Source organism: Symphalangus syndactylus, chromosome 19 (genome assembly GCF_028878055.3).
Source record: "Symphalangus syndactylus isolate Jambi chromosome 19, NHGRI_mSymSyn1-v2.1_pri, whole genome shotgun sequence".
Taxonomy (NCBI): domain Eukaryota; kingdom Metazoa; phylum Chordata; class Mammalia; order Primates; family Hylobatidae; genus Symphalangus; species Symphalangus syndactylus.
The window spans coordinates 10,372,622-10,632,946 of record NC_072434.2 but is presented as its reverse complement, the minus strand read 5'-3'; the positions used below and the strand labels follow the sequence as shown (position 1 = coordinate 10,632,946).

Below are 260,325 nucleotides of genomic sequence, written 5' to 3'. Positions count from 1 at the left end.
CATGGAGCAGAGCATCCTTCATCCTGCCTTCTGCCCCCTGCACTAGATTACGACTTAGATGAGATAAAGTTTCACTGTGATATGCCACTGAGAGTTTATCCTCAATAACAGCATGGTGGGGGCAAGATCTGAAACCAAGCATGTCAAACTCCAAAGACCATATTTTCTCATTAAGCCATATGGCCAAACAATATAGCAGAAATGTAAAAGTTGAACTACAAAATGTTATCTAATCTCACACTTCATCTCCCCCCCTCTATCCTTCTCCCATAACCAAGAACTAGATTCCTAGAACCAAGAACTTTAGATTCCTAAAGATTTTAGAGAAATTGCATATACAAAAACATAAAATCAAGCAAGTAACTGATAAATATTTGTTGGCTGCATACAACAACATGGGAGACAAAACTGCTTTTGTTGTTATTGGAGAGCTGGAGAAACCTTTTCAGCATTCATGCCAAAAAGAGTCCTCTCCACCACCTTCGTCCAAGAATCACTTCCACCTGTGGCTTCATCCCATGTATGTGGAGCTATGAATTTAGAGGACATGGAACATGGTTGTTGCCATCATGAAAGCCTACCAAAGCCATTATCAGTGATTGATAGCTCACCATTGCATCCTGTCATCCCTGCCCCAAGCCAATGAGAGCTGAGTAAATATCATATAAGGACTACACTATGATCATGACAAAAGAAACAGACGTAATCAGCCTTTCCCCCGCAGGCTGTCATTCTACAAAATAGAAGCTAAGATTAACCAGTAGTTTTGGCATGATAGAATCAGACCAATCTGATTTTGAAATGAGGGGCAGGAAAAGGATTATTGGCAAGAAGGGAAAAATAAACAGTAAAGGTTTTAAAATTTTTCCATTAAGATAGGAAATTGGCCGGGCGTGGTGGCTCACGCCTGTAATCCCAGCACTTTGGGAGGCTGAGGCAGGCAGATCACCTGAGGTCAGGAGTTAGAGACCAGCCTGGCCAACATGGTGAGACCCCGTCTCTACTAAAAATACCAAAAAATTAGCCGGGCGTGGTGGCAGGCACCTGTAATCCCAACTACTTGGGAGGCTGAGGCAGGAGAATTGCTTGAACCTGGGAGATGGAGGTTGTAGTGAGCCGAGGTCATGCCATTGCACTCCAGCCTGGGCAACAACAGCAAAACTCTATCTCAAAAAAAAAAAAAAAAAAAAAAGATGAGAAATCCTTTAGGTATAATTTACAGGGGCTAGGAAGATCTCTCCTGTTCCCCTCAAACATTTCCACCAAGGTCTAGAGAATAATTCATTGTGTTTTTTTCTTTCTTTTTTTTTTTTTTTTTTGAGACAGCCTGTTGCCCAGGCTGGAGTGCAGTGGTGTAAACACAGCTCACTGCAGCCCCACGTGCTTGGATTATGGGTGTTGAGCCACTGTACCCATCGAGAGAATTGATTCTTGGTCTTAACACTTTGTCCCTCCCCCTTTAAATGCTGGGCTGGTCTCTCTGGAAGAGTAACCCACAGCTGTCTTATTAATCAATTATGCTTTATTTTGATTCAGGACTTGGGGGGAATTAATATTTATTGAGTCCTTATAATCTGCCAATTATGGTTTCAGGATCTTTAAATACATTGTTTTGGCTGAGTGTGGTGCCTCAGACCTGTAATCCCAACACTTTGGGAGGCTGAGGCAGGAGGATTGCTTGAGGCCAGAAGTTTGAGACTAGCTTTGGCAACATAGTGAGAATCTCTCTCTACAAACATTTTAAAAATTATCTAGGCATGGTGGCAGGTGCCTGTAGTCCTAGCTACTCACAGGAGGCTAAAGCGGGAAGATCACTTGAGCCCAGGAGTTTAAGGTTGCAGTGAGCTGATCACACCAGCCCAGGCAACAGAGCAAAATCTACCCTTCAAAACAACAACAACGATATATATACATTTTGTTTTTACTCAATTTTCACCTTTTACAGATGGGCAAACTGAAACTCAGAGAAGCTTAGTAATGGCCCATGACCACAGTGGCAGAAGCTGGATTTGAACTCAGCTTTGTCTAATTCCAAAGCCCTTGCTCATTGCACTATGCCAGTGTTTCTTTTTTTTTCTTTTTTTTTTTTTTTTTTTAGATGGAGTCTTGTTCTGTCAAGCAGGCTGGAGTGCAGTGACGCGGTCTTGCCTCACTGCAAACTGCACCTCCCAGGCTCAAGTGATTCTCGTGCCTCAGCCTCCCAAGTAGCTGGGACTACAGGTGCCTGCCACCATGGCTGGCTAATTTTTGTATTTTTAGTAGAGACGGGGTTTCACCATGTTGGCCAGACTGGTCTCAAACTGCTGACCTCAAGTGATCCTCCCACTTCGGCCTCCCAAAGTGCTGGGATGACAGGTATGAGCCGCCATGCCCAGCCCAGTGTTTCTTGATCTAGGGGGCTCTTCAGAATCACCAAGGGGACAGTTAAAAATTCAGATTCCTGGCCTTGGCCCCAGCCTCCTCAATCACTTTCCTGGGGGCAGGGCTCAGCAGTCTGTGTTTTCGTACACCCCCAGATGCAAGTGAAGATGAGCCAAGTTTGGGAAATATCACACTGTGCTTTGCTGTGGGAAATTGGAAGAGGGTAAGTTGAGCGGCGATGGTGAGGGAACTCAGGGAGGAGGGAACAGAAAGGGACCTTCTACAGTGCTGCTCAGGGCTGGCCCTGCTTAGACAGACACTGGCGCCTGTCCCAGGAGTTGAGCTCCTGACTGTGGAACCTGGTGGAAGAACCTCAAATCAAGAAACAGACTTCCCAGTCGAATGTTCCCCACATCTCTACTGTGGAAAGGGGGTATCATGAATGTAGAATTCAGCTGCAAAAAGTCATCTCCAGGCCTATTTTTAAATTCACCATAAATAAAGAAAAGCCTGTCAACATTCCAAATGCGCTAGTCCTTTCCCTGCTTCAATAAAACAGCCTTGATTTAGTGCTCACTACTTCCAAGCCTGTGGCCCAGAGGCAGCTGGGATGAAGCTGGCTGCCACGCTGTCTTGGAAGCCAATTCATAAAGAATGGAGCCAAAATGCGGATGAGGGTACTGTTTAGGTGTGAGGAACTGAATGGCTACCTTAAAAAATTTTAGTATATTCTTGTATATACATAGGCGCTATAAGAGCTTGACTTGGGAATGGTAATAACTGCTGCCGTTTATTGAGAGCTTAACTTTGTACGGATTCACAATCCCTTATCCACAGGTTGACCATGTAATTTATCATTGCAAACCAGGCAATTTTGAAAGTGAAAAGGAGGGGTGGGGGAGCTATCAATAATTTCACCAGGACTACAATTGTAAAACTGGGATGTATGATCACCTGATTTATCCAAAACCCTGCAAACGTGCTTCAAGTTCAGACTTTTTTTAGATTTTGTAAAGGTAATACTGTGTACATGCATATGTGTGTATGTGTATATATACTGTATGTATGTAGAGGGATCCAGGGCAGTACCTCATAATCACCACATTATATTTCTGCAGAAAATGTATGAATATTCACAACAAATGGAATAGACACATCAGGTCAGATTCTGCTGACTAATGATTTATGAAAATACTTTTTCATGAAAGTTTTCAGAGAAACTTGGAAAATTCTTTTTAAAATTGTGGAAAGGGCTTATGGACCTGTACCAAGAGCTCTGCTAAGTGTCTTTTTTATTTTTTTATTTTTTTGAGACAGCGTCTTGCTCTGTCACCCAGGCTGGAGTGCAGTGGCGTCATCTCAGCTCACTGCAGGCTCCGCCCCCCGGGCTCATGCCATTCTGCCTCAGCCTCCCGAGTAGCTGGGACTACAGGCACCCGCCACCACGCCCGGCTAATTTTTTGTATTTTTAGTAGAGAGGGGGTTTCACCATGTTAGCCAGGATGGTCTCGATCTCCTGACCTCGTGATCCACCCACCTCGGCCTCCCAAAGTGCTGGGATTACAGGCGTGAGCCACCACGCCCAGTCGCTAAGTGTCTTTAATTGCGTAGCAGAGACACTAGCTGTCCCACTGTAAATACCTTCTCCTTCTCCCTCGATACTAGAACCTCCAACTTGTGTCTGGATCCAAGGCTGTCTGGAGTAAAGACTATGCTTCCCAGCCTTCCTTGCAGCTAGGTGTGGTCATGTGACTAATATCTGCCAATGAGATCTGTAAATGGAAAGATGTGATCAGGGCTGATAGTTACCCCACATGCCCAGGTAGAGATGTACCTGTTGTTTATATCTGGCATTCGTTCTGATTAGCTGAAACCCATGCCTTACTGGTCGTTAAATATTTTCAAAATTACTCCTGGTGTAAAACTTTTAGGAAGTCTCCTTAAAGGGACAGGCATGTCCTTCTGCCATCCCTCGGTCTTCCTTGCTGCTGGCTACAATGTGGACCCTGATCACTCACTCCACTTTGGGTCATGAAGATGAGGGCCACAACCTGAAGAGGGTGAAACTGAAAGCTGGAAGGGTCCTGGGTCTCAGTGACTCCTTGGATGGCCTACCTTTGGACTTTTACATGAGAGAAGAAAACCTTTTTGTGTTAAGTCACTGGTCGTTTGTGTTTTCAGTCTTTCTCAAAATAACTGTATTCTAGGGTTTGCTTTGACCATGCTGCTTAACAAACAACCCTGGAATCTCAGATGGCAATTGTATTTATTTCTGATTCAATAGCCTGCACATCAGATGTTGTGGCTCTGCTTCAGGCTGTGGGTCTTCATCCTGGGACTAGCAGACACTCAAGACAAGCTCTAGCAGACACTCAGGACAAGCTCTCCTCATGACCAGTAAAGCTCAAGAGATGAAGCCAAAACACACAAACCCATTTAAAGCTCCTGCTAGTGTTGCTCTCATATTCCATTGGCCAAAACAAGTCACAGGACAGCCTGACATCAAGGGGAGAGAAAATAGAGGAAGAAAGGATAAACACCTGTTGTTGATACACAGAACTGATACATGTGCAACCCAGGCCTACAGCTGCACAGGCACCAGGGGCTTCTGAGCATTCTGGGCTCCTTCCAGCCCTCCCAGCATCACTGAGGCGGGGTGGGGGGACCACTGCTCCCTCCCTGATCATGGCCTGAAATTCCAAGTGTTTGCCCCCCCACCCCAACCCCGAGGACACTACCAAGTACGTGGCAACAGGAAAGTCTCTCTTCCTTTGACTGCCCCTCTCTACAGTCACCCCAGACCACACACCAGGCTGTACAGGTGTCTCTGGCAGTCTTTCCGAAAGGGGTGAGGAGAAATGTTAAAGCTGGGAGCTCTGCTGCCTTACATTTGTGTGTCTCCCAAGGCTCCCCTTCTTCCAAACTTCCTTTGAGAATTTCTACCCAGTGGCTGCGTGCAGGTCCTTCCCACACATCCAGGAGCACCTGGCACTTCTGGAAGTTTGCTCAGAAGAGGAAGGAAGTGCATTTCCTACAGTTCCCCAATAAAACTCTCCCAAGGCCTCATTGTCCAACTGCCAGGACCCACCCCCAATTCATTAACCATAAGGTTTAGGGAGGGGATTTGGCAAGTCAACCTCAGCCATATCCAAATGCCTGAAAGAAAACACCAAGAGAAGTTGGGGGGCAGGGTGAACGTTGGGGATATTGCCAGTAGGTAAGTGGGTCTGGGGGAAGAACAGACCTGGAAGATTTTACCACAGACTATGTGACCTCTGGCAACCCAATCCCTTTTCTGGGCCTTTATTTGTTTTAGTGTTGTTTTATTTGTTGAAAGAAGGGGATTGCCCTTGATGGCATTTAAGGTTTCTTCTAGTTCTAACAGCCTGTGATCTAAGGAGCAAGGGGTGAGAAGGAAAAGACCAGCATATGGGTGTCCAGAGGGACACAGCCTGGTGGGGGCCCAGTCACCTGGGGATAGCATAAGGCTAAAGTTCAAGTTCCTCAGCCCTAATCAGATTGTAGTCCTTATCACCAAGCTTAGCTTTACCTCTCAGCCACATTCAGGGCCATGGACTAAGGCCACAAAAATTGTGCACAACAGGGCCTACCTATCATGACGACTGCAGTATGTATGGTATCCCCCAGAGTTAGAGCAGTTCTGGCCTCATCGCTTGCCACTCTCTGCCTCAAACCTCAGTTCCAGCAACTCCAAACTATCCTCAGTTCTCAGCACACGTCATGGTGCCTTCCGCAGTTCCCTCTCCCTGCTACATCACTATCCCTTGATCTCCCTTCCCCCGCCCCCACCTTCCCCTGACTATTGCCTACTCATCCTTCAACGTTCAGCTGAGCCTCCCCCCCACCCAGGTTCGGAGCCCCTCTGCGTCACTCCCATAATGCCTTATCACTGCACTCCCTACACTGTATTGTACCTATCTGCTGTGAACCTCTAACTACTGTCCTACTAGACTCCCAGCTTCCTTGGGGGCTGAGGGGAGAAACTGTGTCTTATCTATCTTATTTGAGTCCAATGTCTTTCGCAATACCAGACAAATGATAAATGGGCAATGTTTGATGCATGAACAAAGAAACAAACGAACTGGGAAGGACAACTAAAAGGAATGTCACACGTAGATGGTATAGGCCACCTTTGTTTCTCCCCCACACCCCAGCTGCCACACATGCTACATCTGTAGTTCAGTGAAATCATGTCAATAAACACCAAGGGTGAATGGTAACCTTTGAGCTAGGGAAAATAAATTGCCCGGGGAAGAAGCCTGTTGTCTGGTAGGCAAGAAAAGCCTTCCTTAATGATGGTGGAGAAGAGAGTAAGGTTGGGATGTAAGGTCGACTGGGGGCAGGATAGTCAGGAAAGAAGTCTTGAGGAGAGCAGGACTTGAAGGGCCAGTGAGGAGGAGGCTGGGTTTCGTGGGCAAATGGAGACCAAGCTGTCACACACCTGTGGCTCCACCAAGACAAGAAAGAGCCTGTGGCCTGGCCAGAGAGGGGGAAGAGGATCTGAGTTGGAAATCTGAGTATGAGGTGTATGAGAGCAGTGGGAGGGCTCCAGCTGAAGGGGACTGAGACACAGAGGGACCCAGAGGGCAGAAGGAGGTGGAGCCCCTCCGCCCCCTTCTCCGACTCCCCCGGACTGTGCCCAAGGTGTCCAGAGCTGCCTCAAGCCCGGTGGTCTAAGCAGGAGACTTGGTGATGCTCCTTCAGGGACTGGCTTCAGGAAGTTAAGTGGGCCTGATAATCTGGCGGAAATTTCTGTTTGTTTAGAGAAGATGATTAAAATTGCCTAGTCACTGGATTGGAATACTCAAGAATGAGTTTAATTGAGAAGAGAATGTTTCTTTTTAGATGAGGCAATAACCACCATTGCTGGGTTTGTTTGCACCAAGGGGAATAACTTAAATATCTGAAATGTCTGAATTGTAGTGGTTGTTGGAGAGGACGTTTGACATGTCCTAAGATGACGGCCGGGGTGGGAGCTAGGGCTGTCATGAAGTGTAAGGATTGAACCTTACCCTGAAACCTCCATCAAAGAGGTCACTTAGCACAGATTATGTTAGGTAACATGGGGTACCTTAAAATGGCGCCGTACCTTAAGATGGGGCCGGTTCCGGGTTCTTCTCCCCTCCTTGACCGGGCACTGTCTGAACCCGCCAAAGGAGGGCCAATCAGAAAGAAGCATCTCCCACCTTCCCTTGGGCCCGCCCCTAGCCCAATCCACGTAGGCCCAAGGGATATAAAACCCAGCACACCAGCAGCCCTCTCTCTCTCCTCTTCCTTCTCCTTGCGTGGCGCCGCTGGATACCTCCAATAAAGATCTCTTGACCGCGACCGGTGTAGTTTGGTCTCCACCCGGCCCCTTTCATTGGTGCCGTGACTCGGATCGGGACTCCCCACCCCCCTCGGTGGAACCCCGATCCCTTTCGGGCTCAGTCCAGACCCCGGCCGGTCTTCGCTCATTTTCCTGTTCACTGACCTCTACGCCCAACACTGGCCTCATCTCGGTAAGTCTCCCCTTCCGGTGTCTGACACCAGTCGACCGGCTCCCACCTCGGCCGCCCACACGGCTACCATAAATCCTATTTTAGATTCGGCCTCCAGGGAGCAGGGTTCCCTCCTTTTCCTCCTCACTCGCCAGGCCTGGGCCCCTTCCCCTTTCTCGCTCCGAAAATCCTGGTACCAGGTGGCCCATGGCCCTCGGCCTCCTAGAGGCCCTCAGTCCTTTCGTTTCGGTGATGACCGACTCGAAGGGTCTGACTCACAGCATGTTCATCAGCTGGTAGGGGACGCCCTGCCCAGCCCTTTGCCATATATTTCCGTAAACCCCCTCTTCTCATAACGGGAGCCTCTGCATCCCTGCCGGCCGACTCTCCCTTACAATGCCTTTTAAATAACTTATCAGCGCTTGGTTTGGCTGCTGATCTCAAATCTACACACCTCATTAAACTGTGCACTCAAAACTGGCCCACCTACTCCCTAGACAACCAAAACAGATGGCCCACTTATGGGTCCTTTGATCCCAACCTTCTCCAGGACCTCTATGGGCAGGAAAATGGGCAGAGATCCCCTACGTTCATGGCTTCTTTCTTCTACGGGACAAACCCAACCTCTGCCTCCCTTGCAAGCCGCAACACCTTATCGCTGCTCTCAAGCTACCAACCTCTCCTTCCGCTATGGCCGACCTGCACTCCCACCAGGTTGAAACCGGCTACCAACCCGGACCACACGAAGAACCAAACTGCTTACGCCCCGCTCTCATGCATCTCCTAAGTCCTCTTCTCTGGCTTTCCGCCTCTCACATCTTTACACTTTCCTCCGCCGGCGGGCCCTCTTCCCAGCCCTATTATCTCTTCACAGTTACAAAGTCATACAACATTCACAGGAGGACAAACACCAACTACATCAGCCCCACGGTGGATCTTCCCCTTCCCAGGCTCACTATGATAGAAAACGGCTGGGACCCTCTCTTCCACGTTCCACTTCACCGTCTGGCTCCCACATCAACAAACACACCCCATTCCTATATTATACCACTAAAAACAACGCCTCCTCCCGAGCCATACATATCGACAACCCCGCCGACCTGGTCTGGGGCCAGTCAGTTACAGGAGGCATATATCCCAGCAATGCCTGGGCATATCCAACTCAAACCATAACTATTTCCCGTTCCCTCAAAACTGAGTATCCATCTCTAACCAAACCTTTAACCAGCTTCTCCTCAGAAACTACCAGCTCCTAGCGACTTGTGAAGACACGGCAGACTCCAGAGACCTCTTAAACGGCCAACGACCGGCAACAGATACCCAGGATTGGGGGTGGAGGGGGTAGGCCTGCTCTCGCACCCTAAATTAACTACCGTCTTCTTTTCTCTTCGGGCAGACCAAACTCTACCCCTAGTACCCCAGATGGCTACAGTAAGCCGATTCTACCAATTCTTAAACACCCTTCGCTCAGACAGCTGGCTCATCACCAACCCATCCCTGCCCCTCAACTGGCTCACGGCACTGGAGGACAAGGAACATTCATGGACTTCACGTCTAACGAAGTCTTCATGTATAGCGCCCTATTGCTTGGCCTCATACTCATACTGTACCCCGTGTACAACCCTGACAGTTCTCCCTGTGCCCCCTCCCCACAGCGCCCCCACTCAGCAGGAAGTGGCCAGATGAACCATGACACCCATTTTCCCCAATTTAAGAAAACAAAAAGGGAGGAATTTAGGTAACATGGGGTACCTTAAAATGGCGCCGTACCTTAAGATGGGGCCAGTTCCGGGTTCTTCTCCCCTCCTTGACCGGGCACTGTCTGAACCTGCCAAAGGAGGGCCAATCAGAAAGAAGCATCTCCTGCCTTCCCTTGGGCCCGCCCCAGCCCAATCCACGTAAGCCCAAGGGATATAAAACCCAGCACACCAGCAGCCCTCTCTCTCTTCTCTTCCTTCTCCTTGCGTGGTGCCGCTCCATACCTCCAATAAAGATCTCTTGACCGTGCGTGACCGGTGTAGTTTGGTCTCCACCCAGCCCCTTTCAGATTAAAATCCAGGATTTCACCTCAACATACCCTATGAATCTGCCCTCTCTGGAGCCAGGAGCAGCCAGTTCAGGACTTTCACTGGCCTGGCATCCGGCTCTGGTCTCACTTCACTTCCCATCGCAGTCTGTTGGCTGAGAGGCGGCACTGTGCGCCTGCACGCGTTTGGGCTGTGTGCGCATGTGCGCATGCGGGCGTGCGGATGCGGGTGTGCGCATGCACATCGCTGGCTGCGTGCGGTCTTGCAGCACGCTTAGGCAAACCTCGCCCCAACTGGGGCCTCAGGCATGGTGAAACTGATGCTGTGCGAATACGTGTTTGATTCCGTGTAAATGGAGGTGTTGCGGAAGAATCCAAGTTTTGCGTCAATACAGTAGAACTTACACAATCCAAGACCACCTGTTGCTTCTGTCTTCCTCCTCCAAATCATCCCTGAGAAGCCTCTGCTTCCATCGGTGTCGTCCCTGGGGACCCCCATCAGAGAAGTGTGTGGGAGAAGCAGGTGCAGGTCACAGTCCTCCCTAGTCCAGCTGCCTCAGAAACTATTCCTGGGGTCGGCAGCGTGAGGGAACCACCCACCACCGCGTGTCGTGGGCGTCTGTCCCAGCACAGAGTTCACACCCTGTTCCCCGATGGACCCCCTTGTGCGGGGCTCTGAGCCATGCGTGGACTGGGCCACAGCCCGTGCCCGAGCGAGCAGATTGCATTCTGAGGCACCTGCTCTACTTCTACCCAGGCCAGGTGCTGTGGATCCTAACAAGTAGTACTCTTCCAGCTGATGCAGGCACTGGCATTTATTATGGTTGGGCCAGTGCTGGAAGTGGAGATGTCTGTAAGATGATCATGAGGATAGGATGGAACCCATACTCTGCGAAAACAAAGAACTCCATGGAAACGCATATCATGGGTATCTTCAAAGAGGACTTCCGTGGCGAGATCTTCAATGTGTCCATCCTTGGCTACCTCAGACCTGAAAGAACTTCGATTCTTTAGAGTCACTTATTTCGGCAATTCAAGGTGATATTGAGGAAACTAAGAAACGCCTACATTTACCAGAACATTTGAAACTTAAAGAAGATCATTTCGGCCGGGCGCGGTGGCTCATGCTTGTAATCCCAGCACTTTGGGAGGCCGAGGCGGGCGGATCACGAGGTCAGGAGATCGAGACCACGGTGACACCCCGTCTCTACTAAAAATACAAAAAAATTAGCCGGGCGTGGTGGCGGGCGCCTGTAGTCCCAGCTACTCGGAGAGGCTGAGGCAGGAGAATGGCATGAACCCAGGAGGCGGAGCTTGCAGTGAGCCGAGATCGCGCCACTGCACTCCAGCCTGGGCGACAGAGTAAGACTCCGTCTCAAAAAAAAAAAAAAAAGAAGAGCATTTCTTTCAGGTTCCTTAATGCAAAATAATGAATGGCCACTGATTAAAAAAAAAAAAAATCTTATTTATTCGTTCACTGTATTCTAGTATTTCACTGCTTACAGCTGTCCAGTCTCACCTTGGTTATAGTTTTAAAATCAAACATTTTCCTACAGCTGTGAACTAGTTTAAACAAAACAACGTAGCTACTACATTGTGCTTCAACTGTTAAATTATTAACAGGTTTTATTTATTTAAATACATAAAAAGCTTTATTTAAAAATCAAGATTTTCAAACTATGTTGATTAGAATGTACCACTAGAAGGGTATTAAGTGTCTTATAATGGAAATGAAATGTATATAAGTATGGGTTAAGAGGCATGTCACTAATTTGAGATGAGAACTATAGTTCTCGTGGAAAAAAACCAGCATGTATGTACTTGTATAGCATATACTCCTAAACAGAGAAGGCTTATAAAAGTAAATACATTAAATAGGAGTTTTATAGTTTATTATAAACCTAAGGGGAAAACTCCAGACTTTATATTGTGATATATGATGCATTAATATATAAGAATGAAGACATTTGTGAAATTTTGTTTTTTGTCATTTTCTTTCTTTTATTAACTAATTAATTAATTTTTTTTTTTTATTTTATCTGTCACCCAGGCTGCAGTGCCGTGGCGCAATCTCGGCTCACTGCAAGCTCCGCCTCCCGGGTTCATGCCATTCTCCCACCTCAGCTTCCCGAGTAGCTGGGACTACAGGCATCCACCACCACGCCAGGCTAATTTTTTGTATTTTTAGTAGAGATGGGGTTTCACCGTGTTACCCAAGATGGTCTCGATCTCCTGACTTCGTGATCCGCCCACCTCGGCCCCCCAGAGTGCTGGGATTACAGGCATGAGCCACCGTGCCCGGCCTTTATTTTTATTTTTTTGAGACAGGGTCTTGCCCTGTCACCCAGGTTGGAGTATAATGGTGATCAAGGTTTATTGCAGCCTTGACCTTCTGGGCTCAAGCAATTCTCTCACCTCAGCCTCCTGAGTAGTTGGGACTACAGGGTGAGCCACCATGCTCAGCTAAATTTTAAAATTTTTTTGTAGAGACAAGGTCTCCCTACATTGCCCAGGTTTGTCTCAAACTCTTGGCTCAAGCAATCCTCCCGCCTCAGCCTCTTAAAATGCTGGGATTACAGGCCTGAGCCACTGCACCTGGCCTTTAGTCATTATGTGGGCAGTCACAACATTGCACCATTTTCATTTTTGTACAGAGCTGCTTCGGTTCTAAGTGGTCTAGACTCCCTCTGCATACCTTTATTGTTGTTAAGACAGTAATATAAATGTTTTTTGAATCTATAGGTCTCCTTTTTGTTGGATAACACTTCTTTCTTCTTCAGAGTAGATGTTCTTGTAGATATCTATAAGACTTTAACATTTTTCTTGACTTTGATTTTTTTCCTTTTTTCAGGAAAAACAAAGACACAACAGACTTCATCTTTAGATTTCCTTAAGATTTAAGTGAACACATAGCCGTTCGTTTATATATACCAGTTTCTTAAAACACACACACACACACACACACACACGCTTGTTTTCCCTCTAGCCTATTTAAGAGCCAATTAAACTATAAAATACTTAGAAAATTATTTATTCTTAATGTAACTATATGTTCCAGGACAAATCTAAACTGGCGTAGTTGTATACACACAACGTAATTTAATGCTAGTCTAAGAATGCTTGTAGCTTGAGAGAAAGGCATAGGTTTTGTTAAACAATCTTCACACTGTAGATTTTTTTCCTCCTACTGACTGTGATTTTTGGCCCTTGAGTCTTTTTGTTGATATTGGCAGAAAGTTGAAATCTTTGGATATTCAGGAAATTAAGATTACAGATTGCGTTGGGCCCCTTCAAACAGTATATTGCATTATTGTTCACTTTAGCAATAGATTTGGTGGGTGGTTTGGTGGAGGGATAGAAGTATATAGAAGGTAATTTTAAAAATAATTCACTATGGATCATTTTTTCCTAATCTGCATAAATGAATTTGAACTGACTTTAATAAAAATATTTTGAGAGTACATAGAAAAACATCTGAAGCGGTTATTGGAGAAGAGGGAAACATGTATAAATTTAGTTGGATTGTGTTTTACTTTTTGGTGTATGAATTTATGGCAAACAATGCAGCTTGTGGCTTTTCATTTCTTTATAGAGCTATGTAGAAAATACTATTTTTAATATTAGAAATCCTATAATTGAAAGAAGCCTCAATTATAAGTGGCTTCATGAAGCAAAGTTAAAAACAAACATGGAAAATATGAAAATATTTGTGTTTGTTTTGTCTGACTAGCTTGCTGTTAATTATGTTCTGTTTAAGTGTGTGAATGTTCTTTTATACTTTATAGTCACCTTACATTTTGTTAAATAGCCATTGCTTTTAAGATGGATGGTATGGTGCACAGAGGTTAGTTAACTGTATCTACATTTTTCAAAGTTTTATATTAATTATCTATTATAAGAAGTTACAAGGCCGGGCGCAATGGCTCACGCCTGTAATCCCAGCACTTTGGGAGGCCGATGCAGGTGGATCACGAGGTTAGGACATCGAGACCATCCTGGCTAACACAGTGAAACCCTGTCTCTACTAAAAATACAAAAAATTAGCCGGGCGTGGTTGCGCGTGCCTATAATCCCAGCTACTCGGGAGGCTGAGGCAGGAGAATCACTTGAACCCAGGAGGCGGAGGTTGCAGTGAGCCGAGATTGTGCCACTGTACTCCAGCCTGGGCAACAGAGCAAGACTCCGTCTCAAAAAAAAAAAAAAAAAAGCAAGAAAAAAAAGAAGTTACAGTAGTGCCATTTTGATTAGTCTGAATGTTTTCAGGCCTTGAAATAAATTTTGACTAAGTAATTCTTTTTCAGAGCAGGAGTGGAAGATTTTTTTTTTTTTTTTTTTTGAGACGGAGTCTCGCTCTGTCGCCCAGGCTGGAGTGCAGTGGCACAATCTCGGCTCACTGCAAGCTCCGCCTCCCGGGTTCACGCCATTCTCCTGCCTCAGCCTCTCCGAGTAGCTGGGACTACAGATGCCCGCCACCACGCCCGGCTAATTTTTTGTATTTTTAGTAGAGACGGGGTTTCACCGTGGTCTCGATCTCCTGACCTCGTGATCCGCCCGCCTCGGCCTCCCAAAGTGCAGGGATTACAAGCGTGAGCCACCGCGCCCGGCCGGAAGATTATTTTAAAAGCTTTAGGCCAGTAAGGAAAAGGAAAGTGCAACTTGGAAGAGGGCCAAGCAGGCGACTCGAGAAACCAAGTGCACAGCTTGACATTGTGACTTGGGGGTTTTATTTGTTGGCATACTTCCGGGATCTTATTGGGAAGCTGCTGATCAGTTTCAGGTGTTTTCTATCTAGTAGGAGCCCGGCGTTCCCTGGCACCAGCTGTGACTAATATTACGTTAAACAAACAACCGCCTGGCCATCACCTGATGGTTGCCCAACACTTCTGGTGTGTGTGTGGTGGGGAGCCCTCTCCCGCCCTGCTCATACCTGACTAGCTACCTACTGTAACATTTACCCCTGCCTTAAGAGTCCAAGACCCCAGATCTTTGGTGGAAAGTGGATGAAGGTCAGTCTTCTGTAACCGCTTCCTGCTGACAGAGGGGTGGCAGTGGTTCTGTGAGTCTTAGCCTCTCACTGTCTAGGTTGAGTTGGCTCCATGGGTTGCTGAAAGTGGTATCGAACCAGGTCCAAAGAAGACAGAAGCAGGATTTCGCCTCGGTCATATCGCACAATGGGCAGTCTAGAGGCCCCTGTAGAAGGTGATTCTTGAATATTGAGAGGACGGCGTCCCTTACTGAGGATCATCTGGAGCTTAATGGCCTTACTTTGAGGTGAAAAGACATTAGTTATCTTCCTGCTAAAAAAGGAACCTCAGATCTTCCAGGGACTCGCAAGCATGTTCGGGAGCTGAGGGCATTGTTTCCAGCTCTGGTGTCTCAGAGCCTTTCCATGGCTTCACTCAGGTGTGATGTATCCTGCTGGCAATCTCTGAGACTAAGTAATTTTTAAAAATGTTCCAAGTCCTTTTTTCTTTAACAACTCTATTCTTATAATTTCCTAAAATTGTGAACAACTAACCACACTACAAATTTGGTAGACATAGATATTCATGTTATACTCAAAGTAAACTTACCCAGCTGTTAATAAAACTTGCAAAATCATATGAAGCATATAGTCATGACTTGCTTCCTGGTAATTAATCATGGTGTCCATAAGTAAGTGCAGCCATTGCCTTCCCATTTCCCAGGTCACAGGCTCAATAAGGGCTTTTCAAATTCCTGGATATTAGCTGGGCCATCTGGCTTTTTTTGGCTGAGTAGACTCTCACACAATAATAATGGGAGACTTTAACACCCCACTGTCAACATGAGACAGATCAACGAGACAGAACGTTAACAAGGATATCCAGGAATTGAACTCAGCTCTGCACCAAGCGGACCTAACAGACATCTACAGAACTCTCCCCCCCAAATCAACAGAATATACATTCTTCTCAGCACCACACTGCACTTATTCCAAAATTGACCACATAGTTGGAAGTAAAGCACTCCTCAGCAAATGTAAAAAACAGAAATTATAACAAACTGTCTCTCAGACCACAGTGCAATCAAACTAGAACTCAGGATTAAGAAACTCAGTCAAAACCGCTCAACTACATGGAAACTGAACAACCTGCTCCTGAATGACTACTGGGTACATAATAAAGGTGTTCTTTGAAACCAGCGAGAACAAAGACACAACATACCAGAATCTCTGGGACACATTCAAAGCAGTGTGTAGAGGGAAATTTATAGAACTAAATGCCCACAAGAGAAAGCAGGAAAGATCTAAAACTGACACCCTAACATCACAATTAAAAGAACTAGAGAAGCAAGAGCAAACACATTCAAAAGCTAGCAGAAGGCAAGAAGTAACTAAGATCAGAGCAGAACTGAAGGAAATAGAGACACAAAAAACCCTTCAAAAAATCAATGAATCCAGGAGCTGGTATTTTGAAAAGATCAACAAAATTGATAGACTGCTAGCAAGACTAATGAAGAAGAAAAGAGAGAAGAATCAAATAGACTCAATAAAAAACGATAAAGGGGATATCACCACTGATCCCATAGAAATACAAACTACCATCAGAGAATACTATAAACACCCCTATGCGAATAAACTAGAAAATCTAGAAGAAATGGATAAATTCCTCAACACATACACCCTCCCAAGACTAAACCAGGAAGAAGTTGAATCTCTGAATAGACCAATAACAGGCTCTGAAATTGACGCAATAATTAATAGCTTACCAACCTAAAAAAGTCCAGGACCAGATGGATTCACAGCCGAATTCTACCAGAGGTACAAGGAGGAGCTGGTACCATTCCTTCTGAAACCATTCCAATCAATAGAAAAAAAGGGAATCCTCCCTATCTCATTTTATGACGCCAGCATCATCCTGATACCAAAGCCTGGCAGAGACATGACAAAAAAAGAGAATTTTAGACCAATATCCCTGATGAACATCGATACAAAAATCCTCAATAAAATACTGGCAAACCGAATCCAGCAGCACATCAAAAAGCTTATCCACCACGATCAAGTGGCTTCATCCCTGGGATGCAAGGCTGGTTCAACATATGGAAATCAATAAACATAATCCAGCATATAAACAGAACCAATAACAAAAACCATATGATTATCTCAATAGATGCAAAAAAGGCCTTTGACAAAATTCAACAACGCTTCGTGCTAAAAACTCTCAATAAATTAGGTATTGATGGGACGTATCTCAAAATAATAACAGCTATCTGTGACAAACCGACAGCCAATATCATACTGAATGGGCAAAAACTGGAAGCATTCCCTTTGAAAACTGGCACAAGAGAGGGATGCCCTCTCTCACCACTCCTATTCAACTTAGTGTTGGAAGTTCTGGCTGGGGCAATCAGTCAGGAGAAGGAAATAAAGGGTATTCAATTAAGAAAAGAGGAAGTCAAATTGTCCCTGTTTGCAGATGACATGATTGTATATCTAGAAAACCCCATCGTCTCAGCCCAAAATCTCCTTAAGCTGATTAGCAACTTCAGCAAAGTCTCAGGATACAAAATCAATGTGCAAAAATCACAAGCATTCTTGTACACCAGTAACAGACAAACAGAGAGCCAAATCATGAGTGAACTCCCATTCACAATTGCTTCAAAGGGAATACAATACCTAGGAATCCAACTTACAAGGGATGTGAAGGACCTCTTCAAGGAGAACTACAAACCACTGCCTAATGAAATAAAAGAGGATACAAACAAATGGAAGAACATTCCATGCTCATGGGTGGGAAGAATCAATATCGTGAAAATGGCCATACTGCCCAAGGTAATTTATAGACTCAATGCCATCCCCATCAAGCTACCAATGACTTTCTTCACATAATTGGAAAAAACTACTTTAAAGTTCATATGGAACCAAAAAAGAGCCCGCATTGCCAAGTCAATCCTAAGCCAAAAGAACAAAGCTGGAGGCATCACGCTACCTGACTTCAAACTATACTACAAGGCTACAGTAACCAAATCAGCATGGTACTGGTACAAAAACAGAGATATAGACCAATGGAACAGAATACAGCCCTCAGAAATAATGCTGCATATCTACAACCACCTGATCTTTGACAAACCTGACAAAAACAAGAAACAGGGAAATGATTCCCTATTTAACAAATGGTGCTGGGAAAACTGGCTAGCCATATGTAGAAAGCTGAAACTGGATCCCTTCCTTACATCTTATACAAAAATTAATTCAAGATGGATTAAAGACTTAAATGTTAGACCTAAAACCATAAAAACCCTAGAAGAAAACTCAGGCAAGACCATTCAGGACATAGGCATGGGCAAGTACTTCATGTCTAAAACACCAAAAGCAATGGCAACAAAAGCCAAAATTGACAAATGGGATCTAATTAAACTAAAGAGCTTCTGCACAGCAAAAGAAACTACCATCAGAGTGAACAGGCAACCTACAGAATGGGAGAAAATTTTTGCAATCTACTTATCTGACAAAGGGCTAATATCCAGAATCTACAATGAACTCACACAAATTTACAAGAAAAAAACAAACAACCCCATCAAAAAGTGGGCGAAGGATATGAATTTCTCAAAAGAAGTTCTCAAAAGAAGATACTTCTCAAAAGAAGACATTTATGCAGCCAAAAGACACATGAAAAAATGCTCATCATCACCGGCCATCAGAGAAATGCAAATCAAAACCACAATGAGATACCATCCCACATCAGTTAGAATGGTGATCATTAAAAAGTCAGGAAACAACAGGTGCTGGAGAGGATGTGGAGAAATAGGAACACTTTTACACTGTTGGTGGGACTGTAAACCAGTTCAACCATTGTGGAAGTCAGTGTGGCGATTCCTCAGGGATCTAGAACTAGAAATACCATTTGATCCAGCCATCCCATTACTGGGTATATACCCAAAGGATTATAAATCATGCTGCTATAAAGACACATGCACACGTATGTTTATTGTGGCACTATTCACTATAGCAAAGACTTGGAACCAACCCAAATGTCCAACAATGATAGACTGGATTAAGAAAATGTGGCACATATACACCATGGAATACTATGCAGCCATAAAAAAATGATGTGTTCATGTCCTTTGTAGGGACATGAATGAAGCTGGAAACCATCATTCTCAGCAAACTATCGCAAGGACAAAAAACCAAACACCGCATGTTCTCACTCATAGGTGGGAAATGAACAATGAGAATACTCGGACACAGGAAGGGGAACATCACACACTGGGGCCTATTGTGGGGTGGGGGGAGGGGGGAACGGGGAGGGATAGCATTTGGAGATATACCTAATGTTAAATGACGAGTTAATGGGTACAGCACATCAACATGGCATATGTATACCTATGTAACTAACCTGCACGTTGTGCACATGTACCCTAAAACTTAAAGTATAATAAAAAAAATTCATTGCAGGTCTAGTATGTGCTAATTAGTCCTTCTCAAAGTCTGGTTCCTGGACAGATTGCACCAACATCCCCCGAGATGCAAATTAGAAGTGCAAATAAATTATTGAGCCTCACTACGGTCCTATTGCTTCAGAAACTTGAGGTGGGGTCCAGCAACTCATATTTTATTATTTTAAATCCTCAGGTGATGCTGATGCACACTAAAGCCACCACGCTAAGTGTTTTACATGAATAATCTCATTCAATTCCATACAAGCCTAAAGAGGTGGGAAGTATAATAATATCCCTGATTTACAGATGACAAACATGGGGTTTGGAGAGGTTAGTGGGCTGCCCCAGGTCCTCACCTGGTAAGGGAGCCCCAGGTCTGTGTAACCCACACCACTGCCCTCTCCTCTCACTACCTCGATGCCTCCCAGAAGTGAGATGCTTTTGTTCCAAGAGGGCTTCCTGCAGGCAGATGTGGGAGCAGGAGTCACTGGTGACACTGGAGCATTCTCCTGGGCTGATGGGTAGAATAGACACTTATTTTTATTAGGTTTGCAAGACCAGCTGGACTGTTATCATCTATGAAACTAGGCAAATATCTAGCACTAGGACTGTCCCATTCTTGGGCTGGAGCTAAGAAGACATCGCTACTAGTTTGCAATATTCCCAGAGCACCTACCATCTGCTAAGCATGAGCTTCCGCAACATTGAGACCTGTTATAACCACTGTTGATGATGTCGCCTTCAAGGATGGATTAAGTTCCTACTACTTGAAGGCACTGTGCTAGAGGCTTTACAATATATTCTCCTCCTGGTGTTATTATGCCCTTTAAGAGATAAGACCGCTGAGACTCAGAGAGACGCGGGGACAACAGCTCACAAGCAACGGGGCAGGGTTCTGGCCTGCATGCTCTGAGGATGATTTCTTCCATTATGCTGTCCTTTGGGAAGACAGGAGGGGGTAGGGGAGAACGGTGGAGGCTCCCAGCAAAAGGACAAAGCCCTCAGGGCCTGGGGTAGAACTGGAGGCCCACTCTTGACAATCAGTCCTTACCCAGGGGCACAGAGCCAGGCAAATCTGGCCCCAGCACCCATGCTCCCTTCCACTCCTGGCTCCCTGACGCAGGAGAAAGCCCCCTGGGACTCACTGCGGGCCGGCGGGCACCTGCCACTGATGGGAAGAGCTCCTGTTTCCTACGTGCGCCAAGAAGGCCCAAGGCAGACCTGCCAGCAGCCACGAGATGGCGCTGCGATCCAGGCGACTCCGGGCCCTGCAGCGACCCTCTCCGAGGCTGCCCAGCGGAGGACCCAAGCGGTCGTGGAGGACGCCCTCCCACTCCCCAGCTTCCCTCTTCCCTCCCTCCTCCTTCCTCGCCCCCTGGCCCTGCGAAGAATGGAGGCCGCATCAGGGAGCCCTAGGCCCAAGGGCGGGCTAGGACTCCCCAGTGACTCCCAGGCAGCCCGGGGACAGCTGCTTCTCCCCTCCCCTGCCCTCCCTTCCTCTTTCCCTGGGCTCCTCCCCAGCCCGGCCAGCCAGTCCTGGGCCACTGCGCTCCCACAGCACAACTGAAGCAGAATCGCAACTCGCAGACTTAACGACTGCACAACTAAACATCAAAAATGAACTGTTCGTTAGAAGACATCCCTCTGCTTGAAAACGTAGCCATCGAAGTTCCCTCTATGTGTCAAAAATAAGTTATGCGTAGGAGCCAGAGTCCCGTGCCTGGTGTCACCTCTCTTTCCCAAAGTCCTCTCCCATCAAGAAAACCATGCATGTGCGTGGGTCCGCGCGCGCGCACTTGGAGAGGTGGAATTTTGAGTTGAAAACCTGGATCTACCATGAAAAATTGTGTGACACCAAGCAAGTTCTTTAAGACTCTTTGAGCCTCAATTTTCTCATCCATAAAGTGGAAATAATACTAGTAATCACTTCATGGGCTGCTGGAAAAATTAAATACATCTAAACCATTTAGAGGTGCTTTAACACATAGTAAGTACTCAGTAAATATTATTTCTTTTCCTCCGACACTTATGGTGTGTGTCCATCATGTGGCATTCAATGCAGGCAGCCTTGTGTTTTTGGCTAATTTCTCCTACAGGACATCCCACCCCCAAGGGCCGTGTCTTGCATATCTGTATGTTCAGGAGCACCCAGCACAGGCTCTCGCCTGTTGCGTAGTAATTAGAATGGGCCATAGTGACCACCACAAACCACAGCCTCTGGCTTCAATTCTGCCTCCCTCCTGTCTTCTCTCAGGCGCTGGCTTCATGCGCAACCCTGCTAGCGCAGCTACCTAGTGTCCTGTCCTCCACGTCTCTGCTTTGGGGCGGGTGGTGCCCAGCTTTGAGTGGTGAGAGCTATAGCCTTTTGCTCTCTGCTAGGCCAGGGAGCCCCTTCTGAGAGGGTGAGGGGGGCCAGGGTGGAGGGGGCATGGTTCTTGTTTTGTGTCCTAGAGAGAGTGTGCTCCACATAAAGCCTGCTTGAGCAGAGGAGAAGAACCCGGCCCCGGTACCTTAGCCTTGACCCAGGTTCGTATGGTGTGGAGCCCTTGCGTCTGCTGTGATCGGGCCCAAAAGGTTAACAAGTCAGTTTGTAGAGGTCTGTGTCTGGGAGTTCTTTGGGGTTTTTATTTGTGTCTTTCCTGACTTTTCTATCTCTGAGAGTCAGGTCTTTCCTCCACATCTCTGTCTTGCACTGCAGTTCCCCAGTGTGCAATCATTCCATGTGTGTTGACTGACTGCTGGACAAATTGGCTCTGAAGGCTTTACCAAGCTGGCTCTCAGTCATACATATATTTTTTTTAATTTTTGAGACAGGGTCTCACTCTGTTGCCCAGGCTGGAGTGCAGTGACACAATCATGGGTCACTGCAGCCTCGAACTCTGGGGTTCAAGCGATCCTCCCACCACAGTCTTCTGAGTAGTTGGGACTACAGGTGCCTGCCACCACACCTGGCTAATTTTTATTTTATATTTTAGAGATGGGGATCTCATCATGTTGCCTGGAGCTGATCTCAAACTCCTGGGCTCAATCAATCCTCCCTCCTAGGCCTCCCAAAGCGCTGGGATTGCAGGAGTGAGCCAACAAACCTGGCCTCAATCAGATCTTTAACCATTCAATTTATTCAATTCTGCCAGAGGGCCCCCTGCTGAAGCTGTTCAGATTGCTCTGATATCATTAAAAAGCTAACCACATAAGCAAATGAAGCGTTGGAGGTGTGAGGGTGGCTTGGGGTAGAAAGTGCTTCTGGTTCATCTAGAGAGGCTTCCTGGTGGGGGAAGGGGAGGGGCTGAAGTTGTCATTGAAAAGGATGCAGTTTGATACAATGAGGGGGGTGGTGTGGTTTTAGGCCATAACCCTCTCTTTCCTGGGGCAGGTCCTCACATGAGTCATTCCAGAGTTCCCTTGCTGGTCACTGGGAACATTCTAGTGTGTGACATCTCTCTGGCAACAAGCTGAGTTCCTGGAAAACAACAATCACAGAGCGACAGTCCACCACCTCTACCCTCTTAACTCTTCCTTACAAATCCTACTGTCTGCAGCTGGGAATGAATGGAATGAAGGTCAAGGATGAAGTAATAACCAAATATTGGGTTTTGGGTGCCCTGGTAACTATCCGGTTTCCAGTTAGGGTTCCTGGGTGACATCTTCTTTCTGGGGGAAAACAGAGTCAAATGAGAAACGTGAGTTGAGCCCAGGGGCAAGGATCATCCGGGAGATGCCTGAGGGCCTCCAGGGCATCGTAATCTCTTGCTCAGCTGGCAGAGTGGGGCTGACACGGCCAGCTGCTCTCTGGAGTCCTCGGCCTTCCTGTTTCCCCCTGAGGACTTTGAGTGGGGAATCTAAACCATATGTCTCTGATTCATTTACTGTGAACTCATCAAGTTGCTGTTTGGCAAGAGTCCTTGGATGTCTCGGAAGAGCTTTTGGTTTGGTTTCATTTGTTCTTTCTAGTGCTTTTCCTTTGAAATAGGAAGTTTATGTTTGCCAAAAATAAGTTGAAAAGCTAGATTTGATATTGGATCAGAGCATAAAAAGAAATCAAGAAGATATTATCCTTTGTGTTTCCCTATTTTTAACTTTGCAATGCAGGCAAGTCATAGCTGACGTTTAATTCTGCGAATTGGGTGCTATCATTATCCCCATTTTACAAATGAGAAAACTAAAGCCCAGAGTGGTTAAGTAAATTGCCCAAGTCCACACAGCTAGTAAAGTGACGGCTTTATACACACGCACAGTAGGATCACCAAGGGCCTATCATGCTTTTAGGGGCCTGTGTAAATATTTTAATTTCTTTTAAAATCAGGAAAAATGAACTTGATGTTGAAAGAGAATTTAATGTATCTGTCTTTCTACCAACACAGTCATATAAAGTTTAACTCTTTCAGAAGCAGCACCGTCTTGAGTACCAGGGAGAATGAGAGAGAGAATGGAAGGAGCAGTGGTTGGGTGTCCACCGTGCTCGGCGAGGATGACCACTGTGTGAACGTGGCCCAGATGCCACGTCAGCCCCCTCACTGAGGGGACTAAACCCACACCCTAAGATAGAGAAGACTGTATTTAATAAAGTGCCACTGGGCTTGGACTAGGTAGATCCCATGAGGCTTCACGAAGGAGCTGGGATTTGAGGAGAGGGTTAAACGTGAAAGGATGGGAAAGTAGAGACAATTTGAGGAATGGAGAATTCCCTGTATTGGGGGAGACTGGGGGTAGCTGATGTGGAGGTTGTATTAATTATTAGTTAAAACTCAGTTGGTAAACTACTTTTGAATTGTATTTTGTTTGTATTTCACATTGAAGATCTGCATCTAGCTGTTACTTGTTTTCATTCTGTCAATGATAATTAAAGCTCAATTGTTTCTTAAACTCACAAATGATTATCTTCTGTAATAGAAAGGTAAACAGGACTTTTGTTTTTATTTATTTTGTTATTTCCTGTTAGAGGTTAACTAATATTCATTCTTTAGCAGTTAATGTCTATATAGCAGACATGATTCTAGCAGGTATAAATATTGCTGTTTAGCAGCAATAATTAGAAATTGTCCAAAAGGTCATAGGAAACCATCTCACTTCCTTATTTTTGCACCAAAATGACATACCAAACATTGCAGTGTGATTTCCATGGAAGGGACTCATGGTTTACAACAGTGTCCCTCAGAGATATGACTTGGTAAAGACACCTTGGGGGACAAGGGGGTAGGCAAGGCGGGCAGGGAGTGGCCAGGGAGTGAGCAGCAGGTGGGTGCTCAGGTCCTTTTCCCTGCTTTAACCTGATCAGGCTGTTTACATATGTTAGGGTTTCTAGAAAAGATTTCATTTTTTAAAAGGGGGATCCTCTGAAAAAAAGGAATTTGAAAACCACTGCTATAAAAACTTTAAGAAAGTTAAATAAAAACTCTAGGAACTAGGTGGTTTATTTCTTTATTCTCTGCCTATTCCAGGAATAACCTAAGATAGCTTATCAAATATTAATACATATCATTCAGCAAGTTTTTTTAAGCAAAGCAGAAATGGGAAGAAGGAAAAATAATGATAGAGACGTCAGACATCCCCAGGGCAAGGTTCATGCACCAATATACCCGAGGAGAAGCAGGCCAGCGGGGCTGGGCAGCACAGGCTGCAGCTGGCAGGCCTGGTTCACAGAGGGGTCACGAAGATGCAAGCCATCCTCCCTCTGCAGGATGAGGTGATAGTGGCCTGGGCAGAGCCCTGAGATCCTGTGGAAGCTCCTAGGATATTAGTGAGAGTCCTTGGGAGGTTTGTTTGACTCTGCACAAGCGCGTCGTTCTCCAACCCAGCCACCATCTTTGTCCTTGCCTTCCCTAAAGACGCATAAACCATGGCAAGTGGAGGTCTCTGCCTGCCGACCCGGCTGTCCTCAGTCCTCTGGCCACACATCCTTCACACCCTAGTCACCCCCCACCAATCAAAAATTATCAAAAGCCAAATTTGGTCATTTGTCTTGGGTTTACTCTGGGCCAGGTACAGTTCCAAGTACTTCATACATTGAGCCCTCCATGTCTGTGGGTTCAACCAACTGTGGATAGAAAATATTTTTAAAAAACCAAACATCTCTACTGAATATCTACATTTTTTTCTTGTCATTATTCACTAAACAATAAAGTATAACAACTATTTACATAGCATTTACATTGTATTAGGAATTATAAGTAATCTGGAGTTGATTTAAAGTATACAGGAGGATGTGCATAAGTTATTGCAAATACTAAGCCATTTTATATCAGGGACTTGAACATCTTTGGATTTTGATGTCCATGAAGACTGCTAGCTAAATTACTGTGTGGTTTCTCCCTGAGTCACCAGGGCAGGGATGAGGTTGGAGGAGCGAGGTTTTCCTGCCAGTATTTGGGTTCTCTTTACCCAAAGAAACCAATCCCCCAAAGATACTGAGAGACAACTGTATGTGTTAACACTTTTGATTCACACAACACCCCTATGAGGTGGGTACTATTATCATCCCCATTTAACACATCAAGAAACCGAGGCACAAAGAGGTTAAACAACTTGCTCAAAGTCATACACCTGGTGACAGAGCCGAGATTTGAAAGCAGTTTGGTTCTGCGCTCTTTCTACTCTACCGTGGAGCCCCAATTTCCCAACTCATTACAACCTGCTGGTTGCAGAGTGGGAAGTTATGCTGTCCCTGAGGCTGAAGTCCCAGGTTTTACCCTCAAGTGAGCTACTCAGTCACACCTTGGCCTGTCCTGTTTGGGGGCCACAGATGGCACCTTGCAGTCTGTCTAGCCATTTGTTGATATTGCAGATCCCAAAGAGAACCCAAGGTTGGAAGGAGTAAGGGAGCTCAAGGCTGGCTTTTCTCACAAAGGAAAAGGCAGCAAAGAAGTAGGATATGCAAGGCAGGATCTTGGTTGCTCCATGGTTTCATCTCATTAATAATAATTGATATTATGACAGATACCACTTAGAGCCAGACACTGTTCTAGGCATTTTACATTCATGATCTTATTTAACCCTCAGAGCAACTGAGCAAGGTAGGTATTATTAGTCTCACTGTACCAGGAGGAAATTGAGACCTAGAGGCCACAGGGAATTCATCTCTGCTTTTCCCCAGGCCATAGCACCCAAGTTTTCTACGTGGTCACCACCCTTGTGCCCTCTACACCCATTTGCACAGAAGCTCCTTCACGGGGTTCTCAGGATCTGTATTTGCTTCTGCTCCTGCCTGTCAGTTCCTCAAAAGCCAAGGCTGTGCTCAGTAGTTCTCTTCACATCCTTCCTCTCTAACTCCAAGAGCCTCACATATAGATCTTCGTAGGGTAGGCTCTGGTTCCATGCCGCAACTTCACAGCTAGGATGACATCAGCGGCTGGCACCGCTGGTGGAAATGCAGAAATGGGGAAACAGCCAAAAACAGGGTTCCCTGATCCTTCTTCACCCCCAACAACTCCTTACTTGCATATATATGCATAAAGGAAGAATCTGCCTAAACACCTTAGAAAAATGCCTACCCTTGAGTGTCCAAGCCTCAGCCGTGTAAACCACCATGCAAATGAGGCAGCAGCTGTAGGCCTGGTTGCCAGAGCCATTTGTGTCCTCTCACACCTAAAGAAAACACAAATACTGGTAGGAAAACCCCGCTCCTCCAGCCTCATCCCTGCCCTGATGACTCAGGGAGAAACCACACAGTAATTTACCTAGCAGCCTCCAGAAGCAGCCTCTTCACTTCCCTGCCAACCCTCCTCACCCACCCGCACCCCTGCACAGGCAGGGGGAGGTGATAACAAGCAGGCTCTTACCAGCTGTCTTTGCAGGGGCAGCGAAAATGATTGCTCAGCCTTGTTCAGGAGAACACACTCCCCCAGCCCTGGCTAACTCTTGGGCATGTGGGGCATGGGAAGGAAACTGGTGCCAGGCTGGCTCAGGTCTTAGAAAAGTGTCATTCCTCTGGACGGTGCACAGACTTTGTAACAACTTCGTGATGGAACCAAAGCTTACTTTTGTGCCATTTATGAGGGAACTAATTTATAAGCAAAGGAACTCAACTATTTGCTCATTTATTCAATGTATACATGACAACACAATAAAGGAGAGCTTTTAAAAAAAAAAAACCCTAAAAATGGCTGTTATTAGCATGAAAAATCAGCTGTAGCCCTTTAGCCTATGGGAGAGAATTAGGCATTTTCAAGTTGTTTCAAGGGTCTCGAGTTTAGTAAAAAAACAGACCTAGAAATTTCAAATAATGCTTTTCTCTTTATTGAGGTAGATTCACAGAACCCCCTTCTTGTCAACCTCTCTCACTCCATGCAATGAAAATATATAGCCTTCAAAAATAAAACAAAGGCACTTGTGTTTTACAATTTTTAAATAATTTACTTCTTCAAATTTTCAGAATATCTTCCCTACCTCAATTATTCTGAATGAATGAGATAACTCAAAAGAATGCTTTTATAAAGTGACTTTGGAATGTATTATTTGGGATGCATTTGTAAGTCTTCTACATTCCAAGTCTGGTCTGCAGACCAGCAGGATTGGCATCACCTGAAAGCTTGATTGAAATGCAGAATCTTCAGTTCCTGATTCTCCTGGTCCAGGAGCTGCAATTTAGCAAGATCTCCAGGCGCTTTCAATGCACAATGAAGTTCAAGAAGCACCTGTTGGATATTGTCCTCAGGGGCAATGACCTGACTTTCAGAGTTTTTGCTTTGCTCCCAATGATGCTAGAAGGGCTGGTTCTCTCTGAGCAAGTGGCAGTGTTCTGAGGACAGCCGGTACTAGACCTTGTTGGAGTTTGGCCTCAAAAACAGATCAAGTGGGTGGGTTCACACACCTTGACCTTGGCAGCTGGCCTCCAGATCAGGAGGAGCAACAAGGACATTTCTTGAGTTACCTGTTGGATTCCCCTTTCTTGACATCAGGGGAAGGAGGAAGCCCTCACGAATCCCTTTGCAATCTTCTCCTGTCTCCACTCTTTTATATCTTCAGTGTAACTGAGAGGTTTCACCAGTCAGGTAACCGGTCTTAAATTTCTTTTGTAGTAAATTTTGTATACAGCCTAGCACTTCCTTTAGAAAGTAGCATCTATTATAACTTGGTAGCTGATTCAACACTTCAACATTACCTCTTGTGGCATGTATAATAGAAAAAGAACTGGGAAAACCCTAAGTGTTTACCAATTATTGGTTCAATAAATTATAGAACATCCATGCCATAGAGTATTAGGCAGTCGTTAAAAAGAATAGGGCCAGTCTCAATGTGTGAACATCAGATAGTGTCCAGGATGTATTACATGAGAAAGCAAATACTGTCGTCCCTCCTTATCCACACGAGATTGGTTCAGGAACAATGCAAGAATACCAAAATCTGAAAGTGCTCAAGTCCCTTATATAAAATGGTTTATACTATTTGTATATAACCTATGCACATCCTCCGTATACTTTAAATCATCTCTAGATTACTTATAATACCCAATACAATGTAAATGCTATGTAGTGGTTGTTATACTATGTTGTTTTTTATTTGTATTATTTATTATTATATTGGGTTTTTAAAATATTATCAATTCACAGTTGGTTGAATCCACAGATGTGGAATTCTCAGATACAGAGGGCCAACTGTATCTAGTATTACCTCATTTGTGCCTGAAATAAGAGGAAACGATCTTCATGTATAATCTTTATGTGCACAGAATATTGCTGGTTGTATATCTTAGAACCTGGAATAGCCACTGCTTCTAAGCAAAGGGTCTTTTTTTTTTGAGACAGCATCTCACTCTGTTACCCAGGGTGGAGTGCAGGGGCATGAACACGGATCACTGCAGCTTCAACTTCCTGGCTCAAGTAATCCTCCCACCTCCGCCTCCCAGGTAGCTGGGACTACAGGTACACGCCACCATGCCTGGCTAGTTTTTGTATTTTTTGTAGAGATGAGGTTTCACCATGTTGGCCAGGCTGGTCTTGAACTCCCAGGCTCAAGCGATCCACCCACCTCAGCCTCCCAAAGTTCCGGGATTACAGGCGTGAGTCACCAAGTAAAGGGTCTTAAAGGCCGGAGCTGGGAGAAGAATTACTTTCACCGTGTAATATTTGGTACTTTTGACTTTTTTTTAACTGTCTGTATATATTATATTTTAAATTCCCAAAGGATTATATAGTCATTTAAAAATTATGGTTATGAAGATTAATATAGCAGCATGAAAAATGTTTATGATGTAAAGTGAGAAAAGCGAACATCTGTAGTCAGTACGTGCATTCCAATGTCATCTATGTAAAAATAAGTAAATAAAAAAAAACTCAAAGAAAAATGAACAAAATTTAAGAGTAGTTATGTTACAGCATTGGGATTTTCCATAGTTATAAAAATCAACTTTATTGATGTATAGTTTATATGGAAAAATGCATCTATTTTAAGTATACATTTGGAGGAATTTTGACAAATTTATATACTCATATAACCATCACCACAATCAAAACACAGAACATTTCCATTATCCCAAAAAGTTTCCTTGTACTTTGTCTCATTCCATCATGGTGTGCAATCAATGATGAGCTTTCTCTCACTGTAAGTTAGATCTTGTTTTCTGTCTCTATGAATTAAAATCATACACTATGTACTCTTTTTGTGTCCTGGCCCCTTTTGCTCAGCATAATATCACAACCATCCTCTCCTTCTTCCTTAGTAACTGCGTCCTGGGCAATATCCCCAGCTGAAAGATTACACTTCCCAGCCTTCCTTGCAGCTAGACGTAGCCGTATGACAAAATGACGCCCAATGAAGCATGCATAGAAAAGTCATGTGAGACTTCTGGAAAAGCCTCTGTAAAAGTGAGGAGCAGACACTCTTTTCTTTTTCTTTTCCTTTCTCTTGCTGTTGGCCTGGAATGTGGACCTGATGGATGGAGCTCTGGCAATCATCTTGGAGTATGAAGTGACCTTAAGGATGAACAGAAAAGAAAATGAGCCTGGGCCTTTAATGACACAGTGGAGCTGCTCCCAGCTTGGCTACCTTCCTCTTAGTCTGCTTTTATAGGAATATATATATATATATATATATATATATATATATATATATATATCTTGTTTAAGCACAAATATTTTCAGTTTTTCTGTTTTTTGTTGCTAAAAGTAATTCTAATTGTTCCATAAGCCTTCTAGCACTATTGCATTTTTAAATTATGTATTTTTTGATCAAAAATTAAATTGTAATGTTAAAAAATAAAACTTTATACTAAGATCTGACAAAAACAGTTTAAGAAAAACATTATAGGCTGGGTGCGGTGGCTCACGCCTCTAATCCCAGCACTTTGGGAGGCTGAGGTGGGTGGATCACCTGAGGTCAGGAGTTCGAGACAAGCCTGGCCAATATGGTGAAACCCCGTCTCTACTAAAAATACAAAAATTAGCCAGGCGTGGTGGTGTGAACCTGTAATCCCAGCTACCCAGGAGGCTGACGCAGTAGAATTGCTGGAACCCAGGAGGCAGAGGCTGCCATGAGCCAAGATCGCACCACTACACTCCAGCCTGGGCGTCAGAGCAAGATTGTCGAAAGAAGGAAGGGAAAGGGAGGGAAGGGGAGAGGAGGGGAATACAGACAAATATCCCTCATGAACATAGATGCAAAAATTCTCAGCAAAATATTGGCAAATTGACTCCTCAATATAAAGAATGAATATGCATGACCAAATGAAAGGTTGACTCAGCATTAAAAAATCAATCAATGTCTGTAGTCCCAGCTACTTGAAAGGCTGAGGCAGGAGGATCACCTGAGCCCAGGAGTGTGAGGCTGTAGTGCACTATGATCACGCCTGTGAACTGCCACTGTATTCCAGCCCAGGCAACATAGCGAGACTTCATCTCAAAAAAAAAAAAAAAAAAAAATCAAGTATTAATAATTCTCCACAGAATAAAAGAGAAAATCAAATAATCATCTCAATTGATGCAGAAGAAGCATTTGACAAAGTTAATATTACTTTATGATAAAAATTCTCAGCAAACTAAGAATAGACAGGAACTTCTTCAACTTGACAAAGGGCGAATCTGAAAAAAACTACAGCCAACAACATAATTGTGAAAGACTGAATGATTTCCCCTAAGATAGGGAACAATGAAAGGATAACTGCTCTGAACATATCTATGAAATATTGTGCTGGAGCCCCTACCAATGTCTAAGGCAAGAAAAAGAAATAAAAGACATAAAAGATTGGAAAGAAAAAGTAAAACTTTCTCTGATTACAGGTAGCATGATTGTCTACATGGACAATCCTATGGAATCTAAAAAAAAAAAAATCCCAATCCTTCTAGAATTAATAAGTGAATTGAGCAAGATTAAAGGATATCAGGGTGATATATAAAAATGAATACACTAGCAACAAACAACTGAAAAATTAAAATTTTATAAATCCCATTTACAATAGCCTTGGAAAGCATGAAATATTTAGGCATACGTTTAATGAGTGATTTGTAAGACTTCTACACTGACGATTATACGACATAACTGAGGCTGGGCATGGTGGCTCATGTCAGTCACCACAGCACTTTGGGAGGCCGAGGTGAGGGGATGGCTTGAGCCCAGACGTTCAAGACCCAGCCTGGGTCTTGAACAAGGTGAAACCCCATCTCTATTAAAAATACAAAAATTAGCCGGGCATGGTGGTGCACGCCTGAAGTCCTAGCTACTCAGGTGGCTGAGGTGACAGAATCGCTTAAGCCTAGGAGATCATGCCACTGCACTCCATCCAGCCTGGGTGGTGGAGCAAGACCTTGTCTCAAAAAAAAAAAAAAAAAAAATCACTGAGAAAAGTTAAAGAATATTTAAATACATGAATAGATGTATTACCACCTATGAATAGTGAAGACTCACTATTAGCAGGATGTCAGTTTCCTCCACATTGATCTATAGATTCAGTACAATCCTATGTGAAAACAGCTGGAGTTTTTAGACATTGACGAGCTGATTCTGACGTGTACATTTACATAGAATTTTAAAAATAATACAATGAATCTAAAATAGAAAAAAATAAGACCAAGATTGTGACAGAGACACACATGAGGTTCTGCAATGGCACAGAGGAAGAAAGAATAGCTCTGATTAGGTGACTCGAGGGAGGCTCCTCAAAGGAGATGACTGAACAGCGCCAGCATCTGGGTGCTCAGGTAAGCATCTGACTTGAAAAAAAACTCCCTGCTTGATCCTGGTTGAGAACTACGAGTTCAAACAAGGTCGTGCCTGTGGGGACAGAGAAGGGAGAACAGATGGAAGACAGGATGGATATGAACACCAACTGGACTTGGTGGAAGAAAAAAATCCAGTTAACTCCGGTTTCCAGCTTGGGAAGCAGGGCGGGTAGTGATTTCATATTCCAGGATTTGGGAAATGGAAAGCAAATTAGTTTTGTACATGGCAGTGGGGATGAGAGAGAGGTTGAGAGAAAAATGATCTCTATATGCCCTCCAGAGAGCTCAGAAACTCAGTCCTCCCAAGTGGGTCCAGCAGGGCAGAGAGCTGGAGACAGGCTGACCCCAGCTGCCCTTTAGGTTTTGCCTCCATGGGGCAGACCCTGCTGCTGAGGAAGTTGTGCTCTGAGCATTAGTTGGACAGCTGCTGAATCTTAGGGCTCTGAGCTACTATAAAGCACTTTTCTCCGTGGTTTTGTTGTTTAGCATGGACTTTGTGAGCCTCTAGACAATTGTCCCTTGGTTTAGAATGCCGGAACAAATTTGACCAGTGGAATCCAGTTCCAGGATTCTACTCACATTGTTCCACTGAAGAGATTTTAATAAAGGGATATTTCCAGGGATGAGAGCCAGGTTAGGGAGCCGACCAGGGATGTGGAGGCGCACAGGAGCTCTCCATAGTGGAAGCTATTACCACATGGAGGCTGGAAGGGGCAGAGGGGGAGGATGGTATTACTGAGGCCCAGTGGAGATTAGAGCCATGGAGGAGGAGCTGGGCCCCTGGAAGAATGCAGCCACTGCCAGGCCAAGCCTCTGAATCAAGAGGGCGCAGACAAAAAATACCCTCCATCACCACCCTCCTTACCCCTCAGTCTCCAGCTGGTGCCTCCCACTGGCTAATGCCGATTGGAAGCCAGCAATCAGGGGAGCATGAGCAAAGAAGGGTAGGGAATGGACCAGATGTGTGGGGTCAGGGGCAAGCAAGATACCAACACAGCCACACTGGAACACGGCCTGTGTAAAAGCAGGGGCATGGGTAACTCAGAGGAATGACAGAAAAACCATAGCACAGAAGTCAGGACTCTTGGATCCCTGCCCCAACGCACACTGAGCGTCCTGGGAGGCATGCTGCTGGCATCTTAGGCCTCAACTGCTTTGGCTGCAAAATGAGTAGGCTGGACCATTCAGTTGAGTGAACTTTGTGGCCTTCCACAGAGAGTCCTCTGACCCTGCTGTAAGTCAGCTGGCCCTCCCACCAAGCACAGACTGTGGCTCCACCCCAGGCAGACAGGAGTAGTGATGGGCGAGGGGAGTGCCGGGGAGGCCTGGGACTGGCCAGCATCTGGGACTAGAGCTGATGCTCCTCTTTTCCAGCAAACCCATGGGACATGCAGAGTCAACAAGGGACTTTTCTTAAACGTACTTTTCACGGTGGTGAGGTATATTCAAAAAGAAAGAAGAGTATTCATCTCCAGAGAGCAGCAGTTTCACAGACCTGTGTTGCTGTAGCTCCAAGTCCTGGTGCCCCCTGCTAAGTTCCTGATAACTGAAGATGAAACTTGAACAGTAAAAGGGAAGTTCTCCTGTCTCCTACAGGGTATCAAATCCTGTTTCTAGATGGTTTCAGTTCTTAAAGACACAGGATTCCATATTTTCTTACCCAATAAGCTGGAGGCAAAGAAGCTTCAGTGACCACCAGCCACATTTGCACAGCCCTGGGGTGAAATGGGGCTGCAATGCAGAGCATCTCTGGAATCCGGGTTTGAAAGGGGGTCCCGATATTTCTAAAATGTGTCATCTTTCTCCTTATTAATGTAGAGAATTGGTCCAGGGAAGTGCACAGATTTGCTCAGTCAGCTCGGCGTCCAGAGGGCCTCTTAGTTTTCTACAATTTTCTACCTTCCTAGTTTCTACAGGGTCAGATGCCTCATAGGAGCACATGCTACTGTTTCATTTTGGAGGTGGGAAGGGCCTATTCACACTGGCTTCAAAGTCACTCACAGGTCAAGCTCAGCGAGTTGCTCGTTCCCTTACTGTGCCCATGAAGTGTCCCTGTCCTCTGGGAGGACAGACAGAGACTGGGATCTTGCTGCCTTCAAAGTGTTCGGTCACAAATACACGTTCAAATATGTGTTCTGCAGTTTATTTAAAGAGGATAAAGGAGGGAAACAAGAAAGACGAAGAGAAAAATAAGAAAAACAAAAGGTGGAACAGGTGGTTAGTAAGGGTTCCCAAGCATGTGGAAATACATAATAAAGAAAGAAGGTGATGCGTCCACTGAGGAAGAGGAAAGGGAAACGCTACCACAAAGATTTCACTGAGGCCCAAGGCGTTTTTCTCCTTGAAGTCAGACACCAGACACTGGAAGAGGTGGATGCAAGATGCTGTGGCATCTTCCACATCAGGACACAGTCATTTGTTTACTCATTTACTTAAATAAACAACAACAATATGGCCGGGTGCGGGGGCTCACGCCTGTAATCCCAGCACTTTGGGAGGCTGAGGCAAGTGGATCACCCGAGGTCAGAAGTTCAAGAGCAGCCTAACCAACATGGTGAAACCCCGTCTCTACTAAAAATACAAAAATTAGCCGGGCATGGTGGCACGCACCTGTAACGGGAGGCTGAGGCACGAGAATCACTTGAACCTAGGAGGCGGAGGTTGCAGTGAGCCAAGATCACGCCACAGCACTCCAGCCTGGTGACAGAGTGAGACTGTCTCAAAAACAAACAAACAAACAAACAAACAAACCCAACCAACATAATGGGATGCATGCTGTGATTCAGAGTCAAGGGAAGCACCTGGGAAAAGCTTCTCAGCACATTTGTCAGCGATCACAGAAGTCTTCTGAGGAAGCGGTGTCTAACCTGTGCCCTAAAGGTGCTTAGGAGTTGGAGAGAAATGAGGGGGAGGAATAGCGGCTATGAGGGCCTAATTCAGGACAAGGCAGCTCAGGACAGCAGAACAGGTGAGGTGGCCCGGGGACTCTCTGCTCCTTGGAAATTACACAGTCAATACATCACGCCCTGACTTTCTCAGTGTCTCTATGCACTTGGGGGTAAATAAACATCTTCCAAAAACACTAGTTTCATTTGACACTGTTTAAGTATATATTTTTTTAAAAAGGCAAAATCATGCTCTTATTTATACGTGAAATATACAAGTGTTAAGACTTTTATTTATTGGAAATCACTAATCAATGAGGGAGCCAAGCGGTTGTAACCAGTTCAAAAGATAATCTGAAAAACAGGCATGTTTCCAGATTTGGAATATCAATATGAATGTGCAAATGGAGGCAAACTGGTCTTTCCAAGGGAGACGGAGGAGGAAAATAAATTGATCATCCATGGGCAGGACATAATTTGCACGTCTACAGATAATGACTTTGCATCGTTATGAATCAGCTACAATTAACAGAGTTGTCAAAGCTCAAGGACATTGCAAGACTCTTATCAGATAACCTGAGGGGTGTCCCCTAGACAATGCATAGTTTCCTCTTGCACATTTTCCCTACATGGCCAGCCTGTCAAATTCTCTTGCTTTCTGTCTCCTGTGGCCAGGACCACGGGTGATTTGTGTACCCAACTCCTCTGTGTACACATGATAAATGAAGTAATCCTAAGCAAATATTAAGGACTTACACGGTAATGATGTAGAACAGAGAGAAATGTGATAACTATATTTACAGCATTTAAATGAAATTAAAGTTAACAACTGAAGAGATTTGTGTCCTGTTTCTGTTTCTGGCTCACATCTCCATCATCATCATCAACCTATTGTCACTTTCATCACTGTTATTACAAGGCCTTTCTTAAGCAACGTCATTGATGATTTATAGGAACTCCACATTTACAACAGGCAAACTGACCTAGATGATGAATTATAGGAGCAAAGAAAGGAGGTTACGTCCGTGCTCTTAAATGGGGAAACAACAATGAGAAATTCATATCACAAATATGAAAGCGATCTTGTAGGGGTTGGAGTAGGGGTGAAGGCTTCACTGGGATGAAGACAACTAGGGAGGGAGTAGCCATTCAGTCAGTCAGTCACACAGATTTTTTTTTTTTTTTTTTTTTTTTTAGTGCTTACCATGTGCTAGGCATGGTGCTAAGCAACCAGGCATATAAGAATGAATACTCTCTGACCTGTTGCTTACAATCTTAGTAGGCATGTTCCCTATTCAGACCAGATAGGGGAAAGCATTAGATTTCCTCTGATCAAAATGAGACAGGTCTGGAGGTGAGATTTCAGAAGTTGTATGATAAGGAGGCCCTTTAAGGTGTATGTGAGTGAGGGATGTGTCTTTCCCTTGTGTGTCTTGTTTCACCACGATGTACACAATGGGTACTTAAACTTTCATTGTTTGAACAATAATTTGTAAATTAATAACTAATCAGCATTTTAATTATTTTATATTATTAGTATTTATTTCAATAAAAATTATTAGTTTATTGAAAGTAATATTATTTATAATTTGCATAAATGATTAATAATATTTAAATATTTATAATTAATATGATTTATGATTAGCATAAATAATTTATTACTAATAAAGATTCCATATTCCAAATGGTTACAGCTAATTTGCAAATTAGCTGTAACAATTAAAGAACTTCTGGGAGGTACTTTCATTTATTCTTTCCACTCTCAGCCTCAGGTTTCTGTCCACCACTGGTGTTTCTCAAACTTTCTTGCTTTCTCAATTTCAGAAAGTACTGCCTGGTGAATTGAGCCTTCTCTGGGTTTGTGACATTCTGGAAGGTACTTATTGGTCTTGCCATTAGCCTGAAGGAAAGCCCAAGGAAGCTCTGTGAAAGCTGAGGATGCTTGGAAAATGGTCCTTCCTCTCAGGCTTCTGGGCAACAGTAATGATTACACATTGTCCAAGAACCTGCCACCCCCACGTTCAGACAACACAGGGGCCAATTCAGAGCACAGCAGAAGCTTATATCCTACACAAGGCAACTGAAAACTTAACCCAGTTCCAGAGGAGTCTCGACTAAGAAATGAATAGGTAAGTAGCAGGTTATTAAGGGAAATCAGGGAAGTTCCAGAGCCCATCTCTGGCCTTTCAGGATGGTGTGGTAGAATGCAAACAATGGACTCTCCCTTGCACTTTCCCTCAGGGCTGTGGTTAGAATTCTGGGCTAGTAGCCTTCGTTCTGATCTGTGATGGTATTTCTGGTCTTCTCAAGAATATCATACCAGAAAAAGGTGATGCTAGAACAGCCAAGAGAGCAGGCGAGCTGTTTCAAAGGGCAGTTTGTCCTGAACACAGCCTTGGACTTAGGGTTCAAGCCCTTCAAGCATACCCTGCCAAGAGCACTCCCACTGCTAAATACAAACTTTTGGTGTGGGTCACGCTAATGGTGATGATGTCCATGGTGGTGGTGTTGACCACACCTCTCTCCTTTGTCTCACATAGATAGGGTGGGACACTTTCAACAAGGTGGTCCATTTCCAAATGGGCGCTCCAGAAAAGTTCCCTTGACTCCTAGCATACAACAGTTTCAAGATTCGGGCCTTGGTTGGCCACACCTTCAAACCTCAAATTACGCAGCATTATGGGGGTGTGGGGGAACTTCCCCCAGCACACCCTCCTGTGGATTCAGCAAAACCTTCCCAGGAGAAGGGATGATTTAGATTCAGAGAACAAGGATCCCCATTCCCTCCTTCCCTTTTCCATCCCTCTTTCCTTCCCTTCCTCCTCTCCATTCTTGCTTCTTTCTTTTTGCTCCCTGGCTCTCTTCTACGAGCCTCCTTCATGCAGCACGGATGACCCTGCCAGGACTTCCTGGACCTCAAGAGAGGGAAGGTGTGTCACTGAGAGCTGGGGCCTCCCTTTTTTTTTTTTTTTTTTCTAGTTCTTGCTGGGGCAAAGCCCACAGCCCTGTGTCAGTAAATACCCCCTGGGTGGCGGAGACCCCAGCATTGGTGGGAAAGAAGAGAGGGGCTTTTGGGACTCTCGCTTTCCTGTCTGTTAGAGTCATCATTCTTTACCAAGATTTGGGGTCAAAATTGGGTCCTGCTTACTGAATGGAAACCCCAAGGTTCAAGGCTGGCTGGTGCAATACAGGGCAGGATTGCGGACAGGAAGTGGTGTGGCTACGTGGGTGTGAAGGAAGGACTTCCTCCCTCTCTGACACTTTCTATGCCGAGGGGGCCTTTCTCAGGCTGCCTTCCTTCCTTCAACCCAGCAGGCAGCCGCTCTGAGACTTGAGATGCAGATGCCCAGCACAAGGCCTGGTGCCCAGCAGCAGTACGAATAGAACCACGCAAATCCAGTCCTCAGCACCTCGTGTACTCCCCTAGTCCCTCCTGGAAGAATACAGCACCTTCTCAGGCTTATACTCTGCAGAATTTTTACTTTTTCAGGTAGGAGTAGCCCCAGGGGACATTTGTTTTTCAGGACTCTTGTCTCATCTCCAGTTATCTCGGAGGGGACATGACCCTCAGCACCATGGGCTGCCTTAGTTTTGGTTCCCTGCTTCCAAATGTATTGCTTTCACATTGAAAGTGGAGGCAGTTTTGATCCTCCCAAAATTCAAGCTCAACCTCAAGCTCAACACAGCAGCTAGGGAGGAGGATGCCTGATTCAGTGGCTAATTTGAATAAAGTTCTCGATCGCAGATAAAGCAATTGACATATTGCAGCAAAGTAGCTGGATCTGGGAGATAGTTAGGAGGCACAATGGACAGGACTTGGTAGATTAGTTGGGAACACAGAGAAATCAATAGGTTTCTAGCCAGGTGGGTGATGGACCCTTGATTAAATAGGTAAAAACAGATTGAGAAGCATGTTTGAGGGGAAGATGATGAGATCATTAGTGTATCTTGTGCCACAGTGAGTCATCGAGTGGGATGTGCTGTGAAACATCCTCTGAGAGACACTTAACAGGCAGCTGGATGGATCCACAGGGCTGCCCCCTGGAGAGAGAACTGGGCTCTGGGTGCAGTTGGGAAAGTTACCAGCATAGAGATAGATGGTGGCTGACAAGAAGCAGGTAGAACAAAGAACAAAGGTAAAAGCCATTGTCATAGGCTGTTGGGAAGTAAAGGAGAATAAGACTTGACATATGACCATTAGATTTCGTGACCAGAGCTTACTGGTAAACTCCAAGGAGGCAGTTTCAGTGAAGGGGTGAGAGAAACGTCTGGATCTTATGGTAGAGCCTGACAGATATTCACCAAACCCAGTTCTTCCTCCCACTGAGCGCTTGGCTAAATTTCATTTCCTGACCTCCCTTGTAGCTGGATGGGGCCAGGTGACCAAGTTCTGGCCATTGAACCGTGGGGAAGTGATACACCGTCACCTCCAGGACATAGTCCTTTGCCTCACGCCCCATGGACCCTCTCCTCCCCAGCCTCCCAGCCAGAGTAGAGGGGCTGGGGGACGGCAAGGCCTTGAGGGCGCACAGCAAATGGAAGCTAGGGGACTAACAAGGATTATGACGTGGAGCCTGGGGATTACACCTGAGGTCAGGCTGGATAGGGCTTAAGGATAAGCAGGCCAACGGGGCCAGCAGGCCTGGACACCCTGGAGTTAGCAGTGGAGTAGGGGGCAGGCAGTAGAACAGCAATGACCACAAGGGTCGGAGCAGGGCAGCGGACAGTCAGGGACAGCTGGATTTTGGAAGTCAGGTCAGCCAGAGTCCAGGTCCACAAGCCTGGAGAACTTGGAAGTTCTGCAGGATCAGGCTGAGACTCCTGCAGGGCCACAAATTCCTGGAGTTGAAAGTCAGCAGCAGCAAAACTCCTGCATGTGCCAGGCACACACTTTGTATGTTCCCACTCACCACTGCAGAGACCCCTGGGACCCTGGCTCTAAGTCTACCATCACAGACAGGGTGCTCAACTGAACCACGCAGATGGAAGGACAGGCCACATTTAGACACTAGCTGAGCCACACCCAGATTACCTCCTTGTTACATCAGCCTGACTCAATTCATAGAGGATCAGGTGGGAGACCACCTGAGGTCTTAGCCTGGTTCTGGTGCTCACCCACAGGGGACCTTGAGCAAGTCTCTTCCGCTGGCTGCACCTGAGCCCCTTCTCTGCAAAGTGGAGGGGTCAGAATGGATGATTTTAATGTCTCTTGTTCTAAAACCTTGCATTATGCTTTCTGCCCCCAAACTCCCAGCAGGTATGAGTCCTGTTCTCTAACAGCAGCCTTCCAACGTGCCTGACAAGGGCAAGTTTGCAGCCTTCAGCCTGTGAGTGTTAAGAGACCAGGCAGGCCTCCAGTAGGAAGGGGAACTCTCCCTAGGAAAGGGGGGTTGAGAGGAGTAGCCGAGAGTCAGCAAGTCCTTCACCCCTGGGAGGGGCTGCCTTCTATTTCTTTCTTGTTTTTTACTTCTTTAACCATCTAGATTTACAACCAAGCGCTTTCCTTTCTGTTCCCATTTCTTGTTCCCTTTATGATGGAATGGCTCCACCCTCCAGAACCACCTCTCTTCCAGGGAAAAAGAGAATTGGAGGATGGGGAGTGTCTTCCCAATTGGTTTTCCTTGCTGGAGCCAACTTCAAGCTGGCTTGGTTCTGTTTTTCCCGAAAGACGACAGTCGGCAGACAGGGCTTTTTGAAAAGAAATTGCTCCTCTTCTCATCTACCCAAATATTTGTTTAAATAAGGAGACAAATTTTTCCACTCAATTGTGACTCAGATTAATACAAAGTTTCTCCCCTATCCTACACCTACTTAATAGAACAAGAGTGGCCTCGGAGTGGACGGTGCAGTTGAGAAAACCAACCCGGAATAGAAAATCTCCCACGTCAGTCCAGCATGGGTGTGAGAGTTGGCCAAGGTGGAAGGCTGTGCAGAGCATGACAAACAAACGGGTCACACCCAGCATGCACCTTCGTGATCTAGCTTGGTCAAAGACTTCTGAAGGCCTAGAAGTGGCAAGGAAGTCCCACTGGCTTATGCTCCACCACAGCCCCCTAAAGCCACCTCCCCTGTCTGCCGTGGATGTGGCTGTGAGAGTAGCCAGGCAGGCAGGCAAGACCCATGAGCCACAGAACACCCAGAGAAGACAGAAGACGGCCTCTCCAGGAAGAGGAGTGTATTGTGCCTCTAAATTCCAAGAACTGGAGAAGGGAGAGACAATAAGCATCTTTATTATCCAAATTCTAGGGGAAATGGCTCTGCATAACAGCAGAACCTACTAGCTGCCAGGGTGGATGAGAAGTCACTCCGGAGGGTGGCCTCCATGCTGGATCTGCACAAGGGCTCTGAGAGTCTGGCGCCTGGTGGATGTCGGGCTGAGTCCAGTCTGCAGGGAAGACAGCTGGCTGGTCCTGGAGCTCCCAGGAGGAGGCCTGGCCACAGGTGCCCCCTGTATACAATTGTGAAGGGAAAGCCTTCCTCCCAGGTATGAAAATGACCAAGTGTCCCCGGCTTCATCGGGGCAAGCAGCCGGCCACAGGGTCCGGCCGGGGAGGCACTGGCACAAAGTTCATGGGGCAGAGCAGCAGCGGGCACATCTTCTCGTGCTCCTTCAGTGCCTCTGTCAGGTGCTTCAGCTCCTCCGTCAGCTTCCCGATCTCTCTCCGCAGCATGGTGTTTTCTTGCTCCAGGCACTCATATTCCTGGGGGAGACAGAAGGGGCAAAATCATTTCTGATGCGGTGTTCTCTTCCTCCGTCCTCCTGTGCCGCGCTGCTCGCCTCTTGCCCATGAAAGCTGTCTTATTACGCATGTCCCCTCCACCGCTCAGATATGCAGATATTTGTCTATTTGATGAGTGTCTCTCCCCTCCCACTGGGAGAAACAATTTATTGAGGTATAACTTACATAAAATAAAATGTATCTATTTTAAGTATGATCCAGTGAGTTTTGACAAATGCATACACCTGTGTTGATCAATACACAGAACATTTCCATCACTCCAAAAAGTTCCCTCATGCCCCTGTGCAGTTAGTCCCCCGCAAATGCTGATGTGCTGTCCGAAGATCTCTGTTGGGTTCACCGCTATACCCCCAGCACCTAGAACAGTACCCGGAACATAACAAATGTTTGTTGATTGCACTAACAAACGAACGAAAACATCCCTTGCCTTGGTTTTGCTCCAGCACTCACCTGTTCGGTTTCCTCTCCTTCAGGGTTTACAGAGGCGTAGAACTGCAGGGGATCAGAGAGATCCCTCAGCCCAATCCACACAATGTAGAAAACATCTATATCCAACCTGTTCTGGGCACTTCTGCCCTCAATGGACAGACTCTGTCATTTCTGGGCTGCTCTACTAGACAAATCCTCTTTGTTGGGCATGGTGACTCATGCCTGTAATCTCAGCACTTTGGGAGGTCAAGGTGGGAGGATCACTTAAGGCCAGGAATTTGAGACCAGCCTGGGCAACACAGTGGGACCCCATCTCTAAAAAAAATTTTTTTAACTAGCCAGGCATGGTGATGCATACCTATAGTCCCAGGCACGCGAGAGGCTCTGCCAGGGGGATTGCTTGAGCCCAGGATTTCGAGGCTGCAATAAGCCATGATTACAGCACTGCACTCCAGCCTGGGTAACAGAGAAAGATCCCAACTCAAAAAAAAAGAAAAAGAAAGAAAAAGAAAGAAAGAAAGAAAGAAAGAAAGAAAGAAAGAAAGAAAGAGAGAGAAAGAGAGAAAAGTAAAAAGAAAAGAAAAAGCTCTTCTTTGAACTGATCCAAACGCTCTCACTTTCAAATGTACCTTTTGGGTTTGGTTCCATTTAATAGAACCACATCTAGTAGATCCAATGCTTTTTTCAATATCGCAGTTCTTGAAATGTTAGGATACAGCATCTCAGGTCCTCTGAGTTCCTTGCATCGGGCTCTTCTTTGCTGTTCTGTGGACCCTCACCAACACACACTCCAATTTACCAGAATATCCCAGAAAATGTTGCTCCCAGGATGCAATGCATGGTTCTGGAGACCATGCCAAGGGCAAATGTGTGGCAGTGACCTCTCCTGTGCTGGCCCCAAGCTGCTGAGGATTCTCCCTGAGGCTGCAGAGAAATGCAAGCTCTATCTGCAGGTGCTGCTGCTCTGTCTGTCCTTGGATGATGATGGATGCTACGGGGCTTAAGGGTAGGATTTTACATCCATCTCCACTGAATTTCATTCCTTATTTGGACATCTTCCAGACCAGCAAAATTGCAAAATCTTTTGGAATCTCAATTGCATCATCTCATGAATGGTGACAGCACACAGCCTTAAGCCACCCACTAATTTAACACGCAGGTCTTCCTTTTCTTCATCCAAGTCATTAATAAGTTCTACAATAAATAGCCAACAGCAGAGCTCTATGGCATGCCAGTAGAGACCCTCTCTAGGCTGGCAATCTCATTTAAATCTTGCTGAAGTGTTTTCGTTCATTTCTAGTTTATAGTAAGGCTTTGTTGTACCATGCACACCACACATTTCCCAAGCTCAGGGCCCAATTGTGTTACTCATTACACTTTCTCTCTGACTAGTAATTTCAAGGGAGTATCACTAAAGAAATGTGATCTTATAGCCCCCAAAGACACATGCAAATTCTCAACCCTGCCCCTTTGCTTGTGCAGTTATCCTCAACTGGACTGCCTTCCTCCTTTTCTACATGGGTCCAGCTCAAGCCCACCACCACCAGGAAGGCTTCCCTAACCACGGCACCTACAGGAACCACATCTTTTATTATGCGTTCTATTCTACTTTGTATCATATTCAATTTCATTCATATTAAGTAATGTCTCTCCCCAAAGATCAGAAATGTAAAGGACCTAGGAACTTCTGCCACTCCTCCCCTCTACCCCCCGGCCTGATGCGCCACAGCACCAGCATCTACATGCTCAGTGATTCCTCAGCCCTCATCCTCTGTCTCTTCTTTAACCCCATCCTTTCCTTTCAGATGGGACTCTCAGCATCTTCCTCCCTTTAAGAACCAAGGGGTCTGGCGGGGCTGCCTGTAGGGTCTATCTGAGCCATTCCCCAGGCAGGCTCCCAGGGTGGTCTGTAGCACTCTCCAGGGCAGCAAGCTGTTCTGGGGCCATGTGGCTTCACCAGTACTCTGGCCCCATTCTGCCTCCATCCTCCTCCCTGCCTCCCACTCCCAAGCCCTCATGCCCTCCTTTGACCTCTGACAAGCTCTAGTTCTGGAGTCAAAATTCTGTCTACAAACCCAGCCACAAGCCCTCCGTGGGCAAGGGGAGAGTCTGGATGGGAGGATGGGATGGAAGCCGAGGCGTCAAGGGAATCTTGCAGGCAGCAGAGGGATGAGAAAAGCTGCGGCACACACACACGTCCACAAACACACTCACTCTCATACACACTCGCACACTGTTACACACAAACACATATACACACATTCACACACACGTCCACAAACACACTCACACGCTGTCATACACAGCCAGACACACACACTCTCACACACATACACACTATCACACACACACACTCATACAAACCACAGACACACACACAGATACACACACAGTCACACACACGTCTGCAAACACACACTCTCATACACAGTCACAGACACTCTCACACACATACACACTCAACACACAGTCACACATACACTCTCACAGTCACACACAGTCATACACACATACACACACCTCACACAGTCACACACACTCACAAAAACTCAGACTCACATGCACACTCCCCACATTCACTTTCACATACACACACACACACACACACACACTCTACCCTGCAGCAGAAAATGCCCTTCACTTTCAAGTAAAATGGAGAGTACACTTGAATAGTTCCAACATGCTAACATTTTAAGTAGATTCCAAAGGACAGGAAGCCCTCTTCCTTTGGTAGAATACTCCAAGCTGCCTTTCTACATATACTGAATTCCGCAGCAAGACGCTCTGAGCTTCCCAGTTTTGTCTCTGGAAGCCGTGCGCAGCCCTGTGGCCTGAGGCTCCCCTGAGGTCCACTGCCCTCCCCCACCCCCTGCTCAGAGTCTTCAGAGCTGCCTGTCACAGGTGCCCCACGGGCCCCTCATCTGCCTTCTCCAGAGGGACTTTCTCTTCTAGGATTTAAGCATTACTCATAAACCCGCTGAGGGACTTTTATTGAGCCGAGGTAATAACAAGAAGAGAAGAAGTCAAAATCTTTAGGTGAGACGCGTCCTTTGAAAATAAAAAGAGGAGCTGGGAGGGAAGAAAGAAGAGGCCAGAGAACACCGAATAGCAGCAAACGGGGAGGAAACGAAACCCACCTCACACCCAGAAGAAATTCCTGGAGTAAACGCAAACAAAAAGCAAGCGAAGAACATTAAACCCTTCATTATTTCCAAAAATATGACCCCTCTAGCTTGAATTCTGCCAAGTTCCAAATCCTTTGCTACGGGAGGGTTTGAGGTTGCTATGCTCCCTCTCTGGGTATTTGCCGGGGACAGTTTCAAAGCAGACACCTAAAAATTAGAGGTGGTGAAATCACTGTGGATCCCAGCTCCGCCTCAGAAATTAAGCTGCCTAAGGCAGTGGATTTCAAGTAGGGCAACTGTGGCAGTCTGCAGAGGACACTGGCAGTGTATGGAGACAGTTTGGGTTATCACAGCTGGTCAGGGGTGCTACTACATCACGTGGCTAGAGGCCAGGGATGCTGCTCAACGTCCAGCAGCACACAAGACAGGCCCCCAACAACAAGGAATTATGCTGCCCCATGCATAAACAGTGTCGAGGCTGAGAAACCCTGTTCTGGGCCTCTAGGAGCAGGTGAGTGGGATCAACAGGCTGCCTAGGGATACGTAGGGTCCAGGGTGCCTCTGAGGCTGAAGACAGGATCAAGGACTGATAAAGAAGTGGGTACCAGGGACCAGATATGACAACTAAGGTGAGAAAGAAAGAAGTAGGAACAGGCCAACAGGAGGCCACAGCCACACACAGACCCCATTTCACAAGTTAGAAAACTGAAGCTCTGAGAGGTACAGTGACTTGTCCAAGGTCACATAGACTTGGGATCTGACTCCTAACTTCAAGGTCAACTGCAACTCTCTTGTAGCATCAACAATTCTGCTTTTGGTTGGCAGTGCCTGGGGCCAGATTTCCCCATGATGGTTACCAGAAGTAAGAGGCCATAAGATCTCAGGACTTTAGAAGAAGTCCACTCCCAAGCCTTCACTGATGCACTTCCCAGCAGAAAAACTGTGTTACCAGCAAGGGCTGTAAAAATGAGTGCCATAATCAGTTTCTAAGCCACGTGGGGCATGAAGCTCTCTCTTAGAACATGCAATATCTGAAAAAACCATGGCGACACACACCACAATCACATCGCCCAAGTCATTTGTCAGTTTGTGACATTTGGGGCTCCTAAGGATGGCACTGCTGCTTTCCTTTTCTGACTCAAAATTCTTTCTCAGTCTTACACCTTTGGGGTGCCTGGTCGAACCAGTCTGACCCACTTCTGAGCCACCTTTCAGCCTGGGTGAGACGAGACCCTGGCTGTTCACTTTGGTTCTCATTTGTCAGTGTGGACTTCAGCACGCGCCTAGTGTTCAGGGATGAATGCAGGTCGAAATCCCCACAGGAGGTGTGAGCGGGTTGAAGGGATGATGTGAAAGCCCACAGTGAATTCTGAGGTCTACAGACACACGTTAAGAACTGCTTCTCATCACTGGAGTCCGACTGCCAGCAACCACTGCCCAGAAAACTCTACGTGAAGGGGAACCCCAGCCCCTGCCTCTCTGGCTTGGCCTGTGCAGCCTCTTCCCCCATTCTCCCCTCCACAGAGGTCTCGCCTTGACGGACACTCCTAGGACTTTGGAGATGGAGAACAAGGAGGGAAGGGAGGTGGCCGAAAAACTCCTAAGAGCTACAGCTGAGGCAAGTTTCTCAGGGTGTTGGAGGCAACAGGCTCAAGTACTCGCTTCAGCAGCACATACACTAAAATTGAAATGATACAGGGATTAACATGGCCCCTGAGCAAGGATAACAGGCAAATTCATGAAGTGTTCCATATTTTTTTTAAAACCCAGGAAGATGAAAGAGCAAAAAAAAAAAAAACCCAAAAAAACCAGAGGCTCAAGTACAGGTGGAGTATGTGAGTGAGGTGAGGAGAGAAAAGTGGAAGCTCTTGTTGCCCAGGCTGGAGTGCAGTGGTGTGATCTCGGCTCACTGCAACCTCCGCCTCCCAGGTTCAAGCGATTCTCTTGCCTCAGCCTCCCGACTAGTTGGAACTACAGGCGCATGCCACCACACCTGGCTAATTTTTGTATTTTTAGTGGAGATGGGGTTTCGCCATGTTGGCCAGGCTGGTCTTGAACTCCTGGCCTCAAGTGATCCACCCGCCTCAGCCTCCCAAAGTGCTGGTATTACAGGCATGAGCCACTGTGCCTGACCAAAAAGTGGAAACTTCAAACAAGTTTGCTCCAAATATCCCCCCTCAGGATATGCAAGAAATGCAAGTAAAGAGCTTGAGTTACTTTGAGATATTCAGGGATGCAATCCCTGCAGTGTGGGATACAGGAACTGATGAAGAAAGCCCTTTTGATGCGCTACAGTCTCCAGGGAGCAGCAGGCAGTGGCTGTCAGTGGCTGTTCTCTGGGTCCTCTGGTGTCTCCCAATGAGCTGGCCTCACTCCAGATTTGAGGAGGAGGTTCCTATGCATGGTGTCCCCATCCTAGATTGGCCTGGGAGGTCCAGGGGTCCCAAGGGGCTTTCTGTCATGGCCCGCAGCAGTGTGCAAGGGGCTCTGTGCTCAACTCACTGGAGCTTGGCAAAAGGGTTCTTTACACCATTTTTAAACCAGATAACTTGCCTCCAATAGTAGATTTAGTCATCCAATGATCCCCACAGCTACAATGCCCTCCTGGAAGGAACAGGGAAGGGATTACTCACGTGGTGAGTAATGATTCGGTTCAGAGATGATGTTCCTTTGGTTCTGCAGAAGGTTTGGGATATATTTCCGTTTTCCTAAGCCAGTCGTCTGCTTCCTCACCCACTTGTGACCAACGACACTTGTGTGGAGCTAGTGAGGCTAAGGTGAGGGCTACAGCTCTGGGGTCTGTATACAGGTGGGGCTGCTGTCCTGGCCTCTTTGACCCCGTGTTTCTCAATAAAGCTGGCCTTGCTGAGGTGATCTGCCAGTGGTGAGTAATCCTGACCCATTCCTTCAGCCCCAGCAAGAGAGAGAGGAGAAGGGGGTGCTCTTCCATGGAGGGTCTGGGCTTCAGATCAACCCACCCCATTTCTGAAAAGGGCAGCTGGCATGACTGTCATGCAACACAGTCTCTGGGTTGGAGAGCAGGCCAGGGACCCTACAGAAGAGGTCTCCACCCCACAGTTCCAAGAGAGGTCAGATAGGGGTAAACGTGGCACCACTCTGAAGTTCCCAGGCACCTGGTTCACCCGGTTATCAAATGCAGCAGTGACAGAAAGTGCGAGAGAGCCAATGCTTCACACAGGTACTTTTCTGATATTGTAGTAAAATTCCGTGAGTATTTACATTACCTTCTGTGGTAGGCAGCATAATCGATTCGCCCCCACTGAAGTTTACATTCTAATCTCTTGAACCTGTGACGATGTCACCTTACATAGCAAAAGGGACTATGTGGATGTGATTAAGAAGCGTGAGATGGGGAAGACTATCCTGGATTATCCAGGCAGACCCAATGCAATCATAAGGGTCCTTGTAAGTGAAAGAGGGTGTCGGGGAGTCAGAGAAGATGTGACAATGGAAACAGCACCAGAGTAATGCAGCCTGAGAAAAACGCAACCAGCCATTGCTGGCTTGGAAGATGGAAGGAGACTACAGTCCCAGGAACACTGAAGCCTCTGGAAGCTGGAAAAAGCAAGAAAACGAATCTTTTCCAGAACCTCCAGAAGGAAGGCAGCCCTGCTGCCATCTTCATTTTCACCCAATGTGACCCACTTCTGATGTGTGACTGCCAAAGCTGTAAGATAGTAAATTTGTGTTGTTTTAAGCCACCAAATGTGTGTGAGTTTGTTTCAGCAGCAGTAGGAAATTAACATCCTTTCCTTGGGAAATTCTAGGCTTCCCACCAACAGGCAAGGCATGAGATCTTCCTCCTTTCTTTGTATTTTGTGACCCAATGGCAAGGCCTTGGTATTTGCGAAATGGATCTACTTGACCGTGCTCCATGAAAGATCTTGTCTAAGATATTGTCCTCCAGATACATATTCAGTCCAGATTTACAACTGATGTTTTTAAAACTAGTTTTTAAAAATATTAATGCACCTGGCTGGGACTAGGAGCTTCTTCAGGAGTAACACCTTGGCCATCCAGCAGCACATGTGGTCTGAATACAGGGCCATGCACTAACTGGGAGCCACAGGTCCCCTCTGGGGGCTATTTTGGTAACATGATGCTAGAACCACAATTGCTTCAGGAGCAAGGGGGGAGAAGGAAAGGAGGCAAAGGGCATTGCCATTGTTCTGTGGAAATTCTTCAGAACAAAGGCTGGGAGGGACCTTCTGTGACACTAGTCTAGAGACCCCAGTCTCTCTCTAGGGCCCAGCCTTCTTACTTCCAGGAAAGAATCTGACATTTATGATTTATGCCACACTGTGAATTTATATCAGAAGGTCGCCTCTCTGTGGAGGACATGCATTCTAAATTTGTTCTCTGTTCATTGTTAGAGTTTTAAGATTGCCCTTTTCCTCTCCTCTCCCCAACACACCTCAGAGTTTCCAAGTTGCCAATGCCCCAGAATGGCCTTGCTGAGACAAGCATGGCAGGAGACCTGGCACAATGCCTCGTGCTTGTAATTCCAACACTTTAGGGGGCCAAGGCAGGTGGATCGCTTGAGTCCAGGAGATTGAAACTACCCTGGGCACTGTGGCAAAACCCCATCTCTACAAAACTACAAAAATGGCCGGGCGCAGTGGCTCACACCTGTAATCCCAACACTTGGGAGGCCGAGGTGGGTGAATCACGAGGTCAGGAGTTCGAGACCAGCCTGGCCAACATGGTGAAACCCCATCTCTACTAAAAATACAAAAAATTAGCTGGGTGTAGTGGCAGGCGCCTGTAGTCCCAGCTACTCAGGAGGCTGAGGCAGGAGAATCACTAGAACCCAGGAGGTGGAGGTTGCAGTGAGCTGAGATCATGCCATTGCACTCCAGCCTGGGCAAACAGAGACTCTGTCTCAAAAAAAAAAAAAAAAAAAAAACCTACAAAAATAAGGGGCTGAAGGGGGAAGACTGATTGAGCCCGGGAGGTGGAGGCTGCAGTGAGCCATGATCATGCCACTGCACTCCAGCCTGGGCGACAGAGCAAGATCCTGTCTCAAAAAGACAAGAAAGTATGGCAGGAGAGAGCTAAACTGAAATCTTCAATTATGCACACCAACCCCGACAAAGACAAGAACACGGAATGGTGGCCCATTCCTCAGATAGATCCTTGGATGCTTTTGAGGCCAGTTCCTGGTATGGAGCAGCTCCACGTCCCAACTGCAGGATCATGCAGGTGTATGCATGAGGGCGGAGGGAAAAGGAATGGCTTAGGATAAATCCTAGGCTTCTAATTTGAGTGATGAGAAAGATAGTTCGCTCCATTAACTACAGTTTGAAGACAATGAGAAGAGAAAGTCTCAGGGTAAATGGACAATAACACTCTTTTATGGATGTGGTACATCACAGGAGCCTGCAGTGGACCCATGGGGAAACAGCTCAGCAGACGCTGAAGTTATGGAGTCTAGGGTCCAGGACAGAGGGCCTGCCTGGAGCAATCAAGGTTGGGAGCTGATGCTGGGAGAACAGATTAATAGATTAAGTCTTCCAGGGTGAGAAAAAAAAAAAAGGGTAGAGTCTGAAACACTGGTCACCACCAACATGTAAGGAAATAGGGGGTAGAAGGCTAACAAAGAAATGGAGAAAAAAATGGGTGAAGAGGGTCAGGAAAACTAGGAAATGTGGTCATTTAGAAGCAAAAGAGGGGAAAGCTTTAAGAAGAGATGGGTCCAAACTGTCGAATGTTCTAACAAGGTAAAGGATGATGAGACCAGAAAGAGTCCTGGATAGGGCAGTGCCAGGGCATTGGTGGCTGCAATGGGAGCAGTTTCTGTAGGGGGTGTGTGTGTGTGTGTGTGTGTACACACACACGTTGCGTACATGTGTGGATGTGTGTGTTTGTTTGTGTGTGCATATATGTGTGTTGAGTGGAAAGGGGGTAGCAGAAATTAAATCACAGAGGATTGGGGAATAACTAGGAACCAGGGACACATAGACAACAGGTGTAACTACTCTTTTTTAAGAAGCAAGGATGTTAAGGGATTACTTTGGAGGGAAACAAAACAAAACAAGAAGCAAGGGTGTGAGAAGGGAATCAGGGTCCAGAAGAGGCTTTGTTTTGTTTTATAATGAAAGAAACTTGAGCATGAGAAGCACTCAGTGGATGAGGGAGAAATGAACACGTCCATGAGCAAACAGTGAGAACACTGGGCTGGAAGGACCTGGCAGAAATTAGATATGAGTGTTGCTGAAATCGTGATAAAGGGAACAGTGATGTCATCACCCCCACTCCCGTGCAAGGGTAGAGGCTGTGTGGCTCTAAAGTGGCTTGCCCCCACCACGGTCTCACCTCATGGAGCTTGTCAGCCTTCTGGGTCTGCTTCTTCCGACTTCTCTGAGCAGCAACCCGGTTTTTTTCTCTCCTTCGGACCTTCCTGTCATCATCCTCAGGGCTCTGGGGAAAAACACTGGGTGGGTGTGATGTCATGGCCCCTCGCCTTACCCTTTTCTGCCCTGTCTCATCACTCAGTGTTGTTCACTGAGCTTCATCATTTGCTTTGCAGTAGAGAGCAGCACTAGTTGCTACACCAATGGGCTCACAATAGCCCCTTGCCCAGGAGCACTCACCATGTGAGTGTGTGAAGTGTGTGGTGTGACTGCCGTTTAAAAGATGAGGAATAAGAAACTCCGAGAGGTTAAGGACCTTGCTCCAGGTATTACAGCCACTAAGTGGGTGAGTGGGAAGTGGAACTCAGGTCTGTTGGTCTCCAAACCAACATTCATAAACCTCTAGCCCACAGGGCGTGTGCTTGGAAGAGTTGTGGTGTGAATGTCATCCATCTGAGAGTGGAAAGCTGGGCAGGGGCTGGGGGCAGTGGAAAGATCTGCTCTCTGGAACTTGCTGTTTGCCAGTCCTTACACCACCACGCATGAAAGGTACTTTTGATACTGCATGCAAATCATGATTACACTTACAACTAATTGCAACCACATAACTCTACAGACACACCAAATGATCTTAAGCCCCACTGACAGTGTACTCATTTGAACAATGCTTGGCTGACATTTTGTTTCAGAAGTCAGAGTGAATCAGAAAGCAAATTTTTGATGCATCTTGAAAGCTGTTAGCTATATGTAAGATTTAACCAAATTCAGTCAAATCGCTCAAGAGTGATCATGAAACAGGCAGGTGGAAAAATGCACCGACCATGGTAAAAACACTTCAATCAGCTACAGAAAACATGAAAAAGGAGAGCAGTATTTGCTTTCTAGAACCCCATGAGAAGACACCACCAAGCGGGAAAAATACCACACTTACAGAGTTTAAGAGCCAAGAGGTACAAACCCAGGAAAACTACTCAGTTATTAATATTCATGGAATGCAAATATTAATAACACAAAAAAGGATATTTTCAGTTATCATTTGATCTCATCTTGTATTCCAAATAAGACACGCATCTTCCCAAGTTACTGCAGGTAAGAAGTTTCAGATGTGCAAGAATATAAAGGTATAAAAAGAAGGGGAATAAATAACATACATAGCAAATAGAAGCTTAAGGGAACAAAGTATGAAAACAGAGTCTTCTAGAGAGGCAAAGAAGTCTTGATAAACAAAACCAGAACATTACAGGGGAACATGTGGTTAGAAGACAGCTCTTTAGCTTTAGAATCACACAGATCCTAGTTTTGTCTCTTAGTGTCAACATGTCAACATTGTGTAAATGGTTTAAATTCTCTAAATTTTCAGTTTTCTCATTTATTGTAAGCATAATTCATTCATTCTTTCAATATGTATTAACTGAGCACCTACCATGTGCCAGACACTGTTCTAGACACTGGGGATACAAGCCCTAAACAAAGGGTCAGTGAACTCTGCAGACTTGGTGCTAACAGCCTAATGCTTAGGATTGGGATGCGATGAAATGAGATTTTGTCCTAAAGCTCCCAGCACACAGTGTGCCCTCAAGAACTTACCTGCCTTTGTTGAAGTTGCTACTTTAAAAAAAAAAAAAGATGTATTCTGCATAGTGCTTTTCATGCCTCTTTGCTCTCTGTAATCAAAAAGTCACTGGCACAAGAAAGCAGCCTGCATACTGCCCTCGGGGAGCTGACTCTAAACCAGACTCACCACCATGATCACACCTGCCAATCCAGCAGAAACATTTCATCAAGACAGAAAGAGGTGAGCAAAAGTTAGAGATAGTATTACGTTATTAACCATATCTGATTCAGTCTCAAAAATCCTGAGAGGTTGATGTTATTATATTCATTTGACAGATGGGGAAACGGAGGGTCCGAGAGGTTAAACAAATTGCTCAAGGCTGCTCAGCCTGTATGTGGCAAAGCCGAGGCCCAAACTCAGATCCCTGTGACACTCCAGCGTCACCTAATGACATGTGCCGGGCGCTGAACTGGGAAGGTGGGGAGTAAGGATGAAAAGACCCAGTCTTCGTCGTAAGGCAGGTGGCCAAGACCCAGGCAAAGTTTCCAGATGGCCGTCCCTGTGGCCAACCTGGTCTCTTTCCTGACTGCGCCGCTGTAAACGTTGCTAGGGGACAGCGAACTGGGAAGGGGCGAAGGGTTTCCAGCAGCTGGGGGCGGAGTCGGCCCTTTGTGGGTCCCCCCCGCCCGGGCTGACCAGTCCCACGTTCTCCATTCCCGCGGCAGCCTCTCCCCGCCGGGGGAATCCTGGAGGGCCTACCGGCGCGGGCGGTGGGGTGGCGGTCGCCGGCTGCGCCAGGATGGGGCGGCCCCTGGGGCAGTGCGGAGCCCACGTGCCGGGGAGCACCGGCCATGCCCGGCCCAGCCAGGCGTCGGCGCCCTCGGGCTTCTTCCCCCAGAGGGCGCAGGAGCTGGCTCGGGAGCCATTCCACGCGCCGCCGACACTGTGCGCACGCCAGGACCCCTGGATCGCCCCCACGCCCCTACCTCTGCTTGTCACCGGCCGCACCCGCCACCTCTGCACCTCCGCGGTCACCACCACGGAACTCCGGCACCCACCTCCTCGCCCCCCGCGGCGCGCGGGTCCCCGTACCCCACGGCCCTCCCTGAGCCTCTCGCCCTCTACCTGCGGCTGCGGCTGCGGCTGGTTCCCAGGCGCCGCGACGCTCCTCTGCAGGACGCTGCCGGCGGCCGGGAGCCCTTGCGACATGCCGGGCGCTCCTCCAGCCCGGCCCGCCCCGCCCGCGCGCCCTGCCCGTGGGGCTGCCTACGGGCGCTGTCCCGCCGCGGGCATCCTGGTGCCGCACCCACGGCCTCGCGCCGGCCCCGCCCCCTCAGGCTTCCCGCTCTCCCCGCTCCTCCACGCGTCGGCCCGGTGTCCTCGCGCGCCAGTCCCAGCAGCCGTCCTTCCCGTCCCACGTCTGCCCCGCCCTCCTTCTCCCACCCCCGCCTCGTTTCCTCCTCTGCCCGCCCTCTCTCCGCACCTCGGGGTCCCAAATCCCACCCCTGCTGCGGCTTTCCGCCGGCGCCCCGCGCTTCGTGGAAGTCACGTGGTGGCTCTGAAACCCCGGAGGGAACGCGAAGCCCACCCACGCGAGGCGACGCCCGGGCCGGTGGGGGCCAGGGGGGCGCCATGCAGCCTTTGGGGTCCTTCGGCCGCTGCCGGGGAACTCAGGTTGAGAAACACAGTGGGTGTTTTGGGGTCGGTGGTTTTTTTCCCGGTCCCATCGCGGCATCTTCCTGCGCCTCAGCCACGCCCTGCGCCCGCCCCCCGGCGCGGGGGTCACAGTCCCGGGGGACTTTCTCCGCGGCGATCAGTCATCCGGGCGCCACTCTCGCTCCTCCAGCGGCCCCGAGGCCGCGGCTCTGGGGCGAAGACGCCGGCTTCACCGAGTGCCACCGCGCACCCCGAGCCGCGGGCGCCCCAGGGACTCTGCAGGGAGTGCCCGCCCTTCCCGTCTTGGGTCCGCCGGGCTGTGGGAGGGAACGAGGCGGGGCGGCCCGGAGGGTGAATTCCCGGAGCGGAGGGTGGGCATGGGGAGGATGTCCCGGACAAAAACGGTGACGGGCTTCCCTGAGAGCGAATCTGCCACGTGGGACGTCACTAGTGACAGGTTTGGGGATCTGGACCCGCCATGCCACGGTTAAATGGCCCAGATCATTTTTTTCTTTTTCAAGATTTATCCGCTCGTGCCAAGCTGGGGACCGGGTTGAGGTAGGGCAAGTCCCTGTCCACCTGCCTGCCCGTCAAAAGATGCGAAGCCAAGACAATGACATGTGGTCCTAGCGAAGGAAACACTAGCGGCCACAGGCTGCGGTCTGCCTGCCGTGAGCACCGGGAAAGACAACCGCGACTCGGGATGGGCGGGTGGGAACCAGACCAGAAGGGCAGAAGTGCCTACCAAGTGTGGTCGCTTGGGTCTTCAGGTCTGTGGGCAGCAGTGGGCATGGGGGACAGGTGTTTCCGATTCCTTTTTAAGTCTTAAATGAGTGCACGTGCCCCCCGCCAGGATTTAAGACCCACTCTTGCAAAAGCTTTGAGAGAGCTTGAGTGAACTTGGCTGCCTGGCGGCCAGCGGGAAAGCGAGCGGAGATTCTTGTCTGTGATCAGAAGCTTCGGCCAACTGAGAGGTGGGGAGGGAGACGGAGGGTGGACGCAGCCATTTAGAGGTGCAGCGCCACACTCCACACCAGCAAGGCTGCGCAGCAGAGCCAGCGCTGCGCTGGGTTATCTGCCTGGATTAATCTCCGTTATTTCATCACTCAGCTTAACTCGTGGTGGCCCCAGGACTATCTTGCATCCCACAAGGTACCCACACAAGGTGCCTAGCATAGCATGCTGCATACACTCAACAGGTGCTCAGTATATGTATTGCACTAGGTCAGCTGAGAGTTCTCATTCCTGAAGCACTAAAAGGACTCTAACGAGCTAGGAAAACCTCTGGGTCAAGCGGTTATCATTTTCAGCAGTGATTTCATTCCCCAGTGTTGTTTATGCACAGAAAGGGCAAGGTAGAAACACCTCGGGAACATTCCCGTGCACTCCTACGCTTTATTCTCGTCATGCCCACTTTTCTCACTGAACCACCACATCACATTTTAAGTCCTTTGGGGCTGCTTCTTCCCTGTCTCTCCCCAGGGAGCCTGGAACCATGCCCCAGCACACACGAACTTTTTATATAGGCATAGTCTACTGTCTTGTGTTATGCAAGGGTTTCTTCAAATACATCTAGTCTTGGATAACTGTAGCATTTAGGGCAGAGATCAATTTGATGTAAAGATCATACATTAAAATGAATGGATTAAATAGCTAGATACAGAAATGAAAATCAGAGAGCAGAATTAAATTCTTATTTAAGTCATGGAAGCATAGGCAACATAGTGAGACCCCCATCTCTACCAAAAATTAAAAGAAATCAACTAGCTGGGTGTGGTGGTGAACACCTGTAGTCCCAGCTACTCAGGACGCTGAGGCAGGAGGATCACTTAAGCTCAGGTGTTTGAGGCTGCAATGAGCTATGATTGCACCACTGCACTCCAGCCTGGGCAACAGAGCAAGACCTTATCTCAAATAAATAAAATAAAATAAAGTTGTGGAGATAAGACAAGGAGAGGATTTTACAAGAATACATGTAATAGGAGAAATTCACTTGATAAGATCTGAACTACATAAAAGGGCTAAATTGTTTTAGATGACAGTATAACCAGGAATGTAAAACAAACAGATTGGATAAATACAGTGCATATGAGAAAGGGTTAATATACAGCCCATGAAAAAGAATAAGAAGAATATTGAGACAACCCACGAAGGTAAATTGGAGAAGGGATATGAAATGGCATTTCCCAGCAGAAGAAATAATCAAGGAAAATAGATATAGGAAAATACATATTAAAATAAGAATCCTTTTTAAATTAGCAAAATAAAAAGTAGTAATATCAAATGCTGGGGAGAGTATGGTGAAACTAGTACTCACACGTTTCACTGGCTTCACTGTAAATTGGCACAAACCTGCTGGAAAGCAGTTTTACTGTCACTTTCAAGAACCATAAAAGAGTCATCACTTTTGACTCAATTTTCCTACTACTAGAAAGTCATCCTAGGAAGATCATTGAAAATACTAGGGAGAAAAATACTATATGCACTAAAAGTTCATAATAACATTTTAAGAGTGAAAAATGTAAGCAACATAAATGTCCAGTTATAGTTGAATGGCTAAACAAAATATGTTACTGCCACAGGATAGAATGTTATGCATCTTTAAAATTACAAGCATGCAGCCTGGGTGCAGTGGCTCTTGCCTGTAGTCCCAGCTACTCTAGAGGCTGAAGTGGGAGGATCATTTGAGCCCAGGAGTTCAAGGCTGCAGTGAGCCATGATTGCACCACTGCGCTCCAGTCTGAGCAACCGAGTGATACCCTGTCTCTTAAAAAAAAAAAAAAATTACAAACATGCAGACAAATTTGCCACATGGAATGTTTATTTGATCTGAAGTAGAGTGAGGAAAAAAATCAGGATACAAAAAGTACATATATGACATGAACAGTATGTACGAATGTATGCATATGAGAAAAGATTGGAAGAAAACGTACCCTGATGGTAGCCTTTCTCTTATAATGGTGGCATTATAATTTCTTTTACCTGTACTTGTTGAAAAATTGTTTCTATTATGTTAGCATCTTAAAACATTTCATATGTGTAAGTGGTATAAATATATTTGTATGGCACTAAGCTCACTGGCCTCACCAGAATGCCAGCACTTCTCTGATCAAGTGGTTTGCTCTAATAACAGACTTTTCCTTGCTTTTCTGTAATATCTTCTCGTTTGTTTTATTCTCTTTAGTCAGAAGGAGAAAGAAAAATGAAAATGAAGAAAAGATAAACAAGAATAAGCATTTCAAATGTCTCCTTTTCTTCTGCCTTTTATTTTCTTTTTATTTGTATTATTTTCCTTGAACCGGGAAGAGAAATTATATGATTTGGCAATTTCCAATTAATATCACAATTACCCTGGATTATATCTTTGGGGAGAGGGGAGGAGATGCAAGAGGTTTACAGCTCAGTGACCAAATCCTCTGGTGATTCACTTCACAAAAGACAGCTCTTTATAAAAATTCATCACTCCGGTGCTAGCAAACACTGTCACTAGTTCACCTTTGCTTCTCTCTTTTAGGAAAATTGGCCTTTCAGTCATTGTAGTCTCATTGCCCTTCCTTAGAAGGTGGTCCTGCTGGCTCCTGGTGGGGCTGAAGAATAGAAAGCTGAAGGCAGAATCCGCTGTGTTTGCCGGAAGTCAGCCACTGTGTGTCGGGCCCTGTTCTAGGCACTGGGATACAGCAGTGGACAAAAAACCGTCCACACCTCCCGGAGCTCTTGTTTCAGTGGAGGAAGGCAGACAATAAACAAAATTTAGTAGTGTGTCAGAGGGTGGTACATTTTATGGCAGAATACAAAGCAGGGAATAGGGACTAGGTGTGGGGAGAGGTGCATTTTTGAATAGGGAGGTCCAGCCAGCCTTCTGGAAGGAGGTGAGAGAGGGAGCCCTTTGGATACCTGGAGGAAGTGGTCCAGGCTGCACCAACAGCAAATGCAAAAGCCCTGTGAAGCCTGCCTGGCCACTCCAGAAACTGCAGGAGGCTCATGTGGCTGGAGTGGAGTGAGGAAGGGGTGGAGGCCAAGAGATGAGGTCAAAAAGGCGGTAAGAGCCAGGTCTTGCGGAACCTCCTGGGCTACTTGCTTCTACTGCACATGAGATGGAAAACATTGGAAGCCTTTGGGCTGAGGTATGCCGTGATCTGACTTGAGTTTTTTATGAGATTGCTTTGGTTGCTGTGTTAAGAACAGACTGAGAGGGGCAAGGAAGAAACAGGAAATGACAGCAGCAGTCCAGGATAGCTGGGATAGGGGCTTGGAAGATGTTGGGAACGGGAAGGCCGAGGCAAATTTGCCAGGAAGTTAAAGAGCTTAAGCTTCAGGGCACCTCACTTACACAGGCCCCTGTCACGACAGCTCAGAAGGGGCCCTGGCAATGTGTCCGCATGGTGATATATTTTAATAAAATGCGCAAAAATGGGATATTTAAACCATAAGCTGTGAAGGCCACTGTTTCTTTTCACCCCAAATCCCCCAGTCTCTTCATATCTAGTGGTATTGCAATGGCTATGGACATTTGAGGGACCCAGCAAAGGAAGGTTTAATCAGATACATTAATATAGTAGGGTATGTGGGTTTCAGGAACTCCTGTATACAGTCACATATTTGCTACACATTTTGTATGGCCTCCAGGAATATTCCGACTGCCCACTGTGCTAACTCACTCGACAACATCTATTGTACTGAGACGTGCACATATCCTACACTGCCCTGCACCAGACATATACGTATCAAGGTGGTGGAGGGGAGCCCCAGAAGCAGTCTGTGAAAATCCTTCAAATCAACATACGTGTTAAGTTGTAAACAGAGGATTCATTTCTTATTTGCATCTAGTCAAAACCAAATTATCTCCTGTCGGGAATGAAAGCAACAATATGGCTTATACAGTGACAAATTGCATTTTGAAAAACCCAGAGGGGTTTTTTCCTTTGTTATCTGGAATTGCATATTTGACTTTTTAACTGCTGTTGGAAATGCGTTGTGAAACGTTTGTTCATAAATGAAGAGCACCATCCTTTTTCATCTCTAAATGTATGTGTGTGTTAAAGAACTGAAAGAAAAAAATATATATAATTAATGAAATGTAAGAAAGACCTAAGGATAAGCAATTGAAATCAACAGAAATGTTTCTGATATTAATAAACAATTTGTAACAACATATTTCAGATTATACTAGAAGCAATAGTTTATTCAGAGAAAAAGATAAATGTCAAATGGAAGCAATGAGCAGGCTTTTGGGTTGTTTGATGATTCAATAATGAGGAAGGATGGATCATATAAACACAATAGGAAAATATTTACAATTCTTACTGCTCTCAGCTGAAATATTGACATTGATGAGGATAATACCAAGCTCATAACATGCCAACACAGTGAGGACATTTATAACAAATTGGTTAATGAGTGTCATCAATTCTAAGAATATTTAAAATGAATCACTGGAAAAGAAAATATGAAATACCCTGAAATGTTACAACTCATAAATTTAAAAAAATAGAGGTTTTTTCCAAATCTGACAATTCTTTTTGTTTGTTGTTGTTGTTGAGACGGAGTTTTGCTCTTGTTGCCCAGGCTGGAGTGCAATGTCATGATCTTGGCTCATCACAACCTCTGCCTCCTGGGTTCAAGCGATTCTCCTGCCTCAGCCTCCTGAGTAGCTGGGATTACAGGCATGTACCACCACACCCAGCTAATTTTGTATTTTTAGTAGAGACAGGGTTTCTCCATGTTGGTCAGGCTGGTCTCAAACTCCTGACCTCAGGTGATCCACCTGCCTCGGCCTCCCAAAGTGCTGGGATTACAGGCGTGAGCCACCACACCCGGCCCTACAATTCTTAAAAATTATATGACACTACCAATAAAGAATGTGTTCTGAAGCTGAAACAAAATTACCTGAATATTTTTTACATTACTTTTTCACACATTACATGGAAAGACTGAATTATCTTGCTAGTCTGTGGAAAATGGTATTATGGAATCATCATCTTATGAATAGGAGAATAAAAGCATGCTGCTAAAAAGTATACTATAAGAAAAAAGTATTAAAGAGGTATGTAGAGAAGTTAACTAAAACAGTATTTTTCCTGATTTTCTAATATTTTTGGTGTTTGTCAGCTTTTGAAATTTGTAATCTGCTGTACTTTTTTTTTTTTTTTGAGACAGTCTCGTTCTGTTGCCCAGGCTGGAGTGCAGTGGCGCAATCTCAGTTCACTGCAACCTCCACCTTCTTGGGTTCAAGCAATTCTCCTGCCTCAGCCTCCCGAGTACTTGGGATTAGAGGCACCTGCCACCACGCCCAGCTAATTTTTTGTGTTTTGTTTTTGTTGTTGTTGTTTTTAAGTAGAGATGGAGTTTTACCATGTTGGTCAGGCTGTTCTTGAACTCCTGACCTCAAGTGATCCGCCCATCTTGGCCTGCCAAAGTGCTGGGATTACAGGCATGAGCCACCTTGCCTGACCCTCTACTTTTTTTTCAGAATGAGAAAATTACTTTCCTAACTCAGAGCCCTGTTCGACAGTCTGTGACACTGTGGTAGAGATGGGCGGCATCTAATAGCTAGCTAACTTTACAACCTTACGTATTTTCTTTTTTCTTTTCTTTTCTTTTTCTTTCTCTTTCTCTTTCTTTCTTTTTTTTTTTTTTTTTTTTTTTTTTTTTGACAAGGTCTTGCTCTGTCATCCAGGCTGGAGTGCAGTGGCATGCTCAGGGTTCACTGCAGCCTCAACTTCCTAGGCTCAAGCAGTCCTCCCACCTCAGTCTCCCGAGCAGCTGGGACTACGGATGCACATCACCACATGTGGCTAATTTTTGTATTTCCTGTAGAGACAGAGTCTCGCCATGTTACTCAACCTGGCCTCAAACTCCTGGGTTCAAGTGATCTTTCCACCTCAGCCTTCCAAAGTGCTGGGATTACAGATGTGAGCCATAACAGTCCATATTTTTATGATACTTGGTCATCCACAATAATAGAATCTAAAATCAATTGAAAAGCATAGAGAAGAAAAAGATTCTCCATAATCCAAGCATCCACGCAGAGATAACTGCTAATATTTTGGCATTTATTGCGTTCCCAATTTTTCTATGCAAGTATATACTACATATGTACTTACATGCATGAAATCATACTCTAGGCCAGGCACAGTGGCTAACACCTGTAATCCCAGCATTTTGGGAGGCCGAGGCGGGTGGATCACCTGAGGTTGGGAGTTTGAGACCAGGCTGACCAACATGGAGAAACCCCATCTCTACTAAAAATACAAAATTAGCTGGTCATGGTGGTGCATGCCTGTAATCCCAGCTACTCGGGAGGCTGAAGCAGGAGAATCGCTTGAACTGGGGAGGTGGAGGTTGTGGTGAGCCGAGATCGCGCCATTGCACTCCAGCCTGGCAACAAGAGCCAAACTCCGTCTCAAAAAAAAAGAAAAGAAATCATACGCTAAGCTGCTTTTTCACTTAGTGTTACGAGCATCTTTTCATGACAATAAATATACATCTGTCATTATTTTAAATATGCACAGTTTCCATAGCAGAGATATGCCATAGATGTTCTAAGTAAGTCCTTACTATTCTGTTTTTAATTTTTACATATGATGAAACAACATTGTTAATATCATTGTACTCACATATGTCTGCACTTGTCTGATTACGGCCTTAGGGTTTTTTTTTTTTTTTTTTTTTTTGAGACAGAGTCTCGCTCTGTTGCCCAGGCTGCAGTGCAGTGGCGCAATCTCTGCTCACTGCAACCTCTGCCTCCCAGGTTCAAGTGATTCTCCTGCCTCAGCCTCCCAAGTAGCTGGGACTACAGGCACCTGCCACTGTGCCTGGCTAACTTTTGTATTTTTAGTAGAGACGGGGTTTCACCATATTGGCCAGGGTGATCTTGAACTCCTGACCTTGTGATCCACCAGCCTTGGCCTCCCAAAGTGCTGGGATTTATTTATTTTTTTGAAACGGAGTCTCACCCAGGCTCACTGCAACCTCCACTGTCTGGGTTCAAGCAATTCTCCTGCCTCAGCCTCCCGAGTAGCTGGGATCACAGGCGCGTGCCACCACATACGGGTAATTTTTGTATTTTTAGTAGAGATGGGGTTTGGACATGTTGGCCAGGCTGGTCTTGAACTCCTGACCTCAAGCAATGCACCCTCCTCAGCCTCCCAAAGTGTTAGGATTACAGGCGTGAGCCACCACACCCAGACAGGCATTAGGTTTAATCACTAGGAATAGAACTGCTGAGAATAAGGAATATTTGTATTTGCAAGGTATTGGACACATATTACCAAATGGCCTTGCAATTAAGAGCCCTGCCAGCACTGTGTGAAAATCCTACTACCTAATTAGGTAACATTTTTAGGTGGGCTGTATTTCAAGATCAGAAGAACTCAGCGTGTTTCTCAGATCACTTGTTGAATCCTGATGAAGGAGAAGAAATCAGGAACAGATAAATATACGATGGGGACCTCCCCACCCTCCGCCCCCATCCAACTTCCACAGGCAGTTCTACACTGACTCCCTGAAGCTGTGTCCCTGGAGCCCAGGATTCCCCAAGGGGCAGGCAACCTTAGTTCTGCAGCCTAATCCAAAATGCGTCACCACATTTGCTCCATCCAAACTTCTCATCTGGCAGGCTTTTCTCTCCCACTTTCACAGAGGAAAGACTAGGAAGCAAGCAAGTCAAACTGGGGTGTTCATCTCACCTCTGCTAAAGAATGGGGGAGTGATCTGGGGGAGAACACTTAATCACATTAGGTCAGGTGATTATCCTCTTCTGTGCATTGCATTAGTTACGGAAAAGGATAGAGGAAAAAAGAAAAATCTGAAGGAGAAAAAAGTGGGTAGGGGGAAAGAAGACAGTAAAGAAGGTATTCATGGTGGGATGCCGGCAAGTGACTCTACCTGGGCCATAGACGTTTCTGGAATAGAGACTGGGAAGTTTAGGTGACTGGTTCTCTGTCCTGGTGTTCTCCCTCTCTCCCTCTCTCTCCTTCCCTCTTATGCTCCCTCCCTCTCCCTCCCTTCCTCTTCCTCTCCTTCCCTGTCTCCAAGGAGACCGACCTCTCTCCTGGACCTCTCCTCGGATATCCCATAGACATCTCAGACTCGGCATGCTCAGCATTAAGTTTATTATCAAACCAAATGTGCTCCTCTTCATGCACCACCTCAGGGACCTGTGCCAAAGGCTGCCCAGCCACCTGGGCGGAGGGCATGGCCACATTTTCTGCAAACCCCACACTCAGTCTCTATAAATATAGCACCTACTCTGGGGCTGAGCCAGGTTTTGTGGGGCCTAAAGCTGATACTACTAGGAGCTACCTCTTTAAGAAAAATCATTCAAATCTGGATATTCAAGTTAAATGTTAAGTAGAATGAGAAAATAAATCTTAACAAAATATTGCAAATATAAAATTCCAGAAGATTGCATACTTATTTTCATTACTGGCTAACACACTCTACTGTGTCTGTTTTTGGCTGCATGCTTTCTGACCACCTCTTCATATAACAATGCTTTTGATAGTTGTTTTTATAGAGATAATAGAAAGATAACTCACTCTTGTGATTGATTAAAATTATATTTTTGATATTTGAGATTACATAAATCATGTGATTGATTCTACCCAGAGATATACTTGCTGATCACACACCAAAATTCAGGAATTCCAATCAATTCTATTTTCTATGATTCCCATCAAAGAGTATATACAGGCCAGTCACAGTGGCTCACACCTATAATCTCAACACTTTGGGAGGCTGAGGCAGGAGGACCGCTTGAGCCCAGGAGTTCAGAGACTAGCCTGGGCCACAAAGTGAGACCACATGTCTACAAAAAAAAAAAAAAAAATCAAAATTTAGCTGGGTGTGGTGTGGCACACACCTGTGGTCCCAGCTACACATGAAGCTGAGGCAGGAGGATCATCTGAGCCCAGGAGGTCAAGGCTACAGTGAGCCATGATTGCACCACTGCACTCCAGCTTGGGTGATACAGCAAGACCCTGTCTAAAAATAAAATTTTTTTAAGTATATGCATTTATAATTGTATCAGCTACATTGTCAAGTATATTCCAGGCAACTGAGAATTCTTTTTTTTTTTTTTTGGTGGGGGGGCTTCCACGAGAACAGAATCCTAGACCAGGCGTGGTGGCTCACACCTGTAATTCCAGCACTGTGGGAGGCTGAAGCAAGTGGATTACTTGAGGTCAGGAGCTCGAGGCCAGCCTGGCCAACATGGTGAAACCCTGTCTCTACTAAAAATACAAAAATTATCTGGGGATGGTGGCAGTTGCCTGTAACCCCAGCTACTCAGGAGGCTGAGGCAGGAGAATTGCTTGAACCTGGGAGGCGGAGGTTGCAGTGAGCTGAGATCGTGTCACTGCACTCCAGCCTGGGCAACAGAGCGAGACTCCATCTTAAAAGAAAAAAAAAAACAAAAAGAACAGAATCCTACATTTTTACGTATCTAATGATTGGAAGCCTCTGCCATCAGCTAGCTTCCACTGCATATATTTCAAACCTCAACTGCCCACTTACTTCTGGTTTTGGCACTGTAGGACATGTTCATATCCAATCACCTCTGGCCCTGCACCTCGGCATCTCCATGCCAGGTAAGTTGGCTTGGTGTGTGTTAGGAGTATGTATCCTGGAAGCTTCGCTTTCACCAGTATCCTAGCAATAGCAACTCTACTCCCAAGTGAAACCCAAACTCACTGCAAACTCACCCAACTCCCCTTCACTTTCTCAAAAATGCCCATGGCCACCCATGCCACCTGCCCTGAAAGAATATATGTCAAAGGGAAGGCTGGAGTGGAAAGAGACAGCAATCTTAATTCATTGAAGTCAAAATATCTTTCTTTTGCAAATTTTGCAAAAAAAAATTTGTCTAGGTGAATACAGTACTATGTCCCCTCCCAGGGCCTGGGAAGTGGATGGGCTGAAGCTTAAACGTTAGTAGCTTCACAGTGAGTCCATCTTCACTTCTATCTTCACGACATCTCTATTCCTCTTCCTTTCATCTCCTTCCTCCCTTCCTTCCTCCTTTCATCTGGGCCACAGCAACAGCCCTGTGACAGGCCTTCCTTCTGCTCTCAAGGGCCTCCGGCCCATCTAACATGCAAATTTGTCATGCGACTCCAGTATTTAAAATCCTGCCAGGATGTAGCCCAGCGGCTCTGCTTGGCCTCCAAGGCTTTCTCTAGAGGCTGCTCTGACTTTCCCTTCCCCTGGCTCGCCTCACCCTCATGCTCATGAACTAGAAGGACTGCTTGGGAACCTCTAGACCACTCCAGGATGTCTCTGCTCTCTATGGCTTTTGTCTTTTTTGGTCCCTCTTCTTTTCTCCATGCTTATCCCTTCCCCACCCCTAACTCAGTCGGCTTCATGAACATGTACTCCTCTTTCAAGAAGAAGTAGCTTCAACATCTCTCCCTCCAGAAAGCCTTTCCTTGACAATCAGGTAGAATTAACCACATATTTCTTTTTTCCGCTACTCTACTTTGTTATAAAGTTTTTTAAATTTTGTTTTTATTTAATAAGAAATGTATGTGAAGGAAGCAAGTACAGAAAAACATTTTTTAAAAGAAATATATGAATGCATTCCCAGAATAAAATGGAATTTAACCATTAAAGATAAATAGAAAGTGATCAGCACTTTTTTTTTTTTTTTTTTTTTTTTTTTTTTTTTTTTTTTCTGAGATGGAGCCTCCTTCTGTTGCACAGGCTGGAGTGCAGTGGTACAATCTCAGCTCATTGCAACCTCTGCCTCCCGGGTTCAAGCGATTCTTGTGCCTCAGCCTCCTGAGTAGCTGGGATTACAGGCGCCCGCCACCACACCCTGCTAAATTTTTGTATTTTTAGTAGAGACAGAGTTTCACCATTTTGGCCAGGCTGGTCTCGAACTCCTGGCCTCAAGGGATCCGCCTGCCTTGGCCTCCCAAAGTGCTGAGATTACAGGGGTGAGCCATCGTGCCCAGCTATGATCATCACTTTCAATTCTGGTCATTAATTTTGTGTGTATCCTTCCAGATTTTATAATATGTATATACACACTCTTCATTTACAAATCTGTCTCCTCCTCCTAGATTACAAACCATATGAGGACAAAGGCAATGTCTTCATTATGCTGGCCCCTCCCAACTCAGTGCTAGCTGTAGTAATAACCAGCACTAGAAATGATTGCATTGAAGCGCAGACAATTGAAGAAACTTGCCCACATTACCCAGAGAAGTGACTGGGCTGGGATTCAAACTCAGGCAGGGAATGCACTTAATAAAATTTTAATTGGTCAATAATGAATAAATAGTCATGTTGCAGCAAGTGACATTTGGATTAGATAGAGGAGTTACCCCAAAAAGAGGTCCAGCACATACTATCAAAGTACACATGAGAATGTTTAATGACTTCTACATGCATGATGGTGGCATACTTCATTCGAAAATTAAGAAAGTATTATTACTTTCTGTTGCCCAGGCTAGAGTGCAGTGGTGGGATCTTTGCTCACTGCAGCTTCCGCCTCCCAGGTTCAATCGATTCTTGTACCTCAGCCTCGAGAGTAGCTGGGATTACAGGGGTGTGCCACCACTCCTGGCTAATTTTTGTATTTTTGGTAGAGATGGGGTTTTGCCATGTTGGCCAGGCTGGTCTCGAACTCCTGGCCTCAAGAGATCCATCCACCTTGGCCTCCCAAAGTGCTGGGATCACACCCCACAATAACTTATTTTTTCTTATTTTCCCCAATTTTGTTTCTAAGGGAGAGGCGCCTAGCAAAAATGTGTTTTTGCTAAAGTCATGCAATGCTGGTTTCTACTGAAGCCCTAAATGATGCCACACCATAGGAATTATAGTAGTGTAGTATCTGAAGAGATTGCTCATTATCCTGTTTTAAACCATGAATAAGATATGTGCCATTTGTGACGTACTTAAAAAAATAATTTCACTCATTTCCCATAGGATCTACTACCACCTACAAGTAATTTGCATTTCCTTGGATCCATTTCCAACTTCTTGTGCCTGGCAGAGAGCTGTGCTCACAATCCTGGTCACACATCTGCTGAATGAATAAACCACGAATGACTTCTACTGGCAACAGTGGATTTCCTTTTTTTTTTTTTTTTTTTTTTTTTTTTTTGAGACGGAGTCTCGCTCTGTCGCCCAGGCTGGAGTGCAGTGGCACAATCTCGGCTCACTGCAAGCTCTGCATCCTGGATTCACACCATTCTCCTGCCTCGGCCTCTCCGAGTAGCTGGGACTACAGGCGCCCGCCACCACGCCCGGCTAATTTTTTTGTACTTTTAGTAGAGACTGGGTTTCACCGTGGTCTCGATCTCCTGACTTCGTGATCCGCCCGCCTCGGCCTCCCAAAGTGCTGGGATTACAAGCGTGAGCCACCGCGCCCGGCCAGCAGTGGATTTCCTTAGAAAGACACTAACAACTTTGGTAGTTCCCCTAACACTCAAAGTGGATGCCTGGGGCTGTTTCAAGAAATTTCTTTTCTTTCTTAACAATAGCCCATGCTCTTTGATAGTTTAGGGCAGAAAGAGCCTTAGGCCAGTGGTTCGCGCTTGTAGTCCCAGCACTTTGAGAGGCTCAGGCAGGAGGATTGCTTGAGCCCAGTGGTTTGTGATCAGCCGCGCAACATAGTGAGACCCCATCTCTACGAAAAATGGCACACACCTGTAATCTCAGCTACTTGGGAGCCTGAGGCAAGAGATTGCTTGGGCCCAGGAGTTGGAGGAAATGATCATGCCACTGCACTCCAGCCTGGGCAACAGCGACTGTCTCAGGAAAAAAAAAAAAAAAAATTAGCATCTCAGTCTTCTTTTCAAAAGAGCGGAGCCAGTTTGTTATTTTCCTCCAATAGACCTCACGTAGGCAAAATTGGATTAACCTTTATCCTTGGTTCCTGATACTCTGACATCGTTGTTTCATGAATATACTTCTTGTGTTTATTTGTTACTCATTTGTTTGTTAATAATAGAACAGACATCTCTAAACTCATCACCTAATCCAAGAACCAGAACACCGACAATCCCTTTTATTTACCTCTGTTCTCTTCACTATTCCAGCCCCTTTCTCCCCCATCTGTCTATCCTAAATTTCGTGTTTATAGTTTTAACACTTTTTAAAAATTAAACTTTTTTATTTTGACATATTTGTAGATTCTCTTGCAGTGAAATCCCATGTGCCCTATACTCAGTTTCCCCCAATGGTAAAATCTTGCAAACCTATGTTCTGTATGATATCACAATCAGATAGGATATTGACATTGATACAGCTGAGACACAAAACGTTTCCATCACCACAAGGATCTCTCCTGTTGCCCTTTCTTAGTCACAACCACTTCTTGCTCATGCTTTGCCTACCCGCTCCTTTACCCCTGGTGACCACAAATCTGTTCTCCATTTCTGTAATTTTGTCATTTCAAGAACATTATATAAATGTAATCCTACAGCACATAACCTTTTGAGATTGGCTTTTCTTCACAATTCTCTGAAGATTTCATGGAAGTTGTTGCCTGTATCAATAGTTTGCCCCTTTTTTGTTGCTGAGTAGTATTCCATATACGGCAGAGATGTACCACAGTTTGTTTAACCTTATCAAGGACATCTGGGCTGTTTCCTAGTTCTTGGCTATTACAAATAAAACTGCTATAAACATTTGTGTATCTGGGCATGGTGGCTCATGCTTGTAAGTCCCAGCACTCTGGGAGGCCAAGGCAGGAAGATTTCATCAGCTCAGGAGCTCTAGACCAGCCTGGGCAATATAGTGAGACCTTGTCTCTAATAAATAAATAAATAAATAAGCCAAGCATGGTGGTGCGTGTCTGTAGACCCAGCTACTCAGGAGGTTGAGGCAGGAGGATTGCTTGATCTTAGGAGGTGGAGGTTTCAGTGAGCCATGATCATGCCACTGCACTTCAGCCTGGGCAACACAGTGAGGCTCCGTCTCAAAAAAAAATTGTGTACAGAGTTTTGCGTAAACATAAGTCTTCATTTCTTTGGGATAAATGCTCTGGAACACTTGGTAGTTGAACATTTAGTTTTCTAAGAAACTGCCAATGTGTTTCCCAGAGTGGCTGTGTATTTTTAATTCCCACCAGCAATATGTGAGTGATACAATTTCTCTGCATGCTCTCCAGCATTTGATATTGCCATGATATTTTATTTTATTCATTCTGATAGGTGTGTAATGATATCTTATTATGGTTCTAAATTGCATTTTCCTATTGACTACTAATGTTGAACATCTTTTCAGGTGTTTATTTGCCATCCATATATGCTCTTTCATGAAACGTTTATGTCTTTTGTGCATGTTATAATTATGTTGCTTGCTGTTTTACAGTTCAGAGTTCTGAGAGGCTTTTTTTTTTTTTTTCAAAGTCTCATTCTTTTGCCCAGGCTGGATTGCAGTGGTGCAATCACAGTTTGCTGTAGCCTCAATCTCCTGGGCTTGTTTGATCCTCCCACCTTGGCTTCCCAAGTAGCTAGGACTACAGCTGTGTGCCACCACTCCTGGCTAATTTTGTTTTGTTTTGTTTTGTTTTACTTTTTGTAGAGATAGAGTCTCATTCTGTTGCCCAGTCTTGAACTCCTGGGTTCAAATAATCCTCCTGCCTTGGCCTCCCAAAGTGTTGGGATTACAGGCATGAGCCACCATGCCTAGCCAAGAGTTATTTATATATTAAAGATACTAATCCTTCGTCAGATATACAGTTTGCAAATATTTTCTCCCACTTTATAGCTTGTCTTTTCATCCTTTTAACAACATCTTTCAAAAAGCAAAATCTTTAATTTTAATGAATCCAATTTATCCATTTTTAAAATTGAATGATGTTTTTGGTGTCAAATTTAAGAACTCATTGCTTAGCCCTAGATCCTGAAGATTTTCTCCTAGTTTTTCTAAATGTTTCAGTTATACATTTGATATTTAAGTGTGTGACCCATGTTAATTTTTCCGTAAAGTGTGAGACTTAGGTGGATGTTCCTTACCTTTTTTTTCTTTTTTTTTTTTGAGACAGGGTCTCACTCTGTTGCCCAAGCTGGAGTGCAGTGGTCCAATTTAGGCTCAAACTGCAACCTCTGCCTCTCGGGTTCAAGCAATTCTCATGCCTCAGCCTCCCAAGTAGCTGGGATTACAGGCATGCACCACCACACATGGCTAATTTTTGTTTTTTTAGTAGAGACGGGGTTTTGCCATCTTGACCAGGCTAGTCTTGAACTCCTAGCCTCAAGGGATCTACTGCCTCAGTCTCCCAAGGTGCTGGGATTACAGGCATGAGCCACCACACCTGGCCGGTTGTTTGTTTCTTTTACCCATGGATGCTCAATTGTTCCAGTACCATTTGTTGAAAAGACTTATCTTTCCTCCTTGAATTGCTTTTGCACCATTGACAAAACTCAGCTGGCCATATTTGTGTGAGTCTACTTCCGGGTTCTCTATTCTGTGTGTTCTTGATCTGTGTGTCTACCTCTCTGCCAATATCCCACAGTCTTCACTATAGCTATATAATAAGTCTTGAAATTGGATGACTGATTCCCTCTACTTTCTTCTTTTTCAAGATTGGTTTAGCTATTCTAATTCCTTCGCCTTTCCATATGCATTTTAAAATAATCTTGTGTATATATATTTTGGGATTTTACTTACTTACTTACTGGGATTTTGTTAGAAATTACATTAAATATGTGTATAAATCTGGAGCGAATTGGCCAGATTGAGTCTTCCATCCGTGGACATGTTGTGTCTCTTCTTTATTTATATCTTTGACATCCTTCATCAATGTTTTGTAGCTTTCAGCAAATAATTCCTATACATGTTTTGTTAGATTTACACCCAACCACTTTTTGTTAAGTGATTGCAAATGGTATTGTATTTTTATTTATGTGTCCACATGTTCATTGCTAGTATAGAGAGATACAGCTGATTTTTGTAGGTGCATCTTATGTCCTGTGACCTTGCTAAACTCATTAGTAAGTTCTAGGAGTTTTTGGTGCATTCCTTGGGATTTTCTGTGTAGACAATCATGTCATCTGCAAATAAGACAGTTTCATTTCTTCCTTTCTGATCTATACACTTTTTCTTTTATTTTCTTTCCTTATTTCACCAACTAGAATTTCCAGCACTATGTTGAATAAACTTTTGAGAGTGGACATTCTTGCCTTGTTCCCGATCTTAGAGGGGAAAGCATTCCATCTGTTATCATTAAGTATAATAATACTAGCTGTGGGGTTTTTGTAGCTGTCCTTTATCAAATTGAGGAAGTTCCCCTCTATTCCTACTTTTCTGGGAATTTTTATTCTGAATTATTGTTGATTTTGTTTTCAAATGCTTTTTCTGTATCAGTTGATATGATCATGTGATTTTTTCCTCTCTAGCCTATTAATATGGTAGATTACATTGATTTTCAAAAATTGAACCAGACTTCCATTCCTGGAATAAACTCTGCTTAGTTATAAATTTTTTTTCTTTTTTTTTTTCGAGACAGAGTTTCACTCTTGTTGCCCAGGCTGGTGCACAATGGCGCGATCTCGGCTCACTGCAACCTCCACCTCCCAAGTTCAAGTGATTCTCCTGCCTTGGCCTCCTGAGTAGCTGGGATTACAGGCATGCGCTACCACGCCTGGCTAATTTTGTATTTTTTTTTTTTTTTTAGTAGAGATGAGATTTCTCCGTGTCGGTCAGGCTGGTCTCAAGCTCCCAACCTCAGGTGATCCACCCACCTCAGCCTCCCAAAGTGCTGGGATTACAGATGTGAGCCACCGTACCTGGCCAATTTATATATATATACTGCTGAATTCTTTATATTGCTCAAATCCCTTAGCTGTAATAGGATTATTAAAATTATTTCATATTGGGTGAGTTGTGATAGTTTGTATTTTTCAAGGAATTGGTCCATTTGATCTAAGGTGTCAAATCTATGTGTGTTTCATTGTCCTTAGTATTCTTTTATTATCCTTTTGTTATCTGCAAGTTCTCTAGTGATAGTCCCTGTTTCATTTTTGGTATTAGTGTCCTTTGTCTTCTCTCTTTTTTTCCTCATTGGTCTTCCTAGAGGTTTGTCAATTTCATTGATCTTTTCAAAGAATCAGCTCTTTGTTTCAGTGGTTTGCTTTATTATTATTTTTTTTTTTACCAGTGTCATTGATTTCTGCTCTTACTACTATTTTCTGATTTCTGCTTGCTTTGGGCTTATTTTGCTCTTCTTTTTTAGGTTCTTGTGGTGAAAGTTTTGAAACATTTCATACTATAAATTTCCCTCTTGGCACTGCTGTAGCACAAATTTTGATATATTGTGCTTTCATTTCCATTTAGTTCAAGGCATTTTATAAAAAGTTTCTTTTGAAACTTCCTGCCGGGCGCGGTGGCTCACGCTTGTAATCCCAGCACTTTGGGAGGCCGAGGCGGGCGGATCAGGAGGTCAGGAGATCGAGACCACAGTGAAACCCCATCTCTACTAAAAATACAAAAAATTAGCCGGGCGTGGTGGCAGGCGCCTGTAGTCCCAGCTACTCGGAGAGGCTGAGGCAGGAGAATGGCATGAACCTGGGAGGCGGAGCTTGCAGTGAGCCGAGACTGCGCCACTGCACTCCAGCCTGGGCGACAGAGCGAGACTCCGTCTCAAAAAAAAAAAAAAAAAGAAACTTCCTATTTGACCCATGGATTATTTCGAAGAGTGTTATCTTGTTGTCCTCTTACCTTTCTGTTATTGATTTCTAGTTTCATTCCATTGTGGTCAGAGAATACACTCAGTATTATTCTAATTCTTTTAATTTATTGAGGTTTGTCTTATGGCCTAGGATATAGTCTATTTTGGTATACATTTCATGGGTACTTGAAATGAATGTATATTCTTCTGTCATTGGGTGGAGTGTTCTATAAATATAGATTTGATCCTGTTTGTTGATGATGTTGCTGAGATCTATAGACTTGCTGATTTTTTTGGCTAGTGGTTCTATCAACCATTGTCAGATTTGTTAATGTTTGCCTATCTAAGACGTGTAAAATGTTATCTTATTGCGATCTTAATTTGCATTTCCTTGAGTTCTAGTGAGATTGGTTATCAAATTATGTTTTTACCCCTAATTGTACTTTTAAAAATATATCATTGATACTTTACCAATGATATAGCTTATGAGGTTGGTGCAAAAGTAATTGCAGTTTTTTGCCATAAAAGTAATGGCAAAAGCCATGATTACTTTGTACCAACCTAATAATTATTCAAATTTATTGCTTTATTTTTCCTTATTTTTTTTTCCTGTTTTTGTTTTGTTTTTGTTCTTGTTTTTACATATGTAGTGACCTCTGCCAATGGATCTGAATAGAGATGGGTAATTCTCCTTGTGTATCTCTACCTGGGACAGTGCCAGAAGCAATTAGACACACACTTAGGTCAAAACCCTTCAATTATTCCCCATATTGTGACAAATATAATCCAAAACTTTAGGCTGACTTTTAAGTCACATATGGCACACTTTAAATTTACCTAATCCAGCTGCGTCAATGCCTCCCTATTTCCCAGCTCAGCTTGTTCCTCCCTCCACGCTTTTGGCCATGTCATTTTCTTTGAATACAATGCTGTCAACCAAAATCCTATTTATGCTTTAAATGTGGCTCAAATGCTCCCTCTATGGAGACTTGCTTGATCATTCCAACTGGAAGTGATTGCCTTCTTCCTCTTAGATTGTAGACAGTCTGTCGTATAATGACTGCATGGTTTAGTATCATAATGCACACAGCTGGGAAACCACTGGGTGGTCTCAGTGACTCAGCAGAAGTGTCTTATTGTTTCTTTACATCTATTTTATTGACTTGTAGGCAAAGTGCCTCTCCTTTATTAATATTCTTTTGTTTTTTAGATGGAATCTCACTCTGTCGCCCAGGCTGGAGTGCAGTGGTGCGATCTCAGCTCACTGCAACGTCCGCCTTCCGGGTTCAAGCGATTCTCCTGCCTCAGCCTCCCGAGTAGCTGGGATTACAGGTGTGTACCACCACACCCTGCTAGTTTCTGTATTTTTAGTAGAGACGGAGTTTCGCCATGTTGACCAGGCTGGTCTCGAACTTCTGATAACCTCAGGTGATCTGCCTGCCTCAGCCTCCCAAAGTGCTGGGATTACAGGTGTGAGCCACTGTGCCTGGCTTCTTTTATTAATATTCTAACTCATGTAGTGAACATTGTTAAAATTCCATCTCAAATGACTATATCCACCAAAAGTGGTGTATTGGACAAACTGCCAACTTGTTCAGCAGAAATATTACTAATATGATAGATTGGAGGAATAAATTATTCAGAATGCTGGTAAACTCATGCTATGAAGTGATTTCCATATACATGTCAGTTAGATGTGGGAGATGAACTATCAGTAGCAAAGCAACTGAAAAAATGTATTTTACTTGTGTGTTTATTTATTTTAGATTCAGGGGTTATGTTTGCAGGTTTGCCACATGAGTAAATTATATGATGCTGAGGTTTGGGTTTCTAAGAATCCCATCCCCCAAGTAGTGAACATAGTACATGATAGGTAGTTTTTCAACTGATTATCCCTCCCTCCCCTACTCCTTTTGGAATCCCCAGGGTTTATTGTTCCCATATTTGTGTCTATGTGTACCCAATGTTCATCTCCCACTTATAAGTAAGAACATGATAGTTCATTTGATTTTCGGTTTCTGCATTAAATTGCTTAGGATAAAGGCTTCCAGTTGCATCCATGTTGCTGTAAAGGATGTGATTTCATTCTTTTTTATGGCTGTATAGTAATCCGTGGTGTATATGTACCACGTTTTCTTTATCCATTCCACCATTAATGGGCACCTAGGTTGATTCCATGTCTCTGCTATTGTGAATAGTGCTGTGATAAACATATGAATACAGGTATCTTTCTGATAGAATGGCTTATTTTCCTTTGGGTATGTTCCCAGTAATGGATTGCCGGGTTGAATGGTAATTCTACTTTTGGTTTTTTGAGAAATCTCCAAACTGCTTTCCATGGGAACTGTACTAATTTGCATTCCCAACAACAGTGTCTAAGCATTCCTTTTCCATGAAACCTCACTAACATCTGTGTGTTTTTTTACTTTAATAATAGCCATTCTTACTGGTATGAGATAGTATCTCATTATGGTTTTGATTTGCATATCTCTGATGATTAGTGGTGTTGAGCATTTCAAAAACTCTATTTTAAAAGTCTGACTTTTGGCCAGGTGCAGTGGCTCACGCCTGTAATCCCAGCACTTTGGGGAGGCCGAGGCAGGTGGATCACCTGAGGTTGGGAGTTTGAGACCAGCCTGACCAACATGGACAAACCCTGTTTCTACCAAAAATACAAAATTAGCCAGGCGTGGTGGCGCATGCCTGTAATCCCAGCTACTCGGGAGGCTGAGGCAGGAGAATCGCTTGAACCCAGGAGGCAGAGGATGCGGTGAGCCGAGATCACACTGTTGTACTCCAGCCTGGGCAACAAGAGCAAAACTCCGTCTCAAAAAAAAAGTCTGACTTTTATTGTGAGTCAAAGTGGGCAACACTCCACTGAATTTTGAACTTTTGTATCTTCAAGCTAGTTAGCTGATGGCAGATTTTGGAGTAATTATTGTTAGCTGATAGTTTCAGTGGTCTGCATAATATAAAGGAATTTACAAAGAATAAGTCTAAATACACCTTTATATCATTATTATTTTATTATTATTATTATTTACAAAGTTCCCAAGAGCTAGAATGTTATGTCATTTTTTAAAGTAAGTGATTTCAGGCAAGTTTCATACAACATATCTATATATAAAAGTAGCCATGAATTTTTATATTTTGCATGGATACAATTTTATATACCAGGCAATTCCAGACTTTATTAAAAATTGAATCATAAATTTTTAAGTCACAGAAGACTAGAAGAGATTCCTAAAAATGAAGATTCTCATTATAAAAAGGGACATTACAGAAAATTTAAAAATTCAGAAAACAGCAATAATTGTTGATCATTAGTAATAATTATATATTTAATTAATACATAGTGAAAATAATTAAGTTATTGTTACCACCAATAATCCCTTTACCCAGAGACAACTGCTGATAACATAGATCTTAGAGAGATTGTCCTAGATCTTGTTTTGGTTTGCGTCTAGGCAAGATTATACCTGAGGTTTGGTTTTTGTTTTTCTTTTAAGGAAGGACTCTGCACTGCTTTCAGCGTTCCAGGACTTAACAACACTGATGATTGGCAGTTCTTTCCGTTTATTTTTGGTCCTACACATTGTTCTTCAAACCCATTTCCTCTTGTTCTTTCCCCAACAGAGGCAGAGAAGCGTTGGCCTTGGGCTCTGCCTATGATTTTCCTACAGAACTAAACTACCACACCTTAACCTGCTCTCCTCAGGGGTGAATCAATTCAGTGTATTTCCTCTTGGCAGGTGAGTCTCATTCTCCAATTGTTTTGCCACTTTGGGGCATCCCTTGAGCCTTCTAAGAGGCTCAGCGCAAGGCATATTTCTTCTAACAACTAGCTCACTTTATTGACATTCACCTACCTGAAAGCAGGAAGCTGGATCAGATAACTTTGGGGACTTCCTTTCAGTTCTGACTTTATGTGGGCCCTCTCGGGACCTGGCTTAGGATTCTGCTCATGGCAAATATTTGGTAAGCCTTACTGGTTGTATGACTCATGAGTGTGGTTCCTAATAAGAGTCACAGAAAACAGTAAAAGCAGTTCCAGGAATTTGCTGCTTACTCAGTAGTGGTGGATGCAGCAGGGAAAATAACGCAGGCTTCCTGCCCATTTCCCAGCCACTTCTCCGTACATGCACCTGGTCACAAAGAGATGGTCACAAAGACCGTAAGACAGACCCCAGAGACCCCAGTCAACGTGTTCCCTGGCAGGGAGCGTGTCCTGCGGATGGTGTTCCTCAAGGCACAGGCCTCTTAGGGGCGGCTTTCACTCAGTTTGGAAGGGAGGTCTAGGTAGAGGGGCTCACTCAACAGGACTCCTTCTCATTTCCTCGTTTCTAAGTGTGACGGCATTGAGACTCTGTATTGCTGCATCCCAGTGCCGGTGAACCTATGAAATACAGCCGTGCTCACTCTGCCTCACACGGAATCTCTCTAGAAGTAACTGGGAAGCCAGAGCGGGAGGGAGCCCAAGCAGTGGAGTGATGGGGCCAAAATGATCATCTTTTGAGAGCTCCGACTCATCAGCATTCAACCTTTGCAGAGGTACTCGAGGCCTTTACTTTTGCAGAAAGTGCCTGGACTAGTCTGTCAAACACCTTCCAAAATTGGCCCTTTTATTCTTTGGAAAGTTATTCACTACTCCCCTGTTATTCATCTTGCTCTTGTGTCTCTTAAGTTTTATTTAAGCTCATACCATTTGCTCAGAACACCCCCAATCAACCTCTATCTTCTCTCATCATTCTCAGGGCTTCTGAAACTACCTCTTCCAGGAAGTCTTCCCTGACTAACAAGAACAATGAAACTTCCTGGCTTCCTTCTACACTAACCGCTCTCCTCAAATAACTTCCTTTTTGTTTTCACAGAACATAAATGCTGCAATTTATTTATTAGTTTAATGTGTGTTTTAGACTCTCAGAAGGATGTAATTACAGATGATGACTTCTGAGGAGTAGGATGGTGTGCAGCTTGATGTGCAAATGACCCCAACATATCAGCAGCAAACAAAGGGCGTTGCCACAGGTGTGACTTTGCAAGTAATTGCTCAGACTTCGCCCCCAGAACCTGTTCTATGTTTCCAGTGGTGCTGCTTATATGTGCAGCATTAGCCAGATCCTTCAGTAGTATTCATTCAACAAGTGTTTATTGAGAGCCTTTTATGAGCCAAGCACTGTTAGGTACTGGAGATGTAGTGCCCATTGAATTTTTCTTTGAGAAATTTTATTTTTACCAAGCTCCCAAGAGCTAGAACTTTATGTCATTTTTAAAGTAAGTGATTTCATGCAAGTTTCATATAACAAATCTATATATAAAAGTCACCCAGGCTGCAGTGCAGTGGTGTGATCTCAGCTCACTGCAACCTCCACTCTCCCCCACTCCCCACCCCGCCTGCCAGCTCAAGTGATCCTCCCACCTCAGCCTCCCAAGTGGCTGGGACCACAAGCGTACACCACCACACCTAGCCTTTTTTTTTTTTTTTTTTTTTTAGTAGAAATTGGGTCTCACCATGCTGCCCAGGCTGGTCTCAAACACCTGAGCTCAAGTGATCCACCCACCTCAGCCTCCCAAAGTGCTGGGATTACAGGCATGAGACACTGTGCCTGGCTGAAATTTTTAAGATTATTGTAGTGGACCACCAATTTGGTGGCCCACACTGAACTATTTCTCTAAGTATTTATACCCTTGTGTAGTCTCCTACCCCTCTTGATTTTGAGCTGGGCTGTGATCTGCTTTAATTAACAGGATATAGTAGAAGGGGCGTTGTGCCAATTCCAGGTGTAAGGCCAAGAAGAGCTGGCAGTTTCCGCTTTCGTAGTTTTGAGATCCCTTAGCTACCATGAGCAAAGACCTGCTACTCTGCTGGAAAAATCGTGTGGAGAGTCCACTTGGAAAGGGAGTGGCCCTGAGAATACAGGGAAAGGGAGAGAAGCTCAGACATTCCAGTGTCCCAAAGAACCCAGTCTCCAGCCAACCCAACTGAATAACAGACACATGAGTGAACACTAGCAAGACTAGCAGACCATCCAGCTAAGCCCAGCTCAGATTGTAGAGTTGTGAGCAAATAACCACTTGGTTGTTTTAAGCCACTAGTTTGGGGATTTTTTTTTTTTTTTAATATAAGCAACTGGTAACTTAAAAATCTCATCACTTCTGAAGACAGGAGAGTAATATACAATCTTCCAAAGCAGTTTCAAGATACTTTGATAGATTACAGTTTAGACATTTAAAATCAAGCAGAGGCCAGGTGTGGTGGCTCACACCTATAATCCTAGGCATTTTGGCAGGCCAAGGCAAGAGGATCATTTGAGCCCAGGAGTTCGAGATCAGCCTGTACAACACAGTGAGACCTCGCCTGTACAAAAAAAAAAAAAAATCAACAAATAAAATAAAATAAAACAAGCAGAGTCATGGTAGCAATAAACCTTAAAAAAAAAAAAAAGAAAAACCTAGCCCATATCAAGTTCTTAGATAAGAATTACCAAGTCCATCTTCCCTAAAATAAACTATGAAATTAATGCAATCCCCCAAAATTACCAACAGGATATACTTGGCATCTCAGCCAAGCTGATGTTAATGTAGGGAAATAAGCCAAAGTAGCCAGGAACTTTATGGAAAATAGTAATAACAAGTGGAGGAAGATAGTCCTAAGAGAAAATAAATCTATCATGATGCTACATAAGTTAAAGCAGCACAGTATGAGCATATGAAAAGAACAGACCAGGAACAGATCTAAATACATATTCAATTTTATTAGATGAAAAATGCGGCCTCTCACATCAGTAGGGAAAAAGAGGTACTATTCAATAAATGGTGTCAGAACAGGTGGTTAGCTATCTGGAAGAAAATGAAAGGATCACATGTCCCCCATAAACAACTACTCTACTCAGCAGGAAGAAAAAACTCCACAAAACAATAGCATTAGTTCAGTTCAGAAAATCCACTTCAAGCCAATTATTCAAACAGTTTTTGGGAGGTAACACTGTCTCTACGGGAAGACTTGGTATTTTTCAGATTTCCCTGCTGTTTATCAAGATGGCATATGGGTGTCGGGAGAAGAGGTGCTGGAGCCATCTATCCAGGTCCCTGTACTCTCTCCGGCCCTCTGGTCTCCACAGCAAATGCCCCTGTCCACCTCGTCTCTGGGCACATCTGAGGATAACGTCTGTGGCTGGTTTATTGAATTTGTTCTAGGCTTGTGTCCCCCACCGACCACCTGGCTCATCTCAGCTCCCAGCGGCACTGCGTTACCCCTGAGGTTGGCTCCTCTTCAATGTCCAGACCAGTGAGCCACTCTGTAGCCCTCAAATGCAGGGTAATTGGGTCACTCTCCATGGTGTCCACGAGAGGCTGCCGGCCACCTCGGTGGGCTCCTCCCACAATCCTCCATGTGGCACGTGGGGATCTCCAAATGCCTTCTGTGCAACAACAGAGCTGAGGCCAGTCCCAGGGGCTGAATGGTGTCCCTCCCTCTGATGGACACCAGCACAGCATGGACTTTCCCGTCCTGTCTCTTCATGTTGGGTGAAGGGCACTGGGACAGCGTGCTTCCTCGCTGCGTCCTCTCAGAGGCCCTGCAGTCCAGTCTACTCCAGCCTTGGAGATGACTGCCGAGAGAGGGAGGGTGGGCTCTCGGTCGCCCAGCTTCATCCTCTTCATCTTGTGCAGTTCACCAGAGGCAGAAAGGATGAAGGTTCCCTGATCCCCTTCTCTCGTAGACTGCCCCCAGAGCTAGTCCACCAGGCTTGGCTCCTAATGTGTTAAATGGGGGTAAATGGAATTTGGAAAATCTCTTTTTCTGAAAACTATACATGGCTTTCAAAACTTGCCTTGAGACTTGCAACCCTTTGTTGCAGGCAGGGCCCAGGATCCCCTTCCAAATTACTGAGGGGCAGTAAGTCCCACCACTCAGCACATGGCAGGAAGGCCACTTAACCGGGGAAATGAGTATCAGTCAAGTTAGTGTTTCCAAAAACATTCTCCTTGTAACAGACACTACCTAAATTTGGAAAAGTGATACAATTTCAAGCAGCAGCCAACTAAAATGATTCCTTTTGCAATTTAGGTTCATATCATAACTATACCACTGGAGAGAAAAGACAATGAATTACACATGTGGCACATACTTCTCACAAAAACTTTATGACTCAGTTGTCTGGAAGTTGTTTTGTAACCTTCTTAAATTCATACATCACCAATTCAGAATTTATTATAATTATAATCCTGAACAATCAGGACCGTTAGCTTCCCACGATGAAAGAATGACTAGCTATGATGATTTATATTTCCCAAGAAATTAACAGCAAAAGTTCATATTTAACCTCATTAAGATAATAAATTGCTTTAAACAACTTTGGGCACTTTCTTAGAAGCTGGTATTACTTAATGAATAGTAATATTCACTATTCATTAACTGCTGGGAAATTTTAAAAATGTTTGTTGATACTCTCTGTTGCTATGTGTCATTGAAAAAAAATGAGAAGAACCAACGAGGTCGCTGTGGTGTAGTGGCAAGGGTGTCTGAGACTCTGGACAAGGCCTTTGCTGTGAACCACGGGGAGAAGGTGGAAGCAGAGTTTGTGGTAAGAAGGCCTCGCTCTGCTCTACATTTCTATGGACCGCTGGGAAGGTGGCCAGGCACTTCCCTTCTCACCTCCACCTCTTCCTCATGAACTGGGCGTGATAATAGCCCTTAATTCATGGATTGTCTTGAGGATTAAAAGAGATGATGCACGTGAAGCTTTTAGTATGATCATGGCATGTAGTAAGCACTTAATACATGGTAACTACTAGCATTATATTGCTATTACCTTCAGCAAATAAGTTGATAACATTATATATGTAAACATTTATTTATTTTTGTACAATTCCAGGCATAAAGTGGATTCTTTATATGCCTGTTTTTAAAATATGCTGCTTTAAACAGTTCTACAATTCACGTTATCTTTTAATGGCCTTTTACCCAATCTGGGACACTGTTACAGTTGTGGCTTTACTCAATCTCTTCCTTTTCTTTGGGTAATCTTTTATCTTGAACTACCAAGAGTAGATGAATTGTGAGCTCACATAGCTGGAACAAATCTGACACTGTGGGTTTGTTCAAACAATTTTTTCAAATCAGATTTACAGAGGGATATAAATGAGAAAAGGAGTTTTATGTTAGGAAAAAAATGGTTTCTGAGAATTCTGAGGCTCTGATCTATGAGTAAAGGGAACCACAGGCTTATCTGCCCATCACTTACACCATTGGATGAGATCTCTGGAGAATGGAATACCTTCACAGACAACATCAGGGATAAACCTGATCACCGTCCCCTTTGTTGCCACATCTCACAGCTTCTCCCTTCTGTTTCCTCTCACTCTGACTCAAGGAGGGCTCTCAGCGCAGAGAAAATTAAGTCTAGTGTTTGCAGGAGGGCAAGACTGGGAGTGCTGGGGGTGGAGACGCTATAGGGTCCACCACTCTGGCAAAGAGCAGTGTTTGTGTGTTTGAACGTTTGCTCCATTTGAATATGAAAGAAAAAGAAATGAGGAGTAATTTTAGTAGGGAGGATTTCTAAAGAAGCAGTCGTTTGTCAATCTGAAATTTTTTTTTAAAGGAAGAATTCTTGGGTTGGGCTTACAACAAAAATAAATTGCAGTAAGTGTTAAAACTTGCCAGTCAATTACAGGAATAGCTTAGTGTTCCATCGTAGTTTCTAAAACCAGACAAAATCATTTCTTGCAAGCAGCTAATTCCACAGAAGTTTCCAAACCCATGAGTTTCACTCTCAAGTTCCCTCTAGGAGCAGAAGTGCAGGTTTGCTTGGGTTCCTAGCCTCTCCCTCAGCTCCCTCTATTCCCTCTAATAGATCCCTAGATGCTACTGATGGCTCCGGGAACTGATGGCAAATTGCCTGTGGGCAGGGTCTGTGCCTTGGTTTACAGGTGTACATCCACACAGCTCTTAGCACAGTATTTAGATTCATCGAGTATCTGTGTAATACAAGGTGTGGCTACGAAAAATCATTTTACAATATTGTTTGGCACGTGGCTGGGAAAGATCCTGAGGCTCTGGAGCTGGGGTGTGTGGGGCCTGGGGCAGGGGTGCCCTACGACTTTGCCCATTTTTATTATTCTGCCAGTGTCATCCCCTCATTTCTACACTTCCTCAGGATCAGAGGCAGGCACAAAGGGCATAGACAGAATATGACAAGTCAGAGAGAATTCGAACACTTATTTTAACCTTTTCACCAAATTTTTGTCAGAGAAGGAAATGAAGCAAGATACCAAGGTCAAAGCCTCCTCTCTTTTCCTTTTTCCTGTGCGCTCTTCTGGTGGAGATGCTCGGCTATAAAATGGCTCAAAACAGCTGGAACATGGAAAAAGCAATGTAATCAGCTGGTGCTGCAAAGGGCAGTGATGCGTGGACGAAGGGGTTGCTGGGGTGACCCAGGCAGCAAGGACCATGAGGGGGCAGGTAACCAGAAGCTGCCTTGTGGAGGAACTAAACCTCCGGAAGGATTTTTTTTTTTTTTAAGAATGAAATGGGCCGGGCACGGCGGCTCACTCCTGTAATCACAGCACTTTGGGAGGCCAGGGCGAGTGGATCACCTGAGGTCAGGAGTTCAAGACCAGCCCGGCCAACATGGCAAAACCTCATCTCTATTAAAAATGCAAATATTAGCCCAGCGTGGTAGCACGCGCCTGTAATCCCAGCTACTTGGGAGGCTAAGGCATGAGAACCTCTTGAACCTGGGAGGTGGAGGTTGCAGTGAGCTGAGATCGCTCCACTACACTCCAGCCTGGGTGACAGAGTCTCAAAAAAAAAAAAAAAAAGAAATGAAATGCGCAAGTCTCAGGTATTTATGGACTGGTGAAGAGTTGCGTGGAGGGTGGCATTCCCATCAAGGTGGCATCAGGGGCAGAAATGGACAAAAGAACTCCAATGCCATCATTGTAGAAGATGTGGGCCAGAGAGCTACATAAATGGGCACCAAGGGAGGTCTTAAAATCTGCAACTAGGTATGAGCCCAAAGGCATTGGAGCCATTCTCTGAGTAGGGCTAGTCAAGGTGATGATAGAAATGCCCAATCTTTTACACAGGCACAGGAGTCAGCTGGAGCAGAAGGCCTGCAGGGAGAAGTTGAGTTTTCTTCTCTAGCTATCCCAGGCCACCCAGAAGTCAGGGGATGTGACCAAAGGAAAAGGTGATCAGAAGGCAACTATACATGCTAGCACAGTGACGTCACTGAGGGATGTCAATGCCATCCTCTGCTCTTATGTCCTGCAGAGATATGGGAATTAGACTTAGTTCTAGTAGCCAGGAGACTCTGGAGTCCTAATTCAGGTCAGTTTCCCAGTGATCTGTCCTCAGTTTTTTACCTCTCCCCTCCCAACGCTCACCTTCTAAGTTCAATTAATAATGAATATAAATGCCACAAGCCATTAATGTGTGAGATTGTGATCCAGGGAAACCGACAAGTTAGAAATTTGCAATATGAACTCATTCATTCAACGAGTATTAGTTTAGAGCCCACAGGCAAAGTATGAGCAATGTAGAGACACAGCAACGAATTACAAGGGATTCTTCACCCCTGAAGCTTCAAATGAATATAACATTAATTTTCTCAAATCCTTTCATATAAAATCCCCAAGAAACCTCTTCAGTGGTTCTCTAGAGAGATATTTTTTTCTTCAGTTTTGTAAACAGATACTTTCATAATATAATCTATTTGCAAAACAAATGGTCAGAGGGGAGAAAAAAAAAAAAAAAAAAAAACCCAAAGAAACCAAAACTAGAATTATCAGCCAAAAACAGAGAATAGAAGTCTTATCTGAAATATTCTGTGATAGGCCAGGTGCAGTGGCTCATACCTGTAATCCCAGCATTTTGGGAAGCTGAGGCAGGAGGATGGCTTGAGCCCAGGAATTCAAGACCAGCCGGGGCAATATGGCAAGACCCCATCTCTAAAAAAAATAAACTAGCCGGGCATGGTGGCACACGCCTGTGTTGAAACCCTGAGAAAGCTTCTGAAACCCTGAAAAACTGAAACCCTGAGAAAGGTTCAGGGGATGATTTGTCTCTTAAACCAAATTTATTTTCCCTGAATTACTATATGCACTTAATTTAAAAAATCAAATCTATAAGGCTTCTATCAAAAATTATCAGTCCCTGGCCCACTTCCCCCACCTAAGTTCATCCACAGAGTTAATACTTCCCACTTTGTCAGCTCTTTATTCTGCTACATTAAATTATATCCATATTGTATGACCTTGAATCAGCCTTTTAGACATTATCCACTGACTTCCAGTTGTGGTGGATGAAGATTTCACTCCCCAACACTGCCATGTCAAAGCTGGTGTTCAAACAGTCACACTTAAAAACATATGGATCGTACTGGTTGGCACAGAAGCCTCCTCACTATCCCTGCCACTTTGTCTGCTCCAGCTCCATGTCCTGGGACACCCTACACTGTCCCAGGACCCAGCAGCTATAAGGGCCTCCACACTCCACCTTAGTGCTTTAACGAATGTCCATCTGACTGTTCAGTGCCCGTGCTGTACTAATTGCTAATTCCCATCCTTTAGCCTCCCAGTATAACTGTCCCAATTTTTTTTAATTTTTTACTGAATTCAGATTCAGGGTTTTTATTATTATGGCTATATAAATATTGTTCACTGGAGAACTAATTTGTAACCATGATTACATTTCTTTTTTTGTACAGCTTTCTGCCTTTACTGTAGTGAATAATTGCCTTGTTTCTCTGAATATCTTAATCATATTACAAAACATCTCCTTTATACAATTTTCTGCTTAGTTAACATTATCACTCGTGTTGTCATTTTTATTTTTTTTTTGAAAATATCTCTTTTGGAGTCCTACATAGTCTTTTTTTTTTTTTGAGACGAAGTTTCGCTCTTGTTGCCCAGGCTGGAGTGTGATGGCGTGATCTTGGCTCACTGCAACCTCTGCCTCCTGGGTTCAAGCGATTCTCCAGTCTCAGCCTCCCGATTAGCTGGGATTACAGGCATGCGCCACCACGCCAGGCTAATTTTGTATTTTTAGTTGTTGGTCAGGCTGGTCTCGAATTCCCAGCCTCAGGTGATCTGCCTGTCTCGGCCTCCCAAAGTGCTGGGATTACAGGCGTGAGCCACTGCACCCGGCCTACATAGTCTTATTCCAACCCGGTCTGCCTATTCTCCAAATCTGCTGATTAGTTAGTAGCCTGTAGACTTCAGTTTGCTGTGTTTTGGGAGCCTTAGTTTCCCAGATCCCATGGCTGCTGCTTTTTTGGTTTACCCTTTGGAATAGAGCACAGCCCCTGGTAGAACCCCCAAATGGGATGCCTTGGAGGTAATTTTTTTTTTTTGACACTTTGCGTATCTGAGAATATCTTTTAGCTAATCATGCACTTGATTATTAGTTTGACTGTGTATAAAATCCTAGGTTGTATATCATTTATGCTGAGAATATTGCTCCAGATGCTTCTAGATTTTAGGATTGTTGTTTAGTAATTTGATGCCATTCCAATTCCTCTTGGTATTCCTCAGGTCTGGGAATGTTTCTTGTGTTATTTTCATTTCTTTATTCTCTTTTTAAATTGAGATATACTTTACCATCTCACCCTTTTAAAGTGTATTGTTCAACGGTTTTCAGTATATTGAACAAGCAGTCATGAATCACCATAATCAAATTTAGAGGGTTTTCATCACCCTCAAAAGACATCCCAGGCCAGGCACAGTGGCTCACGCCTGTAATCCAGCACTTTGGGAGGCAGAGGTGGGCAGATCGCTTGAGCTCACGAGTTTGAGACCAGCCACATAGCAAAACTCCGTCTCTACAAAAAATACAAAAATTAGCTGGGCATGATGGTGCATGCCTGTAGTCCCAGCTACTTGGGAGGCTAGGGTGGGAGGATGGCTTGGGCTGGGGAGGCAGAGGTTGCAGTAAGCCAAGATAGCACCACTGTCCTCCAGCTTGGGCAACACAGCAAGACCTTGTCTCACAAAAAAAAAAAAAAAAAAAAAAAAAAAAAAAAAAAAAAAAAAAAATCCAATACCCCTTAGCAGTCACTTCCTATTCCTTCCACCCTCTCCATCTTTCCAGCCTTAGGCAGTGACTGATCTATTTTTTGTTTCTGTAGATTTGCCTATTCTGGACAGTTCATTTACATGGAGTCTACAAAAGACGGCAGTCTTTTGTGAGAGGCTTCTTTCACTTGGCCTGTTTTAAGGTTCATCTACACTGTGGCATTTACCAGTACCTCATTTCTTCTTATTACCAAATAATATTCCATTGAGTGGATAGTCCACATTCTATTTATCCATTCATCAGCTGATGAACGTTCAACCTGCTGCTACAGACATTTGTGTGTAAGTTACTGTGTGAGCATGTTTTCTTTTTTTTTTTTTTTTTTATTAATTTTTTTTGCATACAAAAACAATAATCACTTTCTAAAAATACATACAAACAAAAAGATGCGTATCAAACATATTAGGAAGGTTGCACATGGGAAGTCGGGGAATAGAAATGGGGGTGGGAGTTAAAATAAATGAGAGAGGAACTTTATATGGATCAGTGATAATAACTCAATCCTCTATTTGACAAAGAAGAGGGAGAAGGAAGAGGAAGAAAAAGAAAGTGGGATAAAGGATCAGAAAGGGAGGAAAATAGAAAAAATTAGAGTATGACTCCAGGGTAGACCTGTTTTGTTGTCATTGAGTTGGTTGCTTGGTTTGTCTGTTGTATTCTTCATGTTTCGCCAAGTTGGCCAGACTGGTCTCGAACTCCTAGCCCGAAGTGATCAACCCGCCTCGCCCCCCAGAGTGCCGGGACCACAGGCGTGAGCCACCACGTCCAGCCCCCACATTGCTTCTGGCCTCCGTGGTAGACCTCCCAGACGGAGCAGCCAGGCAGAGGAGCTCCTCACTTCTACCCAGACACGGGGCGGCCGGGCAGAGGGGCTCCTCACTTCCAAGACGGGGCGGCCAGGCAGAGACGCTCCTCACTTCTTCCCAGACGATAGGTGACCGGGCAGAGGCGCTCCTCACTTCCCAGACGATGGGTGGTCGGGCAGAGGCGCTCCCCACTTCCCGGACAATGGGTGGCCGGGCAGAGGCGCTCCTCACCTCCCAGACGATGGGTGGCCGGGCAGAGGCACTCCTCACTTCCCAGATGGGGCAGCCGGGCAGAGGCGCTCCTCACTTTCCAGACGATGGGTGGCCGGGCAGAGGCGCTCCTCACCTCCCAGACGATGGGTGGCCGGGAAGAGGCGCTCCTCACCTCCCAGACGATGGGTGGCCGGGCAGAGGCGCTCCTCACCTCCCAGACGGGGCGGCCGGGCAGAGGCGCTCCTCACTTCTTCCCGGACGGGGCAGCCGGGCAGAGGCGCTCCTCACTTCTTCCCAACGGGGCGGCCGGGCAGAGGCGCTCCTCACTTCTTCCCGGACGGGGCGGCCGGGCAGAGGCGCTCCTCGCTTCTTCCCGGACGGGGCGGCCGGGCAGAGGCGCTCCTCGCTTCTTCCCGGACGGGGCGCCCGGGCAGAGGCGCTCCTCACTTCTTCCCGGACGGGGCGGCCGGGCAGAGGCGCTCCTCACTTCTTCCCGGACGGGGCGGCCGGGCAGAGGCGCTGCTCACTTCCCAGACGGGGCGTCCGGGCAGAGGCCCTCCTCACTTCCCAGACGGGGCGGCCGGGCAGAGGCGCTCCTCACTTCCCAGACGGGGCGGCCGGGCAGAGGCGCTCCTCACTTCCCAGACGGTGGGTGGCCGGGCAGAGGCGCACCTCACTTCCCAGACGATGGGTGGCCGGGCAGAGGCGCTCCTCACTTCTTCCCGGATGGGGCGGCCGGGCAGAGGCGCTCCTCACTTCTTCCCGGACGGGGCGCCCGGGCAGAGGCGCTCCTCATTTCTTCCCGGACGGGGCGGCCGGGCAGAGGCGCTCCTCACTTCCCAGACGGGGCGGCCGGGCAGAGGCGCTCCTCACTTCTTCCCGGACGGGGCGGCCGGGCAGAGGCGCTCCTCACTTCTTCCCGGACGGGGCGGCCGGGCAGAGGCGCTCCTCACTTCTTCCCGGACGGGGCGGCCGGGCAGAGGCGCTCCTCACTTCCTCCCGGACGGGGCGGCCGGGCAGAGGCGCTCCTCACCTCCCAGACGATGGGAGGCCGGGCAGAGGCGCTCCTCACTTCCCAGACGATGGGAGGCCGGGCAGAGGCGCTCCTCACTTCCCAGACGATGGGTGGCCGGGCAGAGGCGCTCCTCACTTCCCAGACGGTGGGTGGCCGGGCAGAGGCGCACCTCACTTCCCAGACGATGGGTGGCCGGGCAGAGGCGCTCCTCACTTCTTCCCGGATGGGGCGGCCGGGCAGAGGCGCTCCTCACTTCTTCCCGGACGGGGCGCCCGGGCAGAGGCGCTCCTCATTTCTTCCCGGACGGGGCGGCCGGGCAGAGGCGCTCCTCATTTCTTCCCGGACGGGGCGGCCGGGCAGAGGCGCTCCTCACTTCCCAGACGGGGCGGCCGGGCAGAGGCGCTCCTCACTTCTTCCCGGACGGGGCGGCCGTGCAGAGGCGCTCCTCACTTCTTCCCGGACGGGGCGGCCGGGCAGAGGCGCTCCTCACTTCTTCCCGGACGGGGCGGCCGGGCAGAGGCGCTCCTCACCTCCCAGACGATGGGAGGCCGGGCAGAGGCGGTGAGCATGTTTTCAATTCTCTTAGGTTTAGAACGTGGAGTAAAATTGCTGGGCCACATGGTAACTGCATTATCTCTTTGATAATTTTGAGTCTGCTGCTTTTTCTGCATGCTCTCTCTGGAATGGGTATCAATTAGACTTTGAACTTTATGAACTTATTCTCTTTATTCTTACTTTTCTAATTTGCCATTTCTTAATCTTTGTGTTTTATTTTTTGGGAAAATTTCATTTTATCTCCCAGCCCTCCCACTGAATTTTTATTTCAACTTCCGTATTTTTAATTTTCAAAAACTTTTTCTTATTTACTGAACATTAATAGCATTCCGGTTTTCCAAAAAATGTATGATTTTCTCTTCTTTCTGGGAGTACAGTCGTCATTCTGGGATTTTGCTTTGTATGTATCTGTTTTCTTTGAGGTCCTTTATTCTCTTTGGTTCTTGTTTAATTGACTCAGTTAACCACCACACATCCAGGGCCCATCATGTGCCAGCAATTATTCCAGGTGGACGGAATAAACATTCCTGCCATTAAGGGACTCACAGTTTTTTGGTCTGTCTTTGATGCTGGAGACTCTCCTCAAATATTTGGTGAATCAGTTTTGTGCATTTTTAAAATATAAAACTTAAATAAAATAAAGTGAAGAAATTTTAAGTGTATAGTTCAACAAAATTTTACATATATATATACAGCCATGTGAGCCCACTCAGATCAAGATACAGAACATTTCGCTCACCCAAAAATGTTTCCCGTGCCATTCCTAGTTAATATCTCCCCTCTCCCCAGAAGGAACCACCATGGCTTAGTTTTGCCCATTCTATGATTCCATACACAGTATGTATTCTCTTGTGCCTGGCTTTGCTTCTTTTATTCAATATAGTATCTTTGATATTGATCCACATTGTTATAACAGTAATTTGTTCTTTATTCCTGTATTCCTTCCCTGATTATTTGCCTAAAACATTTAAGAGTGCTCAAATGTCACCTCTTCTACAAAGACTTCCACGACTTCTCTCCTAAGTTCCACACATACATCTATCATACCATTTGCTGCATGGCATTATCATTGTTTGCACACTCATCTTCTTCACTGGAATATGAGCTTCCTGAAGGCAACATTTGTCTTGAGTGTTTTCACTTCCTTTATCAAAAGAAGTAATAACAGTGATCATAGAGTACTCCTATGCGCCATTATTAGTCTAAGGCCTTCACATTATGAACTCATTTACTTCTCAGAATAACGCTATGAGGTAGGCATAATTATTATCCTCATTTTGCATATGAGAAAACTGCAGCATAGACAGGTTATGTAACTTGCCCAATGTCACTGAACTAATAATGGTAGAACTGCAATCTGAACCCAGATGATCTGGTTCAGAGGCTATGCTCTTTTAAGATCTCTGACTTTTGATCATAGACAGGTTAAGTAACTTGTCCAATGTCACTGAACTAATAATGGTAGAACTGAAATCTGAACCCAGATGATCTGGCTCAGAGGTTGTGCTCTTAAGATCTCTGACTTTTTCCTATTCAACATAGTGCTGGAAGTTCTGGCTGGGGCAATCAGGCAGGAGAAGGAAATAAAGGGTATTCAATTAGGAAAAGAGGAAGTCAAATTGTCCCTGTTTGCAGATGACATGATTGTATATCTAGAAAACCCCATCGTCTCAGCCCAAAATCTCCTTAAGCTGATTAGCAACTTCAGCAAAGTCTCAGGATACAAAATCAATGTACAAAAATCACAAGCATTCTTGTACACCAATAACAGACAAACAGAGAGCCAAATCATGAGTGAACTCCCATTCACAATTGCTTCAAAGAGAATAAAATACCTAGGAATCCAACTTACAAGGGGTGTGAAGGACCTCTTCAAGGAGAACTACAAACCACTGCCTAATGAAATAAAAGAGGATACAAACAAATGGAAGAACATTCCATGCTCATGGGTGGGAAGAATCAATATCGTGAAAATGGCCATACTGCCCAAGGTAATTTATAGATTCAATGCCATCCCCATCAAGCTACCAATGACTTTCTTCACATAATTGGAAAAAACTACTTTAAAGTTCATATGGAACCAAAAAAGAGCCCACATTGCCAAGTCAATCCTAAGCCAAAAGAACAAAGCTGGAGGCATCACGCTACCTGACTTCAAACTATACTACAAGGCTACAGTAACCAAAACAGCATGGTACTGGTACCAAAACAGAGATATAGACCAATGGAAGAGAACAGAGCCCTCAGAAATAATGCTGCATATCTACAACCACCTGATCTTTGACAAACCTGACAAAAACAAGAAACGGGGAAATGACTCCCTATTTAACAAATGGTGCTGGGAAAACTGGCTAGCCATATGTAGAAAGCTGAAACTGGATCCCTTCCTTACATCTTATACAAAAATTAATTCAAGATGGATTAAAGACTTAAATGTTAGACCTAAAACCATAAAAACCCTAGAAGAAAACGCAGGCAATACCATTCAGGACATAGGCATGGGCAAGTACTTCATGTCTAAAACACCAAAAGCTGCTAATTTTTGTATTTTTTGTAGAAATGGAGTTTCACTATGTTGCCCAGGCTGGGCTCAAGTAATCTGTCCACCTCAGCCTCCCAAAGTGCTGGGATTACAGGCATGAGCCCACCGCGCCTGGCTTTTTCTTTTCTGAAAGAGAATTTTAAGACCCTATTCAATCCAGACTCTTTTTATCATAGAGCAAGATTTGATTTTCAATTTTTTCCTTCAACCTTTCCAATTCCCTAAAACTACAGACTTTCTTGCTTTTAATCCTTAGCTTACTAGTTCTTGGCCTATGCAGAAATGCAACTTCTCCTCTTACACAGTATACTTATTCAATATTATTACTGCTATTGGTCATGCTTTTCTTAGTTAATAATGCTAATATGTACTGTCTTTCCCAGTGGTATTTCTATTTTAAACTCTGCTATAACTGTGGAGTAAAACTTTGGGCTCTCAAGAGGATTTCAAATCTCAGCTGTCTGCCTGGGGACTTTAAAATATAACCATTTTTCAAAAAATTATAAAAATTTCCAACACAAAGTAGACTATATTCATTACACAGATTCAACATTAACAGGATTTTTGTCACATTTCCTTAATCAATTCCTTTTCTTGTTTCTCTGCTGAATATTTCAGAGCAAATCTACCATGTCATTTAAAAACTCTATGTAGCACAATATACCTCTCTTAAAAGGGAGGACGGACCATGTTCTTATATAATCAAAATGCAATTAGCTTATATAATCTAATAGAATTAACAATAATTCTTTTGTTTGGGGACCTCTGAAGTGAAACAAATCATACAGAATTTTAATACCATAAAAACGTTAGCACTGTGAAAATAGCAACATATTATGCAGCCTCAAAACAGTTTTAAACTGAAGTCCAGTATGTTCAGAAACGCAGGGTGCTGACCCACCATCCATCTGAAGCTGAGCTCAGGAATGCCTAAGACAACTCATAAAAACACACAGCATCAAGATCAGTCTTTGTACATTATTTCAATGAAAAACACATGGCTGTGTACAAATATACAGATCTCAAACTGTAACATTGAAACACAAAATGCAGTAAAGTGGCTTTATAAGTTTTCTTCACTGAGACAGACCTTCTGGTGACTTCTGGTGAATCTAGACATTTATGATTATTAATACATAATAAGCAAGAGATACAGATTTTCCAACCTCATGATCAGTAAATTCCTTTGAATAATGAATGAAGGTATCAGTCATCAAAAGGGGAAACAGTTGGTAAGTTCGATGGCCCTGCCTACACTGTATAATGTAAGACACACAATAAGAGCTATAAGAAACTATAGTTAAATGTTAGAAGTAAAGGCAATATCGTTTTCTCAGACTTCTCCCAGTGATTATATACCTGATATATAAACATCTTCAAATGTAAAATAGTTCAATAACACAATGACACTTTGCCAGTGTATTAATCTGATATATATTTTGAACTGGAATGATCTGTAAAGAAATAAATAAGAAACCCTAAAAAGAAACCATTAGTTCCAAGTCAAATTATGTTAATGGTCTATAGAAAACACTAAGTGTGGGCAGGAAACATTGGCTACATGCCAATTTTTATTTCAAAGAGTAATGTTGCACAAATAATAGTCATCATTGTCTTACACAAAAAAATTCCTAAAATTAATCTCACAAACCTAAATTAGCTGAACATGGAGTAACAAAGTCAAAGCCAGTATTATCATCAGCACATTAATCTGATAAATCAAACTACATCTTTAAAAAAAACCCTGCATCTGCTGCTGTGCAGAACTGATAATTACTTTTCAGCATGTAAACAAAAAATCATTATACAGCTCTCTCTCTTTTTTTTTTCCTAGAAAGATGTATACCAGGGAAACACAACAGAATTTGTTACTTGTTAAATCCCACAAAAGCTACAAGGGAGCTGAGAGTTGGTGGCACTTAAGGACAGTAAAAGTCTGCACTTTTAATATTTTTAATGCCCACTGATGGGCTTTGTGTCAATACTTTTTAAAATGCTTTTTATTTACAATAGATAAAACGGCAAGGAAATACAATATTATATCGTATCCCCACACAGAGATACTATATTTGCATAAATGAATCACTAGTAAAAGAGTTATTTCTTATTTCAAATGAAGTCTTATCTAGGTATTAATTAGGCTGTAATCTAAATGTTGATGGTGCCTATTTTCAACTCCCAAAATAAACAGAAAAAACTCATGTATCAAGATTAATTTTCTTTGGCCGCAATGGATACCATTTTCTCTGGGGGCAGTCTTTAGTTTGCTTTCTTTTCAGTACCACATCCGACGTTTTCCTGGAAGCAGTCTCTGTTGGTGTGGTTTCTATCTGTGTTATAAAGTTCTCAGGTTTAGCATCTGGTTTCCTATAACAACTGGAAAAGACTTCTTGGTGAATCCTCTGGAGGTGGATAACAGGCTGCATCCTGAGAACTTGGGAAAATCCCTCTCCTTGTTCAATTAATGCAGGCAAGGACTTCAAACAAACAAACAAACAAACAAACAGTAATATTCAACATTAATCTTAGGTTGAAACGCAAACAGACAAAGATGGACACAATACTCTAAATTTTTTTTTTTTTTTTGAGAAGTCTTGCTTTGTTGCCCAGGCTGGAGGGCAGTGGCGCGATCTCAGCTCACTGCAATCTCCACCTCCCAGGTTCAGGCGATTCACCTGCCTCAGCCTCCCGAGTAGTTGGGACTACAGGCATGCACCACCACACTTGGCTAATTTTTGTATTTGTAGTAGACGTGAACTTTCACCGTGTTGGCCAGGCTGGTCTTGAACTCCTGACCTCAGGTGATCTGACTGCCTTGGTCTCCCAAAGTGCTTGGATTACAGGCGTAAGCCACTGTGCCCTTGCTGATCCAGGCTTTAAATGCTGGATTGTAGGTTACTTATGTGGGCAACCTGCTTAGCCTCTCTGTGCCTCAGCTTCCTCATCTACAAAAGAAATAACAGTATCTGTCTCATAGGATGTAAGGATTACATGAGGCAGTACATGTAAAGCAGTTGGATGGTGCCCATACCAATTATTCAATACATTTTAGCTGGTATTATTATCCAAAACTGTTCGGTGAACTGCTAACACCCATAACACAAAAATATAATCAACCTTTAAAGAAGTCAGATATATTACCTGGCACATAGTAGGTACCTGATAAATGGTAGCTATTATAAATGTTACTGTTGCTTAATAAATTCATTAAAGATTGATTTAAAAGACCGCTGAGAATTCCTGTTACAGCAGACTAAAACACATATGAATGTTGAATGCAAATACCTAGCCATACATTTTGTTCGTTTCATAATTTTTTTAGCACATAGCTTTTACCTTCATGGTTTCACTGATCTCCTTCGCTACTGTTTCCCCTCTGCATTTCAAATTTTCCATATGAGGGGCTGCAAAAAAATTGCCAAACAGGAGTTTAGGTTTGTATCTAATAGCAAATCATAAAAGGCATATAGATACTATCTGAAAGGCATATAGATGCTATCTGGACAAAAATCTGCTAGGACGATTCACCTCAGCTTAATCTTTCTTAGAGTGAGACCATTATAATAATAGAGTAAAACTAAAAGTTATAAGCATAAGATGGTAGATGAAATTCTATTATGAGTAGTCATAACACTGTGTGCCCCTAAAAGAGAGTTCAATGTTCATTCTATACATTACCTACCACTATGTTTAACATCTTTGAGCACTATCATCAGATTTTTAAAGAAATACTTTTTATATTACTCTGAATTTTATAAAAGTAACACATATTCGATCTTGAATATACAATCACACTGCACTGAGATCATGCCTAGATGGAATTAATCTGGAACAGATTATCAGTAATACTACTTTCTCTTTCCTTACTTCCTAATACATATTTTCTTTTTCCAATCTTTGCTATAAATGTTTATAGCTATTCCATAAGACAACTGCATATTCAATGATACAGAAGGATAAAAATCTTACTAAAACTGCAAACAAAACTGAAAATAAGAAAAAACTGTTCCATTATGAAATGATCTATGAATTAGTTTTTAGAAGAGTAGTTCTCATTAGAAATTTCTTAGAGCCAAAGCAAGTATATAACTATGTTAGGAGGGCCACATTTTTACTGGCTAGAAGAGATAGGTCAATAACCCAGGCAAAATAACTGCTATTTTTCTTTTCTGACTTGTCTTAGGTTTCATCTTTAAAAAGTGAGAACACATTTAGAAAAATGGAAATGAACCACAAAAACAGCTTACTGAAAGAGGGCACTCAAAGAAGGAGACAGACAATGGCAACAGGATAATCTCAGAAAAGGGGTTTTTTGGGTTTTTATTTTGTACCAGAAATTTCTCTGGCAATTTGGTGAAACCTATGAACACCTTCTCAGAAAAATTTTTAATGTACTTGTTTTTTAAATTTAGGTATAATTTATATACAGTGAAAAGTATAGACAGTAAGTTCAGCATTCAATTAATAAGTGTATACCAAGACACAGGACATTTTCTTCACCCTAGAAAGTTCTCTTGTGCCCCTTTCCCAGTCAATTTTCTCCATAAGAAGCAACCATTTATCTGATTTTAATCACTATACATTAGTTTTGCTTATTCTAAAATTTCAGAATGTTTTAAAATAAAATTTAAAATGTAAGTAGAAAATTGCGATAGGTAATATATGTGCTTCTTTATTGATGATTTAAATAACAAAATTGATGGCATAATGATTACCATAATATAAAAAAATGAGTGTAAACAACAGTGTGAGGTATCCACAACAACAGAAAATGAAAATATCTGTGGCTTTAGGTAACAGAAAGAAAGTTAGTGATACTGATAACATCACCACTATTACCTACATTCAAAATGGAAGGAAATGCTAAATTTCAGTTTGAGGCTAGTAAAAATAAAAATGTACTTTTTTTCCTATACAAGTTCACAGGAGGGTCCTAAGGATCCTTGCTTTGGAATAACATCATAATTTCTATTACTTACAATTTGAGGAGATTCCCCAAAAGTACTCAGGGGCATAACAATTGTTAAATTTTCTCTGTGGTATGGCAAATAATTCATCCTTTGGTCCTCCTGTGGCAATATGGATTCTAGCCAGACCCACACTTACTCTCTCTTCAAGCTTCCACACCTGTGTAGGAGCAATCCGTTCAATGAACATTTATGATGTATCTTCCATGGGCTAGGCTTATGATATGGTTTGGATCTGTGTCCAATCTCATGTCGAATTGTAATCCCAATGTTAGAGGTGGGGCCTGGTGGGAGGTGATTAGATCACGGGGCGATTTCTCCCTTGGTACTGTGTTATGATAGAGAGTGAGTTCTCGTGAGATCTGGTTGTTTGAAAGTGTGTGGCACCTCACCCCCAAAACAGCTTCTTCCTGTTCCATCTATGTGAGGTGCTAGCTCTGCCTTTGCCTTCTGCCATGACTATAAGTTTCCTGAGGCCTCCCAAGAAGCTGAGCAGATGCCAGCATCATGCTTCCTGTACAGCCTGCAGAACTGTGAGCCAATTAAACCTCTTTTCTTTATAAATTACTCAGTCTCAGATATTTCTTTACAGCAATGTGAGAACAGACAAATACAGCTGAGCAGTAGGTATTTATAATAAGTAAAAATGGTCTCTGCCCCTCAAGGAACATTCAGTTTAAAAGAGAGAAACACACAGGAAGTTCTCCAAAATTAGCTCAAACTTTTCCTGGGTAGTCTCATGTTTCCATGATCTCAGTTAACACATACCTCACCTCCTGCCTGAATGGACCCTGCCTTGCTACAGGCTCCCACTGGGTCCTGCACAGTTCTAGTAAAATATCTGGAAGACATCATTGCACTAATTTGTTTAGAATAAATTTCTCAACCCTATCAGACCCGACCCAACACCAACCCCCACTTCAGAACATATTTTGTAAAGATCCCATTACTATTCTAAAGCAAAATTCATAGGTAATATTTCTACACATATAAATAGAAATAAAGGGAGAAATAATATTCATCAAAATATGTACATAATATATTTAAATATGCTCAGACCCAACCATACCAGAAGACATAATGAAGTACTCTCAGACTTGTGCCTACTTATAATGAGTAAGCTTGGACTTAAGAAAATTTACATTTGAAGCCATTCTATACAGAAAACAGAAGATCAGAAGTATGGATGGAACTTGAATAAAACTTAATGTTACATAAGAAACAATAGATTAGATTTATTTGAATATAAGAGGAAGAAAAACTGAAATACAGATAACATACCAAGACAAAGTACTGACTGTTGAATTGGCGAAAATTAGGAAGTACATTATTTCTACAAATGAGATGGCCTTATTAAAAGTGTAGTGTCAAAATTATCCCCTATAAAGTGAAAAAGTGCAAGATTAAAGTCTAACAGAAAACGTATCTCCTGCTTCAAAATTCCCAGAATTTAGACTATAGTCAATATATACATTAACTTGAAAAGACTTCAAAGATCATACTGTCGAAAGGTGATGAGAAATAGAGGATGGATTAGGCAAAAATATTAATACAAGAAACTATACCGATGATATGTGGCTGACCTCTGTAGTTAATCTGAGTAACACTCAAAACAGGCAATTCAAAACTATAATTAGAATACTTTAAACATTTTAAATCTTCACATAATTTCTTATCATTGTGGTACAAAAATATAATTTTTAATATTTAGTTTGACAATAGCAAATATACCTAAACCACTTCTGCTTAAAAAAAAAAATGAGATCCCTATATTTTGTGTGCTTCTGTTCATTCAGTAACATTTGGTTCTAGTCCTAAGGGCGCTCAAACTTTGTTACATATTTTCCATCAGCTTTGCTGCTTTTGCAATAACTAAAGAATGCATTTAATTAAAATCCCTTTTAATTAAAATTGTTGGAAATGCTGTAAGTAATTCCTTAGGAAAAAACAGGTATGAAAGTCTCAACTGAATCTAAAACATTTACTGATTAAATGTTGCTCTAGCTGCAAAGATTTTTGTTTACTTTATTTTTTTTTTCTTTTTTTTTGAGATAGAGTCTCCCTCTGTCGGCAGCAGGGAGTGCAGTGGTGCGACCTCAGCTCATTGCAACCTCCACCTCCCAGGTTCAAGTGATTCTCCTGCCTCAGCCTCCTGAGTAGCTGGGACTACAGGCACGCACCGCCACACCCAGCTAATTTTTGTATTTTTAGTAGAGACAGGGTTTCACCATGTTAGCCAGGATGGCCTCGATCTCTTGACCTCGTGATCCGCCTGCCTTGGCCTCCCAAAGTGCTGGGATTACAGGCGTGAGCCACCACGCCTGGCCTATTTGGTTTTTTTAGCTCAATTTTCCCTTCCTCCACATGTTCATTAACAGGTTCCATGTATACTTCAAATTCATTTGTCTCTTATTCTTAAATACCTTGTATATACAATCTTTAAATATAATCACCCTATCTTAAACATAGCATGCATAGGAGTGACATCATCAAAAATGGTGGCATAGGAGATTCCAAAGGCCCATCCCTCCACAGAAAAAAGCTGGCAAAATCTGTCACAATCAACTTTATCAAAAATCTGGAAAACAGTCAAGGGTTTTCACCAATCAACAGAATGTTTAATCAAGGCAAGAGCAAGTGAAATCTGGTAGGAGAACTTGGTGTATTTTAATTTACCCTTGCCCCATTCCCTTCTTCCTGGCTTGGTGGCAGTAATTCCTAGAGTGGGTTACTGGTGCTGGAGATAACAAAGTAGGCTCTGCTCTCAAAGAATTGTATTGTTTTGACCTGGTGAGTGGCTCTCTGAAGGACTAACGCAAAAGGCTTGCCTTTATTTCACCTGATTTGGAACTCTCTCAGGGTGGAAAAGCGGCTACTTGGAGGTTATCTGTTAAAAACATTGAAAGGTAGTGAAGCAGCAGATGCAGCATGCAGCACAGGAAGTCAGTCGGGGCAAACAAACTGCTTGCTGAAAAGCTCCCAACAAGCAGGATGGGAAGGCAAAGGCAGTTAAGAACTGCCTGGCTGAGAGCTGAAGGCATATCACACCATATACCTACAGAGTTTAATCTTTTGTTTTGCTCCAGGCATTTAAGGAAATCTCTGACAAATCACTAGCTGACCACTAAGCTAATGGAATGGAGACTTCAGTGACTACAAACAACAAAAAACATGGTATTTCCAAAAAAGGTTTAGAAAAGTCACTAAACAAACAAACAACTACAACTCACCACAAGCAGCAACAACAAATCCTGGGAAGATGGAAGAATCTCATTTCTAGAGTTACCATATTAAAATATTTGAAATGTCCAGTTTTCAACAAAAAATTATGAGGCATGCGAAAATACAAGAAAGTATGGTCCATTCACAGGAAAAAAAGGAAATGAACAAACTGTCACTGAGGAGGTTCAGACACTGGGCTGACCAGATAAAGACTTTCCATCAACTATCTTAACATGCTCAAAGAACTGAAGAAAACCTAAATAATGTGTGTCACCAAAGAGAGAATACCAATGGCAGACAGAAATTATAAAAAGGAACAAAAAGGCCGGGCGCGGTGGCTCACGCTTGTAATCCCAGCACTTTGGGAGGCCGAGGCGGGCGGATCACGAGGTCAGGAGATCGAGACCATGATGAAACCCCGTCTCTACTAAAAATACAAAAAATTAGCCTGGCGTGGTGGCGGGCGCCTGTAGTCCCAGCTCCTCGGAGAGGCTGAGGCAGGAGAATGGTGTGAACCCGGGAGGCGGAGCTTGCAGTGAGCCGAGATTGCACCACTGCACTCCAGCCTGGGCGACAGAGCGAGACTCCATCTCAAAAAAAAAAAAAAAGGGAACAAAAAAAATTCTGCGGCTAAAAAGTATAATAACTGAAATGAAAAACTCAGAGGGGGGACGGTGAGTGTTCAATAGCAGATTTGGGCAGGCAGAAGAATCAGGGAACTTGAAGGTAGGCCAAATGAAGTCTAAGAGATCTGTGGGCACCATCAAGCCCATCAATATATGCATAACAAGGCCGGGTGCCATAGCTCACGCCTGTAATCCCAGCACTCTGGAAGGCCAAGGCGGCCGGATCACGTGAGGTCAGGAGTTTGAGACCAGCCTGGCCATGATGAAACCCCGTCTCTACGAAAAATACAAAAATTAGCTGGGTGTGGTGGTGCATGACTGTAGTCCCAGCTACTCTGGAGGCTGAGGCAGGAGAATTGCTTGAACCTGGGAGGCTGAGGTTGCAGTGAGCCAAGATTGTGCCACTGCACTCCAGCCTGGACACCAGAGTGAGTGAGACTCCATCTCAAAACAAACAAACAAACAAACAAACAAACTATATATATGCATATGCATAACAAGAGTCTCAGAAGGGGAAGAGAAGAGACAGGGGCAGAAAAAATATCTGAAGACATAATGGCCAATAACTTCCCAAATTCGATAATACATGCATTTACACATCCAAGAAGCTCAACAAACTCCAAGCAGAAAAACTCAAGGAAAGCCACATCAAGACACATAATAATCAAACTGCTGAAAGCTAAAGGCAGAATCCTGAAAGCAACAAGAGAGAAGTGATTCATTACATATAAGACATCCTCAATTAGATTAACAGCCAATGTCTCATCAGAAACCATGAAGAATAGAGCAGTGGGAGGATATGGTTAAAGTGCTGGAAGACTTTTAAAAAATCTGTCCACCAAGAATTCACTATCTGCCAAAAATATCCTTCAAAAATGAAGGTGAAATGAAGACATTTCCAGATAAAAACTGAGGGAATTGTCTGGGCACGGTGGCTCATGCCTGTAATCCCAGCACTTTGGGAGGTTGAGGTGGGCAGATCACTTGAGCCCAGGAGTTCGAGACCAACCTGGGCAACATGGCGAAACCCCATGTCTACCAAAAATACAAAAAAATCAGCTGGGCGTGGTGGCACATGCCTGTAGTCCCAGCTACTCAGGAGACTGAGGTGGGCGGATCACCTGAGCCCAGGGAGGCTGAGGCTGCAGTGGGCTATGACGGCGACACTGCACTCTAGCCTGGGTGACAGAGTAAGACCCCATCTCAAAAACAAACAAACAAACAAACAAAACAACTTGAAGGAGTTCATAATTAGTACACCTGGACCACAAAACTGCTAACAGTGTTTCAGGCTGAAATGAAAGGATGCTAGACAGCACCTTGAAGTCACACGAAGAAATAAAGAATACCAATAAAGCTAACTACATAGGTAAATATAAAAGTTAGCATTACTGTATTTTTAGCTTGTGACTTCTCCTTTTTTTCTACATAATTTAAAAGACAAATGCATAAAACAACAATTATAAATCTACATTAATGGAAATAAGATGTATAAAGATGAAATTTGTGACAATGACAACATAAAAGGGGAGAAACAGCTGTATAGAAGCAGAAGTTCTATACAGTATTAAAACTAAAGTGGTACTAATTCAAACTACACTGTTACAAATGTCAGATGCAAATTGTAATCCCCAAGGAAACCACTAAAAAAAAACCTAAGAATTATACAGAAAATAATAAAAGTGGCACACTTCAAAAAGCTTGATTAAACAAAAAAGAAGACAGTAATGGAGGAATTGTGGAAGTAAAAAAGTATAGAAAATGAATACCAAAATGGCAAAAGTCCTTCCTTATCAGTAAGTGTAAATGGATTAAACTTTCCAATTAAAGAAAAAAGTTGGCAGATGGATAAGAAAGACACGATTCCAACTCTATTCTGTCTATAACTCACTTTAGATCCAAAGACAAACATAGGTTGAAAATGAAAAAATAAACTAAGATGCTCCATGCCAAAGGTAAGAAACTGCTTAGATGAGTTGCACAACTTTATGAATGTGCTGCCAGTGAATCATACACTTCAAAATGGTTAAAATGGTAAATTTTATGTGTACTTTGCCACTGCCACAACAAAAAATAAGCATCCATATGTGTGGTAGTTAGCCTTCAAGATGGCCCCTGTGGCCAGGTGCGGTGGCCCAGGCCTGTAATCCCAACACTTTGAGAGGCTGAGGTGGGTGGATCACTTGACCCAGAAGTTCGAGACCAGCCTGGCCAACATGGCAAAACTCCATCTCTACTAAAAACACAAAAATTAGCCAGGCATGGTGGTGAATGCCTGTAGTCCCAGCTACGAGGGAGGCTGAAGCACAAGAATCGCTGGAACCCAGGAGGTGGAGGTTGCAGTGAGCTGAGATCGTACTGCACTCCAGCCTGGGCGACAGAGCAAAAAAAAAAAAAAAAGATGGCCCCCAGTGATCTCTGCCTTGTGCAGGGCATTCATGCCTCCTTGTGCAGTCCTCTCCTACAGTGTACTAGGTCAGCCTGCATGACCAGTAACTAACAGTTCAAGTAATAGCAAATCACTTCCAAGATTAGGTTATAAAAAAGACTACAACTTCTGTCTTGGGTATTCATTCATTCTCTATGCCTTTCAGATCATTCATCCTGCGAGAAGTAGGCTGACATGTTACAGAAGCTTATGGAGAGGCCCATGTTGTAAGGAACTAAAGTCTCTAACACACCAGCCAGGGCTGTACTGCCAACAACTATGTGAGTGAGTTTGAAAGTGGATTTCCCACAGTCCCAGGTGAGCCTTGAGAGATAACTGCAGCTCCAAATGACATCTTGACTACAACCTTGTGAGAGCCCTATGCTAGAACTACCCAGCTAAGCTGCTATCAGATTAATGACCCTCAGAAACAGTAAGAGATAACACATTTATTGTTTTAAGCTGCTAAACTTTGGGATAATTTGTTAGGCAGCAATAGATAACTAATACAACATGAGAGCAATATATTTTCAAAGGAATAAATTTAGGCCTATCTTAGGTAGAAATAAAATTCCTAGTGAGATTTTTTTTCTTTTTTCTTTTTTTGAGACAGGGTCTCACTCTGTCACCCAGGCTGGAGTGCAGTGGTGCAATCTCGGCTCACTGCAACCTCCATCTCCTGGTTCAAGTAACTGTCATATCTCAGCCTCCTGAGTAGCCGGGACTACAGGCATGTTCCACCATGCCTGGCTAATTTTTGTATTTTTTGGTAGAGATGGGGTTTCACCGTGTTGGTGAGGCTGGTCTCAAACTCCCAACCCCAAGCGATCCTTCCACCTTGGCCTCCCAAAGTGCTGGGATTACAGGTATGAGCCACTGTGACCAGCCTTACTTTCAAATAATATATGATTGTAGATAAATACTATAATTCCTTCACTTTAATGTGATTTATATCTTCTTCTTGCAGTTTCAAATATATCTAATGATATGATAACATCTGTTAACTTTCTACTTATCACTGATTGAATAAATATTATGTAATAACACTATGAATTGTTGTTAGGGATATGGAACAACTGTAACTATCATACCTGCTGTTAGAAGTATAAATTGAAATAACCACTTCAGGAAACTTTTTTTTTTTTTTTTTTTTTGAGACGGAGTCTCGCTCTGTTGCCCAGGCTGGAGTGCAGTGGCGCAATCTCAGCTCACTGCAAGCTCCGCCTCCCGGGTTCACGCTATTCTCCTGCCTCAGCGTCTCCGAGTAGCTGGGACTACAGGCACCCGCCACCACGCCCGGCTAATTTTTTTTTTTTTGTATTTTTAGTAGAGACGGGGTTTCATCATGGTCTCGATCTCCTGACCTCGTGATCTGCCCACCTTGGCCTCCCAAAGTGCTGGGATTACAAGCGTGAGCCACTGCGCCCGGCCAGAAAACTTTTTAGTAGTAGCTATAAAAGCCAAACATATGCCTACATGTGACCCAAAAATTATATTTCTAGATATATATCTATGAGAGATGAGTATAAATGTGGTATAAGAATGTTCATAGTAGCTCTATTCATATAGCCAAAATCTGGAAACAAATCAAGTGACAACAGAAGAGAAGAGATAAATTGTCTATAGACACACAATGGAATACTACACAACAATAACAAAGAACTTCTGCTACATTCAAAATATGGATGAATCTCACAGGAATAACACCAATTTAAAGAAGGTAACACAAGAATGCATACTGTACGATTCCATTTACATGAAGTTCAAGACAAGACAAAAATCTATGATGATGTAAGTCAGAATAATGGTTATACCTGATAGAAATGGCATAATGACTAAAAAGGGGTATGGGAAACATTTTGGGGTACTGGAAATGTTATACAGGGTATCCATAAGGCTGGGGAACAGGATAAATATGCGCTAGTTACATTTTCAAATAATATGCTCAATATCTTTTTCTTCAACCTCAATATATTTTTCCAAGTAAAATACTTCTAAATTTAAAGCAATGGCCCCAATTGTGAATATTTTTAAAAATACAATAAACACAGTTTTCTTTATGCTTCCAGGTTTTTCGGACACTCTGAATTGTATTTATTGTGTACATGAAAACATAATAGGCATAGTATTAAAAAAAACCAATATACTGTTTAAAAATAAGTTTATCCTATATTTTCCAACTACACAGATATTCTATTTCTAAATCATGGTGGCAGTTACATGTGTGTAGGTGTAGGCATGTAAATAAATTCATAAAGCTGTGCATTATATGTTATACTGCAATATATGTGCGCACACACACATACAATAATGAACAAAATATTTCTTAGCATTTAATATGAAAAGTTATCTTTTATGAATAGGGTAAGGTGAAATCATATTCTTCTTCATTGTTGTTATATTGTTTACATTACAAACTTTACAAAATAACCCATCACTTAAGAGATTCTGCGTTTTTTTGTTTGTTTGTTTTTTTGAGACAGGGTCTCGATCTGTCACCCAGGCTGGAGTGCAGTGATGTGATCACTGCTCACTGCAGCCTCAAACTCATGGGCTCAAGCGTCTCACTCTGTCACCCAGGCTGGAGTGCAGTGGCACGATCATAGCTCACTGCAGCCTCAAACTCCTGGACTCAAGCAGTCCTCCTGACAGCCTCCCAAAGTGATGGGATTACAGGCGTGAGCCACTATGCCCAGCCTACACTTTATTTTTTAATTAACAGCACTGATAACTATATTCACTGATTTGTGAAGCCTCTCACTAGGATTCTTAGAGACTAAGCGCCATCAATGACCAACATACAGAATTCCTAAAATATCTCATGCTACCTTAAAAACAAATTTGTCTATAAACTCACATTGCTGAACAACAGCTGTTTTCCATCGGTTGCACAAGCAATGACAATGTAAAAAGTGCTAAGAGTAGTTCGGGTTTGTGTGTAAAATGGAATTAGGTCCTAGGCTGAAGAATTATAAACATATTTTAACAAATGAATGTCTAGTGAGATATCCTAAAGTTGTGCTGGACATATGAGACATCTAGTATGCCTGGCTCCAGACTACAAAGTGCCAGCTACACTTTCCCATTAATACGGCAACCAAAAACTTTCTTTCACTTTTTCAAAGGGTCCACTAGAGGGCAGTACCAACTCCAGTGAGAACCCTGGCATTCTTATGTAGCTTCCAGAACTCCCTTGGGAACAGGAACCACATTCTTTTAATCTTAGAATCCCTAATGTTGAACAGAGTGCCTGATGTGTACAGTAGGTGTTCAGTAGTCATGATGGACCAAAGCTATGATAGAGGGTGCCATGGAGGCACAAAGGAGGGTGAGATCTATCTAACAAGGGAACTGAAGAGAGAGGGAAATCTTCACAGGTGATGTAAGAAAATTGCCTTAATAGAGGATTTGGTGCTAGGTGAGCTGAGGGGTCCGTTGGGGTAGGAGGTGGGTGGTAGAGGATGTGCTACATCAAAGACAAGAGAATAAATCAAGAAAGAGGAGAAAACAGGAACCAGGAAACACGATTTAAAACATGAGAGAAGGAAGGGAAATTCCCAGGATGATGATGAAAGGAACAGGCAGGATGAAAATTTTGCACCAGGCCTAGACAGCAGCCAGTCCAGACTGGAATAGGAGGACAGAAGGCTCCCAGGGAAGTATCTCCAAGGAAAAGAAAAAGTTTAAAAATGGATTTGAGAGATAACCTTGTTTGCCATATTGAGATGAATTTTACAGTTCTGTTAGACACAACAGAAAACAACGCAAACAGAAAAATAGGCCAGGTGTGGTGACCCATACCTGTAATCCCAGCACTTTGGGAGGCAGAGGCAGGTAAATCACCTGAGGCCAGGAGTTTGAGACCAGCCTGGCTAACATGGTGAAACCCTGTCTCTACTAAAAATAGAAAAAATTAGCCAGGCATGGTGGCGGGCGCCTGTAATCGCAGCTACTAGGGAGGTTGAGGCGGGAGGATGGCTTGAACCTGAAAGGCAGAGGTTGCAGTGAGCCGAGATCATGCCACTGCACTCCAGCCAGAGTCACAGAGCAAGACTGTCTCAAAGGAAAAAAATAATAATAATAAAGCAATTATTGTTCCAAAAGGGGTAGAAAGCTATTCAAGAAAGAATATACTCATAGTAATAATTATCTGACTCAGGAACAAAATAATAATAATTACCTGACTCAGACTGAAGAACACTTACATAGTCATAACAATATAAATATGAAATACTGATTTTTTTTATAAGAATGAAAGATTAAAAGTGAAGCTACTGAGTATAGATTATTCATTTGAGAAACTTAGTTATAAAAGGAAGAAGGGTACAAGGAAGAAAAACACAATGGCATGAAAGCTTTCCCTACCTGTTCCATGGACAGCAGCCCATTCCTATAGTAGTATGGGCTGACATACATCCTCAATCAATCTTATGCAATTTTAGCAACCCTGGGAGGCAAGTGGGTTTCATCAGCCTCCTTTTGTAGATAAAGAAACAGAAGCTGAGAAATGTATCTAGACTTGAGTAAGAACTCACATCTCCCTCCTAGAATCCAAAGCACACACTCTTCTACATTCTATAACTTTCCAAAATATTGCTTTGTCAGGAATTATACTGTCCTCATAAGAATATAAGTTAACTAATGGTAAAAAGTTAGCTTCAACATAATGAAAATCTTTTGAAATAAAAATAATTGTGCCTGGTAAAGAATAAAAACATTAAAACTCTAGAACAATTATAGAATTAAATGTTTTAACTATTAACTTTATGGTACCTTTTTTTTCTTTTTAGTTAAATGAATTAAGTCCTTTGCATTTAAAACTAGCACAAATAATTAATAAAACCATTTTTTTAAAGACAAAGGAAAACAAACACAACTAAAAATGGTCACTGAATATATGAATATATTGTCTGTAAATGCATGAAAAAGGCATTTTCCAACAATATCTGCTTAGGAAATTTCAAAATATATATACTTTTCACTCCCTCACCCAAGATTATTCTAAATGAATTTTTTCACATTTTGCAACTAGTAAGATCATACAATACTCCAACATACAAGTATGTGACTTAAGACTGTCTCACATGCAGAGATGGCTGGTCCATGCCATGCAGGAGATGGGATGGGCTTTCTCGAGGACCATTCTCAATGCCTTCTCTCTAGAACCTCATGACACCACTACTTACCCTTCTCACCACCAACAATGGTGTTAAAGGAGCCAAACTATTCCATATAAAATCCTACTTAAATGTCATATAGTGGAACTAATATGCATCTGAAATATGATTTTCCTAATTTTTTCATCATAAATGTATAGTATTTCAGCTACATTATAGATTAAGGTTTAATAAGCCTGTAAAAGGTTGCCTAGAAATATATTTATTTATTTATTTATTTATACATTTTTTTTCCCAGTGGGAAATGTATTTCAAATTCCAAAACTCAGACTTACATGAATTTTTAAAACATAACTATTTGTGAGTGACTACCTGTAAAAATTGTGACAGTGGCTTAAGCAAGACAGCATTATTAGGAAAGAAGAGGAACTGCCTCTGAGTCCGCTGCCTGTAGGGTCAGCAAAAGAACTGGAAGTATCATTAAGTTTACCATACAGAAACTTAAAATAGCTCCTTGCCGTCGCTACATGTTTAGTGAAGGACAGGGAAAAAAGGGAGACTCTTCAGTTAATTTCAAATAACTTTAAAAAAAGACAATATGGAAGCAATTATTCATTACAATAGGATTATAAAAGGTTGTAACTGTCAAATGAGACCACATCTTATTGGTAGACAGCTCATCAGTAGATTGCTATAAGGATATTTTTAAAAAGTTTGCTCTTAAAAATGTGGAAGTTAGGCACCCTTGAGAACACTGCCTTCCCTAGTCACTTGCTTTCTAAAACACAGGGAAATGAAAAAGTGGAAATGAAAGATTGAGTAATCAACCTAGTTTTGCTTTCAGGTCACTGTACTGACTAAACTAGGAAACATGAACTTCCAAAGCCTGTCCAAATTCAGAAATTCAGCAAAAAAAAAAAAAAAAAAAAAAAAAAAAAAAAAAAAAAAGCACTAAGTGAGTACTTCCTTTCTATTTCCAACGTATTTTATGAATATAAACAAGCAAACACGCACAGCATCGGATGTGTGGCTTCTACTGGTAATTAAGCCATCAGAACCAAGAATTGGAAAGCAGCATCCCTGGTGAAAACGAAACCAAAAACACAGCAGTGATTTATGATTTTCTGAAAGATAACCCTTTGCTACAATTTATAGAGATGTGTTGAACCCATCTGCTCAGCAGATGAAATCCTCTGCAGCACACCCTCCCACCTACGCCTCACCACCTCCTTCAGTGCCATGTTGCACCTCTCTTAGTGCACACTTTCAAACTCCTCACCCTCGCTGGTATTATCTGGCCTCAGCCAAGTTTTCGACATTGTCTTGCAATGCTCCTTCCCTCTATGACTCACTCCACTACAGCCTCTGTGGTCTTTTGTTTCATGAATACTCAAGCTCATTCTTGATTTAAGAACTTTATTCTAGCTCTTCCCTCTGCTTGACAGCTCTTTTTCTTGATCATCACCAGATAAATTCCTTCCTGCTACTACCTCAGAAAAGTGTTTCCCCATCACCTAAACACACCACCCTAAAGCAGTGATGTCACTTATTTATTTTTATATTTATTACTTTTCTTCTCCCACTAAAATATAAACTCTACAGAGTAAGAACTTTGTGCTGCTCACTAATATTATATCTTCCACATTGAGAACAGTCCTGTCACACTGTAGACATTCAATATATACAACTGAATGGACCGATAAGTAACAGTCACTCACGATGTATTTATTGGCATGCTGCTGTATGCTGGCTACATATAATGTAAATACAATATTAAAAAACTCATGGAGCTTTCAGTTTTGTGAGAGAGCATAAACAAGAAAATAAACACAAATACTTATAAGCTGTAACAAGTGCTATTAAGGAAATAAACAGGTGTCATGATAAACAACTGGGGAGAGTATTTTAATGAGGGTGGTTAGGTAAGATCTCTCTGAGGAGGTAACATTTAAATGAGAAAAGAAAACTGGGAAGATGTCAAACTTGGGCAAGGGGGAATGCATGTGTGACAGTGAGGCACTTTCAAAGAACTGAAAGACTGGCAGCAAACAGGAAAGTGCCTGAAACAAACCTGGAGAGGTAGGTAGGGGCCAGATCACCTAAAGGAATGCTAAAAATGTAGAGTTTAGGATTTTAAGCAGAGGACTGAAAACTGATTTGCATTTTTAAAAGTATCCTAGACTTCTTAGTCAAGTTGATTTCAGTAGTTCATAAAACTCCCTACCTTTGTCCAAAAGCATCAGTGAATATAGAAAATTAAAATGACATATCCTAAAGCATAGACAAAATAAACATTTCAATGAACCAGAAAAAAGGAGAAGAGAAAAAGCTGCAAGTCAGGCTAAAGCTGCAGGCCTACTGGTAGGCAGAAGTAGCCAGGAATTGGCCTCCTGCAAGATAAAAGGTGTTCAAAGTGCTCCAGAGGAACAGGAAACAAAGAGACAGCTTCACTGTTTGAAACTGAGGGCCGAGACAGAGTTTACCCACCCTGAAAAGGAGGCTGAAAAAAACTGCCACTAACCAGCCCGGCGCGGTGGCTCACACCTGTAATCCCAGCACTTAAGGAAGCTGAGATGGGTGGATCACGTGAGGTCAGGAGTTGAGACTAGCCTGGCCAACATGGTGAAACCCTGTCTCTATTAAAAATACAAAATCTATCCCGGCGTGGTGGTGGGCACCTGTAATCCCAGCTACTCGGGAAGATGAGGCAGGAGAATCACTTGAACCCAGGAGGTAGAGGTTGCAGTGAGCAACCATTACATTCCAGCCTGGGCAATAGAGTGAAATACTGTCTCAAAAAAAAAAAAAAAAAAAAAAAAAACAACTCAAAAGACCAAACTGCTCCTAACCACTGCCAGGAAGCAAAGCTTACTTAAAGCTAAACCAGAAATGATGGGAAGCAGATAATGCCTCCAAGCCTGGGCCTGGACCGTCTCAAAAAAGAAAAAAACACAAAAAACTAAAAGCAGGACTACCATTCGATCCAGCAATCCCACTACTAGCTATCTACCCAACGGAAAATAAATCATTATATGAAAAAGAGACATGCACACACATGTTTATAACACCACAATTTGCAACTGCAAAAATATGGAACCAGCCCAAATGCCCATCAATCAACTAGTGGATAAAGAAAATGTGAATCCTACTCAATCATAAAAAAGAACAAAATAATAGCATTCGCAGCAACCTGGATGGAGTTGTAGTCCATCATTCTAAGTGAAGTAACCTAGGAACAGAAAACCAAGCATTGTATGTTCTCATTTATAAGTGGGAGCTAAGCTATGAGGATGCAAAGGCATAAGAATGATATAATAGACTTTAGGGACTCTTTGGGGTAAGGTTGTGGGGCTGAGGGAATAAAAGACTACATTTTGGGTACAGTGTACACTACTTGGGTGAGGAGTGCACTACAACCTCAGAAATCACCACTAAATAACTTATCCATGTAACCAAAAACCACCTGTGACCCAAAAACTATTGAAATAAAATTTAAAAAATATACAGACTAGATCTAGCAGAATAAAGAATTTCAGAACTTCAGCTACTCAAGAGACTAAGGCAGGAGGATCCCTTGAGCCTCCCAGGAGCTGGAGGCTGCAGTGAGCTATGATCACTACACTGCACTCCAGCCTGGGTGACAGAGTGAGACCCTGTCTCAAAACAAACAAACAATGACAATAAAATGGAGGAGGAATAAAAAAATAATAATAATGAAGAAAGCCTAACTGACTTTGGGACAGCATAAACTGGCCAAATATTTGAATTTTGGGTGTTGTAGACGGAGAAGGGATGGGTAAAGGAAAAGAAAATCTATTTAACAAAATAGTAGCTGAAAACTTCTCAAATCTTGCAAGAGATATACAGATACAGGAAGCTCAAAATTCTGCAAATAGATTGAATCCCAAAAGGTCTTCACCAAGGCACATTATACTCAAACTATCAAAGGGCAAAGAAAGAGATAAAATTCTAAAAACAGGAGAAAGGCCTAAAGTTACATAGAAGGGGAGCTTCCTTCAGACTAACAGTGTATCTCTCAGCAGGATCATTACAGGCCAGGAGAGAATGCAATGATATATTTAAAGTGCTGAAAGAAAAAAACCTGTCAGCCAAGAATATTATTCCCAGAAAAGCTATCCTTCAAAAATGAAGGAGAAATAAAGTCTTTCTCAGACAAGTAAAAACTGAAGGAATTCATTACCACTAGACCAACCCTCCAAAAAATGCTTAAGGAAGTTCTACATCTGGAAGCAAAAAGACAGTATCTGCCATCATGTGAAAACACATAAAAGTATAAAACTCACTGGTAGAACAGACATACAAATGAGAGGGAAAAAACTCAAATGTTACCACTATAGAAAACCACTAAACCACAATGATAAACAATGAGAGAAAGGAACAAAGGATATATAAAACAACCAGAACTCAACTAACAAAATGACAGGAATAAGCCCTCACATATCAATAATAATAACCTTGAATGTAAATAGATTATCCACTTAAAAGACAAATAATAGCTTAATGGATAAAAAAGCATGGCCCAACTATATGCTGCCTACAAGAACCTCACTTCACTTGTAAAAACACATACAGACTAAAAGTGAAAGAATGGAAGAAGATATTCCACACAAATGGAAACCAAAAGTGAGCAGGAGTAGCTATACTTAGATCAAAGAGATTTTAAGTCAAGAACAGTAAAAAAAGACAAAGAAGGCCATTACATAATGATAAAGAGATCAATTCAGAAAGAGGATATAATAATTCTAAATATATATGTGCCCAACACTACAGCATCCAGGTTAAAGCAAATATTATCAATCTAAAGAGAGAGACACCAACACTATAGTAGTTGAGGACTTCAACAGCCCACTCTCAACAGAAAAGATTAATGAAATTGATAAATGGCTAGCTAGACTAACCAAAATTGGAAACAAAAAAAGGAGGCATGATAACTGATACCACAGAAATACAAATGGTCATCAGAGACTATTAAAACAGAACAACTATACACTAACAAACTGAAAAACTTAAAGGAAATGAATAAATTCCTGGACATATACAACCTATGTTGATTGAACCAGGAAAAAAAAAAACCAGAAAATCTGAATAGACCAATAACACATAACAAGATTGAATCAGTAATAAAAAGGCTCCCAAAAGAGAAAAGCCACAGACCAGATGGCTTTCCTGCTAAATTCTACCAAACTTATAAAGAAGAACTAACATCAATTCTTTTCAAACTATTCCAAAAACCTCAAGAGGGAAGAATTGTTCCTAACTCATTCTGTGAGAACAGCATTACCCTAATACTAAAACCAGACAAGGACACTACAAAAAAAAGAAAACTACAGGCCAATATCCCTGATGAACAGACACAAAAATCCTTAACAAAATACTAGCAAACTGAATTGAACACATCAAAAGTCCCACTAGATCATAATACACCCTGATCAAGTGGGATTTATCTCAGAGATATGAGAATGGCTCAACATGTGCAAACCAGTAAGTGTGATACATCACATCAACAGAATGAAGCACAAATATCATACTATCGTCTCAATAGATGCAGAAAAAGCATTTGATAAAATTCAATGTTCTGTCATGATAAAAAAAAACTCTCAACAGGCCAGGCGCAGCAGCTCACGCCTGTAATCCCAGCACTTTGGGAGGCCGAGGTGGGCGGATCACCTGAGGTTGGGAGTTTGAGATCAGTCTGGCCAACACGGTGAAACCCCGTCTGTACTAAAATACAAAAATTAGCTGGGCGTGGTGGGGCATGACTGTAATCCCAGCTACTCAGGAGGCTGAGGCAGGAGAATCACTTGAATCTGGGAGGCAGAGGTTGCGGTGAGCTGAGATTGTACCATTGGACTCCAGCCTGGGCAACAAGTGCAAAACTCCGTCTCAAAAAACAAAAAACAAAAAACCTCTCAACAAAAGAATGGACCTCAACATAATAAAAGCCATATATGACAAACCTGCAGCTAACATAATGAATGAGGAAAAGCTAAAAGCCTTTCAAGAATTGGAACAAGACAAAGATGCCCACTTTCACCACTCCTATTCAACATAGCACTGGAAGTCCTAGCCAGAGCAATCAGGCAAGAGAAACAGAAGGCTTCCAAACTGGAAATGAGGAAGTCAAACTGTCCATCTTTGCAGATGACATGTTCTTATATATAGAAAAACCTAAAGACTCCACCAAAAAAAAAAAAAAAAAACACCTTAGAACTAATAGACAAATTCAGTAAAGTTGCAGGATACAAAACAAACACAAAAATCAGTAGCATTTCTATACACCAATAATGAACTAGCTCAAGAAGAAATCAAGAAGTCAATCCCATTTATAATAGCTATTAAAAAAATAATAAAATATCTGGAAATAAATTTAACCAAGGAAGCAAACGACCTCTATAAGGAAAACTACAGTACACTATTAAAAGCAACTGAAGAGAATATGATATAGTTTGGCTGTGTCCCCACCCAAATCTCATCTTGAATTGTAGCTCCCATAATTCCCACGTTACAGGAGGGACCCGGTGGGAGATAATTGAATCATGCGAGCGGTTTCCTCCCAACTGCTCTTGTAACAGTGAATAAAGTCTCATGAGATCCATTGGTTTTATAAGGGAAAACCCCTTTCACTTGGCTCTCTGATTCTCTCTTGCCACCGCCATTTAAGAAGTGCCTTTTTTCTTCTGCTATGACTGTGAGGCCTCCTCAGGCATGTGGAACTGTGAGTCCATTAAACCTCTTTTACTTCACAAATTACCCAATGTCAGGTATGCCTTTGTCAGCAGCATGAAAACAGACTAGTACAGGATACAGATAGAAAGACATCCCTTGTGCACAAATCAGAAGAATTAACATTATAAAATAACCATACTACCCAAAGCAATCTACAAATACAATGTAATTCCTACCAAAATACCAATAACATTCCTCACAGAAATAGAGAAAGCAATCCTAGGCCAGGCACAGTGGCTCACATCTGTAACCCTAGCACTTTGGGAGGCCAAGGCGGGTGGATCATTTGAGGTCAGGAGTTCAAGACCAGCCTACCTGGTGAAACTCTTGTTTCTACCAAAAAACAAAAATAAATAAATAAATAAATAAATACTAGCTGGGTGTGGTGGTGTGCACCTGTAATCCCAGCTACTCGGGAGGCTGAGGCACAAGAATCACTTGAACCCGGGAGGCCAAGGTTGCAGTGAGCCAAGACTGCACCACTGCACTCAAGCCTGAGTGACAGAGTGAGACCTTGTCTCAAAAAAAGAAAGAAAGAAAGAAATCCTAAAATTAGTACAAAACCACAAAAGAGTCTGAATAGCCAAAACAATACTGAACCAAAATAATAAAGCTGGAGGCATCATACTACCTCACTTCAAAATATACTACGAAGCTACAGTAACCAAAATAACATGATATTGGTATTTAAAAAGACATGGACCAATGTAACAGAACAGAGGCATGGAAATCTAGGTATTTATAGCCACTGATTTTCAACAAAAGCACCAAGAACACACAATGGGGAAAGGACACCCTCTTCAATAAATGGTGCTGGGAAAATTGGATATCCATATGCACAAGTATAAAACTAGACTCCTATCATTCATCATAGAAAAATCAGCTCAAGATGGATTAATGACTTAAACATAATACCCAAAACTATAAAACTACTGTAGGGAAACATAGGAAAAACACTCTAGGACATCCAGGCGAAGATATTATGGCTAGGACCTCAAAAGCACAGGGAACAAAAACAGACAAATGGGATTACATCAAGCGAAAAACTTCTGCACAGCAAAGGAAACAATCAACAGAGTAATGAGATACCTGTTGAATGGGAGAAAATATATGCAAACTATTCATCCGATGAGGGACTAGTATCCAATATATACAAGAAGCTTAAATAACTCAACAGCAAAAAAAAAAAAATCCTGTTAAAAAGAAGGTAAAGGATCTGAATAGACATTTCTCAAAAGAAGACATGAAAATGGCCAAAAGATATGTGAAAAGATGCTCAACATAACTAAGTATCAGGGAAATGCAAATCAAAACCACAATGAGTTATCAACTTACCCCAGTTAAGATATGACTACTATCAAAAAGATAAAAAATAACAAATGCTGGTGAGGATGTGAAGAAAAGGGAACTTTCAGACACTGTTGGTCAGAATGTAAATTAGTATAGCTACAATGGAAAACAATATGGAGGTTCCTCAAAAAAACTAAAAATGGAATTACCATATGCTCCACCATTCCCGCCACTGGGTATTCATCCAAAGGAAACAAAATCAGTATATCTAGGCAATATCCACATCTCCATTTTTATTACAGCACTATTCACAATAGCCTAGATACGGAATCAACCTAAGTATCTATCAACAGATGAATGAAGAAAGAAAAGTGGTGTATATACACAATGGAATACTATTCCATCATAAAAAAGAAGATCCTGTCATTTGCAGCACCAAGGATGGAACTGGCATTAGGTTAAGTGAAATAAGCCAGGGACAGAAAGACAACAACAAAAAAAATCCTATGTTCTCACTCACATGTGAGAACTAAAAAAATTGATCTCATGGAGGTAGACAGTAGAATGATAGTTACCAGAGGCTGGGAAGGGTATGTGCGGGGCGGGGAAGGCGGTATGGAGGGGATGCAGAGAAGTTAGTTGGGGGTGAGGCAGGGGTTTAAGAAAAATTATTTGGGTAGAGGCATACAGTTAGATAGAAGAATAAGACCCAGTGCTTGATAGCACAGTAAGGTGACAATGATTAAAAATAATATATCGTATATTTCAAAATAGCTAGAAGAGAAGATCTGAAATGTTCCCAGCACAAAGAAACAATAAATATTTAAGGTAATGGATATCCTAAATACCTGATTTGATCATTACACATTGTATGTATGTATCAAAATATCACATGTACCCCATAAATATGTACAAATATTATGTGCCAATTTAAAAAAAATTTAAGGAAAGTGAGATTAAGTATCTGCAAATCATATATCTGATAAGGGACTAGTGTCCAGAATACATAAAGAACCAGTATAACTCAACAATAAAAAGACTCCCTCAAAAAACAGTCAAAGGATCTGAATAGATATTTCTCCAAAGATATACAGATGGCCAATAAGCACATGAAACAATGCTCAACATTGTTAGCCATTACAGAAATTCAATTCAAAATCACAATAAGACACCACTTTATACCTACTAGGTTGATAAAAGAGCAGACAATAACAAGAGTTGGTGAGGGCACAGAGAACTGGAACCCTTACACACTGAGGCAGGAATGTAAATGGTGCAGGCACTTTAGAAAACAGTCTGGCAGTTCCTCAAAAGCTACATAAAGAGGTGCCACACGACCCAGCAGTTCCATTTGTGGGTATACATACTCCGGAGAACTGGAAACATATCCATACAGTAACTCGTACATGAATGTTCACTGCAGCATCATTCGTAGTAGCCAAAATGAATAAAATGTCATTGAGTAAAATGTCTGTATACTCTAGTGTGTGTTAGTTAACAAGTGACAAGAAGTTTTTTAAAAAGTCTGTATACTCATGAATATATAAATATATAAAATATACAGTAAATGTCCATACAATGGAATATTATTTTGCAATAAAAAGAAATGAAGTACTGATACATACTACAACATAAATGAACTTTGAAAACATTATGCTAATTGAAAGAAGCTGATCACAAGGGACCACATACCACATGATTCAATTTATATGAAATGTCCAGAATAGTCAAGTCTATAGAGCTAGAAAGTATATTAGTGGCTGCCTAGGACCAGGGAAGTGAGATGAGAGACTAGAAATAATGGCTAAGGAGTGTTGGGTTTCTTTTCAGAATACTAAACCATTTTTAAAATTGATTATCATGATGTTGCATAACTCTGTGAATAAAGCCACTGGGTTGTACACCTTAAATGGGTGAACTGTATGGTACATGAATTATATCCTGATAAAGCCATTTATAAAAACAGTGTCAAAGATAATGATGTAATAGATTCAATATAATGAATAAAAGTAAATAAAATCAATTTCAAAAGCCTGCAATCTCAGCACTTTGGGAGGCCAAGGCAGGAGGATCACTTGAGGCCAGGAGTTAGAGACCAGCCTAGGCAATATTGCAAGATCCCATCTCTACCAGAAAAAAAAAAAAAAAAATTCAAGACCGAGGATGAAAGAAAAACTAAGGGAGTTTACCACTCACAGACTTTTAAAGTATCTAAAGAGGCACTTCAGCAAAAATAAAAGTGAACCCAGAAAAAAAGGTATAAAATTCAAGAAACAATACTTACAAAATTTGGGAATTTTGATTCATAAATGTAATTAATCATCGAGTACAAAAAAAGTAGTAACCGTAAATTGTGGTTTTTTTTTTTTTTTTTTTTGAGATGGAGTCTTGCTCTGTCTTCCAGGCTGGAGTGCAGTGGCACGATCTCAGCTCACTGACAGCTCCGCCTCCCGGGTTCACATCATTCTCCTGCCTCAGCCTCCTGAGTAGCTGGGACTACAGGCGCCCGCCACTGCGCCCGGCTAATTTTTTGTATTTTTAGTAGAGACAGACTTTCACCATGGTCTCGACCTCCTGACCTCGTGATCCGCCCGCCTCGGCCTCCCAAAGTGCTGGGATTACAGGCGTGAGCCACTGCGCCCGGCCCGTAAATTGTGTTTCTAAACAATAAGGAAAACTGAGGAAGGGATATGCTTAGTCAGTGTGTAAAGTGTGCTGAAATCCTTGTCTTGCTTATGAGGATACTTAAAATACCAAACTTCGTTAGGTAATTTTAGAATTATAGTGTGTTAAAATTTTAGGCCAGGCATGATAGCTCATGCCTATAATCCCAGTACTTCAGGAAGCCAAGGCAAGAGGATCACTTGAATCCAAGAGTTTGAGACCAGCCTGGGCAACATAGTGAGGCCCCATATCTACAAAAAAATTAAAAATTAGCTGGGGGCCAGGTGTGGTGGCTCACGTCTGTAATCCCAGCACTTTGGGAGGCCGAGGCGGGTGGATCATCTGAGGTCAGGAGTTCAAGACCAGCCTGACCAACATGGTGAAACCCTGTATCTACTTAAAACACAAAATTAGCTGGGTGTGGTGGCACATGGCTATAATCCCAGCTACTTAAGAGGCTGAGGCAGGAGAATCGCTTGAACCCAGGAGGCGGAGGGTGCAGTGAGCTGAGATCGCGCCATTGCACTCCAGCCTGGGCAACAAGAGAGAAGCTCAGTCTCAAAAAAAAAAATAAAAAATAATAATAATAAATAAAATAAATTAGCTGGGCATGGTGGCTTGTACCTATAGTCCCAGCTACTTGAGAGGCTGAAGTGGGAGGATTGCTTGAGCCTGGGAGGTCAAGACTGCAGTGAGGCTGTAATTGCACTACTGTACTACAGCCTGGGTGACAGAGCGAGACTCTGTCTCAATAAATTAAAATTAAAATTAAATAAAATTTATAGGAAACACAAATGGAACAGAAACACAGTATATAGTTTCCAAACTGAGAAAGAGAAAAATAAGAGGAAAAAGAAAATTCACTCAACACAATGGAAGGCAATAAAAGGAAAATAGTAAAACAAAACAAAACAACAACAAAAAAACCAACAACAACAAAAACTTCTATATAGTATTTGGAAACTAAAAAATAGAGCTGAACTATGAAAGTTCCACATGTCAATGCTTGCGGTATGTAGCTAAATCGGGACTTAGAGGTAAATGTGTAGCCTTAAATGAATTTATTAAAAAATAAGACAAAAAAAAAGAATTAAGTGCTCAATTCAAGAAGCTAAAAGTAACGGGAACCTCACAAAACCAGGAGGATCATAATAAAGTTTAGAAATCAAGGAGCCAGAAAACAAACAAACAAAAAATCAGAGAAGGCAACAAAACTAAAAGCTGACTCTCTGAAAAGACTAATTAAAAAAACCAAAAAACAAAAAACCTAGGCTGGTACAGTAGCTCATGCCTGTAATCCTAGCACTTTGGGAGGCCAAGGCAGGAGAAGCACTTGAGCCCAGGAGATCCAGACCAGCCTGGGTAACATAGTGGGACCCCATTGCTACGAAAAAAATTTTTTTAAGTAGCCAGGCATGGTGGCACATGCCTGAAGTCCCAGCTACTCAGGAGGTTGAGGCTAGAAGATCACTTGAGCCTGAGACAGAGGTGGCAATGAGCCATGATCATACCACTGCACTTCAGCCTGGGTGGCTTCAGCCTGCCTCAAAAAAAAAAAAAAAAAAAAGGAACCTAGAACAAGACGTTAAGAAAAAAAGGAACAATCTAAGTTAGTCCCCCTGTAGAGGAATGGATAGTGGCATATTCATAAACTAGAATACTCATACAATAGCTAAATGAATAGAGAGCTCTGTGTGTACACAACGTTGATGGAGAAAAAAGTTACAAAATGATATGATCAGTATGATACAATTTATATAAAAACGTAAATCCCATACATTGTTTATGGATATGTATCTATAAATTAAGTATAAAAACATGAATAGCAAGGATTTACACAGCTTGAGGATCCTGGTTATACTTCTGAGGTAAGAGGGAGTGAAATGAAATAGTGGAAGACACAAAGAAAGTTTCAACTATATCTGAACATTTTAGTTCCTAAAAAGGTCTGAAACAAGTATGACAAAATGTGATTAACACTTAAATATGGGTGGTGGGAACAGAGATGTTCATTATGTTGCATTCTTTATTTTCTATATTTCTTTCAAACGTGAAATATTTCAAGGAATAAAATAATCACTCTGCCCTATGTATGCAGAATGAAATGGAAGAGAGCAAGAGAGAAACAAGAAGACCTTCTAAGACAGCATTTGTAGAAATCTTGGCTAGAGTGATGGTAACCTAGAATAGAGATGACAATCGCAAGATGAAGAGAAGTCAACGAATGTGAGATTACATTAAGAACAATTTATGGGACTTATTGATGGACTGGGTATGAGGAGCTTGACAGAAGAAGGAATCAAGGTTAACTTCAGCTAAAGCAACATGTAGGTATAGATGCCACTTACTCAAACAGGGAAAGATGGCAAAGGAACCAGTTAGGAGGCATGAAAGAATCCTGTTTTATGTTCATCTTTTATTTCTCCTACTCAGACATAAGCTCTTTATGGGGAGAATATCTGCTTTATCTTTGTATCCCCCAAAGTTCATAATGTAACTAAGTTGAATCAACATTATACACACTGCCTAAATATTTTTGAAAAACAGACAACCCTCTTTAAAAGTATCAGTTTTCAAAGAAATTTTATATCACTTAATATTACAATAAAGGAAAAAAAACTTTCAAGAGGTTCCCACAAAAGTTTTCCTATGCTGCTGATTCGGACTTTTAAGACCCATAGAAATTTATGCTTTCCACTTTCTTACTAAGCCATTTTAATCAGTTTCATATGATTCTACCAGTTCAGTACATAATAAGGTATACAATACTATAATGTATACTATTATAAATGGGATGCAATTTATAATAGGGTTATTATTACACAATATATCCTTATAAACTACTAGTCATGTATTGTTTTGGTTATATAGTTTATACAGCCCCTTATGTGGCTTGGTTATACTACCACCTTGATAAGTAGGCAGGACATTCTGTAATATTTAGTGCAGAGCTGGAATTCACGCCTAAAGCATCAGGCGGCAAATCTAGAATTCGTCATTTTGCTAATAATGAAACTGATGCTTGAAGAAGTCAGGTGACTTGGCCAAAGATATAAAGTTAATAACTGTAAGCTAATTTTGCTCTCCTTAAGGAACTGATGCTATTCTAAGCTTGTTAACATTATGAAAATGCATAATGAAAAAACTCAAAATTTATCCAAAAGATAGATTCTAATTCTTTTGCTTACTTTTGAAATCTGAATCATATGATACAGAAGATTCTTCCATTAATACTACATAATCACAACAGTGAAAGTAAAATCACATTTCAAAGGATCATTTAACTAAGTGTGTTTTCCCTACAATAAAAAGGTAACCAAGTTTCTTTAGAGGGAAATTAACTGTATCTAAAAAGTAATACTTGAGTATATCATAATACCACAAGTTTCAATTACTGTTTTTATGTTATTCAAAACCAAAACAAGTATGTCAACCACTGCATATTGGCAACTACCCCTTTTTAGTGAACCATGAATACTGATGAGTGTTAGGTCCTAGGTCAATTTTTAATGTCAAACACAGTAAGTGATGTGATTTTAGTCAACTTCAGAGTAGCTTTATGCTTATACTTCCCCCCACTGTCAGTTTATCCCATTAGCTTAGGATATTTGGGAAAGGTGGAGGAACATATTAAAGAGTAGTTCAGAATTCAACAAAGTACTCAAAGCTTTAAGTATAAATATCCCATATAAATAAATCGGGGATTTAACTGTTTTATCCTAACAGTTCAGAAATGTCATTTTAAGTGCGAAAGGGAAATTCCAAAAGGACTCTTAGAAAAACTGTTATAAATTTTTAAATGTGAGAATACCATCATTTGAAAATATACATAATCCACATTTTTAGCAATGCTAGTTCTGCTGCTGGATTTACATAAATTTGTGTCAAGTTTATTTCTCCCTGTTGTATGGGATACATCTAAATGGAAACAAAACTGAGTTCAAAGGCATAATGAGTATACTTATTTCTTCTTAAATTCAATATATTTTTATTTGATTTTAGAAATAATGAGAAACCAATGATGGTTACTGCACTGGGTGTGACACTATGAGAGAATGCTTTAATAGTACAGCTTTGGCTGTAATGCAAAGAATAGATAGCACAATGACAGAGATAGGAGGGTATTAGAAGTTGGAGATGGGTATGTGTTATAATAGTCTGGGTCAGGCGAGAACTTTATAAAAGCTCAGATTCCGGGGTGACACCCCTGGAATTCTGAGTCAATGGGTGTAAAGCTAGTCCTCTTAATTCTAGGTGAAATGCTAAACATGAATGACTGGTAGGAAGTTAAAGCATCAAAGGGAGAATATCCTTGATGCTGACCCTTTTAGAAGAATATCAGAAACCCATAAAAATTATAAGCAGATGCTTCATTTTTACCACAAATGGATACTGACTCACCTGGATCAGGGTCATATTTTAGGTCCAGTGGATGTACAACAGGGTGGTACTGCTTCTAAACATAACATAAATTAAAACAGATTTAATCACTTAATGCTTCATATAAACATCTCTTTCAGCTAATATGGGAGATATACTATAGAGTCAGTACCATTCTTTTGAGGAAAAAAAATTAAATCCTGTCTGTAGGGAAGAGGAGGAGAGAAGGTAAAAACCAAACTAAGTCTGAATTATGTCTTTTACAGTACTGCCACCTACTGCATATACTAAGAAGTGGCACCATAAAAAAAATCAGAAAAAGCAATCAAGCAAATTAAAAGCACAGAAACTGAATTTTATATTTAAAGTACAGAGTAGTCTCCAATTATGAATGGACTATGTTTCAAAATTCATTCAGGACAAGTGTTTAGAACTCAAAATGCATATTTCCATGAAAACTCAGTTCTAAAAGGTGGCAAGGCTACATCACCACCACACTAAGCCTATATATCCTGTGACACACTGAAATTATAGTAGCAGAATTACTGGCATGGAATCTACAATTCAGGCAAAAAGAAAGAGGAAATTGCTCTTCCTTATTCTTGCCCAAAGCCAGCAGAAGCCAAAAACGTTAAAAGAAAGAAAACAAGAAAAAAAAGGTCTTCAGCCTGCTGTGGAGGCCCAGGCAGGAGAATGTCTTGAGCTCAGGAGTCTGAGACCAGTCTGGGCAACAAGGTGGGAAGAAGGGAGGAAAGACGCAGGGCAGGGCATGGCAGGGCAGGAAAAAATTTTAAAAAGGTCTTTGGTATCCTCACCTCATCCATTTTGCATTACTTTTTAAACTACCACAGCACTACCTCACCTAGGCCAGCCATCTTTCTTTTCTGCAATATTGATTACTAGTTTTGGGGGTTTGGGGGTAGTGGGGCAGTAACAAGGAAAACACTGAAAAATACACTTTGAATGTTTATCCTGAAAAAAACTTTCAAGTGGGAGGGGTGGGGGAAGTGATGGAGTGGGGTATTTGAGAACTGCTATTAAAAATTCTTCTCATGAATACTGTTTTTCACAGAATAACTAAAATGTTTTAGATACAATATTAAGCCGGGCATATAATGATCTGAAACAATCCTGAAACCGAGGCAACTAGAAGATTTATATGTGAACACTTATGTACTAATTTCAAAAACTAAAGGCAATAGTATAGCATAATCTAAACACAGTATGTACCTCACTGGAGGGACAATGCTATTCCCAGCAAACCTCCCCTCCCCACCAAGGGAAGATTTGGGTCCAATTTTCTTGCGGATTTCCTATTTTTTATTTATTCTAGTCCTAATAAATCTGAAAAGATGAGGGTGTGATATGGTTGGTCACTGATATCTACAGTAATTATAAGAAGGAAGTCTACGGCTCTGCTTATCTAAAAAGCTCATGCTGAAGGAGCTGAATTCCTGGTCTTGTCACCCAGATGGTCATGACTTTTGCAGCAAAACAAATTATGCCTAATTCATAAAGCAAATTTCAGTGTTATGAACAAGTAGTAAAACAATCTTCATCATCAATTTAACTAAAGGGCCTTCCGAAATATACAAACATACAAATATATGCCAAAAACAAAAAACAAACAGAAAGAAAAGTGTTAAAAGAAAAGCTTCTTTTTCCATCCTGGTCTAAGAATCATAAAGTCATTGCCAGTTTTCCATCGCCAATTTCAATTTTAACCACTCATTATCACTTTCATTTTTTTCATTTTTGAACCAATGTGTTCAAAACACAGTATAGTATGACTATACTATGTCATAGTACAACTTAGAAGAGTAAAGTCTTACAAGAGACAAACAATACTAATTGAGGCAGGAAAGAAAAAGACAACAAAATGTCACTTATCTCCACGTAGGGCCTTACATTTTAATGTTTTTATTGTGGTAAAATATACAATAACATTTTAAAGGCAAATCATCTTACCAGAATTTCTTGTTTTGCTTTTATGGTTTTGATGACACATTCCAGGATCTTTCTGGGATACTGCTTACGTTTTGTGGCTATATCTACTATGATTTCATCAAACTGATCTTCAAGTACTTTGATGTCAGAATCTATTTGAGAAAAAAAAAATGTATATATAAAAAGTTCCCTAAAACTCACTGTTTACATTCTGTATGGAAATGTGCTATAAACTAAATTTAGAAAACACAAAATAATGAAGGAAAACAAATACGGCAAGTTAATGAATGTCCCCACTTTGGTGATTAATTTATTTATGCATCGAACAATCGATTATTGAGCATCTATAAGAAGCTAGGCCTAAACAAGAGAAATACAAAGATGAGCACAACATGATTCCTACCTACTCTCTAAGAGTTCACAGTTTGCTGAAAGAAACAGACAATTGCAAGGCAACCTGATAAATGCAATAGAGGTATGAACAAAATGCCATCAGGACACAGAACAATGGAAAACTGACTGGGAAATGTAAGACTTTAAAGAAGTAACATTTGAGCTTGAAATAGAAGTGTAAGTCCAATGGATAAAAAGTGCTAGTGGAAAAAAGGAATAGGGAGAAGCATTTTAGGCAGTGGAAACAGTATTTGCAAGATCCTAGTCTGTGGAGACCTGAGAAAAGTTCTAAATGGCTACAGAATAAAGGAAAAATGGATGATAAAATATATAAGAACCAGGCTGTAAAGGGTATTTAATATCAGGGATGCTAAGAAGTTTTGACTTATTATGAACTGACCCAAAGCTATGACAGTACTAGTGAGTGGAGTAACTAGATCTGAAATAGGACTCAACTGGATTAATGGTAGGAAAAACTGAAAGATACAGTGAGTTTAGAGTTTCTTTCATTTAGCTAACTCTACTTTATCGTATGCTTTTTCATGTTTTAAAACAGTGATTCTCAAATGTTAGAAGAATCACCTAACGAGTATGTTAGGAGCACAGATTTTTTTTTTTTTAATACTTTTAAGTTCTAGGGTACATGTACACAATGTGCAGGTTTGTTACATATGTGTACATGTGCCATGTCGGTGTGCTGCACCCATTAACTTGTCATTTACATTAGGTATATCTCCTAATGCTATCCCTCCCCGCTCCCCCGACTCCACAACAGGCTCCAGTGTGTGATGTTCCCCAACCTGTGTCCAAGGGTTCCCATTGTTCAATTCCCACCTATGAGTGAGAACATGTGGTGTTTGGTTTTCAGGAGTATGGAATTTTGATTCAGTAAGTCTGAGATGGGGCCCAGAAATGAAGCACCCTAGATGAAAGGAATGTAGGTGATCCATCTAACTTTATTTTGAAAATCATTTTAAAGAGTAAAAATACTAAGTAGTTACAAATACTAAAGAGCTAAGTTCTTAGCTTAAATGGTCCTCATATTGCTCTGTTGTGTCAAAGTCTATGCTAGAAATGGACCTATTTATTTTATTGATCAGAAGCTTTATTAGGAAGAAATCTAACATCTGAAACATAATTTTTGAAACATTTTGAGAAATTGCTGATAGGTGTCGGTATATACATATCAGATAAAGATAATCAAGTATATCAGGTATAGTCTTTCATTCATGTCACAAATATTAATTGAATCTCACTAAATTAGTTCTTTTGAGGGTACCCTTTTTTTCCTTTTTCTTTCTTTCCTTCCTTCTTTCTTTCCCTTTCCTTCCCATTCATTCTCCCTCCCTTCCTTCCTCCCTTCCTTTCCTTCTTTTCTTTCCTTTCCTCCCTCCTTCTTTCCTAGATAGATAGAGACACACAGATTGATTTTCAATAGCTTTTGGGGTACAAGTGGTATTTGGTTACATGGATAGTACAGTGGTGAAGTCTGAGATTTTAGTGCACTCATCACCCAGTAGTATACATTGTGAAAGTACCCTTCTTTTGAGAGCAAGAAATAACAGTTATTTCTTACTTTGAATAATTATTTATATAAGCAGCCCTCCCTAAATTTTCATTTATCCATTAAAAAAGTTAAATAATTAGCCTGAAGAAAATAATGTACTATTTCACAATTAGTTAAAAAAAAAAAAAAGTCTCCCAGGTAAATCTTTTTTGTAGAGAGGAACATGCTTTCTTAGCACCACCTAGTGATAAAGCTACAGTTAAAATGTATCACAAAATTTGAATAGGAGCCAGGCACAGGCCTGTAATCCCAACATTTTGGGAGGCCAAGGCAGGCAGATCACCTGAGGTTGAAAGTTCGAGACCAGCCTGGCCAACATGGTAAAACCCCATCTCTGTTGAAAATATAAAAATGAGCCAGGCGTGGTGGCAAGCACCTGTGATTCCAGCTACTTGGGAGGCTGAGGCATGAGAATTGCTTGAACCTAGGAAGTGGAGGTTGCAGTGAGCTGAGATCGTGCCACTGCACTCCAGCCTGGGTAAGAGTGAGACTCTGTCTAAAAAGAAAGAAAAGAAAAATTGAACAGGAAAGAATTATTCATTAATTTAACATATTTCATAGGTGCCTACTATGAGCCAAGAGTTGAGAACAAGGTCAGGAGCAGTGGCTCACATCTGTAATACCAGCACTTTAGGAGATTGAAGCTAGGAGTTTGAGACCAGCCAGGGCAACATGATGAAACCCCGTCCTCTACCAAAAATACAAGTTAGCCAGGCATGGTGGTGCATGCCTGTAATCCCAGCAACTCGGGAGGCTGAGGCACAAGAATCACTTTAACCTGGGAGACAGAGGTTGCAGTGAGCTGAGACTGTGTCATTGCACTCCAGCTTGGGCGACAGTGAGACTTCATCTCAAAAAAAAAAAAAAATTGTCTTTTTAAGGAGCCTTCTACAAAGATGTAACCTCATCCTTTACATGGTACTTGTATAATTAATAATAACTTCACACTTTTAAGGGTACTTCACTATTGACTCTAGAGATCACTTACAAAAATACAACTTGCTTTGTAAATAATTACAGAAATTCCCTGGGCCTCTTTTGTCATCTGGAGATAGCTATACAGTATTTTCCAATAAATTATTGACAAAGAAGACTATTGAAGTCATAATCTCAGTTCTTTATTATTCCCCTAGTAAAGAACTTCTTGAAAATAAATGACACTAAATATGGAGATTAAAAAACAGCATTCAAAACAAAATTAGCTACAAAAATAACCCAGAAATTAATAATAGAAGGAAAAAGTCACATACCCACAAAACAATTATCTGAAGCTTCCTGCCATGCTTGCCCATTAATGCTGATATTCTCTTGCACAGCTGATTCAAAAGTCTGCAATAAATTCACAGTAGTCAAGTCACTAAAAATAATTTTAAATACTAAATTCAAACGTTTTAGCAAAATAACACTTCCAGATTTGTGACAGAGGAAATAAAGAAAAGTAGCAGAATAGCTAATTACTATATTTATTCTTTTCAATGAAGATTCCACTTCAATCATTGATTCTACCTACATTTTGGGTCTCATAGGCATTATGCTACCCAAGAGAAAATCTGATGCAAAATTTTGGAATATTCTTATAAACAAAAAAAAAAGTACTCCTAGAATGAAAGAAAAAATAAAATCTAACAAATTTAGGCTCAGTTGAATCTCAAGGGTATAAGTACTATATATGCTGCTGAATGTTGATGTTAACAACATCAAATACACATGCTTAAAAATAAAATTAATTTATATTTTATAAAGGGCTGTATTTTTGAGAGATGAACACTTATGTAGCAATGAAATGACATGAGATCTAAGATATGCTTTAAAATAGCAAATGTAGGCCAGGTGCAGTGGCTCACACCTATAATCAAATCACTTTGGGAGGCCAAAGCAAGAGGATTGCTTGAGGCCAGTTCCAGACCAGCCTAGGCAACACAGTGAGACACCCTTCTCTACCAAAAAATTTAAAAATTAGCCAGGCACAGTGGCACATGCCTGTAGTCCTGGCTACTTGAAAGGCTGAGGCTAGAGGGCTACTTGAGCCCAAAGGTTTGAGGTTACAGTGAGCTATGATTGCCACTGTACTCCAGCCTGGGAGACAGAGGGAGAAGCAACTGTAACAAAATTTTGACAACTGTTGAGTTTGGTGGTGGATATATGGGTGTCCACTGTACTAAACTAATTTTTTGTAAGGTTGAAAATGTTCATAATACATTAAAAGATAAAGAACCAAAAAACAAAAAACAAAAACAAACAAAAAATAGACAAATTGGACTTCATCAAAATTTTTTTAAATGACGGACTAAAGGAATTCGGCAGTACACATTTCCTATTACCCAACAATTTCACTTCTAGCAATGTATCCTAAAAGACTACTCTCGGGCCGGGCGCGGTGGCTCACGCCTATAATCCCAGCACTTTGGGAGGCCGAGGCGGGCGGATCACAAGGTCAGGAGATCGAGACCATCCTGGCTAACACGGTGAAACCCCGTCTCTACTAAAAATACAAAAAATTAGCCGGGCGAGGTGGCAGGCGCCTGTAGTCCCAGCTACGCGGGAGGCTGAGGCAGGAGAATGGCGTGAACCCCGGGGGGCGGAGCCTGCAGTGAGCCGAGATCGCGCCACTGCACTCCAGCCTGGGTGAAAGAGCGAGACTCCGTCTCAAAAAAAAAAAAAAAAAAAAAAAAGACTACTCTCATAAAAACATAAAGAAAATGTGCTAGAAATGTTCATTTCAGCACTGTTTGAGATTTTTTAAATTGTGGGAAAAAACCTAAAGTCAAAATTAGAAGAGTTAAATAGGCAATATTCATACCACGCAGTACCTAAAAAGAATGAAGACAATCTCTACGTAACACTAACAAATAATAGTCAGACATGTTTGGTTTCAAAAAAGGCAGGTCAATAACAATTCATCAGCATGACATTATTAATGGAGACAAACAAACATAAACACAGAGAAAGAGGTAAAGCCACAGAAAGGGGGTATAGAAAGTTTACTCTCCCCAAGTACTCTCCAAAATAGTACGTTATGCCCTAGAAGGAAGAGGGATGGGGAAGGGGAACTCAAAGAATTTTGCTTTATGCTACTGTTTGAATTTTTTTATGAGCATTTATTTTGCACCCTTTGTATAATTAAAAATAACATAAACCAAATTACTGATAATTATGAGTTAAAGTACATATTCTACATTTCAAAGATTTCATAAAGTAAAATCCTTATTTTATGTTTTTTTGTTTGTTTTGTTTTTTTTGAGATGGAGTTTCACTCTTGTCAACCAGGCTGGAGTGCAATGGCGCAATCCTGGCTCACTGCAACCTCCACCTCCCAGGTTCAAGCGACTCTCCTGCCTCAGTCTCCCGAATAGCTGGGATTACAGGCAAGCGCCATCACACTCGGCTAATTTTTGTGTTTTTAGTATAGACAGGGTTTCACCATGTTGGCCAGGCTGGTCTGGAACTCCTGACCTCAGGTGATCCGCCCGCCTCGGCCTCCCAAAGTGCTGGGATTATAGGTGTAAGCCATCACGCTCGGCCTATGTATGTTTTAAAATTATTTTCTAGAATTACTTTCAAGAATTGCTGAGAACATATTGTCTTTGTAATATTCATTGCAGACTGCTACTAATACTGTTTTTAAAAAAAATCTGCTACTTAATATGCAGTTTTAAACAGAGATACAACATAAAGCTTCTGCTTTATTTAAAATAAAACACAAATGAATTCCTGTGGTAGTCTAAGCCCTGGAAACTTTATCTTATAATTCACTTTATCATCCCACTAAATAGAATAGGTTAAGCCAAGTTCCTCTTTTTCTGTAAGACACTAAATGTTTTAAATACCTTAGCATTTCCTAGAATCAGACAAATTCTAAGATTATACAACCAAAGTCTTCTCCCAAAAAACTACTAAAAATGTCCTGAGATATATCCCTATTCTTGCCTTGCTTGCAAGGAGGCAATGACGTAAGAGTCACTATATACAAAACTACATACAGAGTCACAACCCAGGAAGTGTTTCTTCATTCTTCCACTTAATCTTTTTTTTTTTTTTTTTTTTTTTTGAGATGGAGTCTCGCTCTGTCACCCAGGTTGGAGTGCAGTGGCGAGATCTGGGCTCCTCACTACAAGCTCCGCCTCCCAGGTTCACACCATTCTCCTGCCTCAGCCTCCCGAGTAGCTGGGACTACAGATGCCTGCCACCATGCCCGGCTAATTTTTTGTATTACTATTATTATTGTTTTAGTAGAGACAGGGTTTCACCATGTTAGCTAGGATGGTCTCGATCTCCTGACCTCGTGATCCGCCCGCCTCGGCCTCCCAAAGTGCTGGGATTACAGGCGTGAGCCACCGCGCCCGACCCCTTTTGCCTGTTTTAGAGTGAAAACATTTTCTTTACAAGATTAAAATAAGTTAAAAAAATTGTGTTGGTTGAAAACTTTACTAAGATCACACATTTGCCCTTATACCGCATTTCCCCAGCCTTTCTTAAATATTTTTGCAAAGCCCTGAAGGTGGTAGTTTTTTGGGAAGACAAGAAATAAAGGGATTGTGTGCTTCCTTATAACAGGCACCAATCTACTTATATGTAGGGGAAAAAATTTCAAAGCTCATAATACCGCACCTTTGTGAGTTATGAATGACCAGAGTGCAAACAGTAAAAATAAAGGTTAATAGGCCGGGCGCGGTGGCTCACGCCTGTAATCCAGCACTTTGGGAGGCCGAGGCGGGCGGATCACGAGGTCAGGAGATCCAGACCATGCTGGCTAACACGGTGAAACCCTGTCTCTACTAAAAATACAAAAAAATTAGCCGGGCGTGGTGGCAAGCGCCTGTAGTCCCAGCTACTTGGGAGGCTGAGGCAGGAGAGTGGCGTGAACCCAGGAGGCGGAGCTTGCAGCGAGCCGAGATCGCACCACTGCACTCCAGCCCTCCAGCCTGGGCGACAGAGGGAGACTCTGTCTCAAAAATAAATAAATAAATGAATAAATAAATAAATAAATAAAACAGGCAAAAGGAAAGATCAAACGCTGCTTGGGTTAATGGCTGAATTCCAGAATTACCCTTTCCGGGAGGATTCCTCAATGTCTACGGCTGCATTGTCCAACAGGTGAGCCACTTGCCACTTTGTAGTTACTGAGCACTTAAATGTAACTAGTTCGAAAGATGTGCCATAAATGCAAGACACCAGATTTGAAAAGCTTAGTACGAACAAAAGAATGTAAAATATCTCATTCATTTGATATTATTACATGTTAAAATATCTTGGATTTATTGGGTTAAACAAAATGTCTTATTTCCATTAACTTCACCTATTTCTTACTTTTAGTTTAAAACTACATAAAGATTAGCTTGCCTTGTATTTTCACTGGACAGCGCTGGTCTAAGTAATTAATAAGACCCAGCTGACATTAGCATCTATTTCTTTCTCCTCTCGCGTTTCTCGAACTGGTTCTACAGTAGCCTGGGGCACCGTTAATTCTGCCAAGGCCTGGCGTGCGATCTTTCTGAATCCTAAGATCCTGGGTGTTGGGTAAGAGGATGATAAGTAAAAAAGTGGCTAACTGGTCCCGTACCCACTGCGCATCTCGCAGAGCGGGCTCCCGAATCTCCTCTGGCAGAGCGTCCCCAAGCTTTTGCACGAAGCGGCCGCACAGTTGTAGCATTTCGGTCACGGCCCGCTTCGAAGTGCAGCGCACCCGAAAGTCCTCTCGGGGAGTGGCGGAGACCAAGGCCTGGCTCTCTGACCCGGCTGCGAGCTCCTTGTCCCATGGCGGGTCAAGGACCCTCAACTCAGAAGACCCCGCCATTTTTCGCCTGAACTGTGGGCGGGGCACCCTGGGAACGGAAGAGCGGGTTCACACTGGTGTAACTAGCATGCATCCGGCTGGAAACTCAGGACGCTGCAGCTGAAACGTTCCGGCACCGGCTCTGCTGGCCCGTCTAAAGCGGCGGCCGCGGGGGCGCAATGGGAGCGGCGGGCGTAGGGTTGGTGGACTGTCACTGCCACCTCTCCGCCCCGGACTTTGACCGCGTATGTGAGGGCGATACGGGGCCAGAGGGAGCAGGGAGGCCCCCGTCCTTTCCCCTCGTGTTATCTTTGCTCTCCTCCCTTGGGACGAAACCCCATATCCCCCGCCCAGACCCTTGTTTATGGCCATATGACCTGCCCCTAATTTCCCTATTCCCTATTTAATCTCAGACATACCGATTTTTGTTTCCTGATTCAGTCGCGGTAAGCTATCTCCACAAGGCTTTTCTTTGCTCTTCTGAGTTCCTGGAATCGTTCCCCCACCTCCCCTTGGCTGGCCTGTTTTTCCCCTCGGGCCTCTCACGTCCTGGCTGAGATGCCACTCTTCGTGGGAAGCGGTCCTCGAAACGCATTCAAATCGGGGAGAGGTCGGGCGCGGGCTCACGCCTGTAATCCCAGCACTTTGGGAGGCCGAGGCGGGCGCGGCGCATCTCTTGTGTCCAGGAGATCGTGACTAGCCTGGGCAACATGGTGAAACCTCGTCCCTACAAAAAAAAAAAAAATTAGCCGGTGTTGGTGGTGTTTGCCTGTGGTCCCAGCTACTCGGGAGGCTGAGGTGGGAGAATCGCTGGAGCCCAGGAGGTGGAGGTTGCAGTGAGCTGAGATCAAGCCACTGCACTCCAGCCTGGGTAACAGTGAGACCCTGTCTCAAAAAAAAAAAAAAAAAAAAATTCACAAATGGGGGAGAGAGGCAAACAAACAAACAAAAATACATGGCCGGGTGTGGTTGCTCACACTTGTAATCATAGCACTATGAGAGGCCGAAGTGGGTGGATCGCTTGAGCCCAGGAGTTTTGAGACCAGCCTGGCAATGTGGTGAGACCCTGTCTCAATTAAAATAATAATACACACATAAAATCAGTTACAAACTGTTGTACCCATTACATGAGAAACTAGAGACTAATAATAGCGGATTAAGGGGGGTTTTATTTCAGGGGGAAATCCTCCCAGGAGCTGACACTTAAGGCTGAGAAGACAAGGAACCACCCAAGCAAGGGGGTGAGTGTATGCTGGTTAGGGAAACAGATAGGTTGCAGGCCCCCAGACAAGCTAGAATTTGGCACATTTCAGTCGCCAAAAAGCTAAGTGGAGCCTGATGAGCAGAAAGAGAAAGGCATGAAACAAAACTGGGGAGGTTTGCAGGGGATAGATGAGGTGGGTCAGTAAGGAATTTGGATTGCATTTGAAGCACAATGTGGATTCATTAAAGGGCTTTTTAAAATTTTTGTTTTGTTGTTTTATTTTTTTAGATTGAGTCTGGCTGTGTCCCCCAGGCCGAAGTGCAGTAGCATGATCTCAGGTCGTTGCAACCTCGGCCTCCTGGGCTCAAGCAATTCTCCTGTCTCAGCCTCCCAAGTAGCTGGGATCACAGGTGTGTGCCACCACACCTGGCTAATTTTTTGTAATTTTAAGTAGATACAGGGTTTCACCATGTTGTCCAGGCTGGTCTTGAAGTCCTGGCCTCAAGTGACCAACCCTCCTTGGCCTCCCAGAGTCCTGGGATTACACAAAAATGGATAGGCATGATGCTATCCATTTTAACACCATTTTGCTGCTGTATGGCAAATGGATGGAGGAGAAGAGTGGAAGCTACAAGACTAGTTAGGAGGCTTTTGCAGTATATAGGCAAGAGATGTTGGCTGTTGGTACTATGATGATAGCAGGTGAGTTTGAGATAAATACATGGATTCAAGATACATTTTAGAGAGAGAATCCACAGTAAGTACTGAAGAGTTGGATGTGGATAGCAAGAGAAAGGGAGGAATCAAGGATGACTCAGATTATTAGCTTGTGCTATAGGGAAGATGGTGGTGCTGGTTTACTGAGATAAGGGAAGACCAATGTCTGAGGTGGAGGTGGGGAGGTCAGCAGAAGGAATAGGTTTGTGGGGAGAAAATAAAGATTTATGTTTGAGGCACATTGGGAAACCTAATCCCATCCAAATGAAGATGTCATAATTTTTAAACATGAGTCATGGGTTCAGGAGAGAATTACAAGCTAAAGATAAAAATTGGGGGCTGGGCGCGGTGGCTCACACCTGTAATCTCAGCACTTTGGGAGGCCGAGGTGGGCGGATCACAAGGTTAGGAGATCAAGACCATCCTGGCCAGCATGGTGAAACCCTGTCTCTACTAAAAATACAAAAAAAAAATTAGCTGGGCGTGGCAGCGTGCGCCTGTAGTCCCAGCTACTTGGGAGGCTGAGGCAGGAGAATGGCGTGAACCCAGGAGGTGGAGCTTGCAGTGAGCCGAGATCGCGCCACTGCACTCCAGCCTGGGTAACAGAGCGGGACTCCGTCTCAAAAAAATAAAAAAATAAAAAATTGGGGACTCAGGCTGGGTGTGATGGCTCACACCTGTAGTCCCAGCACTTTGGGAGGCCGAGGTGGGTGGGTCACCTGAGATCAGGAGTTCAAGACCAGCTTGGCCAACATGGTGAAACACCATCTCTACTAAAAATACAAAATTTAGCTGAGTGTAGTAGCAGTCACCTGTAATCCCAGCTACTCTGGAGGCTGAAGCAGGAGAATCACTTGAACCCGGGTGGTGGAGGTTGCAATGAGCCGAGATCGCACCATTGCACTACAGCTGGGAGACAAGAGTGAAACTTCATCTCAAAAAAAAAGAAAAAAATGGGGGCCTCAGCATAATGATGATAAAACCATGAGAGGAAGTGAAATCACTCAAGGCAAGTGCAGAGGGAGCAGCAGAGGTTCTCGAAGTCAGAAAGAGGAAGGGGAGCTGGTCAAGGAGACTGACAAGTAGCCACCAATGAGAGAGTGGTATTGCAGAAACGAAGGGTGGAAACCATTTCAAAAAGGAAGGAGTAAGCAAGTGAGGGATTCCGAATGCTGCTGAGGAGTAGAGTAAGATGAGGACAGAGAAATACCCTGTATATTTGACAATAGAGACTTCTGTTTTACTGGTGGGAACAGTAGCCAGACTTTGCTGATAGTAAGAGTAAACAGGAGGTGGGTCAGTGTAGGCTCTTTGTTTTCCACCACTCCATTAGTTGCTATCATTGTTATTCTTTGTGATGCCACAACTACATTGACATATACAGTCCAAGATTAGCTGCTTATTCATCTAAAATAATGGTGATTTCTTATGCTTGTTTTAGGATTTGGATGATGTGTTGGAGAAAGCCAAGAAGGTAAGTCAGTATTTGTAATTGCTCTTTTGGTTTTTTATTTTAACTATCATTTCAAGCAAAAACAGCTTGAAATTTAGATATACTACCTTGATGTTGTTTCAGTAGTTTATAGTAAGTAGCATTTTTTGTTTTTATTATTTTATTTATGTATTTATTTATTTATTTATTGAGACAGAGTCTCGCTCTGTCACCCAGGCTAGAGTGCAGTGGCGCGATCTTAGCTCACTGCAACCTCTGCCTCCCAGGTTCAAGTGATTCTCCTGCCTCAGCCTCCTGAGTAGCTGGGACTACAGGCACACGTTACTGCACCCAGATAATTTTTGTATTTTTAGTAGAGACAGGGTTTCACCATGTTGGCCAGGCTGGTCTCGAACTCCTGACCTGAGGTGATCTGCCCACCTCGACCTCCCAAAGTGCTAGGATTACAGGCATGACCCACTACGACCAGCCAATTTTTATTATTTATAATTAAAATAGAGACAAGGTCTGACTGTGTTGCCCAAGCTGGTGTCAAACTTCTGAGCTCAAGCAATCTACCCACCTTGGGCTCCCAAAATGGTGGGATTATAGGCACGCGGCACTGCTCCCAGCCTAAGTAGGATTTATTAAGTGTTTGCTACATGCCAGGTAGTGAGCTAAGGCCTTTCTCGACTTTACCTCATTCAATGTTTCACAGCAGCCTTCTGAGGAAATTACTAATTTATAGCCAACCATTCCCCATTTTTATAGATGAGGAATCTAAGGCCTAGAGATGAGTAACTGGTCCAAAGACACATGCTAGTGAAGTGATAGAGACAAGTTAGTCTGAATTCAAAACGCTCCTATAGCTACCAAGCTCAACAGCACTATGGAACAAGTTGGTCCATCTTTCAGTTTTTAAATTCACGTGATTCTGGAGATCTGGGATATATTATTAAAGTTTTCTGAAATGTTTTGATTTGCTTAGAATAATTATTTTTTTGGAAGCGTTTATGAAATTCATTGTAACTAGCATTTTGTGGCCGTCTCAAAAAATGATACAGCCAGAAATGGTTGTAGTGCATTTTTACATACAGGTAACTTTCACTGTGGCAGCTTAATTAGGAATATGGGCTTTGGACATATATAGACCTGATGACCTTGGGCAAGTTATTCGACATCCAAAACTCTGTCTCCTGATCTATACAGTAGACTACAGCCTACTTTATAGGTTTCTGTAAATTAAATGAGGCAATATTTATATTCACTGAACATAGGGCCCGAAACTTAGTAAATATTTAATGATAGCCCTTCTGATTGTATTGATGAAGCATGGCTGAACAAGGATAACTAAAATGCAGAGAAAACTTTAAAATTTTATATAATTTATATTAAATGTGTATTGTTTGTATCTCTATTCTTTTTTTTTTTTTTCAGGCCAATGTTGTGGCCCTTGTGGCAGTTGCTGAACATTCAGGAGAATTTGAAAAGATTATACAACTTTCAGAAAGGTGCTACTTTTAATTAAGATTTTAAAGGGTTGCTAATAAAAACACAGTTATGACATCCAGTTTATAATACCAAAGATCCATTTTTAAAGAGAATAAAGAGGAAAAAGCATTTTAACATAGCCCTAAAGAGATTATTTTCTACTTATTCCTTCTTTTTTTCTTTGAGAGATGGAGTCTTGCTCTGTCACCCAAGCTGGAGTGCAGTGGCACAATGTCGGCTCACTGCAACCTCTGCTTCCTGGTTTCAAGCAATTCTCTGCCTCAGCCTCCCAAGTAGCTGGGACTAAGGCATGCACCACCAGGCCTGGCTAATTTTTATATTTTTTGTAGATACAGGATTTTACCATGTTGGCCAGGCTGGTCTCAAACTCCTGGCCTTAAGTGATTCACCTGGCTCAGCCTCCCAAAGTGCTGGAATTACAGACATGAGCCACCATGCCTGGCCTCTACTTATTCTTTAGAATACATTGTAATGTACTAGTCTACTGTTCCTGCTTTCTCAATTGGTTCTACATTTTTAGGTATAATGGGTTTGTCCTGCCATGCTTGGGTGTTCATCCAGTTCAAGGACTTTCACCAGAAGACCAAAGAAATGTCACACTAAAGGTAACAGTCATACAAAACAGGAACCATTAAAAACAAACAAACAAAAGAATTCTTTGACTCAGTAATCCTCCTCTTTCTAATTTGTATTCTCAGGAAATAATCCAAAAGAAGGAAACACTACCTTCTTCAACAAAGATGTTTGTTGCAACATTATTCATAATAGAGAAAAAGTAGAAACAGCCTAGAAGTTCAGAAATAAAGGAATCATTAGTTAAGTTGTGGAGTGTTAAATATAATGCATTTATAGAAAATGAGGATTATAAAGTGTGTATAGCACATGGAAAATGCTTACTGTATAATATAGGGAGAAAAGCAGGATACCAAATAGCGTATTCACTATGAGTGACATCTACATAAGCATATATTCATAAGGAAAAGACTGGAGAGAAAACACAGAAATGATAGTAATTGTGATGATCTGTTAGAATTATGTGTAACTTTTTTCACTTTTTTTGGTATTGTAGTCACGTTGCTTTGGCAAAAAAAGCAATGGAATATCTAGAAAAAGAAAGATACAAATTCAGAGGTGCCATACACTATTAGGGAACAGATGAGTTCAAGTAAGTAGTATTATCTTTGAACATAGAACCATTGTTACAGGATTGCTCTCCAGCTATTAAATTGCGCTGATTTTGTACCCTCTCTAAAAACATCCTACCCGCACTGATTCACAATAGTCGGTATGTCTTATCTTTCACACTTGTCCCCTGACTCAGCATCAGGAAGATCCACAGTTTCATGAGTGCTTTATTGCATAATGGGGTTGATAGCTCCATTTCAAAGAAGTAATGACTTTTTGTTACCTATGAATAAATTAAGATATAGTGCCATTTAAAAAATAATAATGTAGACCAGACGCAGTGGCTCATGCCTGTAATCCCAGCACTTTAGTAAGCTGAGGTGGGCGGATCATGAGGTCAGGAGATTGAGACCTTCCTGGCTAACACGGTGAAACCTGGTCTCTACTAAAAATACAAAAACTTACCCAGGTGTGGTGGCATGCACCTATAGTCCCAGCTACTTGGGAGACTAAGGTGGGAGAATCGCTTGAACCCAGAAGGTGGAGATTGTAGCAAGCCGAGATTGCTCCACTGCACTCCAGCCTGGGTGACAGAGTGAGACTCCATCTCAAAAAAAATAATAATAATAGTGTATCTCTGTTCTTATATTAAGATACGTTAGGTAGCTCTACTTATTTCAAAATAAAATTCATGACCAGGCATGCTGGCTCACACCTGTAATCCTAACACTTTGGGAGGCCGAGATGGGAGGATCACTTGAGCTCAGGAGTTCAAGACCACCCTGGGCAACATGGTGAGACACCATCTCTCAAAAAAAAAAAAAAATAGAAATAAACAATATAAAATTCATTCATTTCAAGTAAAAATGCTTATCCTGTAGCTATCCTGAATTGTTAAGTATAATAAAATTAGCTATATTGCCAGATAGTCATAATTCTACAAATGTGGAATCATAGCAAGGCAGCACTTCTTTCATTTATGTGGGGATTTATACTAATAGACATTCATTTAGTTAGGCAGTCAGCCAGTTTGTACTGAGCACCTGCTACCTGCCAGGCACTGCTGTCAGCACTGCAGACCTAATAATGAGTAAGAGCCCTCTCATGGAAGCTAGATTCTGGATGGTGCCGACAGTCAACAATTACATGAACAGGAAAACTTTTGATAGCACTAAGTGCTTTGAAGACAATAAAACAAGATTATGTAGTAGGTGTTGTGGATGCTGGTTGTTAGATGGTGTCATCAAGGAAGGACTCTGTGGTAGTGACAATTGAGCTGCAACCTGAATGCTACAAAGGAATTGGACATGCAAAGAGAGGATCAGGGTGTTATATGCAAAGGAAACAGCAAAGCACAAAGGTCCTGAGATAGGAATAAGCTCAGTGTAGTCAAGGAACAGAAAGAGGGCTGATATGGCTAGAGGAAGTGATAGTGATGGGGTAAGAGGGATGGGCGGAGATCTCATACAGGACCTTGTTGGATTTTAGTTTACATGCAGTGGAGGGTTTAATGTGAGAAGTACCAAGATGTAATTTACATTTTAAAAAGATCCCCTTGGCTCTGGCAGTAAAATGAGTTTGGTGAAGAAAAAAAAAAAGATCCCCTTGGCTATGGTATGAAGAGTGAGTATGAAATGAAAAAGGGAAAAAGTTAGAAGGCTGCAAATGATGGTGGATTGGACCAGAGTACTAGCATCGGAGGTAGAGAAATGGGTGGATTTGGCATATATTTGGCATTAATATAGAATTGATTGGACTGCTTAACTTACCAAAGTAGTTAATATGCCAACAGTATGATAGGTACTTCTTTTTTTTTTTTTTTTTTTTTTTCTGAGATAGAGTCTTGCTCTGTCACCCAGGCTGAAGTGCGGTGGTGCCATCTCGGCTCACTGCAGCCTCCGCCTCCCTGGTTCAAGTGATTCTCGTGCCTCAACCTCCTGAGTAGCTGGGATTACAGGCATACACCACTACACCCGGCTAATTTTTTGTATTTTTAGTAGAGATGGGGTTTTGCCACATTGGCCAGGCTGGTCTCGAACTCCTGGCCTCAAGTGATCCACCTGCCTTGGCTTCCCAAAGTGCTGGGATTACAGGTGTGAGCCACCACGCCCTTCCGATAGGTAATTCTTGATTATCAAAGCAGATATGAACCCATCAAATGTTGTGATAATCCTCTGGAATAGACTAGAGATGAGCAGAGTTAGCCCTATTTTATTCCAGTTGCACTTGTAGTCCATACTGCAGTTTAGTTTTCTCCTGCTGATTAGATTATAAACTTCCTTTAAAACAGGAAGTATGCCTCATTGCACCTTTACAGGCTTCTAAAATATGTGGTACAAAGCTAGGTATGTAGTAAGTATTCATCAAATCAACTTGTTTTATAAGATGAATTGCCTAGCATCACACAAATCTTTTAACATATTCCTGAATTAATTAATTCATTCAAAATATTATTACCAGGCACAGTTTAGGCACTGGGGATAAACCACAATGAACTGTGGTGAACCACAATTCACTGGCGGCATTCTGCTGCCCCTGCATGCCGGGTATTTGCTCTCCAGTTAGCTACTGTTTCTACTTGTCCCACTTCACCAATTTCTGTTAAACACTTGACCTCTGTTCTAAAGGTTCTGAAAACTAAACATTTTCTATAATAAAAAAAACTATTGTAATTATTTAAAATCATTCTGAATAAATCTTTTCTCCTCTGTGGATCCCTTTTGCCCTCTTTCCTTCTTTCATTCATTCCCTTTTTTTCCCTTCTTCCTTTCTTCTTTCAGCAGCATGGTGGAAACAGCATGCATGAGCTTTGAAGTCAGAGGGACCTGGCCTACTGACTTCCGTGATCTGTGGCACATTACTTACCTTTGCCAAGTCTGAATTTCCTTATTTGTAAATGATGAATAATTATATAGTAGTATTATGCCCAATCATAAGGTATAGGGGTATATAATCTTTTTTTTTTTTTTTTTTTTTACAAAAACTGTAATAGGATGGGGTGCCATGGCTGACTCCTGTAATCCCAACACTTTGGGAGGCTGAGGTGGGAAGATTGCTTAAGGCCAGGAGTTGGAGACCAGGCTAGGCGACATACACAAAAATTAAAAATATTGGCCGGGCGCGGTGGCTCACGCTTGTAATCCCAGCACTTTGGGAGGCCGAGGCGAGCGGATCACGAGGTCAGGAGATCGAGACCACAGTGAAACCCCGTCTCTACTAAAAATACAAAAAATTAGCCGGGCGTGGTGGCGGGCGCCTGTAGTCCCAGCTACTCGGAGAGGCTGAGGCAGGAGAATGGCGTGAACCCCAGAGGCGGAGCTTGCAGTGAGCCGAGATTGCGCCACTGCACTCCAGCCTGGGCGACAGAGCGAGACTCCGTCTCAAAAAAAAAAAAAAATTAAAAATATTAGCCAGGCATGGTGGCATGTGCCTATAGTCCCAGCTACTCGGGAGGCTGAGGTAGGAGAATCACTTGAGCCCAGGAGTTCAAGGCTGCAGTGAGCTATGATCGCACCACTGCACACTCCAGCCTGGGTCACAAACTGAGACCCTATCTTTAAAAAAAAAACAAAGACACAAAAGTATAATAGAACCATTAGCTGTTAAGGAACTTGAGACCTTATGAAGGGAGTGGGGATAGAACTGAGGGCAGAAATAGACCTATAAATAGCCTTATAAATATGTTTACATCTATTAAAATAAAATGACAAAGACCACGCACACAAATGCATTTGTACATATTAAATAAGTAATATGAATTACATTCTACTATTAATTTCTATTTATCATTCTTGACTTGCTGAAAGCTTGCAGATCTATTTTATTAGGAGTTTGACTAGTCTCACCGTAAATCTGTTTTGCTTTTTCATAGATAATACATATTCCAAGAGGCATGGTTTTTTCTTCATCCGATCTTCCTCCAAGTGTGTAATTTCTGTGACTCAAGATTTCTAAGTGTTAGACATTTCCTGGGTGATTTCTCCTACTTCTGCAGTCCCTCTGAGATCTCAGAGACATAGAGTAGTTTGGATGCGTGATATGGAAAAAGCTTTGCCTGGAACTGTTTAACCCACTCAGCTTGTTGTCAAATAGCTTTTCTGAAATCTAAGGTCATATACCCATCATTTTTCATGACAATGTTAATTCTTCAAGTCTACTAGAATATATTTCAAGTCTACTAGAATATATTTCAAGGCCTTAACTTACCCTCCTTCATCTTTGTTCTCTCTCTCTCATAGTTGTAAAATCTACTCCTGTTCCTCTGTCATCTGCTTTACCTTCCTTTTCTTAATTCTCTCTTGTTCTGATTATCCTCAGGAGAAATACTTTGCAATTTATATATCCTGAAACTAAAATTTGCAATGTAGTCTAAAAGGTATCTAGAAGCAATTTTCCATATATTTATTTTCCCTGCCTAAGAAGGGAACCCTACAGGGCAAATTCTCCTCAGTGGAAAAGGTAATATCATTGAAAGTAATGGTACACAGCTACTTCAATATTTAACAAGCATATATGAGATACTCATTGTTTATATTGCTGGGCATTTAGAACAAGTAGTCAAAGTAGGACTATAAAGACAAATGAAATCAGTGAAAACAGTGCAAAGGAAGTATGGGATTATCATTGTAAACTCACCAACCAGACAAATTCTAAGAGGAGAACACAACAATGCAATCGCAAAGCTCACATGCAGAGATGACTCCCTGGTGGTTTGCCTCTCTTTTTCTTAGTGATTTCAGAATGTCCAAATGCTTCTAAATGTCAGTTAATACCTCCTAAACGGAAGGCCATGTTTAAGTGGCGCTCTTCATAAGAAGTCATATTCTTGTAACCTGAATGGGTATGGGATATGTTTCTACTCAAATTTACAAGTAGAGGTACTCACCATTATAGAAGGATTACTATTGGTAGTTCTTTGACTGCTTAAATGGATTAAATGTATGTAAAGCACCAGGATAGCATAGCACCTAGCACATAATAGGAGCTTGTGAAATAGCAGTTCCTTTCTTCCATTTTAACAATTTTACTTTTTTTCTCCCAGGATTTGGATGTAGCTTTGCCCATTATTGAGAATTATAAGGATCGGTTGTTGGCAATTGGAGAGGTAAACACCCACTAGCTGATCAAATGACTTCTAATTCAGACTTCTACTTGATATATGAAAATAATCTTTAGTTCAGTATTGGTGATTATAACTGACTTGTATAATTATGTTCACCCCACTTAGCCAAATAATAATTTGTTGATACTTCTTTAATAAGCAAGAAAGCTTGGGGATGAAACAATCAAAAGCCTTACCATAGGCCTACCTTAATTGGAGAAAAATAATAGCATTTCTAAATACTTTGCTTTTTTTTTTCTTGTGCTTAAATATGGGTCCTTGCCCTGGTGAGTTAATATAGTATCTATAATTCTTCATAAGTAATTTAGAAACACACTTTAAATGGGCTAGAGTTTGTAATTAAAGAACTTTTTTATTAAATAATTGTGAATTTTTTTTTTTTTTTTTTGAGGCAGAACCTTGTTCTGTCACTTAGGCTGGAGTACAGTGGTGCAATCCCAGCTGGAGTGAAGTGGTGCAATCTTGGCTCACTGCAACCTCCGCCTCCCAGGTTCAAGTGTTTCTCCTGCCTTAGCCTCCCTACTAGCTGGGATTACAGGCATGCACTACCAACCCAGCTAATTTTTTTGTATTTTTAGTAGAGACGGGGTTTCACCATGTTGGCCAGGCTGGTCTTGGACGCCTGGCCTCAAGTAATCCACCCACCTTCGCCTCCCAAAGTGCTGGGATTACAGGCATGAGCGATCGTGCCCAGCCAATTGTGAAATATTTTTATTACTTGGTAATAAATTCCATTTTTAATTAAAGACAAAAGATAAGAATAACACTTAAATTCAGAATATAGATTATAGAATGCATGCCAAAATAGTCCCAGGAGAAGGAGTCATCTATAGTCTGTGCCGTCCAATATAGTGGCCACTTAACAGCTCCTGAGCATTTGAAATGTGACTGCTCTGAATTGAGATGTGCTATAAGTGTAAAATACACTGTGTATTTCAAAGTTTTAGTACCAAAAAGAAAAAAAAAATGCTGGGCACAGTGGTTCACGCCTGTAATCCCAGCACTTTGGGAGGCCAAGGCGGGCTGATCACTTGACATCAGGAATTTGAGACCAGCCTGACCAACATGGTAAAACCTTGTCTCTACTAAAAACACAAAAATTAGCCGGGCTTGGTGGCGGGCACCTGTAATCCCAGCTACTCAGGAGGCTGAGGCAAGAGAATCACCTGAACCCGGGAGGCGGAGGTTGCAGTGAGCCGAGATCACGCCACTACACTCCATCGTGGGTGACTGAGCCAGACTCCGTCTCAACAAAACAAACAAAAAAAGGAATATAAAATAACTCAATATTTTATATTGGCTGCATGTTTAAAATAATAATATTTGGGATATATCGGGTTAAAGCATATTATTAAGATTAATTTCACCTGTTTTTGTGAAAAAAATTTTTTTTTTTTTTGAGACGGAGTCTTGCTCTGTCGCCCAGGCTGGAGGGCAGTGGCGTGATCTCGGCTCACTGCAAGCTCCGCCTCCCGGGTTCACACCATTCTCCTACCTCAGCCTCCCAAGTAGCTGGGACTACAGGCACCTGCCACCACGCCCGGCTAATTTTTTGTATTTTTAGTAGAGACGGGGTTTTACCGTGTTAGCCAGGATGGTCTCGATCTGCTGACCTCGTGATCCACCCGCCTCGGCCTCCCAAGGTGCTGGGATTACAGGCGTGAGCCACTGCGCCCAGCCTTTTGTGAATATTTTTAATGTGGCTACTAGAATTAATATTTTTATGTGGCTTGCTTTTGTGCCTCACATTATATTTCTATTGGATAGCATCAATCCAAAGATCTCTTTTGAGGTTCCTTAAACCTAAATATGTAATATCTTTTATTTTTCTGCTCTAGGTTGGGCTAGATTTCTCCCCCAGATTTGCTGGCACTGATGAACAGAAGGAAGAGCAAAGACAAGTCCTAATCAGACAGATCCAATTAGCCAAAAGACTAAATTTGCCTGTGTAGGTTAATTGTTTTTCTATGTTAATAGCTATAGAGCAAATTAAATAATGATCAGAGTTAGCCTGAGATGGAACTGTACATTTATTTTTCTCTGAACTATGTTAATAGATCAAAAACAATACTTTCAGAATCAGAACGGTACTTAAAAGAAATGTTGTTATCGTTAAACAGAAATGTGCACTCACGCTCTGCCGGAAGACCTACCATCAACCTTTTACAAGAGCAAGGTATTCCGTTTCCTGAGAAAAATAGGCCTAATGTTCAAGTTTGACAATTCCAGTTTATGTTCTCATAAAGCAAGCGATGTTTTCATCTGATTTCTTGAAGGGCGGGGGCAAGAAGTGAGGTGGAAATCATCTAAGACGATGTTGCAGGTCAGGCTATTGTTTACAAGGTTTTCAGTGTAATTATGATATTTCCCAGGCCCAGATAGAGTAAATGAAAAGTTGAATACAATAATTTACGTCCCTTAATTTAAAAATTAGCAGCTTCATAAAAAACAAAGCAAAATTAGAAGCTCCAGTTTCATTTATTTATTTATTTATTTTTATTTATTTATTTATTTATTTTTTTTTTTTTGAGACAGAGTCTCACTCTGTCGCCCAGGCTGGAATGCAGTGGCGCAATCTCGGCTCACTGCGACCTCTGCCTCCTGGGTTCAAGCAATTCTCCTGCCTCAACCTCCTATGTAGCTGAGATTCCAGGCACCCACTATCACGTCCAGCTAATTTTTATATTTTTAGTAGAGCTGGGGTTTCACCATGTTGGCCAGGCTGGTCTCGAACTCCTGACCTCAAGTGATCTGCCTGCCTCAGCCTGCCAAAGTGCTGGGATTACAAGATGAGCCACTGTGCCCAGCCTATTTTATTTTTTGAGACACAGTCTTGCTTTGTTGCCCACGCTGGAGTGCAGTCGTGCAATCTTGGCTCACTGCAACCTCCACCTCCTGGGTTCAAGCTATTCTTCTGCTTCAGCATCCCAAGTAGCTAACATTACAGGTGCGTGCCACCACACCCAGCTAATTTTTGTATGTTTAGTAGAGATGGGGTTTCACAATGTTCGCCAGGCTGGTCTTGAACTCCTGACCTCAGGTGATCCACCCGCCTTGGCCTCCCAAAATGCTGGGATTACAGGCGTGAGCCACTGTGCCTGGCCAGCAGCTCCAGTTTCTTAATCAGCTCAGTCAGCTGATGAATGAGGAAAAGGTTAAAAAAAGAAGGGCAATCACATTGGGTCACTGTTTTTTTATGTTTTCTAGCTGCTGCTTCAGAAATGCAGAATTTACAGAAATGCAGAAATACAGATTTTGGCCATCATACATACACACACTCTTCTTTGCCAGTTGTTCCTAAAGTAAAATTACATCTTATAGCATTATTTTTCAACATTTTAAAGGTACCATCCACAGTAAGAAATATCATTTATTTTGAGACTCATATTTACATAAAGAAAGCTAACAAAAGTTTAACAAGCAATCCACATATGTGTATGTATGTATAGGTATGTAAGTGTGTGTGCTACATACACACACACACACACATACATATAAGCACTCACTGGTTGTGACCTAAGTTGGTTTCATAACTCACGGTCATAACCCTCTAATAGTCATTCATACCATTTGAAAAAACTCTGTCAAATAATAAAGTAAATGTAATTGCCTACAACTAGAAATCAGTGATGAATAGTTCTGGGGTCACTGAAAGCATGATTTTTACGCAGGCTGAGCAGCTACCCTTTAAGAACTGGGGATAGTTTTATGAAGCCCACTCTGACTATTGAATTTGTGTCACTTAGTTCCCCATTTCTTCTTTCACTAGCATTTTTGTTAAGATAATCCATTTGACTTTTTAAAAACCTCCTGTTAGAAACAATTAGCTCACAGACTTCTAGAAAAGGTCTGATGGTGCAGAAAATTTATATTTGTCTTTAAAATTGAATATTTCTCTCTCTCTCTTTTTTTTTTTTTTTTTTTTTTTTGAGACTGGGTCTGACTCTGTTGCCCAGGCTGGATTGCAGTGGGGCGATCTCTGCTCACTACAACCTCTACCTCCTGGGCTCAAAAGATCCTCCCACTTCAGCCTCACAAGTAGCTGGGACTATCGGTACACACCACCACACCCTGCTAACTTTTTTGTGTGTATTTTTAGTAGAAACTGGGTTTCACCATGTTGCCCAGGCTGGTCTCAAAGACCTGAGCTCGCTCAAGAGGTCCTCCCACCTCAGCCTCCCAAAGTGCTGGGATTACAGACATGAGCCACTGTGCCTGGCCAACATTATTGAATATTTCAATTTTATTCTGAAGATTAAGAATTTATTCTCTCTCTCTCTCTCTCTCTCTATATATATATATATATATATGTATTTTTTTTTTTTTTTGAGATGGAGTCTCGCTCTGTCACCCAGGCTGGAGTACAGTGGCACAATTTTGGCTCACTGCAACCTCTGCCTCCCGGGTTCAAGTGATTCTCCTGCCTCAGCCTCCCAAGTAGCTGGGATTACAGGTGCCTGCCACTATGCCCAGCTAATTTTTTTGTATTTTTAGTAGAGATGGGGTTTCACCATGCTAGTCAGGCTTGTCTTGAACTTCTGACCTCAGGTGATCCACCAGCCTCCCAAAGTGCTGGGATTACAGATGTGAGCCACCGCGCCCGGCCTATATATGTTTTTATTAGTTTATTTTTTGAGACAGAGTGTCACTCCGATGCCCAGCCTAGAGTGCAGTGGTGCGATCACAGCTCACTGCAGCCTCAACATCTCAGACTCAGGTGATTCGCCCACCTTATCTTCTTGAGTAGCTGGGACTACAGGCCTGCACCACCATGCCCAGCTAAATTTTGTATTTTTTGTAGAGACGGGGTTTCACTATGTTGGCCATGCTGGTTTTGAACTCCTGGGCTCAAGTGATCCGCCTGCCTTGGCCTCCCAAAGTTCTGGGATTACAAGTGTGAGCCACTGTGCCTGGCCTAAAATTTACTATATTTTTATTCCACTCTTTGAACACCATACATTTATCCACCCTTTAGAAGTTATAGAACCTCCTGTTTGTATCCTAGTGACCAACATTTACTTAAAATTTCAGACTTCTGTTGTTTAATTTGATTGATGGGAAATAAAATGGAATTCTGCCTTATCTTTCATTTTTGAAAGGTGCTGACAAGGTACTGCTGCATGCATTTGATGGTCGGCCATCTGTAGCCATGGAAGGAGTAAGAGCTGGGTACTTCTTCTCAATTCCCCCTTCTATCATAAGAAGTGGACAGGTAAATTTTTTCATTGAAACTCATCTAATACTTTATGAAATAAAATTTAAAACATGAGCTTTTCTTACATACTTGTGATACTATTCTAGTTACATTACAAAAATTAATCTTCGGTCTCTACCTCACATATATATAAAAATGAACTCAGAAATTGATCAAAGACTTAAATATAAAACCAAAATAAGGCCAGGCGCAGGGGCTCACGCTTGTAATTCCAGCACTTTGGAAGGCTGAAGCGGGTGGATCATCTGAGGCCAGGAGTTTGAGACCAGCCTGACCAACATGGTGAAACCCCGTCTCTACTAAAAATACAAAAATTAGCCGGGCGTGGTGGCATGTGCTTGTAATCCCAGCTACTCGGGAGGGTGAGGCAGGAGAATCGCTTGAATCAGGAGGTGGAGGTTGCAGTGAGCCGAGATCAAGCCATTGCACTCTAGCCTGGTCAACAAGAGCGAAACTCCATCTCAAAAAAAAAAAAAAAAAAAAAACTAAAAATTCTTAGAGGAAAACAGGCCTTAATTTGTGTGACTCCTTGATTAGGCTGTGGCTTCTTAGATAGGTCATTAAAATCATAAGCCACCAAAGAAAAAAAAAAATTTATTGGGCATAATCAAAATTTAAAATTTTCACAATAAAAAATTTAAGACTTTTATAATTCAAAGCACATTATCAAAAAAGTGAAAATACAACCCATAGAAAGATAAAAAATATTTTCAAGCCATGTATCTGATAAGGGTCTAGTATCCAGAATATATAAAGCACCATTACAACTCAGTAAAAAGACAAATAACCTGATTAAAATACGTGCAAATTATTTAAATTAGATATTTCTCTAAAGAAAACATACAAGGCTGGGCGCGGTGGCTCACGCTTGTAATCCCAGCACTTTGGGAGGCCGAGGCAGGCGGATCACGAGGTCAGCAGATCGAGACCACGGTGAAACCCCGTCTCTACTAAAAATACAAAAAAATTAGCCGGGCGTGGTGGCGGGCGCCTGTAGTCCCAGCTACTCGGAGAGGCTGAGGCGGGAGAATGGCGTGAACCCGGGAGGCGGAGCTTGCAGTGAGCCGAGATTACGCCACTGCACTCCAGCCTGGGCGACAGAGCGAGACTCCGTCTCAAAAAAAAAAACAAAAAAAACAAAAGAAAACATACAAATGGCCAATAAGCTTATAAAAAGACACTCAACCTCATTAGCCATTGTGGAAATAGAAATCAAAGATACAGTGAGAGATACCACTTTATACCACTAAGTTTGGAGTTCCTTAGAAACTTAATAAAATTACCATGTGACCCAGCAATTCCACCCCTAGGTAGATACCCAAAAGAGATTAAAACATATGTCTACACAAAAACGTATACATAAATGTTTATAGCAGCATTATTCATAATAGCCAAAAAGTAGAAACAACCTAGATGTCTGTCAGCTGATGAATGGATAAATAAAATGTGCTATATCCATACAATGGAATATAAAGTCATAAAAAGAAATGAAGAGTAATAAAGTCATGAAAAGAAATGAAGTACTGAGTCATGCTACAGCATGGATGAACCTTGAAAACATTATACTAAGAGAAAGCGACCAGACAAAAAACCACATCTTGTGTTATTCCATTCATGTGAAATGTCCAGGTGAGGCAGATCTATAGACACAAAATAGATTAGTGGTTTCCAGGATTTTGAGGGGAGGATAATAGGGAGTGACAGCTAATGGGTATGGGATTTCTTTTTGGGGTGATGAAAATATTCCAGAACTAGATAATGGTGATGATTGTACAATTTTGTGAATATAGCAAAAAACACTGAATTGTATACTTTCAAAGAGTGAATATTATGGTATGTGAATTATAGCTTTAAAAATTAAAAACTAGGCCGGGCGCAGTGGCTCACCCCTGTAATCCCAGCACTTTGGGAGGCCGAGGCGGGCAGATCACAAGGTCAGGAGACTGAGACCATCCTGGCTAACATGATGAAACCCCATCTCTACTAAAAATACAAAAAATTAGCTGGGCATGGTGGCGGGCGCCTGTAGTCCCAGCTACTCGGGAGGCTGAGGCAGGAGAATGGTGTGAACCCGGGAAGCGGACCTTGCAGTGAGCCGAGATTGTGCCACTGCACTCCAGCCTGGGCGACAGAGCGAGACTCCATTTCCAAAAAAAAAAAGGAAAATACAAAAAATTAGCCGGGCCTGGTGGTGGGCGCCTGTAGTCCCGGCTACTTGGGAGTCGGAGGCAGGAGAATGGTGTGAACCTGGGTGGTGGAGCCTGCAGTGAGCCGAGATCGCACCACTGCACTCCAGCCTGGGCGACAGAGCGAGACTCCATCTCAAAAAAAAAAAAAAAGAAAAAAGAAAAAACCATCCACAACCCAATCTAAAATTGAAATTGGGCTGGGCACTGTGGCTCACACCTGTAATCTCAGCACTTTCGGAGGCCAAAGCAGGCAGTTCACCTGAGGTCAGGAGTTCAAAACCTGCCTGGCCAACATGGTGAGACCCTGTCTCTACTAAAAATTCAAAAATTAGCTGGGTGTGGTGGCGCATGCCTGTAATCCCAGCTACTCAGGAGGCTGAGGCAGGAGAATCACTTGAACCCAGGAGGCAGATGTTGCAGTGAGCTGAGATTGCGCTTCTGCACTCCAGCCTGGGTGACAGAGACTCCATCTCAGAAATAAATAAATTAATTAATAAAATAAAATTTAAATTGCATAAGAACCTTAGATTTGGGCCAGGCACGGTGGCTCATACTTGTAACCTCAGCACTTTGGGAGGCCAAGGCCTGTGGATCACTTGAGCTCAAGAATTCGAGAACAGCCTAGGCAGTATAGCAAAACCTTGTCTCTACAAAACATAAAAATTAGCTGAGTGAAGGCAGGGTGCAGTGACTCATGCCTGTAATCCCAGCACTTTGGGAGGCCGAGGTGGGTGGATCATGAGGTCAGGAGATCGAGACCATCCTGGCTAACATGGTGAAACCCCATCTGTATTAAAAATACAAAAAATTAGCCGCGCGTGGTGGCGGGGGCCTGTAGTCCCAGCTACTTGGGAGGCTGAGGCAGGAGAATGGCGTGAACCCGGGAGGCAGAGCTTGCAGTGAGTCGAGATCACGCCACTGTACTCCAGCCTGGGTGACAGAGCAAGACTCCATCTCAAAAAAAAAAAAAAAAAAAAAAAAAATTAGCCAAGTGTGGTGGTGTGTGCCTATAGTCCCAACTACCTGGGAGGCTGAGGTGGGAGGATAGCTTCAGCCCAGGAGATGGAGGGTCCAGTGAGCCGAGTACGTGCCACTCCACTCCAACATGAGTGACAGAGCCAGACTGTGTCTCAAAAACAAACAAAACCCTTAGATTTATAACCATAAAGCTTTGAGTGCCTTAAAGTGGATGTTAGAAAGAAACACTGAATGTGATGAGGGTGGAGAAACAACAGAAATCACTTCCTTGTCAATGTCGGCATGTGATATCAGATGTTTGGATTTCTGCTTGCTGGGTATACCTCATTTTTGCTATGGTTACTATTCTTTGGTTTCCCTAGAAGCTTTGGATAATTTTTAGAAATTAGTGTTTATATTTTAACATAACTTTTAGTAGTGGAATTATGAGAACATCCAGTTAGCATTTATCAATTGAATTGTTTTTTTGAAGCAGGGTCTCACTCTGTCACCCAGGCTGGGGTGCAGTGTTGTGATCTTGTCTCACTGCAATCTCTGCCTCCCAGGTCCAAGCGATTCTCCTGCCTCAGCCTTTCAAGTAGCTGGGATTACAGGCGTGTACCACAATGCCTGGCTAATTTTTGTATTTTTTTTCCACTCTGTGGCTAGGCTGGAGTGCAGTGGTGCGATCTCAGCTCACTGCAACCTCTGCCTCCTGGGTTCAAGCGATTCTGCCTCAGCCTCCCGAGTAGCTGGGATTACAGGCGCCTGCCACCACGCCCAGCTCATTTTTGTATTTTTAGTAGAGATGGGGTTTCACCATGTTGGCCAGGCTGCTCTCGAACTCCCAACCTCAAGTGATCAGCCTGCCTTGGCCTCTCAAAGTGCCGGACAGGTATGAGCCATCACACCTGGCTAAATTTTTGTATTCTCAGTGGAGATGGGGTTTTATCATGTTGCCCAGGCTGGTCTCGAACTCCTGGTCTCAAGTGACCCACCCACCTCAGCCTCCCAAAGTACTGGGATTACAGGGGTGAGCTACCACAACCGGCCTATCAACTGAATAGTAAAAAATAATTTTTTTTTTTTTGAGGCAGACTCTCACTCTGTTGCCCAGTCTGGAGTGCAGTGGCACGACCTTGCCTGGCTAATTTTTGTATTTGTATTTGTATTTTATTATTATTATTTTTTTATTTTTTTGAGATGGAGTCTCGCCCTGTTGCTCAGTCTGGAGTGCAGTGGTGTGATCTCAGCTCACTGCAACCTTGCCTGGCTAATTTTTATATTTGTATTTTTATTTTATTACTATTTTTTTTTTATTTTTTTGAGACGGAGTCTCGCTCTGTTACCCAGTCTGGAGTGCAGTGGTGTGATCTCGGCTCACTGCAACCTCCACCTCCCAGGTTCCAGTGATTCTTCTTCCTCAGCCTCCTGAGTAGCTGGGATTACAGGCGCCTGCCACCATGCCTGGCTAATTTTTGTATTTTCAGTAGAGATGGGGTTTCACCATGTTGGCCAGGCTACTCTTGAACTCCTGACCTTATGTTCTGCCTGCCTCGGCCTCCCAAAGTGCTGGGATTACAGGCATGAGCCACCGTGCCTGGCAATTTTTGTATTTTTAGTAGAGACGGGGTTTCACCATGTTGGTCAGGCTGGTCTTGAACTCCTGACCTCGTGATCCACCGCCTCGGCCTCCCAAAGTGCTGAGATTACAGGCTGAGCCACCGCGCCTGGCCTAAAGCGTAAATTTTAAGTTATTGCAGAATAAAATGCATTATTAGCATGTCAATTTAATGCTCTTTATCTTTATTTCTCATGTTTTAAACTTACCTGCTTTCTCTTTTCTCTAAGAAGCAGAAACTTGTGAAACAATTGCCTTTAACTTCTATATGCTTAGAAACAGATTCACCTGCACTAGGACCAGAAAAGCAGGTAAATGGTTTTCTAATTTCTATATTATTTAGATTGTATCTTTCATTTGAGCTCTTTTCAATTTAGCTGTGTTTCTCATTATAGTGTAAATACAGTGGAATCCTCATACTGCCAGATTGAAGGCTTATATTAACTTTATTTCAGGTCTTTCTAAATATAACTGTTGTGCTCCAGAGAATATTATTTGATAATGAAGCATGTCCTAATGTATGTAATAATAAGAGTCAGACCAGTATAGTAAAAAGCACAGTGTCTGCAGTCAGAAAGTCAAATTCAAATCCTGTTATCTACCTAGTAGCTGACTTTGGGCAAGCTACTTAATCTCTCTGAAACTGTTTTTTCATTTATAAAATATGGGTAAAATAATAAATACATTAAAAAGATTATGGTGGGCTGGGCATGGTGGCTCACACCTATAATCCCAGCACTGTGGGAGGCCAAGGCAGGCAGATCACCTGAGGTCAGGAGTTCGAGACCAGCTTGACCAACATGGAGAAGCCCCGTCTCTACTAAAAATACAAAAAAATTAGCTGGGCATGGTGGCACATGCGCCTGTAATCACAGCTACTCGGGAGGCTGAGGCAGGAGAATCGCTTGAACCCAGGAGGTGGAGGTTGCAGTGAGCCGAGATCGCGCCATTGCACCCCAGCCTGGGCAACAAAGAGCAAAACTCCATCTCAAAAAAAAAAAGAAAAGATTACGGTAAGTATTACATGAAGTTATGTATGTGAAAGTACCTAGCAGTATCTGGTATACAGTAGGTACTCAATGAGTGTTCATTTTTCTTCTTTTAATTAGCATGTTATAATGAAGTTCTATTTCTTTCAATACAAGTATTGATACAGTCATGGGTTTATTTATATGATCTTTGCTGTTAATATCTCTTTTTGTTATTGTAAGCCACAAAGAATCATATTTTAAATTTCACTCTCTTTCATATTGCTACTATTTTAAATTATAATTTTCTGAAAGTAAGCCACAGTATATGTTTTATTTGCTTTAGGCAGTGCCTATTACAATGACCTCTCAATGTGCAGTTTAATAAGTGCCTTTGACTACCCATCAGATCTGTGTCTCTATGCCTGCCAAATTCAGAGAACTGGCACTCAAAATTTAGAGGTTTGGGAACAGTAGCAATTATTATCTGTTTATTCAGAAACTATGATTATATGTGATTGCAATGTGAATTTTACTAACTGATGTTCAATTAATGTTTATATTTTTCTTTTTATTTTCTTTTTTTTTTTTTTTTTTTTGAGACAGGGTCTCACTCTGTCACCCAAGCTGTAGTGCAGTGGCATGATCACAGCAACCTCGACTTTCTGGGTTCAGATGATTCTCCATCAGGCATGTGCTACCATGCCTGGCTAGTTGTTTTTGTTTTTGTTTTTGTTTGTTTTTGAGACAGAGTCTTGCTCTGTCGCCCAGGCTAGAGTGCAGTGGCGCAATCTCAGCTCACTGCAACCTCCGCCTTCCGGATTTAAGCAGTTCTCCTGCCTCAGCCTCCCTAGTAGCTGGGATTACAGGCTTGTGCCACCACGCCCGGCTGATTTTTGTATTTTTAGTGCACATATATTTCATAAAAAGAGGATTAACTTGGACATATTATTTTATAACTGATCTTTATGTGGTAAACCTCTGTATATATATTTTTTTTGTTAATTTTTTTTTTAATAGAGACAAGGTCTCACTATGTTGCCCAGGCTGGTCTCAAACTCCTAAGCTCAAGTGATCCTCCCACCTCGGCCTTCCTAAGTGCTAACATTACAGGTGTAAGCCACTGCACCTGGCTGAACCTCTGTATATATTAATAAACATACTTTTCTTCATCATGTTTAATAACTGCATAATATTCCAGTATGTGAGTTTACCATATTTAACTTGCTATTTGTCATCTAGATTGTATTATAAACAACATGATTACATAAATCTTTGTGCCCATTTTAAATTTTTTTAGGCTACATTACCAAAGTGTGTTTTTAAAATTTTAACAATAATGTTATTCTTCTGAACATTATCATCCTGAGTAGATACTTATTGATAATAACAATAATAATTTATTTCATCAAATCTAAATGCTACTGATTGTAGAGGCACCATTGTTTACCATTGTTTTATGACCATTAAGAAAGAAAAAACTGCCAGTTATACTATGAAATACCACTGAATCTAAATGAAATATACTATATCAATTTCAGAGATGTTAAAATAGGGGAGGAAATGCATCTTAGAATCAGCGAAATACCAGTACATAATCTATTTCCTCTTTCCAATACATGTCGGCAATTCTTGAATCAAACTGTCATGTAGCCTGTGAGGTAGGCAGCCAAGCAGCAGAGCAGTGACCTTTTACAAGCATTCACCTAAGCAACAAACCAAAGGACAGTTAATCCATTAGTCAGGCAGGTTACCAAGTGTTCACTGTTTGCAGACTGCTTCATGTACTAGGAGCTAGGGACTTCAATTGTAAATACCCCAGGGTTCTTTTCAAGAGCAGCACAGATTTACAATCAACATTGCAGCCACACCTCCCTCCCAGCCCTCATCCCCACCTAAAAAGAAAAAAAAAAAAGGAGCCCATCAGTTGTTTTCACCAACTCATTTTCTTCTGTTTTAGCTATAGTCTCCAAGGATCTGCTTCCCTTCAGGGTCATGTTTGACATGGTGTCTGCTGTCTTGTTTCAGGTACGGAATGAGCCCTGGAACATTTCTATTTCAGCCGAATATATTGCCCAGGTGAAAGGGATCTCAGTGGAAGAAGTTATAGAAGTGACAACACAGAATGCGGTAAAACTGTTTCCTAAGCTCCAACACTTGCTCTAGAAATAGCTTCAAAACCATCCATTACAAAATCCAATCAACTGCAGGGGGCAGCATTTGAAAAATAGAAATGTTCTGATGAAGAATCTGAACTGAAGAAGCTGTTCTATAGGGTTACAGAAGATTGTAATTATACAGAAATATTTCTCTTAGAAATAAAACTGGCATTGGATCCTGAAACCCTGGGTTCTGATTCTAGCCTTGTGCTGCTTTTCAATTAGCTGAGTTCTGGCAGGATGTTGGGAAAATACTGCTGCTTCTTACATTGCCCTTTTATATAAAGCCACCACCTGAACTGAAACCATTGCTGCTGGGAAGGGTGGCTCCCACAGGAAGAGTAGAAGCACTACTGTGATGAGGATGGAGTAAGCTAAAGTATACCTTTTTTTTTTTTATGGAATTTTGCTGTTGTTGCCCAGGCTGAAGTGCAATGGCACGATCTTGGCTCACCGCAACCTCCACTTCCCAGGTTCTAGCAAGCCTCCTCCCTCAGCTTCCCAAGTAGCTGGGATTACAGGTATGTGCCACCACCCCCAGCTAATTTTCTATTTTTAGTAGAGACAGGGTTTCTCCATGTTGGTCAGGCTGGTCTCAAACTCCCGACCTCAGGTGATCCGCCCGCCTCGGCCTCCCAAAGTGCTGGGATTACAGGCGTGAGCCACCGCACTGGCCTAAAGTGTGATCTTACCACCTATTTTTCTTCCCATAGGAGTTAGCCAGTGAAGGGAGAATGTCTGGTTTTCTATGCTATCAGAAATCTCTTTTCTAGGTTTGTAAAATTGAACTTTTAGTACTTCGAATTATTTCTCTTTAAGATAAAAATGCGTAAGATTTTTACACTGATCTTAAATTTTTGACTTATGAGGCCAATGGTTTAAACAATCGTTATTAAATACCAAGCCCAAAAGTTTAGTTAATACGCCAATTTTAAGTTCTGGTCTGAATTTTGTCAACATATTTAGAATGTAAATGGCATTATTAAAAATGCATCTGATTTCTCTGTGAACAGTAATATTTCGTATTTTTAAGTTTAAAAATGTTAGTGTAAGCCAGGCACAATGGCATTCACCTGTAGTGCCAGCCACTCAGGAGGCTGAGATGGGAGACCTTTTAAGCCCGAGTTTGAGTCAGGCCTGGGCAACGTAGTGAGATGTGAGTACCTATCTCTAAAAAAATAAATAAATAAAAATCTCAAAAAAATTAAAAGTCTCAGGTGTAAAAACAGTTCTGTAGATAGATGGTAGTGATGGTAGCACATCAATGTGAAGGTATTTAATGCCACTGAACTGTACACTTATAAAGAATTAAGATAATAAATTTTATGTTATGTGTATTTACTACATTTTTTTAAAAATCTTATATGTAGTTTAACAGGTGTGGTCAATATCAAAACTTAGGTATTTAATCTTGTTAAATTATATAAGCAGCAAATGCTGGAAAAAGTACCTGTCATAGAAAAAAATAAACTTCCTAAATCAAAGTGATTTTATGAAATGATCTTCAATAAATATTTTGAAATGAATTCATTTATGGAAGAATCAAAACTAGGTCAGATTGTCCAAACCAGACTAAGAAACTGAATAGGGTATTTTATGAGGTGTTTTTTTTTTTTTTTTTTTTTTTTTTTTTGAGACGGAGTCTTGCTGTGTCACCCAGGCTGGAGTGCAGTGGCACGATCTCGGCTCACTGCAAGCTCCGCCTCCCGGGTTCAGGCCATTCTCCTGCCTCAGCCTCCCGAGGAGCTGGGACTACAGGCGCCCGCCAACACGCCCGGCTAATTTTTTTTGTATTTTTAGTAGAGACAGGGTTTCACCGTGTTAGCCAGGATGGTCTCGATCTCCTGACCTCGTGATCCGCCCGCCTCGGCCTCCCAAAGTGCTGGGATTACAGGCTTGAGCCACCGCGCCCGGCCATTTTATGAGGTATTTAATGACTCATCAGCACCATTATAAATGAAATTCCTACATTTAACAGGAGATTATATTAAAACCAGACTTTTAAGCTCTCTTCCAACTCTGTATTTCTTTTCCCTATTTCCTACCTCCTGTACACATACCCTTGTCAGACTCTTACCGTTAAATCATTTAAGGTTCAAGTTAAATTACTTCATCTTGCCTCATCACCCCAGCCAAACATGATCTTTGCTCTCTAAATTGTTTAGGCATTTTCTTCATGTATTCATCCATTTGTTTGTTTCAGTTATTAAGCCCCTCCTATAGGCTGCCCACTAGTCTAGGTTCCTAGGTTACAAAGATGAATAAGATACGATCTTTGCCCTCAGTTCACAGTTTAATCAAGGAGATAGCCAAGTGGACAAATAATTTCATAGCAATGTGAGAAGTGCTATTGTTAGAGGAACCCCTGCTTACCAGGCCTCTGGTTTAATAAAACATGACTAGAGGCCGGGCACAACGGCTCACACTGTAATCCCAGCACTTTGGGAGGCTCAGACAGGTGGATTACTTGAGGTCAGGAGTTCAAGACCAGTCTGGCTAACATGGCAAATCCACATCTCTACTAAAATACAAAAAAATCATTCAGGCATGGTGGAACACACCTGTGATCCTAGCTGCTCAGGAGGCTGAGACACAAGAATCACTTGAACCCAGGAGGCTGAAGTGGCAGTGAGCCGAGATCGCACCACTGCACTCCAGCCTGGGTGACAGAGCAAGACTCTGTCCCCACCCCCCCACAGAAAAGAAAACATGACTAGAGTGACCCCATCTTAAAGTGAGTAGCTAGGCACTCACAAGACGGTTATAATATTAATACTTATGGTCTGAAAATAGCCATAAGTATCATAATTACAAAATATTCACACCTATAATCCTAGCCCTTTGTGAGGCCGAGGCATGTGGATCACTTGAGGCCAGGAGCTTGAGACCAGCCTGGCTCACATGGCAAAACCCCATCTCTACTAAAATATTAATATTTTAAAAAGCTGGGTGTGGTGGCACATGCCTGTAATCCCAGCTACTCAGGAGGCTGAGGCATGAAAGTCACTTGAACCTGGGAGGTGGCAGTTGCAGTGAGCCAAGATGGCGCCACTGCATTCCAGCATGAGCAACAGTGAGACTCTGTCTCAAAAAAAAAAAAAAAAAATTATGGTCATGCAGGACATCTCCCACTATGCCTGCAGAATGTCCAGATGTCCTGAGTGCAGCCCACTTCACTCAAAGATGACATTAATGAGTAGGCTTAGTTTGAAGGATTAATGTCATTATAACACCAATAGCCTTGACCTTTAGTGAGCATATCTGCACATTCCAAGTTTAATCATAGCTCCTTATAGTGTCTTCTAAGTAGAGACACTACCCCAGGACACTGTGTTCCTCCTGCTTTCTGAGGACTCGCTACTCTCTAACAGGGTAGTTCCAATAAACTTGCTTCCTTCACTGTGCTCTGTGACTCCCCTCCAATTCTTCCCTGTGCTAGACCCAAGGACTGGCTCTTGGAGTCTCTTTTCCAGCAACACTATAGTAATGTAGAACAAAGTACTATAAACCAGTTCATTGACACTTTCACATATTCCTTTTGACTATAGCTACCTGTGTATGTGTTTTCCATCTTTAGAAATTGCAAGCCTTTTGAGAACAAACCAATTTTGGTTTGTTTTTCCATCTTCTACATAGTCTGAAACAAGGCCTGCAATGTGATATGCTCTCAAATTTTTTTTTTTTTTTTTTTTTGAGACAGAGTCTCACTCTGTCACCCAGGCTGGAGGGCAATGGTGCAATCTCGGCTCACTGCAACCTCTGCTTCCCGAGTTCAAGCGATTCCCCTGCCTCAGCCTCCCGAGTGGCTGCAATTACAGGTGCCCGCCACCACAACCAGCTAATTTTTTTGTATTTTTTATAGAGACGGGGTTTCACCATGTTATCCAGGCTGGTCTCGAACTCCTGACCTCGTGATCTGCCCTCCTCGGCCTCCCAAAGTGCTGGGATTACAGGTATGAGCCACTGCGCCTAGCCTCAAATATTTTTAAATAAGTGAATGGAGGCAGTAAGTCTTAAACTGACTGCAATAGAGAAAAATATTTATCTTTCAATCTGCAATAGATATTGGATATTACATACCTTTCCACATTCTTTTTTAAATGAGTCCCACTCTGTCGCCCAGGCTGGAGTGCAGTGGCACGATCGCGGCTCACTGCAACCTCCACCTCCTGGGTTCAAGTGATTCTCTTGCCCCAGCCTCCTGAGTAGCTGGGATTACAGGCACCCGCCACCACACCTGGCTTATTTTTTGTATTTTTAGTGGAGATAGTGTTTCGCCATGTTGACCAGGCAGGTCTTGAACTCCTGATCTCAGGTGATCCACCTGCCTCAGCCTCCCAAAGTGCTGAGATTACAAGTGTGAGCCACCGAGCCCAGCCTCCTTTCCACAGTTTTTTGAGTAACATATTTTTCTCCTTTAACTTATAAATCTACTCAATACCATCCAGAGATTTCCTAATGTTGAACCATTCTGAAAAACAGGAATAAACTCTTTTGGCCTGGAACAAGTCTTTCTGCATTCTATAGGAACACCCTCTCCCCTCAACTGAAAGGCAAAAAGGGATCTGCCGCCTCCCTCCCCACACTGCCCCAGCACATGGTGACCTTCCTTACTAAAGGAAATGGTTCATATTCTAGCTCCTTTTTTTTCTTTTCTTTCTTTCTTTTTTTTTTTTAATGTTTTTTTTAGGTTAGAGCAGAAGTTTAATAAGCAAAAGAAAGAAAGCTGTCTGGATGACAGAGGGGTCCCAGAAAGATGGGTTGCCCTCTTATTCTAGCTCTTGTCTTTATTTGGGTAAGAATCAGATGAAATTGTATTATTCTTTAAAGAATTGTTATCAGCTCTTTTCTTTCATTGTTTTGTAACTAAGAGTTCATTTAATCACTTTGCTGCCTGCTCTTTATCTCTGGTTCACTATTTTCCTGCCGTAATCCCCTCCGTACTTTGCTGTTGCGCATTTCCTTCCCCTCTCCAAGCCTGCCTTCTAAACTAAAGGTAAACAGGAGTCCTGTTTTTGCATGGTGAAGCTGCACTCATACTTCAGAGTTTAATTTCTTGCTTTTGCCCTTTCTTGCCCTTTTGTGCTTTTGACCGAATACTTCAAAGCAGCATATGTAAATTTTCATTTCATTTATAGGACCTGACTAACTTAGAAAGGGTTTCCAGAGACTGTTTTATGCTTGTTAGAGCTTAGCTTTTCAAGCATAGGCAAATCTCACCGTCCTTTACAAATTATGACAAAGTCAGTACTGATAATTACAGAGTCGGTCAAAAAGATAAAATGGAAAGAGATGAGATAATTTGAAGATTACCAGTGCTACAAGTTTAAACATAGGACTCTAAGCAAAAATATCCTAATAGGACCTCCTGAAACCCTTCCTCTTTGGCTAATTCTGAAACACACATATCTCCAAAAAAGATGACTTCTTTGGTGAGCATTCCTGTAATTCATGAAAATCTGTAGCATTTATGCCTTAGGTATTAAAAATGGTGCAAATAACTTCTCATTTCTCAGTTTAGTAGTTTAAGTTATACATATTGAGGCTAGGCACAGTGGCTCACGCCTGTAATCCCAGCACTTTGGGAGGCTGAGGCAGGTGGATCTCTTGAGGTCAGGAGTTCGAGACCAGCCTGGCCAACACGGCGAAACCCTGCCTCTACTAAAAACACAAAAATTAGCTGGTAGTGGTGGCATGCGCCTGTGGTCCCAGCTACTCAAGAGGCTGAAGGAGGAGAATCACTTCAACCCAGGAGGTGGAGGTTGCAGTGAGCTGAGATTGTGCCACTGCACTCCAGCCTGGGCAACAAGGTGAGATTCAGTCTCAAAAAAAAGTTGTACATGTTGAGAACCTTGCCTAGTATGTAAGAACAGAAAGTGTTAAGAGCCTAATGTGTGTACCAGACTTTTCTGTGGATTACTTCTGAGGCCCAAGTAATTTAACTAAATTGTATAAATTCTCACGGCTAATGTGTGATACATTTAGAACTATAATACCCTGACTTCCATCCCAGCACTGTTTTCCAGATATCAAATGCCTCCCAGTCTGCCATCTACACGAGCTTAAGTGACATCCTTCACAGGCCATCCTTAGAGTATTGCAAATCAGGAACTCTGAATTGGGGGGCTGGCCTCTGAGTGTAAAGCAATAACTGAGGGAAGCATTAGGGAGGGAGAAGGGATCTTGCGGTTCACATAGATGGACATTAGACAGGTTTGTTGTTTTTGTTTTGTTTTGTTTTTGGTCATCCCATATGTGAGTTCCCTTTGTGTGGGGAATGCCTCACCTTATTAAGCGAACCTGCTTCCCACTATAGAAGTTAAAACTGCTGGCTGGGCGCGGTGGCTCACGCTTGTAATCCCAGCACTTTGGGAGGCCGAGGCGGGCGGATCACGAGGTCAGGAGATCGAGACCACGGTGAAACCCCATCTCTACTAAAAAATACAAAAAAATTAGCCGGGCGCGGTGGCGGGCGCCTGTAGTCCCAGCTACTCGGAGAGGCTGAGGCAGGAGAATGGCGTGAACCCGGGAGGCGGAGCTTGCAGTGAGCCGAGATTGCGCCACTGCACTCCAGCCTGGGCGACAGAGCGAGACTCCGTCTCAAAAAAAAAAAAAAAAAACAAAAAAAAAACTGCCAAGCAATCACTTTCCATCCTCTCTTGCAACCAGGACACTGATTTTAAAAAGCCAGGACTGAGCTTACTCCATGCTCACAAGTGTGGGTAGTATGACAGGGATTTTAATGGCAACATTCTGAGCCTAGCTTGCAGAAGTTGGCAGTGTTAGCCACACAGTCTATGCCCAGTGTCTGTGGCAGCGGAGTCTCTATGGTTCTTGTACACTGGTGTGAGTTTGTTTTGTCATCCCTCCTCGAAATTTTACGAACTATTCAATATCCTTCAGTAAATACCTTTTCTGCTTAAATTAGCCAAATTTGGCTGGGCACAGTGGCTTGTGCCTATAATCCCAGCACTTTGGGGGGCCAAGGCGGGAGGATCACTTGAACCTAGGAGTTCAAGACCAGCCTGAGCAACATAGGGAGACTCGGTCTCTACAAAACATTTAAAAACTCGCCAGGCATGGTGGTGCATGCCTGTGTTCCCAGCTACTTGAGAGGCTGAGGTAGAAGGATCGTTTGGGCCCAGGAGGTCAAGGCTACAGTGAGCCATGATTGTGTCACTGTACTCGAGCTTGGGTGACAGAGCAAGATTCTGTTAAAAATAATAATAATAATAATAATAATAATAATAATAATAATAAATTAGCCAAATTTTGTTTCTGATGCTTGCCTTTTTTTTTTTTTCTTGAGACAGAGTCTTTCTCTGTCACCCATGCTGGAGTGCACTGGTGCGATCTTGGCTTACTGCAACCTCCACCTCCTGGGTTCGAGCAATTCTCCTGCCTCAGCCTCCTGAGTAGTTGGGATTACAGGTGCCCACCACCATGCCCAGCTAATTGTTGTGTTTTTAGTAGAGACGGGGCTTCTCCATGTTGGTCAGGCTGATCTCGAACACCTGGCCTCAGGTGATCCACCCGCCTCGGCCTCCCAAAGTGCTGGGATTACAAGTGTGAGCCACCACGCCCAGTCATGATGCTTGCATTTTTTAAGAACCCTGTTTAATGAGAAAATCAATACCCTGAAGTAGCTGTCATCAAGAGACCCTTAGGAAAACAGGAAAGAAGAGAGGGAAATCTGGGATTGGTTATATAGCCTCCATAGGTCTCCAGGCAGCAAAATTCCAATTAATTTAAAGGATGAGGCACTGGAAGGCTATGGAAGATGCTGATCAAACTTGTAAAAGCATTTTAAGTTCTTATGGCAAGAAGGATATGTGTATTGACTTGGGGGCAACCAAGGGATACACTACAATGAACATTTTTTAATATTTTGGGTCTACTTTTCATATAATAAAGTGAGAAAGCCCTCATTTTATGAGGCAGAACCCATCTTCCACCCTAGAGACTGAAAATACCAAATATTTACTTTCCCAGTGTTCCTCACTATTATGGCAAATACATGACTTAAGTTCCACCAATCAGAGGTAGACAGCCCAGATTTTGAGTCAGAAGCCAGGAATATAAAGAAACCAACTGCATGTGACTTTGTGCTGGTGTGGGAAGTGGCAGCTGTGTCCATTTTCAGAGGCAGTGGTGGCACTGATCCTAGTAGCTGTATCCAGTGTCCCAAGGCAGTGAGTCTTCATGGACCAGCCTTGTGACCTGATTTGGGGCACTGTTTCTAGCTCTATAACCTACATACCTGGTTTTTGGCCGTCTTGGAGATTATGTGAGCTACCTAATATATTTAATAAATTTGTATGCTTAAATTAGTCAAGGTTGGTTTCTGTTTCTTGAAACTAAACTCTGACTGATAGAGAAGGCAATCAGTCCACAAAACTCCACCATTCCCAAGACCAAAACTTACCTTCCTCTCTTTCACTCCCATCTGTCATGTATTTTGAGGCTTCTTTCCTGATTTTAAAATGTTAGGATAGGCAATAAGAACTTTGAATTTTCCAGGAATTGCTTAACCTCAACCCCAGAGATGGTCTTGAGCCATTAAACCCTTGGGGGTAGTTACGCCTTGCATTTCATCAATAGCCACAATGCACTGTTTATGTAATACTCCTGTCATTATAAAAAGCCCTTTTGTTGAGGCCAGGAGTGGTGGCTCATGCCTGTAATCCCAGCACTTTGGGAGGCTAAGGCGGGAGGATCACTTGAGGTAAGAGTTCCAGACCAGCCTGGCCAAATGGTGAAACCCATCTCTACTAAAAATACAAAAGGTAGCCAGGCATGGTGGGTGTGCCTGTACTCCCAGCTACTCGGGAGGCTGAGGCACGAGAACCACTTGAATCCGGGAGGCGGGGGTTGAAGTAAGATGAGATCGAGCCACTGTACCCCAGCCTGGGTGACTGAGCAAGACTGTTTAAAAAAAAAAAAAAAAAAAAAACTCAGAAGAAAAGTCAGGAGTCGGGAATTAATTTGACCAGAAAGAATACACCCGTTGGAATCAAACAAAGGATCGAGTCTGTGAAATTGTAGCCCAAACACCACACAAAACAAGTCCTAGGGGAACTTCTCCCCAATCCCCAAAGGTCACAAGAGATCTCCAATAACCCCATTTCCCAAGGTTCCCCTCTGGATTTGAGGTGTGTCACACAGCTACCTCTATCACCACAACAAAGCTTGTCAATGTAATACTGTCACCAAACAGAAATGTACTGGACTGACGAACACATATTATCAGGGAAGTCCATTTTAACAGGGGCCTTCTGAAATCAGTACCTTCCTATAGAAGGACTCTACATGCAAATATCATTAGAATCTGCTTCCTCTCACTTTCTTATCTGGGACCCAAATGGAACCATTTATTATTGATATAAGTTAGGAAGCCTAAAAACGATCACTGAAATATCTAGTTCCCTGTCTGTGCTAGGGCGGCACGTGGTCCACGCCAAGCAATAGAGATGCTCAGGCTGTGCCCTCAGGGACCAGATGGGAGACAGCAGCACCTGCGGGGACAGAGAAGCTCTTTGGGACAAGCTCTTTGGGAAGTGGAGCATTCATGATGTGCATGCAGATCAATGACATTTCCCTGCAGGATTACGTTACAGTTAAGTATGCCAAGCACCTGCCTCACAGTGCAGGGCAGTATGCCGCCAAATGCTTCCACAAAGCTCAGCGCCCCACTGTGGATTGCCTCACTCACTCCATGATGACGCACGGCCGCAACAACTGCAAGAAGCTCGTGACCTTGCGCGTCGCCAAGCATGCCTTCGAGACCATTCACCTGCTCACAGGAGAGGGCTCTCTGCAGGTCCTGGTGAGTGCCATCATCAACAGTGGTCCCTGGGAGGACTCCACATGCTTTGGGCGAGCTGAGCCTGGACCATGAGATGACAGGCTGTGGAAGTGTCCCCACTGTGCTGTGTGAATCAGGCCATCTGGCCGCTGTGCACAGGTGCTCATGAGGCCCTTTGGGGCAGCCCCATGAAAAGAAAAGAAGAGAGGAGAGGAGAGGAGAGGAGAGGGAAAGAGAGAGAGAAGGAAGAGAGAGAGAGAGAAAGAAAAAGAAAGAAAGAAAGGGGCCAGGCGCGGTGGCTCACGCTTGTAATCCCAGCACTTTGGGAGGCCGAGGCAGGCGGATCACGAGGTCAGGAGATCGAGACCACGGTGAAACCCCGTCTCTACTACAAATACAAAAAAATTAGCCGGGCGTGGTGGCGAGCGCCTGTAGTCCCAGCTACTCGGAGAGGCTGAGGCAGGAGAATGGCGTGAACCCGGGAGGCGGAGCTTGCAGTGAGCCGAGATTGCGCCACTGCATTCCAGCCTGGGCGACAGAGCGAGACTCCGCCTCAAAAAAAAAAAAAAAAAAAAAGAAAGACAGAAAAGAAAGAGACAAGAAAGAAAAGAAAGAGAGAGAAAGAAAGAGAAAGAAAGATCTGAAACTGTTAATAAAATAGCAATTTGGTTTTTTAGGTGTGGGGTTTTTTTTTGTTTTTTTTTTTTTTGAGATGGGGTCTCACTCCACAGAGCGACAATCCAGGCTGGAATGCGGTGGCGCCATCTTGGCTCACTGCAACCTCTGCCTCCCTGGCCCAAGCCATCCTCCCACCTCAGCCTCCCAAGTAGCTGGGACCACAGGCACGAGCCACCATGCCTGGCTAATTTTTGTATTTTTGGTAGAGACAGGGTTTCACCATGTTACCCAGGCTGGTCTTGAGCTCCTGTGCTCCAGCTATCATCCCACCTCAGCCTCCCAAAGTGCTGGGATTACAGGCATGAGCCATTGCGGCCACGCACAAAATTTGTTTTTTTATTTAAATATTATTAATTTATGTTAGGGACGGGGTCTCACTGTGTTGCCCAAGCTTGTCTTGAACTCCCGGCCTCAAGCAATCCTCCAGCCTCGGCCTCCCAAAGTGCTGGAATTACAGGCATGAGCCACCACACCTAGCCACAAATAGCAAATTTCTTACAATTCCTCCAGAATGCCAGTCAGCCTTGCTCTTTACTAAATTTCCCAGAAGCCTACCAAGGCCTACCATGGATTTCCTGAGCCACGTGGTAGAGCTGAGGATAATGGGTTTCATGTGGGGCCCCCTCTACTCCTCTCTGGTTCTCAAGGGCACGGGTAAGGCCAGAGTCCATCCACCCCAGTGGAATTCAGAGAGTGGGGAATTGGGAATCACGAGCATTGGCCTGAGTCTTTCAGATGCCAGAGAATCCCCCAGTATAAGGTAAAGGGTTATTTTGGGGGATAGCTTCTGTGATGGTTAATTTGATGTGTCAACTTTGTGAGGCTACATTACTCAGCTAGTTGGTTAAACATTATTCTAGATGTTTCTGTGAAGGTATATTGTAAATTAGATTAACGTTTAAATCAGTGGACTGTGAGTGAAGCACGTTACCCTCTGTAAAGTGGGTTGGCTTCATCCAATCAGTCGAAGGCCTTAGAAATTGAAAAAGACTGACCTCCCCTAGCAAGAAGGAATTCCGCCAGCAGACTGCCTTTGGGCTTTGCAGGAAACCAGGGCAGAAAAGGAGGAAAGTGTCTGTGATTTAGTGCTACTGAGGAAACCCATGCATTGACAGATATGAAACACTCCTGGGATGGGGTAGAGAGCATGTGGACTTTCTGCCATATCAGGTAAGGTCAGAGTCCCAACAGATATATTGTCTTGTGACTTTTGAGTTTCTGATTTTAGCCTGAGACTGTTGTAGGGTGTATAGAGGAGGATAAAGTAGAAAATGCCTAAGGTGGTGTTAGAAATGCAAAATGCTTGTTCCCCAGTGCCACAAAGAAATAGCACTCCAACATAAATTTAATTTTCTCAGCAGGGCAATTTTTACTTTCTGCAGAAAGGGTGCCCCTCACAGATGGAACAATGGCAAGAACACAACTGGACAGGGGAAGGGAAGGAGTTCTTATTCCTGATGCAGGTAGCCGCTACTGCTGTGTCGTTCCCCTGTTGGCTAAGGTTGGACAGCGCAGTCTAAGCTAATTCCGATTGGCTATTTTAAAAAGATCAGGAGTACAAGCCGGAGTGGCAGGGTGAGTAGTTTGGTGGGAAAGATGGTTAGGAACAGGTAACTAAAGGTGACTTAGGTCAGAGTGGATGACCAGGCGTGACTCAGGTCAGAGGACGTGACTGGAATGAGTCAGGATGAAGCAGGTGACCAGGGGAACAGATATGAACTACTAATTGGGACTGGTGGGAAAGTTGTTTACTGAAACTAGAGGCAAGGGGGTGAAGAGAACCAGGAAGTTAAACTTTAAAGTGGAAAATCAAAGAATAAGAGAGTTGAACATACTAACATACTCGGCCAGGCGTGGTGGCTCATGCCTGTAATCCCAGCTATTGGGAGGCTGAGGTGGGTGGATCACTTGCGATCAGGAGTTCAAAACCAGCCTGAGCAATATGGTGAAACCCTGTCTCTACTAAAAATACAAAAATTAGCCAGGTGTGTTGGCACATGCCTGTAATCCCAGCTACTCAGGAGGCTAAGGCAGGAGAATTGCATGAACCCAGGAGAAGGAGGTTGCAGTGAGCCAAGATCGCACCACTGCACTCCAACCTGGGTGACAAAGCTAGACTCCATCTCAAAAAAAAAAAAAAAAAACACGCCAGGCACAGTGGCTCATTCCTGTAATCCCGGCACTTTGGGAGGCCGAGGTGGGTGGATCATGAGGTCAGGAGATTGAGACCATCCTGGCTAACACGGTGAAACCCTGTCTCTACTAAAAATACAAAAAAAAAAAAAAAAAAAATTAGCTGGGCATGGTGGCGGGTGCCTGTAGTCCCAGCTACTTGGGAGGCTGAGGCAGAAGAATGGCATGAACCCGGGAGGTGGAGCTGGCAGTGAGCTGAGATCACGCCACTGCACTCTAGCCTGGGTGACAGAGCGAGACTCTGTCTCAAAACAAACAAACAAAACATGCTAACATACTGATTCTTTGAAGAGAAACTTGGGGTTCACTATAAATTTAACAGTGGGATCAGGAGTGAGGCAAGATTTCGAGAAGGAGGTGGTGTCAAATTAAATCTTGCACAAATCGAAGTTAGGTAGAGAGGAGGTAACAGAATGAGGCAAGTTCAGAGAGTCACAAGTAGTTCCATAAAACCAGAGGCACATAGGGGAGGAGGGTGGATAGGGTTAGGAGACAGCTAAGGTTAGAGAATGTGTTAATTGTACTGTCCAGCTGGGTGTGGTGGCTCACGTCTGTAATCCCAGCACTTTGGGAAGCTGAGGTGGGAGGATTGCTTGAAGCCAGGAGTTTGAAACCAGCCTGGTCAACATAGCGAAAGTAAAAAAATTAGCTGGGCATGGTGGTGCACACCTGTCTTCCCAGCTACTTAGGAGGCTGAGGTGGGACAATTGCTTGAGCAGGAGAAGTTGAGGCTGCATTGAGCCATGATCACCCCACAGCACTCCAGCCTGGGCAACAGAGTGAGACCCTGTCTCAAAAAGAAAAAGAAGAAAAAGAAATGTACCGTCCATACCCTGACACTCCTTTACCAAAGCCTATGTGTTTATTTCCTATTATTCATCCTAGCTAGAGCCAAAGAAATAATACTGTATTTGATAGTCTTTATTTGAGCTTCTGAATGTGGGGAGATAATTATCTACAGGACTTCCATGTTTCTGCACATCTAGGGAGCAGAGGCACTGACAACCTTTATTCCAGCTAATCTCTTTGGAAGATCATGACTCCCTCTGGAGCAGAGGGCAGCTCTGTTTACCATCCACTATAATGAGGATAATGTCTCTTTCTGGGCAAAGGTTGGGTTTCTTTAAGCTCAGGATTCCTCAGCTATGAGGCAAAACCTCTGCGTGTGTGGCATCTACCTGCACATCTTCACATCGCTCCATGGATCTTGAGGGAGTGGGGGAGGGCAAGGGGAACCAACCCGAACATGAGGCTTGTGTTCCTTGCTGTTCTCTAAGTAGTAAAATCCTTTGCCTCTGAACCAGGAGCCTCATGTCTTCTGTAGGTGACCATGAGAGCTGTGCCAGGATAATTCTTTAGTTATTGACACTAGGTATTTGCTTTAAAACAAACAAACAAACAAAAACAGGCCGGATGAAGTGGCTCATGCCTGTAACCCCAGCACTTTGGGAGGCTGAGGAGGGCGGATTGCTTGAGGCCGGGAGTTCAAGACCAGCAACATGGCAAAACCCTATCTCTACTAAAAATACAAAAATTAGCCAGGCATACACTTGTAATCCCAGCTACTCAGGAGGCTGAGGTGGGAGAATCATCTGAGCCCAGGAAGTCCAGCTGCAGTGAGCCACGATCACGCCACTGCAAGTGTTAACTTTTTAGCCTTCAACCTGATCAGTGGGGTTGGTCAATATATTCCACTGAGTTATAGAAACAAATATAAGCTATTATTTAAACATTTTAGATTACTAAGGAGAAGATCGCCCGGGCATGGTGGCTCACATCTGTAATCCCAGCACTCTAGGATGCCAAGGAAAGTGGATCACCTGAGGTCAGGAGTTCAAGACCAGCCTGACCAACATGGTGAAATGCCATCTCTACTAAAAATACAAAAGTTAGCTGGGCTTGGTGGCATGCACCTGTAGTCCCAGCTTCTCAGGAGGCTGAGACAGGAGAATAGCTTAAACCCAGGAGGCGGAGGTTGCAGTGAGCTGAGATAGTGCCACTGCATTCCAGCCTGGGGAACACAGCGAGATTCTGTCTAAAAAAAAAAAAAAAAAAAGGGATCACTGTAAACTAAACTCTCAGGTATTCATCTTTGAAAGTATCTAAAAAACTCAAATCCTCTCTTCAAATCATCTAAGTATAAGTGATAGAATCGAATGAATAAAGATATAATATGTTTTATGTGACTTAATGTTTTTTGAGGGACCTAGTGAATACTTTTGTTTAGCTTTGTTTATAATGAATAATTTGTAAATAATTTAGACACACTGAAGAAGAATCAAAGAGAATGTATTTCTGTGTGTCTCTGGAGATGCACTTTATCCAAATATGGCATTATCTGAAAAAATAACAAATAAAAAGTATTTGTTATATAACTTGTAATACATTTCATGGTTTTTAAAATAACTCTGGAGGGCAGAGTATTGTTTTTCAGATACAGGAACTAAGGTTTAGAAACACCAAATGGGCCGGGCGCGGTGGCTCACGCCTGTAATCCCAGCACTTCGAGAGACTGAGGTGGGCGGATCACGAGGTCAAGAGATGGAGACCATCCTGGCCAATATGGTGAAACCCCCATCTCTACTAAAAAGACAAAAATTAGCTGGGCGTGGTGGGATGCACCTGTAGTCCTAGCTACTCAGGAGGCTGAGGCAGGAAAATCACTTAAACCCAGGAGGTGGAGGTTGCAGTGAGCTGAGATCGCAACACTACACTCCAGCCTGGTGACAGAGCAAGACTCCATCTCAAAAAAAAATTAGCCGGGTGTGGTGGTGCACACCTGTAATCCCAGCTACTCTGGAGGCTGAGGCAGGAGAATCGCTTGAACCCTGGGCAGCAGAGGTTGCAGTGAGCTAAGATGGAGCCACTGCACTACAGCCTGTGACAAAGTGACAGAGTGAGACTCTGTCTCAATAAATTTAAAAAAAAAGAAAGAAAGAAACACCAAATGGCTGGGCATGGTGGCTCACGCCTGTAATTCCAGCACTTTGGGAGGCTGAGGCAGGCAGATTGCTTGAGGTCAAGAATTTGAGACCAACCTGGGCAACATGGCAAAACCCAGCCTCTATTTAAAAAATACAAAAGTTAGCCAAGCATGGTGGCACATGCCTATAGTCCCAGCTACTTGGGAGGCTGAGAGGTGGGAGGATCACTCGAGCCCAGGTGGTTGAGGATACAGTGAGCCATGATCACACCACTGCACTCCAGCCCCAGTGACAGAGCAAGACTCTGCCTCCAAAAAACAAAACAAAACAAAACAAAAAAAAACTCAAATTACTAAAAGCATGATACTAGTCAATGACAGAGGCAAAACTTGAACCCAGGTGTTTTTAATTCTATATATTTAAATAAACTGCCCCTCTTTTGGGCTCCACATCTCCAAGTGGAAGATTGAAAACAGGGCCTGGAAATCTCTAAGAGAACTTCTTTCCTAGTCTTCACGTCACTATTAATAGAAGCAAAGAGGATCACCCAGAACTCCAAATACTCTATGCAAAATCTGTAACATTCCTTCCCCTCAACACACAGGCCTCCCCACCAGGTTAGACCACCGCGAGGTTTGACCATCAGGACTAATCTCATTCTGTCCCTTATCCCTGTTTACACTGGACTCCTCGAGGAACCCAGGAGTCCTGGGTCATCCCTCATGCCCTGGATAGTAATCCTCATATAGTTATATGGGCAGCAATACACCCTCCATCCAACACTTCCTATGTCCCACCCTGCTGTTTTCTGTTTCCCCATAGCTCTTACCCATTTATCACTATCTGATCAGACATTTATTTTTTTTTTTTTTTGAGACAGAGTTTTGCTCTTGTTGCCCAGGCTGTAGTGCAGTGGCGCGATCTCTGCTCACTGCAACCTCCTCCTCCCAGATTCAAGTGATTCTCCTGCCTCATCTTCCAGAGTAGCTGGGATTACAGGCATGCACCACCATGCCCGGCTAATTTTTGTGGGGTTTCACCATGTTGGTCAGGCTGGTCTCGAACTCCTGACCTCAGGTGATCCACTCGCCTCGGCCTCCCAAAATGCTGGGATTACAGGCATGAGCCACTGTGCCAGGCTGAAATGTACTATTTTTTAACTTGTTTATCTGGCTCTCTACCCAATGAAATCTAAGCAATTTTTTTTTTTTTTTTTATGAGAAGGGGTCTCTCTATGTTGCCCAGGCTGGTCTCAAACTCCTGGGCTCAAGGGATCCTCCTGCCTCAGCCTACCAAAGTGCTAGGATTACAGACGTGAGCCAGCACACCAAAACCTAAGCTTTTTGAGGCAAGATTTTATTCATCACTGTATTGACAAGCACGTAGAAGAGTGCCTGACATAAAGTAAGCACTTATATGCGTTCGCTGAATGAATAAAGAGTAAATGAGTGTTTCTTCCTCTTGCACAGGTATGCAAAGGAAAAGAGTACAGTGCCTTCCAATTCTTATTGAATACGTCCAGCAAAATATACTGTATTATTACGCTCTTGCATTTCTTAAGATTATTCCACAGCAACCAACTAAGGTTGCTGTGAGAAACTCTCAAGTTTGTGAGCCATTGCCCAAGGACATAGCTATTGGTCTACAGAGGAATGAGGTAAGTTCTACCACTACATCTGGGAAAGTATATTCCATGTCCCAACATTTATTCAATCAGCCAGGAAACGTTTCCTGAGTTCCTGATTTGTGCCAGACACTGTTCTAGGGACTGAGGATAAAGTAGTGAAAAAAGCAGATACCATCCCTGCCTTCAAGGAGCTTAGCCTTCATTAGGGAGTGATAAACACTGTGGTAAAAAAGAAAGCTGGGTAAGGGATTATAGAGTGTTGAGGAGTGCTGCTTAGATAGGATGGTTTCTTTTATTTTTTATTTCAGTAGTTTTTGGGGTAAAGGTGGGTTTTGGTTACATGGGTAAGTTCTTCAGTGGTGATTTCTGGGATTTTGCTGCACCCATCACCCGAGCAGTGGACATTGTACCCAATATGTAGTCTTTTATCCCTTGCCCATCTTTTACCTTTCTTTCCCTTCAGGTTCCTAAAGTCCATTATATCATTCTTATGCCTTTGCATCCTCATAGCTTAGCTCCCACTTATATGTGAGAACAGACAATATTTGGTTTTCCATTCCTGAGTCACTTCACTTAGAATAATGGCCTCCTGGCCAGGTGCAGTGGCTCAAGCCTATAATCCCAGCACTTTGGGAGTCTGAGATGGGTGGATCACTTGAAGCCAGGAGTTTGAAACCGGCCTGGCCAACATGGCGAAACCCTATCTCTACTAAAATAAAAAAAAAAATTAAAAAAAAAAATTAGCCGGGCGTGGTGGCAGGCAATTCCAGCTACTTGGGAGGCTGAAGCACTTGAAACTGGGGGGCAGGGGTTGCAGTGAGCTGAGATCACGTCATCGCACTTCAGCCTGGGCGACAGAGAGACTCAGCTTTCACAGAATTGAAGAGAGTTGGGGCCTTCCTCTGGGTTGGGCTTTGGCTTAAGGAAACGTTGTGGCTGGGGTGATCTGTCCAGATCACTGAAACTTTCTCCCTATTGGCAATAAGGCTGTTTTGCTTTCTCATCATTTGTGTGTTCACTAAAGGAAATTTTTAATTTCCTTCAAGGGTTTTTCCTTTGCAGTGATAATTTGGATAAATGATTGGCACAAGAGGTCTGGCTTTTGGCCTATCTTGGCTTTTGCCATGCCTTCCTCACTAAGCTTAATCATTTCTAGCTTTTGATTTAAAGTGAGACGTAACACTCCCTCCTTTCATCTCAGGTGATCCGCTCACCTCGGCCTCACAAAATGCTAGGATTATAGGCATGAGCCACCTTGCCCAGCCCTAGAGTTATTTTTGAATAAAACAAACACATGACTGTTACAAATTAACTCTAAACACTGGAGAATCTCAGCTTTCTACACCACACTGTATCACACTCTACTCCACTTCCTAAGAGGACTGGGCAAGTGTAAAGTCACAGCCACATAAAGAAGTGAAATCTCAAATGTGGTGATTCTTTTGTTTCTGATCTAAATTAATAATTTGTTGGTTGTATTAGATATGATTACACACCCCCTTCTCTTTTTTTCAAATAAATGAAAAAATGCTATCTCAGCTGCCTGCCTAGACTAAGAAACAAGTATTCACAATGAAGGTATTTATCAGCTCCCCTTCTTCCGCCTATAAAATAATACCACCACCATCACTACCATGCCATCCCCTGCACCCAAAAACCTTCCTCCATGTTTTGTTTGTTTGTTTGTTTGAGAAGGAGTCTCACTCTGTAACCCAGGTTGGAGTACACTGGAGTGATCTCGGCTCACTGCAACCTCCACCTCTGGAATTCAAGCAATTCTCCTGCCTCAGCCTCCCAAGGAGCTGGGACTAAAGGTGCGTGCCACCGCACCCAGCTAATTTTTGCATTTTTAGTAGAGATAGGGTTTCACCTTGTTGGCCAGGCTGGTCTCAAACTCCTGACCTCAGGTGATCAGCCTGCCTTGGCCTCCCAAAGTGCTGGGATTAGAGGCGTGAGCCACCGTGCCCAGCCCCTTCACATTTTATTAGGGCTTTTTGTGTGATATTTGTCATCAAAAGGATCTTCACTGCACCTCAATTTTGCACATGAAATGTTTGTAAAGGCCAGAGAAATTGATGAGATAGCAGGTTTCTGAAGTTTTTGTGGTCTATTGTAATTACTATAACAACTCTTATCAAAATGTGATTCTCAGGCCATTGGCATCAGCATCACCTTAGTCTGCTGAGAATGCAGATTTCCAGGCACCTCCCTGGAGCCTACTGAATGAGATGGCCTGAAGCTGGGGCCTGGGATTCTGTATGCATAAAAAAATGAGGTCTCTGGTCTATAATAGATCTTACAATCCACCAGCCTAGTTTAATGACACTTTTACCTTCAAACAGATTGCCTTTATGCTATACCAGGGCAATACTCCGGGACCTCTTTCAATCCCAGGAATTCTTCCTAATTCTTAGGAATACCTACAAATCCTTCCTATAAATTGGTTAAGAATCCTATCATAGGCCGAGCACGGTGGCTTACGCCTGTAATCCCAGCACTTTGAGAGGCCGAGGCGTGTGGATTACCTGAGGTCGGGAGTTCGAGGCCAGCCTGACCAACATGAAGAAACCCGGTCTCTACTAAAAATACAAAAAAATCAGTCGGACGTGGTGGTGTATGAATGTAATCCCAGCTACTCAAGAGGCTGAGGCAAGAGAATCGCTTGAATCCAGGAGACGGAGGTTGCTGTAAGCTGAGATCGTGCCATTGCACTCCAGCCTGGGCAACAAAAGCAAAACTCTGTCTCAAAAGAAAAAAAAAAAAAGAGAGAGAGAGAGAATCCTATCATAGGCTGGGTGTGGTGGCTCATGCCTGTAATCCCAGCACTTTAGGAGGCCGAGGTGGGTGGATCACCTGAGGTCAGGAGTTTGAGATCAGCCTGGCCAACAAGGTGAAACCCCGTCTCTACTAAAAAAAAAACAAAAAAATTAGCCAGGCGTGGTGGCAGGCGCCTGTGTTCCCAGCTACCTGGGAGGCTGAGGCAGAAGAATCGCTTGAACCCGGGAGGTGGAGGTTGCAGTGAGCCGAGATCGCGCCATTGCACTCCAGTTTGGGCGATGAGCAAAACTCCGTCTCAAAAAAAAAAAAAAAAAAAAAAAATCCTACGATAACTTCTTACTTTTTGGTGGAAAGTGCTTTCTCTCCGTGTGAACAAGGAGACTCAGCTTGACCCAGGAGCTCCTGCCACTGTCGGGAACAGGCTCTTTGGTTGTGGTATCAGTAAAGGACTGATAGGCACCCGGGAAGTGCCTCTTTTGAACTCTCAGTAAGCTGACTTGATTGCTTCGTTCCACCAAGCAGTTGGATTCACGCTTTTTGTTTATCTCCTCCAGGAGATGTTGTTTGCTTACTCCATGTTTTTTAATTATTTCAGTGTTTCTGTTTATAGATGCCATTATGCTCACAAACCAATTGTCAAGTGATTCTTGCTGTCCTACAAACAAATGAAAAAATACTTTCGATTGTCTTTTTGACTCAGAAGCCAGTATTCACAATCACGTTTACCAGTTTCTCTTTTTTCCTTCTATAAAATAACACCACAACCACCACCAAGCCTCCCACCCCACACTTCACTTTTTTATTTACTTATTTTTTTAGACAGGGTCTTGCTCTGTCGCCCAGGCTGGCACGCAGTGGCATGATCTCAGCTCACTGCAACTTCCACCTTCCAGATTCAAGTGATTCTTGTGCCTCAGCCTCCTAAGTAGCTGGAATTACAGGAGCGCACAACCATGCCCGGCTAATTTTTCTATTTTCAGTAGAGATGGGGTTTCACCATGTTGGCCAGGCTGGTCTCGAACTCCTGTCCTCAGGTGATCCACCCACCTCAGCTTCCCAAAGTGCTGGGATTACAGGTGTGAGTCACCATGCATGGACAGCACACCTCACTTTTTTTTTCTTTTTTTCTTATTTGAGACGGAGTCTCACTTTGTTGCCAAGGCTGGAGTGCAGTGGCTCGATCTCAGCTCACTGCAACCTCCGCCTCCAGGGTTCAAGTGATTCTCCTGCCTCAGCTTCCCGAGTAGCTGGGATTACAGGCATGCACCACCATGCCCGGCTACCTATTTTTTTTTTTTTTTTTTGTATTTTTAGAAAGACTGGGTTTCACCATATTGGCCAGGTTGGTCTCGAACTCCTGAACTTGTGATCCACCCGCCTTGGCCTCCCAAAGTGCTGGGATTACTGGCGTGAGCCACTGCGCCCGGCCACACCTCACTTTTTATTATTGTTTCTTAAGGGTTTTATTTTTTGTTTTTTAGGTTTTCTTCAGGGGAAACAAAGGTTAAAAAGATATGGTAAGAGGATATATTATTGTTTTTGAAAATTATACTGTGCATTGTTTTTTGCTTTTAGAAGCATTTATTATTTCTTCTGATTATAAAAATAATACATGTTTATTACATACATTAATAATGTAATAGATAAATAATACATGTTTAATACATGATTATAAAAAATAATACAAATTCATGGTAGATAATTAAGAAAATGCAGAAAAATATAAAGTAGAAAAGTTAAAATTACTCTCGATCCAGAAACATCCATTAATATTTTGGGTGTTACTTTCCCAATAAGTATCCAAAGGGATTTTATTTTTAAAAAGTGGCGGTCAGGCGCTGTGGCTCATGCCTGTAATCCCAGCACATTGGGAGGCCAAGGCAGGCAGATCACGAGGTCAGGAGTTCAAGACCAGCCTGGCCAACATAGTGAAACCCCGTCTCCACTAAAAATACAAAAAATTAGCCAGGTGTGGTGGCAGGCACCTGTAATCCCAGCTACTCAGGAGGCTGAGGCATGAGAGTCGCTTGAACCCAGGAGGCAGAGGTTGCAGTGAGCCGAGATCACGCGATTGCACTCCAGCCCAAGCAACAGTGTGAGACTCCATCTCAAAAAATAAAATAAAATAAAATAAAATAAAGTGGCCAGGCGCAGTGGCTCACGCCTATAATCCCAACACTTTGGAAGGCCGAGGTGGGAGGATCACTTAAGCCTGGGAGGTGAAGGTTGCAGTGAGCTGAGATTGTGCCGTTGCACTCCAGCCTGGGTGACAGAGCAAGATTTGGAAAGATGGAGAAATATTCAGAACTGATAAATGATACAGTCCACAGTCTCAAGAAGCTCAAACAATAGCAGTCAGAATTTTTAAAAAGCCCATGCTGAGATTACAGTGAACTTAAAAAGAAAAGAAAATCTTAAAAGCAACCAGAGAATAAAAGGAGGGGCAATTGGACCGACAGCTGACTCCTCAACAAGCAATAACATAAGCCAGAAGACAAAGAAATGGGGCCGGGCATGGTGGCTCACACCTATAATCCCAGCACTTTGGGAGGCCGAGGTGGATGGGTCACCTGAGGTCAGGAGTTTGAGACCAGCCTGGCCAACATGGTGAAACCCTGTCATTACTAAAAATACAAAAAAAAATTAACCTGGCATGGCGGTACGCAATTGTAATCCCAGCTACTCGGGAGGCTGAGGCAGGAGAATTGTTTGAACCTGGAAGGCAGAGGTTGCAGTGAGTCAAGATCATAGCACTGCACTCTAGCTTGGGCAGCAGAGCACGACTCTGTCTCAAAAAAAAAAAAAAAAAAATGCATTCATCATCATCAGTCACTAGGAAAATGTAAATCAATACTACAATGAGATATCGCTACATAACACTAGAATGACTGAAATGAAAAAGACTGACCAAACCATGTGTTAGCAAAGATATGGAGGACCTGGAATTCTCATATGCTGCTAGTGAGAATGTAAAATGGAACAATGTCTGGAAAATAATCATGCAGCTTCTTAAAAAGTTAAACATACTCCTATCATTTGATCCATTCCTAGGTATTTACCCTAGAGCAATGAAATTCTCCACACACATGCATAAAGAAATGTATCTGTACATATGGAAACTAACACATGAATGTTCATCACAGCTTTTTAAAAAACTTTTGTTGTTGTTGTTGTTTTTACACAGCTTTATTTTTATTTATTTATTTTTGAGACAGGGTCTCTTTCTGTCACACAGGCTAGAGTGAAGTGGCGTGACCATGGCTCACTGCATCCTCGACCTCCCAGGCTCAAGCCATCTTCCCACCTCAGCCTCCCAAGTAGCTGGGATACAGACGCAAGCCACCACACCTGACTATTTTTGTTTTTATTTTTCGTAGAGATGAGGTCTCATTATGTTCCTAAGGCTAGTCTTGAATTCCTGGGCTCAAGGGATCCTCTTGCCTTGGCCTCCCAGAGTACTGAGATTACAGGTGTGAGCACAGCCACCAGGCCCAGCCCACAGCTTTATTTTTATGAGCCAAAAAGTTCTAACAACCCAAATGTCCATCAAAAGCAGAACAAATAAATTGTGGTATATGGACACTGGACAATGAACACTGAGTTATAAAATATATTTGTATATATTATATGTATATATTCTTTTTACCTGAGATGCTAATTCATCAATATATATTTTTGAGTAGTGTTCATATATTGTTGATAAACACAATATTATGGCTGAATCTCAAAATAACTATGCTGAGTAAAAAAAAAAAAAAAAAGAAGCCAGACAAATCAGAATGTATAGTGTACAATTCCATGCATATAAAACTCTAGGAAATATTAGGCTAGGCATGGTGGCTCATACCTGTAATCCCAGCACTTTGGAAAGCTGAGGAAGGAGGACTGCTTGAGCTCAGGAGTTCAAGACCAGACTAAGCAATATAATGAGACCTTGTCTTTACGAAAAATTCAAGACCTTAACTAGATGTGGTGGCACCTGCCTGTAATCCCAGCTACTCAGGAGGCTGAGGTGGAAGGATGGCTTGAGCCCAGGAGGTGGAGGTTGCAGTGAGTCGTGATCACAAAAATGCACTCCAGCTTGGGCAACACAGCAAGACCCTGTGTCAAAAAAAAAAAAAAATGCTAGGAAATATGAAGTCCCCTACAGTGACAAATGAAAAGCAATGAAAATGCTTGGAAATGGGGAAAGGTAGGCAGCAAGGGTGGCATGGATTACAAGGAATATGAATAAACTTTGGGGCTGATGGATATGTTTATTATCTTAATTGTGGTGATGCTTTCCTGGGTGTATGCATATGTCAAAAACTTCAAACTGTACATTTTAAACACGGACAGTTCATTGTATGTCAATGACCAGTCAATAAAGCTCTTACATAAAATTGGGCTGAGTACCTAGCACATTGCCTAATGAATATCAGGTGGCTGATAAATATTTTAATGAAAGAATAAATAGTATATATTAATTACAAGTCCTGATTTTCTTTCACTTTAATAGAGTTATTTTGAGAATTTTTCATGTCTTTACATATGTGTCATTGGTAATAAAAATGTAATATTTGATAATGTAATAGTCTATCATGTGAATTTATCATTTTTTTCTTTTTTTAAATTTAATTTTAGCAGGCCAGGCGTAGTGGTTCATGCCTGTAATCCCTGCAGTTTGGGAGGCCGAGGCGGGCAGATCACCTGAGGTCAGGAGTTCAAGACCAGCCTGGCCAACATGGTGAAACCCCGTCTTTACAGAAATACAAAATATAGCCGGGCGTGGTGGCGTGCGCCTGTAATCCCAGCTACTTGGAAGGCTGATTGGGAAGAATCACTTGAACCCGGAAGGCGGAGGTTGTAGTGAGTGGAGATCGCGCCACTGCACCCCAGCCTGGGCAACAGAGCGAGTCTCCGTCTCAAAAACAAACAAAATTAATTTTAATTTTAAATTATTTTGTTTTTATTTTGTTTTGTTTTTTGAGACGGAGTCTCACTCTGTCATCCAGGCTGGAGTGCAGGTTCAAGCAATTCTCATGCCTCAGCCTCACAAAGTAGCTGGGATTACAGAGGCGCACCACCATGCCCAGCTAATTTTTGTACAGGCGTGAGACACCACACTCACCAGTTTTGTTTTCTTTTTTTTTTTTTTTTTGAGACGGAATCTCTCTCTGTCACCCAGGCTGGAGTACAGTGGCCCGATCTTGGCTCACTGCAAGCTCTGCCTCCCGGGTTCACGCCATTCTCCTGCCTCAGCCTCCCGAGTAGCTAGGACTACAGGCACCCGCCACCACCCCCAACTAATTTTTTGTATTTTTAGTAGAGACAGGGTTTCACTGTGTTAGCCAGGATGGACTCGATCTCCTGACCTTGTGATCTGCTTGCCTTGGCCTCCCAAAGTGCTGGGATTACAGGCGTGAGCCACCACGCCCGGCTCCATGCTCACCTTTTAAATTCTCTATTTTTTTTTTTTTTTTTTTTTTTTGAGACGGAGTCTCTCTCTCTGTCTCCAGGATGGAGTCCAGTGGAGGATATCGGCTCACTGCAACCCCGACTCCCTGGTTTCATGGGATTCTCCTGCCTCAGCCTCCCCAGTAGCTGGGATTACAGGCATGCGCCACCACACCCAGCTAATGTTTGTAAGTCTTTTTAAATTCTTTTGGAGTGGGAGACACCATCTTTCCTTTTTTTTTTTTTTTTCTTTTGAGATGGGGTCTCATTCTGTTGCCCAGGCTGGAATCCAGGGGCATGATCTTGGCTCACTGCAACCTCTGCTTCCTAGGTTCAAGCAATCTTCCATCCTCAGCCTCCTGAGTGGCTGGGACCACCACAGGTGCGCACCACCATACCCAGCTAATTTTTTTGTATTTTTGGTAGAGACAGGGTTTCACCATGTTGCCCAGGCTGGGCTGAAACTCCTAAGCTCAAGCGATCTACCCACCTCAGCTTTTCAAAGTGCTGGGATTACAGGTATGAGCCACTGTGCCTGACATTAATTATTCTTTTTATTGCTAGACTTTAGGTTGTTTTTGGTTTATTTTTATAATAATGCTTTGAAACACATTGAAGTGACAGAAATCACACAAACACATATTGTTTTAGGAAAGCTACCAGAGCCATCAATTTTTCTTTTCTAAATAAGCAAAGAAGAGGTATCTTTCTTTTTTTTTTTCTTTTGAGAAGGAGTCTCGCTCTGTTGCCCAGGCTGGGCATCACTCCCCCTCAAAAAAATAAAATAAAATAAAATAATAAAAAATAAAAAGGTCACTTTGTCAAGTGCCTGTTTTCGTTTGTTAGTTTTGAAATGGAGTCTCACTCTTTCACCCAGGCTGGAGTGCAGTGGCGCGATCTTGGCTCACTACAACTTTTGCCTCCTGGGTTCAAGCGATTCTCGTGCTCCAGCCTCCTGAGTAGCTGGGACTACAGGTGTGCACCACCATGCCCAGCTATTTTTTTTTTTTTTGTATTTTTAGTAGAGGTGGGGTTTCACCATGTTGGCCAGGCGGGTCTTGAACTCAAGTGATCTGCCCGCCTCGGCCTCCCAAAGTGCTGGGATTACAGGTGTAAGCCATCACTCCCTGCCTGAGTTAATTCATATTTTGTTAAAAGCCCATTTTAGGCTGGGTGCGGTGGCTCATGCCTGTAATCCCAGCACTTTGGGAGGCCGAGGCGGGCAGATCACCTGAGGTCAGGGGTTCGAGACCAGCCTGGCCAACATGGTGAAACCCGGTCTCTACTAAAAATACAAAAATTAGCCAAGCGTGGTGGCAAGCACCTGTAATCCCAGCTACTCAGGAGGCCGAAGCAGGAGAATCGCTTGAACCCGGGAGGCAGAGGTTGCAGTGAGCCGAGATCGCACCATTGCACTCCAGCCTGGGGGACAAGAATGAAACTTGGTCTCAAAAAAATAAAATAAAAATAAAATAAAAGTCCATTTTACAGGTGAACTGCAAATAAAACATAGATGTCTTAGTTAAAAGTTCACCATGAAGATCTCAAAATTCAAACTCTTATTACAAGTTACCTGACAACTGCAGCTAAATAAAACAAAATAGACACAGTAATAGAGTCTAGTGGTACAAACATATTTTTTAAGTAAAAAAGATTTGATTAATATTTTACCTATGCTGCCTCCTAACCGTATGATCTTGTTTAAGTTACTTACCTTCTCTGGGCCTCAGTTTCCTTACGTGTTAAATAAAAATAATATCCAGGCCAGGTGCAGTGGCTCACGCCTGTAATCCCAACACTTTGGGAGGCCTAGGCAGGTGGATCACCTGAAGTCGGGAGTTCAAAATCAGCCTGGCCAACATGGTGAAACCCCATCTCAGCCGGGAGCGGTGGCTCACGCATGTAATCCCAGCACTTTGGGAGGCCAAGGCAGGCAGATCACTCGGTTAGGAGATCGAGACCATCCTGGCTAACACGGTGAAACCCTGTCTCTACTAAAAATACAGAAAAAAAAAAAAAAAATTAGCCGGGTGTAGCGGCAGGCGCCTGTAGTCCCAGCTACTCGGGAGGCTGAGGCAGGAGAATGGCATGAACCCGGGAGGCGGAGCTTCCAGTGAGCCGAGACTGCACCACTGCACTCCAGCCTGGGCGACAGAGCAAGACTCTGTCTCAAAAAATAAAAAATAAAATAAAAAACAGAAAATTAGCTGGGAGCAGTGGCACATACCTGTAATCCCAGCTACTCTGGAGGCTGAGGCAGGATAATCGCTTGAACTCCAGGGGCGGAGGTTGCGGTGAGCCAAGACCATGCCATTGCACTCCAGCCTGGGCAACAAAAGCAACACTCCATCTCAAAAAAAAAAGAAAGAAAGAAAAGTAAAGAAAGTAATATCAACTCACAGAGTGTCATAAGGACTAAATGAGCTAATAAATACCAAGAGCTTAATACAATCAACCCTCAATAAGTGGTAACTTTATCATATTAAATAGGCACTTTGAAAAGAGTTTTGTTCAATTTGATAAGTAAATAATTTAGTATTTTCTTTTCTCCCCAGTTTCTAATCTTGTTTACTTGCTGTGTGACTAGAATTGGCTACATAATTTGCAGGGTCCAGTGAAAATAAAAATGCTGGACCCTTTATTAACAAACAATGGAGACGTTTAAGGTAATGACAGTAAAACTTTAAGCCAATTGTGAGACCCTTCTGAGCAAAGGGCCCTATGTGACTGTTTGGGTCTCATGCCTGTGAAACTGGTCCTGTGTGTGACATAGGAACAAGCCAATTTCAACTGCTAATTCATCCAATTTTACAGTCTCTTAAATGGAGATAAGTAATAGTTTAACTCATGACTTTGAAAGGTCTGGTCCAAAAACCAGACAAGTCTTACAGGTTAGTTCAGGATCTGTGCCTCATCAACCAAATTGTCTTGCCTGTCCACCCCATAATGCCAAACCCATATACTCTCCTATCCTCAATATCTCCCTCCACAACCCATTATTCTGTTCTAGATCAACCTAGCTGACCCCATAAATCCTAAATCCTTTCCCCACTCTCCTTTCCATTCCTTAAAAAACAGCCCTAAAAGCAGCTCCCACACTAGCTCTCCCTAACTCATCCCAACTTTTTCATTATCCACAGCCGAAGTGCAGGGCTGTTTGGTTGGAATTCTTACACAAGAGCCGGGACCACGCCCTGCAGCCTTTCTGTCTAAACAACTTGACTTTACTGTTTTAGCCTAGCTCTCATGTCTGCGTCCGGCGGCTGCTGCTGCTTTAATACTGTTAGAGGCCCTCAAAATCACAAGCTATGCTCCACTTACTCTCTACAGTTCCCATAACTTTCAAATCTATTTTCCTCCTCACACTTGACGCATATACTTTCTGCCCCCCAGCTCCTTTAACCATACTCACTCTTTGTTGAGTCTCCCACAGTTACAATTGTTCCTGGCCTGGACTTCAATCCAGCCTCCTATGTTATTCCTGATATGACACCTGACCCCCATGACCGTATCTCTCTGATTCACCTGACATTCACTCCATTTCCCCATATTTCCTTCTTTCCTGTTCCTCACCCTGATCACACTTGGTTTATTGATGGCAGTTCCACCAGGCCTAATCGCCACTCACCAGCAAAGGCAAACTATGCTATTGTATCTTCTACATCTATCACTGAGGCTACTGCTCTGCCCCCCTCCACTACCTCTCAGCAAACCGAACTCATTGCCTTAACTCAGGCCCTCACTCTTGCAAAGGGACTATGCGTCAATATTTATACTGACTCTAAATATGCCTTCCATATCCTGCACCACCATGCTGTTATATGGGCTGAAAGAGGTTTCCTCACTACGCAAGTGTCCTCCATCATTAATGCTTCTTTAATAAAAACTCTTCTCAAGGCCGCTTTACTTCCAAAGAAGCTGGAGTCGTTCACTGCAAGGGCCATCAAAAGTCATCAGATCCCATCATTCAGGGCAACACTTATGCTGATAAGGTAGCCAAAGAAGCAGCTAGCATTCCAGCTTCTGTCCCTCATGGCCAGTTTTTCTCCTTCTCATCGGTCACTCCCACCTACTCTCCCACTGAAACTTCCACCTATCAATCTCTTCCCACACAAGGCAAATGGTTCCTGGACCAAGGAAAATATCTCCTTCCAGCCTCACAGGCCCATTCTATCCTGTCGTCATTTCATAACCTCTTCCATGTAGGTTACAAGCCGCTAGCCAGTCTCTTAGAACCTCTCATTTCCTTTCTATTGTGAAAATCTATCCTCAAAATCACTTCTCAGTGTTCCATCTACTATTCTACTATGCCTCAGGGATTGTTCAGGCCCCCTCCCTTCCCTATACATCAAGCTCAGGGATTTGCCCCTGCCCAGGACTGGCGAATTGACTTTACTCACACGCCCCGAGTCAGGAAACTAAAATACCTCTTGGTCTGGGTAGACACTTTCACTAGGTGGGTAGAGGCCTTTCCCTCAGGGTCTGAGAAGGCCACCACGGTCATTTCTTCCCTTCTGTCAGACATAATTCCTCGGTTTGGCCTTCCCACCTCTATACAGTCTAATAACCGACCAGCCTTTACTATTCAAATCACCCAAGCAGTCTCTCAGGCTCTTGGTATTCAATGATGCCTGGTTTTACCTCAAATCGCCACCCTTAAGTCTCTCTTGAAGTGGACAGAAGATTTTCAGTGGCAACGTACCCTCCAATACTTTCACCCTGATGAAGTCCTATTCTTTACTTTTATACTCACTCTTATTCTGGTTCCCGTTCTTATGCCACCTTCTACCTCTCCCCAGCTATCTCCACCACACTATCAATCTCACTCTCTCCTAGCTGTTTCTAATCCTTCTTTAACAAACAATTGCTGGCTTTGCATTTCTCTTTCCTCCAAAATCGCCCAGGCCTCGACTTACTCACTGCTAAAAAGAGAGGACTCTGTATATTTTTAAAGGAAGAGTGTTTTTACCTAAATCAATCTGGCCTGGTGTATGACAACACAAAAAAACTCAAGCATAGAGCCCAAAAACTTGCCAACCAAGCAAATAATCATGCTGAATCCCCTTGGGCACTCCTTAATTGGATGTCCTGGGTCCTCCCGATTCTTAGTCCTTTAATATCTATTTTTCTCCTTCTCTTATTCGGACCTTGTGTCTTCCTCCCATTTAGTTTCTCAATTCATACACAACCACATCCAGGCCATTACCAATCATTCTACACGACAAATACTCCTTCTAACAAGCCCACAATATCACCCCTTACCCCGAAATCTTTCTTCAGTTTAATCTCTCCCACTCTAGGTTCCCACGCTGCCCCTAATCCCGCTTGAAGCAGCCCTGAGAAACATCGCCTATTATCTCTCCATACCACCCCCGAAAATTTTCGCCGCCTCAACATTTCACCACTATTTTGTTTTGTTTTTCTTATTAATATAAGAAGACAGGAATGTCAGAACTGAAAATAGCCTTAACTGATGACATTCCACCATTGTGATTTGTTCCTGTCCCACCCTAACTGATACGATGTATTCTCCCCTGCCCTTAAGAAGGTACTTTGTAGCCGGGCGCGGTGGCTCATGCTTGTAATCCCAGCACTTTGGGAGGCCGAGGCGGGCGGATCACGAGGTCAGGAGATCGAGACCACGGTGAAACCCCGTCTCTACTAAAAATACAAAAAAAAAATTAGCCCGGCGTGGTGGCGGGTGCCTGTAGTCCCAGCTACTCGGAGAGGCTGAGGCAGGAGAATGGCGTGAACCCGGGAGGCGGAGCTTGCAGTGAGCCGAGATTGCACCACTGCACTCCAGCCTGGGCGACAGAGCGAGACTCTGTCTCAAAAAAAAAAAAAAAAAAAAGGTACTTTGTAATATTCTCCCCTGCCCTTAAGAAGGTACTTTGTAATATTCTCCCCCCTCCCCTTAAGAAGGTACTTTGTAATATTCTCCCCCCTCCCCTTAAGAAGGTACTTTGTAATATTCTCCCCCCTCCCCTTAAGAAGGTACTTTGTAATATTCTCCCCAGCCCTTGAGAATGTACTTTGTACGCCTATCCCAAACCTATATGAACTAATGATAATCCCACCACCCTTTGCCGACTCCTTTTTCAGACTCAGTCCGCCTGCGCCCAAGTGAAATAAACAGCCTTGTTTCTCACACAAAGCCTGTTTGGTGGTATTTTCACACGGACGCACGTGACAAAAGGGGCTTTGAAGAGCTGCCCAAAATAGCTCAGTTGGGAGAGCATTAGACTGAAAAAGGCTTTGAAACTTTTTTTTTCTTTTCTTTTTTTCTTTTTTTGAAACAAGGTCTCACTCTGTCACCCAGGCTGGAGTGCAGTGAGTGACTTGATCACAGCTCACTGCAGCCTCAACCTCCTGGGCTCAGGTGATCCCCCCACCTCAGCCTTCCAAGTTGCTGGAACTACAGGCACAAACCACCATGCCTGGCTAATTTTTGTATTTTTTGTAGAGATGTGGTTTTGCCATGTTGCCCAGGCTGGTCTTGAACTCCTGGGGTCAAATGATCCTCCTGCCTCAGCCTCCCAAAGTGCTGGGATTACAGGCGTCAGCAACTGTGCCCAGCCTAGGTTTTGAAAATATTAAACATGCATATGCAGTAGATCCTCATTATTCATTGATTACATATTTACAAATTTGGCTACTCCCTAAAATGTATTTGTTACCCCAAATAGCACTAGTAGCACTAGCCTGGGAAAAAGATCAAAAGTGTGGTTTCTACTGAATCCGTATTGCTTTTGCGCCATCCTAAAGTTGAACAATTGTATGTCAAGCCATTGTAAGTTGGGGGCCAGCTGTATTCTTTCTAGGAGCAGTGGTTCAGTATTTGCTAATTTAATGTTTGTGGCAACTTTATAGAACACAACTATCATAATAACGAGAAATGACTGTATGAGAAAATATATTACTATTTCTACAGGTATATTATTATAAATTACCTTTAACATACTACCATACAGCAACCCAAAGCGTTTTTCAAGTCCACTGGTGTGGATTAGAGCACTTGGATGCTACCTTGGTGATGGAATATTCTGATCAGTGCCATTCCAACTTTGTTCTATTCATAGAAGCCTGGTTAAGAGAGATTCTGGAGTCAGAGAGATCATTTGCTTACCAGCCAGGTGACCTTGGATAAATATAAATTACTAAAGCCTATTTTTTTTTTTTTTTTTGGAGACAAGGTCTCGCTCTGTCACACAGGCTGGAGTGCAATGGTGCAATCACAGTTTCATTATGTCGGCCAGGCTGCTCTTGAACTCCTGGGCTCAAGCGATTCCTCTTGGCCTCCCAAAATGCTGGGATTACAGATGTGCATCACCAGGCCCAGCCATTCAACCCTCATAATATTGGTTTCATCATCTGTAAAATGGGGCTAAAGATACTGCTTTCACCAAGCTGTGTGTTTGTATGTGTGGTAAGTGATGAGGAGGGAGTTGAGATTAAATTAGGAATGCATGTAAAGCTTTTTGCATTGTGCCTGGCATCAATTTATTACATGTACTGATACGTTTTGAGCACATACTCTGTTGGGTGCTGTTGTGGATACTGGGGACAAATGGGTCCTTGCCCCCATGAAGAAGAGTTCTAAAGATTCATTGTAAGTACTCAGTAAATGGTAGCTACTTTATTGGTTTTATTAAAACTTTATATTTTACATGGGGAATTTGTTGTTGTTGTTTATTTTTGTTTTGTTTTGGTTTTCGACATGGAGTTTCACTCTTGTTGCCCAGGCTGGAATGCAGTGGCACGATCTCGGCTTATTGCAACCTCCATCTCCCAGGTTCAAGTGATTCTCCTGTCTCAGCTTCCTGAGTAGCTGGGATTACAGGCACGCGCCATCACATCCGGCTAATTTTGTATGTTTAGTAGAAATGGGGTTTCATCAAGTTAGCCAGGCTGGTCTCGAACTCCTGACCTCAGGTGATCTGCCTACCTTGGCCTCCCTGGCCTGTTTTGTTTTTCGAGACAGTATCTCACTCCATTGGACAGGCTAGAGTGCAGGCTTACTGCAGCCTCAACCTCCTTAACTCAGGTGATCCTCTCACCTCTGCCTCCTGAGTAGCTGGGACTATAGGCACGGACCACCACAGCTGGCTAATTTTTAAATTTCTCACAAAGACGGGGTTTTGCCATGTTGCCCAGGCTACATGGAAAGTTATTTTATTCATATATTTCTTTTCTAAGAAGAGGAGGTCTCCAGTTTTTTTTTTTTTTTTAATCTTCAGGTCACTCTGGAATGTTTCCAATGTGGAGGAAGGGGGCAGGGCAAAACCAACCAACTGACTAACTCACTACATGGAGAAGAAACTCAAGAAACAAGCTGACTCAAGAAATTACAGATCATTCACAGTGCCATTGCTGCCTTCAAAGGTGGGCAGTGCATTTTTTTTAAAACACATTTATTTATTTTATTTTTTTGGTGGCAAAGTCTTGCTCTGTTGCCCAGGCTAGAGTGCAATGACATGATCTTGGCTCATTGCAACCTCCACCTCCAGGGCTCAAGCCATCCTCCCACCTCAGCTTCCCAAGTAGCTGGAAGAATAGGTTTGTGTCACCAGGCCTGGCTAATTTTTGTATTTTTTGTAAAGACAGGGTCTCACTATGTTACCCAGGCTTGTCTCAAACTCCTGAGCTCAAGCCATCCTCCTGCTCTGTCTCCCAAAGTGCTGGGATTACAGGCCTGAGCCACTGCTCCCAGCCAACACATTTATTTACTTTTAGGAAATACAGTTTAGTTCAACATAGTTTATGTATACCTGCTTTCACTACATCCTAAGAGATTCAGGAAAGTTCTTGTTAATAATAAGGCCCAGCATGGAACTAGGATGTACTTTGCATTTGTATAACCCAGGTGGAAGAGCATAGATAGGCTAAAGAAAGGAACAAAAAACTGACAAAAGAACAATAGGGCCCAGCCAGGGTGAAAGTACCTTAAGGCAACAAGAGAGGGAAGAAGGGGCTTCCGAGAAGCAGGGAAGAAAAAAAGCTTCAGAAATAAGTGTTAGAGGCCTGTTGCAGTGGCTCACTAATCCCAGCACTTTGGGAGGGTGAGGTGGACAGATCACTTTAGGTCACGAGTTCAAGACCAGCCTGGCCAACATGGCGAAACCCCATCTCTACAAAAAACACAAAAATTTGCCAGGCGTGGTTGCATGCGCCTATAATCCCAGCTATTTGGGAGGCTGAAGTGGGAGGTTGAATCTGTTTAGTAAATTGGGGGCTTAGAATATTTCATTTTTGGTTTACAGGGGTTTGAGTTCTCCTTGTGGCCTGTCTCCATATGGCATTCCCTCTAATTACAGTTTTCAGGAGCTATTTGGTCTCTCAACTCTAAGCATACAAAACCCTTAAGACTCTTCTGTAGTAGATGCTCTGAACAGGCCAGGGCTGGGAAGGATGTCTATTTATTTTTTGACTCAATTCTTTCATCAGAGTTTCAGTAAGTAAGTTACAAAGTAGTGAATCAAGAGGAAGCATGTGAAGCAGTTGCACAGTTTTTTCAGAGTAAATCTGGAAATGAAGATATTAGTTGCTACAGGTGGGAGGGGTGAACAGACGCAGATTTACCATGAAGTTAATATGAGGGTCTCTGAAGGCTTGTATCTCTCTCTCTCTTTTTAAATTTTTATTTATTTTTTATTTTTTATTTATTTTTATTTTTATTTTTTTTTTTGAGACAGACTCTCGCTCTGTCGCCCAGGCTGGAGTGCAGTGGCGCAATCTCGGCTCACTGCAAGCTCCGCCTCCCGGGTTCACGCCATTCTGCCTCAGCCTCTCTGAGTAGCTGGGACTACAGGCGCCTGCCACCACGCCCGGCTAATTTTTTTTTTTTGTATTTTTAGTAGAGACAGGGTTTCACCGTGGTCTCGATCTCCTGACCTTGTGATCTGCCCGCCTCGGCCTCCCAAAGTGCTGGGATTACAAGCGTGAGCCACCGCGCCCGGCCTTTTTTTTTTTTTTAGACAAGGCCTCACTCTGTTCCCTAGGCTGGTAGGCTGGAGTGGCGTGATCTCAGCTCATTGCAGTCTTGACCACCTGGGCTCAAACAATCCTCCCACCTCAGCCTCTCAGGTAGCTGGGACTATAGGCATGCGCCACCACGCCCAGCTAAATTCTGTATTTTTTTGTTAGAGAAGGAGTTTCACCATGTTGCCCAGGCTGGTCTTGAACTCCTGAGCTTAAGCGATGCACCTGCCCCAGTCTCCCAAAGTGCTGGGATTACAGGCGTGAGCCATCATGCCCGACCTCACTTTAAATTTTAATTTTGATGTTAGTTTCTTAAATAACAGCCCCATCCCCAAATTAAGCCTTTAGGCTCTAAAAACCTGGATCCATTCTGGATATGGGAAGTGGAGGTGAACAGAGATAGTACATGTTTCAATCAATTCAAATTAAGCAATTAAAAATTGTAAAAGAAAGTGAGAGTTTTAAAATTCTAGCACTGGCTGGCTAACTTTGTATTTTTAGTAGAGACAGCATTTCACCATGTTGGTCAGGCTGGTCTTGAACTCCTGACCTCAGGTGATCCACAAGCCTCGACCTCCCAAAGTGCTGGGATTACAGGTGTTAGCCACCTTGCCCAGCCTGAATCTCATGATCTTTAAAGCCAACATGTCAACTACCTAATATGATAAATTAAATCATGCCCAAAGGAATAAGGACCAGATGTAACATGGAAAATTTAGTTGTGATTTGACTTTGGTTATGTTTAAATCACGCAACAGGTAAATTTTAAGCCAGACATGAAAGGCAGGATCTGCCTTAGCAAATCCTCAGAGATATTTTAGGACAGGAAACTCTGCCGTTGCAGAATTAAATCTCTAGTACCTTTACACAAAATGTACGAATAGTGTCCATCATATTTCTGTGCCACCATAATGGTGTGCATGAATGCCAAAAAGAGACCCACATGCCAGGTTCTTATTAGGTCATGCTCTAAAGTCATGGTCTGGTTTCTAACTGTGATGATGAAGCACGGCTATATTGGTGAATTCAAAGTCATTGATGATCACAGAGCTGGGAAAATTGTCGTGAACCTCATAGGCAGGTTAAACAAGTGTGGAGCGATCAGCTCCAGATTTGTTGTGCAATTCAAAGATCTAGAAAAATGGGCCGGGTGCAGTGGCTCACGCCTGTAATCCCAGCACTTTGGGAGGCCGAGGCCGGCAGATCACTTGAGGAGTTCGAGACCAGCCTGGCCAACATGGCGAAACCCCATATCTACTAAAAATACAAAAATTAGCCGGGCGTGATGGTGGGTGCTTGTAATCCCAGCTACTCGGGAGTCTGAGGCAGGAGAATCTCTTAAACCCGGGAGGCGAAGGTTGCAGTGAGCCAAGATCTCACCATTGCACTCCAGACTGGGCGACAAGAGTGAGACTCCATCTCAAAAAAAAAAAAAAAGATCTGGAAAAGTGACAGAATAATTTGTTCCTATCTCACCAGTTTGGTTTCGCTGTACTGATGACCTCAACTGGCATCATGGACCAAGAAGAAACAAGACAAAAACACAGGAGAAAAAATCCTCTTTTTTTTTTTTTAAGGAATAAATACATACAAATAAAATGTCTCAATGGAGGGAAGAATACACGTGGGAGGATTCTGATTTCCAGCCTTCTCCTCTACTCCTCCATTTCCAACTTGATCTTTTCACAGAATAGAACCATATAACCTCTGCTGCTCACGTGGACAGAGTCTGATGCTAGTAGGAGTAAACTGAAGGCAAGGTTGCCCAAATCTACCCACCTCCCCATGAAACATCACAGACTGCACATCCGGTAGCACTGGTTCTGGTTTGCATCTTAACCTCTGAAGCTCATAAACTATGGGAAACCTTTGTTCAGGAACAGCTACATCACTCCTATTAGCATCTTGGACCTTGGCTCCTGGATGCTGTCCAGATCTCATATTGCTGAAGTGTTACTTATTCAAATCTCTCTGATTTGGCATTCCACACCCATAAAGTAGCTCAATCTCATCTTGACTCCTAGCCAAACGATGCTCCTAGTAGTATCTTTTCTGACAGAGACTAAGGTTCATTTTATGTTATACATCCAAACATTCGATATAAATTATGACTCATGTTTAAACTGGTTAATAAATATCTACCTCTGAAGCCAGAGAAAGAAGACAAGATTAAGAAATTAGAATGGTGGCCAGGCCCACGCCCCATCTGGGAAGTGAGGAGCGCCTCTGCCCGGCCACCCATCGTCTGGGAGGTGAGGAGCGCCTCTGCCCGGCCACCCACCGTCTGGGAAGTGAGGAGCGCCTCTGCCCGGCCACCCATCGTCTGGGAAGTGGGGAGCACCTCTGCCCGACCACCCATCGTCTGGGAAGTGAGGAGCGCCTCTGCCCGGCCACCTATCGTCTGGGAAGAAGTGAGGAGCGTCTCTGCCTGGCCGCCCCGTCTGGGAAGTGAGGAGCCCCTCTGCCCGGCCGCCCCGTGTCTGGGTAGAAGTGAGGAGCTCCTCTGCCTGGCCGCTCCGTCAGGGAGGTCTACCACGGAGGCCAGAAGCAATGTGGGGGCTGGACGTGGTGGCTCACGCCTGTGGTCCTGGCACTCTGGGGGGTGAGGCGGGTTGATCACTTCGGGCTAGGAGTTCGAGACCAGTCTGGCCAACTTGGCGAAACATGAAGTATACAACAGACAAACCAACCAACCAACTCAATGACAACAAAACAGGTCTACCCTGGAGTCATACTCTAATTTTTTCTATTTTCCTCCCTTTCTGATCCTTTATCCCACTTTCTTTTTCTTCCTCTTCCTTCTCCCTCTTCTTTGTCAAATAGAGGATTGAGTTATTATCACTGATCCATATAAAGTCCCTCTCTCATTTATTTTAACTCCCACCCCCATTTCTATTCCCCGACTTCCCATGTGCAACCTTCCTAATATGTTTGATACGCATCTTTTTTTTGTATGTATTTTTAGAAAATCTTTATTGTTTTTGTATGCAAAAAAAATTAATAATAAAAAAAAATATATATATATAGGTTTAAAAAAAAAAAAAAAAAAAGAATGGTGGCCAGGCACGGTGGCTCACGCCTGTAACCCCAGCACTTTGGGAGGCTGAGGTAGGTGGATCACCTGAGGTCGGGAGTTCGAGACCAGCCTGACCAACATGGAGAAACCCTGTCTCTACTAAAAATACAAAAATTAGCCGGGTGTGGGCACCTGTAATCCCAGCTACTTGGGAGGCTGAGGCAGGAGAATCACTTGAACCCAGGAGGCAGAGGTTGCAGTGAGCTGAGATTGCATCATTGCACTCCAGCCTGGACTCCAAGAGCAAACCTCTGTGCCAAAAAAAAAAAAAAAAAAAGAAAAAGAAAAAGAGAAAGAAATAGATTTCCCTCCCTCCTTCCTTCTGGAAGTTTGCAAGACTTTTTTTTTTTTTTTTCTGAGATGGAGTCTCGCTCTATCGCCAAGGCTGGAGTGCAGTGGTGCGATCTTGGCTCACTGCAAGCTCCACCTCCTGGGTTCACGCTATTCTCCTGCCTCAGCCTCTCGAGTAGCTGGGACTACAGGCGCCCACCACCATGCCCGGCTAATTTTTTGTATTTTTAGTAGAAATGGGGCTTCACTGTGTTAGCCAGGATGGTCTCGATCTCCTGACCTCGTGATCCGCCTGCCTCAGCCTCCCAAAGTGCTGGGATTACAGGCGTAAGCCACTGCGCCTGGCCAAGATTTTTTTTTTTAAGAAACAGATTTCATGTGGTGGCGGGCGCCTGTAATCCCAGCTACTTGAGAGGCTGAAGAGGGAGAATCGCTTGAACCCAGGAGACAGAGGTTGCAGTGAGCTGAGATCACGTCACTGCACTCCAGCCTGGGTGACAAGAGCGAAACTCCGTCTCAAAAAATAAAAAAAAAATAAAAATAAAAAATAATAATTAAAAAAAGATTTCCTTCCTTTTCTCCTCCCTCCTTTTTTCCTTCCCTTTTTCCTTCCTTCCTTTCTTTCTCTCTCTTTCTTTCTTCTTTCTTTGTCTCTTTCCTTACTTTTCTTTCTAATTTGGCACACAAACACTTTATTTAAATGCGTATCTCAATTCTTGTGTGGCTGGCAAATAAAATAAAGGAGCAGATCATGGCACAGCATTCTCACGGACCAAGTGGTCGAACCCAACATCCAAGACCCAGTGAGCAGCCAAGCTCAGTGCAACCTCCAGGCCTCTCGCTCTGACTCTAACAGGGTGAGCACATAGCCCTTGCACATGGGGCCTTTTACACTGTGGATGATGGCATGGCTTGTGTCGTCCATAAATTCCTGTGTGCACTGTCCCTGAGAGCTGGTTCTGCCCAGGACCTTGGTGACCCTGGCCAGCTAGATAGGCTGCACATGGCTGGTGTCTGTGATGGCGATGCAGCAGCAGTTGGGCAGACAGAAGAAACAGATTTCTTTACAAAGCAAGTAATTATTTAAAATATTCACGGTAATTCAGCGCTCATTAGCTGTACTCAGTAAATATTTATTGAACACCTACTATGTGCTAGGTACTCGCACAAAGTACATTGGTTACAAATTCTTGAAAAATAGTAGCGGTACCAAAAAGCAACAAAACTTTCAGCCCTGCCCTTATGGAACTCACATTCTAGTGGGCAGGGAGAAAATAACTGGAAAAAGGCCCGGCACAATGGCTCATGCCTGTAATCCTAGAACTTGGGGAGGCCGAAGTGAGCTGATCACTTGAGACCAGTCTGAGCAATGTGGCAAAATCCCATCTCTACAAAAAAATACAAAAAGTACTCAGGCTTGGTGGTCAGCCGAGAGAGAGAAAGAAGGAAAGAAAGAAAGAGAGAAAGAAAGAAAGAAAAGAAAGAAAGAAAGAAAAGAAAGAGGCCGGGCGCGATGGCTCAGGCCTGTAATCCCAGCACTTTGGGAGGCCAAGGTGGGTGGATCACGAGGTCAGCAGTTCGAGACCAGCCTGGCCAATACAGTGAAACCCCGTCTCTACTAAAAAAAAAAAAAAATACAAAAATTAGCCAGGCATGATGGCGCGGGCCTATAGTTACAGTTACTCAGGAAGCTGAGGCAGAAGAATCGCTTGAACCTGGGAGGTGGAGGTTGCAGTGAGCAGAGGTTGCAGTGAGCAGAGGTTGCAGTGAGCCAAGATCGTGCCACTGCACTCCAGCCTGGGTGACAGAGCAAGACTGTCAAAAAAGAAAAAAAGAAAGAAAGAAAGAAAATAACCAGAAAAAAAATAAGTAAAAATATAGGACATTTTAGGTGAAAGTAAGCACTAGGAAAGAAAGAAAAAAAAGCAGGGAAGGGATGTTGGCCGGGGTGGGAGGGGGGTGGCAATTTATACAGTTTGGCCAAGGAAGACATTATAATGCACTTATTCCTTAGTTTAGAACATGTAGCGTTTCACCTGTACCGAGAGATGCCTGATATATTTCATACATGACCAAAATAATAATGTAAGAGGCAATACAAAAGTGCAGGGTTTATGGTTCTAGATATCAGCACTTTTTAAGATTAAATGCATGGTAAGAACTCTTGTACTATATACACCTAGTTTCAACTTCAATTTAATAACAAATTCTTTGGAGTCTCTCACTTTTTTTTTTTTCCCCAAACATAGCTTCCCAAGGAGCAGAAGGGCTGAATTTTCTCTAGTCCAGGAAGACCGCAAGGCTACTGTGCTCTGGATGTCTCGTTTTTATTTTTTTATTTTTTTATTCTCCAGATCTCAAGACAGTGTCTGGCACATACCATTCAACACAAGTTTGGTACCTGGAACCCACTGAACCCACTGAATGTGCATGTCCAGTAACTATTAACTACATGTGTTGGTGCAAGGGAGAAGGTCGAGCAACCGGATCTGCTCCATCACAGCCCGTCTCAGTTGCTTCATTCAAGTCAGCGGGGTGAGGTTGAGGGGATTCCAACTTCACAAGGGCAGATTTCTCATGGACTCTCTTTCTCTGGTTGTACTGGAACACTTTCTGGCGTTATTCCTCTGCTGGGATAGCATGACTTTATGAAACGTGGTCCTGTCTGCCCTAAAGCCAGGGTCTCACTGAGACGGACAGCGATGCTGGGGCGAGAAATAAAGTTCGTCCTGGGCCTGCGTACGGTACAGTGCCCTTGGGAAGCCCTTGTGGAGCTGAGGGTGATGCCCACTTCTTTGTCTCCCTCATTCTGTTTCGGTGGCTCTCTCGTTCCCAGTTCCAAGCTGCCCACTTGTTAGAAGAGCCACTGCTTACCAGGCATCTGGTTTAATAAAACATGGCCAGAGCGACTGCATGTTAAAGTGAGTAACTAGGCACTCACAGGGCACCTACAAGGTTAATGCTAAAGGTCTGAAAATAGCCGCATTCTAAGCTGACCAACAATTATAATTACACAATATTTATGGTCATACAGGACATCTCCCACCGAGTCTGAGGAATGTCCAGATGTCCTGAGTTTTTTTGTTTTTTTTTTTGACAGAAAATTTTTTTTTTTTTAACAGAAAATTTTTGGTGCCCTCAGTCTAGGCACCAGGATGCTGCAGTGAAGAAAACTTTTAAACAAAAATCCCTACCCTCATGGAGCTTACATTCTACTGGGACTAGGGGTGGGGTGGGGAACAGAATACAAGTAAACCAAAAGATGGGAAAGATATTTACTACATTAAATGGCAATAAATGCTATGGAGAAAAATAAAGCGAGAGAGAGAGTATCAGGAGTGCTGAAGGTGCTGGGAGCAGGAGTAGATTGAAGCGAAAAATAGGGTGTCACGAAGTTCTGGCTTCGAAGGTGACATTCCAGCAAAGACCCAAAGGAGGTGAAGGAGTGAGCCCTGTGGAAATGGGGCTGCAGGGACCGCTGCCAGTTAGAAGAGCAGCAGGTGCAAGGGAGTATTAACAATGGTTAATGCTGTATGAGCACTGTGTGCCGGGGCCCTTTGAGTGCCTTACGTACCTAATCTCATTTAATTACTTAAAAGTCGGCCGGGCACGGTGGCTCAAGCCTGTAATCCCAGCACTTTGGGAGGCCGAGGCGGGCGGATCACGAGGTCAGGAGATCGAGACCATCCTGGCTAACACGGTGAAACCCCGTCTCTACTAAAAATACAAAAAATTAGCCGGGCGTGTTGGCGGGCGCCTGTAGTCCCAGCTACTTGGGAGGCTGAGGCAGGAGAATGGCGTGAACCCGGGAGGCGGAGCTTGCAGTGAGCTGAGATCGCGCCACTGCACTCCAGCCTGGGTGACAGAGCGAGACTCTGTCTCAAAAAAAAAAAAAAAAAAAAAAAAAGAAAATTACTTAAAAGTCATTATCTCATTATACCCTTAATCTTACAAACAGATGATCTGAATATATGTCTATCACTAATATATTTCTATCACTAACACAGTTCTTTCACTTTGCAAAGTTTTGTACTGTTGTTTGCTTGATCCCCAAAACATTTCAGGAGGGTTACCGACCCCATCATAGAGTAACTGAAGGCCAGATAGGTCTAATTACTTGCCCGGATCACACAGCCAGTGAATGCTGAAGCTAGGAAGAAAACCCAGGTATGTCTGGATCCAGACTTTGCACTCCCCTCTCTAAGCCACCAACTTCGGAGGGCATGGACTCTACCGCGTTTAACATTGTATTTGTCAACCCCACACACCTAAACCAAAAGCCTGCACCAAAGAGAAAAGGGGGTTTTCTCAAAAGGAACTGAATTCCCATCATCGTTCCAGATGAGGGACACCAGATAAACTTCTGGAATCACACCCAGACACACATACATTTGATTTTTGCCTTTGTCCTGGAGCACCCACACTGTGCCCCAGACCACTGGCTGTGCCCAGTGCTCCGTAGAGCTAACCTAAAGAGGTGCTCCAGAAGAAGTTGGTGGTGGCTGGGTGCAGTGGCTCATGCCTGTAATCCCAGCACTCTGGGAGGTCGAGGCAGGTGGATCACCTGAGGTCAGGAGTTCGAGGCAAGCCTGACCAACATGGTAAAACCCCATCTCTACTAAAAATACAAAAAATTAGCTGGGTGTGGTGACGGGTGCCTGTAATCCCAGCTACTTGGGAAGCTAAGGCAGGAGAATCGCTTGAACCCGGGAGGCGGAGGTTGCAGTGAGCCGAGATCGTGCTATTGCACTCCAGCCTGGGTGACAGAGAGAGACTCTGTCTGAAAAAAAAAAAAAAAGAAGAAAAAGAAAGCAAAAGAAGTTGTTGGTTGGCAGATTAACTATTACTGGTTTTGCTCTGTTGTATTTTTAGCAGGGCATTATTATGAATTGATGGAATTGTTTAGAAATACATTACTTTGGCAAATATGTATTGAGATTCATTATGACATCTAGCAGGGCCAGAGATAAACACGGGCCCTCCCCTCTGGGAGCTTGCGGTCTAGTGGGATAAAGAGATGAACTTTTTGTATGTGCTACATAACCTGCTGTGTGCCAGGCATCATGCCAGCCATGGGCACTGTCGTCAACATCAACAGTAATAATAATAGCAAACATTATTGACCCCTGATTATGCGCCAGGCACTGTACTAAGCCCTTTACATGGGCAAACTCTTCATTACAGCTTCACGAGGGAGATGTCACGTCACTGCTATTTTAAGGATAAGGCATCTGAGGCTTGAGGAGGTTGCGTATCTCACCAATGACCATATGATAAGTAGGTAACAAAATGAGGATTTGCACTCAGGTCTGTTTGCCCGGTCACACTTACACACACAATTGTGAAACATGTCAGAGAGTGAGCCGGTCAGATGGGAGACAGAAAAAATTACAAGGGGTGCCAGGAGAGGGAGAGTCTCTGCCCATGGGGGCTTCAAGGAAGGGCTCTTGATGGGGGTGCCACTGAGCTGAAGAGCAGGCCTCCAGACAGAGGGGCCAAGTCAGACAGGGTCTGTTTGGGTGATTGCTCCTGCAATTTTGGTGCTGGTTCAAGACATGCCTGATACAAATAAATTGCTATTGGAAGCCGTGAGTGCAGACATCAGGCTGTGCATCTGACAAAGCCGGGTATGACTCCCTTCTTCTCCTTTTACTAATTGTGTTGACCATGGAGAAGCCAACCAACTTTTCTGAGCCTTGGTTGCCTCATTTGTAAAATGGATATAACCATGATATTTATGCCTCCTGGAGATGTTCTAAGGATTTAATCAGACATAGGGGTAAAGTGGGCCAGGCGTGGTGGCTCACGCCTGTAATCCCAACACTTTGGGAGGCCGAGGTGGCAGATTGCCTGAGCTCAGGAGTTCCGGACCAGCCTAGACAACATGTGAAACCCCGTCTCTACTAAAATACAAAAAAAAAAAAAAAAAAATAGCTGGGCATGGTGGTGCGCACCTGTAGTCCCAGCTACTCAGGAGGCTGAGGCATGAGAATTGCTTGAACCTGGGAGGCAGAGGTTGCACTGAGCCGAGCTCAAGCCACTGCACTCCAGCCTGAGAAACAGAGCAAGACTGTGTCTTAAAAAAAAGAAAGAAGGCCGGGCGCGGTGGCTCACGCTTGTAATCCCAGCACTTTGGGAGGCCGAGGCGGGCGGATCACGAGGTCAAGAGATCGAGACCACGGTGAAACCCTGTCTCTACTAAAAATACAAAAAATTAGCCGGGCGTGGTGGCGGGCGCCTGTAGTCCCAGCTACTGGGAGAGGCTGAGGCAGGAGAATGGCGTGAACCCGGGAGGCGGAGCTTGCAGTGAGCCGAGATTGCGCCACTGCACTCCAGCCTGGGTGACAGAGCGAGACTCCGTCTCAAAAAAAAAAAAAAAAGAAAGAAAAAAGAAAACGACATAGGTGTAAAGTAGTTAATATTGTCCCTGGCACATAGCAAGGGCTCCATAAATGTTACTGATGATGAGGAGGGTGATGATAGCAGTAGCCACACTCTAATTCTGAGGACTCTTCATAAAAACAGAGTCCCACCTTCCTGATCCCTGCTGGCCTCCACTCTGCTAGGCTTAGGCACCGAAAAAACGAACAAGTAGTGTGCTCTGGGCCCAAGGAGAAGGGGCCCTCGAAGACCAGAGATTTGCATCCTACACAATGGCAAGAGTGGGGAGTCTTTCAGAACCAGAGGCAGCAGCAGTAGGATGAGGGTTCTCTCCTTACGATGGATGAGGGGAGCAGTAAGGTCCCCAGAGTCAACATGGGAGAGAAAGTGAGTAAACAAGCGTTGAGGGATGGGCTGGAAGCTTTCAGTGACATTGCTCAGTGTCCCTTCATAACACCCCCATGGGGTGCTATTATGATTTCTGTCTTATGGATAAAGAAATGAGTAAGTAACTCACCAAGGTCATGTAGCTGAGAAGAGCCTGGGCAGATTCCTAGTCAAGGCCTTCCTGACTACAAAGCCACCCTCACAGTCCCGCCTGTCTGGGCTGAGCTGGGCTAAGGGTGCAGGGGTGGGCTCAGGAGTCCATCAGGTGGACTGTCTCTGGACAGATGCCTCTGGAATCTGTCTCTTCCTCTCCCAGCCACTGCCCTAGTCTGGGCTATTATAGGAGTCTCGTTTGTGGCCTCTCTCGCCATCCTCCTCCTCCAATCTGAGCTCTCGCTTCAGACAAAGAAACACAGTGGACCAGTCCCCTCCTGGTGTAGAACCCTCTTTTGCCCACAGGCCTGCTTCTCACATAAGCAGTGTCTGCCTAGGGGCATGCAGCACAGCAGGAGGCTGCCTTCCTGTGGTGCCAATTATACTTTCAAGTTACGACAAGTCCATGCTACAGAGTGGGACACAAAGTGTCCAGGGATTGTGCGCAGAGCAGGAGTTTGTGTGTGCTGCGGGGAAGAGAGGGGCAGAGAGGAGTATCGTTCCTCATCAGAAAGGTTTCAATGGCCACAAAGATGGAGATAAATTCAGAGCTTCGTCCAGCAGGCCCTGCTGCACCTGGCTTCCGAGGGCTCTCCAGTTGTGTGTCCACGACACCTGGGGGTGCTCTATGCTCCAGCCAGAACCATCTCTAGCCAACTTCCTTATCAGAAGCAATTTATTGCCTATCTGACCAGAATGTCTTTCCATCCCATTTTGGGCTTGGGAAGCTCCTATGTATTCCTTAAGGTCAATTCCAAGTACCCCTCCTCTGAGAAGCCCTCCCTGATTCCACCTCATGGCTGAATGTCACGTCCTTTCCCAACCCCCCAGTCTGCAGTGTGTCCCCTCGGCACCTTGCACGTCCCTCCTCACAGCTTCTTACCACAGGGCACTGTGTCACCGCTCTCAGAGGCAGCCTCTCCAGGAGGCCGTGAGCCCATGAGGTTGGGGAGTTCATCATTAACTCTGCCTTCATTTGCTCATTCAACACACATTCAGAGCCCCTCCTGATGCCAGGCAAGGGGCTCTGGATGCAAGGACGATTCAGTGTGTCCTCAGAGGAGCCCATGATCTGAGGGAAGACAAACCATCCATTCATTTATTGATTGCTATATTAAAACAACACATCAACCAAAAAACAAAACCCTGTGATAAGCCCCAACACTGGGCCAGGCCCTCTGCTCAGGGATGAGGATAGAGAAAAAAGCAAAACCTGTTCTTGCCCTCAAGGAGATCGTATCTGGCCAGGGGAGATCGCTAAGTGCACGGTGTGTCCCCAGAGCTGTGGGGCACCAAGGAAGTTGTGGAGTCCTTTTCTTGCATTCTTTCTTTTTGATAACCAATTAATAAATGAGAGAATGAATAGATTTTTTTTCTGTGTGGGTTTTTGTTTTTTTGTTTTTTTTTTTTGCAGGGTGATGGGGTGGTGCGTCATGGGGCTTTAACCATGAATAAGCTCTGTAAATCAAGTCATTCAATAAATTCTGATCAGTTGATTGACTGAAATGTCACACAGGAAATCACTAGCAGCAACAGGGCTAGATTCTGGGTTTCCACGACCTTGGGATCTCCACCAACCTGGACTTTCTCAATGGGGAGCAAATCTACTCCATGGCTGTCTTGATAGGACTCTGCAGTCTGGAGCTGCAGAGCCTCCTGCAATCTCACAGTAAAATGCAGCATTCTTGGCCTGCCTCCCAAAGGGGTTGTGAGCATTAATTAGTTACCATTGGTAAAGTGCTCTGAAGATGTGGGGGTGTATAAACACAGCAAGTCATTAGGCCTCTCCACACCACTATGCTGTACAGCCTGGGGACTGCTAATTGAGAAATAATTAACACCTCAGGGTGCTGAGGACAGCTGCCTGGCTTTTCCAGGATCGGAAGGGATGTAATAACGAGCACAGGAGCAGGGAGAAATTAAAGGCTACTTTGGATACGTAGATCCAAGAAATTCTGAAGTTTATTTGCCCCCTGCCCCCAAAGAGGAGGAGTGAGGAATATCAGTCCAGTGAAACCTTGGGGAAAGCCTCTACCACAGCACTGGGCTGTAAAGGCTGAGCAAGGCTCTTAGAGACAAAATTGCTCAGGTCCACCCCAGCCCTGCCTGGCCTCCTAGCTGGTGGGTAAATGCAGTCGTGTGCTCCACCCGAGCTGTGTTTTCTTCAACTGTAAGACCAGGATAATAACATGGCATCTATCCCCCTGACCCCTCCACCACCAGGTTGTCCAGTGCCTTTCCTCTAGGCCTACAGATCTAACCCCGGCTGCACATTAGAATTTCCTGGGGAACTATAAAATAATAATGTCTGGACCCACCCCAGATCCACAACCAGCATCTCGGGACAGAGGGTGGGAGTGGGTGCATATGGTGACTGTAATGCAGTCAAGGTTGAGAATCACTGCTCTGGCCTGTGTGCCAAGCTCTGTGTGAGGAGCCGGGAGAAATAAACATGTAAATCACACCACACCCTATGCTTCCTTCACACTGACTCATCATTTCCTGAGCTGTGCCTTTGAATGTCCTGGTCCCTCTGCCTGAACATTGCACTCCATTCCCACTGCCATTCTTGTCTGGGTAGACCCCATTCATCCTTCAGGTCCAGCTCAAAGGTCACCTCCTCAGTGAAGTCTTCCTTCCCCACGCTCCCACAGGGGCTTGCTCAGCCCCTATCACACCACTGATCACACGGAGTTGTTCCTGGAAGATCCTGGCGAGCTGAGAGCTTCTTGGGGCCAGTATCAGAATCACCAGTGTCCAGCATTGGATCTGGTATGTTTTAGGCATTCAATAACTGTAGTTGTTATTAGGTAGAGTTATACAACATGCAGTTCCCACTTCAGGACATTTGCATTTCTTGTTTCCTGTGTCTGGAAAATTCTTCCCCTGCAAGGCTCTCTCACTCCCTTCCGGTTTTTGCTAAAATGCCACCTACTTGATGAGGCTTTTCCTGATCTTCCTATTTTAAATTGCAAACACTTGGCCGGGCGCGGTGGCTCACACCTATAATCCTAATACTTTGGGAGGCTGAGGTGGGTGAATCACCACCTGAGGTCAGGAGTTCGAGACTAGCCTGGCCGACATGGTGAAACCCCATCTCTACTAAAAATACAAAAAGTAGTCGGACGTGGTGGTGGGCGCCTGCAATCCCAGCTACTCGGGTGGTTGAGGCAGGAGAATTGCTTGAACCCGGGAGAAGGAGGTTGCAGTGAGCCGAGATCACGCCATTGGACTCCAGCCTGGGCGACAAGAGCAAAACTCTGTCTCAAAAAAACAACGAAAAAAATTGCAAACATTTAACTCCCCCACTCCATTCTCCTTCCCTAATTTTTTCTTTACAGCCCTTAGCACCATCTGACTGACAGATTCTGTCTTTCAAATTTTGATATTTTGTTTGCCATGGATTTTTTGCATTAATTTTGTTTTTTTAAAAAACAATTGTATTAAAATACTGTTTATCTTGGTTACTGAGTTCTTTGCTCCCATTCCCTTCCCTGCTTAAATTTCGCTGTATTGCTTTATTGACTGCATCCTCTCTAGAACACAAGCTACACTGAATGCAGTTAATTTTGTCTGTTTGGTTCACTTCACTGTCCCCAGTGTCTACAGCAGTGGCTTCTACGTGGTAGCAGCTCAAAAAATATTTTGTGCATGGAAGTTTGTATTTGTGTCTTAAAGACTGTCTTGGGCACTGTAATAAAGGTGTCTTTCTCCAACTGTTTCACAATTTTATACTATTTACATGGAAAGCCCGTAAAAATCATAGAATCTATTAGAAACTGCATTGCCCCGTGTGTCGTCATGGTTACACCGTCGCCAGCGGTTCTCCTATTGGGTGAGTGGGCGGGGCCTGGCAGTGGGCGGGAACATCATCCTCAAATCATCATCATAGAGTTATACCTCCCAAATTCCTAGAAAGTACTTCCGGAACGGTGATTTACTCATGTCTGCCCTGGCCAATCAACGATCTTGGGGAAAGCCGGGTTCTCTCTCTTTGGCTACACTTCCGGAAAACCTCTCACGCGCGTCCAGCGTGGGGCGGGGCCAGAGCGCTGCTGCACTCGGCCCCGCCTCCGTGAGCGCGGCTTTGCAATTGGCGAGAAGGGCAGGAGGCGGGGCTTAGGAGCGGGCTTGCTCGACGCGCAAGCGCGCTGGCCCGGCACGGCGGTGGTCTTGCTGGCGGCGTGGGCTGGGATTGCGGTAGGTGAACGTGGGTGACTCCCGGACCTGAGGGACGGGCGCGGGCAGCGAAGTGAAACGAGCACGCGGTGTGGGCGCGGAGACCTAGGGCCCTGGTGTCCGTTTTCCCACTTGCATCCCGTCCTTGAGTTGGGGCGGGCTGAGAATCCCATAAACTTTTGGATACTCCTCGTCGCCGGGTCTCCGTGTCCTGCGTTGTAAAATGAGGGCAGCACTTCCTGGTCTCTCCCTCGGTCGTCGTGAGAGTCACACGGTGTTCTCGAAGTGCCAGCTCTGGAAAGGCCCTGGGACCACCTGCTACCAGAGCCAGCCTTCCCGTTTTTTGTTGGACAAAACGGAGGTCCGGAGTGAAGTGATTGAACCAGGGTCACCGAGCGAGTGAAGGCCGAGCCGTTCTTAGGAGTAGGCCTAGGGTTCCATTGCTGTTTAATGTAGCACAGTTCGTGATGGAAGCTGTAGGATTTGGAGGCGGGGACCTTGCCTTCCAGGTCTGACCCTGCGCTTATTTGCTGTGTGGCTTGACACAAGTGACTTTATATCTCAGAGCCTCCCTTTTCTGAGTCGGGCATAATAATAATAGCACTTTGTGGCACTTAATATTATGTATCAGGTACCGTTGTAAACGCTTTATGTACAGCTTTTCTGATTAGATTGGGGGGCAGTGGTGCGTCAAAGAATCTTTAAAACGGCCTGGGCTGGAGGGGCTGACGTCCCGCACAGAGTAGGTACTCAAAAAAATCGACTGAATGACTCAGAGGCTGTTTGCCAGAGCCTGAAGTGTTGCATACGTTAGTTACTATATTGCTTTCTAGATATTCCCTGTAGATAACTGAAAAATTGAGATAATTCTACTATTCTCCTGTTTGTATAAGCTGAGGGGTCTGAGGACAGACGTGCTGAACGCGGAGGAGGAGGGCTTAAAGCTCTCGTTTAAATTATCCAGATAATTATATTCATTGCACCTGTTTGCTTTGCTCTTGATTAATTAACATATTTCATCAACATAATAATAGCCTAAATAGTAGGCATTATGCTAGACTCCGAAATTTAAAGACGTATAAAACTTCATGAACTTGTAATTTCATCAAGGAATAGAATGTTAAACATCGACACTGACCTCCCCTCCTGGCCCCCGTACACACCCCCAGAAAGAAAAAAAAAATTTATGTGAAACACCATTCGCTTCCAATGCCTGGCACACAATAGTTCCTCAAAAATATTTTTGGAGATGATTCTAGTACAGTATACCAAAAAGAGGTGTGTGCAGTGGAGCACAGAGGAGGTGACTTTCTCTGTTTAGAGGGGTTGGAGAAAGTTTCTTGGAGTAAGTGAACCTTGAATTCGAGTTGGAATTGCTGGGGGTTGGGGGGAGGTCAGTCTGTTTCAAGAATGATGAGCAGCTTGGGGAATGGTAGGATAAGAAGCTGGAAGAGGTGTGTTGGGATCAAAATATGAAGAGCTTTGGTGCCATTCTGAGAAAATTATGAGAGCCAGCTGTTAATGGATTGTAAACAGGGGAGTGATTGGGTCAGCTGTCTTTTTAGCTGGAGACGAATTCGGAGACTGGACTGACAGGGTTCAAGAATTAGTTCATTCATTGATAGAACATGTATTGAGCCTGGGCACAGTGGCTCACGCCTGTAATCCCAGCAATTTGGGAGGCTGAGGCAGGTGGATCGCATGAGGCCAGGAGTTCAAGACCAGCCTGGGCAACATAGCAAGACTCCATCTCTATTTTTTAAGAAAGAAAAAAAAAGAACATGTATTGAGTGTCCACTGTGTCCAGGCACTGTGCTGAATGCTGCAGATAAAACTTGGAATAAAATAGACATAACTGTCATCCTCATGGAGTTTGAGACATTAGTTATTGGTGGTACACAGCTAGACCCCTAAAGTGGTTCTCCCAGTGGGGTCCCTGGACCAGCAGCATCAGTGTCACCTGGGAACTTGTTAGAAATACAGGTTCTCTGCTCACACCCCAAACTTACTAAATCAGAAGCGCTGGAGATGGGCCTCTGCAATCACTGTTTTAACAAGCCCAACCGGGGTTGAGTTCTTTCTTTAAAGTTCTTTTTTTAAACTCAACCCAACCGGGGTTGAGTTCATTACAGGTGTGATGGCTCACACCTGTAATCCCAGCACTTTGGGAGGCCATGGTGGGCCGATCACTTGAGGTTAAGGAGTTTGAGACCAGCCTGGCCAACATGGTGAAACTCTGTTTCTACTAAAAATACGAAAAATAGCTGGGCATGGTGGCGCATACCTGTAATCCCAGCTACTCAGGAGGCTGAGGCAAGAGAATCGCTTGAGCCTGGGGGTACAGAGGTTGCGGTGATCTGAGATTGCACCACTGCACTCCAGCCTGGGTGATAGAGTGAGCTCTGTCTCAAAAAAAAAAAAAAGAAAAAAAAAAAAAAAAACAAGCCCTCCAGTGATTCTGATGCTCAATTAGATTTCAGAACCACTGGGCAACTGTAATGTAGCAAGTGGTATTGAGGGGCTAACCTAATGTTGAGGCAGTAAGGGCCAGAAAGGAGGGGGTGGACTTAAGGGAAACCTTGAGACAGACTCATTTGCTTTAAGAGGCATCAAGGATGAGTTTCTGGCTGGAGCCACTCGCCTAAGTAAGGCTGGATCACAAGGAAGTGATAGAGCCAGGGGTGAATCCACATGTGCCTTGCCTCCGTGGCCTGTACGTTCCTACAACACCACACTAGGGCTCTGTGGCAGTGCCTCACCACCTTTAAACATTTGTACAGTGCACAGGGGAAATGGATGAGGCTGCTTGAGGTTGGAGAGGACCAGCTGGAGGACCTGAGGCTGCTAGAGGTAACCAGCTGGGAGATCCCAGCTCCCTAGAGCTGAGGGGAATCAGTAACCCATTCCCAGCATACTGCCGGGAGCTTTGTTGCATGGACTGTGCTGAAAAGTAGAGGTACTCACTAAATTTGGCAATACAAATAAAAAATCTCAAAAGAATTTATAGCCTTTGATTCAGTAATTCCATTCTTCAACGCCTCTCCCAAATATATAACAAAAAAAAGCCTTCTCTTCATTGTAGATTATGTATAACAGAGAAAAACAACTACTGATTTTTGATGTAGTCAATCAATGGAATGTCGTACTGCCATTAGAAATGTGTGATTATTTTGTAAAATCAGAGAAACATACTTGCCTATCGGACAATGTCTAGTAAGCCCACGTCATGTGCTGAAGATACAGGGGTGAGCAAGCTAGACAGGTCCTTGCTTGCACTGAGCCAAGTGTCTGGGAGAAGACAGGCAGCCAAATGGGCAGGAACCCTAGGAGACAAGTGGACTGTGCGGGAAAAGCCAGCCCTTTGGGGGTATGGGGAGTGGGACAAGAAAGGCTTCTTGGGGAGAGGATGGTAATCCTGAGGCCTGGAGGATGGCTAGATGTTGGCAGGAAAAGGGGAGAGGGTGTTCTGTGCAAAATGGACAGTGTGTTTAAGAATGGGCATGGGGCCGGGCGCAGTGGCTCACACCTGTAATCCTAGCACTTTGGGAGGCCGAGGCAGGCGGATCACGAGGTCAGGAGGTCGAGACCATCCTGGCTAACATGATGAAACCCCGTCTCTACTAAAGATACAAAAAAAAATTAGCCGGGCGTGGTGGCGGGTGCCTGTAGTCCCAGCTACTCGAGAGGCTGAGGCAGGAGAATGGCGTGAACCCGGGAGGCAGAACTTGCAGTGAGCCAAGATCATGCCACTGCGCTCCAGCCTGGGTGACAGAGCGAGAATCCGTCTCAAAGAAAAAAAAAAGAGTGGGCATGGCGAAGCCGGATCAGAGAGGGGGCAGTGGTGAGATGAGGCCCAAGTGGGTCAGCTCATGTGGGGCTGTGCACACTCTGAAAGTCAGAAGCTTAGACCTTATTCTAAGGGTAGCAGGAGGCTGTTTTAACCAAGAAAGGCTGTTAGCATCTGTGCTTGGGAAGTCTCCCCTGTGCCTGCACTATAGAGAAGGGATTGAAGGAGGGCAGGAATGGAAGTCAGGAGACCAGTGGGGAGGCTGTTGCAACCGTCCAGGTGAGAGATGAGGGTGGCCTGGACCTGTGCGGAGGCTGTGGAGAGAAGAGGGACAGATTGAACAGCAAGTGAAGAGGTAGGAATGACAGGGCCAAGAGGGCTGTGAATGTGGGACACAGAGAGGGGCAGAGCAGGCGAACCCCACATTCTGGTTTGGGCAAAGTGCAACTTTTGGTGCCATTCACAATGACAGGCAGTGCTGGAGGGGGAGTGGGTTTGAGGGGAGAGTGCTGAGTTCATTCTGGGATGCGGAGTTTGAAGTACCTGCCTGATGTATTCTCCAGGAGGCAGGTGGAGATTTTGAGTCAGCCCTCAGCATGCAGGCTGTCCAGGGAGTGTGTGCTGGGAAGAGGGAAGAGGCCCATGACATTTAAATGTTGGGGGCAGGTAGAGGGACAAGAGAGGGATGTGCAAAGGAGACAGATGGCAACAAAACGTCAGCTGCAGTTGACTCGAGGCTGAGGGATTACAGTTGATTTTCTTTTCTTTTTTTTTTTCCTTTGAGAAAGAGTCTTACCGTGTTGCCTAGGCTGGAATGCAGTGGCATAGTCTTAGCTCACTGCAACCTCCACCTCCCAGGTTCAAGTGATTCTCCTGCCTCAGCCTCTCAAGTAGCTGGGATTACAGGCGTGTGCCACCATGCCCAGCTAATTTTTGTATTTTTAGTAGAGATGGTTTCGCCATGTTGGTCAGGCTAGTCTCAAACTCCTGACCTCAGGTGATCCGCCCGTCTTGGCCTCCCAAAGTGCTGGAATTACAGGCATAAGCCACCGTGCCCAGCCTTCTTTTCTTTTTTGTTTTCAGATTTCCCCCCTAGTTTTCTGTAATAATAATAGCAGACATTAGTTGAGCTCATAGTACACACCAGATACTGTTCCAAGAACTTTTATAACTCTTAGAAGTGTCCACAATAAGCCTAGAAGGTAGGTTCTGTTGTTATTACCATTTTACAGATGAAGAAACAGCACAGAGGGGTTAAGACACATGTCCCCAGCTACACAGGGTGCAGCCAGTGGGAGGCCTGACTGGAATCCAGGCTGCCTGATTCTGAGCCTGTGCAGTCACTACACGATGCTGTCTCTCCACAGGATGTTGTTAATGTTTTTATAATCAGGAAAATATTGATTTTTCGAAAACGGAAGTAAGAGGTTAGAGAAATAGTGCTTTGATCTGCTAGGATATTAGAAATGGAAGGATTTGTATCTGCAAAATCAGTGGCCGCCTTCGAGGTTTGTTGAGAGCAGGCTGGGTTGGCTGCTTCATGGTGTTGGAACACGGATGATGCTCATTCTCACACAACTCATTTTTCCTCAGGTGCCTGTGCTTCCCGGTGCCAGGGTGTCATGGAAGGGCTGCTGACAAGATGCAGAGCATTGCCCGCCCTGGCCACCTGCAGCCACCAGCTCTCTGGGTATGTTCCTTGCAGGTTTCACCACTGTGCCCCAAGAAGAGGGCGGCGCCTGCTGCTGTCTCGTGTGTTCCAGCCACAGAACCTTCGGGAAGACCGGGTGCTCTCCCTGCAGGACAAATTTGATGACCTGACCTGTAAGAGCCAGCGGCTGATGCTGCAGGTGGGCCTGATCTACCCAGCAAGCCCCGGCTGTTACCACCTCCTGCCATACACCGTCCGTGCCATGGAGAAGCTCGTGCGAGTGATAGACCAGGAGATGCAGGCCATCGGGGGCCAGAAAGTCAACATGCCCAGCCTCAGCCCAGCAGAGCTCTGGCAAGCCACCAACCGGTGGGACTTGATGGGCAAGGAGCTGCTAAGACTTAGAGACAGGCATGGCAAGGAATACTGCTTAGGACCAACTCACGAGGAAGCCATTACAGCCTTAATTGCCTCCCAGAAGAAACTGTCCTACAAGCAGCTTCCCTTCCTGCTGTACCAAGTGACAAGGAAGTTTCGGGATGAGCCCAGGCCCCGCTTTGGTCTTCTCCGTGGCCGAGAGTTTTACATGAAGGATATGTACACCTTTGACTCCTCCCCAGAGGCTGCCCAGCAGACCTACAGCCTGGTGTGTGATGCCTATTGCAGCCTGTTCAACAGGCTAGGGCTGCCATTTGTCAAGGTCCAGGCCGATGTGGGCACCATCGGGGGCACAGTGTCTCATGAGTTCCAGCTCCCAGTGGATATTGGAGAGGACCGGCTTGCCATCTGTCCCCGCTGCAGCTTCTCAGCCAACATGGAGACACTAGACTTTTCACAAATGAACTGCCCTGCTTGCCAGGGCCCACTGACTAAAACCAAAGGCATTGAGGTGGGGCACACATTTTACCTGGGTACCAAGTACTCATCTATTTTCAATGCCCAGTTTACCAATGTCTATGGCAAACCAACCCTGGCTGAAATGGGGTGCTACGGCTTGGGTGTGACACGGATCTTGGCTGCTGCCATTGAAGTCCTCTCTACAGAAGACTGTGTCCGCTGGCCCAGCCTACTGGCCCCTTACCAAGCCTGCCTCATCCCCCCTAAGAAGGGCAGTAAGGAGGAGGCGGCCTCCGAGCTCATAGGGCAGCTGTACGACCACATCACAGAGGCAGTGCCTCAGCTTCACGGAGAGGTGCTCCTGGACGACAGGACCCATCTGACCATCGGAAACAGACTGAAAGATGCCAACAAGTTTGGCTACCCCTTTGTGATAATCGCTGGCAAGAGGGCCCTGGAGGACCCTGCATATTTTGAGGTTTGGTGTCAGAACACTGGTGAGGTGGTCTTCCTCACCAAAGATGGAGTCATGGATTTACTGACCCGAGTGCAGACTGTCTAAATGTCCCCAGCCCACCCCTGCCCCCATTTGCAGCCTTGTTGTTCATCTAACACTGCATTTTCCTACACCCCTTTCCTGGACTGCTGTCTCCAGAAACAGCACAGCTCGTGGAGGGTGAGATCACGTTAGGGAAAACAGTTTTTATCTAGTCATTTGTTCAGAGTATTTGAAGTCATTAACTTGATCCCTTTCTGCAGACTGGCCATGCTGCCATAGACCTTTCCTTTTGTATTCCGTTGTGGAAGCTTCTAGGAGGCTGAGAGGCAGAAGATCCAAGCTCCAGTCTTGGGTGTTACTCTGAGGGGTAAGTCACTTCCCTTCTCTCAGCTGAGTTTTTCACGTGTAAGATGGGAATGGCTGATGGCTGAGAGCCCGCCAACCTTCCCCACCCCATATCAGTTTGACCACGGGCCTTTTGCTACATTCTGTCCAGAGAGCAGGCCTGCCAGCCCCTGTCCACTGAGAAGTTGGGCTGAGAGTATGGGGAAAAGAATCAAGAGACCTGACTGCCACCAACTCACTAGTGACTTAGATACATACCCTCCCCCTGCTGGGGCCTCAGTTTCCCCATCTGTAACTTGAGAAAATGGAACTAGATCTGTAAAGTCTGGAACTAGATCTGTAACGTCCTTATAGGTGTCACTAGGGGGTTCCATGAGAGGTTTGTGACAGGCAGTCTGATTCCTCCCATTCTCCATCGTCTGTTTCCTGGAAAGTCGATGTAATTAACTGATGGCCCAAAAACTATCTCAAGAGACCTGGCCCTATTAAGACGGCTTAACCACTGAGATCACGTACTATTGATTTAATAAAGTCAAACTATTGGAATGGGCCCTTGCACATTAATTTGAAACTGATAACATCTGCCATTTTAACAGTGCAACAGCTTCCTACTCCTTTTCTTTCCTTTTTGACTGTTCCCACACACCCCACCCCCAACATAAAAAATCGGGTGGTTAGGAAAGTATAGTTTAAACCATTTCTTCCCTCAAGTATCGGGGCAGCAGGCTTCAACTGCCACAGTGACCTTATCCTAGGTGCAGAGTTGGATCCTAGAGCCAAGATGGGGTGAATATTAAGAGCTGGTCTCTTGTGTCCTTAATGTAGAAGCTGGTTTAAAAAAAAAAAAGAAAAAGCTACTTTCTGCCTGAATTCTGTGGAAAGTTGGAGCAAGCTTGAACTACCCTAGCAATGCCAGCTACTTTCATTGCTCCTGCATCCTAGATAAGGAACATAACCAAGTTTTCCATCCTTGGCCCTCTAGGGTCTCTGCATGTCCATATCTGACAAGAATCGTATCAAGACCAAGCTCAAAGCCAGCACCTCCTAAAAAGCTGCCTGGCAGCTCTGAATAGTGGTTTTCCTTCTGCCTCCCACAGCACAGATCACATCCCTTCTTGTTTTGTGCATACACAGCTCATTGTACAGTGGTCCTGCCTCTTGTTGATGGTGAGCTCCCTGAGGCCAGGCCCCTGAGCTAATTCCCAGTGCACTGCAGTTCTTATTTTGGCCAGTGGTTCCACCTGCTAAACAGCCTCCAGGCAGCTTGTTACTGGGAGAGCAACCCTGCCTGCCTCCACATAGCATCAGGTTTCCTGTTTTTGTTTTTGTTTTTTGAGACGGAGTTTTGCTCTTGTTGCCCAGGCTGGAGTGCAATGGCGCATTCTCAGCACACCACAACCTCCGCCTCCCAGGTTCAAGCGATACTCCTGCCTCAGCCTCCCGAGTAGCTGGGATTACAGGCATGCGCCACCACACCTGGCTTATTTTGTATTTTTAGTAGAGACGGTTTCTCCACGTTGGTCAGGTTAATCTCAAACTCCCAACCTCAGGTGATCTGCCTGCCTCGGCCTCCCAAAGTGGTGGGATTACAGGCGTGAGCCACCATGCCCAGCCAGCATCGGGTTTTCTAATGATTGTGTAGCCAAGCCCTACCAGCTCCCAGCCCTGCCATTGGAGCTCTGGGCCCAGGATTCCTTTGGAATACTTCAGATTTTCAGGCTAGGAGACGTGCATTCTGAAAGCAAACCTACTAAGGCTAGATTACAAGGCAGAGGATCTTACCCTTGCACATTGGAATCACCTGGGTCCAGAGGGTCTGGTTACGTGTAGGGTGTGGCCTGGGCATTGGGAAGTTTAAAGCTTCCCAGCTGATTGTAATGTGCAGTCAAAGTCAATTGAGAGCTCCTGGTGCAAGAGCTGCCTCCTCTGGGTCCACTTTGTAGCTGGGAATTTCTTTTAGTAATTTCAGTTGTTCATTATCAGACTGATGTGCGCACTCTGCTTTTAATGGGCTGGCCGTTTATTTGTTGAGGATCTGCCGTATGCCACTGTGGTGTGAGGCACTTTTAACATTTTTTATTTACTTTTATTTTTTAGAGATGGGGCCTCACTATGTTGCTCAGGCAACAGATTTCAAACTCCTGGGCTCAAGCGATCCTGCCTCAGCCTCCTGAGTGGCTTGGGGCTACAGGTGTGCACCATCCACGGCAGCTAATTTTTTTCTTTTTTTTTTTTTTAAGAGACAGGCTCTCGCTCACTTTGTTGCCCAGGCTGGTCTCCAACTCCTGGCTTCAAGTGATCCTCCTGCCTCGGCCTCCCAAAGTGCTGGGATTACAGGTGTGAGCCACTGCGCCTGGCCACTGTTAGGCACTTCTATATACATTTTCAGATTTCACAATTGTGCAAGGCAGATGCTGTTACCTCATTTTACAGATGAGGAAGCATGAGGATCTATTTCAGCAACTTACCCAAGGATGCACAGCTATTATGATCATAGCTAGATTGCAGGCACTGGCCAAAAACTGTCCTTCTCACTACACTGCTTAGCCTCTGCAAAAGTGATTTCAATAAATAAAACTAAATTATGTATATCTCTCTAACCAAGTTAGCCTAAAGTATGTGAGAAATTAGGATTCATGCAAATGGGTGCTTTAAATATATATATATTTTTTAAGAGGCAGGGTTTTTACCTGGGAGCAGCCCAGCACTTTGGGAGGCTGAGGCCGGCAGATCACTTGAGCCCAAGAGTTGAAGACCAGCCTGGACAACATAACCCGGGCATGGTGGCACACACCTGTAGTCCCAGCTACTTGGGAGGCTGAGGTGGGAGGATTGCTTGAGCCCAGGAGGTGGAGGTTGCAGTGAGCTGAGATGGCACCACTACACTCCAGCCTGGGTGACAGAGCCAGACTCTGTCTCAATAAAGAAGAGAGGCGGAGTTCTTGCTATGTTGTTCAGGCTGGACTTAACTCCTGGGCTTAAGCAATCCTCCCAGTTCAGCCTCCCAAGTAGTGTGCCACTTCGGCTAAAAAATTTTTATTTTTATTTTTTGGCCAAATAATTTTTTAACTTTAAATTTATGCCCCATAAGCTTGCTTGTTTATGAGAGGTTAGCCTAATGTAAGCACTTTTAAAAACCAGATTCCAGGAATAGAGAGCCAGTTAATTTTACTTTTGATTAATGTGCAAGGCCTAGACTGACTTGAGGATGATATAGAATCCTGGAGCTTTAGAGTTTAGCTAAACTTGAAGCCGGCCTTGGCTCTCAGCTGGGAAGTGAGCCTGGAACAGGAATGAACCCGCCACATGTCATCTGACTCGCAAGACACCCAAGGACGGGACAGGCGCTACTCCTCTCTGGTTGGTCCTGCTGAGTGAAGAGAAGACGGGCTGGATCAACCTTTGAGCTGCCAAAGCTGTGTAAGTTCGTGAAACAGGTAGGTGCCCATTCTCTTTATTTTACAATAGGGAGAGAAATACAGGGAGGACACCAATTTGCCCAAGGTCAGGCTGAATGAAACCTAAGTGTCCTGATCAGGAAGCTAGTGTTTCTTCTAGTAGCCGGGGGCAGTGTGATTTGGCGAAAAGATCAGAGCCTTGAAGAGACGTAATCCTATATTCACTTACTGGGGATGTGACCTCAGACAAATTACTTGCCCTATGTGCGTTTCAGATTCTCCACTGGTGAGACGCTCGTGCTGATGGTATCCACCTTGTAGGTGGTTTGGGGGTTGACCAAGCTCACTTATATGAAATGCTTAATTACCCCTTAGTCTGCACTCAGAGACACTTCCCTTACGCCAGACGACTTAGGAAATCCCCCCACTGGGAGCTCAGGTTCTGCTGTGAAGTTTGTTATCTCAAGACCTGGATCTTGTTTTCTTGATAAGATGCTTGACAACTTTCCTGGGAAATGCCACGGGCAAGAATTAGGAGGCACCTGCAGAATAGCTGTATCTCCTTAGAGAAAAAGACAAATACTCAAACTGTACCTTACTGTATCATTTCTGAACTTGCCAATTTTACCTCTTGCCATAAATTGATGAAATGGGATGCTGGCGAAATAGGTACAGGCTGTATTATCATTGCTCATTCCTTGGGGAGATCTAGCAGCGACTGCCTGGGAAATATTTAGCAGAATTAATACTTGGGAACAAAGGCTGGTGCATAACAAAACCATTGTGTAAATCAGGCTTAGAATGTAAATCAAGGCCTCCATTAATATTCTGTGTTTTAATGGAAGAAACACCTGCTGGGCTATCCGTACAGGAGCTTTGCAGAAATCTGTTGAAATTGTCATTTCCTTAACTACTTGAGTGCCAGGTCTCCAGAGTTCCCATGATCCGTTTCCACACTAAGATGCATGAGTGCTTTTTAGAATGGGTTACGCATCCAAGGGCATGTGAGGCTTGTTTTAGAGTTAGGAAAAGGATTTTTAAGTTTCCTTATAACGTGGAAAATGGGAAAATATTTTTATGATGTTATTGCAAACTTAAGTAACATCTGAAAAAAGTCAAGGTATTTTGCTTAATTTAAAATAATGAGGCTGGGCGCACGCCTGTAATCCTAGAGTTTGAGACCAGCCTGGGCCACATGACAAAACCCCGTGTCTACGAAAAATACAAAAATTAGCTGGGCGTGGTGGCAGGCATCTGTAGTGCCAGCTATTTGGGAGGCTGAGGTGGGAGGATGGCTTGAGCCCAGGAGGCAGAGGTGGCAGTGAGCCAAGATCCTGCCACTGTATTCCAACCTGGGCAACAGAGAGAGACCCTGTCTCAAAAATAAAATTGGAATAAAAGGCTTTTTTCTTTTTTTTTTTTTTTAAACGGAGTCTCGCTCTGTTGCCCAGGCTGGAGTGCAGTGGTGCGATCTTGCCTCACTGCAAGCTCCGCCTCCCGGGTTCACCCCATTCTCCTGCCTCAGCCTCTCCGAGTAGCTGGGACTATAGGCGCCCGCCACCACGCCCGGCTCATTTTTTGTATTTTTAGTAGAGACGGGGTTTCACCATGGTCTCGATCTCCTGACCTCGTGATCCACCCACCTCGGCCTCCCAAAGTGCTGGGATTACAAGCGTGAGCCACCGCGCCCGGCGGAATAAAAGGCTTATAGTGACCCCAGCTACAGACTCTGGAGTCAGACTGTCTGGGCCACTCACTATCTCCGTGACATTTGTGCAAGGCACTGCCTCATAGTCCCTCCACTTTAGCTTTCTTATCTGCAAAATGGGGATAACAGTGTCTGGTCCACAGCAGAGGCTTGGCCAAGTGGAGCTGCCTGTATATTAAGTGATACTTGGCACAGAAGGTAAGTGGGTGGTGCACTATGGCCAGCAGAACGGGGTGGCAACTTTAAGCACCATCCTGGTGCAGGGATTCCTGTCAAGCCAGCAGTGCCCAAGGCTGCTAATGAGCCCCTATGGTTAAAGCTTAAGTGCCCTTAGCTAATCAAAACTACGTAGGGCCAGGAGAGTGGAAAGGTGGCACCAGTTTATGTTAACTCAGGCTGCCCGTTTTCCAGGGCAGCACTTCCTGCCAAGGCTTGCCAAGAAAAGCTCATAGGGTGATGGGAGCCCCATTGGCAAGGTATTGGGTGCTATGGGGATTCAACAGTGGGCTCTGGCAGGGGTTTCCACAGACTGAATTATTCTACCCAGGCAGAGAGGATGGGGACGCTGCATGACACAGTGAGTGCTAAGACTTTACCATAAGCTTGGACTGAGCAAGGCAAGGGCAGCTGGGTCTATTGCAACTCCTTGAAGGCAGAGGGCTGGTCTCATTAATATCGATATCTCCTGAGGGGCTTAGCAGAGTCCTGAATTCAAGTTCTGGCTCTACTTTTCATTAGCTAGCTGACTTTGGGCAAGTTACTTAACCTCTTCGCAAAACTTTTCCTGTCAGTAAAATAGGGCTATAAAGCTACCTGCCTTCTAGAGGTGTTGAGAGGATTAAGTGAACCAATCCAAATAAAGCACCAAGAACGTTGCCTGGCATATCCTATGTGCTCAAGAGGTGGCAGCTGCCATTACTGAGCCAGGCCAGCACAGGTACTACCCCTGGAATATGCCAGAAGGCCCTCCCATCCCCCAATTCCTTCTTCAACTTCATGACCCAAGTCCATCGTATATGGTGGCTTCCATCCCTGATCTGTTCAGAATTAATCACTCCTTGCTCTATATCATCAGCGAGTAATAATTTGTTGTGCATCTACTATGTGCTGAGCAGGTGCAGTAGTAGGCCCTGGCATTAGAAAGTGCACAGCTCAGGGTCCCTGACTCAGTTTACAGAGTGGGAACCATCGAGTAAACAATTAATGCACTGTGGTGCAGGCAGGTGCCATGGGGACATGTGGGATAAGGAGACAGGGAGGGCTTCCTGAAGGAGGCAGTTGGGCCTGATTGAAGGCTACGTGTTAAATAGTGAAGGGAGGAACAGTTGGGTGTGGAAGAAGGGGAACAAGTGGAAGGAAGAATGGTCCCGGCAGAGAGAATAGGATGAACAAAGGCCCAAAGCCCAGAGAGCATGACAAGGTTAGGGAATAGAAAAGAACAATGTCATAGATTGAACACGTACTTTGAGGCAAGCTGTGTTCCACATGCTTCATGCAGATTAATGCATTTAATCCACATAGCACCTGCGTGAGGTAGGTGCTGTTATCCTGCTCATGTTGCAGATGAGGAAACTGAGGCACAGAGAGCCTAAGCAAAGTGCCCAAGGCCTCCTCCAGCTAGTAAGCTGTGAGGCTGGAATGGGGATGCAGGCGCCTGGCTCCACAGCCAATCAGTACTCAGCCACTGCACCCTCTGCCCCATAGCTGAACCATTCAGGATGGCCGGGCTAAGGAGGTCAGAGAGTGGGAGCTGTAGAGGTGGTGAAGGCCCAGATCCTGAACGGCCTTGAATGCCACACCAAGAGCGCTGATGAGGGAAGGGAGAGTCACTGGGGGCTCAGAGCAGGGCTGATGACAGACTTGCTTGTTGTGGCTGTATTTCTCTTCATTGGAGCAGTTCCCAGACCGTTAGATTTATTGCATCCATTTAACAGCATAACCTTGAAGGCAGAGGCTGCCTGATGCACTTCAGCCTCGATGCTCTGCTCGTGGCAGGTGCCACATAAATGTTCGTAAAGCAAACGGAATAGGGAGCACAAAAGAGGAGGAAGGCGGGCTCTGGAGTGAGGTGCTTGGGTTCAGTTCCTGGCTTGGCACTCATTAGTGGGGTGACTGTGTGCCTCCACGTCCTTATTTATAAAATTGGATAACAGACCTGAGAGAGTGGCCGTTGGGATTAAATAAGAGAATCCAGGTACAGTGGTTAGCGCGGTACCAGAATTCAATGTCAACAGCGCCTTTCCTTGCCTGCCTGCAGTGTATTTCAGGGGGCTTTTTTCCCATACCCACTTCTTCAGCTGCCACCCCAAATCCATAGAGGTAACCAGACAGAAGTCAGGTGGTCCCACCTCCATCACCGACCCCTGGCCCTGAGAAGGAAGGCCGGCACTCTGCTCCAGGGATGGGGGGTGCAAGAGGCCCTGCCCTGTGGTCAGGTGTGTGGATGTGAGTGCAGGTGCCTTGGCCTGGTCCTCATCAATGAGGCAGGGGAGGTTGGCTCTGCCAGAGTCCCAGGCACGGTGGCGGGGGAGGCCCACATCTCCTGCAGGGAGCATTGGCCTTGCTGCTTGTTCTGCCAGCCCCCGGAGAAAGGGAAGCCCCCAGGGCCCTTCACCTGGCTCTCCCTGGCTCCTGGAAACACGCCGCTGCAGCAGGGCCTAGGCTCTGCACTGCGCTCAAGCCAGCCACAGCTGGGGCTACCGCCCGGCCCAGTTCTAGACCTTCCCTCTGCGGGCTCAGGGCGGAGGGAAGCCCTGCGCTTTCTGTGGGCAGGAGCCAGAATGCCAGGTGCAGCTGCACCACCTCAACTCCCCCCACTCCTCCCCCGGGGCTCCCCAGTCTGTGCTGGGTCCAAAGTCCTGGCAACCAGAATAGATGGATAGCAGAGGCCAAAGAAGGCAGAGCCCATGGGCTGGGAGGCCAAGAGTCTCCCTGGTGGAGATGTAAGGTGGTCACGTTGGGCTTGGGCCTGGGAATGCTGTTGCTGATGCTTGTGTGTGCAAGTGGGGGCCTGGGAACAGGGCACTGGCTTATTTTACTCATTCATTAGTTCCTTCGTTGGCTCATCTATCCATCCACTCAGCACACTCACACACACCGAGCTTCTACCATGTGTCAGGCGCTGGGCACTCAGATGAATCCCTATGTGGCCCCTGCCCACTAAGCACTCACCTGCTGTAAGGGGAGGCAGACACCTGGACATCTGGGTGCCATGCAGTATTACAGGGGCAGGACAGATGGAGGGTGACGATGGGAGTGTGTGCATGTCCATCAGGGAGGGCCAGCTCTACCAGCAGGCAGGGGAAACGTCCTAGTGAAGGTACCCTTTGGACTTCTCTGAAAATAGGTAGGTTTTTGGCAGGTAGACCAGGCAGGGGAAGGACATTCCAAGTAGAGGGAACTGGAGCAAAGGCATGGACCTATGAAGCATCTGGTGTGTTAGGGGAACTGTAATCAGGTTGATGTGGGCAGTTGGGGAGAAAGCCTGGAGAGGCCAAGGTTTGGGCAGAGCCAGGGTATGTGGGTGGACTGCTGTTAGGTGGCAGAGGTAACCCCTCACCCCATTGGCTGAGGATTCAGCTCTAGGGCTCATTCTGGGCCTTTAAAGCAGCAGGAGTACCTATGGCGAGATTGCTCGTGCCAGGTGCCATGTCCTTGGACAGGGAGCCCGCAGACCTCATCAAGACGCTGCATCTGGTTTTCCTTGCCACCTTCTGGGGCATGCAGATCTGGGTGATATTATTTCTTTCAGGCATGTCTTAGGGAAGGGACTTGTCCAGCCCATGACTTTGGCTGGGTTCCTAGGGTTGTTGAACACTACTTATCGCATGCCAGGCATTAAGCAAAGGTACTGAATATATTGCACCGCCTGGAGGCATTGCAGCACTCCCTAACCCCCCATATTCGGCAGTATTTTTGCCCAGATTTACAGATGATCAAATTGAGGCTCAGGGTGATTAAGTGACATGCACACAGCCTTTATGTAGCAGAGCCAGAGTTCAAACCAGTATCTGTTGGATATCAAGAACCATGCTGTCTCTCATACACAGGAATAGAAAGAAAGGAAAAAAAACCACAACCCATGCTGTCTGTGGGCTAGAACACTACATTTCTGGTGAGGACTTATGCTACATGCTGTTTAAAAGGAATAATAAGCCTTACAGGATCTAATATGTTGTTCCCATTTTTTAGATAGAAAAACCAAGGCCCAGGGAGGGCAGGGACTTGCTAGGATTAGGCAGTCCCTGGGCGCTGGCCCTGTCAGCAGGTCCTAGGGCTCCTGCCTTCTATCCAGGACACTCTAAAACAGGTCAGTGGCTCACACCTGTAACCCCAATGCCTTCGGAGGCTGAGGTGGGAGGATCACTTGATGCTAGGAGTTTGAGACCAGCCTGGGCAACAGAGCAAGACCCCATCACTACAAAAAAAAATTTTTTTTTCATTTTTTTTAATAAAAATAAAGAGGCAGGACCCTTTTCAGTCTGGCTATGCCTCTGGAATCCAGGATTTCTGGAGGACTCCTGAGGGCTGAGTCCACTTGTGGAGAGGCCCACCCTTCATGGGGCCTTAGAGCCATGGCAGTTCCTCATCTGGGGTCAAGTCAGGGGAGAAGCATCCTAGGCAAAGAGTTGTCCTATAGAGCAGCGGTCCTCAACCTTTTTGGCACCAGGGATGAATTTGGTGGAAGACCATTTTTCCACAGGATTGGGGAGGAAGATGGTTTTGGGATGAAACTGTTTCACCTCAGATCATCAGGCATTGGATTCTCATAAGGAGCGTGCAACCTAGATCCCTTGTGTGTGCAGTTCACAACAGGGTTCGTGCTCCTATGAGAATTTAATGATGCCACTGACCTGATAGGAGGTGGAGCTCGGGCGGCAATGCTTTTCTGCCCACCACTCAACTGCTGTGTGGCCTGGTTCCTCACAGGACATGAACTGGTACCAGTCCACGGCCCAGGGGTTGGGGACCCCTGCAATAGAGTGCCTGATACCCATAACAACCAATGCTTACTAAGCACCTACTGTGTGCCAGGTGCCAGCCATTTAATCCTGAAAACAATCCTCTGAGAATATATTATTAAATTTCCTTATATATAAGGAAACTGAGGCACAAGGTGGTTATGAAACTTGCCCAGAGTCACACAGCTATTAAGTGGCAGAACTGGACTTTGAACCGTGGCCTTTGAGTTTGAGAGTTCATGCTCTTAACTATTTTGTTCCAACTGCCTTGGAGTATCAACATCCACAGACCCTGGATGTAGATGGGCCCTGCAGGGAGGGTAAAGAGGGGCCCTGGGCCCACCAGTCACTTCTAGCCACTGATACTGCACGCACCATGTCTCAGGGCCTTTGTGGGAAAGCAGCTTACCTTGGCGAATTCTGGGCTCCATCCAGAGCAGGATCTTCCCCTTCTGCTTCCACATCGGCTCTGCCTGCGCCTTCTACAACCTGGTGTTTTGTCATGTGCCAGCCAAGGGAGCTCAATGAGGAGGCCACCCAGGTATGCAGGCCCTTCATGCTCCTGGCCCTGCCTGTACTCTGGCTGCCAGAGCTTTGGAAGACCCCTCTGGGCATACCACTCCCTGAGCCAAATGCACCCATGGCTGCCCAGGGTGTATGAACAAACACCTGGGCCCACAATCAAGGAAGGCTACACCTCCTGCCACTGGCCCATCTCTTCTTTGCTCCAGTATTCTCACACTCACTAGTCCTCAGACATGCCAGTGAGGCACCACCACATTCTTGGAGCACCTCTGTGCTCGGCTCTGAGGGGTATTGGGAATACAGGCACCAGATGCAGGCCTGGTCCTCAAGGAGCTCACAGTCTGGTGGGGGAAAGGGGTAGGAAGTCCTGCGAGTGGACAAAGATATCGGGAGCCACACCTGGGGAGGGCAGAGGGTCAAGGAAAGGCTTCCATGTCCTTGCCTATGCTGAGCCCTCTGCCAGGAATGCTCAGCTTGGGCCTCTTCATCCCTGAACTCCAGTTTAGGTCACCTCTGGGAAGCCTTTTCTAAGCTCCCCCACACTCCATCAGGATCAGTCACTCCTACCTCTGCTCAGCTAAAGGGGGCTTGGGCCCCCTTTGTGCACCCTCGTCTCATATTGGTTTCCATATCACTCTCCCTGATGGCCTGGGAGCTCCTCAAGGGCAGGGCCCAGGGTGGGAGCTGACCCAGAGCCAGCCTCAGTGAGGCTTGTGACTAAATGACAGAAGCAAGTAGGTCTCCCCAGCCTGGTGTGGCCGGAAATATCCAACAACCTCTACAGCAGTGGGTGGGGAGGCAGTTCTGCCCAAGAGTTACAGTACCCTTGGTATCCGATGGACTGGAGGTGTCCTTCATTCCAGGGGTCGTAAACAGGACCCTCTGCCCTCCCCAGGTGTGGCTCCTGACATCTTTGTCCACTCGCAGGACTTCCTACCCCTTTCCCCCACCAGACTGTGAGCTCCTTGAGAACCAGGCCTGCATCTGGTGCCTGTACTCCCAATACCCGTAATTCCTACGCCCTGCAGCCTGCAGCAAAGCCTTTCCACATGCAGTGTCTTGAGTTGCTGCTCCCACTGCCTCCTGATGGAGGACAGACAGGAGCATTTCACTGTCAGTAATACTGAGTGCAGCTACTATTATTAACGTCATTTGGCAAAAGATTCTGGGGCTCAGAGGTTACAAAACTCACCCAAGGTGCCTGTCATGGTGGGAGACCACAGAAGGAGGGTCGTGCCCTAACCTTTTCTCTCCTGTCATGCTTTCGTCATCTTGTGTGTGTGTGTGGCCATGGCCACGTTGAATGCCCAGTGGTTTGGGCAGATAACATTGGACATCATGGGTGACATGCATCTCAATGAATAGAGCTATGGCCTAGGCCACGACATTGGCCCCTTCTCCAGGAAGTCCTACACTCGTTACCAAGTCTTGCTACCAGGACCTCTGCAACCTGGGCTGCACCTGCAATGGCCTGAGCCTGTACTACCTGGCCATGCACCTCTCCACACTCTGGTCCCACGTGGCTTTCTCCCAAGTGAGCCTCTGGCCCTGCTGGGGGAGGGGGCTCCCTTGGCAAGCCTGCTGTGCTGAAAAGGCCCCAAATCCACATTCAAGGTTCCTAAACCCAGAATGTAGAACTGCAGGGGGTCTTAGGGATCTCTCCAACCCTCTCTATAACACACGGTGGCGGGCAGGGGTTGGGGGGGTAGATGCGCATAATGTGACAGAGCTTGCTCCAGGCCACACAGCTGGGCTGTGTAAACTGCTTCTGTCTACTTGAGGTCAGTGAGGAGGCTGACATCCACTTTCCGGATTGACCTAGGGTTCACGGTAGGCCCATTTCTAGCCACAAAGGCTTCTCCCCAGCTGCAGACACACCATGGACCTTACGTGTCCACAACACAGTGGTGTCCCAGGCCCCATTCCCTCTGGCTTTTCTGCAAGGACTGCCCACTAGGTCTTGGCAATAAGGGGCCAGGCTCTGTTTCCCATGTCAGGGATAGGGATGAAAAAGGGTTGCAGAAAGAACACAGCAAACATTCAGTCCTTCATTTCCCTTCTCCATCTGATAGATGTTCAGAGAGAAGGAATGTCATGTGACCCACATGATGGGTCAGGGCAGGGTCAAGACTCCAGGTTCCCATGTGGCTAACAGTACTTGAATACAGGATCAGGCCTCAGCAGGGGCAGAGTTCTCCCCTTTTCCCATCCCTCTGTGCTAACAATCCCTAAAATTACTCTCTCAGTCTCTCCTAGGTCTGACAGCAGAGAGTGCACAAAGGACCTCATGTCCATCGGCCTCCTGGTCCTCAGGCCCTTAGGTTACCAAAACCAGGCCCTCAACTGGTCCTCAGGTCCTTAAGTGGCCAAAACCAGGCGTAGGAAGGAGACTGAACTTCAGCTTCCTGGCCACAAGCCACAGACGGACCGGCACCTGGAAGCTGCATGGTTCTTTCTTTGTAAGTATTCCACAGCCAATTTCCTTTCAAAGACAGTGAGGCACACTACACAAAACTCTAAATTAGTCTACTTTTTTTTGTTGTTTGTGTTTGAGACAGAGTTTTGCTCTTGTTGCCCAGGCTGAAGTGCAATGGCACGATCTTGGCTCACTGCAACCTCCGCCTCCCAGGTTGAAGTGATTCTACTGCCTCAGCCTCCCGAGTAGCTGGGATTACAGATGCCTGCCACCACGCCTGGCTAATTTTTGTATTTTTAGTAGACACGGGGTTTGCTATGTTGGCCAGGCTGGTCTCGAACTCCTGACCTCAGGTGATCCACCCACCTCCGCCTCCCAGTGTCGGGATTACAGGCGTGAGCCACCGCACCCAGCCTCAAATTAGTCCACTTTTAAGGACAGCAGCTGGTTCCAGTTTACTGATGTATTAGCTCTGCTATAGTAACAACCAACCCCTAAATCTCACTGCTTACTACAGCAAACATTGCACTCTCATTCCTGTGACACTCAGTGGCTGCAGGCCAGCTGCTGTAGCTAGGCTCCATGGAATGGCTCCTCTGTAGGAAATGTGTTCTCACCGCAGAGGGAAGAGCACAGGCCAACCACACATGACTCTTGAGGCTTCTGTCAGACACAGGACAGCTCATGCCTGCGCATATCCCTCTGCATCGGGAGCAGGGAAGTACACTCTCCCGGGGGGATGCGGTGGGGGCACTACAAGAAGTCACACAGCTACAGGTCAGGATGGATAAACTCCTCTTAGGAACGGGGCAACAAACAGCTGCGGACAAAAATATACCCTATAACAACCCAACATGCTACAAGATTTTCCAGTTTAAAAGACACAAAATCCTAAATGTCAAAACTGCAGAGGAATTCAGAGGCCACTGTGCAAGTCTGTCACAGTCCTCCATATGGCAAAGATGAAGAAAATTGGCAATCTTTTTAGGGGTACCAAGGATCACAGTTTGTATGGTCTTTATAAATGCAGAGCAAGATGTGGCTTTCCTGCCCCCATTTCACCTCAAGGCATCTGCAGCAACCCCACGTGGCTTCCCTCTGTGAGCATGAAATAACTTGAGGCCAGGGTCTCAGCTTTAAAGCCTTGGAATCCTATGCATTGTTTGTGTGTAGATGTGCAGTTCGAGGGGTAGCTTCTCTAAGGTGTCAAACTCCACAAAAGTTCAGGATCATGTCACTGGATCCTGAGTCCATCTCCACAGACCAGGGTGCCCCTCAGGTCAGTTGCTGTGGTAACTGCAGCAGATGGTCCCTTTAGCAATGGAGTCCAGGGACATCATGGCCAAGGCCCAGAGTTTTATATCAACTGAGGAAAGTGAAGACCAGCCAGAGAGGCTGCCGTTGACGGAAGCCAGCGGCTCCTCCCCCACCACGATGCTAGGAAGGACTATCCCCAGGGTGATGGAAAGAAAGCACTGGACTCCAGCAGTATGTCCAGCTGATTGAGGCGTGCTAGGTTCCCAGCAGAGGAGGGTGAGGGAGGAGATCCAGGGGCCCTGGCTTAATCATCGTATCTGGTGCACCTTTCTCCCCCGGAGATAATTCTTGCAAAAAGGAGAGGATCCTACACAGACCAAAAATGCTGGTGTCGCGGCTTTTACAAAGTACCTGCCGTGAACACAACAAAAGAGAGGGTGTTAATTTAATTACAATCTTAACCATCCATGCACCTTCCTAACATTCAAGGGGAGCCTTTGGATGGCAGTCAACATGAAAATGTACGTTTAGCACAGTTATTTGGTGGTTCATAAATCTGGCAAATTAGCATGACATTCTCATCCTTACAACCTAGCCAGAACCTTTAGGCCAGTCCTCTGGCATCATGCATGTCTGTGGCTAAATATGAAATAAAAATATAAAGCGTGGTTTCATTCATTCATTCAACATTCAGTGGTAAGCCAGGCCCTGTGCTGAAAACACAGAGATTAAAAACAAACAAACACCCACACACCATCATCTTTGTTGTCAAATTCGGTCCTGGAGGGGAGGGAGATGGGGAACAAATTAATGACAGCAAGGCACAACTGCAGAAGCATTTGTGAGGCACAGCATTATCCCAAGGAGGCACGATTCCCTCTATGAGGAAGGGAATCAAAAAAGGCTTCCTGGAAGATGCCATGTCTGAACTCGGCTTTAATTTGGGGAAGGGGTGGTGATGGGGGTTGGGGAGCAAAAGCCAGGAGGCACAAGTAACCAGAACGTTTGCTGTGGCTAGGGCACAAAGCAAAAGGAGTCAGGCAGGCTGGAGAGGCAGGGAGGGCTTTGGCCTCCCAGGGATAGGGGTGTTGCATTACTCAGTGGGCCTGCTTTGGGACAGAGGGCCTATTTCGTGGCTCCACCCAGTTTAGGGTCTGAAGTTGCCAGAAATCAGTCCTGGGTAGGCTCTTGCCTATGGTAATAATTTTAAAGGTAGTAACTTCCAACAGCATTTACATTTTCTGAGAAGCATGAAACTGGTTTCCTCCAAGCATCGGTCTGCTTTCTATTTAGATTTCTCCTCTGGGGTAGGGCAGAACTCAGGCCTTTAAAGAATTCTGGGTAATTTGCTAACACCTGAGAAAATGAGCAGCTAAAAATGTGTCCACGAACTAGAAGAAGAGAGATTTGGGACCAGAGCAAAACACCACCAAAGGTATCAATCAGATCTGGAAAAACCTTTCCTTCCTGACTACCAAGCCAAAGCATTAAGACTAGCTGGACACCCCTATCACATCACTCAACACTACACCAGCTCCCATCCAATCTACCTCCTAAACCCCTTTCTAATCCACCTCCTCCTACTTCAGGCCTCGCCACTGAACGGTACACTTCAAATCTTTACATCACTCTGTAATTTTTTTGGGTGGTGGGAGGATGGGATCTCACTCTCACCTAGGTTGGAGTGCAGTGGTGTGATCATAGCTCACTGCAGCCTCGAAATGCTGGGCTCAAGCAATCTTCCTGCCTCAGCCTCCCAAATAGCTAGGACTACAGGTGCACAACACCATAAAAAAAATTTCTGTAGAGACAGGATCTCGCTATGTTTCTCAGGATGATCTCTAACTTCTGAGCTCAGGTGATCCTCATGCCTTAGCCTCCCAAAATGCTGGAATTATAGGTGTGAGCCACTGTACCCGGCCTATTCTGTACATCTTTTAAAATCTTTTTAATTTTTAAAATCAACCCTGGTGTACACCACAATCAGGATAAAGTTTACGCTCCTTAGCAGGGCATTCAGGCCTTCCTGTATGGCCCTAACTTAGCTTTCTAGCCTCATTTCCTACCACATCCAACCACTCTCTTTACACTAATACACTGGGCTCTTTTAGCTTAAGTGCAAAAGCATCTGCTTTTCTCTTCTTTGCTTTGCTCAAAGCTTAAGGAAAAGTAGTCCAAGAGTCAATTTGCAAATCTGCTGAGGGTTTTCCCTTATAGTCCAGGAACACCTCACGGCTTCTCTGAGACAGCTGCCAAATCCAACTTGCTGCCACTGCTAATGACAAAGATGCCCTCCTACAGCAGGACTGCCCTGTGCAGTTTACAACAGCACTTCAACTCCTATCGTCTCATTGGCTCTCAAGTACCTGAGAAATGTGTAGGCATGTATTACTCCCATTCCAGAGATGAGGCGGCAGTCCCAGAGAGGCAGCGTGTGCTTAGAGTCACACAGCCAGTAAATGATGATGGGTCTGACTTCAAGAGCCCATGCTGTCTTCATATGACAGTATCAGGAGCCGGGTCACTAGCATGCACTCGATATCCCAGCTACCTGGGAGGGTGAGGCAGGAGAACTGCTTGAGCCCAGGAGTTCAAGACCAGCCTGGAGAAGATACCCTGTCTCTATCATAAAAATAATTTTTAAAAAAATTTTAGGGGCTGGGTGTGGTGGCTCACATCTGTAATCTCAGCACTTTGGGAGGCTGAGGTGGGTGGATTGCTTGAGCCCAGGAGTTCAAGACCAGCCTGGCCAACATGGTAAAACCCTGTCTCTGTTTAAAAAAAAAAAAAATTAAGAAAAAGCAAACAAAGAGCATCAGGAGACATAGGTATAGGTACGATTAGGAAAAGGAAGGCTGGCCGGGTGCAGTGGCTCACCTGTAATCCCAGCACTTTGGAAGACCAAGGTGCGTGGATCACCTGAGGTCAGGAGTTTGAGACCAGCCTGGACGACATGGTGAAACCCCGTCTCTATTAAAAATACAAAAATTAGCCAGGCATGGTGGCGGGTGCCTGTAATCTCAGCTACTCAGGAAGCTGAGGCAGGAGAATTGCTTCAACCTGGGAGGTGGAGGTTGCAGCGAGCCAAGAATCGCACCACTGCACTCCAGCCTGGGTGACAGAGCGAGACACCGTCTCAAAAAAAAAAAGCCATCCTAGCAGCCTTCATATACAAAAGCCAGGCAGCTTTTCCCTTCTCAGACCAGCCCTATTTATCTCCCCTGGTCTGGAGTGTTATGGCTGTGGTGCAGTGGGCTATCATCACACTAGAGCCTGTTTGACCAATGGCTAAGTTTAATGGGCCAGGCCAGTCTCCACGGCTGCTGTCTCACACAGCTCTGTGCTCAGGGCAGAAGGGACGGGAGTATGAGGCAATCAATCAGCAGCGGAATGAGAACTGGCTGTACTCCTGGGATGGTGCCTGAGTGATATGGTTTGGCTCTGTGTCCCCACCCAAATCTCATCTTGTAGCTCCCATGATTCCCATGTGTTGTGGGAGGGACCCGGTGGGAGATGACTGAATCATGGGGGTATGTCTTTCCTGTGCCGTCCTCGTGATGGCGACTAAGTCTCACGAGATCTGATGCTTTTAAAAATGGGAGTTTTTGACCGGGAGTGGTGGCTCACGCCTGTAATCCCAGCACTTTGGGAGGCCAAGGCAGGTGGATTACCTGAGGTCAGGAGTTCGAGACCAGCCTGGCCAACATGGTGAAACCCCGTCTCTACTAAAAATACAAAAGTTAGCCGGGCGTGGTGGCGGGCACCTATAATCCCAACTACTCAGGAGGCTGAGGCAGGAGAATTGCTTGAACCCAGGAGGTGGAGGTTGCAGTGAGCTGAGATAGCACCATTGCACTCCAGCGTGGGCGACAAGAGCAAAACTCCATCTCAAAAAAAAAAGGGAGTTTTCCTGCACAAGGCTCTCTCTCTTTGCCTTCCACCATCCACGTAAGAGGTGACTTGCTCCTCCTTGCCTTCTGCCATGATTGTGAGGCTTCCCCAGCCACGTGGAACTGTGAGTTCTCCACTAAACCTCTTTTCTTTATAAATTGCCCAGTCTCAGGTATGTCTTTATCAGCAGTGTGAAAATGGACTAATACACTGAGCATCTTCCCCAGTCTACTCAGCGCCATGAGATGACTCACCTGTGGTGCTGTAGAACTCGCAGCAAGGTGCTCTTGGCAGGCACCCGGTATAGTTCTGCCCTGTCCTCATCCTCAAAGTAGACCTGCAAGATTAACAGAAGGGCAAGAGTCAGAGATAAAGCGCTTCGGCAGCCTTAGTTGAGGCTAAGCCCAGGGAAAATTAAAAAGATGGCAACGGTTAGCAGTTGAATGCCTCCTTGATATGGTTGTGTAGCTGGGTGCTTTGCATTTAGTCCCCCCCATGCCACTGTAAGAGAGGCTATTATCAGTTCCATCTTCCAAAGACAGAATCAAGGCTCAGAGAAGGAGAACAACTTGCCAACATTACCCAGCTGGTAAACAGAAGAGTCAAGACTCAAGGCCAGGCCTATGTAGCCCTCCTTTCCCTAACAATTCAGACTAAAGCCATCAGGTATGTGGAGGAGAAAGCTATGGTGGCTCAGAGCAGGAAAGAGCCTGAGGAAGGAGAGAAGGATGTCTGTGCAGGGTGTCAAAGCCCAAGCAGGGTGAGGAAGATGCCTGCACAGGAAGCTGCCGGGGTGTCAGAGCAGGACCAGTGGAGAAGGGCATCCATGCTGGGGGCCTGCAGGCCTGAGTAGGGGAAGAAGGGCTCCCTTGTAAGATGGCTGTCCAAGGTGGGGTGTCAGAGGCCATGTGGGGTGAAAAGGGTATCCATGCATGGGGACAACTAATATGGAGTATACAGGCCCAACTAGGGTGAGGAGGGTGACCACTCATGGCAGGGGTGGCCTGCTGTGGGGGGTCAGAGCCCAAGCAGGATGAGGAGGATGTCCATGTAGGGTCGTTGAGCAGTGCGGGATGTCAGAGTCTGCAGGGTGAGGAAGACACCCACACTAGGGCAGCAGCGTAACATGTGGAGTCAAGAGTCCAAGTAGGGTGAGGAAGGCTCCACGTAGGAGAGGGGCCAGCGGTGATAACAGGAGGGGAACTGATCAAACAAATAACTATATTAAGAATAATAAAGTCAGGCCAGGCATGGTGGTTTATGCCTGTAATCTGAACACTTTGGGAGGCTGAGGCAGGTGGATCACTTGAGTCCAGGAGTTCAAGACCAGCCTGGGCAACATGGTGAAATCCCATCTCTACTAAAAATACAAAAATTAGTTGGGCACGGTGGCAAACGCCTATGGTCCCAGCTACTTGGGAGGCTGAGTTGGGAGGATCGTTTGAGCCCAGGAGGTTGATCTTGGCAGTGAGCCAAGATCTCCCCACCACACTCCAGCCTGGGCAACACAGCCAGACCCTGTCTCAAAAAAAAAAAAAGAACAAGAAGAAAGTCATTGTTACAAATATAGAAAGGGAGAAAAAATCCTGTGGATGTTGAATTAGAGTTGGAGATACCAATGAGACTTCATGGTTTTACAAACACACACACACACACTCTCCCCAGCTGTGGCACTGAGAAGGCACCGAGGCAGTAAGCTTGCCTCTCTACCCCCATTGTCTTAATCAATACACTTATACACTTATTGCACAGAGATCTCGGCTTCTAAATACCATTCTTCACTAGAAAGAACCAGGGCTCCTTGGGAAAAAAGAGCTAATTCCAGAGCTGGGGCAAGGAAAGCAAAATCTGAACCTAGAACATCCTGTGTGAGAAAGCAACCACTTAAAAAATAGACACACGCCAAAAGGACATAGAAACAAATTTGAAGAGATTCCCACTGGCCAAATCTGGGATATTCTGAGCATTAAAGAAACAATCATAGTAATGGATTAAAACTCATTAAATGAAACAGGAAACTATAAATCCACCAATATAAATAAATATGTTGAATGTCTGACAAGCAATGGGATATTTACACCATTTCAAAGCACCTCCCTATAAAACACTTATTAATCATAAAGAAAAAGTAACTGTACAGTGGAGAAGGCTGGCAGACCCCACCTCAATCAGGTGATCAGAGTGAACATCATGAGTAATGGGACAAATGGAGATCATGTACCGTCTGATAGGTGCAATGAGAATACAGCATCACTTCTGTAATATTCCCGCCAAACATGCATAATCCAGGCCAGGCGTGGTGGCTCATGCCTGTAATCCTAGCACTCTGGGAGGCCAAATCGGGCAGATCATTTGAGGTCAGGAGTTTGAGACCAGCCTGGCCAACATGGCAAAACCCCGTCTCTATTAAAAATACAAAAAATTAGCTGGGCGTGGTGGCGGACACCTGTAATCCCAGCTACCCAGGAGGGTGAGGCAGGAGAATCGCTTGGACCTTGGAGGCAGAGGCTGCGGTGAGCTGAGATCACACCATTGCACTTCAGCGTGGGCAACAAGAGCAAAACTCCATCTCAAAACAAACAAACATATATAATCCAAATCTAGTCAGAAGGAAACATGAGACAAACCCATAATGACAGACATTCTACAAAATATGTGGTCTGTAATCTTCAAAGGTGTTAAGATCAAGAAAGTGTACTGCAGTTGAGTCACATGATCACAAAAATATGAATAAAAATTTTTTAAGTAAAAAAAAAAAAGTGGAGGAAAGACCGAGGAGCTCTTCCATACTGAGGGAGACTAAGGGGACACGATCACTAAATACAGTATGTGATTCTGAACAAAACCCTTTTGCTATAAAGAATTTGTGAAACCTGAATGGAGTCTGAGGGTTAGATGGTAACAGTGAATTAACGTAAATTTCCTGCTTTGATAGCTATATGGGTATTATAAAGAAAAATGTCCTTTTGTGTAGGAAATACACAGTAAAGTATTCAGGGGTAATGGGACATCAGTTGGCATCCTACTATCAAATGTTAGAAAAAGGTAATTTTTTATACCGGATATTGTGATTTTTTATTTAAAAAATCCCAACAATGGAATGTTACTCAGCCTTAAAAAGGAAAGAAATTGGCTGGGCGCGGTGGCTCACGCTTGTAATCCCAGCACTTTGGGAGGCCGAGGTGGGCGGATCACGAGGTCAGGAGATCGAGACCATGGTGAAACCCCGTCTCTACTAAAAATACAAAAAATTAGCCGGGCGTGGTGGCGGGCGCCTGTAGTCCCAGCTATTCGGAGAGGCTGAGGCAGGAGAATGGCGTGAACCCGGGAGGCGGAGCTTGCAGTGAGCCCAGATTGCGCCACTGCACTCCAGCCTGGGTGACAGAATTCTGGCTGGGCATGGTAGCTCACGCCTGTAATCCCAGCACTTTGGGAGGCCAAGAAGGGCAGATCACTTGAGGCCAGGAGTTCAAGACCAGCCTGGCCAACATAGCAAAACCCCATCTCTACTGAAAATACAAACAAAATTAGCCAGGCATGGTAGTGTATGCCTGTAATCCCAGCTACCTGGGAGCCTGAGGCATGAAAATCACTTGAACCAAGAGGCAAGGTTGCAATGATCTGAGATTGCACCACAGCACTCCAGCCTAGGTGACAGAGCAAGATTCTGTCTCAAAAAATAAAAATAAATAAAAAGGAAGACAATTCTGGCTGGGCGTGGTGGCTCACACCTGTAATCCCAGCACTTTGAAAGGCCGAGGTGAGTGGATCACTTGAGGTCAGGAGTTCGAGACCAGCCTGGCCAACATGGTGAAACCCCATCTCTACTAAAAATACAAAACTTAGCTGGGTATGGTGGCACGTGTCTGTAATCCCAGCTACTCAGGAGGCTGAGGCAAGAGAATCGCTTGAACCTGGGAGGCGGAGGTTGCAGTGAGCCAAGATCACACCACTGCACTCCAGCCTGGGTGAAACAGCGAGACTCCGTCTCAAAAATTTTAAAAAAAAGGAAATTCTGACACATGCTACAATATGTAATGAACCTGGAAGACATTATGCTAAGTGAAATAAGCCAGACATAAAAGGACAAATACTGTATGATTCCACTTATATGAAGTACTTAGAGTTTCAATTTGGGAAGACGGAAAAGTTTTGGAGATGGCTGCTGGTGATAGTTGCACAACAATGTGAATGTACTTAATGCCACTGACCTATATACCTAAAAATGGTTAAAATGGTAAATATTATGTCATGTATATTTTATTATAATTTTCAAAAAAATAAAGCAGACTGCTTCCCCCGCCGCAAAAAAAAAAAAAAAAAAAAAAAAATTAATTCCATAGAGGAACGAAATAAAAATTCTCTTACCTCCAAATTATCAGGGCAATATTTCTGCTCTAGGTCCCAAGAGGGTGTTTCACCAAACATCACCATTAGATGATCAATAAACCTAAGGATAAAACATGTACTTTCTGGGTATCAGTAACTCACGATCTATTTCCCCACATCGGTCCCCAGACACTAATTCAAAGTTATCTAGAATGTATAAAACATGAAATGCAGGCTTAACCCATTTGACAGCAGTACCCCAAATGTGTATATGTATCACTTGTCCTATTATGACATAATTTTCTTTCTTTTTTTTTTTTTTTGAGACAGGGTCTCACTCTGTCACCCTGGCTAGAGTACAGTGGCATGATAACAGCTCACTGTAGCCTCGACTTCCGGGCTTAAGCAATTCGTCTACCTTAGCCTCCTGCGTAGCTGAGACTACAGGCACATGCCACCATGCCTGGCTAATTTTTTTCTTTTTTTGCAGAGACAGGGGTCTCCCTATATTGCCCAGGCTGGTCTCAAACTCCCGAGCTCAAATTATCCTCCTGCCTCAGCCTCCCAAAGTATTGGGATTACAGGTGTGAGCCCTGCACCTGACTGACAGGATTTTCTTTTTTTCTTTTCTTTTTTTTTTTTTTTTTTGAGACAAAGTCTTGCTCTGTCACCAAGGCTGGAGTGCAGTGGAGCAATCTCTGCTCACTGCAACCTCCACCTCCTGGGTTCAAGAGATTCTCGTGCCCCAGCCTCCCAGGCAGCTGGGACTACAGGCATGCGCCACCAGGCCTGGCTAATTTTTTATATTTTTATTAGGCACGGGATTTTGCCATGTTTGCCAGGCTGGTCTTGAAATCCTGGCCTCTAGTAATCCTCCTGTCTTGGCTTCCCAAAGTGTTGGGATTACAGGCATGAGCCACCGTGCCCAGCTGACATAATTTTCTTTAAACAGCTTCAGGGTTAAAAACATTTCTGGTAGGGTGCCGTGGCTCACGCCTATAATCCCAGCACTTTGGGAGGCCGAGGTGGGAGGAACATTTGAGCCTAGGAGTTCAAGACAAGCCTGAGCAACAGAGAGAGACTATGTGTCTACAAAGAATTAAAAAATTACCCAGATGTGGTGATGTTCACCTGTGGTCCCAACTACTTGAGAGGCTGAGGCAGGAGGATCACCTGAGCCTGGGAGCTGGAGGTTGTGATGAACCATAATCACGCCACTGCACCCCAGCCTAGGCGACAGAGCGAGACCTGGTCTCCAAAAAAAAAAAAAAAAAAAAATTACAAAAAAAATTTTCTCACACTTAGACTCATTCTACACATTAACCCTATGAAATCACAAGTTTGATATATATCTATATATATATCTCTCAAAGACATATATATATATATATAGAGAGAGAGAGAGAGCTTTTTTTTTTTTTTTTTGAGATAGACTCTTGCTTTGTCACCCAGGCTGGAGTGTAGTGGCATGATCTCGGCTCACTGCAACCTCCACCTCCCAGGTTCAAGTGATTCTCATACTTCAGCCTCCTGAGTAGCTGAGATTACAGACGCCCTGCTAATTTTTTGTATTTTTAGTAGAGACTGGGTTTCACCATGTTGGCCAGGCTGGTCTCAAACTCCCGGCCTCAAGTAATCTGCCTGACTTGGCCTCCCAAAGTGCTGGGATTACAGGCATGAGCCACAGCGCCCGGCCTCTGTATTTTTTTTCTAATTAATATTCACTTAAATTGCTATGCATGTATTACCTAAAATGACTTCATATTTTATCAGTGATGTGTACCACTGTTTGGTAAACACAATCCTGTGGTGTTGCACGTACTAGCCCAGTTAGTATGACGATGAGACTTTTGTCTGTCATTGCAAACCTAGTTAGTCAAGGTTCAGTCAGCTACAGGATAGAGAGGTTATTATCAAACCAGATGGTGTGAAACTCTCTAAACCATTATCTTCCCTTCTCAATCAAAAATCCACTTGTCCCTCCTGCCACAAAAACAGAGACAGCATGCAAGGAAAAGCAGAGGGCTCCTGGGCAAGTCAGTACCTGGAGTCCTCATGAAAAGCAGAGATGAAGTCCGACTGGGCATACTCTGGGTACAGGAAGAGCACAGGCCAGCTCAGCCTGCCCTGTTCATCTAGACTCAGCCTGGCTCCATGGGGGTTCTCAGAGCTGAGTCCATCCAGGAAAAGCTCACCTAGACCTTCTGAGGCTGAATCTTCATCCTCACAGGCAGCTTCTGAGAGCCTGATATTCCTAGCCTGGGTTAAAGACAGAAACACACACACATAATGCACATCTTATTGTGGGGAGGATGCAAACCCATTTTACTGATAATAATAATGCCCGGCTAATTTTTTTTATTTTTTATTTATTTTTATTTTTTGAAGAGACGGAGTTTCACTATATTGTCCAGGCTGCACGACTAACTTTATTTTTAATGTAATTTTCTCCATCTGTACCCTGAATGAACATGGACAGCAACTTTAATACACCAAAAAACAAACAAACAAACAAACAAAAACACCATAACAATGGGAGCTCCCTGAGGGACAGCTCTACACACAATCCATCTTCATTAGCCCTGAGGCCTGGCGCATAGTAGGTACCACTTAACTCACCTTCATTGGGCATCTATCTTGGGCTGGACCCTGTGTCACAGAGAATTAGACATGGTTACCTGCCCTCAAGCCTCTGCTCAATATCAAGCGGTGAGACAGCTATGGAAATAATGATGATATAAGGTAAGTAGTGGAGTTGTGGAACCATAGACAATGGAATAATTAATTCAGCCTTGGGGGCTGGAGGTGACTGAGATATGCTAGGCCTTGAACAATGACTTTGAAAAGCAGAGAAGTTGGAAGGGAGGGGCACTTAGAAGGGACGAAGAGCCTTCCACTCCAACGAGCAGCAAGTACAAAAGGACAGAAAAGATAAAAAAAAAAAAATGTCAAATGTTTCAGTTTAGTTGGGACATGGAATACTAGAAAGAGTGTGCATTGACTTAATCTTGACTGTCTCCTAGACATGGGCATAAATCAAGGGTCTGAAATAGTAGGGTCACCTCTTATGTAGGTGTGCAGGGGTTCCTAAGGTTAGCACATGAGGGGAAATGACATGCAATCAAAATTAGATTTGATGATATCCCCTAAATTGGAGGTTAGCAAACTTTTTCTTAAAGCATTAGATATGAAATATTTTAAGAGTTCTGGACAATGGTCTCTGTCAAAATTAACTACTCAACTCTGCCACTGTAGTGTGAAAACAGCCATAAGTAGTACATAAACAAATAGGCAGGGCTGTGTTCCAATGGCTGCAGTTTGCTGACTCCTCCCTTAAACCATTAGTAAAATACAGCATGCATGGCTTTGTGTACTGTTGAGAGTAATTCTTATGTATGCTAAGTTTGAGATGAAGGGTTACACTAAAGAAGAGAACCAAAAAAAAAAAAAAAGGATGTACGCAAATGTCTGGGTGTCTGGGCATCCCATATTCTACATTTAAGAAAACAAACAAATCCCTCACTGTGAATGAGAATTAGATGGAAAATCTGGAGCATTCTAATCTGTTTAACGTGTTAATACATGTAAACAGATTGTTGTGGGGAGTGAATAGTGGAGTATGTTTTAGCAGTGTTAAGTTTCTTACAGTCAACAAGTAACATAAATGGTGCATAATTTAACTGAACAAATAATAAAACAAAAAACCTACCCCGGCTGGGCACGGTGGCTCACGCCTATAATCCCAGCACTGTGGGAGGCCAAGGCAGGTGGATCGCCTGAGGTCAAGAGTTCGAGACCAGCCTGACCAATAAGGTGAAACCCCGTCTCTACTGAAAATATAAAAATTAGCTGGGCATGGTGGTGTGCACCTGTAGTCCCAGCTACTCGGGAGGCTGAGGCAGAATTGCTTGAACCCAGGAAGTGGAGGCTGCAGTGAGCCAAGATTGCACCACTGCACTCCAGCCTGGGCGACAGAGCGACATTCCATCTCAAAACAAAAAACTAAAAACAAAAAACAAACCTATCCCATAATCTCCCAGCAGATATTCTCTCCTTTGTTAAGACCAAACAAGCTCAAACAGGTGACTCCCTAGGTATCAAGGTTAAAGCAAGATTTGGGTCAGACTACATATATTTCAAAACACAGAAAAGACAGAGAGAGGGTGGGATTTTGTTATTGTTGTTGTTATAGGAGCAATATCCTAAAATGTCAGACTTTCTCAAGATGCAGTATAACCCAGTGGTTAAGAGCAAGGACCTGGCTCTAACACCTTAGCTGGGTAAGGTTTCTTCACCTCTCTGAAACTATTTTATTATCCAGAAAAACAGAAACAAGACAACCTATTTCAGAAGGCCACTGTGAAGATTAAATAACACTTAACCCAAAGCAGGTATTCAGTACAATAGTGTCTTCTTATCCATGGTTTTGCTTTCCACAGTTTCAGTTACCAGTGGTCAACCATGGTCTGAAAATATTAAAATGAAAACTTCCAGAAATAAACAACCTGCAAGTTTTAAATTATGCACTGAGTAGCAGATGATGAAATCACAGGCTCTGCTCCTTTGTCCAGCACATCCACGCTGTAGATGATACCCACCTGTGAGTTAGTATCCATCTCAATGATCAGATTGACTGTCATGGTATCATAGTCCCTGTATTAAGTAACACTCATTTTACTTAATAAGGACCCCAAAGCACAAGAGTACTGATGCTGGCAATTCGGATATGCCAAACAGAAGCTATAAACCACCTCCTTTAAGTAAAAAGGTGAAACTTCTCAACTTAATTAGAAGAAAAATTGTATGCTGAGGTTGCTAAGATCTATGGTAAGAGCAACCTTTATCTGTGAAATTACAAAGAAGGAAAAAGAAATTCATGCTAGTTTTGCTGTTGCTGATGTACCTCAAACTGCAAAAATTATGGCCAGTGTGTGGTAAGTGCTTTAGCTAAGATAGAAAAGGCATTATATTTGTGGGTGGAAGATACAAACAGAAATGTGTTCTGACTGATGGCAATTGGGTTTAGAACTATTTGAGATTTCAAGCATCCACCATGGATCCTGGAATACATCTGCTTCAGGTAAGTGGAGACAACTGTATATGTTACTGAGACCAACACATGCACATGAGAGAGCTGACTGAACTGGGGTGGCCTGACTCCAGAGCCTGGTCTCCTCCGTCACACTGCTTTACCAAAGTAGAAAGAAAATGAACAAATTCCTTCAGGTAAAGCACCCCAAGAAAGGTTCCCAACAAGCTTCACAGGATTAGTGGATTTAACAGGACCATAAAAACCTAAGGTTTGAGAACTCACCTTGATGGCCTGGAGTAAAGCCTCATTCTGATTCCTCTCCTTCTTTTCTTTCAAGTTAGCTTTCCTCACATCCCTCTGTTCAATTCGCTAAAAATGAAATTTAGAGGCATCAGCTCTAGAGACCTGGCTTCCTCTTCGATTGCACTAGCCTGCTCCTAAATTACTGTCTCTGGTCTCTATCCAACCCAAGCTCCTGTGTTAAGGAATACCAGTGGCCAGATTCAGTTCAATAAACATTTACAAAGTACATGCCTAGATGTCAGACCCAGTGGCAGCAGCAGTTTAAATTTACTTCCGGTATGTACCCAAGGAACTCACAGTCTACTGAGGGGTTGAGGGGTACAGACAAGTAAAGAGCCAGTGTAACAGGTCGATTATGTACTACTCCGGTGGTGTGATCCGAGTGCTATGAAACACAGCCTGGGTGACAGAAACCCTGTCTCTATAGATTTTTTTTTTAAAAAGTATAACCACCCTAGTGGATATGCAATGGTATCTTACTATGGTTTTTATTTGCATTTCCTAATTATTAATGATGTTGAACATCTTTTCATGTGCTTTTTGGCCATTTGTGTGTCTTTGGAGAAATGTCTATTCATATCCTTTGCTCATTTAAAAAACTGAGTTACCTGTCTTATTGAGATGGTAAGAGTTGTTTATATATCGTAGATAAAAGTCCCTTATGACTTACAAATATTGTCTTCCATTCTGTAGGCTTTTTCACCTTTTTTTTTTTTTTTTTTTTTGTAGAGACAAGGTCTCACTTTGTTGCCCAGGTTGGTCTCGAATTCCTGGCCTCAAGTGGTCCTCCTGCTCTGGCCTCCCAAAATGCTAGGATTACAGGTGTGAGCCACTGCATCTGGCCCCTTTTCACTTTTTTCTTCACATTTATCTTAACCTTTTCATTTTTTTGATGGTATCCTTTGAAGCAAAAAGTTTTTACTTTTGATGAAGTGCAATCGATCTACTTTTCCTTTTGTTGTTTGTGCGTTGTGTCATATCCAAGTTCATGAAGATTTATATCTATGTTTCCTTTTATGAGTTGTATAGTCTTAGCTCTTACATTTAGGTATTTGCTCCACTTTGGGTAACTTTTTTATATAGTATGAGGTAAAGTTCTAGCTTCATTCTCCCACATGTGAATATCCAGTTGTCCCACTATCATTTGTTGAAAAGATTACCTCCCTACTGAATGGTCTTGGCACACTTGTTGAAAATAAATTCCCCATAAATGTGAGGGCTTATTTCTGAGCTCTCAATTTTATTACATTGACCTATATGTCTATTCTTATGCCAGTACCACAATGCCTTGATTACTGTAGCTCTGTCATATGTTTTGAAATTGGGAAGTGTGAGTCTTCCAATTCTGTTTTTTTTTGTCTTTCATGATTGTTGGTTATTCAGAGTCCTTTGAATTTCTGTGTGAATATTATGATCAGCCTGTCCATTTCTGCAGAGAAGCCAATTGGACTTTTGATAGATTGCACTGAAATTAGCCAGATGTGGCATCACATGCCTATAGTCCCAGTTGCTTGGGAGACTGAGGCAGGAGGGCTGCTTGAGCCCAGGAGTTTGAGGCTGCAGTGAGCCATGATCATGCCACTGCACTCCAGCTTGAATATTAGAGCAAGTTCATGTCTCAAAAAAGAAAATTACACTAAATTGATACACTAATTTTGGGAGTATTGCCATCTAACAATATTAAGATCTAATCTATGAACATGGGATGTCTTCCTATTTACTTAGGTCTTCTTTAATTACTTTCAACAATGTTTTTTGTATTTTTAGAGTATAAGTTTTAGCTACTTTTGTTAAATGTACTCCTAAGTATTTTTTGATGCTGTTTAAAATTGAATTGTTTTCTTAAGTTCATTTTCAGAGTGTTCATTAAAAATCTATAGAATACAAATGATTTTTGTGTACTGGTGATGTTGTTTCCAACAAGCTTGCTGAACTTATTAGTTCCAAGAGTTTTTTAGTGGATCCCTTATGATTTTCTATATACAAGATCATGTTGTCTGCATATAGATGGTTTTACTACTACTTCTCTTCCACTCTTTCATTTTTGAAGAATAGATTTCTAAATATAGAATTCTTACAGTCTTTTTCTTTTAGCTCTTTGAATATGTCATTTACCTGCCTTTTGGCCTTCATGGCTTCTGATGAGAAAGCTGTTAATTTTCCTTGGACTTTTTGTACATGAAGAGTCATTTTTCTCTTGCTGCTTTTAAGGTTCTCTTCTTTGTTTTTCAACAGTTTGATTATAATGTGTTTAGGTAGAGATCACTTTAAGTTTATCCCACTTATAGTTTGTTAAACTTTTTGAATGTATACATTAGTGTTTTTCACCAAATTTGGGAAGTTTTTGGCCAATATTTCCCCAAGTATTCTTTTGCCCATTTCTCTCTCTCTCCTCTCCTTCTAGGACCCGCACTATGCCTTTGCTGGTATGCTTGATGGCATTGTACAAGTCTCTCTTCATCCTTATTCTTTTCTCATTCTGTTCTTCAGACTGGATAATCTTAACTGATACATCTTAAGTGTGATGATTCTTATTACTGCCTGCTCAAATGTGCTGTTGAGCCCCTCTAGTGAATTTTTCATTTCAGTTATTGTACTTTTCAACTACAGAACTTCTGTTAAGTTCCTTTTAGTAACTTCTCTTTGTTGATATTCTCTATTTGGAAAGATATCATTCTCATACTTTTTTTAGTTCTTTAGACACTATTTCCTTTCATTCTGAGAAGATATTTAAATTAGCTGGTTTAAAGTCTTTGTCTAGTAAGTCCCACATCTAGGCTTCCTCTAGTTAATGACCAGACAGTAAGTCTTCCAATCTTTGTCAAGAGGCTTTGTGTACATGTTGAAGCACAATTTTAGCATTCACCCAAGCAGTTTACAATTCTACCTTAGCCTTCACTTCCTTCTTGCAGAGACTGAGAGCTTAGGGTCTTCTCAGGTCTTTCCTGAGCACGTGTATAGCCCTGGGCACATGTGTGACCATCCAGATCTCTAGGAATACTGGAGCTTTTTGGAGCCCCCATAGAATTTCATTCCCCAGTTTTTCCTTTTAAGCTTTATGATGCACCTATTGTTTGCTCCAGTATTATCCACTGCTTCAGCTTCTACAGTCTTTAACAATTGCCTCTAATTGTTTTTTGACAAATTCTCTCCCACCTTTTCATTCCATTTTCTGGCCCTATATAAAAAAGCTTTTTATACTGGGTAAGCTCCAAGTCAGGTCATATAAAAATAGGCCTGTGAGCGGGGTCTTCCAGGGATCTACCAGATGGTCAAATCATGACAGTTCTCTGGGGAAAAGGCTTTGAAAGAGCTCCAACCCTGTTCTGCCTCCTCTGGTGGCTGCAGGCTGCTTATTTTCACCATCTCTGTGGGCTACTGGCTTTCAAGGCTACTGCGGAACTGGGGAGGAGGGAGATGAGAATAGAGCAAGTTAAAATGTCACAAAGCTTGCTGTTCTTACTGAGGTTCCATCATTTTTCTTGAATAAACATGCTCCAGATTGCTGCAAACCTCTGGTTCATTTCCAGAGTCCTAGAAAAGTTAATTCTGATCATTTTTGCCAGTTTCCTCATTGATTTTATGGAGGAGAAAAATTTTAAGGGTCTTTAGTCTACCACTGTGACTGACACTACCCCTCTCTATTTTTTAAATACTGGTTTTATTAATTACTGAGATAGTTGATATTTCCACCTATTTATTGATTTGTCTCTTCCTTCTTTGTCAAGTTTTGCGTCATGCATTTTGAAGCTGTTAGTAGGTGCCTACACATTTAGAATTGTTAAATATTCTTATAAGCTGGTCCTTTTATCATTTAAAAAAATGCTTCAATGGCTGGGCACAGTGGCTCATGCCTGTAATTCTAGCACTTTGGAAGGCTAAGGCAGGAGGATTAAAGCCCAGGAGTTTGGGACTAGCCTGGGCAACACAGTGAAACCTCAACTCTACAAATTTACAAATTAAAAAAAAAAAAATTGGCCTGGCATGGTGGTGCACACCTGTAGTTCCAGCTACTCAGGAGATTGAGGCAGGAGGATCAGTTGATCCCAGGAGATCAAGGCTGCAGTAAGCCATGATCATGCCACTGCACTCCAGCCTGGGCAACAGAACAAGACTCTGTCTCAAAAAAAAAAGCTTCACTTCATCTCTGGTAACACTTGCTGCCTTGAAGTCTACTCTGTCTGATATTAAAATAGCCACAAGTCTGTTGGCTATATGCCAAGCACATAGGAACCCAGAATCAGCTTGTACTTAGAAACAGGGGAATAATTCAGCTATTCAGCAAGCAATGTCACCTAGACCTAATATCAGGCTTCTGGGCCTTGAAATCTCCCTTTAATTGTGACTGTCCCCAGTAGCCCTCTAGACATTCATTCCTGTATATACCACTTTCAGAAATTCTGGCCACACCCAATTACCTAGGCTCAGAATTCTGTTATTGAGCCATGTGGGTCCATAGAAATCTACCTTTTCTACCATTTCATATGACCAGAATGACCTCTGGTCATTGCTGATGATATGTGACATTTCTGGCACATAATAGCTAAAATGATGATTAAAAACAGTAATAATAACAGAATACCATACTACCCAAAATAATATCCAACATTTAAATAGCACTACTGTGTGTATGCTCCAGGTGTTATTTAAAAACATTACTTATGTTAAACCATCTAAACTATATAATAGCCCTATAAGGTAGTATTTTAATTCTCCTTCTACTAGTGAGGTAGCTAAAGCACAAAGAGATCAGCAAGTTGTCCAAGTCACACAACTGTCGTGAAGGGAGTCTTCGAATTTAGGCAGTGGCTCCAGGGTCTAAGCTCTTAGCCACTGTGCAATACTGCCTTACAAGCCTGTTAATAGAAAGCCAGAACTAGTCTTAAGGTCTCTTAATTCCTGGTTTAGGTGTCTCCTCATGGCTTATACTATGGAATGGGAGTATATAATATACACTGGGAGTCTTTAGCTGGCCCTGAACATGTGACATTGTTATGTGACTGTATATAGTAATGGTATCTAATTTTGCCCTGGACAAGACGTATCTCCATTCAGATTGATGGGGATACATTCTGAAAAATGCGCAATCATTGTTGTACAAGCATCATGGAATGTACTTACACAAACTGAGATGGTATAGCCTGCTACATACCTAGATTATATGGTACAGCCTATTGCACCCAGGCTACAAACCTGTAAAGCACATAACTACACTGAATACTGTAGGCAACTGTAACACAATGGTAAGTATCTGTAGCTAAACACATCTAAACACAGAAAAAGTACAGTTAAAATATGACATTATGATCTTATGGGACCACTGTAATATATACGGAGTTCCATCATTGAATGAAACACTGTCATGTGGCACATGACTGTACTACCACTATACACACCATCTATCCTTGCTTACCTCTATATCACACTATAACTGTTTACTTGTCTGTGTCCTCCACAGTTCCAGGAGTAGGGACTAGTTTGGGGTTTTGTTTTTAAAAAGTTTACAATGACTTGAGAGACACAATCTTGGGAATGCTAATTAATGCTAATTAGCAAATGCTAATTGGTTGCTGACAGTCACCAACCTTCAGCTTGTCTGCTTTAGCCCTCATTTCCAGAAGCTTCTTCTCTTTGGCATCTATTTGCAGTCCCTCATCACACCAGTTCACAGCCTCGGCAAAGCGTTTCAGTTCCAGATGGCATAAGGCACCTGCAGAACCCAGAACCCTTAGGATTCAAGAACAACATGCATGGAAAGAGCCTGCTTTGGACAAGATCTCCCACCCCCACCAACTACCAGCCAGTACCCTGAAGGCAAAATGGAGGATAATGCCCCTTATACTGCAGTCCCCAGACAAGGAAGAATATTTTTTGTGTCCTAAATCAGAAAAATCCCTAAGGTCCATTTAGTTCAAAACTCCTGTAAGTCTTCCTGGTATTAAGGGCTCTTAAAGTAGGAAAAGCTGTAACTTAGTGGCAAACCAGATAGATCAAGGCTAGAAATCTGGCTGTGTCATTTACCAACTAGACCTTAGACAAAGGACCAAGCATATCCAAGCTTTAGGTTCCTCATCTGCAAACAGGAAGGATAAAGTCCATCCCAGATGATTTTTTAAATGGAGGGAAAAAGCAGAATTTGCTTCAGCTATTCATCAAGGCAGTGGCAAGGCCAAAGACATTAGGTGTCTCCTAATTTTGTTCTTTATGGCTACCAGTTTAAGCTGCCTCTCCATCAAAAAAAAAAAAAATTTAATGTTATCATGTACATTTTTCTCCAGTTAGCCTCTTTAGGTTTTCCACAGAATTTCAAAATATAAGCATTGTAAGGGCTTAGATGCCAAGAGATTCTAACCCCATCTTCTAGAGATGAGCAAACTGATATTCAAAGTGGGTGTCTTGCCAAGGTCACATTGTAAGTTAAACCAACAACTGAATCAAGGATTACACACTTCTAGGCTGAGGCAAATTCCACAGGATTACCTAGGTTCAATTTATCAGCCAATCTTTGTTCAGTACCTTCTTTTCCTACAGCTGAGGGACATGGATCTGCCTACTGCCCTTAACCATGAACATTTAAAGAGGCATAATTTTGAGAAAGCATTTTAAGCTGGTCCATGGGGATACAGGGAAGATTAATATGTGATGAATAAATTAAAGTTTGCAAAGCACCTATGAGCTTCTCAAAGAAAAGGTGAAGTATGAAAGTAATAAAAGCATTATTATTACATAGAAAGGTCAGACTACAAGAGAAAACATAATCTGAGAATATCTCAGCACCAGAGTCATCAGCAAAGGTCCCATAACTTATCTTTTAATTAACATTAACATGGCATTTGAAGACCTTGCCTTTCAATCAGCTAATTTGGAAAAAAAAATCAGAATATGGCTTTGCAACTGCTTTGTTTTAATTAATTTTATTTTTTATTACTTTAAAATGAGGGGCTTCTATTTCTCTACAAATTCTTATTACGTAAGGGGTTAAGTCATTCTCTGAGGAATTCTTTTAAAAGTGGCATGTTGCTGTTGATAAGGAACAGGAACTTAATACCCAGACTGCAAAAATAAGATGACTTTATTAGTATCCTAGCACCTTCATATCAAAGCTTTAAATGTCATACTATAGTTCTACAAGACTTACCTCTTATTATTGCTTTGAGGTGGCAGGGTTTTAGCTTTCTGGCAGCTGTCACATCATTGAGAGCAGAACGAAAATTGCCTAACAAAACACCGTTTAGTAAAAGAGAGAAGTTTTGAGATCAAAATGTTTCCAAAATTTTATATGTAGTGACAAAGACACTCTTGTACAACCTTGGGGAAATACAAATGACAGCAAGTGTTTTTTTGAAAAAATATGGTTGTACTTGTCAAGAGCCTTAGAAATGTCTATAACAGGCAGTCTACAGAACTGTAAATGGCTAGTAAGCACATGAAAACATGTTCAACATCACTAATGATTAGGAAATTAAGATTAAGAAATTGCTAAAAGTTAGACAAATAATATCTATATTAGAAAAGATATCAAAAAGGGGTACTCTCAGGGTAGATTAGAAAGCAAATTAGCATGTATTTTGTACATATACTTTGACACAATTTTCTTCTGGAAAATTATCAAAAATACTTGAACAAATGTGCAGGGATAAATGTAAAAGCATGTTAACTATAGCATTACTTTAATTGTGAAAAGCTGGAGATAACTCAGATATCCTCAATTTGGTAATGATTACATGAATTATGGTAAATCCATACTATTGAATACTATGCAGCCATTAAAAAGAATGAGATAGATCCTCATGTAAGAAACATGGTAGGATGTCTGTTCTATATTGTTTCAAGTGGTGGTTCTATGAGTATAGAGGAAGCCTATTTAAAAAAAAAAAAAAACCAAACTAAATATCTACACATGTATGTATTTGTAAGTGCATTTAAAAAAAAAAGAAGTATGCAATCACACACATATCAGTTATCTAAACTAGGAAGCCATGAGGTATACTTTAACTTTCTGGAGTATACTGTAATTATTACTTAATGGTTTAGTATTTACCTAAATCTCTAGCCCAGGAGTCAGCAAAATATTTTGTAAAGGGCCAGATGAATATTTTAGGTGTTGCAGGCCGCATGTGGTCTACTGCACATTCTTCTTCATTTTATTACAATTCTTGAAAAATGTAAGAAACCTCTGGGGAGGTGGCTCACTCCTGCAATGCCAGCACTATGGGAGACCGAGGTGAGAGGATTGCTTAAGACCAGGAGTTCAAGACCAGCCTGGGCAATATAGCAAGACTCTCTACAAAAAAATTTTTTTAAATTAGCTGGGCATGGTGGTACATGCCTATAGTTCTACCTACTCAGGAGGCAGAAGTGAGAGAATTGCTTGAGCCCAGGAGTCTAAGATTGCACTAAGCTTTGATCACGGCTAGTACACTCCAGCCTGAACAGAGTAAGACCCTGTCTCTTTAAAAAAAAAAAAAAAAAAAAAGTATGGAACATTTTTAGTTCATGGCAACCCAAGGGGCCTGGGGTAGACTCTGAGTCCTAGTTTGCCAAATCCTGCTTTAGCCTAACGAATAATCAGAATTATCAGAAAAATATTATGACTTTATTTATTTTTGCATTATTTATAAAAACCAAAAAACAGTCTATATACTCAACAATAGTAGACTAATAAAGCAAACAGTATAAATAGTGGCATGTCCATATGATGCAACTTTAGCTATTGAAATAACATTCAGAAATGATTTTTAATGACGGTGAAATTTTTTGTTATAAAATTAAGTGAAAAAACTGAATATCAAACTGGAAGAACAGCAGGATCTCAACCATGGAAAAAAATGCACATGAAAGTGATCCAAGGACTTTTAAAGGAGGCAGATTGAACACATACATTTAACTCAATCCCCACTCTCCCTCCCATAAAGACAAAGAAAATGAGAAGAACACAGAACACATTCCGAAAGCTGGAAAACAAAGGGACAAGTAACTGATGTATCAGGCTTAAGGAAACTGAATTCTAAACCAGCAGAGGGAAAGCACAAAAGCTACCAAGCTGTACTGCAGAAACTACAAAGTACTCAGGACTCAGGAACTGATGGCGCCAGGCACCTCTGGAAGTGGGGGTGAAGGTGGGTTGAAAATCTACTTAAGAAGCAGTCAGAGTCCCATATTCCTTACCCCTCTGCTGCACCAGTGACCTACTCCTCCTCTGTTCCTCCAGGTGGAGGACTGGAGGTTTAGCCTAGCAGACAATAAAACAGTGGGTCTTTGGATTGGAACCCCCAGGCACAAAGGTGATTCGGTAAAGGAAATATTAAAGATTGAGCCCTTGGTCCTCTTGTCCTACTTGGTTCCCAAAGTACCAGCAGCCAGGATTTCCAAAAAGAGAAAAAAGAGTAAAAAAGAAAAAGAAAAATATCAAAGAATCCAGGAAAATTTCCTAGAAACATGAGTTTCCAGACTGAAAAGTTCCACTGAGTACCCAACACAAGGCACAATGTTAAGAAATTTCAGCATACCAGCCCCAGAGTCCTAGGTCCTCTCTGAATTCTGTGATAACAAACAGAGGTCTAGGCTGGGTGCAGTGGCTCACGCCAGTAATACCAGCACTTTGGGAGACCAAGGCAGGTGGATTGCTTGAGCTCAGGAGTTCAAGGCCAGCCTGGGCAACATAGCGAGACCCCTGTCTCAATTAAAAAAATAAATCATTAAAAAAAACCCACAGGTCTAACATAACCAAGAGCAGTCACCAGCAATACTCTACTTAAATAATCATTTCCCAAATTTACTACTACAGAATCTGCAGGATGTTAGTATTACCTGAAGAGGACGCTTACAAAATCTGAGAGACCCAGGGTAAATTTATTTTCTTGCAGGCTATCTCAGTGTCTTTAACACGTTAATGTGTACTGTAAATCTCTAAGAAGCAGCAGTTTCCAAACTTCCTCAGTCTCCTGGGTGTGGTGGCTCACACCTGTAATTCCAATACTTTGGGAGGCCGAGGCAGATGGATCACTTGAGCCCGAGTTCGAGACCAGCCCGGGCAACATGGCAAAACCCTGTCTCTACAAAGAATGTAATAAAGTAAAAAATATGAATAAATAAATAAAAGAGTTAAAATTCCTCATCCAAACAACTTTTTAGAAACAGGGCCTCGCTTTGTCACCCAGGCTGGAGTGCAGTGGTGTGATTATGGCTCCCTGTAGCCTTGAGCAATCCTCCTGCCTCGGCCTCCCAAGTAGCTAGGACTACAGGCAGGCACCACCATGCCCAGCTAACTTTTTTGTAGAGACAGGGTCTCACTATGTTGCCAGGTTGGTCTTGAACTTCTGGCCTCAGGCGATCCTCCTGTCTCAGCCTCCCAAAGTGCTTGGATTACAGGTGTGAGCCACTGCACCCAACCAAAAAATATTTTTACCTCAAAGGTTCCACAGAACGCTCTGAAATATTCTCCCTTAGATTAAAATAGCTTATCTCACCTAAAGATCTCTACTGCCTTAATCCTGCTGGCATCCTTGAAAAGAGATAAAAGGTCAGTAAAACACATTTTTTGAGATAGTAGAAGCCCTTGGGCTCAAAAATCTCAGAACATACTGCCTCATACATCCAACACCTTACTTGAGTGACCAAGTCACTTTTTGGGTTGAGATAGTAAGAATTACACAATCCATCCTGTTTCTCTTTTCATCATGTCAACTTGGAAGACCAGAGTTCAATCAGAGTAAACTATCCTTAGTCTAGGTTTCTGTGATAACAGCCCCTCATCCTCTGATGTTCTCAGACCTCCACTAACCATCATGATGGCTTGTATCATAAGTTTATTCTTCAGAAAGCACTTATAAATTACCCAGATAGTACTGTGCTGCTGCCCGGTTGGTATAAAGGACAGCATTCAAATCAGGATCTGCACATTTCTTCTTTAATCCTTCAGTGTACGAAATTACAGCTTTCTTGTAGTCTTTTTCTTTAAAGTAATCATTGCCCTCATCTTTATAGGTCTTGGCCTGTTCTGCAAAGAAGAGGAAAAATAATCACTATTGCCTACTTTTTAAAAGGCTCATTAAAAATAGATTCTAAATCATGTAATAATGTACTATATGATACACCAAAGCGAAGAAACCCGCAGGGAAAGGAAACTCAACGTTATGATAAAAGTGGGTATCAACATAGACAAAGTCACACAAATGTAATGCTAATTCCAAATATCTTACAAGGTAGATTACTAAGTGCTTTCCAAAAAAAGAAGCATAAAGGAAAAAAGTATGCTCATCCTAGCTATTGAAGAAAAGAATTTTTTTAAATTACTGAACAAATCAGCGACGGGCAGGGGAATTGATTATACTTCTGCTTTTGCTTATGTTGTTTATTCTGTGGAGTGCAAATTCCCCTCCTCACCCTAGTAAAAGCCTACAAAATTACAAAGATTCAGCTCAAATTTCCTATCTATTGTGAATCCACTCCTGCTCCTTAAAGTGTTCCAACAGGACCCACTACAGCCGTAGTATACACCTACATGGTGACACTTATAGCACAAGTTTGTCTTGATTCTTTAAGACAATAGGCTTCTCACTGAGCCTGACCTTGGAGGGTGGAATCACAATTCACCCCTGTATCCCCAATCCCTACCACTTAGTAGGTACACAAAGAGTATGTTGAAATGAATAATGACAAGTTAGCTCAGGCTAACTACTTCTTGTTATCAATCAGAACCCTTCTAACCCACACTTAATTTCAATTCAATGGAAACACACAAAAAATATTAGTCATGTTAAGATACCTTCTGGAGAACGCTCCTCATCAAAAATAATTGACTGGAGACAAGCCAAGTCAGGATTCTCCCTGGGATCAATTTCTGATGGTGCTCTCGTCATAAATAGGGGGACCTTTTCAAATTCCTATAAATGGTTAAGAATGAACTATATGAATAAGCTTTTCTACTGAACAGATCCAATTCCATGACTCATTATCAAAGTTTTTTTGCTCATCATGATTTGCAAATCATCACAGCTAGCTGTATCCATTCAGGCCTCCGCTTCCCTTCTGTAAAATGGGAGTGCGGTGTCATGGTCTCTAATGATTGTTTTAGTTCTCACATTCTACAAGAGCGGCGGGAATTATCATTAATTGAGCGCCCTTATGTCCTCGGCATTTTACCAACTGTCTCATTTCATCTTTGCTATTGGTGATATAGTTCGGGCAGTTTTACAGATGAGGAAACGGACTCTGAGAAGTTCAGTAACTGACTCATATCAGAGCCAGTAAGTGGTGGAGTCACAGGCCTGACCCCGAAACCTAGGTTCTCAAATGTACTGACAGCTTAAGAAGCAACTCAAAACCTCGAGGCCGATTTTCAATACTAAACTAGAAACCAGCCATCGGCTGGCAGCGCCAGGGATCTGGGATTGAGGGAGGCGCCCCAGAGCCCGGGTGCCCCACGAGTCCGGACGACGCCCCTACACACGTGGGGAGACCCCAGGACCGCCCACCTTCTCCCACTGGTCCTCATGAAAGCCGCCACGGTAAGGCTGGCTCTGGAACTTTTCCAGGAACGAGTCCATGACGTCTTCTGAGGTGGGATCCTGCCCAGGTTGTTCCATAGCTGATGCCCTGCCTTCCAGCCCGGGTCCCGGCGCCGTGAAGCGAGCGGCTCCTTCCGGCGGCGCGGGTGCCCTTCCCTCAATCCTCCCGGCAGCGCAGGGCCGCGCGCCTTGGGTTCCGCCGGTCTGGGGGCGTGGCCGGGCGTGGCCAATACGCTCCTCCCCCGGCCCGCCCTCCTCGGCAGTGCCTGGCCTCGCCCGGCCTTCGAATGCTTTCGGGGTGGTGCGTAAACCCGAATCCCCAAAGCCCCCATCTCACTTCATTCATTTGTTCGTCAGTCAGTCAACACACACTTAGCTCTTTCTGCGCTTCCGGCCTGTTCTAGTGGCTGGTTACACAGTAGTGGGCAGAGCAGATGAAATCCCTGCCCTCTAGGAGTTGCTAAGGCACTGAGGAGGAAAGGACGATAGTTGAGATGCTAAGAGTTTGTCGGGGGTAGCAAGAGCTATTGGGGAAAAGTTTTAAACAGGACGGGCAGACATTCTGCCAGAGGCCTGGGAGTGACTAGGAGGGGTCTGGGAAAGGCATTCCCATGGAAGGAACAGGGAACAGGCCGGAAGCCTGATGCGGGAGAGTCTTCTGTGCTTAGGGAACAGCAAGGAGGCCAGTGTGGCTGAAGCAGAGTGAGGAAGGGGGCAAGGAGATGATGAGGTGGGAGGACAAAAGGGCTGTAACTATGAGGAGTTGGCTATTTCCTCAGTGGCATGGGACCTTTTGGAGAGTTTCGAGGAAAGGAGAGACTGATCAGACCTCTATCGCTGAGCTTAGCCACCCCTAACTCCCACAGTTCAGATGGAAAAGGGTCTTCAGTCCAGGTGCTGCAGGCCTGGTTAGGCAGCCGCTGTGGCTTCCTGCAGCCGCTCTACTGGCCAGCAAATGGCTGCAGGTCCCTGCACCGGGGCTACAGTCTTGGGGAGCTCCTAGCCTGGTCTGGAAAGAAAAGCAGACAGGAAGCACACCAATCTAAACTGGCATTGGGTCACAGGTCTGCTCAGTGAAGGCTCAGAGGGGTGGGATTCAAGGTGATGCAGAGCTGAGATCAGAGCTGAGGAAGGTCTCTGCAGATGGATAGAGGACTCGGCGTTTTAGGCAGTGGGAGCCCATATGTGGAGAGAGGCATGGAGGTGTGCACTGGCCCGCCATGCTGGGTACTGCAAGTGTTAAGAGGTGTGGCCGGGGCCGGGCGCGGTGGCTCACACCTGTAATCCCAGCGCTTTGGGGTGCCGAGGCGAGCGGTTCATGAGGTCAGGAGTTCGAGACCATCCTGGCTAACACAGTGAAACCCCATCTCTACTAAAAATACAAAAAATTAGCTAGGCGTGGTGGCACGCACCTGTAGTCCCAGCTACTGGGGAGGCTGGGGCAGGAGAATCGCTTGAATCCGGGAGGTGGAGGTTGCAGTAAGCCGAGATTGCGCCACTGCACTCCAGCCTGGTCGACAGAGCAAGACTCCACCTCAACAACAAACAAAAAAAAAAAAAAAAAAAAGAGGTGTGGCTGGCAAGTGAGTAGGGGCCAGAAGGCCTGCCTGCCTCGCTAACCTTGGTCCTGCAGGGGATAATGAGCCACTGAAAAGACCTAAGAGGAGCGAGGGCCGTGAGCACATTTGTCTTAGGAAGACCTGGGCTGCCAGGTGAAGCATTGATGGGGGGAGGTTGGTTAAGAGATTGACAAGGAGGATGCTGATAAGAGACCAAGGTAAGAGAGAGAGATCTGAAGCCCAGCAGTGGAGCTGGCAGGGTGGTCATTCTTTGATATGGGGATGGAGACAGCATGGCTAAGGATGGCACATGGGGACCATGAGCCTTCCAGTGCTGGGACTTTATCTTTTCCCTTCTGATTCTCCCACACCCAGCAGAACACCTGGTCCTAGCGCTTCCTTTCCTCCAAATCCAAACCTCCTTTTCCACACTTCCTCCTCCAGCCCTGCTCCCTAATCCTGGTTCCCTCCGTTATTCTCCTCTTCATCATCTTTTCCTTTACTGAGTCCAGAGCCTACAGAGTCTTTTTGCTTTCATTTTTTTTTTTCATTTGATTCCCGTGAGAACACTGTGAGGTATGAACCCATTTTATAGGTAACAATAGGGGAAGCTAAGAGAAGCAAAGTGACTTGCCCAGCACACTCTGAACCTTCCAACTCAAAACTACTTAGTGGTCTTGGCCGATAACTGAGTCTATCAGCCTTTGCTGTGCTTAGGGGCCACCCAGACCCAAAATATAGCAGCTGTCATCTGTCAAGGCCACCCTAGACCTGGGTCCTAGCCCATGAAAGCAGAAGTAGTTCTGGGTGGAAAGGGTTCAGGTATAGGAGTCTGGAGATCTTCGGGACCTACACTTCCATTAATTCCCTTGCATGACCTTGGGCAAGGCCCCTGCCTCATTAAGCTGTGTCCTCATCTGTGGAATGTGAGCAGTAAAGCCAGTCTGCCTTCCCCATAATCCAGTCTGCCTTCCCCATAATCCACAGGGCTACTGTAAGACTCCAAGGAGGCAATGTTTGTGAACATTCTCAGTGATGGAAAGGATTGTGCAAATGAATCTCCCCATTTCCTACTCTCTCTCAGGCCCAGAATACCAATGGCCTGGGCTACCATTTATTAGAAGATGATTGTGTGGTCAACATCATGGGTTCCTCACCCCCAACAGGAGCTTAAGTTAGGTGCTCCACAGGCCGATGTCTCTGCCCACTCTACATACTCTCCCAGGGAAATGGCACCCCAGCCCCTACACACAGATGAATCCCAAATCTGCTTCCTTCTCAGGTCCCTCGGCTGAGCTCCACCTGTGTCCCTTTGTGGCCGCCATAGTCTATTCAGGCTGCTATAACAGAATACCATCAACTCTGTGGTGCGTAAACAGCAAACATTTATTTCTGACAGTTGTGGAGACTAGGAAATCCAAGATCAAGGCCTGGCAGATTCAGTGTCTGGTGAGGGCCTGCTTTCTGTTTCACAGATGCCATCTTCTCAGTGTCCTCCCATGGTGTGAGTGGTGAGGGAGCTCTCCGAAGGCTCTTTTATGAGGGCACTAATCCCATTCACTAATCCCTAATCACCTCTCAAAGGCCCCCACCTCCTAATATAATGACCTTGGGGGTTCGGATTTCATATGAACTTGGGGGGACACAGCATTCAGACCACAGCGGAAGCCAACTGCCCTGTGGATATCTCCACTAGCTTGCCGCACAGTCCCTCAAGCTTACCATTCCCATATTGAACTCATCCCCTGCCCCGCAGCCTTCTCCTGGTCCTGGGTTCACTGCTCAGTGTGGGGTCCATTGGCTCAGTCATCCACCCAGAAATCTGGGTGCCAAACTCAGCGCCTCCCTCTCCCTCCTCCCTCCTCCATTCTGTCAACCACTAGGCTCTGAAAGTCCCCTTCCTCAGTCTCCTGCAGGCCTGGCCATCCTCTCCATTTTGTGCTGCAAGGTCTGGTCACTGTTGTCTCAGCAGTTTCTGGCTAAGTCTCCCTGGTGGTGCTCTCGTCCACCCTGCCATCCAGCCCTTTCACTCCATGACATAGTGAGCTTCTTCTGCTTCCTTTTTTATTTACTCCCTTTTATACCCCAAAGCCCTCCTCCTTACCTTAATCAATCATTCTAGCATGTTTTATTAGCATTTTTTGGTTGTGTTTTATGGAGATGGAGGTCTCACTATATTGCCCAGGCTGGTCTTGAACTCCTGGCCTCAAGTGATCCTCCTGCCTCGGCCTCCCAAGGTGTTGGGATTACAGGCGGGAGCCACCACGCCTGGCCTCTAGTGTGTTTACTGTGTCTTCTCAGTTTCTAAGTGTTCTTCCAAAATGTGAATTCTTTTGTGTGTACATTTTTTTTTTTTTTTTTTTTTTTTGAGATGGAGTTTCACTCTTGTTGCCCAGGCAGGAGTGCAATGGCGCAATCTTGCCTCACTGCAACCTCCGCCTCCCAGGTTCAAGTGATTCTCCTGCCTCAGCCTCCTGAGTAGCTGGGATTACAGGTATGCGCCACCACGCCTGGCTAATTTTGTATTTCTAATAAAGATGCGGTTTAACCATGTTTGTCAGGCTGGTCTCGAACTCCTGACTCAGGTGATCCACCTGCTTCAGACTCCCAAAGTGCTGGCATTACAGGAGTAAGCCACCGCGCCTGGCCAACTTTTGTGTATACATTCTTGATAACAGTTTTTCCCCCTCAGCACTGGGTTTTAGGTCCCATCTAGCAGCCCCGAACTGCTGTGCAGGGCTCCACGGCACACATCCTCTCCCTAGGATGGATACCCAGGCTGCCTCCTCTCCCCACCACCACAAAGAACACTGATCAACTTCCTCATGCATCTCTCTTTATGGACCTGTGGAAGATTCCTCCGAGCTATGTATCCATGAGTGGAACTGCTCAGTTGTGGGTATGCATGAACTTAGTAAGACTGAAGTGACCGAATAATGACAGATTTCTACAGGTTCCAGAAGAGCTGCGCCAATTTACCATCTCACCAGCAGTGCCTGAGGGTTCCTGTATCCCCAGGAGGAGGCGCCTTCTAAAGCAGGCATCTGTCTACATCCCTCCC

General features: G+C 44.0%; 7 protein-coding genes, 1 long non-coding RNA gene, 1 other non-coding gene and 1 pseudogene across 22 annotated transcripts; 4 read left to right on the top strand and 6 right to left on the bottom strand.

Moving 5' to 3' along the window:
* Positions 1 to 4,610: 4,610 nt before the first annotated feature.
* On the bottom strand, positions 4,611 to 26,811 carry LOC134732015 (uncharacterized). The gene is made up of 8 exons (XM_063614047.1): positions 26,775 to 26,811; positions 26,566 to 26,641; positions 24,864 to 25,001; positions 22,809 to 22,938; positions 20,433 to 20,668; positions 19,701 to 19,801; positions 9,633 to 9,690; positions 4,611 to 4,857 (listed from the first exon to the last, which is right to left on the bottom strand). The coding sequence occupies exons 1-8, from the start codon at positions 26,809 to 26,811 to the stop codon at positions 4,734 to 4,736; spliced, it is 900 nt and encodes a 299-aa protein (XP_063470117.1). The 3' UTR covers positions 4,611 to 4,733.
* A 2,809-nt stretch (positions 26,812 to 29,620) lies between these two features.
* Positions 29,621 to 59,704, bottom strand: BATF3 (basic leucine zipper ATF-like transcription factor 3). Of its 4 annotated transcripts, none has more exons than XM_055233488.2 (3): positions 55,027 to 59,704; positions 51,951 to 52,055; positions 29,621 to 30,194 (listed from the first exon to the last, which is right to left on the bottom strand). In XM_055233488.2, exons 1-3 carry the CDS (start codon positions 55,276 to 55,278, stop codon positions 30,054 to 30,056), a joined length of 498 nt encoding a protein of 165 aa, XP_055089463.1. In that variant the 5' UTR covers positions 55,279 to 59,704; the 3' UTR covers positions 29,621 to 30,053. The 4 variants fall into 4 exon arrangements, with proteins under 4 accessions (XP_055089463.1, XP_055089462.1, XP_055089466.1 ...); XM_055233487.2 differs by lacking the exon at positions 29,621 to 30,194 and adding an exon at positions 41,533 to 42,021 and having other exon boundaries at positions 55,027 to 59,615; XM_055233491.2 differs by lacking the exon at positions 29,621 to 30,194 and adding an exon at positions 41,533 to 42,021 and having other exon boundaries at positions 55,136 to 55,276.
* LOC134731878 (uncharacterized) lies at positions 38,542 to 42,250 on the top strand. The gene is made up of 2 exons (XR_010114560.1): positions 38,542 to 38,810; positions 41,139 to 42,250. It is a non-coding gene; the product is annotated as an uncharacterized lncRNA (long non-coding RNA).
* Positions 47,269 to 47,372, top strand: LOC129459034 (U6 spliceosomal RNA). The gene has a single exon (XR_008649850.1). It is a non-coding gene; the product is annotated as a U6 spliceosomal RNA (small nuclear RNA).
* A 34,740-nt stretch (positions 59,705 to 94,444) lies between the features above and the next one.
* Positions 94,445 to 134,221, bottom strand: NSL1 (NSL1 component of MIS12 kinetochore complex). 3 transcript variants are annotated; one of them, XM_055233628.2, is made up of 6 exons: positions 133,938 to 134,221; positions 129,628 to 129,706; positions 126,439 to 126,569; positions 124,492 to 124,546; positions 96,366 to 96,433; positions 94,568 to 95,506 (listed from the first exon to the last, which is right to left on the bottom strand). In XM_055233628.2, the coding sequence occupies exons 1-6, from the start codon at positions 134,169 to 134,171 to the stop codon at positions 95,228 to 95,230; spliced, it is 846 nt and encodes a 281-aa protein (XP_055089603.1). In that variant the 5' UTR covers positions 134,172 to 134,221; the 3' UTR covers positions 94,568 to 95,227. The 3 variants fall into 3 exon arrangements, with proteins under 3 accessions (XP_055089604.1, XP_055089603.1, XP_055089605.1); XM_055233630.2 differs by lacking the exon at positions 94,568 to 95,506 and adding an exon at positions 95,525 to 95,974 and having other exon boundaries at positions 133,938 to 134,213; XM_055233629.2 differs by lacking the exons at positions 96,366 to 96,433; positions 124,492 to 124,546 and having other exon boundaries at positions 94,445 to 95,506; positions 133,938 to 134,213.
* TATDN3 (TatD DNase domain containing 3) lies at positions 134,208 to 200,247 on the top strand. Of its 5 annotated transcripts, XM_063613181.1 has the most exons (16): positions 134,208 to 134,395; positions 137,513 to 137,545; positions 138,941 to 139,014; positions 139,536 to 139,620; positions 145,182 to 145,244; positions 147,101 to 147,210; positions 147,383 to 147,438; positions 155,475 to 155,555; positions 158,173 to 158,240; positions 167,811 to 168,197; positions 175,441 to 177,412; positions 179,858 to 179,893; positions 183,850 to 184,000; positions 191,006 to 191,238; positions 192,050 to 192,194; positions 199,512 to 200,247. In XM_063613181.1, exons 1-11 carry the CDS (start codon positions 134,330 to 134,332, stop codon positions 175,564 to 175,566), a joined length of 1,149 nt encoding a protein of 382 aa, XP_063469251.1. In that variant the 5' UTR covers positions 134,208 to 134,329; the 3' UTR covers positions 175,567 to 177,412; positions 179,858 to 179,893; positions 183,850 to 184,000; positions 191,006 to 191,238; positions 192,050 to 192,194; positions 199,512 to 200,247. The 5 variants fall into 5 exon arrangements, with proteins under 5 accessions (XP_063469251.1, XP_055089596.1, XP_055089600.1 ...); XM_055233621.2 differs by lacking the exons at positions 158,173 to 158,240; positions 167,811 to 168,197; positions 175,441 to 177,412; ... (3 more) ...; positions 192,050 to 192,194; positions 199,512 to 200,247 and adding exons at positions 150,362 to 150,474; positions 158,241 to 159,859 and having other exon boundaries at positions 155,454 to 155,555; XM_055233624.2 differs by lacking the exons at positions 158,173 to 158,240; positions 167,811 to 168,197; positions 175,441 to 177,412; ... (3 more) ...; positions 192,050 to 192,194; positions 199,512 to 200,247 and adding exons at positions 150,362 to 150,474; positions 158,241 to 159,859 and having other exon boundaries at positions 134,245 to 134,395; positions 155,478 to 155,555.
* SPATA45 (spermatogenesis associated 45) lies at positions 173,265 to 190,838 on the bottom strand. Its single transcript, XM_055233636.2, has 3 exons — positions 190,763 to 190,838; positions 178,717 to 179,031; positions 173,265 to 173,385 (listed from the first exon to the last, which is right to left on the bottom strand). Exons 2-3 carry the CDS (start codon positions 178,991 to 178,993, stop codon positions 173,366 to 173,368), a joined length of 297 nt encoding a protein of 98 aa, XP_055089611.1. The 5' UTR covers positions 178,994 to 179,031; positions 190,763 to 190,838; the 3' UTR covers positions 173,265 to 173,365.
* LOC129458808 (small ribosomal subunit protein eS28-like) lies at positions 197,651 to 198,259 on the bottom strand (annotated as a pseudogene).
* Positions 200,248 to 208,182: 7,935 nt separating the features above from the next.
* Positions 208,183 to 230,309, top strand: PARS2 (prolyl-tRNA synthetase 2, mitochondrial). Of its 3 annotated transcripts, none has more exons than XM_063613155.1 (4): positions 208,199 to 208,278; positions 213,638 to 215,398; positions 216,359 to 218,796; positions 228,215 to 230,309. In XM_063613155.1, the coding sequence occupies exon 2, from the start codon at positions 213,667 to 213,669 to the stop codon at positions 215,092 to 215,094; it is 1,428 nt and encodes a 475-aa protein (XP_063469225.1). In that variant the 5' UTR covers positions 208,199 to 208,278; positions 213,638 to 213,666; the 3' UTR covers positions 215,095 to 215,398; positions 216,359 to 218,796; positions 228,215 to 230,309. The 3 variants fall into 3 exon arrangements, with proteins under 3 accessions (XP_055089634.1, XP_063469225.1, XP_063469226.1); XM_063613156.1 differs by having other exon boundaries at positions 216,359 to 218,813; XM_055233659.2 differs by lacking the exons at positions 216,359 to 218,796; positions 228,215 to 230,309 and having other exon boundaries at positions 208,183 to 208,278; positions 213,638 to 215,922.
* TTC4 (tetratricopeptide repeat domain 4) lies at positions 229,163 to 255,904 on the bottom strand. Of its 3 annotated transcripts, XM_055233660.2 has the most exons (10): positions 255,673 to 255,904; positions 254,964 to 255,081; positions 254,034 to 254,195; positions 250,335 to 250,412; positions 248,782 to 248,906; positions 243,176 to 243,262; positions 239,906 to 240,120; positions 237,901 to 237,982; positions 233,787 to 233,869; positions 229,163 to 230,052 (listed from the first exon to the last, which is right to left on the bottom strand). In XM_055233660.2, exons 1-10 carry the CDS (start codon positions 255,781 to 255,783, stop codon positions 229,950 to 229,952), a joined length of 1,164 nt encoding a protein of 387 aa, XP_055089635.1. In that variant the 5' UTR covers positions 255,784 to 255,904; the 3' UTR covers positions 229,163 to 229,949. The 3 variants fall into 3 exon arrangements, with proteins under 3 accessions (XP_055089635.1, XP_055089637.1, XP_055089638.1); XM_055233662.2 differs by lacking the exon at positions 254,034 to 254,195 and having other exon boundaries at positions 255,673 to 255,856; XM_055233663.2 differs by lacking the exons at positions 237,901 to 237,982; positions 239,906 to 240,120 and having other exon boundaries at positions 255,673 to 255,854.
* Positions 255,905 to 260,325: the final 4,421 nt, after the last annotated feature.

Bases quoted from the DNA above. Each gene is read 5' to 3' on its own strand.
- LOC134732015 (XM_063614047.1), bottom strand. From the start codon at position 26,811: ATGGTGGTTTACACGGCTGAGGCTTGGACACTCAAGG. The intron at 22,939-24,863 runs GTATATTGGTGC...GTTTTCCCCCAG, and splicing joins GCTGGCCTGCTTCTCCTCGG to AAAGAAGATGTCACCCAGGA. The intron at 20,669-22,808 runs GTAAGGAAGAGT...CATTCTTCGCAG, and splicing joins AGCTGCAGACAGTAGGATTT to GGCCAGGGGGCGAGGAAGGA.
- BATF3 (XM_055233487.2), bottom strand. From the start codon at position 55,278: ATGCCGCGATGGGACCGGGAAAAAAACCACCGACCCCAAAACACCCAC. The intron at 52,056-55,026 runs GTGCGGAGAGAG...GTTTTTCCCCAG, and splicing joins GTGGGATTTGGGACCCCGAG to AGCCCTGAGGATGATGACAG. The intron at 42,022-51,950 runs GTGAGACCGTGG...TGTCTCCCCCAG, and splicing joins AGGCTGACAAGCTCCATGAG to GAATATGAGTGCCTGGAGCA.
- NSL1 (XM_055233628.2), bottom strand. From the start codon at position 134,171: ATGGCGGGGTCTTCTGAGTTGAGGGTCCTTGACCCGCCATGGGACAAG. The intron at 126,570-129,627 runs GTATGTGACTTT...TTTCTCAAATAG, and splicing joins TTCAGATAATTGTTTTGTGG to ATTCTGACATCAAAGTACTT. The intron at 95,507-96,365 runs GTAAAAGCTATG...GTTTGTTTGAAG, and splicing joins AGATCAGTGAAACCATGAAG to TCCTTGCCTGCATTAATTGA.
- TATDN3 (XM_063613181.1), top strand. From the start codon at position 134,330: ATGGGAGCGGCGGGCGTAGGGTTGGTGGACTGTCACTGCCACCTCTCC. The intron at 158,241-167,810 runs GTACGGAATGAG...TGTCTGTGCTAG, and splicing joins TGTCTGCTGTCTTGTTTCAG to GGCGGCACGTGGTCCACGCC. The intron at 168,198-175,440 runs GTGAGTGCCATC...CCTCTTGCACAG, and splicing joins AGGGCTCTCTGCAGGTCCTG to GTATGCAAAGGAAAAGAGTA.
- SPATA45 (XM_055233636.2), bottom strand. From the start codon at position 178,993: ATGGCATCTATAAACAGAAACACTGAAATAATTAAAAAACATGGAGTA. The intron at 173,386-178,716 runs GTAAGAAGTTAT...TTATTTTTTCAG, and splicing joins AAAGCACTTTCCACCAAAAA to ATAATGCCATATTTGGATAA.
- PARS2 (XM_063613155.1), top strand. From the start codon at position 213,667: ATGGAAGGGCTGCTGACAAGATGCAGAGCATTGCCCGCCCTGGCCACC.
- TTC4 (XM_055233660.2), bottom strand. From the start codon at position 255,783: ATGGAACAACCTGGGCAGGATCCCACCTCAGAAGACGTCATGGACTCG. The intron at 250,413-254,033 runs GTAATTTATAAG...GTGTTTTGTTAG, and splicing joins AGCAGCACAGTACTATCTGG to GCAATTTTCGTTCTGCTCTC. The intron at 233,870-237,900 runs GTAAGAGAATTT...TTAATCTTGCAG, and splicing joins ATTGCCCTGATAATTTGGAG to GTCTACTTTGAGGATGAGGA.